We start from the raw sequence: 288,358 nt of genomic DNA, 5'->3' as shown, positions 1-288,358 counted from the left end.
ACAACAACCAAATCACATTCCACCTTAGTTTTCCATCTATTGCATCGAGACCAGGATCCTCTAGCACCAACAAGTTCGAGGACTCATGCCTCCGAAGGGAACTAAGCATACATCTTTGTGATCATATATATTCATCTTTTTGACAGTGATGTACAATATTATTTTGATATATACATGTACAGATATAGTTTCTTAGACATGTATATTGTCATCACATTTTTATTTCTTTGTAGTGATGCAACACATGTACACTGAGACTTCACACACACACACACACACGCACACATATTGTAACGTCCCAAAATTATACCCCTTGCAATTTTCGACTACATTTGGGTCTTTGCCTTAGTATTTGTGCCCCTCGGCCTGACTGGAGACTTGAATATGCTCATGCACATAAAAAACATATTTCAATTCAACCCTACACTCTTCTTGCACCTTGATCCTGCCCCAAAATAGGGCAGGACTAGGGTGTGGTGCCTTAGGAACCATTGGGGCCATGGCATGGTACCTTGGGATCCCCTATTTGGGACCTCCCTTGATCCTCTCCCCTTGGACCTAACTCAATTTTGAAGCGAGAATTACCTCCTATGTTGACCCAAGTTAGAAAATCGGTCAATTAAACCCACTAGAAAGTATATAAGAGGGATTTCTCCTCTCATTTGGCATCTTATCAATCCAAGGAATCTAAGGCATATACACAAGAGATTAAGAATTCATGCATTTAAGAGCAATTGAGCATTTCAGTCTTCCTTCAAGATTTGGAGCAACAATAGAGATAAGATTTCAAGCATTGAAGAGGAGATCAACGTTCTACTTCATGAAACCCTAATCCCATGTGGAGGCAAGCAAAACTCCACAAGGAGGTATAAGCATTTCAATTTCATTCAATTCAACATCCCCTCAAAGAGGAGGATTTATTATTTCAGTCATTTCATTTACATTATTCCAACCACTTGGTTAATTCCAAAATAGGGGTTTGATATGAAGACAAACCATTATTTCCAACACATTTCCCTTTCTTTCCGTGTATAGGAAATAGGTGCACAACTGTACTTCTGAAATTAAGCTTTAATTGCAGAGACGAAAAAACCCTTTTCTACGCGCGAAAAATTCGGAGGACCGATAGGAGGGCGCTCCTGTTCAGACATACGGTCCTTGCAAATTTTGTTGGATTTCGCAGAGTAGCTCCAAATCATCTCAAACTTCTTAGATCCAGGTGCATGGTTGAATCCTGAATTTGTAGCTCACTGTTTTCGCATACTTTGTCTCCATTTTCAGCACTTTGTCTTAAATCAATCAATCAACTTACAAAAGAGGGTCAGTTGCATTTCAATCCATTCCAATCTACTTAGTATTCAATCTTTGCATCATCTAGGATTGCATCTAGTAGATTCATCCCCCTCTTTGGAATGTTAAGTCCCCCTCAAGTGAAAATTGGAGCTTAGTGAATTCCCTCTTCTTCCAAGAGGTGAATTGGCTAAGCTTCCCCAATTTTCCACTTTATACACACACACACACACACACACACACACACACACACACACACACACACACACACACACATGTTTGACTATGCTTTGTGGCTTCATGGACATGTGCTCTTTTATTTCATGTTCATTGTATATATGCACTCATGTAATGTATGATTGGTTTAGATGTTTATCATGGTTTAATTCACACATATTTGATACATGTTTGATTAAATGCAATGTTGATCTAATGTGATGCATAGATGTAGATGAATGTGTAGAAAATATGATTTATATGTATGTCACATTCCTAATGAGGGGAACACACACATACACATAAACAATTCATAACACAAATGTAAGTAATCGTGTTGATGAAGAAATGTCATAGCAAGATGACCATTTTCTCATGACACATAAGACTTCTAAGCATAATATTAATGCAAATGGATGACATCCATAGGCTCCTTGAGTGGTGTACCATCCATCTTGGATAGTTTATAAGTGCTAGAACCAAACACAAAGGTAACTATAGACGTATAAAAATGACCATATTCCTAAATGAATATTTAATGTTCATTTTATTCTCATTACTCTATTTATTTAAATATAATTTAATTAAATCACTCACATTCTTCTATTTAATTAAATAAATTATTCAATTTATTTATTTAAATTCACTTAAGTCCTTTATGTCATTTAATTGAATAAATCATTTTATTTAATTAAATCTTTTTTCTCTACTTTTTAATTAAATTTACATTTAATTAAATAGTTTACCCCAATTAAATAAATTTTATTTTATTTAAAAATCCCTTCACTTGCAAAATCCTACAAATGCAAGTTGCAACAACAATTGAAATAAATTAATTTTACTTCAATTAAATTCTATTTTCCTCACCCACTTTCATTTTCCTACATCTCCCACTTGCATCCTAACCCTATTCCTAAATTCTTCTAGAATCCATCTAATTATAATCAATTAACCTAAACCCATCAATTATCCCCTTTCCCTAAATTTGAGGAGGTCACTTCTCAAATTTGGAGTAAAGTCTTCAAAAGGCATTAAAGCCTTTATGCCTTCAACAAGCTAACTTGTTGAATACCCCCAAATTTGGAAGGACTCTTACAAATTTGTCCCCAAAGTCTTCAAACCATTAATGGTTAACTAACCCTTAGTGGCATGGTTAGAGACTTTTTGCCTAACTCAACTTTCATCTAACCCAAGGGTCTCATCAAGCATTCATTGCTTTGACCATGGTTATCTCTTTAACCTTTGTACAAGAGTTTACTTTTTGGGTAAAAGCTTTATCCATTGGATAACTCTAACCTAACCTTAACCCTTACCTTCTAAGGTAACCATGAGGTTTTCTCAAGCATTTTATGCTTCTTACATCTCCTCTCAAGCAGTCTTATGTTGACTTTTGTCACCATTTTATTGGTGAGAATTGTGAACATGGATTGATAACTTTCAATCCTGACCATCCATTGCCATGTTTCTTCTATAAATAGAGCTCTCATTCCTCCATTTTAAAGGATCCAAGCTTTTATTATTTCATTTATGCTCAATTTTATCAATACATCTAGCCTCTCTTTGTAATAGGAATTAATCTAATAAGCATTTTAGAGCATTTCTATTATCATTAGCTTAAATCATATAACTAGTATATCATGTTAGGATAGTATTGCTACTAACCTTGTCATCTTATAATCTAGTTTAGCTCATTTGTAGAATCATGCATAAATAGGATGCATTCATGTTAAAATCAATCTAAAGCATCCCTTGTTCTTGCATTTGTCATCCCTAAGTCACTTTGTTCAGTGATCTGAGAGCAAAGGCATTGGCTTGAGGGACCTTGTGAGATAGAGAACCATGGAACCTAACTTGGGACGTTGAGTCATTCCTCATGACTCTATAACTTGCACCAAGAAGTCCTGTGGGTGTGTGGACAAGCCCTTTGAAACAATATTTTTACATTTTGATTTTCATTGACCCACTTTTCCCGCATACATTTTCGGCACCCACTGTGGGGCTTAACCCCATTAATCAAATTGGTTTTTGAATCTAACCACTTTTGCAGGTACGCGGGAAACAAGAATTGGCACATGGGGAACATCCCTTAGCGCCTCCGGTTAACATTCTAGCACATCCAGTACACTGTTCGACATGTGGGACTCATCTCCTAGCGCGTACAAACCATCCCTTAGCGCATATAATTTTTAACATTTTTCCTGTAGGTCTCAGCATGGGAAATTAACAGAGTAGCGCATTCAAAAAATATCTCAGCGCATCGGGTCTATCCAATAGCGCATCCCAGTTATCCTGTAGCGCATACAGTCTTTTCTGTACCGCATCACAAACAAAAGACAAAAATTAAATTGTAACCGAGATTAAATTTAAATTTGTATAAGTCCTCAAAAGCCAAGGTTTTTCTAACTGTTTTGATTGATATTTTGCAGAATTTCTGACAGTTTCTTACAGGTTGGAGCTCATTTTTATTTTAAGAGTTACAATAGTTTGAATTTTTTTACTAACTTAGATAAGTTAGTTAAAAATTTAGAGTCTTTTAATTCTTGTTTTAATAAAATTGAATTCATCTTTATTTTGGGCAAATAAAAAGAACAACAAAAACATCTTTCTTGCTTTCTTAGGAGAAAAATTTTGATTTTGGGCTCTAAAAAGAACAAGACAATCTTTCTATTTTTGCAAACAAAGAGCTTTAAAAAGAACCTCACCATCCTTTGGTGCATAAAAGGATCAACTTTTAAAAAAAATTCGAGGTAAAAGAACTTCATTTGTCCAAATTCGTTCAAAGTTAAAGAGGGAAGTTCTTCCCCTTTCGCCGATTTTATTTTGTTGATGCCAAATCAGAGTTTTGCTTGGTTGACCAGGTTCCTTTACTAGATCAGATAATCATTGCTTTAAAGGGATAAAAAATAACACCATGTTTTTGTGGAGCAACATCTCCATATATATTTTACCAAATCATTGCAATAAAAAGTTAAAAAGAACACTTGTTTGCTTTGCTGCGAAATTGGAAGGAATATGCTTTCCCCTTAACTAGGTGATCAAAAAGATAGACCACTCTTACGCTTTCAGTGTTTATTGCATTAAATCCTTTAGCAGGCATGCCTTCCCGAGGGGTTGAAAAAATCTTAAAGCCATTCTTTGGTCGGTGTGAAGGGAACGACCTAAGTGGGAAACGACTTTGACGCCAAGTGTTCCAACCCACTATAATCAAAAGTGGAAAGAGACGAAAGTCCTTTTCAACGGTTGCGCACATCGATTAGCCTTCCCCAGTATCCTTGAGATATATAAAGCTTTTGTTCTAAAGGTTGGGAAGCCTCTTGAGGGAGTTTATCACTGACGGCCGAATGAGAAGCCTGATTACGAACTTTAGCATAGAAACTTTGAGCCGAGTCAATATTCAAACATTTGTAATATCATAGTGCAAGGGTGGGGAAGAATCCACCCCCAAGATCACTCAGCATATCTCTCCCAAGATAACTACTCAATTGTGAAACAATTCACTTTGGGTTAATTTCTGGCAAAAGACAAAAAAAATGAGCGCCCCCTAGGGGGTGACAAGGTTGTTTGAGCTGATGGAGTATCGAGACTAGTGGGCTATGATATTACTTATGACCCTTGAATAAATAGTATGACTGAATTGTATGTTGTTGTATCTAAACCTATTAAAACATTGGGGATTTGAACACATCCTCGCAGAACATACACTCATTGTTTAGACTAAGCAAAATGGTTGCTTCTTTTGTGTCATGCTTTCATTTATTACTTCAAAAAATCATCCATCATCATTGAAAACAAAGTTCCAAAAATTACAGAAAAACTACCAAGTCAAACTATCAGGGCAGTCTAGCATGTAAGAGCAACTTCTTAGCGCGTAGAAACCATCCTTTAGCGCAGTCGAACATCAGTTTAGCGCATTCATTCTAAACTTTAGTGCTTCATCAAGATCCAATACTAGCAGTTCAAACTTAGCGCTTTCTGGAAACATTCTAGCGCGTTGAAGCAACAACCTAGCGTGTGGGGATCAAGAATTAGCTTGTAGAGACCAACAGTTAGCGCATTGGCAGCCCATATTAGTGCATAGCCTTTTACACCAAAAAAAATTCAAAACAACCAGTTAGCACGTCACTAGAGGGCAGCTTAGTGCGTGGAGTCTGTTCTCTAGCGCATTGAGGAAATTTAGTAGCGCATTGCGTTTCTGTCTTAGCGTGTAGCAAAAACTAAGAAAACAGGGGGCAAATCAGAGGCTATTTTTGAAAAATCTGAAAATAATTTAGGAAGTTTTCTTTCCTCAGTTTGAACTTCATCAAACAGAGAATCAAAACAGAGTATCAAAAACTATTCCCAAAGCAAGTTCTTCGTAAAAAAAAGTTGTCAAAATCTGAAAACTAGTCGCAAGATAAAATGCATCTCTCCTATCAAAATCAGGAAACATCATCACACGCATCAAAAGGTCCTTCAATCAAATGGATTGCTATCCAAAAACATACTTGTTTTAAAACGCATCTCTCCTATCAAAATCAGGAAACATCATCGCACGCATCAAAAGGTCCTTCAATCAAATGGATTTCTATCCAAAAACATACTTGTTTTAAACTCCAAGTTGTCAAATTGAGTTTCCATATCAAGAAAGCTCCTATTCCATATCATTTGACACACTTTGTCATGAGGGGGCATCTAAACCTTCATTTGATAAAGTAAGGCTTAATTTTCTAAACAAGATAAGTAAATCCAAAACAAAACAAAGGAAACAATTGATCGCTTGTGCATGACTAATCCTCATATTCTGAGAAGAAAGAGTATTTATCATAACACTAAGCTGAGGAAACAACAACCCAATTCTCTGAAACTTGGCAAATGAAATAAATTTTTATACATCAATCACCAACTCTTCAAATCTCATCGAACATTCCTTCGTCATATGCACTTGTATCTTCAAGACAAAACAAACGAATTTGATAAGGAACCATTCAAGAGTAGAGCATTCTGTCAAAAATCAACATTCAATCAACGCCTAAATCAAGGAGGAAAGATCAATCTAGCTTTATTCCCTGAAGTGTGCATCACTTACGATATACCTTGATTTGAACTACCGACCCCTGAGCAAAACATCGAAGAGGAGTTTATTCCCTTTGTCACATAAAGTTTCTACTAGATGTCCATTGTTACTCGCTCTCAACGAAACAAACAAAGTGAAATGCAACCAGAGTCCAACATGGATTGAAGATTATCAAACCCTTTCGAATGTCCAAATCTAGAAGACACCGAAATTTCTGAGGAACTCCGCCAAGAGTGTCAAGAAAACGCTTTGTTTCAAAAAATTCTGGAAAGACTCATGGAAAATGACAAAGAGAAATACTTACTCATGCTCACAAGCAAAGGAGTTAAACTCCCTAAAGACTTCGATACTAACATATTTGGAACAAGGTCTCGACATTATGATTATCAAGAACGACAAAGAGAGAAGGAAGCACGTGACCCTGAACAAAACATACCTGAGCAAAATCCACCAGAATAGGATTTGCTCGAGCAAAACATCCCTGAGCAAAACATACCTCTGCACACAACATTCCAACTTAGAAACAATGTGAGGGAAGAACTCTTCCCTCGGTAGGAAAATGCACTTTTGATTGCTCTCACTCAACAAATGCAAATGTTGCAAAGACAAATGCAAGACATGCAACAAGGGACAATAGTACGGTACTCCTTCATTGAAATTTGTCTTTATCCTTTTGACAGACGGTTAAACATGGTACCTTTTCCCCCAAACTCCGATATTCACAAATTTGACAAATATGATGGGATAAGCGATCCTCGTGATCATGTTTAGGAATTTTGTACCATGAGTCTTGAATTTTCCCATGATGACACCTATTTGATGAGGTTATTCCCAAGAATCTTGGGAGGACAAACAATGGAATGGTTATCCAAAATCACACCTCCTGTCAGATCATTTGATGAATTAGTCAACAAATTCATAACTCAATATTCTCACAACATTCAACATGCTATCACTATGCTAGATGTCTGTAACACCAAGTAGAAAAACAATGAAACATTCATGGTATTCCTTCAACATTAGTGACGTATGGTTTCGAGATATCTTCGAGATGTGCCCGAAAAAGAAAAGATGGATCTTTTCATCGACAACTTGAATAGTGACATGAGTTACATACTCAAACTTCAATGCATACCATATTTTTCCAAATTGATTGAAAATGGCATCTAAGTAGAGGAAGCATGTGTCAAGAAAGGAACATTGAAATTCTTCAAAGAAGGAACAAATTCATCCAACTACAGTAACCAAAAAAACAACAACTTAGATAAATCCAGATTCTGGACCAGAAACAAAAACACTGGAAATGAAGGAGGAAATGAATCAAATGATGCAAAATCCAAGCAACCAGTGTTGGCATTATCAGGTAATCCTTAAGCTACAAAGAATCCAAAAGGTGCTAACCAAGGCACTAACACTTATGCACCAAATGCCAATCAAGATCATCTCAACGCAAACAACGCCAACAATACCCAAAGCAATAACACTAATCGAGGACCAAATACAAACTCATGAGGTAACACCAACAACTTTCCAAAATGCATTTATACACCACTAGGGCAATCATTGGATTCAGCATTCAGAGAACTCCTAGCAAACAAAATTATCTCCTTACCAGCGATCAACAACTTTGAACCACAAATAAAACCACCCTGGTGGAATGACTCACACTTTTGTGATTTTCTTCGCAACAAAGGTCATCAAACAAATGATTGCATGAGACTGAAAAACATTATTCAGGACATGATTGATAGAGGCGATTTAACAATCGATGGTCTCAAAACAAACAGTGACCATGGAGCCTTTAATAATCCTCTTCCAAACTACAACAAGGATGGAGCTTCAACCTCAAATGATACACGTGGAGCTCGTATCAATCACATATACAATAACACCATCAATCATGTATCAGCCGAGGACAATCAAGTAAAGGTCATCACAATCAAAGACAAGCGTGAACATGAATCTGTCAATGTAACAACCAGAGCTCAAAAATATGTCTTGAATGGGCATATGTCAACAACAAACTCCATATCCAAAATTCAATATGATCTAGTCAGTCAACTGCACAAAACTCATGCTCAAATATCTATACTAGAGTTGCTAAAACTTTTGCCAAAACACAAAAACATCTTAGAATTAGCACTATAGGAAACAAATGTACCTTAAGATCTAGATGCTGAGAAATTCCAAGCCATGGTGGCTCAAATGACAGGGCCTCATAGCCCTACCTTTTCTAAGCATGATAATATCTCCTTGAGCCATCCACACAATACTCCACTCCACATTGAAGTCTTGGTCTACAAGCATCAAGTCAAAAGAGTACTAATCGATGGAGGAGTTGGACTCAATATTTGTAGCTTGAAACTTATCTGTGCATTAGGCTTCTCTGAACAATCTATTGATCCATGCAAAAAGATCACTATCAAAGCATATGATGATGAAGAGAGATCACCCAAAGGAACAATAATGCTACCAATTCGAGTAGGACCAATACAAAAAGACACCATATGCCAAGTCTTAGACATAGACCTCACATATAATATCTTATTGGGTCGACCTTGGATACATGAAATGCAAGAAGTACCTTCTACTTATCACTAGTGTGTTATGTTCCCCTACAATGGACAAGAGATTTCAATATCAATAGATCATAACCCATTTCAACATTGTAATGTTATGGGGGCAGCCCAAGACAGCTTGGTTCCACATAATAGAGAAAAACAAAGTTCCTCAGCACCAAATATTTAGCAAGAAAAGTCTAAATCGCTATCTATGGATTTCAAGCAGAAAATGAAAATCAAAGAGCAAGGCATGGGAGAATACTCTTTAAAACCTTTGTGTTTAGGCAACTTACCGACATCACCTAAATCTCATTGATTACCTACAACATCAACACATAAAGCAACACAACCCATCACCAAGTTTGATGGCAAATTTATCCAACTAGGCACTCTAGCACATGAATCAGAGGAAAAAGACATCCTTAGTTGGCTATACAAGGATGAGGAAGAAGACAGAGTGACTACTATGGAAGTAGCTATACCAACACACCTGTATGGAAAAGGCTACTTAATCATGCAAGAAATGGGATACAATGGCAAAGGACCTAAGGACAAGTGTCAGGAAGGCATCACAGAAATGTTAGATCCTCCTTCATAATTCAGTAAAGACAAAACAGGATTGGGCTATGAACACACTCTACCACCCAGGAAGACACCAAACAAATACCAAAAATATCAGTGGAAGGCAAAGAAGAAATACAAGGAGGACTCATGGCAAGAAGCACTATTTGAATCAGCAACGACAATATGTAAATAACAAGAATATCAAGAAAGAAAGCAACATCAAGGGAAGCCCATCAATCAAAAGAAGGAAGCATCTACTGTTGAAGTACATCATGTTCAAGAGCCAGTGTTCGACAAAGAGGAATCACCTCCTGATAATATTATTCCTCCCCGAGGAGAGAAAGTATATGAACAAATGCAAAGAGTGGAAGCAGGACTTGACACAAAATTAGAGAAAACTATAAGACTTGTATCAATCATCAAAGACTTGTTTTCACCCTACAACTTAGCTGTCCACAGCACTACCAGAATCTGGGATAATACCTCTAAGACTGATTCAAATGACTATGAATGGGGAAGTTGTTCTAATGTTACAGAAGATATTGCTGCAAATGATAGTCATACACCCATCTCTCAAGAAGAACACGACACAAAACCTAGACTACTTGAATTTGGTCCACATAATATCTATGACGCCGAGGAAAATGAGCAGCGACATTATGAGCAAGTCTACATAGAAGATGATACCATTGAAGACCTTGATGAAATCCTTAACGTATTTAATATTTCGGCCAACCACGATGATACCTCCATCCTGACATTGACAACAGCTGAGCTTGATCCACCTAATGACTCTTTACCCCTTATCTTTCCTGACCTCATAGACTAGGACGCACCTCAAAATCATGACATACCAATTTTCCCAAATGATGAATCCATTATCCATTACTTGTGTACCATCAACTCGGAAACAAACTCTACCAGTGAACAAAGTAATGACATCTGCAATCAGAGGAGTGCCAAGTTTCTCAGTCGCAAAAATGAACAAAATAAAGGATCTATTGCTGAAAACCAGTTAATGGCAACACTAGATCACAAAAAAGTAAAAACAAAGGATGCATCTGAAGGTGAAAACCTTTTTAAGGCACGTAAAGATGGGAGACTTGACACTCTTCTTGACCATTATCAGGAGCGATCACCCATATTGATTGAGCCCAATCAATCAATCAACATTGGTACAACATAAGCAGCCAAAAACATACACCTTGCAGAATCTTTGACAGAGGAAGAAAAATCAGAGTTTATCCAATTTTTCAAAGAAAAGCAGATCAACTTTGCTTGGTCGTATGTAGATATGCCCGGGATTGATCCACAGTTAATCATGCATTACTTATCCATTGCTCCAAGAGCTAAACCAGTGAAGAAAAAATTGAGAAAGATGAATCCACATGTAGCACTCATGGTCAAAGCTGAGCTGAAGAAACTATTAGACGTTAGATTTATTCGACCTATCGACTATGCTGAATGGATTTCCAACATTGTACCAATATCTAAACCAGATGGCAGCATCAGGATTTGCACCGATTTTAGAGATGTCAACAAAGCCTATCCAAAGGATGACTTTCCTTTGCCCAATATCGACATAATTGTAGACCTCACAGTAGGCCATGCAATGCTATCACTAATGGATAGTTTTTCGGGCTATAATCATTTCAAGATAGCGCCAAAGGATCAAGAAAGAACATTGTTTACCTGTCTTTGGGGAACATATTGTTGGAATGTCATGCCATTTGGCTTAAAGAATGTTGGAGCAACTTATCAATGAGCAATGACAACAATCTTTCATGACATGATGCATACCTTCATGGAAGACTATGTGGATGATTTACTAGCTAAATCATTTACCTAGGCAGAACATCCAAGCATCTTAGAAAAGATTTTTGATAGATTGGAGAAATTCCAAGTCAGGCTCAACCCTAAGAAGTGTGTCTTTGGGGTAACATCAAGTAAATCACTAGGCTACATAGTTTCAACAAAGGGCATTGAAGTGGATCCAGCAAAGGTACAAGCCATAATGGAGATGCCACCACCAAAGAACATCAGCCAACTGAGATCTCTACAAGGATGGCTCTAGTCAATCAGGCGATTCATCGCTCAACTAGCAGATAAAAGTCTACCAGTCAATCATTTGCTACATAAAAATGTACCATTTAGATGGGAAGCCAAATGTGCAGGATCATTCTATCAAATCAAGCAATATCTAATGAACCCACTAGTTCTAGTACTGCCAATAGTAGGGAAGCCACTCATTGTCTACATTTCAACAATAGATATATTGTTGGGGGCATTATTAGCACAAGAAGATCAACAAGGCAAGGACCGAGCTATCTATTACATCAGCAGGACATTAAACGGATATGAACTGAACTATACATTAATTGAGAAGGCTTGTCTAACAGTGGTATTTGCTTCTCAAAAGTTCTAGCATTACATGCTAGCTCACACAATTAAGCTAGTTGCAAAAAATGATCCTCTCAAATATTTGCTCAGCAAAGGAGCTCTTACAGGCAGATTGGCTAAATGGGTCATGATTCTCAGTGAATTTGATATCCACTACACAGAGTGACGAGCTATCAAAGGACAAGTAATTGGAGTTTAACTAGCTGAAGCACCTCTAGCTGGAAAATAACCAATGGAGGTCAAATTTCCGGACAAGGATGTTCTTGTTGTTTCCACCAAACAATGGACCCTATACTTTGATGGATCCGATACTCAACATGGCACAGGTACTGGCATTCTGTTCATCACTCCTAACAGGCACACCATGCCAAGATCTTATAGGCTCATGTTTCCATGCACAAATAACGTTGTTGAATATGAGGCACTGGTTATATGCATATAAATGGTCGTGGAATGGAGAATCATATAATTAAAAGTCTATGGAGATTCACAACTAGTCATCGATCAAATCAACAATGACTATCAAATGAAGGACGACAAGCTGCTACCATACAAATGAATGGTGGATGATTTCAAACAATATTTTGTACACATCACCTTCGAGCAAATACCAAGGTTGGATGATAAAGTAACGGATGCAATGGCTACTATCGCTTCACTACTACAAATTCCAAAGCAACAAAGTCATTACGAGTTTCTGGTAGAGCAACTATTCTCCCTAGCCTATGACCATTCTGAATCCCATGTTATCTATGCCTTGACAAGTTCTAACTCTCCATTATACAGATTGATAAATGACTATCTTAAAAACAATATCCTACCCATTGACCTATCCTGAAACCAAAAACACAACTCTATCCGGCAAGCCTCCTGTTATACTCTCATTGCTAATACTCTATACCATCGAGGTCTAGATGGTACTCTTCTTCGTTGCCTTGATCATAATGAATCTGACTCTGCTTTACAAGAGGTTCATGAAGCTATCTGTGGCACACATTCAAGTGGTCGTACTCTTGCTAAAAAACTCCTGAGAATGGGATATTACTAGCCAACGATGGAAAAAGATTCTTACCATTTTGCAAAGAAGTGTCCTAAATGCCAAATCCATGACAATCTTAAACATGCACCATCACAGGAACTGCAGCCATTCACAACATCCTGGCCCTTTTACCAGTGGGGACTGGACTTAGTCGACAAAATACATCCTTCATATTCAAATGGATACAAGTTCATTATAACTGCAACAAAATATTTCACCAAATGCATTGAAGCGGTCCCCATGACCACATTGACTGGGAAACAAATTGCCTCTTTTATCCTTAATTATCTAATCTGTAGATATGGCATTCCCAGTTCCATCATCACAAATAATGGATGACCTTTCAAGAATGAAGATGTGTGAGAACTATGTGACAGATTCAAGATCAAACATCGTTTCTCTACACCTTACTACCCATAGGGGAATGGTCAGGTCGAAGCATCCAATAAAACAATATTGAAAATCCTCAAGAAAACAGTGAATGATGCAGGAAAAGGTTGGCACGTACAACTCAATTCAGCACTTTGGGCATACAAAACTAGCATCTGCACACCTACGGGAGCTACACCATATTCATTGGTATATGGATTAGAAGCAATTTTACCCCTGGAGGTAGAAATTCCATCTCTCAGAGTCTCTTTGAAAGGCCTCATTCCGGATGAAGAGTATTGAGTCAACCGACTGCAAGAGCTAGAACTTCTAGATGAAGGATGCCAACATGCCTACATTTACCTCAAAGCATATCAGCAATGCATGTGCAAAAGCTACAACCACAAGGTCATTCCCAAAAATTTTTAAATTGGTGATCTAGTACTCAAGGAAAATCCTAGAAATCAGCAAGATCAAGAAAAGAAAGGGAAATTTGAACCTAACTAGTTAGGTCCCTATGTCATCATATTATCCTATGGATTAGGTGCTTATTAGCTAACAACTTCAGAAGGAGATGTGCTTGACGAACCAACTAACATCATCCATCTAAAGAAATACTACACTTGAGTAGCATAATGCACAAAAATATCAAAAATCAAGAAAAAACAAATAAAAAGGTACAATAAAAGAAACTAGTGAAAACCTAGCAACAAGCGCTATTGCGAATGGACATCTCCTCTATATATCTTTACTAACAAGTCATTATCTCCACAGTCTAGCACTATCGGTCATTGCTCGACATTTTATCACATTATCCAGGACATACTTAGCGTAATCACTATCCTAGTTTATCCACATATCCTTTCATCGTATCCCACCATGGCTTGGTAATCACTATACATATCCACATTAAGAGGAAAACTCAGCTAGGGGCAGCATTGATCAATTTCGTATTCAATCAAAACTTGCAGCAAACTCAGAACACCATATCCAGCAAACAAATCAATAATCACAAAAACAAGCATTGATCACTTAAAAGGATTCACAAAACATGATGGATGACTTTCTGAAGTATCAAATGTTTGCATCTTGCATGAAGTTTTGACTATTTTTGTGCTTGAACTTTTTGAACTATTGAATCCTCTACATTTTCTCAACAAAGCATCAAGCTAGAGAAAGTCATGGGGACTCCAATATTTGTAGTTTTTTGTCTGTGAAGCGATCATTTGTACTGAGCAAATACTTGTCTCAAGACATGATTCAAAGCATATCACTGAAGACATGATTCCACTTTGCGCATACAAATGGTTTAATCTTGTCTGTTTATACGCAATCCGCACTCAGGTCGTCCTGGTTCAATTATACCTTGACGCTTGTGCTATCTTGCAAAATCAAAAATCATGTAAATTTTTCTCAGGTCATTATGGTTCAATTATACCATTATGCTTGTATAAATTTTCAACATATCCCAAAAAAATCAATGCTCAATGATGATAGCTACAAAGAAAACAAAAAAATGTGACTATACAGAGATGACAAACGGGAGAATGAGGATGCTCAAAATAGTTGCATATCATTTTACAATTAGTTTCATATCGCATCATACATCTCATTTTCAAGATACATCTCATAGCATATCACATCATACATCCCATTTTCAAAATACATCTCACAACATATCATATCATACATCTCACAGCATATTATATCATACATCTCATTTTCAAGATACATCTCATAACATCATGCATTAACACATCATATTCATCACATATCAAATCACATACATCTACGCATTACATCATCATCATAGAAACATCAAAATCATATAGAAAGCATCATCCATAACACATCTCATAAGGATCAAAGAAAATGGTGTCTCATATATATATATATATATATATATATATATATATATATATATATATATATATAGTATATCTCAAAAATGATCAATGTCCAAAATATGTCATGTCTGTGCCAATACAACAAAATGATCAAAATACAATGGAGACAACATTTCTCAGGTATGACTATCTCCTAAGGGTGACGATCTTGCAGCCGATGTCCCAGCACTTGGATCTCCAGGTGGATCTTGTCTAGTAGGCTCTGTCACACCTCTGCTCTCTGTCCTCGACCCAGTCTCCCTGGATCGAATGGATCTCGAGGCTGTGAAACTCGGAACTCGGCACTCCCTAGGCACCACATCCTCGCAATGCCTTCAGTAGTACTCTGCCTCCTTGGCTCTCAAATCCAACTCTCTCAAGGTGTCTCTCATCGGGCCACCTGTCACCGCTCTCTCGAAAGTCTCTGCTCGAGCCTCGTCTCAACCCAACTGCTCCAAAACTATATCTCACTCAGTAGTCAGCCGTTTAATCTGTCGCTGATGCACTAGTAGCTGTGTTTGTAGGTGTTGGATTGATAACTACAAAGATCTAATATGTGCATCCTCCTGGTGCGTCAAAATTCATATCTAGATGGGTACCTGTGAAGTGGTATCCCCTATCCCTCCCTCTGTCCTCGATGTTGGTGGGGGTGACACATCTGACCTCCTCCTCTGAGTTGACCGTCTAAACTTGTCAGTCCCTCCCACTGCTGCTATCACCTCTCCCACTCGCTCCTCACCCCTAGCTCTGATAGCCAAACCTCCTCTCCCTCTATCCACTGTAGCTCACCGCACTGCTCTCTCCACCTGAATCCCTCTGTCACCACTATCTCCTCCTTTGTCTCCTCTCCTCCCCCAATCTCCTCTCCCTCTATCCCCTCGCTGACCTCGGCCACCTCCTCTACCATCTCCACTGTCATCACCTCCACCATCCCCACCTCCCTCATCCAGCTCCCCTCCATCCTCTCCCCATCTCCCTAGCCTCTCGGGCTACTCATCCTCATCATCAAAAGCGGGAATCATCTCCGCTGGGTCTGATATCCAAGCCACTGCATATGCCGCAAACAGTGTGGCAAACTCCTCTGTCATCCTTGTGTCCACTACCCCATAGGCATAGTCCCATTTCTGGTCGGCTAGGTGAGATAACTCCTCGGCCGTTGTCGCGCTATCAATAGTGGGTCCTCACTCTGGTATATCCTGTCTCCACCGAGCATACAAGCATGTTCCCTGTGGAATCCCCTGCTGACAACCATACTGTCGCAACACTTGGCCATCCAGGAATCTCTCAATCATAAAAGGCATCCGCCCTATCAAAAATTGGGACATGTAGACATAGGGAATCTCCATCCCATGCTCTGCCCATACCTCACACTCCATGTACGGTCTCCAGACAATCGTATCAATTTCATCTAACACTCTCCTCCAATGCTCTAGTTTTCCCAGCTTACACTGGACAACTATCCCTTGATATGTGTATGCATAAGCACACCCAACAGGCCTATCTCTGTCCGCAAGTGGCCTGGCTGCGGGAATATGCTCCCACACCCATACTTGTAGCAGTCTAATTCCAGCGGATAAACTGATGTACTTTAAGTAAACCGCCTGATGCAGATCCCTGTATAAGTGGGCCAACATAGTCGACCCCTGTGCAAATTGACGACCTTGTGTCACCAGGTCCTCCAGAACCAACACCCATCCTACTGCCAGTCCCTTCGACCTACGGTCGGGACATAAGAAACCACCTATGAATCCTGCGAGCACTGATGGTAGAGGAGCATAATCCAAATCAATGAACTCCTACCAAGGTATCTCGTATCCGCAAAACGTATCATCCTGTAGAATCCGACGAAGTGCCTCTGTCCCGCCCTCCTCTATCTTCTCACATGGTAAAAGTGCTCCTACCATAGTAATCCGCAGAATCTGGTAGCAATCATCAAGTGTCACTGTGATCTCACCTATCGCCTAATGGAAGGTGTTGGTGTCACTATGCCACCTCTCGGCCAATGCTGTCAATAAACCCCAATTCATGATATACCGGGGCATCTCTAACAAAGAGGATAGGCCACACCTCTCAATGATATCCCTGTCTGTCTGTGTCAATCGTGGTATCAACGACCACGGTCTCAGAAATCGCTCTCGCAACTGAACAACCCCAATGCGCTCCTGTCACAAACAAAACAAGTCCAATATTAGTTTCTTCATGAAATCAAATCATATCAAAATCAAATTCATATCAACTTGAAATATTGAAAATCTAATCAAGTTCCACATCATATCAAATACATTTCCATATCAAATCATATCAACTTGTAAAACAACTCAAGTTCCAAAATCATATCAACTTGTAACACAACTCAAGTTTCACATTCATATCAACTTGTAACACAACTCAAGTTTCACAATCACATCGACTTGTAACACAACTCAAGTTCCACAGTCATATCAACTTATAAAACAACTCAAGTTCCACATATATATCAACTTGAAAAAATTCATATCAAATCAAGTTCATATCAAAACATCCATATCAAAAACCACATTATATCAAAACAACATCCGATCAACATCAGCTTGAAACATTGTAAATCAAATCAAGTTATCTCCAAAAACCATATCAAACAACTCATATTAGACACATTATCAATTGACAGTAGACACGCAGACTAAAATTTGCACCCATCCTGACAAAACTGGCAAAAAACTACCTATTTTTCTTCATCCAAAAACCTACTTTACCCAAATTTTTCTGCTCACGCACTAAAAAATCTTATCTACGCGCTAAACTACTGGTTATGCTCTACCTTATCCTATCAATGCGCTACACCATTAAACCTACACACTAGCCTGCACTTATATGCCACCATGTCCTATTGACGCGCCACCTAAACTACCCTCTGCGCCACTTCTAGGCTATGCACTATCCTACTTGGGCCTTGCGCTATGAACCTAAACCTACACGCTAGGTCATACCTACGCACTATCCTACACTACCCATGCGAGCCCCTGCTAACCCTATGTGTTAGGTCTTTCCTACGCGCTACCCTTTTTCCCCTATGCGCTTCCCTGTGCCCCCGATGTGCTAACCTATTTCTATTTGCTACCCTAACCCACCGATGCGCTAACCTATTTCTATGTGCTACCCTAACCCACTGTTGCGCTATCCTAATCTACCCGAATGCTACCCTACTTCATTAAACACTATGCGCTATGCAACTTATCGTATGCACTATGGTTTTTACCCGACCTGCTAAACCGTTAAATCCACGTGGAAAAATTCAAAAACATGCCTAAAAACGATAAAACCAAAATCAAACAGGGGTAAAAAATAATGACTTACCAGTGGTCCATATGTGGCGGGCCTCTGATACCTCTGAACGCGCTCAAATCGATGAGAAGCAAAAGGACTCAACATTTTGTCTTTTTCTCCAAGTGTCACTTTCTCCAAAGTCAACAAGCACAAATGACACAAAATAAATCACTTTTTACCTTTTTATAGGGTAAATGAAAATTAGGGTTGCATGGACGAACACATAAATTGCTTGTGGTCTCATTTCTAATCCTCGCAAATATTATTATTGGGAGATGAATCAACTCATAACATTCAACATAGACAAAAATTTAAAATGCAATCAAATTTCTCAAAATAAATCAAATTTTCAAATTTTTGATTCATCTTCCGAGGGGGCATTATCAACATCATTTATCAAATTTGGGGCATCATTTATCAAATCTGGGGCACAACATGAGCATCTTGACACGAGATCACACTAATCACAACCAAATCATGACGACACATCATTTTCTATGAATCAACTTGTGCACACATGTCACTTCAAAGAGGGGTAAAATGTAGACGTATAAAAATGACCATATTCCTAAATGAATATTTAATGTTCATTTTATTCTCATTCCTCTATTTAGTTAAATCTAATTTAATTAAATCAGCCACATTCTTCTATTTAATTAAATAAATTATTCAGTTTATTTATTTAAATTCACTTAAGTCCTTTATGTCATTTAATTGAATAAATCATTTTATTTAATTAAATCCTTTCTCTCTACTTTTTAATTAAATTTACATTTAATTAAATAGTTTACCCCAATTAAATAAATCTAATTTTATTTAAAAATCCCCCTACTTGCAAAATCCTACAAATGCAAGTTGCAACAACAATTGAAATAAATTAATTTTATTTCAATTAAATTTTATTTTCCTCACCCACTTGCATTTTCCTACATCTCCCACTTGCATCCTAACCCTCTACCTAAATTCTTCTAGAATCCATTTAACTCTAATCAATTAATCTAAACCCATCAATTATCCCCTTTCCCTAAATTTGAGGAGGTCACTTCTCAAATTCGGAGTAAAATCTTCAAAAGGAATTAAAGCCTTTATGCCTTCAACAAGCTAACTTGTTGAATACCCCCAAATTTGGAAGGACTCTTACAAATTTGTCCCCAAAGTCTTCAAACCATTAATGGTTAACTAACCCTTAGTGGCATGGTTAGAGACTTTTTGCCTAACTCAACCTTCATCTAACCCAAGGGTCTCATCAAGCATTCATTGCTTTGACCATGGTTATCTCTTAACCCTTGCACAAGAGTTTACGCCTTGGGTAAAAGCTTTATCCATTGGATAACTCTAACCTAACCTTAACCCTTACCTTCTAAGGTAACCATGAGGTTTTCTCAAGCATTTTATGCTTCTTACATCTCCCCTCAAGCAGTCTTATGTTGACAATTGTCACCATTTCATTGGTGAGAATTGTGAACATGGATTGATAACTTTCACATTTTGAGTTTCATCGACCCGCTTTTCTCGCATACAGTAACTATATAAGGACCTAACCAATTAGGGATAATCTTCCCTTTTTGGTCAGGTGGCACATTTACATTTCTTTGATTCTCATAAAGAACTAGGTGACCTACCTTAAAGGTTAGGAGATGAAAATCTTGATTATGCTATTTTGACAAAGAAATCTAATAATCTTGAAGATGTTGGAGGGTCTTTAAGTAGCACTCATCCAACAATTCAAGTTGATTGAGGTGACTAGTACTATAATAATCATCATCAATAAGACCTTTAATGGAAATTCATAATGAAGGGATTTCCAATTCTAGGGGCATAATTGCATCTATGCCATACACAAGGTTGTAAGAAATTGTTCTTGTAGCCATACGAATACTCATGCGATTAGCCCATAATGCATATACCAACTGAGTGTGCCAATCCTTTCCAAGTTTGTTAACGATTTTGCATTAAATTTGTTCAATAGTCTTGTTAGATGCTTCCGCTTGACCGTTAGATTGAGGATAATATGATGTAGAGAATCTAAGTTGTATAAAAATTTTCTCAAGAAACTGCCTCAACTCCTTGTTCTTAAATGATGTACCAATATTAGACACATAGATACAAGGCAAACCAAAATGAGAAATAATGTTATCCATTAGAAAACCACAAATTCCCTCAATCATGTGGATCTTAGCGGTACAACTTCAACCCACTTCATGAAATAATTTGTAGCATTTATGATGAAGGTATATCTCTTGGAAGAAGGGGAAGATGTCTTACTAATGATATCAAGTCCCCATGTTTGGAATGGCCACAAAGACGCTTGAGATCGGTGCTCCTGTGTAGGAGCTTGAATCAGATTTTCATGTTGTTAACATTGAGGGCATTTCTTGAAAAAAGTGAAAGAATATCGCTCCATCGTCTACCAATAATAACCCATATGAATTAATTTGTGAACTAAAGATTTACCTCCAAAGTGACCACCTCCCGACCCCGAGTGGGCTTCTTGAAGGGAAAGAGGTATTTCAGCCTTGGTAAGACAACAAGGGAGAAGACCATTATATGATATGCAATAAAGGACATTAGAGAATAAGATGTAGCAAGTGACAAGTTTTTGGATTCAAACATGTATAGTTTTTCTAGACTCATTAGGAAAGATTATGTTCTTAAGATAATTATATATATGTGAAAATCATTCTTCTGAGTCTATGTGAGCACACATGAAACCATTAGAATCAGGTTGACCAAAGACAATAGGAGAGTGGAGAACACATTCCATAAAATGATACTCGTCCTGACCACAGTCTAAGCTTGCAAGGGAAGCAACTCTTGCCATTGCATCTGCATGATGGTTTTCTCTCTGAGATATGCTTTCGATGGTATAAGAAGAAAAGTGTTGAAGAAGAGTCATGAGAAGATCCCTATACTGGGATAGCTTAGACTGTTTGGCTTTGTATGCTCCTGTGATTTGATTCATAATAAGCTCAGAGTTTCCATGAAGGCAAATATGTTTTATTTCAACAAACATCACGACACACAAGCCAACAATGAGGGCTTCATATTCAATGATATTATTGGTGCAATGAAAGTCTAATAGAAATGGGAGAGGTACTTGTTTTCCTTCAGGTGATATCAATATCACACCCATTCCTGAACCAGTTTGGTATCTCAATCCATCGAAGTAAATATCCCATGTGGACTCGTGAGGAATTACTAACAAGTCTTCATTTCGGAAAAAGATTTAGAGTAGGAAATAATTTAGGAGAAGGGGCTTTAGCCAATTGGTCAACAATAGCTTGCCCTTTGATTGATTTATGCGTTACAAATTTAAGGTCAAACTTAGAATGTAACATTACCCATTTAGCTAATCTTCTAGCAAAATCAGCTTTGGAGAACATATATTTAAGAAGATCACTCTTGAGAATCATTCAACTTTCTGCATGAAGGAGATAATGTCTTAACTTTTTTTTCACAAAAACTATAGCTACGCATTGTCTTTCCATTGCAGAATATCAAGTTTCATATTCTACAAGAACACGATTGATGTAGTATATTGGTCTTTCTTTGCCATCATCATATTGAGCTAATAAAGTAGTTAGAGTACTAAATGAGGCATAGATATAAAATAGAAAGGGTCTATTTGACATCAATCTTGACCCCATTTAAAATGCACACCTTTCTTCAACAAGCATGTGAATGGAAGGATATGATTAGCTAATTGTGCAATTAAATCTACAGATTGCCTGGATCTTCGCTTTCAAACTACGAAGTTGAGAGATGCTCTTGGGTGGAGGCATGTTAACAATCACATCAATTTTGTTTGTATCTATTTCAATTCCTCAATGAGAAATGATAAAGCCTAAAAGCTTTCCAGCATCCGCACCAAAGACACATTTAAGGGGGTTAAGTCTCATCTTATATAAGTGAATCCTTTTGAAGACCTATCGAATATTTTTAGCATGATCTTCGTGAGTCATTGATTTTGCCAAAATATCATTAATGTAATCTTCTAGGATCTTATGAATGAAATCATTAAACACAAGGGTCATTGCCGATTGATAGGTTGCACTTGCATTCTTCAACTCAAATGACATGACCACATAGCAAAAGGTACCCCAAGGGGTCGTAAAAGCAGTCTTGTATTGATCTGTGGGGTTTATACAGATTAGATTATAACCTAAAAAACCATCAATGGAGGACAATAAGGCATGACTTGTAGTAAAATTCATTATCATATCAATATTCAAGAGTGGAAATCCATCTATAAGAGAAACCTTATTCAAATCCCGGAAATCAAAGTAGATTTGGTTTTGTCCATTAGAGTTTCCTACAGGAACAATATTTGAGATCCAAGGAGAATACTCAATAGGTCATATAAAGCCAGCCTATAAAAATCTTCTCTATCTCTGTCTTGACAAATGAAACTACCCTGGGATTCATCTTCCAAATCTTTTATTTTATAGGCTTGGCATCGAGACTTAACACAGTATTATGAATTACAACAGATTCATCAATTTGTGGCATGTCCTCATGTGACCAAGTAAAAACATCAAGATATTGATGTAAGAGATGTGAATGTACTTTAGATTCCTCAGGAGATAAATATTTCCAGAGTTTGATAACCTTGCTATAATCCTTAGTATCCATGATAACATCAATAGTGTCTCCTTTAAGGAGCGTACTATGGTCTTCGGGATGAGACAAAGGTAAATTTTCCTTATCATGAGATAAGGGATGCTTTTCATCAACATTCATAATGGACTCCCCAAAATATGCTTGATCATTCAAACAATATGGGAATCGCCGCTTATGATGATAAGAAGGTAATTCTAAATGCACACCCAATAATTCCTTCAAAGATTCTTCAGAAGGGAAGAGGTCCAAAGGAACATCATTGGGTGATGTAATATCAAGGTATTCTGGATGTACAAGCTTAAGAGGGAGAACATTCGCATAAATCATATTTAACATTTAACCATGGTTTTTATTTACAAGATGTAGGTCAATATTCAAGCCTAGAGTTATGATGATAGGGTTTAGGTTCCAAAGGAATCCAGATACCTTGTCCATTAGGTTCACCTTAACCATCATATTCAAGCTTTGAGACAATATTATACCCTTGACCATAGATGCCATGAAGCTCTCTAGAGGTCGGGGGTTTGGTGTAGAATAGATGGTCAACATGATAAGTATCACCCGACTTTATAGATGCATAATCATCTTTTGTGGCCAAGGAGAATAAATTTTAGGAAACCTTAGATGGATAACGTCAATCTTATATTCATCGACATGAAAATTTGTGAAATCTAAGGAACCCCAGTCATCACCCAAACATGCATTCACTTTAGGTGGAGAAGATGGTTTGGAAGATGGGGAATTAACTAAGGTAGACTCAAAGCTTTGTGCTTTTGGGAGGTCTAGGTTGGGAGGATCCTCTTTTAGAAGATCCTTCTTCTCAGGTGATTTATTTTTAAAATATTCACCAGTCTTCTAAATCTCTTTCTTAGGAGATGTCATGGAAGCAAAAGTTATTACTGCAGAAGACAATGTTGAAGTATAGTTTTGGAATGAAGGCATAACCGAAGTCTGAACTAATATTTCCATTTGACATAGGTACAAGACATCAAGGTCAGTCTTGATTGTGAACACTTGATTATTCACAACAAACTTTATCAACCCATGAAGGTAGAAGAAATAACTCCCAGAGCATTAAGCCAAGATCTTCCCAAAGGAAGGTTGTAAGATAAAGGCCCTGACATTACATGTATCAGGTTTGGGATAGTAATAGTGAAGAGGGGAAAACATATTTGAAGGTCAAATGATCAAAAAATAACAAAATAAACATGCAGAATGCTAAAATATTATTAAAAGACCATTTCACCTTGCTATTTTACCTTCTCCTTCGGATTGAGCTTCATGAAGTGAATGAGCCCCTTGATAATGCTCCACTTGATGTGCTCCTTTGATTGCTAGATGTGGATGGCTCTCCAATGTTGTGCACAAATGGAATGGATTTGAAAAATGATAAGGATGAGATAATCAAGTTGCCAAGATGATTTCCTGGGTTCAAAAGGGCAGCATAAACTTACTGGATTTTAAGATGTTTTGAATGAAGGTATGGAGCCCTATTTTATAGGAAGAAGAGAGGAAAACGGATGGCTAGGATGAATTCAAGATGAAGGGCTAAGATTTACTTGTGAGCTCACACAAGGTCCAAGAGAGGGTGTGGAGACCAAGAATTATGCCTTAAAGGCATTTCGTATCTCCACACTCCACAAGATACATTGGACGAATTAAAAATTCTCCAAAAAAGGATATCATGGGGATTGGACGAATAAAAAGGAATTAAAAATTCCTTGGGAGAGGGGATGCCTAGAGGAATGTGTGATTTCGAAAATCTTACATTCACCTAGGAAAAGAGCATTTAAAGCTAGTGGCTGGATGAAAAGGACAAAGAGTTGACTTTGTGACTGATCATGATGATTAACCATTAATGACTCATTAGGAGGGGGATTAGAGGAAATGTTAGGTGGGATTGATATTTGTAGGAGAATTTGACTAGGAGAGAGAATGAGTGGGGGGAATAAAAAATTAGAAGAATAATGTTAAGTGAGTTTAGGGAGTTTCTAGAAGAATGAATTAAGAAGATGATTTGAAATTAATTAGCTAAGAGGAAGATTTGTGAGGATTTGATTTTTTTAGAAGAATAAAGAAAGGGATTGATTTATTAAATAAATCAATCATATGCTAGAGTGACAATATTAATTATATTTAATTAATATTGAGAGGAATTTGAATTAACATAATTAATTAATTAATTAATTATGCGAGGAATTAAAAATAATTAAAATAATTATTTTTAAGTGTCTACATTTTGCCCCTCTTTGAAGCGAGGTGCGATGACACATTGATTCAAAGAATAATCTTGTTTTGATGTTGATATTGGTTTGATAGGATGCCCTGACTCTTGATTGATAGATTATGGTATGGTGATGCCCCCTCGGGAGATCAATTGAGGTATTTGATCTTTGGAGTTTTGCGAAATTGATATCCCGATAGATTTGATTTGATTCGATTAATAAGATCTAGATTCAGTCTGGTTTCAAGAAGAATTCATCCTGTATAAGACAAAGATGATCAAAGTTTCTGGTTCAGGAAGGATTCATCCTATATAAGACATGATTGATCACAATATCTGGTTTCAGGAAGGATTCGTCTTGTATAAGACATGATCGGAGTGTCTAGTTTCAGGAAGGATACATCATCTATAAGACATGACTGATCACAACGTCTAGTTTCAGGAAGGATTTATCCTGTATAAGACATGATCGGAGTGTCTGGTTTCAGGAAGGATACATCTTGTATAAGACATGACTGATCACAATGTTTGGTTTCAGGAAGGATTCATCCTGTATAAGACATGATCAGATCACAACGTCTAGTTTCAGGAAGGATTCATCCTGTATAACACATGATCGGAGTGTCTAGTTTCAGGAAGGATACATCCTGTAAAAGACATGACTGATCACAACGTCTGGTTTCAGGAAGGATTCATCCTATATAAGACATGATTAGATCACAACATCTGGTTTCAAGAAGAATTCATCCTATATAAGACATGATTGATCACAACATCTGGTTTCAGGAAGGATTCATCCTGTATAAGACATTATCAGAGTGTCTAGTTTCAGGAAGGATGCATCCTATATAAGACATGACTGATCAGAACATCTGGTTTTAGGAAGGATTCATCCTATATAAGACATGATCAGATCACAATGTCTGGTTTCAGGAAGGATTCATCCTGTATAAGACATGATCAGAGCGTCTGGTTTCAGGAAGGATACATCCTGTATAAGACATGAATCAGAATCATAATTGATTGTGTGAGGAAAAAAAATAGAGGAATAAAAATTAAGGTGGAAGGGATAGATGAGGAACAAATATGAAGCAGTCATGAGGTATTTGGAAAGAAGAATACAAGATGCGAGACCGCGGAGGAAAATGGGGGCAACTGAGAACTCCATGGGATTATTGAGTTTAGGATTTGATGGAATGATGGTGAGATTTTGTGCACAACAAATGTGGAGAGCCAACCTAGTTTGATGTTACCTTGAGTGACTTGCACCATTGATTATAGAAATCAGGATGCGATGAGAAACGCAGGGCTTGGACTGACTCTGTAGACAAATGGGAATTTCTTGCACACAACAATGCAAGTGTTAAGAAACACTAATACAGAGTTGTGGGTTCATGCAAGGAAACCCTCAAACACACCGATACCTCTTGTATAGGAGAAGGTAAGTGTTGATAAACACTAGTACCAGGTCACTGATTTATACAAGAAGGATCCAAAACATGCCATACTATGAAATATGCCCTAGTATGCACCTATCATAACGTACCTGGATATGGAAGAACCCAGGCAGTCATAAATAGTGGTAGTCGTAGGGAAAAAGATGTAAGCCTATATGAAAAGATCTAACAAAATCTAACAAGTCTCTTGCTTGCGACCACATGATACCTCTTACCAAAAGTAGAATTAGGATGGACTTGGGATTGTTTCTCAAGACTTCTTGAAGCTTACACACAGAGTCATAAAATCTTAGTTTCAATGGGGCATTCTTTGTTCATGACTCAGGTGAAGACTTCATCATCATATGCATGTTTTATTGGGAGGTAGAAAAGAAGGGATGTTGTGCATGGGTGGGCTGGATGGCAGATGATTTGTAGTATCAACATGATAGACAGTGGATTCGGTTATTTACCTTGGCATCTGCACAGAGGTTTTCACCAAGGTACTTGTCCATAGCGCCACCAAGTGGTTTTCACTAATGGACAAATTGTTTTTTCTTTTTTTTTCTAATTTTTTAATTTTTTTGTGTCATAAGGTGCCTGTTTACCAGGTTTTCACCAAAGTGATGATTTTTTCAAGATCTTTTTCTCATTTTTAAATTTTTTTCTTGATTTTTTATTTTTTTTGACAATTTAAGACTTTCAAAGGACTAAGCATAAAATCTTTTGAGGTGCATGATATTCATTGGATCATCCAAAGGATCATCTTCAGGAGTAGCCAACTGATAAGCTCCAGATCCATATTTCATTGTGATTACATATGGTCCAAGCCAATTAGGCTCGAACTTGCCTTTCTTTTCTCTTTCTTGTAGATTTTTCTGATTTTCCATGAGGACAAGATCACCAACTTGGAATTCTCGGGTTTTGAGTTTTTTATGATAACTCATGCGCAGATGGTTTTGATATACCCGAAGATGATTCAAGGCCTTGAGGCGCCTTTCATCTAACAATTCTAGCTCTTGTAAGCAGGCAATTTTGTATTCTTCCTCTGGTAGGATGTTTTGCAGCGATACCCTTAGAGAGGGGATCTCGATCTCAAGGGGAAGGATGGCTTAGGAACCAAATACTAGGGAATAAGGAGTGGCACCTGTGGGGGTGTGGATGGAGGTGCGGTAGGCCCACAATGTAGGATGGATTTGGAGGTGCCAATCACGACCTGCTTCATTGACTGTCTTTTTGAGGATTTTTATTAGAAGTCTCAGCTTGGCCATTGCCTTGGGGTTAATATGGAGTGGAGAAGCAGTGTTGGATGTTGAATTTTTGGCAGAGTTCTTTGACATCCTGGTTCTTAAATTTTTTACCATTATTTGTGATGATAACTTTTGGGATGCCATATCGGCAGATTACGTAGTTCAGGATGAATTTGGATATTTGTTTGTCGGTGGTGAAAGTAAGAGGGATAGCCTCTACCCACTTGGTGAAGTATTCGGTGGCGGTGATAATGAATTTATGTCCGTTGGAAGATGAAGGGTGGATTTTCCCAACGAGATCGAGCCCCCACTACGAGGAGGACCATGGTGTAATGAATGGCTGCAATTCTTGTGACGGTGCATGAATCTTGTCACCATGTTGCTGGCAAGGGATGCATTTCTTCACATAATTCTATGCATCTTCTTCCATTTTAGGCCAATAGTATCCTGTTCTCAAAAATTTTTTAGCCAATGTGAGTCCACTTGAGTGTGCCCCATAGATACCCTCATGTACTTCGCGTAATGCCCATTCTACTTCTTGTTTATCTAAACACCTTAGGAGGGAACCATCAAAATGCCTTCTGAACAAGGTGTCTGCAAGGATGGTGTAACGAGCACATCGGCGGATGAAGGTTTGTTGTTGGGTTTTGGTGAGGTGTGGGGGAATGGTGTTGTCTTTAAGGAAAGCAAAGGTTTCTTGGTACCAAGGGGACTCAAGACCAATGAGAACACACACCATTTCAGACTCTGGTAGGTCATATGCTGGTATAAACAATTGCTCGACCAAGAACTCGCACTTCTGATTGTGTGTTGGCATTTGAAGGAGGGAGCCAATGGTGGTCATTGCATCTGCAGCCCTGTTGTTTGTTCGTGGGATTTGGTCAAACTTGATTGCCATGAAATGTTGCTTAAGATCTGCAACCATGGTATGGTAGGGAAGGAGTTTATCATCTTTTGTCTGGTATTCATCATTGACTTGTTTTATGATGAGTTGGGAATCACCATAGACTTGTAATTCCTTTATTTTCCAGTGGATAGCTAAGCGTAAACCTATGATGAGGGCCTCGTATTCTGCTATGTTATTGGTACATGCAAAGGCTATCTTGTATGATTTGGGGATGCCATCTCCTTGAGGTGTGACCAATAATATTCCTGCCCCTGATCCATTTTGAGTGTAGGAGCCATCAAAATAGAATTTCCATCTAGAGGATGTGGTAACAGTCATAATGAACTCATCTGGTAATTTTGTGAGAAGAGGATGGTTGCCTGGAAGTGGAGCTTCAACCAACTGATCTGCAATGACTTGTCCCTTGATTGCCTTTCTATCCACATATTCAATGTCAAACTCGCTTTAAGAGGATGACCCATTTGGTAGTTCTGCTAGTGAGAGCAGCTTTGGACAAGAGATATTTAAGTGGATCAATTTTAGCAATTAATTTTGTCTTATTATTTAGCATATAGTGTCGTAGTTTCTGTGTGCTGAACACTAATGCCAAACATGCTATTTCAATGGGGGTGTAATTGAGTTCATATCCTACCAACATTCGACTGATGTAGTAAATGGCGTGTTCTTTCCCTTGATCATCTATTTGCGCCAATAATTCTCCCAATGCCACTACAGTAAAACATATATACAAAATAAGGGGTTTTCCAAGAGCAGGAGGCATCAATACGGGAGGTGATCCTAGATATTCTTTTAATTTCTCAAAGGCCTTTTGACATAGGCAATCCCATTTAAATTTTGTGTCTTTACACAACAGGTGTGCAAATGGATGGCACTTGTCTGCTAGCTGTGAAATGAAATGCCTGACAGACTGGAGTTTTCCCTGGAGACTTTGCAGTTGTCTGAGAGTTTTTTGCGGAGGCATTTCCATAATAGCTTTTACCTTTGCGGGATCAACCTCGATGCCTCTGCGGGAAACAATGAATCCCAGTAGTTTTCCCAATGTGTCACCAAACACACACTTTTGGGGATTTAGGCGCAGCTTGTATTTTTCCATTCTTTCGAAGATCTGTTTTAGAATGGGGATGTGTTCTTGTATTGTCTTGAATTTTCCTAGTAGATCATCCACGTAGTCCTCCATAATTTTGTTCAAGAGGTCATGAAAAATTGTTGTCATTGCCCGTTGATACGTACCTCTGGCATTTTTAAGGCCAAAAGGCATGACCCAGTAACAGAAGGTACCCCATGGTGTTGTGAATGCAGTTTTATGCTAATCCTCATCTGCTATCCTGATTTGGTTGTATCCAGAACACCCATCCATTAGCGATAACATTTCATGTCCTGTTGTAAGGTCCACAATCATGTCTATATTGGGGAGCGGGAAATCATCTTTAGGACAAGCTATATTTAGATTTCGGAAATCTGTGTATATGCCGACGCCCCGAGCAAGTTTGCCGACAGGTACAATGTTGGAGACCCATTCAGCATAATCTATTGGTTTGATAAATTATGCGTCTAACAACTTTCGGAGTTCTGCCTTGACCAGGAGTGCAATATGTGGGTGCATTTTGCGCAATTTTTGTTTTACAGGTTTTGCATATGGGCGGACGGCGAGATTGTAAACAACCAAGGCAGGGTCCAACCCTGGCATATCAGAATAGGACAATGCAAAATTGATTTTTACCTCTGTAAGGAAGTTGATGAAGTCTTGTTTCTTAATTTCTGTGAGGGATTTGGCAATGAGCACATTTTTTGGAATGACTTTGGTGCCCATGTTGATGCTGTCTATTTCTTCTATCAACAAATTTGATTTGTCCTATGGAAGGTAACCAATGGTAGGGAGGTCAAATCCCTCATCGTCAAGTGCCTTTTTCAGGTTTTCACTTTCAGATACGCCATTTGTTTTTATTTCTTGTTCATCCAAAGGTGCCTCAGGGAGGTTTTCACCTAGGGAATCATATTTTTTTCTTTTATTATCTTTTTTGTGGCTAAGGGCATTGACTTGACTACCAAAGTATCCCTTTTCGTATAATTGAATACCCTCGATTCTGCTACAATCTTCCATATTTTGCGTTGTTAGGAGGGCAATGAGAGCATTATCATAAGTGCAGATATCTAAAGTGGGTTTGTCTCGTTGGCCTTAGTCAATGAGTTCAGGATGGACAAGATGTAGCTCATGTGAAGTGGGAGGGGTTATGGGGGTGATGGTATTGATGTAAGCATCCAAGAAGATATCTTTCTTGTATTCATAAGGCATTTCATGGAATTCCTCTTCGTCAATGCACCAGCGATAATAATCTTAGGCACCGGGGTGTACCCCAAGCCTCTATTGTATCTGTAGGAGATAGGATTTATGGGTTTTTTTCTTCCATTCTCCTCTGGTCCCAGGCCGTGTCCTTTGTAACCCATTTTTTTAACTATGGCAGATGTTTTTGGGTACATTTCTTTGGATATTCTTGTTGGATCTTCATATTCTTCCCGGTACAACCATGAAGAGATATCTGCTTCGAGGCTCTTGTTATCAAGTGGGCCCCATTGCTGGAAGGTGGTTTTTTGGCATTGCATGACTGGTTTTGGGTCCTTTTTTATCTCTTTTGGTTTGCCAAATGACTTAGGAGAGAGAGGGAGATTGCCTATTAATAAGACGTCCTCCAATTTGTATTCTCTACAGCCATTGTCCAAGATCTTGATTTGATTATTTGGTTGGGATGATGTGGAGGCAACATTTGATGTGTCAGATTGAGGCGTTGGTGAGGGTCTATTTAGTGGGCAATGATACATATGCTTCCCCTCTAATAGTTTGCAATATTGAAAAGGTTAGGGATCACCTTTGATAGTGATCTCTCTTCCATTATAGGGGAATTTGATGCATTGGTGATAGGTGGAGGGTACGGCCTGCAAGGAATGAATCCATGGCCTCCCGAGGAGAATGTTGTAGGGGAGGTCAAGATCTAGTATTTGGCAAGGGGTTTCAATTGTAATGGGGCCCACTTGAAGAGGTAAGGTGACCATGCCCTTTGAAATTCTTTCTGCATCATCATATGCCTTTATTGTGATCCTTCTTGATGTGTCTATCAGATCCTCAGAAAGTCCCAATTGTTTTATTAATTTGTATGTACACAGATTAAGCCTGGATCCACCATCTATTAGGATACGTTTGACCTTGTGCTTGTGGATAAGAGCTTTGATGTGTAAAGGTTTGTTATGGTCTTCATCTGCGGGAGCATCTTTGGAGTTAAATACAATGTGTTGCTGGGCAGCAAGGTTTCCAATGAGGGCTTGGAATTGGGTGGCGTTGATGTTATCTGGAACGCGTGATTGGAGAAGAGCTTGTTCCAAAATTTCTTTATGGACCGGGGAGGTCTTGAAAAGTTCCAAAATGGAGATCTACGCGGGTGTCTTCCCAAGTTGATCAAGGAGGTCATATTGGCGGGTGGAAGACATGGGTGGGGGGTTTGGTGGGGGAGGAACTCCTTGGATGGTGACTCTTCCTCGGTGTGTAGTTGCATTGCAGTCATTCTGGAAATGGGAGGTGGAAGGCGTCGCGCCTTGAATGACTATATGAGAAGGATTTGGTCTGCTTTGGGAAGAAGGAGGATTAACTCCTTGGATGGTTATGACATTGACATTATTGTCTACAGGTTCAATGCAACCTACTAAAAAATCAAAATTGGTTATGTGATTAGCGTAGTCATAACCCATTGCGTTAGATGATGAGCCTTTTCCTTTATCATGCTTCGGGAAGGGTTCCTGGTACATTTTGAGTTTGTCATTGTTATTACCAGGTTTTGTATTTTCTATCTCAATCTCACCTCTATCAATGAGATCTTGTATGTAGATCTTCAGTTTCATACACTTTCATGTATCATGTCCCTTGATACGATGGTATTCACAATACTCATTTTCATTATACCATCTTGGTTTAGGTTGATTGAGGTCAAACGGGTGAGTGATTGGAAAAACCACTATACCTGCTTGGACAAGTTTTTGAAACACCACTTCAATAGGCTCAGCCAAAGGAGTGAAATCTCTTGGAGTCTTGTTATTCAGTCGGGGTGGTCGTCCCTGGATTGAGACATTGTTGTGAGCTTTTTGGGATTGATTTTGGTTGTTGAATTGATGATTGTTGGTGGTGGATTTTGGGGGAGTGGCCATGGTTTGGACCCACTTTGCATCAGTTATACCATCATTGACCACATTTTTGTTTTTGGACCAGAATTTTAGCTTGTCATTATAATAAGAGGAAGAACTTTGTGTTGATTTCTGGTAATGTTTCAAGGTTCCTTCCTCCAACAAGACACGTTCGAGGGAGAGGCCCTTATTTGTCAATTTTTGGAAGGATTTGATACATTGAGATATTAAAGTTCTTGAAAGTTCAGGTACCAAGTTCTTTTGGAATAGCTCAATTTGATGTTGTTCTGGCATGTCCCACTGGAATTTCGTGATAAGATGTCGCCATCTTTGTAGGAAATTGGCGAAGGTTTCTCCAGGCCTTTGTTTTGTATTACATAAGTCCATCATAGAAACATCATTACCCATGTTGTATGTATAGTGGGCCACAAATTTTTCTGCCAACTCTGGAAAAGAGACAATGGAACCTCGTGGTAAAGATGAGAATCATGCCAAGGCGTCTCCCGTGAGATCTTGGGAAAGAGTCTGCGAAGATAAAAGTCACTATTGGAGACTTCTTGGCATAAGATGTGGAATTCTCGGACATGGTCGCGGGAATCTCCTTTGCCTTCATACTTGGTGAATTTAGGGATCTCAAATCCCGACGAATATGGTTCAACTGATATAGACGGGTCGTAAGGACAAGGGCAAAACTCTTCGAATGAGTAAGTTTTCCTTTTATTAGTCCTTTGTTTCATGTCCTTGATGATATTTTTCATGTCTTGAATTTCCTTGATTAAGTCTTGTTGTGGACTTTGATATTGATGAATTGTATTTGCCCCAAGAATTGGATGAACCAAAGAAGGTGCACCACCACCAATATATTGATATGATGAGGAGCTGGGAACGTGGGATGTGAAGACCGATGTCGCTGGGGTTTGAGTGACAGTTGGTTGTGGTCCACCAACTGTTGTGACGGGATTGAATACGAGCCGGATAAAATTTGTGACATTGTTGGTAGGAAGGGAAGTTTGTGGAATAGAAATTTGTGGTTGAATAGAAGGGGGTGGTATAGAAGTTTGTTGGAGAATGGATGAGATCGGATTTGATAGTGGTATGGATGGTAAGGAGGAAGAAGGTGGGATGGAGACCAGGGTGGGAGGTACCGCAGGTGGCATTGATTGAGCCTGGATGATTGATGGGGGTGCAATTGATTGAGTTTGAATAGTAGGTGCAACACTTTGTGTGGGAGCGAGGTCTCCTTGTGGTTGTTGGGTGAGAGCAGATCTATTAAATTCAGGCGGAAGTTAAGCTCCATTTTCAAGGAGAGTTTTCAGAAGTGCAGTAGGACTGTGTTTAATAAACTTTTCCATCATCTCTTGGTTATAAGAATCCACTAAGAAAGTTTGCACTTTCGGACAAAGTTCATCTTCGTTAACCCTGTCAAGATTTTGACTTTGATCTTTATCGCTAGGTTGCCCACTTTGTGTATGATCTTGTGTGGGATCTTCATATAGGACATCAATGTCCGGCATGCCATATTGTTGTTCAACCATCTTTTTCTTTTGGGATCGAGTTGCGACCATACACGATATTTGTGATGAAAGGACTTAAGAAATTTGTGATGAAAGGATTTAAGAAATTTGAGGATGATTGATGGAGGAGGTATAGTAGTGATGGTTTAGAAGAAATTTCATGACTAGGTTGTCTTTGGTATGAACATGAAGGATCGATTCGAATGGCAAGTTGTATGAAGGGATACGACCACCTTGATTTGGACGATAGTTGGTGTTTCAAAGGACAAACTTGAATGTTGATAGAGATGACGGACTCTTAGCTTCTCTCTTAGGCTTATGAAAAATGGGATGGACAGAGTTTTGATGCAATTTTGGACTTTGTGTGGGTAATGACTTGGACAATTGTTTGTGTCTTGACAAATTTTTTTGCAAAGTGTTTGGGGATAGTGATGTATTTTTAGTCTACTCTTGGCAAGTATGTATCAAACAAACCAAATACAGTGATCAAATGCACATTATATCAAAGACACTCATGCTCATATACAACATTCTTAAGGCTGGCAAGGACAATAGTCATTGAATCCCAATTGGTTTCCCATCTATGCTTACTCAGAGCAGACACTTAGATGCTTGACCCCACTGGCTCCTCTCCACGACACTCACTTCTCGGAGTAGCCAAGCATCAATTCCCATGAAAACTCCTCATGATGAACTTTGTGTCTCTACTAAGGGTCGTAAGAATATGGGCCGCTTCAGAGGTCCAACCTCCTGCACCAATGACTAGAAGGTTTTTGGCCACTATGAACAAGGTGTTTAGTAAATCTTCCCGTTAGGAGCTACCCTTTGAAGTTGCGCAAGCGCAATTGAGGCCTATAGCCCAACGAAGCACCAAGAACTTAGTAGTCACGCAAGCATGATTGAGATCTCTAGGATCCTACTAAGCACCCAATGTGAGAGTGAACTCTCATGCAGCCCCAACCATTAACCCTTTCGTAGTCAATGGCATATTTATTATAGTGAGTTGGGAACCGCAGGTCCGGGTGTACTCACTTGGGTCGTTCCCCTCTTACCTTCTCAAAGAGCAAGTTGGGAGGGCAGGCCCGCCAGAGGTAAACACACAATCAAACAAGAAAAGGTTGGAGGGTCTAGATTTCTGATCGTCTAGTAAGACAAGAGCATACTTTCCTACCTTTACACTTTTCTTAAAGACACATAAGACAATGGTTCATTCTATTTTAATTAATATTTAGGTGCCTAATTTAAATAAATGCACAATATTTGGTTGAATCAGCTAGGGAACCTGCAAAACCACTTGATTAGTAGTTTGAAAAATGGAGTCTTCAAAAAGCGTTCTGCAAAACAATTTGATTAGTAGTTTGGAAAAATAGAGTCTTCAACAAGCGTCCTACAAAAAACAACAAAATGACAAAAATATTAATTTTTTTGATTTTTTGGGAATGAATAGAAAAACATGAATAAAAACTTTTTTATTAATGACATGTGGATTTGAAAAAAGCTGTGATGGGTAAATGGGGTTTGACTAGGTTTTTGCCACTTTCCAAGGGATATGCAAGCAAAAAATGGGGATTTTGGAGGAGAGATGAAGGAATGGGAAAATTTGTCCAAGAGGGACAAAGAAGCACAAGTTGGAGATGGATAATATGAGAAAAATTTGGAGGTGATTGGATAAAAGGGGAAGAAGTTATGACAAACCCTAAAAATAGAGAAATATGGGATTTTGGGCTTCAAAAAGTGGATTTTTGAGATAAGACCTCCAAGGAAGGAAATGTGGAAAATGACAATGCGGAGGATCTGGTGAAGTTTGGAGGAAAATGGAGTCGAGATAAAGAAGCTATGGCTTGCACTAATCGCAGAGCTATCGTGCTGAATTTGAAACAAAAATAGAAAAAGAATAGAAACAAAAAAGAAGCTGTTGCGCAGAAATACAGAGCCGCTATTTTGGAACCTGCAAAAAAGATTTTTTTTTTCTGCAGTCGTGCTATTCTGGAACCTGCATCTCACAACTCACAAAAACCTAAAAAAAACCATTAGTTCTTAGGGATGTGGGTCCCACCGGGCATGCCAAAATAAAGAGGGGAAAATAGATTTGAAGATCAAATGATCAAAACATAATGAAATAAACATGCAGAATGCTAAAATATCATTAAAAGACCATTTCACCTTGCTATTTTACCTTCTCCTTCGGATTGAGCTTGATGAAGTGAAGGCACCCCTCGATAATGCTCCACTTGATGTGCTCCTCTGATTGCTGGATGTGGATGGCTCTCCAATGTTGTGCACAAATGGAATGAATTTTAAAAATGATAAGGATGAGATGATCAAGTTGCCAAGATGATTTCCTGGGCTCAAAAGGGCAGCATAAACTTACTGGATTTCAAGATGTTTTGAATGAAGGGATGGAGCCCTATTTTATAGGAAGAGGAGAGGAAAATAGATGGCTAGGATGAATTCGAGATGAAGGGCTAAGATTTACTTGTGAGCTCACACAAGGTCCAAGAGAGGGTGTGGAGACCAAGAATTATGCCTTAAAGGCATTTCGTATCTCCACACTCCACAAGATGCATTGGAGGAATTGAAAATTCTCCAAAAAAGGATATCATGGGGATTGAAAGAATAAAAAGGAATTAAAAATTCCTTGAGAGAGAGGATGCCTAGAGGAATGTGTGATTTCGAAAATATTACATTCACCTAGGAAAAGAGCATTTAAAGCTCGTGGCTGGATGAAAAGGACAAAGAGTTGACTTTCTGATTGATCATGATGATTAACCATTCACGACTTATTAGGAGGGGGATTAGAGTAAATGTTAGGTGGGATTGATATTTGTAGGAGAATTTGACTAGGAGAGAGAATGAGTGGAGGGAATAAAAAATTAGAAGAATAATGCTAAGTGAGTTAAGGGAATTTCTAGAAGAATGAATTAAGAAGATGATTTGAAATGAATTAGCTAAGAGGAAGATTTGTGAGGATTTGATTTTTTTAGAAGAATAAAGAAAGAGATTGATTTATTAAATCATATGCTATAGTGACAATATTAATTATATTTAATTAATATTGAGAGGAATTTGAATTAACATATATTTTTTTCTTTTTTTTAACCTTAGATTTAACAAAGCAGACAGAAACCCTAGATTTAACAGAGCAGAAACCCTAAATTTAACATAATAAAAAAAATGTCAAAGGTTCGGATTTCTGATTGTCTAGATAGACAAGAACATAATCTCCTACTTTCACACTTTCATGCGGTCAGACAGATTGTATTTAAACAGAGCAGATAACAGAAAATGAAAAAAAAAAGAAATGCAGACTATAGTTAGCGCCTAAAAATTTCAGACAGATTAACAGAGCAGACAGTAACACTAAACAGATAGAAAAGTGTCAAAGGTCTGGATTTCTGATTATTTAGATAGACAAGGGCATACTCTCCTATTTTAACACTTTCTTGCAGTCAGAGCATATAGTTGCGCTAAATAGAATAGAAAAGTGAAAGGTCTAGATTTCTAATTGTCTATATAGACAAGAGCATACTCTCCTACTTCCACATAGATTATAATTAAACAAAGCAGATAACAGAGAAAATAACAGGTCGGATAATAGGAATTCAAATTCCCACAAAAACGCTCACGCTAATCGCAGAGCTATCGTGCTGAAACTGAAACAAAAATAGAAAAAGAACAGAAACAAAAATGAAACAGAAATAGAAAAGAAGTTGTTGCTTAGAAATACAGAGCCGCTATTCTGGAACTTGAAAAAAAGATTTTTTTTTTTCTGCAGTCACGCTATTCTGGAAACTACGTCTCACAACTCACAAAAACCTAAAAAAAAACATTAGTTCTTAGGGACGTGGGTCCCACCGGGCATGCCAAAATGAAGAGGGGAAAACAGATTTGAAGGTCAAATGATCAAAACATAACGAAATAAACATGCAAAATGCTAAAATATCATTAAAAGACCATTTCACCTTGCTATTTTACCTTCTCCTTCGGATTGATCTTGATGTAGTGAAGGCGCCCCTTTATAATGCTCCACTTGATGTGCTCCTTTGATTGTTGGATGTGGATGGCTCTCCAATGTTGTGCACAAATGGAATGGATTTGAAAAATGATAAGGATGAGATGATCAAATTGCCAAGATGATTTCGTGGGCTCAAAAGGGCAACATAAACTTACTGGATTTCAAGATGTTTTGAATGAAGGGATGGAGCCTTATTTTATAGGAAGAAGAGAGGAAAATGAATGGCTAAGATGAATTTGAGATGAAGAGCTAAGATTTACTTGTGAGCTCACACAAGGTCCAAAAGAGGGTGTGGAGACCAAGAATTATGCCTTAAAGGCATTTCGTATCTCCACACTCCACAAGATGCATTGGAGAAATTAAAAATTCTCCAAAAAAGGATATCATGGAGATTGGAGGAATAAAAATGAATTAAAAATTCCTTGGGAGAGGGGATGCTTAGAGGAATGTGTGATTTCAAAAATCTTACATTCACCTAGGAAAAGAGCATTTAAAGCTAGTGGCTGGATGGAAAAGACAAAGAGTTGACTTTGTGACTGATCATGATGATTAACCATTAACGACTCATTAGGAGGGGGATTAGAGGAAATGTTAGGTGGGATTGATATTTGTAGGAGAATTTGACTAGGAGAGAGAATGAGTGGAGGGAATAAAAAATTAGAAGAATAATGTTAAGTGAGTTTAGGGAGTTTCTAGAAGAATGAACTAAGAAGATGATTTGAAATTAATTAGCTAAGAGGAAGATTTGTGAGGATTTGATTTTTTTAGAAGAATAAAGAAAGGGATTGATTTATTAAATAAATCAATCATATGCTACAGTGACAATATTAATTATCTTTAATTAATATTGAGAGGAATTTGAATTAACATAATTAATTAATTAATTATGCGAGGAATTAAAAATAATTAAAATAATTATTTTTAAGTGTCTACAAATAAGTCCAACCTTCAGGGGTAGATGATAGTGCCTACAGTGGTCTTTCCAGTATTATCAAAGCCACGAATAAATAAAGAATATGTTGCAAGTGAATTTGGATCTACTTTAATATTTGGTTAAGTGCTAACCCTGTTTCAATAAGAGTCCACCTAATGCCAACACTATTAACATGAACAATCATCATCAACAGATCAACCAAATTCCTTTCTTTACGAGGTGTAAGTTCATGAGGATAGAACATTATATTTGGCAAATCTGCATGAATATGGTCCATCAACGCATTCACATCCGTCGATCTTGAAGAAGAAGGCAACAAATTATTTTGCAAAGTCTCTCGCAATATATCTTGATACACTAGGACAGTCTAAAGAAAATCTCATAGTGAGATCTTAGCAAGAGTAACTTTAAGTTGCTTAATAAGATCATAATCTCCATAATGCTTAGCTATGGGTTGAAGTGCTTAAGGAAACTTGGTTGAGATTATGGTAAATGTGAACTTGACTGATTGGGATGTTGTTGATTCCTTCTTGTGTTGTACGTATGAGAAACAATGTTGTAGGAAGACTGCTTAGATTGCATAAACTTATTGTAGTCACGTAAATATGTCCACTTAATTAAATGAATATTTAGTATTTATTTGATTATTTAACCATCAATCAATAATTAATTAAATTAATATTTAATTAATTCATCTTAACCCTCTTCTCCTATTAATTAAATAAATTATTCAATTTATTTGATTTAATTCACTTAACCAAATTCAGACCATTAATTAAATAAATAAATCATATTTGTTTAATTAAATCTTCTCTCACATTTAAATATTTATTTAAATCCCCCAAAATCCCATCTCTCACATTTGAATAAATTAAAATCACCTTTATCCTCCACCCACTTGTATTTTCCTACAAATGCAAGTTGCACAACTATTTTAAATAAATTATTTATTTAAAATCCTATTTATTCTCACCCACTTGAAACCTTTAATGGTTTCCTTTAAAGTCTTCAAACTTAATGGCTTCCTTCTAGAGTCTTCTCAAAGCCTTTAATGGTTTCCCTTAAAGTCTTCGAACTCAATGGCTTCCTTCTATAGTCTTCTTAAGCCTTTAATGGTTTCCCTTAAAGTCTTCAAACTTAATGGCTTCCCTTAGAGTCTTCTTAAGACTTTAATGATTTCCCTTAAAATCTTCAAACTTAATGCCTTCTTTCTAGAGTCTTCTTAAGCCTTTAATGGTTTCCCTCAAAGTCTTCAAGCATTTAAATGCTTTATCTTCATTTTTCTCATGTAAATAAATTAATATTTAAATAAAATCCAAAATTTGCATTCACATTTAAATAAATTAATATTTATTTAAATATCTATCCAAATGCAAATTACACCATTTAATTGAAATAAATGATTTTATTTTAATTGAAAATCCTAAAAATCCTCCCACTTGCATTCTCGTACAAAATCCACTTGCATGCCTAAATTCCTTCTAGATTCTTCTAACTCCTTCTAATTAGCCTAATTCACCCCCTAATATTGTCACATGCCTAAATAAAAGGAAGTCACTTCTCAAAAACCTCCAAAGTCTTCAATAACCATTAAAGGTTTTATGTCTTCAAATGGTTAACCTCTAAAATCTTCCAAACCATTAAAGACTCTTACATAACCATTTATGGTTAACTCACCTTTTACCTTTGGTTAGAGGCTTTCTTCTAACTTAACCATCCTTTTGACTCATGGATCTCTTCAAAGCATTTATTATTTTGACTAAGGTAACCATTTAACCCTTGCACATTCATTTATCCCTTGGATAAAAGGAATATCCATTAACCTAACCCTAACCCAACCCCTTAGGGTAACCATCATGTCCCCTCAAGCATTTAATGCTCCTTATCTCTCCTCTCAAGCCTCCTCATGGTGACACTTGTCAACATGGGACTGGGTTGAAAGTCTCACATGGATTGAATATTTTTCAATCCTAACCCTTGTTAAGATTGCTCAATCTTAACCCTTCATTTAATGGTTTCCCTTAAAGTCTTCGAACTCAATGGCTTCCTTCTATAGTCTTCTTAAGCCTTTAATGGTTTCCCTTAAAGTCTTCAAACTTAATGGCTTCCCTTAACGTCTTCTTAAGACTTTAATGATTTCCCTTAAAGTCTACAAACTTAATGGCTTCTTTCTAGAGTTTTCTTAAGCCTTTAATGGTTTCCCTCAGAGTCTTCAAGCATTTAAATACATTATCTTCCTTTTTCTCATGTAAATAAATTAATATTTAAATAAAATCCAAAATTTGCATTCACATTTAAATAAACTAATATTTATTTAAATATCTATCCAAATGCAAATTACACCATTTAATTGAAATAAATGATTTTATTTTAATTGAAAATCTCAAAATTCCTCCCACTTGCATTCTCCTACAAAATCCACTTGCATGCCTAAATCCCTTCTAGATTCTTCTAACTCCTTCTAATTAGCCTAATTCACCCCCTGAATATTGTCACATTCCTAAATAAAAGGAAGTCACTTCTCAAAAACTTCCAATGTCTTCAATAACCATTAAAGGTTTTATGTCTTCAAATGGTTAACCTCTAAAGTTTTCCAAACCATTAAATGCTCTTACATAACCATTTATGGTTAACTTACCTTTTACCTTTGGTTAGAGACTTTCCTCTAACTTAACCATCCTTTTGACTCATGGGTCTCTTCAAAGCATTTATTTCTTTGATTAAGGTAACCATTTAACCCTTGCACATTCATTTATCACTTGGATAAAAGAAATATCCATTAACCTAACCCTAACCCAACCCCCTAGGGTAACCATCATGTCCCCTCAAGCATTTAATGCTCCTTATCTCTCCTCTCAAGCCTCCTCATGGTGACACTTGTCAACATGGGACTGGGTTGAAAGTCTCACATGGATTGAATATCTTTCAATCCTAACCCTTGTTAAGATTGCTCAATCTTAACCCTTCATTTTCCCATTTCTTCTATAAATAGAACTCTTCTCCTCAAGCAAAGAAAGAAGCATTAGAGTATTGTTGTTATACTGGTATTAGCATAGAATTTTTTCATAACATCACTATCTACACTTGCATAGCATTTATTTATCATTTTCAACCATCTTGAATCTTCATATGGCATATATGGCTAGTGCTAAAAGCTGAGAGCTACACTCATGTGGAACTTGGAGAGGAGTGGAACAAGGGAGGAGCAACTATGAGTATCTTGATTAGCATTTAGAGGACTATAGTTTATCTATTATATGTTTGTATGCTTTCTATTTCTTGCTTATTATCTCTCTTGATATGCCTGTTTAGGATAATCTTTTGTTGCTAACACTAATGTTTGTTTCTTGTGTTCTTGTGTGTATTGCCATCAAACAAATTTTCTAATCCTTTTTGTAGAGCATCATTTGGTGAACCCGACGTGAAAGAGTAGAATTTTGCATTTAAATTAGCTTTTTTTTTTTTTTTGAATAAGCCTTTTTAGTTAGTTGCTTAGAATGTTTTTTTTATTAAATGGTTTCTTTTTTAGAATAGACTTTTAAATTAGTTGTTTAAATTTTATTTATTTTTAATTAGTTTTTTAGAATAGATTTTTTTTTAAGTTTCTTAAAATAGTTTTTATTTTAAATTAAGATTTTTCTAAATTAGTCTTCCATTTAGTTCTAATTCAGATTTTAAATTAGTTTTTAATTTAGTTTTCGATTAGATTTAAATTAGTTTTATTAATTTAGATCTAATTTGTTTGTTAGTGTGATTTGTGTTAATATGATTAATTTAATTTTGGGTTTACATCTTGTGCAGGACATAAGAAGCGTCTTTCTAACATATTGTTGCAGGTGTTGAAAGTGTCAAATTTGCAAATTTTTCCTCAAACATGTTCTAATTGGAAAAATGATCAATCCTAGGATAGTCATTCACATTGTCTTCATTTTGCTATCTTGGTCTAAAAATGAACATACACATTGCTATCTTGGATTAAAATGAACTATCATTTTTTGCAATCTTGGATAAAACAAACATTCACATCTTGCAATATGGGCTAAAACGAACAATCAACTTTTTTTTTTTTTTTGAGTTTAAAAAGAACAATCACATTTCTATCTTGGATTAAAATGAACTATCATTTTTCAAATCTTGGCTAAAACAAACATTCACATCTTGCAATATGGGCTAAAAAGAACAATCAACTTGTTTTGTTTTGCATAGCGATTTACTTCAAGCTAACGTGTTTTTTATTAAGTTGACCAGGATTTCATTTTTCCTAGTTTACTCAAAATATTGTCTTTGAAGGATAAAAAGAACATCATGGTTGTTGGAGCAACATATCCAAATAGTTTGGCACACTTGTGCAAAAAGTTTGTCGAGTGGTCCTACTTCTAACACACACTATCCTCTCCCTTGGCTTTCGTGGTCCTAGGTGCAAGAGAAAAGTGTTAGTAACACTCAAAGTTTATCTTTTTAAGAGAGGCCTACCAAGAGACACATCACTCTTGGGAATGACCTCACGCAGTAAATCCTTCGTGCCGCTATAGAAATCAGGTGTGAGCGAAAGTTGTAGCCTTGGGTATAGTTGTTCCTATAGTGTAACTTGCCGAAAGGATAAAGGGGCCCCACCACAAGTTACAAGGCTCTTAAGTGAGTCATTGTAGAATGAACTTATGTCTAAAAACATCAAAAATTACTAAACACCTTTAAGTAGTAGCCCACCCATTCTATTGATTGAGGATATTTGTGAGAAGTTCAGTGCAAGAGCATAGATGGTTTTGCTCCCAAGATACTCACCATACATATTTCCTTGAGTAGAAACATAGCTTTTTGAAAGGTTACTTGTAGCCTGATAAAAGTGGTGACTCCCCCATCATAGGGATCATCTATTTGTTATGCTTGTGCAAGACTTAGTATATCACATCCTTACCTGCCACAACGGGATTCATAAGGTATGTAGTACTAAAGTTGAAAAAATATCAAGATGTGGGTTGAAATTATTGCAACTGGCCATTTGACCTTAGGGATAAAAAGTGTTTGAAGTGTCTTTGTTTTATATCAGACTAGTACAAATTGAGCTGATTTTGGGCTTTGGAAAACACCTAAAATACATTTGAAGGAAAGGGTCATAAAAGTCCAAGGATTGGGTTGATCTAGACCCACAGTTACTTGTGCCTTTTGAGGCAACATTCTTGTGTTTGTGTGCTTGCTTTGTTTTCTTGTCAAAGAAAAATAAAAAATCAGTTCCAAAAACAAGTATTCATCCAACACAAAACATTTTCAAAATACCAACAAAAGATCAAAAACAAAGAGTAAAAGTATCCAACTATATGACCATTCTTTACATCTTGAGAAAGAAGAATCTTCATCAACATGTCAACTTGAAAATAAGACCATTGAGCTTAAAGGCTTTAATCAAAAGAGGGAAATTATTCTATCTTAATAGACAAATCTTTGTCTCTCATAGAGCCTTCTTGCGTCACATGCGTCTTTATCTTCAAGGGAAATCAAATGAATTTGATCAAGAGTCATTGAACCGTAGAGATTTTATGCACCCCACCAAACATAAATCTCTCATTTCATCAATAACTCATCATCATTTTCACCCAACTTCAACAAAGACTTGTGAACAAAATGGCTCACACTAGATCAAGAACTAGACAAATGGAAATTGAGGAAGAAGAGGAGGATAACATCAATGAATTCCAAGAAGCCCTTGGAGGAAACATAAATGATGAAAATCCAAGTACTCCTACTCCTGTGGAAATAGAAAGGGCACAACAGAACCCTCTCTTTAATAAACTTTTTGATGAAATACTCAGAAGCAATGTTGATGCTCACTTTTTGAGACTTGCTCAAGAGGGAGCCAAACTACCTTCTGACTTTGATGTTGCACAACTAAGACAAGCATCAAAATGCCAAAGTCGTAATGAGGATGAAAGAGGACGAGATCACATCAGACACAACCTTCATCAAGGTAATCCCCCACCTCCTCCTCCTCCAAATGACATAGACGTATTGCGGCAACAATTTGAAAATCTCGCCCAACAACTTCATTGTAACCAGTTTTCACTTAATGACATTTGTCCCTATCTCTTTGATAGGAATCTTCATATGCCACCTTTTTCCACGAGAGTTTGAAACACCCAAGTTTGAAAAGTATAGAGGAAAAGGAGATCCTTGTGATCATGTTCAAGAATTCCATTCAGCTTGCCTCGAAGTGGCATACGAGGATACGCACCTAATGCGCCTTTTTCCCCAAAGCTTGGGAGGAACAACCACATCATGGTTTTCCCGATTACCAGGTGGCATTAGGATATTTGAAGAACTCATTTAGAAATTCCTAGCACATTACTCACATAACATTGAACGTGATATCACCATGGCTGATCTATGTAACACTAAACAAAAACCAGACGAGCTATTTTCGGTCTTTCTGCAACGATGGCATCAAATGTCTAGCAGACATTCCCTTCAATTACCCGAACAAGAATTAGTGGAAATATTTATTTCCAACTTAAACGATGAAATGGAATTTCACCTGGATGTAAAAGACCCAGATTCCTTCAATGACATGATCACCAAAGGTTTAAAGTGTGAGCAGGCTCTCATAAAAAAAGGGCTGATCAAAATCTACAATGAGCCAAAGGATGGCCCTTGCCTGTGCTTCAATAATGACAAGCCGAACTTCTGGAGCAAAAATAAAAATGTCGTCAATGACAGGGTTGTGGATGCTAGAACTATCAAAAGTGCACAACCTGTGGTCCGATTCGCAGGACAGAACCCCCACCCAAGAATAACACAATTGCTCTTCCAAATCAAGGACGCAACATACCTCAAGAGGAACCTAGACAACGTCAACAAAATTTTAAACCAAAGTGAACATACACTCCCTTAGGGGAACCCATTAAAACGGTGTTACGCCAATTGGTTTCTCAAAATCTGGTGACCTTACCCAAAATATCAAATTACGAACCTCAAGTCAAACCTTCATGGTGGAGGGATACTGAACATTGCGATTTTCATCAAAGAAAAGGACACGAGACAAGCAATTGTCACTGATTGAAAGATCTTATTCAAGATCTTATTGACCGAGGTGATATCAAAATCGAAGGACATGACCCCAAGACAACAAACAATGATCATCTGATGTTCAAAAATCCACTCCCATCACAAGATCAAAGGGGTCCTTCCACTTCAAGGAGAAATATAGATACCACTGATTATATGCGAGCCGCATATAATTACACTGTGAATCACCTGTATGATGCTAGTGAACAAATTGCAACTATTACCATCAAAAATCTCAGTTCCAACTGCAATGTTGTTACACGTCGCGACAAGATTAGCATAAAAGCAGCTCCACAAGGCACCACATCTATCCCAAAGCAGTATAACCTTGTGGATCAATTAGATAAAATAACCGCACTGATATCTATCTTAGAGCTATTACGCCTATCTCCATCGCATAAAACAATCTTGGATCAAGCTCTCCAAGAGGCGTCAGTCCCTCCAAACTTAAATACAGATCAATTTCAAGCCATGGTTGGTAGTCTAAGGTCATCACCTTGTCTCACTTTCTCTGAAAGTGACAACACATCCTTCCAGCAACCTCATAACGCCTCACTCCACATTGAAGGGTTTATCAACCAACATAGGATCGAGCGAGTCTTGATCAATAATGGAGCAGGCCTAAATATCTGTACACTACAATTGGTCACAGCACTGGGATATGCAATTGAATCAGTGGATCCCCGTAACAAGATCACAATCAAAGCCTATGATGATGCAGAGCGTTCATCCAAAGAAGTAGTTGTGCTACCGATCCGAGTGGGCTCAGTGGTGAAACACGTCATATGTCAGGTTCTGGACCTTCCTCTGCCATACAATTTGTTGTTAGGAAGACCTTGGATACACGACATGCAAGTTGTTCCATCCACCTACCATCAATGTATCAAGCTCCCTCATAATGGTGTGGAAATTATAATCCTGGGAGATGCAAATCCCTTTGCATATTATCACAATATAAATCATCAACTAGATATAATCGTTCCCAACAATAAAGAAGCCATCTTATCAACATCATACGTCAGTCAGCTTCTCTTTCCAATTCAAACACAACTATACCCAAGCAAGAGAAGCTCAAGATGAAAATAGCATAGGAAGGTCCTAGAGAGTACAATCTAAGCCAACTCTTTTGTGTTGGACAAATTCCCACTTCTCCAAGAACTCATGGTAAACCTCAACAGTTACTTCATACACCACTAGTCACACCAACATGCACTTTGATGAATTTCATCCTTGGAAAGATTCAAGAAGAAGAGACCAGAGATGAGGACTTAGCAAAATGGATCTATAAAGATCCTATCACCACGGACATTCCACAAACTAAACTTCCCACAGATCAATATGGAAAAGGCCTTCTCATTATGCAAAGAATGGGTTATGATGGTCAAAGTGCTTTGTAACCTTGCAAGCAAGGACAACATGGGCCGCTACAGCCAAAATTAAAGCCCAAAGATAACACAAGACTAGGATTTCAAAAGGAGTTCTTGCCTAAACTCAGATTCAAAAGAAAACCCAACAAACCACTATATCAACCTATTACAAAGAGGCCACCATTGATTATAAAAGCAACACCACCCATCATTTCACCATTCAAACCAACGACCCTATCAGTAGTAGCAATAACATCCAAAGCACCATAGCAACAACAACTGTATCAGAATTCCCAATAGTATCGACAACATCACCAATTCCAGCAGAAGCAACAGAATCAACAACACTGATGCTCCCAGTATTAGACTCATTGATCCCCATAATTCTTCCTACAACACCAATCACTCCATCTATCCAGGTACATCAATCGATCACACCTGCAATGTTTAACTCAAAAGATATCCCAGTATGGTATAGCAATCAGATACTGGAAAGCGACTCAGAGACCAACTCACATGAGTGGGAATTTGATTCAGTACATTTAAATACTTCAGACGAGGAAGATGTATCACCCCCTCCACCTCACAAAGACATCCCTGTTTATGGAGAAGCGCGGATTAAAAGCTCTTGGGCTCCCGAATTGGAAACATCTTCCACAGACCCTACGTCACATCCTATGCCCGATTCTGATAGGGAGAGTACCATCAACGACCTTCACCACAACGTCTTGACCCTCACTAACACATCTCATGAACTTAACCTAATCGATGAGGTAATGCCCATTATCCATCCTGAACTCATCAAATGGAACCAACCTAATCCCCCATGCCTTGACCACTTCCAAAAGGATGAGGCGATCATTGACTTTTTGGAACTACGGGATGACATACCAAGTAGGGATTACAAAGCTGGATTCGCCATAGAACTTAATAGCGCAACATACTTTGGGGTGGATGCCAAACCTTTCAGTTGCAAAAATATAACACTAAAACATGGATCTTCTAGTGAAAACCATATTGTGGCACTGTTTGATCCAACAAAAGTAAAAAGAAAGAGTGTATCCAATGGTGAAAACCTCTCTGAGGCTTCTGAGGATGAAAGGTTTGACATTCTCCCCTCTAGTACACAACAGGAACGATCAACGATTCTGGTGGAGGAAACAAAATAATACAATGTTGGGACTCCTGAAACTCCTCACCACATACATCTGACATCTCTTTTGACTCTAGAGGAGCAACCCAAGTTTGTTGAGTTCTTCAAAAAGATTCAAATCAACTTCGCATGGTCATATGCAAACATGCCTGGTCTTGATCTTGATTTATTCGTGCATCACCTCACAGTAACAGAAGGAGCTAAACCTGTCAAGAAGAAACTTCACAAAATGCATCCCCAGATTGCAGTACTAGTCAAAGCAGAACTTAAGAAACTTTTGGATGTTGGTTTCATTAGACCAATTGACTATGCAGACTGGATCTCTAATATTGTGCCTATCGACAAACCAAATGGGGGCATCTGTATCTGTACAGACTTCTGAGATCTGAACAAAGCATGTCCTAAGTATGACTTCCCCCTACTGAACATCGACATCATAGTGGACCTAATAGTAGGACATGTCATGCTTTCACTCATGGATGGCTTTTCAGGATACAATCAGATAAAGATCACACTAGAGGATCAGCATAAGACGACCTTCACATGTCCATGGGGAACATACTGCTGGAATGTAATGCCTTTCGGTCTCAAGAATGCAGGAGCGACCTATCAAAGGGCAATGACCACTATCTTCCATGATATGATGCATACCATAATGGAAGATTGTGTTGACGACTTGCTAGCAAAATCACTCATAAGAGAAGGTCATCTGGACATATTAGAGAAAATATTTGACATACTGGAACAATATCATGTTCGCCTCAACCCAAAGAAATGTGTCTTTGGAGTAACCTTAGGGAAGCTTCTAGGGTACATTGTCTCAAGCAAAGGCATTGAGGTCGACCCTACAAAGGGAAAAGCAATCATGGACATGCCACCCCCCAAGAACATCAATCAGCTAAGGACATTACAAGGGCGGCTATAGTCCATCCGAAGATTCATTGCACAACTAGTAGATAAGTGCCATCCTTTTACACACCTGCTACATAAGAACATCCGCTTTCAATGGGATACCGGATGCCAGCAAGCATTCCAGATGCTTAAAGACTATCTCATGAATACACCATTGTTGATTCCATCGGATCCGAGTAAGCCTCTATTACTCTATATTTTAGAAACTAATACAACATTGGGAGTGCTACTGGCTCAACACAATGCAGAAGGGAAAGAGTGTGCTATATACTACATCTCTCGCACACTGGTCGGCTATGAACTCAATTACACACCTATTGAGCGAGCTTGCCTAGCAGTAATCTTGGCAACCACTAAACTGAGACACTATCTATTAACACATAAAGTACAACTCATTGCTAAGATTGATCCACTAAAATACTTAATCAACAAAGTCGCATTGACTGGCCGCTTGGCCAAATGGGTGATGATTCTCAGTGAATTTGACATTGAGTACGTGGACCGCAAGGCTATCAAAGGGCAAGTTACTGCAGATCAGTTGGTCGATGCACCACTCATAGGCGATCATCCTCTCATTTCCAATTTTCTCGATGAAGAGATATTCATGATCACAGAAGCACAACCATGGAAACTATACTTTGATGGTTCATATGCTAGGCATGGCTCGGGGGTAGGCATTCTATTTATCACACCTCAAGGTGACAGCATCCCGAAGTCTTACAAGCTCACATTTCCATGCACAAACAACATAGCAGAATATGAGGCCTTGATCACAGGACTCAGAACAACCATACAATGGAAACTGAAAGAGTTATAGATATATGGCGACTCCCAACTGGTCATCCGACAAGTAACAGATGAATATCAAACCAAGGATGATAAACTCATGTCGTACAAGCAAATGGTGGACAATCTAAAGCCATCATTTACTACTATCACCTTTGAGCAGATACCTAGAGATCAGAATTGAGCTGCTAACGCTATGGCTATGATTGCATCTCTCCTAGATCTTTCACATAATTCAACACGCTATGAGTTCTTGGTAGAACAACTTTGGATTCTTGCTTATGATATCACCGAATCCGAGATGATATGTCACCTTGTTGGTTCTAAATCCTCATGGTACGGTGAGTTCTACACCTACCTCTGCGATCACACACTTCCTCCTAATCAATTGAATAACCAACATAAAGCCTTCATTTGCCAAACTGCTTGATATACCATTATTGCTGAAACCCTATATAGACGTAGTCTTGATGGTACTCTCCTTCGATGTTTGGAACATGATGAGATAAAAAAGGCCTTGGAAGAGGTACATGAAGGAATTTGTGGAACTCATGCAAGTGGTCCTTCACTAGCCAAGAAACTCATGCACACTGGATACTATTGACCGTCTATGGAAAAAGACTCCTATTACTTTGTTAGAAAACGCAAAAAATGTCAAATTCATGGAGACCTGATACATGCATCGGCACATGAATTGCAACCAATCACAACACCATGGCCTTTTTGTCAATGGGGACTTGACCTTGTGGGTAAAATCCATCCATCTTCATCCAATGGCTACAAGTTCATCATTATCGCCACTGAATACTTCACAAAGTGGATTGAAGTTGTTCCACTTACTAAAGTTATCGACAAGCAGATCACCTCATTCATCCTTAATTACATCATCTATTGGTATGGTATACCCATGTCCATCATCACAAATAATGGTCTTCCATTCAAGAACCAAGACGTCCGTGAACTCTGTGAGATGTTTCACATCCAACACCGCTTTTCCACTCCCTATTACCCACAAGGCAATGGTCAAGCCGAAGCATCAAATAAGAACATATTGAGAATCCTTAAGAAGACAGTCAATGATGTCGGTCGTGATTAGTATGTTCAATTAAATCCAACACTATGGGCATATCGAACTAGTATTCGAACTCCTACAGGCGCAACTCCTTACTCACTTGTCTATGGTGCAGAAGCCATCCTTCCCATCGAGGTTGAGATAACATCTCTATGGGTTTCCTTGCATAATCTGATAGATGATGAAGCATACAGAGTATCACGTCTTCAAGACTTGGAACTACTTGATGAGAAACGACAAGCCACATACAACCACCTCAAAGCCTATCATCAGTGCATGAGCATAAGCTACAATCACCGAGTTAGACCTCATACATTTGAGGTAGGTGATCTTGTTCTTTGAGAGAATCCTCGTAACCAACCCAACCGAGAACATCAGGGAAAGTTTGAATGAAACTGGCTGGGTCCATATGTTATCATTGTTGTCTTGGGTCCGAGGCATATCAGTTGGCTGCTTCAGAAGGAGAATCGCTAGCAGATCCGATTAACAACATGCACCTCAAAAGGTTTTATACATAAGCTGCATAGAGCGTCAGGCTCCCATACATACCAGAAAAACACCAAAAACATTCAAAAAAATGTCCTGAAGAAAATACAAAAAAAATCAAAATAGGAAAGAAAAATCATGCATCCAAATGGTGAACAACCACTCTGGTGGCACCTTGGGTAAGTGCGATGGTAAAAACCTGGCAAACAGGCGCCACTTGTAGCAGGTATGACTCCATTGTCTTTCAAACTTGTTGCGATCACATTCACATTCATCCACTCATCAATCCGTCCAAACCATGGCTTGTTATTGATTTGCAATCAAGGATAGTACTTCACGCGTTTCGCATCTTGCTTTTTCATAGTCATGTCTAAACTGGGGGCAATGCCCTTAATCTGTTTGATGGAAGTGGATTAGACATTATTTTTGTGATTCATTGAGTTCTTTATTTAAAACTATCTCACAAAATCCAAAAACATTTCAAAACATCAAAATCAATCAAAAATATGGCAACACCCTGTACATACATTTTTCAAAGCAGATACCAAACAAACATTGTGAAATACTCCAACGATGACCTCTTATCACATCAAAATCAACAATCAACATCAAACACACAAACTGTCTAAACAAGGATACATCCTTCCTTACCAAGAAACAAAGACAAGATGACATTTTTCTTTGACAAAAAATTCTGTTTAAGCTATCAAATACTTATTTGATTTGTGGGTTATTTATGTCAGGTTCCTACAACATTGTTTGTGTATCTTTTGCAAATTATTCCAATGAAGTTTTGGGGCATGTACTAATGGTGTCTACGTGGGAAGTTCACTAAGTTACGTGATCATATGCAAAATACAGTCATAGATCACTACAACTTGTTGACTATAATGTATACCTCGACCATATGAGCATGAACCATTATCAAGGATCCATTATTCTTTATTCTTTATAGATGTTATTTGCTTGCAGGTATAATGCTCCATCTTTGGTTCCTACTGCCTCATCCACGCTTGATAATAATTTGTCTCTTACTACGGTATGAATTTGTCTCAGGATATGATCGACAAAAGATCAAGGAGGACATTCCAAGTCATGCATGAAAGGAGATAATCCTCGTCTATTCTGCAAGCAATACTCAGGTCAACTTGATCCATTATATCAAGTTGCTTGTATTGACTTGCTATATCAAAATCCATGTAAGGAATACTCAGGTCATCTTGAATCATTATGTCAAGTTGCTTGTATTTTCTTACAACATTTTAAAGCTCAATGATGAAAAATAAAGCACTATGGATCGTCATTCCATCTCATCTGTATATATTACATTTCATTGCATTCCATACATCCATACATTCATAAATAGCTGCATATCATTCATACATAGTAATGACAATGGATACTCTATTTTCCTCTTCTTCCATAGGAATGAGCCATAGGTCCTCCATTTCTTCTATCTAACATCGAACCCCCCTCACCCTCCCTATCTTGATCATCAACATCACCATAATCCCTTCATCGTGTCCCATCAACCCAATCAAACCATGTTCATTACCATTCATCTCTAACAGGAAGGGTTGTGTTTCCCATCCTAAGTCACCCAATCAAGCCAGTTACTTTGTCTACACAGATACATCGACTCACACACACCTAGACTATCAACAGATACTCTGATCAAGTATCTTCGGGTCTCAACAAGTAATTGATTATGGCAAACCTAGACTACAACAGACATTTATCATAATGACCTAGTCTCAATGGGGCTTCCATGATTCCCCACAACCATCCATCACACGCACACACTATCAATTGATCAACCAATCAAATACAATCCAATGGACAATTACATCAATTGTCTAAGTCTCAACGAGTATTTTGCTTTAGATACCTTGACTTCATCAGACAATTACATCAATTGTCTAAGTCACCAACAGGTCACTTTGATTCACTTACTCAGACTTTATCATGTCCAAGCGAACAACTGACATCAACTGTCACGCTTTGACTCGACTGGGGCAGTTTAACCAATTGCACCAGATTGTCTAACCGTTTTGATCAATTATATAGCATCAATCAAAAGCATAAAACCACATTTGCACCGTATCTCCTGCATAACCTATGGGTACTCACTGGCTTGCCATTTCTCCATATTCACTCTACTTTCTTCCATTCTTTCACCGTTATTGCTAATTTCTTCTATTCTACCTCCCCTCCACTTCTCATTCTTTTTCGAGAGATCACCCAATTTTTCAAAAAAATTCGGCCCATCTCTCGAGGGGGCATACCACCCACTAAATTAACATTTATGGGGCATATTTCTTCACACCTATTTTTCTTTCTTTGAAATGACGCGATAAAACTGCACCGTCTCAAAGAGGGGCAAATGTAGTCACATAAATCTGTCCATTTAATTAAATGAATATTTAGTTTTATTTGATTATTTAACCATCAATCAATAATTAATTAAATTAATATTTAATTAACTCATCTTAACCCTCTTCTCCTATTAATTAAATAAATTATTCAATTTATTTGATTTAATTCACTTAACCAAATTCAAACCATTAATTAAATAGATAAATCATATTCGTTTAATTAAATCTTCTCTCACATTTAAATAAATTAATATTTATTTAAATTCCCCAAAATCCCATCCCTCACATTTAAATAAATTAAAATCACCTTTATCCTCCACCCACTTGTATTTTCCTACAAATGCAAGTTGCACAACTATTTTAAATAAATTATTTATTTAAAGTCCTATTTATCCTTACCCACTTGAAACCTTTAATGGTTTCCCTTAAAGTCTTCAAACTTAATGGCTTCCTTCTAGAGTCTTCTCAAACCCTTTAATGGTTTCCCTTAAAGTCTTCGAACTCAATGGCTTCCTTCTATAGTCTTCTTAAGCCTTCAATGGTTTCCCTTAAAGTCTTCAAATTTAATGGCTTCCCTAATGGTTTCCCTTAAAGTATTCAAACTTAATGGCTTCTTTCTAGAGTCTTCTTAAGCCTTCAATGGTTTCCCTCAAAGTCTTCAAGCATTTAAATGCTTTATCTTCCTTTTTCTCATGTAAATAAATTAATATTTAAATAAAATCCAAAATTTGCATTCACATTTAAATAAATTAATATTTATTTAAATATCTATCCAAATGCAAATTACACCATTTAATTGAAATAAATGATTTTATTTTCATTGAAAATCTCAAAATTCCTCCCACTTGCATTCTCCTACAAAATCCACTTGCATGCCTAAATCCCTTCTAGATTCTTCTAACTCCTAATTAGCCTAATTCACCCCCTGAATATTGTCACATTCCTAAATAAAAAGAAGTCACTTCTCAAAAACTTTCAAAGTCTTCAATAACCATTAAAGGTTTTATGTCTTCAAATGGTTAACCTCTAAAGTTTTCCAAACCATTAAAGACTCTTACATAACCATTTATGGTTAACTTACCTTTTACCTTTGGTTAGAGACTTTCCTCTAACTTAACCATCCTTTTGACTCATGGGTCTCTTCAAAGCATTTATTTCTTTGACTAAGGTAACCATTTAACCCTTACACATTCATTTATCCCTTGGATAAAAGGAATATCCATTAACCTAACCCTAACCCAACCCCCTAGGGTAACCATCATGTCCCCTCAAGCATTTAATGCTCCTTATCTCTCCTCTCAAGCCTCCTCATGGTGACACTTGTCAACATGGGATTGGGTTGAAATTCTCACATGGATTGAATATCTTTCAATCCTAACCCTTGTTAAGATTGCTCAATCTTAACCCTTCATTTCCCCATTTCTTCTATAAATAGAACCCTTCTCCTCAAGCAAAGAAGGAAGCATTAGAGTATTGTTGTTATACTGGTATTAGCATAGAACTTTTTCATAACATTACTATCTACACTTGCATAGCATTTATTTATCATTTTCAACCATCTTGAATCTCCATATGACATCCATGGCTAGTGCTAAAAGCTGAGAGCTACACTCATGTGGAACTTGGAGATGAGAGGAACAAGGGAGGAGCAACTATGAGCATCTTGATTAGTATTTAGAGGACTATAGTTTATCTATTATATGTTTGTATGCTTTCTATTTCATGCTTATTATCTCTCTTGATATGCCTATTTAGGATAATCTTTTGTTGCTAACACTAATGTTTGTTTCTTGTTCTCTTGTGTGTGTTGCCATCAAATAGATTTTCTAATCCTTTTTGCAGAGCATCACTTAGTATACAAATCAGGAGCATCTCCCTTAAACAGTTTCCCACCAATGAATTTAACTTTCTTGGGAGGACTAGTTGTAGTCACATAAATACATGGTTTCTTAGGCCTTTGTAGAGCCACAAAGACAACAATGACATTCAAACACTCTTTATCCTTGGAGGAAGAAAAGGTTTGGGATAAACATTCTTTAACATCTCCCCCACTAAGAGGAGATGTTTCTAGAAAGTCATCCAAGGCCTCATCTAGCATATCAAAGTCATCCTTGGAGAATGCCTTATCAAATGTGTCCAACTCTAAGAGAAAGAGATATGACATAATTTATTCACGTTAGGTTCACCAAAAATGCAGAGGAAGGGATTTATTACCCTCAAGATGACAAATATCAAGGAACAAATCTACCCCCATGCTACCTCACTTTACTAGCGCTAAAGGTGAGATAGGGGATGAAAATGACATGAATAAATAACCATTAAACTAGTGCAAAAGAGTAAAGATAACTTATCAACTTAAATCATATCATGCAACCATGCATTCATAAAGAAATAAAAGACAACTCATCAATGAAACACATAAGCAATGAGTCATGCACATGAATGATGCATGTTAGTAGGTTAGTGGTTTTACCTTACTTTTTGTTAGTTACTTTTACTTGCGACTTCCTGTCGCATTCACATAATTGGACCTCATAGGTCATTTACAAGGCTTACTTAGCCCATAATCAAGAGACCTCATTGTTCTATTACAATGATTCAATAATACAACATACTTTTATTACATAGGATTTAATAATGATATAATATGAATCTTTGTCTCTGGATGTAGTGTCTTCTTTGCCATCAAACTCACCTCCATCTGCAATCTAGAAGACAAACATACGACCCAGGCATTTTATCTGCCCAACCAAATGAAGCTTTCTCTTCCCGGTGCTCATGATGAGCTCCTGTCCCGCACGACGGAGTTTCCTAGCAAACCGACATCAACTTTCGGGAATGGAACCTGTGCGTGCATGTAGTATCTAACAACCAAACTGTTGAACTTAACTACATGTGTTATGACAAGAAGAAGATTTATTAAATTATTTGGCCAAGTTAACCCTTTTGGAGTAGGTGAAAACACCCTTCCCTATTTACCCCATAATCAGGCACATCTTTCTGTAGTACATCCATCATAGACAGTAAACTAAAAAAGAACCCCTCCCGGATAAATTTTATTTATCATCGTATTCTAAATTTTATCCAAAAAACATAGAAAATTCCTTATCTTTTAGATTCCAAATTGGGTCTGCTATAGTGAATAGATTATTATTTTCTTGCTTATTAATTCATGATTCAGTATTAAAAAAAACATAAAGGTTACAAGATCTAAAATAAATTCATGTTCTAATATCGATTTCAATCAAAACAAAAACATATCCAACTCTGTGGTTTGTGAATAATTAATCAATAACAATAAAAAATTCCTCTCAGACATCCTCAGCAAGACACAGTGAGATCAATTCAACCTACAGAGGAAAGAGAAGGGAGAGGGCGTGGTTAATGCTGGAGAACTAAACAAAAGAAAATCGTATAAGTCAGCAAGGATATTTAAACCAAATATATATATATATATATATATATATATATATATATATGCCAGATTTATCTTATACGTGGAACTGTAGAAAAAGAACAATGATAAGGGGCGATTTGCACCACATAATCGATTAAAACATAGCAAAGAATATTGAAAAAACTAATGTCGAGGAAATAATGCAGATCGATCTATAAAAGGAATGCAAAAAGAAGAGATATTTGGCGATAGAATGTGAACAAATATTACCCTGCAAGTAGTAGCGGGAGAAAGAAGGGCAATACAAACTATACAATCCAAATCATCTTGCAGAATACGATTACTAGCCAAGTTAATTTGAAAGGGAACCTAGTTGTGAGGAATAGAAGAGGGGGCGTGGTCTCCCAACAACAATTCGACCTCTCACTTAGCTCTCCCAAAATTTTGACTTCTCCCTAAAAAAAAAAGATTTGTAGACAAAAATGGATTCATAGAGAAAGGGAAAATAAAACAAAAAGAAGATTTCCAGCTAGATTGGATGTATCTAATATGATAATTGGCTCAATACTTATAATTGCTTTTGGCTGGGGGTTCAATCCAAGAAATATGGATCTAGATTGAAAAAATCAAGAGTGAATGGGGAGTTGGAGTGGAGAAAATCAGAAATTGATTAGCCAGTTATGAAAAACAAAAAGAGAGTTGACAGGTAGTTATAGATAGTTCGACTCTAGGTTCATAGTTTAAAATCCATGTGTTAATTTCAATATGTTTAATTTTAGATCTTGATATTTTATCTTTCAAAAATCTTAATTTGAATTTACTTTAATTTATTTTTATAATTAGTTTATTTATTTATAAATTTATTCTTTTTTTTTTAAATATTTAAATAAATTAATTTAATTATTATTATTTATGTGTATTTGTGCACAGGTTATATTTCCCGGGTTATTGCAAACGAGCTAGGAGACCCCTCCTCAGTCATATGTCTATCTTCGACGGTCTACCCTGCATCCACCTCACACTCGATAAAAAAATCAAAACATATTAAAATTTATAAAATTTCATAACATTTCACCATATAAATAATATCACATAAAAATATTGCTTTTAATTAAATAACATCACCATATCATATAAAAATGCCATTAATATCATTAAATAACATCATAATGTTGTCAAACACTTTAGATATCATCAAAATATCAAATATCAAATGATTTGCAACAATGATTTGCTTTGTCTGCCCTTTTATTTACTGCACTCTATTGAAAGTTCTGTTAAAGACACCATGGATCCCAAGCATGGGAATAAGCCGCCCTACCTCCTTCACCAAGGCCTCATTTACAGGTTGTATAAATTCCATGAGGCCCTTTGCCCCCCCTAGAACCTTTTGCTCTCTCAACCCCCCATGCCTACTCCTCAACAGCTTGCGGCTCTGTCTATGGAATTCCCCAGATTCTTCTAGCATCCTCATGAGGGCTTTGCTATGACCACCATGTCCCTGCCTGCTTATGCCTTTGCTACGACGACCATGTCCCTGTCTGGTGGTTGGGCATTGAGCATTGGAGAAGGGGCATACAGTGTGTGTCCAACTCGAGGTACAACGTACACCCAGGAGTGTCCTGGCCAGAGCTATGTTTATTTCATGTCGTGAAGACATGTGGGGTTCTGTGTAAGAACCGTGTCCTCTTGGAGTGCTTCCTTGCCTGGAAACCCTAGGCCTATAACTAATCCTCTACGTGCGGGAAAGCAACCTCTCCATGATTTACAAATATGTATCAATCAATTTTATTTACAATCATTGCCCTAATGTTTCACTGCTACAAATTATTATCTCAATGTTTTATTATTGATTATTGATGTGCATTCATCTTTAATATAATTGTTCTATAAATGTTTTGAAGGTTAATTCAATATAAAATAATATAAATTTTATGAGTGATTAGTTTATCATTCCCTTGAATAATTACTTTTGGTTAATTAAATTAGGTTTAACTTAATATTTGATTTATTTAATCCGCTGCAAATACTTAATAAATCACAGGGGAAAAGACCATTACACTAAAAGTGAACAAGGGTTTGTCTTGTTTTTACATATATCATTCTTGTAGTCCACAAGTAAGAACTAGTTGGAAGGGAGATGAATTGGGTTTAATATTGAAATTTAATTTTGAAAGTTTATGGTCAAATTTGTAGTTGTGGTTTTGAACACCCATAATATTGACCTAAATTAGAGAATAATATTTTTTAGATCTAGATTCTTAGGATTTGTGGATTCAATTTTACTCAAAGCTTTAAATAATATTATTTTTCATGTAAAACATTCCATTTATACACCTAGTGATTACATATGAAACAAACAAATCAAAATGAATTAAAAAAATTAATGCAAAGTAGACATTTTTCAACATTATAATTAATAATATAACTATACATTAATGTTATTGATTAATTTTATATAACATCCAATTTAATTTAAGAAAATAAGTTATCATTTGCATAGAAGTTGATTAAACATCCAAGTTAAAAGCCTTGAAAGCAATAATGAAAAAAAGCCAAGGACAAGTGTGGTACATCCATTTAAATTGTTACATGAAGCACCTCTTAATATTATCTAGTTTTGACATAAGAATCTTATAATGAGAAACCTCTTTTGTGGAGAACAAATTTCCATTCTATTGAGGGACACAATCCCAATTTCATTTCTTATTGTGTTGAGATCTTGCACTCAACAAGACTCGATCAAGATTTGGTGGGCTCATTTAGAACCATTCAATTTCACTAGGAGACAATAGAATATTGACCTATAAACTTTTTTTCAAACAAACGATGTCATGAATTTATAACTTTTATTGACAAAAGAATTTAGTGAAAGTGATTTATTTTTATATAAGAAATTATAAAAACTATATGAAATAGATAGTTCATATTTTAAAAGAAAAAATAATAAATTTGTAAGTTGGTGAGAAAAATTTTTCATCCTTACCATTGAATTAAAACTTATAATTATATATAGAATATTTTCTCAAATAAAAAATCATTTTAATCTTCTGTTTATATTTTTAATTATTATTATTTAATTCTAAGAAAATTATTCTTACATGTAAAATAGGAGCCCAACCCTTTTCATAGTATCATGTTGAATGGCTTTGGATCAACCCATTAAGATTCAAGTCTTGTTGAATATTCTAGATAAATGTGAGATTGATATAAAAACATATAAAACCCTCCAACAAAAAAAAAAAATCACTTAAAACAAAATTATTTCTAATTAAAACAATTCTAAATTAGAGTAAAATAGCTTTTTAATAAATAAAAACAATTTTTCAAATAAAGAATCTACAATAAAACCATATAAAGCCCTCCAACAAGAAACAAAATTCACCAACAACAATTTTTTAATTAATTAAAATAATTCTAAGTTAAAGTAAAACAACTCTTTAATAAACAATAAAAATAGCTTTTGAAGTAAACAATATAAAATCAATCTAAAGTAAAATAAAATAATTATATATTATTTTAAAAATTATTTTTTGATTTACACATATATATTTTAAAAAATATATCAATAAATATTAATTTAATAATATTTCTATTTTGTAAAGTACATAATAATTTATTATTATTTATAAAATAACATCATAAACCACTATTTTAATTAAAAAAATAAAAAAATAATAAGAGCAATGTGAATAAATAAATATTTTTTAAATAATTTTAAAGTAAAAGATAGTAGAAGTATCATTTTCCATCTATTTGACTTTAATAATAAAATTAATAAAAAATAGACACTTGAAGAATGACATCTCATATATTCTTTACATAATTTTTTTTTAAAGATAGATATCTCAATTTTTAAAGTGTTGATTATATATAGATAAAAAAACATTCTTGTGTAATACTATTTTTGAAAAGCCCTTTCATTCCTTTATATTTTATTATAATAATTAATAAATATATTTTAAATTAAAAATATATTATTAAAATATTATCTATTTTATTATTTTTTATAAATATAATTTAATATAAAAATTATGATTATATAATTTTAATTTTCTGTGGATATAATTCATTCTCCCATAAAATCAAAAATACCAAAATTTATGTAATCTAAATAATTTCCATCACAAAATGATTAATGACTGTACTCTATCAATGTATATGACAAAAGAAAAAGATTCTATAATATAATGATATCTGCTCGCCATGCGCCACTCTCCCCAGCCTTCTCTATCTCACGACGAAGTAAAATAATCAGCTTAACATCTCTGCAACCCACGTTTCCACGTATTTAATCTTTTTTCTAATTATTAAGACACAAATCCTGTTCTCACCAGTTGTAAGCATGTTGGAGGAAAGTAATCCTTTAAAGGTCGTTATAGATTTCCTTTTATTTATGGGCGGCAATTCCAGACAGAACTCCTGTTTTACCATTTATGGAAACAACCTTTTTACAATTAAATACATTTAAGCTCAAAACACAGGGTGCTCTGCCTCTGTTTTACGTTTTCTGAGAATTTTAGGCTGCGGAGCGACGACTTTATTTTGTCGAAAACGTAAGTTACTGAGAATTAAATTAAGTTCCTATTTTCTTGTATTCAACGGATCTGTGAATTTGTATTTGTGTTACTTTTTTGGTTCTAGACATCCAGAGGATAAAAATCGCTTTAAAGCTAGCTGCTAAATTTGGGGTTTCTGATGGTGTTTAAAGGTAGCGTTTTGAAGAAAAGTTACAGAGGAAGCTTTATGAGGATTTTCGATGCTTTTGGCCGTTCTGGTTGCTAAGCTAGGTCTTTAAAGTATTGAGAAGGTTTCTAGCTACCTCAGCATTCGATCAAGCTTGTTTTTCTGCCTTTTAGCAAGTAAGTTCCAATTGCTGAGCAATTACTTTTGACCTAGGTTTTTATCAATTTTGATGTAATTTTGAGCGCAAAAAAGTTTTTCTGAGATGTTGTACTCACGCTTTAGGGTAAATTTGAGCAGTAATGTTGTTAATTATCTGCTCTTGCAGTATTACTTGCATTTACCATTTTTGGAAGGCCTGCCGAATAAGGTCTTTTTGTACATCTACATCCAATTGCACATATTAACTTAAAAAATGAGCTGTAAGGATTTTGTTTTTGCTACAGACTCTAGTGATCATAAATTTAAAAATTTATGGCAATATTTTTTATTTTTACTACGTTGTAACACAGCTTTGAACAAAGGCGTCCACTGTGCTATTTGTCATGTCCTTTAAGCGTACACTGGTGCCAAAGTTGTACATAAAAAGATCCTCAAAGGTGCTCGTGTTATTTACCATCTCTGTCCCTGGTCTTTGAAGGTTTGGGCAAGAGGGAATTGCTCTTTTTTACCGACTGTTAATAAGAAATTCGAAGTTCAAGTTACTGCCTAAATCTTTAAATGAAGAAAGTGATAATTAACTTGTTGAATTTAAGAACATGAGTAAACAATCCTTAATGTAAAGCTTGTTGAAGGCTGAACGCGGTAAAATTTGAGTGGTAAGAAGCTATATTTGTTGTAGTACGGAATTTTTTGTATCTTTCAGGATGAGGTAGATCACTGATCAGGCAAACACCTTAGAAAGTGAAGTGAAAATTTAAGAGGATAAGAATCTTGTTCAAATAGTTTTATTCTTTTATTTGCATCTAGATTAACATAACCGCTGCTCAATTACCAGAAGCATAAGTTTTGAGCTGTGGCTAAATTTGATGAGAGCCACTGGCTATGATCACTATGCTGTAAGGCTTTGCTTGGTGCTCGCATGTGTCAGTAACTGAGTACTTGTGATCACGATCATTCAATTTGATTCAATAAATATTTTGGATAAAAACTGTGTAAGAATTTTTTTAATACGACAATCTGTGGTAATACTTACATGTTTTTTCTTTTCTGCTTGTAGTATGTTATACTAGGAGAGTCATAGTTTCTTATTCTCCGATTTCTATTGATTAAAAATGGCAGAGCATTACCAACAATTCTACCAGAAAGCCTATTGTTGAATTTTTTTAATTTTAAAAATACCTTTTATAACCAATAAAAATTATCTGAGAAACGTTCACTGTGCTTTTGCAATTTCATTTGTATTAAGTAACTGCAACATATCACTATCTGGCAACTTACAAGTATAAAATACAGGTAAAAAACTAGAATTATCTTCACTTTTTTTTAAGAATTTATACCATAGATATTTCTGCCGTTACACTGTTAGATATGTTAATTGTGTGCAGGTACCTACTGACAAACTATACATGGCTTTAATTGAGGTCCAGATGTAAAGAGAATGACAAATCCCTCTTCAATGTCCTTTTCGAACCATATTTCTATTGATGGATCATCAGAGGTATGACTTTTCTATTGCTATCTAGGATGCTTTGCCCATTTTCCTTTACCATGCTTCTTGTACTGGCCATGATATTATAGCTAGCTTTACTGCATGTTCAACAGAATGAAATAAGGCCTCAACTACTTGAGAGCCAATATCAACAAACTATGGTGTTCCATCAAACTGCAGACCAGAGGCACGAAGATTCAGAAGTTCCCCAGCATTCTGGATGGGGCCAATTACATGATTACAAGATAGAATCATCTTTGCAGCATCCCAGTTCAACAACTGATGCAATAGGGGAGGCCAGACAAGTAACATGGGGAGACATTATGCAGGTAAGTTCTTCCTTGTGTTACTTAAGGTCAAATTTGGTAAACCATTTCTATATTAGTAATCTCGCTCTCTCTCTAAGTGATCATTCTTCTCGGCACTAAGAATGTTATTTCGACAGGTGAAGCACTTCGTAGAGACATGTATAAAGTCATACATGACTAAAAATGAGGTCGTCAAAGCGCTTTCTACTCATGCAAAAATAGACCCATGCTTTACACATCTTGGTGAGCTCTGCTGTACTTATATATTTTGGAAATTTGGTTTACTTGTTTCTTTGCAATAATTACTTTTGAGTTTTAAATTATAAAAAATGCAATGCTGTCTCAACATTTAGCTCCGGAAATTTTCACTTAACATAGCAAATGTTGGAAGGATGAAACGTGTCTCTGGTTTCATGGCAGCATCCAGAGAAGGAACTAGCAAACTTCCTCCCATCTCTTTTATTGCTATAGGCTTTACTATTCCTGAGGTGATCTCATTTCAGCGAATCTAAGTTCTTAAATATTTTGTAACTACCTAGATCAGAGTCTAACTTCATGACTTCTATCAGTCAGATAAAATATTAGATGATATTTTCATTGCTTCTTTCTTGTGTTGATATTCATAGGAAAGTGATTCTTTAGGTCAGAGCCTAGATAGCATGCTTTGTGAGCATATGAGTACCACTTGTGGGAAGAAGGTTGCTTTTTCACTTTATCATGTATTGTCAAATTTAGTATTCCATGGTTTCAAACTCATGACCAAGCCTTGTCCATCCACCCACACCAGCAGTAAATGCAACTGGATAGATCAGGTTTGGCTGCTCAGAGTGAAATACGAGCTTATTACCTATGGCAATCTCTTTTGCAGTAGACAAATAACTTTTGAAAATGATTTCTATTTCCTCAGCAACTGTTGTGTCTATATGTATTGGTGGATTATTAGTTCAACCTTAAAACTGAGAACTTGCCAAAAGCACTTGTATGGATTGGGTTGTAAACTCTCCTTAAAGAGCTTGTCAAAAGAAGAACTCTTCAAAGGAGTGGAGATTTGGTGACTATTACCTGTGTTTTTATGCATAAAGATTTATGCTGCTGATGCTAAAATCTATCTTATAATAAACTTAAACAAGCTGATGTCAGAGACAGTCTTCTTTTCTGCCTGAGAAAATATTTAATGGACTGGCTGTTAGAATATACTATTTACATAAGATATCTAGGCTAATTGAATAAATGAAGCAATTAACTAAACAATCAACATGGATATAAGAGCTGGCAATGATCACTGATGATGTGATAATTAAAAAAACCAATTTGGAAGTTAACCAAATAAAAAATGTGTACTTAGCTGGAATTTAGATTAAGGAATGTAAAATCAATTACCTAGATGCCAGAAAATGAGGCTAAGTCCAGATGAATGCAATTCTGCTCTCTTGTTCAGACCTGTGTCTGCAGAACTGATCTCCACACCTGCGGAAATGATTTGATGCACATAATAGAACTTGGATCTGTGGAATTGAACTGGCAGGTAGTGACTATTTGTCACAAGTTTGCATTGCCTTAATATTTGAACGACAGTAATGAAACTGGCAGTGTTTATAAACACCTTGTATGAACCTGCTTATAGACAGACTGATTCAATGGGGAGAAACCAAGATCAAAGACAGTAGGTAAACATGCAGTTTGCTTAGGATGATTATGCAATTAGGATGCTATTGGAGTACATGTGGTGACGCTCAGAGACTAGTGATATTCTAGGAAATGCACAGAAGTACCACAAGCTTCTAGTATCAATTAGGTGTTTGCCTCTGCTAGAACAAGCCATGGATAGTGTTTGGCTGTGGTGCACGATGACAGTTACCTGGTTTAGGAGATACAGGTCAGCAACCTTTGATCAGTAGTGAGCAGCAGTGGTTCATTATGTGCACTGTTCATTCATATGAAGAGATCATGTTACATATATACGACATGCTAACATCATGGCGTGGTCATGAGATGAATGTGTGATTGATGGTATTCTATGAAGCAGTTAGACAACTAGATGGTTGGTATTCCACAAAGATGGGTATATCTATTTGCTTGTATGTGTGTGCAAAGGTTGGACAAAGTGAGATTAGTCTGATGTGTTGTATCTTGAAGGTGTGAAGTCCTGGTTGGAGGTTGTATACTATTGATCTAAAGATTGGGGTTCTGTGAAAATGACTTATCATATTGGATATATCTTTTTTGAATAATACAATTGCTAATGTTCTTTTGCAGGTAGATATTTTTCCAGTAAGGATTTCCCATGTAAAGCTTTGGCTCATGTCTACCTATGATTTGTGTATTATCTAATGTGCATCCTTTAATGTTGCTTGATTAAATTTTGTAACAAACATATCTGTATTTGATAATATAATCTTAAGGTGTGCTTTACTTGAGTCTATTGGCTGATTGTAGTAGGGATTGAATTCCCAATACTTGGAAACATAGCTTCTTGTTTGAGAAAACGGCCATGTTGTTTGGATCATTTCCTTATGTGTGTTGTAGTGTAACCTTCAACAGTTGTTTGAAACCTTAGTGTGCAAGTTTGGCTCAATTTGTGTATAACTAGTCTCAGTGGGAGCCTTTGAAGGATTTGTTAAAACATACAGCAAGTGTTTTGTTAGATTCATGCTGAACACCTGAAGGTTTGAGATTGAGAAGTTAAATGGCCAAAGCTCTGAATGATGGAACTTGAAACTTGAGTATCTCTTGGTAGAAAGAGATCAATGAATGACAGTGTGTTCTTTGGTTAAACCTACAGGCTACAAGTATGTTTGATGAGGGCTGGAATAGGTTGAATAAAAGGCTAGAAGTATTATTCACCTGTCTTTCAGGTTTTGACATTTTGTGTTAATGAGTGTATCAAAAGAAACTTCTGCTTGTTCACTGGGGAAGAAGATAGGATCACTATATTAGTCTAAGAGTCTTGTTAATAAACTCTTCTTGAAAAGGAAGTTCTATTCTCTAAAGATAAAAGAGGGAGAGTCAATAAATGATAATGTTAATACCTTTAATTTGATTCTAAGTTAGTAGAATTAATAGGAGTTAAAATAGAAGAGAACAAATGCATTTTATTGTTGTGTAATATCCCCGGTTAAAATTTTAATGCATTTTGCTGTTGTGTGTAATATCTATGGTTAAAATATTATTGCAATTACTATCAAAACCTTGTTCAAAAATTATTTAATCGGCTGCTCTGGTACCAATGTAATATCCCCAATGGATATAAATAGCAACTAAACTTGGTTTCCCATTTTTAACCTGAAATAAATATTTGTAGTGACCCTGCGCTGAACATGCAGCCTCTATTAATTAAAGGACCCTTCACAAACTTTATTTTGAGACATAATTTAGTCTTTTAATATATTACAAGCCTTATAAACCCAGATTTTCCTCCTTCATTCTCGTGATAGCCCAAACCCTAAAATTATCATTCGGGATAACAAGCAAAATAAACTATAGATTCAAACCATTGATAAGATCTAAGGAACTGAGATTGTAAATATCGATTTGCATTCATCTATACCTATTTTGAATTGGATCAATCATGAAGGAATTACAAGGCCTTTCTTACATTCATAGAAACCTTGAAAATGTTACAAATTCTGCCACAACTACTTTTTTGGACTCTGGGCTCTTTGTCAACATTCAAGATTCTTCGAAAATTGGTCAAGCTCAACCCAACTGATAGCCGCCATCATGGAAGCTTTTGAAACAATCTTTGGTGATATAGTCCTCTGGCCAAAGGGGTTTCGTCCTCTACCACACACGATCCATAAGTGTTTTCGTTCTCTAATCAATAACAAATTTGTGGGTTTTGCCCTTGAATTTGAGCATTTGAAGACGAGTGCTCAAAATGGTTTTCCAATTGCAGTTTTTGAATATTTCGTAGCAATTTTTTTTGTTTGGGCTCAAAATCCTTTATACCTCCTACAAGAAGCTTGAAATTGGCAATTGAAATCCATGGATACTAGAGGCACACAAATAGGGGTGCCCACACCTATCAAGCATTGTTTTCCTTTGGATTGTGCACAAAATTCACACCCATGTGCATAGAACTGTACCAGAGAGGCATGGAAGGAGATACTTGAGACCCTGCAACAATCCACAATTAATGGTGTGGTACTCATGGCCTCAAACACTAACCATCACATTAATGGTGTTTGAGGCCATTTTCTTAGTTCCAATGGTGGGAAGTACACGAAGATCCATATCACCATTTAAAATAATGTTTCTATCAAAAGGAACTCCTTTTTGGAAGCCAGTGTGTCAGAATTGAACATTAAAGGTGCTTTGGTGTGTTTGGTGTTAGGTAGTAGGTGAGATGAACACCGCAAAAAGGTGAGAGTTTTGAACTTCGGAGGTCAAGGATGAAAAGGGACTAGGTGGATAAGGAGAAGTCTGACTTTGATGAGATGAAAGAAGCTATTGGCAAGTTTGACATGAGAAGGTACTTGGGGATGGGGAACTCTAACACTTTGGTGGAAAGGGAAGGAAAGGCATGATTGAAATGCAAGTTCCAAAGTTCAACACAAAAGGGACTTAAGGGAAAATTAGACTAAGGTGGGAAGGCATGCCGGAATGAGGAGCTTCAAAACTTTCACAACTGATAGACGCTTAGAAGAATTGGCATGCCCCAACACAGAGACTTTGAAAGTCTAAGAAAGACATAAGGGAAAAGAATAGGAAGAATGTGGACACAAAATTTGGGTGACTGAAGACAAAGGACTATGAAGTAGGTGCTTTGATACATGGTAACATTATTACAAAAAAAAGGGGCCATAACATTGTGTTCCTTACCTGATTCATAGGAGAATCTAATAATCACTATTAGTGGTAACTCTTCTTCACCTAGACTGGAATAATTCATTGGGGTTTTGTTAAGTGAAGAGATTGGGAGGAAATCCATGATGATTCCTCTATTGATGCTTTGGTTGTTAGGGTAGGCCAAAGGAGGAAAGGGGTAAGAAGAAGAGTAGTGGAGATAAGAAGTCCAAGAAGAAGGATATTTCAAAGTCTCCTGTAAAGCTGAAAGTAAAGTTTTGGAATTGAGACAAAAGAGGTCACATTATGGGGTGCAAATATAAGAATGACTATTCCTTCAATAGGTCCTTGGATAGTTAGTGATGAGTATGCAAATGATGCTTTTTTATCAGCTAACATTGTCATTGATGATTGTTGGTTGATTGACTCAAGTGCATTATACCTTATGAATCCTCACATGGAGTCATACTTGGATTAAAAGGAGATGGCAAATAAGTTTCCCTTGGTGATAACAACTCTTTTCAGATAGTTGGTTGAGGAAAGGTGAAAGTGTCTTTCATGGATGGGAGAATGTGAAGAATCTTGAATATTTTTCATAGATAAAGTTTGGTTCATGCCAACTTTTGATGAAAAAGGACGCAGGGTGGTAAGAGATAATTTGGTGTTGGCTAGAGGCATGAACCATGGCACCCTGTTCAAGATGGAAGCATTAAAATTGTGCAATTCTACCAATTTCATTGAACTTAAATCAAGATTTGTTGCATCGTCACTAATTGGTCATATTGAAGAACAAGGCTTGAAAATGTTGGTGATAAAAAATATGTTTGAAGGTATTTGTGTTGGTTTTGACTTTTGTCTACATTGTGTGTTTGGAAAGTAAATTAATTTGAGTTTTTCTATGGGTAGTTTTAGAGTAGGGGATGTGTTTGAAGTAATCCATAGTGATGTTTTAGTCCTATGGATGTGCACTCATTTGGTAAGTCTTAGTATTGTCTCTCCTTCATTGGTGATTATTGTGGATATGCTTGGGTATATTTTCTCGAGAGAAAGTTGAAGGGGTTTCTTGAGTTTAAAGAATTTAAATCACTTGTAGAAAATTAAATCAATAAGGAAATAAAAGTGTTGAAATTAGATAATGGTGGGGTGTTTTGCTCAAGGAGCTTGGGCATCCTACAAGACAACACCCTACACACCACAACAAAATGCGTTTTCTGAAAGGCTAAATAAAACCTTAATGGATTGAGCTAAAAGCCTATTAAGCAGTGCGAGCCAAGGATAGGAATTTTGGGCCAGAGCAGTTTACTTTGTTTTTTTTTCAAAGAGTAGGTCTCCTACTTATGTTCTTGAGAAGACAACATATGAAATGTGGACAAGTTTATTGTGACACATTTAAGTGTATTTGGCTATGGTGATTTATTCATGTTCCAAAGCAAAAATGGTTCAAGTTGGACTTTAAGACTAATAAGTGCATTTTCATTGGTTATGATGCAACTATGAAGGTCTACAAGCTTTGGAATCTGGTGACCCAAAATTTTTTTTACTCAAACGATGCCATATTTAGGGAACTAGGAGTTCTGTCTAAAAAGAGTAATCAAACAAAAAGGAGAGTGGTAGGATCCTTTTTAACACAAGATAGAACAATAAGATGTATTCGATGATGAATATTGAAGTGGACATGATAGTTTGGATGGAGAGGAGGCAAACACATTTCACACAAGCTTTGGAGAAAAATGCGGTGTAGATGTAGTGTGAAGTTCTCCATTGGTAACAACTATTACAAGGTGTTAGAAATTAGGATCTTAGGATGCTCATGTACAAGCATAAATTAACACATTACACAAGATATACATAGGGAAAATCCTTTTGGGTAGAAACCCCATAAAGCATCATTTTATTTAAACACTTACAAATGTAGTCTTATCATAAAATAGACTAGAACCTAGGGACACTTCTCCAATACATCCACATGGCCAATAATACCTCTTGTGCATAGTGTTAGGACTCGCCATAAAGGTCCAAATTCATGCACCTCTCAAATGAGAGAGAACCTCCTTAAATATAGGAGGAAGGGTGACTTAACTAGTCACACCTTTTCAATAACCCCCTTTCATAAATAATCAATAATCTAATAGTTATTAGATTATAATTATTTCAAATGGGATATGCTTATAAAGCATATAATATATAAGGTTTATAACCTTATATTAGAACGTTATATATAAATGTTTATAAGGATGTGACCCCTAATAACATTATGTTCTAATAGAATGTCTATAGGGCAACAAAAGTTACTTGAAAGGTACAGTCCACCAGACTTCAGGTTTGTTTATTCTCTTACTTGTATTGATGATGAACCAAAGTTTATGGCAGAAGATCTCTTCTAAGGAGAACAAGTCTGAAGGAAAGCCACAGAATAGGAGATTGGTGCATTGTAGTAGAACAAGACTGGGGACTTGGTTGATATGCTTGAAGGTGGGAAACCCATTGATTGCAAGTGGGTGTTCAAGAAGTTTAGAGTAGATGGAGCATTGGAAAGGTACAAGGCATGGTTGATGGCAAAGGATTATACCTAGGGGGAGGGAACAAATTGTATTGAGATCTTTTATTTTGTAGCTAAGTTGAAATCCATTGAGATATAGTTGTAAATTTGGATTTTGAAATGGACTAGATGGATGTCAAGACACCATTCTTACATGGAGACTTTAGAAGAGATGTGTGGTTCAATTTGAAGAATTTAGGGTAAGAGGTAAATAAATTCTGATTTGTAAATTGAAAAAATCTTTGTATGGATTAAAATAGTCACCACAAATATGTTATTGGAGATTTGAATCATATGCATTAGAACTGAATTTCGCAAGGAGTCAAGCTAATCATTGTGTGTATTATAAGCAAGTGATCAAGTGTTAATCATTGTTTTATATGTTGATGATATGTTAATCATTGGGAATGATAAAGCATTGATTAGGGAACTCAAGACTTAGCTAGCTAGTAGAATTGAGATGAAATATCTAGGTGCTACAAGATACATACTTAGTATAGAGATTCATAAAGACAAGGCTTATAGGAAATTGTGGATAAGCTAGAAGAAGTATCTAGAGATTGTTATGCGGTGGTTCAACATGCATGATAGCAATTCTATAAGTATTTCTTTACTGGTCATCACTAAGTTGAGTTTGGGATGGTGTCTTAAGTCTACAAAGGTGTTGGAGGACATAAACAATGTTCATTACACAAATGTGGTAGGCAACTTTATGTATCAATGTTTTGTACAAAGTGAGATATCGCCAAGTAGGGGGGTTCTAAGTAGGTACATGCCATACTAGCAAAGAGCATTGGACACAAGTGAAGAGAGTGCTCAAGTACTTGAAAGGATCTTTGGATTATTGTTTATGTTATCATGGCAGTAATGATGTGTGTTAGGTGTTGAACATACAGGGGTTTGTTGATTCTAATTGGATTGGAGATCTAGATAACTGGAGATTAACAAGTAGCTATGTCTTTACTCTATTTGGAGTAGCAACAAGTTGGATAGATAAGCAATAGAAAACAATTGCATTGTCGACTATTGAAATAGAGTACACGGTGGCAACACATGCTTGTAAAAAAGCTATGTGGTTACAAAGACTAGGTAACATTACTGGTTTGAAGTGTCATATAGTATTGAATTGTGATTTGGAGAGTGCAATTTGTTTGGAAAAGAATCTTGTTTATCACGCTTGAACTAAAAATGTGATGTATAATATCATTTTTTAGGTAGATAGAAATTTGGAAAGTACAAATGGAAAAATTGGCACAATATTGCTAAGTTTTTGAGGTGTATGGATGAAATGGTTTTATCCCAGTCTCACATATGAGGTTAACTTTTTGTGATACTATAAGTTCACCTAAATGAATATCAAGTCGAAGAATGTTGGAACTTTGGTGTGCAATCCAATTACAAAAAGTTCTTGGTGTAGTTTCTGGTGGTGGAAGTCGATGAACATTGCTCTACCTTCATGTTGATAGTTTTTTGGTCATAGATTGGTAAATAGTTGTCGTAAGTTGAAGTTAGCAATTAGTTTCAAGTGTTGCATTTTAGCATGGATGCTTATCATAGTTCGGTGTTGCTACATTCCGAGTTGCAAGTCAAATGGAGAACTCACAATTGCACAAATGTAGGTATGTCATTGGTAGCATGTATGATATCGCAAGAATGTTTGTAGCACTATTAGAGTACATGTTGCGATGCCTAGAGGAATAGTGATGTTCTAGGGAATGCCCATAAGCATTAGAAGAAACTAGTAGTAATCAAGTGTTTGTCTTTACTACCACGAGCTAGTGTTTGGCTTTAGTGCAGGAAGACATGTATGTGGTTCATAGATGTGGGTCAACAAGCATTGATTGGTAGTGGTTCATATGTGCAGTGTTTCATTGCTTTACATGTAATACATGACATGCTAAAGACTAACATCGTGGTATGGTCATGAGATGGTTGTATAACTATTGGTATTCTACGTAGCAATTAGTCAATTAGATGGTTAGTATTCCATGAAAATAGGTATATTTATCTTGTGTATAGGTGCCAAGTTTAGATAGAATGAGACCTGTCTAATGTGTTTTATATTGAAGGTGTGAAGTCATGGTTGGAGGTTGTATAAAATTGGTCTATAGATTGGGATTATGTGAAAGTGACCTATTTTATTGGATGTATTTTTCTCGAATAAGACAATTGGTAATGTCCTTTTGCTAGTGGGTTTTTTCTCGTAAGGGTTTCCCATGTAAATTTGTGTGGGGACTCATTTATTATCTCGCATGCTTCCTTTAATGTTAATTTATTTGATCATATAATCTATAAGATGTTCCAATATCCTAGTCTATTAGTTGACTATATCAGGGATTAAATTCTTGACTCTTTGTTAAGAGAACTTGTTGCACATTTGAAGTGTAGAAGCAACTAAAAAACTTGCAAATTCAAACTAGACATTAATACTCTACCAAGTGAAATCAAATAACCCAAGCCTTCGAACAATTGAGAATTTTCACCAAGAAACAAGGTTAGGTTTTTAACAAAATGGAAACTTGGGTGCAACAATGAGGAAGAACTCTAGTAAATGAGAAATAAGAAGGGCAAGGATCTTGAGCAGTAAACATGAATATCATAGGTGAGAATGAAGTGGTAAGAGAAAAACTTGATTTGTGAGCTTGAGTGAGTGTGCTAGCCAAATGAATGTGCAAATGAATTAATAAAGCATCAAATAAGGTTTGTTAAATTTTTTTAGGGCTTACATGCTTTAGCAATTGATGCAGGGTCTTTAGTTGGCTTTTGACATGATCATAGTGATTGTGGGTAGGTTTGCAAAAGTTGCTAAAATGTAAAAAAATTTGGATCTTTGCCTCCTACCTCCCTCTTGGGATTGTAGATTTTTGGCTCATCTTCACAAAAGGTGCCAACTTGCATGCAAGCTTGTCTTCCTCTCCATGACCAAGCAAATCAAGATTTTGAAATTTATGGGTAATTTTGTACAAACTACACTATTGCATGGAGGGTTTGATATTCCGCTAGAATAATGTAAATCAGAGGATTCAAATCTTTTGCATACTTCTACAAAAATTGAAAACATGCATGTAAAGTTTGAATTTTTATTTGTTGGAGTTTTGAAACTTTTTGCAAAGTTTTGTAAAAACTACTCAATTGTATGAAAACCTTGAGTCTTGGTTTAGCAAGAAAATTGGGTTTTCAAAATTTTTGATATAGTTTTCCAAAAATTGCACAATTGCTTGAAAGTTCTAGTTTTTCCTCTTGAGGTCATTGTGAGATTTTGACTTGAGGATTTTTTGGTGAATTTTTTAGATCAATTTTTCACTTGAATCATTTTGTAATTGCCCATAAGTTTAGACTCAACTAAAAATCCATATCAAAAGATTTGAGTAATCTTAGACAAGACCATTTGAGGAACACATCTGGAGGACTCAAATTTTAGTACATTACTACTAAAGAGTCAAAGATGCAAACGAGTTGATTGAAATTACAATTAATGAATCCAACAGGCGATCTTCTTCAAAAGACATGGAGAAGCTCAATTGTACCAAGTCAAATTTAGTAGGCATTTTAATGTTATAATTTTAAAGTCGCTTTTTCTAGAAGTTTGTTTATTATAACATTTAAAGATTTTAAAATGTAAAGTGCCTTTTAATTTCAAGTTAGTTATTTTGTCTTTATATTAGGCAATTTGAGCATTGTTTAGCACTTTTTGGCTTTTTTAACAAGTATTGTGCAAAGAAGAGACAACAAAGATTTAGTGTTCTTGAAGACAACAAAGAATAATTAGACTCAAGTTGATGAAATTTGTGTCTTTGATTTGTTCTTGGGGTTTATATCATTCTTAAGTTTGGTGTGAATCTTGTTCTTCTTATCTTTTCTTACAAACTCTATGGAATTATTTAATTATCATAAAGAACATTTATTCAATCGTGTGTGTTTAGGTTGGCCTTTGCATGCATTCAACTTGATGCACATTCTTTTAGTTTTAAGCTTTTCCCATTTCATCCTTTCCAAGTTAAGAACCCTAATCCTTGTAGATGCAAACAACTTGTACACGTTTGGTAGATGTTGTAAATATCTAGTGGAGGTTTTTGGTTTTCAATAAGGGGAGTCTCCTCTTTGAATAGAGGAGGAACACTATCCCAAGACTGTCGTAAATGGACAAAATACCAATTTTCATGGCGACTTATTGGGGACAAGTTTTGCAATATTGTGTTGCCCAATATTTTTTAATTTTTTTTAATGATCCGACATAACCAACCAATTGTGCAATTGAATCTTGATTGGTTATAGGATTCCCAAGAAGATACTATTTCAGATTTTAATTGTTGTTCTAGTGCCACCAAATTTCAAAGGGTTGCAAAAATGTTGGATCAAGAAGAAGAGAGAGCTGATCTTGCAAGAAGAGCAGCCCAGCATATTGCCCAATAATTCTGGACAATTTGTAATAAGGATTCAAAGAGAAAAAACTAAGGTTCCAACACCAACATCTACACTACCGGGCAATAATTCTTTTACACTTTGGCTGAAAACAGATTCACAAGGGAAACACAAATTGCAGGAAAGGCTGACCCTTTGTTTAATTTGTATCAGAAAGTTGATTGTAAATTTAACTTTGAAGAGAAAAAGAAAATAAAGAAAGCTACTAGGGCTCCTCCAAGTCTTGAGGGAGAAAACAAGGAATGAAGAAACAAGAAGGTAGTGTAAGTTTGAGTACAGCCTTGGTTTTACTTGGAATAATCTTTTCCATAGTTCATAAACTTAGTAAGAATGGTCACAATACCTTGGGGTCATTGCATAAACCCTTTAGCTTTAGGGGCCCAACTTGTTAAGTCAACCAAAGGATCAAGGAATTTTTTTTTCCAAGGTTAACAGGGATGGGAGATAACACCAAACATATATCTAGATTCTACTTTTGACAATGCGTGTGGGTTGGGGGAGAGGTTGGGTGGGTGGGTGGTAGGTTAGGAGTAAGAGCAGTAGTTTCTATTATTCGCAAGTTTGAAAAGTACTAAATAAACTACATGCAATTGCAAGGCCAGCTATAGGAATTTTTTTTTTTATCAATGCGTAACAACTTGAATGAGTTTCTTTTTGAGAAGAAACCAAGTTGCAGATCTAGAAGCTTCTCAAATCCAACCCATGGAAATAGAAGATGATCTCATTATAGCAAGCAAATGGGAAACAATTCACATACTGAAATTATAGCATTCAACCCCCGTGGACCCACGTCTCTAGAAATGGTGAATGACATGATTGCCATTAAGAAACAACTTCTGCAAATAAATCAGGTACCCCCTCTTTAGCAATATTTTCCTTAAAGAAATTATGTGCCTTGTGTTGGCGTTGGAAATAAGCCACACCTGGACCGACGATGGACTGGTCCAAGAGGGGCCAGTAGCTCAGTGGTAGAGCACTCCAGCAGCGTATGGAAGGTCCTAGGTTCGAGTCCTAGCTGGTCCATGTCTCAACACCTTGTACCGACTACTATTTGTCGGTACCAAATCAAAGGCTTGCCCTTGAAGCACCATTTGTGGCCAATAACAAATATGGCATGTGAGTTTCACCTAACAAATGAACATGATGGTTCAACATGCTTGGAATGAATAGGATAATACAAAAGAATACTTAAAAATACAGGTGGTCTGACTCTCCTTGAAATGCATATCTAAGAACTTGATGGTGACTCTATTGTGGGGTTTCTCAAGTATGTCTTTGACTATGATGACCATGATGACACAATCGAGGAATTGAACAGTCACACTTTTTCGGTTTTCATGCTTGGAATTTGGAAGCAAAAAGAAACAAAGGTATTGAGAAGTAGAGGCTCAAAAAGTGTGAAAAGGATCATATACAATTTCAGTAGCCAAGATATACTTTACTTAGAAAAGATTCATACTTTTCACAACTTGTTGATAAGCAACCCAAAATCCTGCGATGACCCACAAGAAACTCAAATTGTTCCTCAAAGCAACCTCAATGTTGAAACTGCTATGACCTTCCACTTTCTTGCTTTGATATTATTGACCATTTTAACAAAACCAAGATTCAAATTTTCCAAACTGAATACTTGAAATGTAATCCTAAACAAATTGACAAGTTGGTCCAATATGTATTAAAGGAAACAAACCAAATCAGCACTTGACTACTACAAACCTCAAATTGTTTCTCAAAGCAACCTCAATGTTGAAACTGCTATGACCTTCCACTTTCTCACTTTGATATTATTGACCATTTTAACAAAACCAAGATTCAAATTTACCAAACTGAATACTTGAAGTGTAATCCCGAACAAATTGACAAGTTGGTCCAATATATTAAAGGAGACAAATGAAATCAGCACTTGACTACTACAAACTTGCAAAGTATCCCTGATAATCCTAACCAACTTACCCCAAGCAACCTTGCTACAACTTGTGCCGTTGGTAATGAAAAACCTAAACAATACTATGTTTCACTTTTAATTGCTGGTTTCGTTTAAATAATTGCATCATTGATTCAAGAGCTTCAGATAATGTGATGTCACCAAAAGTTGCATATGCATGGGGTTTATCTTATATGTAAGAACCTCAAAAGGCCCTCAACTGAGACAACTAATGTTTTGCTGAACCTGTTGCGTTTCAAGTGTGTTCTTTGCAAATAATGACAGCAAATAGAATTTTGACAATCTTAAGCACAAAAAGCAACTAATTGTATTTGCTGGAAATCAATTTATATTCAACAACACTGATCAAACCCTCATTACATCCGTTCATCATTTATTTAATACTCAAATAAAAATAACAAGCAGCTAGAGAAGAACTGATAAATACCAGTATATTCTGTTAAAACCCTTATTTTCCTATTGCTGGTCATGCACAGATTTTATGACAGCAAGCTGCAATTTATTTTAAACTGACCCGAAATACTCGCATGTTAGCCCGATGGAAAGACATTGGCAAGGCGTCCCTTCTGGCATTTGTTTCGGAATTTTTGGACTCCTCCTCAGCAAAAATCGTACCCTTTCAAGGAAGAAAGGTACGGCAGATCAACAAGCTGTACATGCACAAAAGCCCCATTTGTCACACACTTATTCCTGCCTCTGTTCTGACTCTGCAGCTGCAATCAATCTTTTGCATAAAAATTAATAAACCCCTTTCCAATCTGTCCAATCTTGGTTTCTGGATAAAACCAATTGAAAGAGCAAGATCAGCTGATATTTCACAACCTCTGATGCTGTTGCACAAGAATCCCACGTTTCCCTGTACCGATACCTCTGATCACTGCAGAAGAATCTTCTGTTGAAACCCTAGGCCAAAACTCCTCTCAGAGCTCCAAACAAAAATATCAAAACTTAGCATAATGAAAAAGAAGACCTAAAATCTTCTTTAATCTTCTCCATTTAGGGTTGGCGCGATTCCCAAGAAAGGTGCAACTTGGCCTTTAATGATGTTTTAACTTTTATTATTTATTTTTGACTATTGAAGTGTCAAAAATAAATCATCTTCCATTTAATATAAAAACTGGCCCCATCTGATGAGAAATAGACCCTCACTTAAGTTATAACTTAAAGTGACTTTTTAAAACATTAAAAGATTAAAGTTCGCCATTTAATATTTAATTAAAAATAATTAAATATTAATATCTCTCTAAGTATTCATCAGAAATGCTTGCCGTCTAAACTGGAGACTGCCAAACCATAATTTGTCCTTGCCCAACCTACTGGCTATAAATAGCAGGACTGCTAAAAATAGAAAGTATCTCAAACGGAGTCCTGGAGACCTCAAACGAAGACCAGACCTGGTGTGCTTGCTCTGAAGGTGGTGAATCAAACTCTAGAAGACCCTCTACCCAACCTCATCAGCCTACGAGGGTCAGTGATAGGCTAATCTACTCAGCTGACAGATGTCAACTAGAAGGGGACATCACAGTCCGCCCCTCCCGAAATTGCTTGTCCTCAAGCAATCTCAACTCCAGATGGTGTAAAATCTCCTCGCTCTCCCAAGTAGCATCCTCTACCGGCAAATCCTTCCATTTCACCAGGTATTCTGTGATAGTTCGTCTCCTGAAATTCCTCTCCCTGAACTCAATGATAGCCTCAGGTACGAGTATCAACTTTCCCTCATCATCCAGGGGTGGTAAGACAGTGGAAGGAACAATACGGTGTCCCAACGCCTTTTTGAGACGTGACACATGAAACACATTGTGTACTCTGCTATTTGCCGGTAAATCCAACTCATAAGCCACCTCACCTATACGCTTGGTTACTCTGAAAGGGCCATAATATCGAGGCTTGAGCTTCTCTGCTCCACTCCTCCTGAGAGTAGACTGTCGATAAGGCTGCAACATCAAATACACCATGTCTCCTACCTCAAATGACCTCTCTGTCCTCTTCTGATCAGCATATTGTTTTTGCTGATTTTGTGCCTTGGCTATATTTTCCTTAAGAGTCTTCACAATGTCCTGACTCTCCTGTATCATGTCTCCCGCACTAGGCACCCTACTATCACTTAGCAATAAGTCAATGAAACTGGGAGGTTCATACCCGTACAGTGCTGTAAATGGAGTCATCTGAATGGACATGTGGTGAGTGGTATTGTAACAGTACTCACAGAGGTAAATCCACTTCACCCACGCCTTTTGCTGCCCTGAAATATAGTTCCTGAGGTATCCCTCCACCCATTTGTTAACTATCTCAGTCTGGCCATCAGTTTGAGGGTGGTAATTGGTGCTCGGTGTAAGATCGGTCCCACAGAGTCTGAAAAGCTCCTGCCAAAAGTGGCTCAAAAACCGCGTGTCCCTATCACTGACAATAGTCCGAGGCAACCCATGTAATCTGAATACCTCCCTGAAGAATAACTCTGCTACCTGAATAGCTGAATAAGTGGTGGTGATTGGATAGAAGTGAGCATACTTCGTCAAACGATCCACAACCACAAATATGCAATCACATCCCTGCGCTCTTGGTAACCCTGTGATGAAATCCATAGACAAACATTCCCACTTCCTGTCAGGAATTGGAAGTGGCTGAAGTAAACCAGCAGGGTATGTATGCTCCTGTTTATTCTGCTGACAAACAGGGCACTCTCTAACATACTGTAGAACATCCGCCTTGAGCCCTTTCCACGTGAAGTGCTCACGCACCTGTCTGTAGGTTTTGAAAAACCCGGAATGTCCTGCTATCAGTTCATCATGACAGAACCGCAGTACCCTACTCCTCAACTCTGATCCTGGGATCAAGTACACTCTTCTCTTGTAAATGATCAATTCATTTACAACTGTATACCTGCTGTCCACTATTGACCCCTCTATCACACCTGCAGCCCAGCTATCTTTGGCGTACTCTGCCACTATAATATGCCGCCAATCCTTTTGCTATCTGGACCATAGAATTCAGGTGGGGACGACGTGACAAGGCATCTGCAACTACATTCTGTGTGCCTTTGATATAGGAAATATCAAAGTTGTAAGCTTGAAGTTTGCTGACCCACTTTTGTTGCCTGTCATTTAAGTCATGCTGCCCAAGGAAATGTCTCAAACTATTGTGGTCAGTCTTAATGCAGAACTTGCTGCCCACTAAGTACTGTCTAAACTTGGCCAGTGCATGCATTATGGCCAACATTTCCTTATCATAAATGCTGTAAATTCTCTCAGGTCCACGGAGTTTCCTACTCTCATAAGCAATAGGGTGCTTGTCCTGCATAAGCACCGCCCCAATGCCCTCACTAGAGGCATCACATTGTAACTCAAATGACTTCGAGAAGTCAGGTGTAGCAAGTACTGGACATGAAGTCATGAGCTCCTTGAACCTCTCAAAACACTCCTGGGCCTCAGGAGTCCATAAGAAGGCACCCTTTTTCATCAAGTCTGTCAAAGGTGCCGCATGGCGCGAATAACCGTTAACAAAACGGCGGTAGAAACCACATAGGCCCAAGAACCCACGCAACTGAGTGAGGTTCACTGGAGTAGGCCAATCTACGATAGCACAGATCTTCTCGGGATCCATCCGCACTCCCTCTGCACTGATAATATGGCCCAAGTACAATAACTCAGTCATTCCAAGGTCACATTTGGATTCCTTGGCATACAAGGACTCCCTGCTCAGAATGCTCAAAACTGTATCTAGGTGACTGAGGTGCTCCTCCCAAGTACGACTGTAAACCAGTATATCATCAAAGAACACCAATACTGATGTCTGAAGACTTTGTTCATTGTGGACTAGAAAGTAGCAGGAGCATTGGTTAGCCCAAATGGCATAACCACAAACTCAAAATGTCCATAATGCCAACGAAAAGCAGTCTTCTCAATATCCTGCTCACGAACACTGATCTGGTGATAGCCTGATCTCAAATCAATCTTTGAAAAATAACAGGCCCCATGTAATTCATCTATGAGCTCATCAATACGCGGGATGGGATATCTGTTTTTGATCGTCCGCTTATTAAGGACCCTGTAATCAATACACATCCGCAATGTGCCATCCTTCTTCTTCACCAAAACAACTGAAGAAGCAAAGGGGGACTTACTAGGCTGAATATGTCCCATGGCCAGAAGCTCCTGTATGGTTTTCTCTATTTCATCTTTCAGGCGCTTCAGATGTCTATATGGAGTAATCATTATTGGCTTCGCTCCCTCCTCTAGCTCAATGATGTGCTCAAAACCCCTATCTGGTGGCCTCCCTGATGGTATGCCATTGAAAACCTTGCTATGTTTGGTTCTCAGTATCTGAATATCCGGATGATATTGAACTTTTTGAGCATCCTGCTGTATGGGCATGATCATACACTCTGCTGCCCACTCAATCTGATCATGGCGTACAAGCCTCTCCATCCGCCTGAGTGTAATCATTCTGAAATTGCTATCCTTAATCGCTTTCAGCACATGTGTTTTCTCATCAATGGTGAAAGACATCTCCATCTCCTGCAAGTCAAGTGTAAACTTGCCTAGTTCATGCAACCACTTCATACCAAGGACCAAATCTGTGTCTCCCATCTGAACCACATAGAAATCAGTCTTGAATTCATAATTGTTTACACATAATGGGAGTTGTGTGATCATCCTATTACACTTTAAAGTGTAACCATCTGCCACCCTCACACGAATGCCCTCAAACTCCTCTGTTTGGATTCCTCTCTTCTCCACCAACCTGGCATCAATAAAGTTATGTGTGGCTCCGGTATCCAGCAGTGTAATAACTTTCTGACCAGCAAGTACTCCTCTCATTCTAAATGACCCTTCCTGCTGAATACTCGTGAGAAGTGCCTCCTTAAGGTGCTCATCACCTTCTGCATCCATTTTGTCGAGTCTCGGAGGACCCTGTGTGTCATCTTCAGCCTCTAAATTCTCATAACCAGCAAGCTGACCTTCATGATCAGATTCAGAATCTTCATAATATGTCCACATTACTCTGTTTGCCCTGCCCTTAGGCCTCAAAGGACAGTCATGGTTGTTATCATATGGACCTTTGCAATAAAAACAGAGTTTCTTTTGCCTTAAATCGTTAAGTGTCTCCCGATCTAAGGGAGGGGCTGCTGGCTTTGGCTTGTAATCATTTCTAAAGTCTGATTTTTCTTTCCCTTTGCTGAAATTCCTATTATCTTTGAAAGATGTTGATCCTTTTGTCCCAAATTTATTTTGAGTGGCTGTCACATCCATACTCTGTGCCTTTTTAATGGCGAGTAGAAGTGTTGGGGGATCAAATGCCTTTACCCAGCCTCTCAAAGGCTCCATGAGCCCCTCTATAAACAACACTACTAATCGCTGATTTGACATGTTATTTACCATGCATGACAGCTTCAAAAACTTTGAAACATACACCTCCAAGTTCCCTGTTTGTTTCAGCTGTGCTAACTCCCGGAAGTATGACTCAGGGTCTTTCTTATCAAACCTCTCAACTAACAAATCAGCGAACTCCTGGTAGGTGGTAATCTCATCATGTTGGAGAGTGATGAGTCCATTATGCCACCACTCATGTGCAGTACCGTTCAAGTGTAAGGTTGCAAACTTAATTGCATCCCTTTCAATCATGGGTCTCAGTGTGAAGTATGTATCCAATTTATGGATCCAAGATCTAGCTGTAACTGCACCGCTGCCATCATAATAAGGTAGGGTGAGCTTGCTTGTGGCAAACTCAAGATCTCTATGTTGGGAATGAGGCCTCTTCTCTTGCCTGTTTCTCTCTACCTCCCGTTTTTGCCTCATGAACTGATCAAAATTTAGATTCGGCCTCACATCAGGTGGAAAAAGACTCCACTCATCATGTACCGTCATAACATTATCAACAAAGACAGGTTCTGCCTCAACTCTGGCAACATCCTCAGGTTCTTCTGCCAAAAAATTAGGCCTTGAAGGCTTGTCAACTGTGCGTGTAGCTACCCTGTGAGGTCTAGGAATATTGGCTACACTCCTATGGTCCTCTAGTTCTTGATTGTTTCAGTTTGGAGGATTCATACATTCCATCATGGTGGTGAGTGCCTGTAAAGCCTGAGCAACCTGCTGCTGCCTAGTGGCCATAGTCCTAAAGAATTCTCTTGTCTCCTCATCCTTAGCTCTGTGACCTCTGGTTGGACTGCCTGTATGCCTTTCACCCATGGTATCTAACTGCTTGTTAAAACTCTGTTCTCCTTCACGAAAGGCTCTGCTGCGTGTGTAATACCTGTGTGAACCCGTTTCCTGCGACTGCATGTAATTGCTAAACCCTTAGGATGGCAGGATTTAGCTCTGATACCATTGTAAGAACCTCAAAAGGCCCTCAACTGAGACAACTAACGTTTTGCTGAACCTATTGCGTTTCAAGTGCGTTCTTTGCAAATAATGACAGCAAATAGAATTTTGACAATCTTAAGCACAAAAAGCAACTAATAGTATTTGCTAGAAATCAATTTATATTCAACAACACTGATCAAACCCTCATTACGTCCGTTCATCATTTATTTAATACTCAAATAAAAATAACAAGAAGCTAGAGAAGAACTGATAAATACCAGTATATTTTGTTAAAAACCTTATTTTCCTATTGTTGGTCCTGCACAAATTTTATGACAGCAAACTGCAATTTATTTTAAACTGACCCAAAATACTCGCATGTTAGCCCGATGGAAAGATATTGGCAAGGCATCCCTTCTGGCATTTGTTTCGGAATTTTCGGACTCCTCCTAAGCAAAAATCGTACCCTTTCAAGGAAGAAAGGTACGGCAGGTCAGCAAGCTGTACATGCACAAAAGCCCCATCTGTCACACACTTATTCCTCCCTCTGTTCTGACTCTGTGGCTGCAATCAATCTTTTGCATAAAAATTAATAAACCCCTTTCCAATCTGTCCAATCTTGGTTTCTGGATAAAACCAACTGAAAGAGCAAGATCAGCTGATATTTCACAACCTCTGATGCTGTTGCACAAGAATCCCATGTTTTCCTGTACCGATACCTCTGATCACTGCAGAAGAATCTTCTATTGAAACCCTAGGCCAAAACTCCTCTCAGAGCTCCAAACAAAAATATCAAAACTTAGCATAATGAAAAAGAAGACCTAAAATCTTCTTTAATTCTTCTTCATTTAGGGTTGGCACGATTCCCAAGAAAGGTGCGACTTGGCCTTTAATGATGTTTTAAATTTTATTATTTATTTTTGACTATTGAAGTGTCAAAAATAAATCATCTTCCATTTAATATAAAAACTGGCCCCATCTGATGAGAAATAGACCCTCACTTAAGTTATAACTTAAAGTGACTTTTTAAAACATTAAAAGATTAAAGTTCGCCATTTAATATTTAATTAAAAATAATTAAATATTAATCTCTCTAAGTATTCATCAGAAATGTCTGCCGTCTGAACTGGAGACTACCAAACCATAATCTGTCCTTGCCCAACCTACTGGCTATAAATAGCAGGACTGCTAAAAATAGAAAGTATCTCAAACGGAGTCCTGGAGACCTCAAATGAAGACCAGACCTGGAGTGCTTGCTCTGAAGGTGGTGAATCAAACTCTGGAGGACTCTCTACCCAACCTCATTAGCCTACGAGGGTCAATGATAGGCTAATCTACTCAGCTGACAGATGTCAACTAGAAGGGGACATCACATTATACTACACCTCTCAGTAAATGCTATTCAATAGAGTCTAAGCAGGTGTCCCACATTAAACAAATAAAATATGCACAAGCAACTTTGATAGAACATCTACAAAAGAGGGTGAAGATGCCCATTTTGGTAACTGATACACCTATAAGATAGAAAATTGAGTTCTACAAAAGAGAAGTGTTTTTTTAGATCTAAACTTTCTACTACATTCAGATGAATCATATGTTACTTAACAACCCAATTTATCCTTTTTATGAAGTTTTTACAATCTGGAATTGAAACTTATTTATACAGTTTCAATGCTATTTTCCAATTCTAATAAACTGATAAGAATATCTATTTCTGTACAGAAAATTACAACTTGGTAATATCAGAAATAGAAAGGACTAGTTATAAAGATGCTTTTGTAACTTGTTTGAACCCCCTGCCACAGATACCAGTGCCACGAATGGACTACATCCCGGCACACTGTTGTCCCGTACGGACAGAAAACAGATAGTAACATGATGGAGTGAAAATCTATATTTGCACAAATAAAAGACTATTACCAACATGGTATACCAAAAAACACATCTATTTGAAAGATAAAAATATGTATACCAAGATGATATAGGGCAAGATGAAATAATAAAATAAAGAATGGACATCACCAGATTATCGCTATTTGAACTCCAAATAACCTACACACAAAGGAGGAGGAAAATGTTGGGTGGCTATTTAGTGGCTTGCCTCAGTCAAACCCCCATTTTGGCATTTCTACCTCCACAAACAGCGAGATTGGATTGAAAGATAAAAAGATATCTTAATGAAAAGAGATTTAAGTAAGATGTAATGCAAAAGATTAAAATTTAGTTTTGATTATAATCATAATATCAGAGATATAAAAAATGCTAGTGCTAGAATACCATCCATAATGATAAGGTAGTAACAAGTTGGAAAAGGATCACCTGGAAACTGTTAAGGGGCCTCCAAAATGCAAGAGCTAGAAGAACAATTTGTCCATGTGTATCATTGTTGGTCATCGAGCTAAATTCATTGTCAACAACATGGGGTTAATTACTTGATTCCTCAACAGAGGAGGCTCCATAAGGGATTCCTTTTTAGCTCCACTTAGAAATTTGAGAATTTATAGATATGGCTTCCATGTTGCAGTTAGAAATTTGAGCATTTATAGATATGGCTTCCTTCAATTTTGGAATGCTATGCAACAAATCTATTACCTTTACAATAACTATGGTTTGCAATGCTTGCCTTGCATTAGCCTTGTCCAATCTGAGTTTCCTCGTAGCGGTTGCCTTTGCATGGGATTGTTGCATTTCTTTTGTCATTTGCTTCCCATACTCTGCTTTTTTTCTGCTAATCATTGCTTCTCTATTGGTGGTCCAAGTAGTCTGCCTTTCTTGTTTGAGATCTCATTGTTGGCTTGCTTTGGACAATTACCATCTCCATGATCATCGGGTCAACACAATTGACAGAGAAGTCCAAAAGTCCCTTGATTGGTAGAGCAATTTCTTGTGAAATGTCCCCACTTTTTTGTATTTTCAACATTGTATAATTGCTTGGCCTTGGCCATCACACTCTATTTGTCACCTAGCTCCACCTACACTTTGGTTGCAATATCCACCAAGTGATGCACTTGTAGATGTGTTCAGGCAAGTATTTGGTGTTGATGGCTCTCCTTGAGAAAAAAATACTTGGGCATTCTTCTTTTTAGATTGTATGGGCACTTCGTAATTGAATGGCCTATGACTTGACAAATTTCACGAAACATCTTCTTTGGACAATTAGTTTTGGTGTGACCTATTTTATAGTTGATACACCAAAGTTTTTATCCCTCTTATTTCATGTCCTTTAACTCTTTCGTCATTCTCAAGTCTCATGTCTAAGAACCTAGTTTTATTTTGACTCATAATCACTTGAATCAAAATCATCTTTGCTTTCCCTCGAGTATGAGGATCTCTTGGTTTTGTTCTTTATGTCCATCGCCATGTATGCATCCTCATACAATGAGGGAGGTATTATTTTCATCTTCTTTCACAGTGATGTTATTAACACTTTGATGAACCATTGCTTTTTTAGCCCATCAATGGGTTCCTTCTCCAATCTCGTGTAATTTCTTGAGCCTTTTGTTATAGTCGTAACATGCATTTTCATGTTTACCTTGTTGGGTAGTGTATAGTTTAGTGACAATCTCATTGTTGATCCTCAAGAGTTTGAAACATTGCTCAAATGCTTTCCCTAGCTTGTCCAACATAGGTGCACCAACTCTTTGCAATGTGCCAATGGTTTGTTTGCCCGTTCATAGTCCATATAGTAATACATTTTTTTTAGTGTTTTATAAGGTCTTTAGATCCATCTCTGATGAACATCAACACTTCCTACCTTTCAACGTTAGGATTTGTCAAAGGAGTAACCATTGCTTGATGTGGCTACTATGTCAAAAACTTTCTCAGGAAGTTGTGTTTGAGACATTCCTTCATTCTTTGAACACTTCTAGACATGTCTAGACCTTCAACCCTTTCAAAGACTTAAGTGGTCCAAACATTTACTACCACCCTTAAGTGTCTTAGGCTCGAGTTCCTTGATCAACAAATCTTTGATGCCTTGGAGGATCGCTTAATATGCTTCCTTCTCTTTGTTTGCGAGGATATCTTGAGACTCCATTTCGCCACAAAAACTTCCCTAATCTAGAGGGGACTCAATTAACTTTGAAGATTTAGTTATTTCCTCCAACCAAACTTGACTCACAAGATCAATGCATGCTTCTTTAGAAAGGAGGAGTTGCTTGGCAACCTTGACCCACTCTTCCTCCATATGCTAGGCTCTTGGAGATTTATAGTCATTTGGATACCCTCATCAATGTCACAAGACTCAATGAGCCTTGAGGTGGGTAGAGCAAATCGAGGCTTAGGGACTCAAGACCAAGAAACCCTACAAGTCTAGTTAGACTTGCTAAACCCAACAAGTCCTATTGTTAAGACTCGGTTAGTTCAAGATTTAAAAAAAAGAGTAAAAAATTTGAAAACATTTGAACATAAAAGCATGAAAGTCAAGCGTTTTTTGAAGAGTTTGGAGGATTCTTGGAGGTTGGTTAAAAGCAATGAAATTACGAAAAATGATTGCCCCTCAACCTTGTTGGGGGTGCTGCCAGCCCCAAACCCTTGCTCTAGTTTTAAAAAGCAAAAAATAAAAATCATTTTGGGCTATGCCAAATGGAAAAATGACATTTTTTTATTCTTTAAACTTTTGCCCAATTAAATCCTCAGTAATTGAATTACGTTTATAATGTCACTTCGCTAACTCAATCCCTTTCCTAAGTAATTCTCCTATAGCTGTAGCGGAGTATTTGTACACTTGTTTGAGATACAAGTGGACGACTCCACATAGAGATAGCAAAAACTAGGCTAAGCAATACAATCTCCTTTTTACCATCATTCATGACTTCATATTGTGATTTTTGCTTTTGATGCCATGGATATCATAATCCATGAGTTTTATATGCCTAAAACACTTGCAATATTTATATATTTAAAAAAAAATGGTTTCTTCAGGTAAAATCCACTTTTGTAATCTTGTAATTGATGTATACTTGTGTACGTGATTAAAGTACTTCTATTGATTTGTTTATTGTGTATTTAAAGTTTATTTATTGAAGGATGCATGATAAAAGCTTTAAATTCTTAAAAATCTCTATATCTTGTGGTTCAATTTGCCGAATCTTGGCCAAGCTTAAGGCCAAGTCCAAGTCCAAGTCAAAAATCAGCTCGCCCAGTTTGGGCCAAGTCCAAGTCCAAGTCAAAAATCAGCTTGCCCAGTTTGGGCCAAGTCCAAGTCGTGTAACATTGACTCTCATGCCTTCTCAACTTTGGATTCAATTCATGCTTTGACTTCAGCTCCGTTGACATAATAGTATTGATAGATTTCTAGAGTCTGATGCTTCTTTCAGCCTCCTTTGTTCTTGTTGTTCTACCAGTCAGAGGGATTGTCTAACTTCATAATCTTACCTTGAATATGCTTTGATCTTCTCCTGCCACCTTTGTTTTGTATTAGTTGCATGAATTTTGTCAATCTTTACTGTGGTTATCAATAGGTATTGACCAATGCTGATTCTTTATGAGTATGACCTGATTTCATATAGGCAATGTTACCAATGTTCACTCATTTGTTTGATAAGACTAGCAATTGCATAAATGAACATTAAACACAATGTATACTAGATTGAGTAATGGACATATAATAGTCTAAGTTTTATTCATGTGGACTTCTTTACATATAGGTAGACCAAGGATGATCAGCCAACAGTCAGAAGTCCTTTCCCTGACCATGAGAAGCATATTTGAAGTGCCTGACAGATGTCAAATAGAACGCAACCATCAGAAACCACTTACAACTAATTCCTAGGGACTACCTAGAAGTCAACAAGTAATTAATACATAGTTGGGTACAACATAACAGAACAAGTTAATTTATTAGGAACTAAACAACGTAGTGTTCTGTCCAGATTGCCAATCAAATCTGGATGAAAATGCTTCAAGCTATATGGAAGGTTATATTTTAGGAGTTACTATTAAGGACGAAGAGCCTCGGATGACTATGTTAGGTTTATTGGTCTCTAAATAAGCCACTGTTCAATATGTTTACAGTGCTTCCCTTAAGATTTGAGTACTATCTGTTCATGAAATACTTCAAGTTTTGCATGCTTGGTTCTCGCCTTGAGGGGTAACCTCAGGTATAATGTATGTAGTATTTCACAATGAGTCAGCTTTTTATCTTATGGTGTTCTATCATTATTATTTGTTGAATTATCTGCCATTGTCTTTTGAACCATTTAGAATGGATACACCCAAAAGGAGACTTATGTTTGTTGCAAATAGAATGCTCTGTTTCGGCTTTCAAAGAACCAAGACACTTTTTATGCACAAAATCCAAGATATCCTTTTCATGTTTCAACTAGTTTTTACATGGTTGAACTAGACTGAACATTTTTTAAGTTAACAACCAAAGCTCTATATTTCTTTCTATCTGATGAGCAATTTGCTAATGAATTTGACAGTGTGGCAAAGGCTGGAAAGGGAAAACAATGATTTTTTCAGGAAGTATTATATATGGCTAAAAGTAAAAGAGCAAATTTTGCTATTCAATCATCTGCTTGAGCAACAGCACCAGGTCATGGTAATGGAAAGTGCACTAGGTACATCCAATTTTCTAATGTCTGCAAATATTGAGATGCACTCAAATCCTTCCAAGTATTTAAACCTTTATAATAATGTCTATATGGTCATATTTTATGAACTTGTAAGGGTGGATGCTGTAAATAATTTCCATAAATACAAAACACAATAGGTACTGAACTTCTATTTTATAATTCTTAGGTTCTGTTCGACAAGATTTGCCAATGTTTGAATGGGATAGTTACTAATGTTGCACAATTTGAAATATTGTGTACTTTTATTACTAGATTTTCAACAATCACAGCTTCAAACAAACATGCAGCCTCATGTTGTTTCCAGTGAGCTTGCTAATCAGCTTATGCAACACAACATACATTCATCCCATGTGCATATTGGAGCAGAGTAGGATTCCTTTTTTTATTTTTCCTTTTTCCTTTGTTCTACTTAAATTCCTGAATTGTAATTTATTTTTCAAATCTGCAAACATGATTGTGAAACTGACAATATATCAATTGCAGTAGCAAGGTAGACAGGGTCACAGAAAGGCCTACTCCCATGCATTCATCCATATTTGATTCCACATCCATGAGTAACGTGGATTTCAATCAAGGTTCAGCAATGTTTGGGAATGAAGCTTTCTTCTCTAACCCATCAATGCTATCGGGTACTCCATATACAAATCGTAATATGGTTGATCTCAATGGGGATGGATTCTTACATATGGGAAGTTTGGAAGGTATGCCAGGAACCACTGGTCAGTCTTCCATAGACAGGAGTATGTCAGACTTGAGGACAGTGTTCCAACCTAATCAAGGTACAGTATAATTTTCTTATTTTCTTAATTATTAGAGCTTGTTACATTATTTTTTTAATGGAAACATTTGCAACTTATGAGACCAAAGAATTTTTCTGAGACCAAACTTGTGAACTTCAACCTAACCAATTACATTATTCCAACATATCGAAAACATGAAGAAAAATTCTTTTTTCATCTCACCTGGGAATTCATGTTATGTATTAACTAGTTTTAGCACTTCCATGCCTTGCAGGGAGTTTTTCTGGTCCCTCATTTTCGTCTTCCAGTATGGGTCCTTTTTTGAGTACTCCCTTTCAAAATACAGGCAAGTATTTTATCAGATTATTATTCTCATGATTTTTACAAACTTGATTAATATATGACATGTTTCTAACATATGATTTTCTTACAGGTGAGCGCAGAACTGTTGGACCTATCGCAGAGCCTATGTATGATTCATATGAAGATAAGGTATTAGAGTTATCCTTGTTTATATGACATGCAATTCAGCTGTATTTTGTGAAGCTGAAGTTAGACTTTGTAGACACGTCTCTAATTGAGTGTATGTTTGTATACTGTCAAGAAGAGGCTTTATGTTCATTTCTGTTCGTATAGCATTAGTGTTCAAGGGCTAATGGTTGAACTTGAGACCACACATGTTAACCTCGCAAGGGGTCTTACATGTTATCACCTGTCTGACACTGGACATAACACTTCTTGTCCAGTTTACAATGTACGTGCATTAGGCAAAAGCATATAGTCAATAAGATTTATATAGTTTTATGATGCATTGTCCTCTCTTCTGCAGACAGCTGACTCAATATTTTGTAGCTTATTCAAAAGGCATATCAGCATGGAGTTTACTTACATTACATCCAGCCTAACCTCTCATGTCATGTCAACCACAAGCCTCAAGAAATTTAACACAAGATAGTAAATAGAAATCAAATGTCTTGTATGGGTTGATTTAATCAAGCTGCACTTTACAACTGAGACTGAAGTACTTCCCTTCTCTTTCAGCATATGTAGAGGAAACAACTGATGAATTAAAACTTATTATGATAAAGAATTATTGCATTCGTTGTGGGCTAGTACAACAGGTCACCATTGTATAAGATCCTTAAAAACTTTTAATTGAATAGCTTACAGACAGAATTTGTAACAGGCAAATTCATTCTCATTTTTTTATTATTAGCATTTCACATTGTTTTATTACAATCTTCAATAATATTTTGCATTCTTTTAACACTTTCTAAATAGCACTCATTTAATTGTTTGTAAAGAAGTCTTGGTTGTATATAAATGTCGGTTTATGAGTTGCTTAGCATCATTGTTTAAAGAGCAGAATTCGGTATTTTCTATGATATCCTTCAATTATAATTGTCCTTTTTAACATGGAATCTTTATTTTCCTTTCACAAATAATAATATCTCTGTTTCTGCAGGATTTAGACGATTACATACATATGGTCCAAGGAAGGCAACAATGAGAACAAGATTGTGTACTATAGGTGGGCAACAGATTTGAGGCAGTGGTCCAAGAAAGATGGCAACGAGGACAAGACTATGTGAAATAGTTTGGCAATCGTAGTGGAGAGAAAGAACCCCAACATTGCCTAATGCAGTCTGTAGAAACACATTCTTTTCTAGACTAGAATCAATAAATCTATTCATTGGCTTCTTCCAGAAGAAAATAAGTCTCTTCACCGCAAGGCGGAGATCATACTCTTTGTTTAATAAGCAACTATGTTGCCAATCCTTTTAGTTTTAACAACACCACCTTGAAGCTGTAGCCCCATCTTGTACTATACCACTGTGGGAAGTTGGCCATGTAATGTCTGAAGAGTTAAAACTACAGAAATCTTACTGATACTACCTTCAAAGCTCGTGCTCTAGAATCCTTGTTTAATATGCTACTTGCATTTGTTTGCCAATACATAGAGAAAAGTGAGATGCCTTCCTCCCACCAAAAAGCATATTCTTGTGTATATAGGTATGTGGATCTAGTTGAATTTACTAGATGGAGCATTGTATGGATCATGTTTTCTGAACACCCTAATTTTTTTTGCCAACTATAATTTTTAGGAACACTCCTAGTCAGGTGTACACCATCTTGTGTATGACGAGCAAAATCAACATGACGGGACTAAAAGCATGGAAGAACTTGAGTATACTAAATATATGTTTTAGAGTTGACCTCTTTGGTTTGTTAAATGACGTTTTAGCATCGCAAACTGTTTGGATTCACATTTCAAAAACATCACCACTTCGTCATAGAGTAAGACTGATTGAATGATTTACAGCATGATTGACTTGCAAGTGAGATTGAATGATCTTAATTTTGATTTGCTATGGGATCTGATATATATAAATGAATTAATATGGTTATGGATTTGTATACCTGTATTGTTAGATAACATCTAATGCCACATGCATGTGGAAGAAACAACTACAATCTAGGTATCAGGATGATAAACTAATTGCACATTCAAAGGAAGGATGCATCACTCTTTCCATATGCATGAATGAATGCCAGTATCAAACCAAGAACAGTGCGTTTTTTCCCGAATGTTCAATCACTTGACTGAATATTTGGATATTTTTATATAACTTTTAGTGTCTGGGATTTATGACGGACAAAAGATAACCTCTTCATGACCCTGCCAAAACTATTCCACCCATTTTCATGTTTACTTTGTAAAAAAAACAAATTTCAGCACTTTCATTTCTCTGTGGGTAATTTAAGTGTTTGTTGTAAATCGAAAATGTTATTTTTCTCATTTCCATAGATATTCTTATATTTACTTTTTGCTTGTTGGGGAAATATATTGAAGTAGCTGTAGAGAGTTTGGTTTTGGTTCGTCTCATTTTAAAGAAATTTCGGCTTTGGTAGGGTTCTGTAATATTTTTCCTACAAACTCTGCCCCTTTTTCTTATTGGCATTGTTGACAGCACAACATAATTTGTGCTGAATCTTGAGGTAACTTGCCATGATTTCAGTGAGTGTTTTTTTGGGAGTTTGTATGTGGTCAGATCTTTTTTGTCGTGTCTTATTTTATCCTAAAACAATTGTGTGTCCACACCAACAAATGAACTAGAGTGCCTAAAATTGGCTCCTATGAATGGCATACACAATGCTTCATATTTATTTCAAAATAGAAAATCCCTCTTCACTGAAGTTTTTATGCAACGCCGGGGACGGTCCATCTATTTACAATAAAAGCAACAAATTTAATTTTAGAGGAAACCTAGAGAACAAGGCCGGGAAGAGAAGAAATTTTTAAAAAATCTGCCATTTTGTATGTTCGAAGTTGGGTAATTCCCAATATGTTTTGGGCCATTGATGTGTTTAGAAATAAGCATTTTTGTTTGTGGTTGTTTTTAATTTTGTCATTTGGTAACATTTTTAGTTGAATTCTATCAGTTATGGTATTCGACTTTGCATAAATCATGATTGATATGATATAAATAAAAATGCATGGTAATTCTTCTAATGAATCGTACATTTTTGGAAATTTTGAAATCCTGGAGTTGGATCATAATCTAAAAGTATTTTTTCGATGTTTAAAAATCCATGTCATGTATTTTATACAAAACGTTGCCTGATTGGTGAAGGAAATGTTGTTTGGAGAAAATTAAATTTTAAACTATTCTTGGACTATAATCCTAGTATTCTATTTCAGGTGCAAATGCATGAAGAGAAAATGACATGAGGGGAGCAGTTTGATCTAATCTGCATAATTTGTTTAGAATCAACTCCAATAAGCTGGTTTAGTGGCAGAGGAGTGGGCTGAATGTTCTTTTTTTAATCGATAAACATGACAGAGCCAAAAAAGTTGATATTAAAAGAAAAAGTTTCACAATTACAAAAAGTTTCAGTTTGATTGCCCTTCTGGGCCTGCCATAGCAGAAAAACTCAAGAAATGACAATTTCCTAATCAGAACTATTATCAACCCACAAATAAAAGGAGAGTTTGTCAAAAACCTAGCAAACATCCTATCTACACTTAAAGTCTGAAATTATCAACATTACATTTTGATACGTAATTTCAAAAAACTTATCAAAAATCAATATCTGCAAACAAATTCGAATCTTTTTCTTGTATCAAATACCCCTCCTAGGTTGATCCAGGGTGGGAGCTGGATTGTGCTGAACGAACTATGCGACCACAATCGTTTTCTCTGCCCCCACCCCTTCTTGGGTCGCTCCCGACCCCTTCTTGGGTCGCTTCTTTGGTGTCATGTCCCATCCTTGATCGTTATATATATCCTAAATGGAGCAATTATTATTATTGATTAATATAATATTTACCAACTAATGATTATTTGAAATTTATTTATTAAATATTACTATTTAATTAATTTATTAATATTAAATATTAATAATATATTTGAAATGATAAGAACCCATAAAAAAAATACATACCGAGCGACCATATTGTTTCTCCTAAAGAATATTAAGACACAAGTATTGTTGATTGAAACTCATCAAGCAGATAACAATTCAGACGATAACATTATGTGGCATGATAATGACATGACGATAACATTATGTGGCATGATAATGACAGTCAAAGAAGTCATTTAAGAAAAAATATATTCTATAGAGAATGCAAGGATTGAAATAAGAAGCAATGAGAAGTGATTGGTTAAGAAACCAATTTATAATTAAAGATATCAATTATAGAAAAAATAATGAAGCAATCGTCATTGATTAAACAAGTGCAATCTGCTAAGAATCGACTTTATCGTTATAAGCCTAATATGCAACGAGTGGCAAATAAAGATTTATGAATAGTTATGAATAAAGGCACGTATACCAGAGATCGTGTTTCTAATCATAAACCAAGCGAAATATGTTTACAGTGATTTCATAGAAAGAGATTTTGTTTGGTGAAGAGTGAATTCTCGATATCCATTAATGAGAACAAAGCAGTTGGACTCGATAGTGCGAAAATGATTTGAAGTTAAACTAATTTGCTAATAAAAGATAAAAAGGCATCATTTCCCAAAAGGCTGAGATCCGCCTTAATTTTTGGTAATTAAAATTATAACAGAGTGAAATGCTATTCGAATGAAAGAATGTTTTCCAAGGGATATGACTCTTGCAATTCGGCGAAATAAATAAAGAAGAATAGAAATGCAAAGGGGGAGGAAGTTCATGATTTGAAAAGTGTGTGAGAGTGGAGCTCTGTATGCAAATTTAATAAGAATGCTTAATATATGAAGCACGATAATGTTCTTATGTAGGACTTATAATAATATAATTATAGGAAATAATATAATGATTATAATTATTATAATATTTTTATAAGAATCACGTTGTAGTAAAATGTACATTATAATACTATCTGAATATATATATATATATATATATATATATATATATATATATATATATATATAGTAATTTGAATGAACAAGTAAATATAAGATTATAAATCAGATTGAATAAGAAGTTGGGAAATACGATATTTAAGATAGTTTTGTCTCCTAATCAATTTGGTTTAAGTCATAAGTATGTTGAGTTGGATTAATTATGGTTAAAAAAGGCCTAAACTTAGTACGAGACATTACACTTGGCTACTCTGCCCTTGACCGCTACCTTGGCCTCTCTACATTTGAACTGAAGTGTTTCCCTTTTGGATGGGGGTATCATTTTCTTCTTTAGGAATGAGAAAGCAATTTAAAATGGCGAAATCTCTGAATTTTTCCTTCTTATCCGTATCCTCAACATAATTTGTAGAGAACTTCCATTTTAGAAAAGCATGTGCCACAACAACGATAGCCCTATGTTTCATGAGGGTTGGATCCTTGAGGTCTAGAAGAAAAGGGTAGAATGTAATTGATTCTTCTGAGTCTGAGATTGAAGCTAGATCCCCAGGTCACGGAAGGCCAGTCCCATGCACGACATACATTAAAATTTTACCTAAGCCAACCAACAGGTTCGGATCGAAAAGATGGTTAGCCAACTCTTTCACCTCTACCTTGGGCAGGTGATTATCCAACATGGAAGCCACAAATCTTGAGGAAATTTGAGTATTATCCTTATAATACTCGTTTTTGTCGAGGTGACCCCTTCCCAAGACCATTGTTACTGCCAAAATGACCAAAGCATCCGTGCTATGAAGTAGCCTCTTCAATCTCTGATTCGTGATTTCCTTAAAATTTGCTTGTCTGTTAGGGTTGCTAAAGAAATCGGAGTATCAACGCCAAAGCAAAAGAGTGGGTCCAGAAATGCCTTAATGATAAATTTTGAGCCGGTCATTGTCAATTATCCAATGTGAGGGAAGTTTTTTGCTCTCTCAGAACCAAACCAGTCCTCTGAAAATGAAAAGCTTAGCCAAGGCGGAAATGAAAGAAGAAATGAAAAGAGAACAACCAAATTGAATTGCAATTTTCATGTGATTGCTCTCATTAATGACCAACCATCATCCTCAATGTCTACTTGCCGCATTAATTGCATTTTGCCTTGAGAGGTAAGTTACCTGTCAGTTTAGAATTTTTTTCGATTAAATTCTCTGCCAAGTGGCCGATTTCAATGCCTTGTTAGTGGATGCAAAAAATCTCTCCGCACTTCAAAAGGCACTTTCTTACATTGTTAAAGATCTTGGCGGCCTGCCTAGATGCCAATTGTACTTACCATTAAGACTGCATATCTAGAATTATTGAGTTGGAAAATCAAAATCACCAAAGTTGATGAATTCCCCACTATTTTAAACATAATTCTAGCTAAGTTTTATCAACTTTAAGTTTGGAGATGACGTGATGTAAGAACTGCTAAAAGCTCTTGTAGAGAGTGAGGAAAATTGGAAAATCTTAGATCTCTCTAGATTTTCTGACATTATTCAAGTGCTAGCTTGAGTGTCACCTACCTTATTTAATATGATCGGGTACAGTGTGATCTTAGTTGCCAACTCCACATTCTGCAAGTCCACATCCATATGTAGGATGAGCTGGCGAAAAGATTAGGTTTTTCTATAGGTGGCCGTTAAAATATACTCAACGGTTCCTAAATTCAAAATCAAATTTCAAGATAGGATCAACCTTCTATATGAGTTTGGTCATGCAACCTTAGTAACTGTTGGCAATTTTGAATTCAAATTTGTAATGGTGGGAAGACCTGCAGAAAATTAAATTTTGCTATTTTCCTAAGAAGACAGTGAGCATTGATTCTTTTGAATCATATATTTATCAGCCCACCAACTAAGATCCGACCCTTCTGTCATTGCTTTAGAGAGAGAATCTACCTTTGAATTTGCTTCCCTGTAAATATGCTTGCAAGAGAAGTTTTCGAATAGATCCAAAATTGATAAGATCTTTTCCAACATTGCTTGCAACCTCCAGGGAGGGGTTCTTGCAGTTCTAATTGCATTGATAACGATATCAAAATCCCCTTCAACTTCAAGATTATTAATGCCTCTCTTTGAGCATTCAATGAGGCCCAATAAGAGGGCGTTGAATTCAACAACATTATTGGTATCAAGTCTTGGGTTGCCTTTTGAAGCTCCATCAAAGTTTAGTTTTAACCATCCTATCTTAAGTGGAGTCCAAACAACAAAATTTCTTTCATAGTCCTTCTTCCCCGTAAATGAAGGAACCTTTAGGCTATTCCATTTGAATCTAGTCCTGCCATCCCAGTTTGTGAAATCTTTCTTGATGGTGGAGTTGAGAGCTAGCTTACAATTAATGTTCTCCACAATTGAGCTTTCTATGGAGTCGAGGACTGATTCTACCTTCCTACCTTTGTTATCAAAAGTCATCCAGTTACGCTCTTTCAAAATCCTCCATATAAGACTAGAAGGATTGATTTCCCATAGAGGGCTAAGTAGGCCATCTTTTGGTCTAATTGACCAACCTTGAAAGAGGGAGACAATATCATTGGGAAGGGTGGTGATCCACCCTAGCTTGGCACACAAACATCTCCAACACTTAGTTAAAAAAAGATAGTTGACGAGGAGATGGTCTACTGTTTCCTCCCATGCTTTGCAAAGGATACATCTTGAAGGGCCTTCAAAACCCATTTTCTTGAATTTCTCAACAGTTAATATATTCTTTCTAGTTGCTAACCAAGCAAAAACCCCAACTTTTGGTATTAGTTTGATGCTAAAAAGAAAGCTTTTGTGGGATTACAAGATCATTGTGCTCATATTGGTTAACAAGGAGATTATAACCTTCCTTGGCATTGTATTGCACTGATTTGGAAGGAGTCCATATAAGTGAATCGTGACCATTTCTAAAAAACAACTGCCTATTCTTGATAGAGTTTAGAAGTTGGTCAATTTCATTAGGGGGAGAGGGAGACCCTCAAAACTCTTCCAAGACAATCCAAAATTAGAACCCTCCTTAGAGAATACTACATAATCTCTAATGTGGATATCCCAGTTTTGTTTTAGCCAAGCTCTTATGTATTGAATAGATATTAAATCGTCTAAGCTCATATAACCACCCTAAAATTCCTCCCAAAATAAGTATGAAGAGCCATCATGGACATCCCAAGAGATATAGTCTGCCACTAAAAAATCTACACTTGAGCATAAAATTCCAAATCCTGGATCCGCAATGTATTTAGCTTGCATTGGTCTTACCCATCTAGCTTTTTGATCCTTTGTCATTTTCCATACTAGGTTAACCCCCAAAGCGTGGTTTTGAAGTTGTTGGTTGTTGTGAGATTTTGCCAAGATCTAGAGGCAATGGAAAGCACAAATAAGAGAGAACAAAATAGATGATAGAAATAAACTGTATTCTATCAAGATGAAAATAGTGATCAACTGGATCATCAATCCTTACATACAATGAATATGAGCCTTCTTATATATGCAAGGCTATATGGATATGTGAGCACACAAACATGACATGTGGCTCAACAAGACACAAGGGTAGGTAGGAAATAGGTGTGAGTAGGTAGGAAAAACAATATAATATTCCACATGAGGTGGATCACCCACTGAATGTGGAATGTAACAACAAGATAAGACCACAAAAGGTGGAAATTCTCCTACACACACTATCCCAATGTGGCACAAACACCCAAGTGTCTCATACCCAAACTAATATGAAATGCATTTCCTAAGTAAACTTAAGTAAGGTGTAATAATATCCAAGATGAATAATTATTTTCCATACTAGCTTAGCCCCCAAAGCGTGGTTTTGAAGTTGCTGGTTGCAAATCCCTAAACTTCCTGAAGCCTTTCGTTTACAGATTTTGTCCCAAGCTATTAAAGCTATTATGTGCCTCTCCTTCATGTTTTGCCAAAATAAATTTCTCATTTTCTGAATAATGAATGTATTCATCCCTGTTGTTAACGCTAGGTATGGCAATAGATAGATGGGGAGTGTTGATATAACCACCTATAGCATAACTAATCTACCTACCCAAGAAAGTCATTTGCCTTTCCATGAATTGATACTCTGCTCCATTTTTTATTTCAAGGGGTCCTACAGTTTTGAATTTCTCAAATTTTGTCTATTGGTATTCCCAAATAGATACATGGAAGGCTTCCTTTCTTGCAATTAAGAATTTTCAATATTATGTTTTCTGCTGGAAGTGGGGTTGAGAAAAAATAGATTTCCAATTTCTCCCTGTTGATAATCTGACTTAAGGCTTTACCATACAAAATTAGGAGGCTTTGAAGTTGTGTTGCTTCTCCAGCTTTGGCTGCACCTAACAAGAGATTATCATCTGCAAACGGTTGGTGTGTAGCAATGAAGTTTATTGCTATCTTGATACCTTCTATTAAGCCTCAACTTTGCATATCTTTAATAGCTCTACCCAATGCTTCTGCCATTATAATGAAGAGAAATGGAGACAATGGATCACCTTGTTTGATACCTTTGGAGGATGAGAAATATCCTTCAGGGTTCCCATTTATGAGGATTAAAATTTTTGGCATTGAAATGCATTCAAAGATCTAATTAATCCATTGGTTGTTGAATCCAAAAGCTTGCATAATCTTTCATAGGAATCGCCAATCAACATTATCATATGCCTTTGATATATCCAACTTAATGATCATCTTAGCTTTGTTTGTACTTTGAAGAGTATGGATAACCTCTTGAGCAACAATCACCCCATCTAAAATTGAGCTCCCTGGCACAAACATTGTTTGTTCTTATGAAATAATGATGTCCATGAGAGGTTTAAGTCTATTAGTGAGAACCTTGGAGAGAATTTTGTGGATAGAGTTGCAAAGGGAGATTGGTCTGAAATCCCCCAATCTAAGGATAGAGTTGCAAAGGGAGATTGGTCTGAAATCCCCCAATCTAACAACTTTCTCTTTCTTTGGGATAAGGGTGATGAAAGTATTGTTGATTTCTTTAAGAATATTTCCTGATTTTCTTGAGGACTCTAGATCCACCACCAAATCAGGCCCTGATATATGCTAGCATTTTTTGAAAAAGCTAGCGGGGAATATATAAAAACCTAGAAAATGTCTTTACATCAGTCCATTGATACAAATTTAGTATAATCAAATCGCACTTAGAAATGAAAGGAAATTTTATACTATTTTGAGAGAGCCACTAGGAAGGCTACAGTCCTCTACCACCGTACCTTGTCTAAAACATATTTTCAAAGAGGAGTCCTTCTATCTAATTCATATGTTGTATATTCATCATTAACTTTCCCTTCCAAACAAAATTAAAGTTGTTATAGGTATGTATCTATGTATACATATATACTTACATATACCCGTGTACACTCACATACATGTATATTTCAAATAGCACCTTTAGACATGCAAAATAGAACAATCTAATTCATCATACTTTAAACATCATTATTAATGTAATCTACAAAATAAAAGTAAGCTTACAAAAATAATATTCTATACACAAAAACATAATAATCTAATTTACCGTATTTCAAATATCTTTATATATAAAAAGTGGAAAATAAAATAATGTATCTTGTATGCACAAACCAAATTGTACTATCTAACATATTTACAAATATTTTTTCTATCAGCTTGACCATTGCACCTTCTTTTAGGGCAAGTGCTAGTTTACTCCCTTCTTAATTGCTCTCTTATATGCCATTTTCTCGTCTTCCTAATTTATGTTCTAATTGAGCATCTCCTTTTTCCTTGACACTTGGTTATTTTTCTTACTTTGGCAATATCTCACAATGTGATCTAGTTTATCACAGGTATGGCAAGCAAAAGGAGTATTTTCATATATAATTTGTTGTGCCTATTAACCATATATAGAGGATAATTTAATATATAAGATAATTATCTACCATAGCATAAACATTTTCTTGTATAAAGAAATATTATCTTAACCTAGTAACAACATTAATCAAAATAAACTTTTAGAAAGAATTCCCAATGTCAATTCAAACTTATTCCCAATATTCGAGAGGCAGACCTATAGAATCCTGATCTAGATAGAGGTAGATAGAGGCCATATAGATGTTTTCAATCTCCGGGTTAAATCATGGTTTCCATTTTCTAAGGAATAACCTTGTTCACCCCAAAAATCAAGGCCCATCCAAAGGATCCTAGCACAATCATCATAACTCAAAACAAAAAAAAACAAAACAAAAAAACATTAACCATAATAAAAATCATGATCTCGTCATTGAAGTTCTATTTCCTCTTTGGCCCAACTCCTAAAGCCATCAATATTTGATCTAAAGCCAATAAATTTACTAATGAGGGCATTTTCCAATCTAGTTGAGGACCCCTCAGCCATTGAATTAGAGATCCAAGATGAAGGCCACCCTCCTAGTTCAAGAGGTAGAGGATTAGCCCCTTTTCATTGATAATCCCTCCTATTAGTTTTTGGAGACTTATGTTTAAGTGGGTCCATAAAAAACCTCTACACATCACTACATCTGTTTACAAGAGATAAAACACCTTTTTCCTAACTTGAGAGGAGGGGGGAAGTCATTCCTTACCCTTTCTCCAATTGCACTAAACCCTTTAACAAGCTTCATTTAAGCACTTAAACAAAGATAGAAGTGGTAGGACATTCCTTCTCGGAGGAAGCCAAACCTTCAGAGACCGTCCCTAGAATAAGATCTAGTTTCATACTAGCATTAATATCATCCTACACACAAACCCCAATAAAGCCATCCTAAAAGGACAATAGGGGACCATCCTTCTCTTCTAAAAGAACAAGTAGAAATTGTTGCATGGATGAAAAAATTAGAAGCATTCTTACAAATTGCATAGATCATCCTTGAATCTAGACCTAGAACAATTTGGTCATGCTCCTCTTGCCCCTCTAACCGACTTCTAATAAAAATATATATTCATTTTGAACAGAGGGCATCCTGAATGAGAGTAGGATGCCCCTTAAGACCAACTTTCTTAGAAAGTGTGAGTTTCAAGTTTTCTTCTTTGTATTTCAACCATTTGTATAGGCAAATCCTTTTTTCAATTGAACAACATAAATTGCTCTTTGAACATTGGTTTCTAAGTAAAATGTATTAATTATTTTATAGGATTTCCATTTCACTACATTGAAGCCAAGAAAGAGGAGATGTGAGTAAACTTTGTATTCCTCGATATGCATTTAGTCAGAAACAAACCAAAACAAATTAGATTCGTTTTTATTGTCAATGTTCACATGGAAGTCAATGCTCTTAAGAAAGTGGTTCGCCCTAACTGAAAGTTAGGGAGATCATTTACTCATGTTGTCATAGATGTGCTACTTGTACAACTAATTACTTCACCAATTGTGGCATTGATAAAGACCCTATGACTATGTATAGAAGTCACCTTCCTCTTTGGGTGATTTGGCTGAATATTTGTGTTTTAAACCTCCCTAATTTCTTTTAATCTGAAAACTTTAGGGACATAAGATCCCCTTTCCAAAATGCTAACGATTATTTATTAGAATGTTTGTTACAAATGTGGTAAGCTAGTGATAGATTTTCTTTCAGTTGGCTTGTGTGATTCTTTTATATCCTTAATTGTGTTTCTCTTTTGTTTTGGATATGTTGTTATTAAACAGGGGAATCGGTTCATAGTATTAAGGTAGTTACTTAGTACCATGGGTCGACATAAAAGGCCTTATGTTTGTGATCCTTGTTGAAAAAGTAGTCTCAAATAAGCAGTTGAATTCCTATAAATGTGGTGGCTCCTCATACAAAAGAGGTGATGGCTTTTGATGTTGGCTTGTTGCATGTTGGTGTGTATTATTTTCTAAGTGCAACACTTTTTGATCATTATGGTTGTTATTTATATAATACTTTATTTCGTTTTGAGTAGGACCCCAAATAAATCCTTCCACTAATTGATCAAATGAAAAACAAAAAGTATGATATTACTTGGAAGTATAAATAGAGAAGATGGCAATTATATCATCCTCCTAATGACTTGAATATAACTTCGTGGAATGTAGCTATCAAATTATTAGCTAGAAGCATAAATCCTATTTACATACATTATTCAATTAATTTCTTCCATTATATAGATATAATTACAATAATAATTTTTTAACTAATAAAAATAAGAAATAAATTATTTTCTTTATTAGACTTAGTTAATTATAAATAATCTATATGTAGCATTTAATACTTTTCTTTATAGCTCCTAAAAATATAACTTAGGTTATTTAATTAGAAAAATATTATTTTCCATTGTATAAATACAATACAAAATCAATTATCAATTAATTAGATACAAAATTGAATAAAGTAAAGACAACTTAGTCAATTATCTTTTGCTTCCTTGGTCATGGTCTCTTATTCAATGTTATCATTTTGTCTTGAACTTTACTTTCCTTCTTGTGTTTTCCTTTATCACTTTCTTTGACACTATACACTGAAACTTTATGAATTACCTTGTTGATTGCAAAGGGGTCTATATTTTAACTATGTGATTGTTTCTTCAATTTGCCCAAAACTAATGAATTTTAGAATGATTTATTTTTTCAATTGTGTAAGTTTATTTTCCTTTTAAACATCTTTGTCATCTAATAAGAGTATTATAATAAATTCAAATATTATGATAGGACTATTGTTCTAGAACTTTAATTCTGAATGAACATGAGTGTTGGAAAGATTTTCTGAACAAAAGCTTATTAAAGAGTATAATGTTTTAAGTTTTGTATCAGGAAAATTAAGAGTTGTTATGACACACTGCTTATTTTTCTTTTTAGAATACTATGATAGAACTCCATAGCCATGGTAACTTCAAACTCTTAATTTTGCATAAGAACATTAATAACAAGTTTAAAACTTTCTTTCTCTATTTAGAGACAAGACCAATCCTCTACACATCCAAAACATGACCTCATGTTATTCTTCTCTCATATAACTAAAGCAAGGTTAATTCTTTTCATAATCATCTTCCTATAATTTGTTTATAGGCTAATTTTATTGGTTTATTATATTTTTCCTGAAGCATGAAGTTTAGGAAAGAATGGCAGAAGTTAATGTAGGAGTTAAAACAGAACTACATAATATATAATACCGTTGGAAATGCCTTATGCGTGGAGTTAGAATGAATTGATATAATACCAAAAGCACTGCATAAACAACACCAGGAATGGAAAACCTTATATAAGGTCAAAAATCCAATTAGATAGAATTCTTAGTGTCCTTTATCTCCTACTTCTTTCATACATGACCTTGGGAAATTCTTCAAAGTTCAAATCTTTTGCATATTATACTTCATGGTCAATGTATGCACATTTGTGGATTTTTTTTTTCATTTTCTAACTTGAAATCATTTCAATTAAATATTTAAAAACTATTTAAATCTAATAGTTCAATAAATTATTCATAAGCCTTGTTATAGTGCACTTCAAACATGAGTTAGTGCACTTCAAACATGAGTTGAGCTAATAATTTTAAATGCAATAAACAGAAAAATTTATTTCCTCAAAACGAACACAGTCAATTTTGGCCAAGTTTTTGTTCATTTAAGTTAGACAATTCACGGCCAATTTCATATTGGTGGATTCCGAGGAGTGAATTCTATTTTCTTCTTTTCGGCCATTAAACATCCATGAGACTAAATATGGCCTGTGGGACAAAACTGCCAACCGCACTCGATTAAGCACTGATTGCCTTCTGCATTTCAACTCTCTTCTTATGCAGCGTGATGATAAATGCTCCAAGCTTCTCAACAATTCCCTCACTGAAAAGATTGTCCCAAGAGTTAGCTGTCAAGATGTTAATATAGCTGTCCCTGCTGTCCTTGAAAGCTTCACATTCTAAAATGAAGTGTTTTTCCGTTTCCACTTTACCCGTTGAGCAGAGAGTGCACACTCTCCTCCGAATCTTCTTTAGGTCTCATATGAATCACTCGGAATTGTGTCTCTTTCTAGACACATACACACCTGTGCTGACAGTTAACAATGATATTTACTATTTTATGTATTTAGATATCAACTTCCATGTATTACGAACACCATATTTCATGTATTTATATTTGTATTTAGTCCATTGCAATATTCTAAGAATAGTATTTCTACTGTATATACTATTGTCATTAAAGTTTAAAACAATTTATTTATACAAATATTATCTAACAATTTCATCAATACCATCATTTGTTTGTGTAGGTTGCATATATAGTAAGAGAATTATGAATAGAAATTTGACACAAGGATCATAAATTTGTTCATTCATGTTGCTGTCATAGTGATAATCAACACTATATGTCTGATAAATACAAGGCGACTTATTTACATAATAGCAGACATGTAGCCATAGACAGTGATGTCATTACTAAAATCGCAAGAAGGAATGTAGAAATTTCTGACGTTGGAATATAACATATATAGTAATTGTGAGGCTGTCTTACAGAAACATATGCTTAAAGATTTGACTCAATTTGATAAGACACTTATGCTACACTGATGAGTTTATGTATAAGACACAGAGGCATATGTATTGAGATATTAATCTCAACATGTAGCCAAGAATTACCCATGGGGCAGGAAATGGACAAACCTGAAAAATATAAATTGGGAGTGCCTTGTACATAACTCGAATGCTTAATACTGATAGAGCTGTCAAGTCTAAATTTTAAAATCTCTAATTTAATGATACAAGGAATTTAGTATTACAACAGTCATAAGATTGGGTATGTTCAACTTATGCATATGCTTTAACATCAACTAAATTTGTCAACATGATGCATCAGACTGTATTGCGATACAAGATAATGAGGACCATGTCGATATATCCTCATGTTTATGTATGTATACAGTGGGGAAAGGCTTGTAGCACTTTATCATAAAAAACCAAGGTTGCATGGGTACTCGTACCGGAGACTCGGACGCGTCTCCCGCACCGGAAACTTCGTTGGAAACGTCTCCATAGAGAGGAGACTTCTCACTAACGTATCCGCCCGTCTCCCACCGTCTCCAAGCCAAACCAAAAAAAAGGAAACTTTAAAATATTAAAAAAAAAAAAACACAAGCAACAAAATAATCAAAATGTAGTACAAATGGAAAAAAAACAATGCTCAAAACAAATGCAGGTCACAAGGATTTCTTAAAACGTTGCAACAGCCATTACTAAATTATTATATTATATTTAATGTCATTATATTTAATGTTCAATGTCATTATATTTTCAGAATTTCTATAAATTATTAAATTATATTTAAAAGAAATTGGCGTCTCCAAGTACCCACGTCTCCTATTTTGAAAAAATAGCTGTACCGGTACCAGCACCAGTCTCCAAAGTCTCCAAGTACCCCCGTACCCGTGCAACCTTGTAAAAAACAGTAGGTATCAGTCATTTGATTGCTGCATTGGGTATACTCTATATAGCAATTCTTGATAGTACAGTGAAGCCATTAACATGTATTCTTGAAGTTTGCATAGCTTATTATTCGTAGTTAAAAACCAGACATAGCAACCTTTCAAGCATAGCCAATTTTTGTGATTAATACCCAAACATCACAACAATATGAATGTAGTACCAAGTTTTTTATCATACTCACTCTGATGTATTGGCTGAAGGTATGTTAAAGATAATGTAATGAGCTTATACCATGCAGCAGCAATCGGCACTGAATTCATAGTTAGTCATGAGACAGTGTCCTATTATTGATAGATGAATCATATGCATACTGATAATCGGTTAACATCAAACTGAATAGTGTGCTAGACCATTAAATAAAATTTGGTAATACAAATGTAGCACTAAGTAATATATCTAGCCAGATATCAAATGATTAGATCAGGATCATACCACAGTACTACTGTTGCACCAAGTATAAATTGTAGCACAGAATTCTAATATGACAATTACTAGTTACAATAACAATATTTGCTACTTTGATCACAGAAGAAAGCATTATAAAACATCATCACTTTAAAGCATTGCTACATAAAAATGCATTTCAGCATAAAAGCTCCATTGCTTACGCAAAGGTACAAGTTAAGTTACTGCAAATAAAAGAGCAAGGTCACATAACTTATGTTCTCATGTTGTAGAGGAGCTTGTTTTATATTAAGATGAACAAACTTTTTACAACCAAGGAACTTGGTATATTTTTCACTGAACTTGGAGAATGAATGGATGCATAGAAAGCTAAAGGTCACAAAGAGTGGTAACATATCATTTACCAGTCAAAACAACCTGAATTTAATTATGAAAAACCAGACAAGGAATAAAAGAACAGCCGACATGTTTTAATATCTCACACAAAATTTAAACCATTGGTAATGGTTACTGAAAGCTGAAACAATAATTCAGCACCAGTTCGCCAATGATAAAAAAAATTAAGGTGAAAAATAACTCTTATGGATAAATTACATTCCTCAAAAATGAATAATGAATCCCTATATACAAAAAAAAAATAGAAAAAATCACATTTCATGGGAAACGGCCAAATGTCAATCAATTCACTTTTGTTAGTTTATCTATGCGGAACATTTGCCATTCTTCTAATACTGCTGCCTGCAATGCACGATGCTCAGCCTCCTCTGCAGTCAATGTCATTAGAGTTGAAGGTTCTTTAGGTTTCTCTTCAACCTTGTCAGTGTTCTCTTCTTCTTCCTTGGGAGGTTGCGGGGGTGGCTTGGCTGCTTTTAGAATGGCTATTTGCTCCATCGATCGTCTCAGCCTCTCAGCAGCCGCTTCCTTTACTTCCTCCTCTGCCATGTATTCCACTGCTCCATCTGTAAGATCATCTAACCAGTCTTGCAAATCAGCGCCAATCTCATTCACCATAGATGCTTCAGATGCTCGAAGAACAAACTTGCATATCATTGTGGTGGTCTCATCACCAAAATCAACATTCAAACTCACTTCGCTTGCACCAAAGATCATCATGCCCAAGAATCCTCCATGCCATGTCTTTGCAGAATAGCATAGCTGTACAATGCATTATTACAGACAACGTATTAAAAGAGATGAAAGAGAAACAAATTCAGCACTACGTGACATTTTTTATTTTTATTTGTGTGTGTGTGTGAGAGAGAGAGAGAGAGAGAGAATAATCTTCACTAATGAACAAATAGGATCAATGAGCCCAAAGGCACCAGTTGAAAGAGAAGCAAGTGCACTAGAACAGAAAACATGCTAAAAGAGTTGAGCGAAACAATTCAGAACTGCATGACAAAATGGGTCAATGTGCCCAAATCACAACCAGTCAAAATAACAAGAGCAAGTTAAAAGTAGAAACAAACTCCAAATATGGTTCCTTTTTATGGTAGGCAACACCAACTATCAATGGCACTATTTTCCAGCTGCCCTTGCATGTGACACATATGACCACTACAATCTTGTCCATTTGTCTGATTTTCCAGGCTGGGAATTAAAACCAATAATAAACTACCTTTACCTTTACATTTCATTGTTTTAACTTCTTGAATATCATACAGAAGCTGTAGAAGATGATAAATAATCTATATCTATGCTGTTTAGAGAGAGGTGAGTTATCTCATAGTGACTACAAATTGGGAGCCTGAAAATACTGAATGACTCATCTGTATAGTAATAGTTTACAAGAATTTTTTGTTGGTCCCTCGCAAAAAGAAAAGTACTATATATAAGTTTCAAAATCATTAGAAAAAAAGAAGGAAGGAAAATGACTCATCCCTGTACAGAGATAGCATAATAACTTCAGTATTCTCATTTAATAAGAGGTAAAATAACAAATGTATACTTGTTTACTTAAGTTATTTGAATTTTTGTTGGTCCCTAGAAAAAAGAAAAGTACAATAGTAAGTTTAAAAATCTCCATTTAAAAGAAAAAAAAACAAAGGAAAAAGGCTCATCTCTGTACAGAGAGTGCATGATAGGTTTGTTATTCTCCGTTAATAATAAATAAGAGAACAAATGTATACTTGTTTACTTTAGTTATTTGAATTTTTGTTGGTCCCTAGCGAAAAGAAAAGTAGAATAGTAAGTTTCAAAAATCTCCATTAAAAGAATAAAAAAGAAACAAAGAAATCCAAGTTAATCATGTCTTCTTAAAAATCCCCAAATTTCAAATCTCAAGCTAAAAACTGTTGAACATGATTACACAAGCTTTCAATATCTGTGATATCAGCTGTACCCTTAGACCCAACTTTTGGAGATCAGAATAAGGTTCTTCAAAACTGTATCTTGCCTAGTTATACATGAAGACCTTTCAAATTTAGAAAACAATTTGAAATAATGAAAAACCTTACACAGCAAGTTTTGAAACATGTAGACCTATAGATTAATTTAATACACTCCATGCCTAAGCACAACTAAATAGATAGGCCGGACATAAAAAAAGGTCTTGAAATCCTCATAAATGCCACATGATACATTTAAGACCTACAGCAACCAAGAAGCATGTAAGTATTTAGATCTTTAACACAAGAAAATACTAAAAAATATTCCAAACAAAAGCAACAACATATAACAGAATAGCTTTGCTGATTCATAAAAAAAGTGAAGGGCTGGTTCCATAAAAAGAATTGTTTCATGGCTCAATTTTTGTAAGGAATCCACAAATTGATATGTAAAATAACAATACCTAGAAAAAAGAAAAGACTTAAACTGAAATCCATCATCCCTTCTGAACAGGATTGGTACTAGAATTGTACTGGCATCTTGGTAAATGAAAATATCAATGTAATCAATCACTAGTACCTAGCATAGTTCCTTGCACAGAACAAAGAACCAAAAAAACAAAACTAACAATCAAGATCTGTGAAAACCATCCTCAGGAACATATGATACAATTTAGGTCATTTGTAATTTCTAAGCAATGTATTCTTGGCAACTCAAGAAAATATATAAAAGTAAGCTTACCTGAAATCCTGCTACAGTTCGAAGAATATGAGAACACACAAGTTGAAAAGGCTTTGATGGAAGGGACTTTAAACCACTGAGGAATGGTGGAGTGTCACTCTCAAGAGCAGCAGTTGCCCTGAAACCACTGCCTTCATATGTGTAGACACCAGAAAACTCCAGTATTGCTGGAAGGCTTGGCCATATACGGAAATACTCAACAGGTGAGCATTTGTGTGGTAAAAGTAATTCGGTTAGTGGTATTTTATAAGGCTGACACCTTAAAATCACAGGTTCTCCAATGTCTGGTCTTGAGGTCTTCCTATGTCGCATAACATGTGTAGGATCATCCTCCACAAAGTCTCCATCATCAAAATCTCCAATACTTGCAGTTCCATGGAAAGGATAATAAAGAACTTGTACCCAAAGGGCACACCGCTCAAACTGTGATACACCTAAAGTTACACTGCACATTACAGGATCCTGCAACAAACTTTCAAATGTAAGCATTTTTTTACATATTACCTTGTTTAAAGTATTATATCAAATACAAAAGCAACTGTTAACTAGTGGCCACAAAATGAATGGTGAGAACGAGTAAATTGGGAATGAAAATCAATAATCATTTCATAATCCAGTAACACCTTTCTAGTATTATACCTCAAATTGAAAGCAAATTGGTAGCTAATACAAAATTTATAAGAGCACATTGACAGTCACAACAACAATACCCATTTTATTAGTTACGTTACATCATTCCCATGTCTCTAGCTTTGTTAGTGTCTTAGGATACATACAATAATCATTTGTCAATACCCATGAGTGTGTTATGGTTTTATTTCATGTGTATCTAAGTAAAGCAGTGGTTATAGGAGCTTGCCTATAATATAGAAGATGTAAGTCCTATAAATTAGTATTATGTATTATAGGAACAATGTAATAGAAGCACAATGTTATTGTAGAATACTTAACTTCTGATATGGTATCAGAGCATCATCACCCACACCTGCTACCAATTCTTGTCCATTACATATTTGGCACTTTGTGTTAATCTCTGGAACAGATTCTTCTTCTTTCGAACAGCCAATGCTTTAGTCAAGTTTCAACTAATGTCAATGTGACTACATCTTTAGCCATCTGATATTCTATTGCAAATGCCCCAGATTGATAAACAATTGCTCCATCATTGAGCATCTTGGGCATGGCTATTGCACCACTTGGGAAATAGGGATTGTAGAGCAATCCCTATTGAATCAAAACTCCAACTAGGGGGGTCTCAATATCTAGTGAGCTGAGCAAAGATGTAATTCTGACCATTAATATATTAATTCTTCTATCCTCATTTATTAAATAATTTTAAATTAATTTACTGTCCTCTTATACTAGATAATTTTCAAAAATTACTTAATTAGCTAACACTTCCAAAACCAAATAAATTTCAAATAATTATTTAATTTTTTCCACCTCAAAATAAATAAAATTAAAGTTTTATTTATTTTCTCTATGCATTTACACCTTCCACCTTATCAATCCAGGTGCAATTTTATGTCCTACCTATTGTGACTTTTTTCACACATCGCCCCATTGCAAATGGGGACCCCTCTTTTTGCTGGCTAGAATAGGGAATTCGGTTAGTTTAGTGTTAGTCTGGCAACTTTTCAGAATTTTTAACCTTTGAATGAGGAGTTCGGTTGGTTTCATCAAAGCCAAGAGGTGAGTCAGAGAGTGAATATTGATAGTAAAGTCCACGATATGCTTGCAATTCCATTGCATCAAATCAAGTTGGAGTCTACCCTAATTGTTGAGCTGCTTGCAAAGCCTCGCCTCACAATGCATGTGTTGCAAATCCTAGATTTGGACAAGGGTTAAGCTTGAGTTGAACATGTTCATGATCAAGTCCTTAGGGTGAGTAAGTTGAATGGCATTTGAACATTTGTTGAGGGTGAAGTACGTAAGGGTGATTTCAAAACAAGACCCCATGAAAAGTAGAGTCATTAGAGGGGCTAACATCCATCTCATCTCCAACCTCTGCGTATGTGTAGGGGCCAATAGAACCAACACCAACTGCAGCAAGGGTACCATTCATGGAAGGAGAGCTGCCAACCTCAGGCACATTCAACTCATCCATAGGCAAACCAACAACGGCAATAGACATCATGCTAGCAGTCACGCCTTTGTCCCCCAAAACAGTAGGAGACCTGGAGAGGAAACCCCTTCTCAACCCATTGACAAAGGGAGTGGCCAAAGCAGTCACAGACAACAACTTTGTCCTTTGAATAGCCACTTCATTCTCAGTATTAGCCAAAACCCTAGTGACAAGGGTACCATCCCCGGAAGGAGAGCCGTGAACCTCAAGCACATTCAACTCATCCACGAGTGAACCAGCAAGGAGATCGGAAGCTGTGCTGACAGTCACGCCTTTGCCTGCTGAAGTAGCAGGAGACCCGAAGAGGAAACCCCTCCTCAATCCATTGATAGAGGGAGTGGCCGAAGCAGTCTCAGAAATCATTCTCTGTATCAAACGAAACTAACAGATTCAGCCGATAAACCTTGTCGAAGCTAAACACATCATCATCAGAGACATTGCTTTCTACCTCCAAACGAGCTAAAGCATGAGCTCCTTGAAAGATATCTAGGACTAGCTCATCGTCATCATCTTCAGAAGAACCATCATCATCTTCCTCATCCTCCAAACTCCCTTCACAGTCTCCATTACCAGAAGGCCCGCCTCCATTGCTGGTGGCTAGGGTTTCCTTAGCCTTGGCACTCAAATGAGTCAACATTGTAAATTAAATTAATTATCTTATGTTACTACAAGCCATTGGTTATTACATACTTCAATACCAATTCAAAAGGACCTACAACAATGTATGGTTCATCTTTTACATATAAATGGAACAAAGGTGTGTGTTTTATAAATATAACCCTTGATGACAAAATTAAAACCTCCATTCAAAATGTGGTGCTCAATCAAAACGAGTGCCAAGACCAACAATTCTAGATGTAAGTGTTTATAATCATTGCTAGGCACATCTTCCCAATCCTAGTCAACTTCTTCCAAGGCGATCCCCTCTCCAGTTTTATTTTTATCAATCCAGCCACTTCTAATTTTACAAAAAACTTCAAAACAATATATCTTATTTACTGATAATCAACATAAGTTATAATTCCTTTGTTCTCCAGCTTCCATAGTTTAATTGAAATATTATCAGATGTACAATCAGTCTTGAATGTTTATCTGTTTTTAATGTGTTTTAGAAATGTTTAGGTTCTTGTCTATCTTCCTTCATAATTACACAATTTGATAGATAATCACCTCACTACAGCAAATTACATAGAAATCATTAAAAAACAAAAAATTTGTGTGATATACACTTACGGATGAGAAGATTCTTAGTGATGCACAAGAAAAGTCTACATTTGCTTAAAATAGTAGTGTTCTACATACCCATGTTAGTATGTTTGCTACGCAAGATATTTCCCAACACTCGTGGTTTGAAAAAGTCGGAAAGAATACCCTATAACCAACGCACAAACTTGGAAATATAGGGTACTTGTAGCTTAAGGTACAACAACTACCTCTTTTTTTTATAAAAGTAGAAAAGAGCTGAGAAAAACATCTGGATGGAAAGCAAAAAGTAGACAAGGGAGCCATAAAAGCAGAGAGGCCACTAAAGTAAAGGAGCCATTACACATCTGTTGAATAGAGATTTAACATCTACATTAGTTTTTTCCATTGTAAAAAGGACCAGATTTCTTTATTTGCCTGGGGACTGTGAGAATAGTGGTGCTTTGCTATTTTAAGTGCCTTGGTAACAAAGTGTCTTAAATCATATCGGGTTTGAGTCCAACTCCAGCAAACAACTTGATCTTCAATTTGGACCATGAGGATGATGGATCACTTCTTAATCAGTGGAGGATAGCTAAGTAATGAGGGAGTGACAGTAAAATTGGCAATTTTGACAGCCAATTGTTGCTTATTGTAATGTATCATGAAGGTTTGTGTGGTCTCAAATGTATTAATTTGGGCTCAGGTGGTGGATGCTCCACTGCTATCCTTTGACCTTGTTGGGAGCTGCTGCCTCCAGGAAATCGTGACATTTGAGAAAGGGATTTAGTACCACATAACTCCGGCCGTAGGCATCTACCATGACCTGGAGTTTGGCACTATAGAAGGAGCTGGTTGTGCTGATAGTGACACTCTTTTGGCTCCCATAACTGGATGTTACAGTAAGTGGATTACTGTCTTCAGTTACCAACACCATCTGAGTTGAAGCAAAAGCAAACTACCATAGTTTAAGGGTTAGTAGCAATTTCTTTGACAGCTGCACTCTTTAAAATTTGTATGTTATTTCAGACTTAATGTTAATTGTGTAAGACCATAATGAGTGAACAATATATGTGTTGTATTCCCAGTGTTGTGAAATTCCAATATCATGTAATGTTTAATCATATTCTGAATTACGTTTCCCAGTAATTTAAGCAAGAAATTGTTAGTCATTCCTATGCAAACTTTGCAAACATTGTGGTGGCAATTGGGCAACCCTCTATCAAATACAAAGAAAAAATTAGCCAACACTTTACGTTGGTACCAGAAATGGTTTTCTTGCTAGCCTGAGTGGTTAATAGTTTAAGAGATCATTTTCAGATTTCTTCCGGTAAGTGACCAGCACTAACATATATTCAATTTTCAATAATTCAGGTTAGTAACCAGCAGTTCCAATTTATTGTTCAGTGATTTCATTTCAGCTTCAGCAGAAATTTGGTCTTCAATTATTGTTTGAATCATGGAAGATAGAAAAATGACAGATTAATTGCTTGAATCTCTTAGACAAAGTCAGGATGAAGTCAGAAGAACATTTCAAAAAGAGTTTGGGGTAAGTTTAAATAAGAACAAGAGTACTCCAAAGAATGGTCAATCTGTGATAAGGTCCACTTTTTATCCTCATCAACCATGATTCTTATGGAAAGCAGAGCCCAAATTAAAGGAAAAAGATTTGTCTAAAATGCTTTACAATGCAAGGGAAAAACTTGTACACCAACCTCAATCAAAGGATGAACTTATTTGCATTTTGGAGGAAATTTAAAAATTGCTTATGTACGGTGGATCAATCACCTTCTAAGGTAAAGCAATGTGCTATGAATTCTTCACAATTTTCTTTAATTTAGCCATAACTTTTAAGGCACCTAGACAAAGATGTGCAACTTGTAGTTATCACTTGTGTTAATGAAATTACCAAAATAACAGCTCCAAAGCAACTTTATAGCAGCAATATTATGAAAGAGGTTTCCCTATTGATTTTTGGAAGTTTTTGTGGGTTAACTGATATTGGAAGCCCTTCCTTTGCTAATAGGGTAACAATACTAGAAACTTTTGCAAAAATCAGATCCCATAACAGCATGTTAGATATTGATTGTGAAGAGATTATTTTTGAAATGTTTCAAATATTCTGGATTATTATTAATGAGGCTTGTTTTGGATGAGGATGATATCTCTAAGCTATTGCTTGCTAACTTGTTGGCTGTTTGGAGGAAGGAACAAGATCTTTCACCAGCAGCTTATGAGTTGTCAAAGAGTCTGGTTAAACAGAATATTGAAAATTTGAAAAATCATTTGACAGAAGATGAATTCTTTCTTATGGTCTACAGTGTTAGTTTTAGCAATCAGATTAGCAGTACAGAACAGAAAATCAGAATGCAAAGTAAATCATACACATAACACATATAAACAACACAAGAACAACACAGCAGTACCCTGGGAAAACCTCCCTCTTGGAGGTGAAAAACCCAGCAACAATTCTCAGATCTTGATTAGGCAATAACCAATTGAATTTACAATGAGCTTCACACTTGAAGCTAACAGCACAGTAACCTAGAACATACAACAGTGATAAACTTTCTGAAGTCTGATGTTGCTGTCACACAAAGGATGACAGACTGAAGTTTGGTTCACTGTCACAGTGATGATATTCACTGCCTCTACTGTGCATCTAATCAAGTTCGCTGTCTTTAGGTTATGTTTGCTGATCTTCCAATCAAGTTTGCTGACTTCTAATACTGATTCACTGTCCTTAGGTATGGTCGCTGTCTTCTAAATGAGATTCGCTGATCACTGAAGATAATTCGCTGATTACAGCAGGCAATTCGCTACTTGATGAAGATAGAGGATATTCGCTGAAAATGTGTGTTAGAACAATGAAGTTTACATTACATATATATGTGACACTGGCCCCCTCCAAATTGCCTTAGGTCGGCCTTGTCAATATTCCCACCAAGAAGAATAGGTCTAGGTTAAATGCAAGTTATATATTCAATAGGTCCCGACCTATTGAATTACAAGTTACACAATGAATAGGTCTTGCCCCATAACCATTATAAGTTACATAAGTTGAGCGCCCAAATAAGGCCTGCCCTTAACATACACAAGTTACATTGATATCTATTTGGGCCCAGCCCAATTACAAGCTATCCAAATTGGGGCTCAGACCTAATTATATCAATACCATTAATTTTAAGGCCAAGGGCCACATTAAAATTAATTACGCTAGGGATTTGACCTAGCTAAATTTCAACATACAGATTACAGTTCCTCCTAAAATGAGCAAGAATCAATTGAAGATTCAGTAACTTAGCTTAGATTATAAGAGTAAAGATTTTTGATTTTTCTATAACAAAAACTACTTTGAAGAGCATGCAAAATATCTCCCGTCAAATTTAAAGGAAACTTTACTTTTTATGACCAAAGGTTTCCTCAAAATATTTTTCAGCAATCTCTGGTAATGCCAAGTGACCATAGTTTTTGCCTATTTCCTTTCCAGTTACAGATATTTTGTTTTTTTAATTTTTTGGTATAGTTTCAGTTTTGAATTAATAAAATTACCAACATCAGTATGATAGATAAAGGTCTGTACATGAATTTCTTTTTATGTTTTCTGCAAAGAGTGTAGTTTCGGTTTTCAATTGATGAAATTACAAACGTCAGTATGATAGATAAAGGTCTGTACATGAATTTCTTTTTAAGTTTTTTGCAAACGTAAGTTTCATTAGAAACTCACAATGTTATAGAATTTCTGTACATATTTTTCAAACATATACCTGAGAAACAAGATGCTGCAGTTGGCGGACAGCCTGGGGTGATCCATCCATAAAATGCAGTGAACCAGTTAACCCAACTCGTATATCCACTCTGTTCAGCTCTTGCTCTATCAGATTTAGAACCTACAATTGACAATGAATATTAAATTGGTTTGAATGTTAGTTTACATTCTCAGTGATGCCAATTCACCACAAAAGAAAAATAAGCATGCCTATTTGAAACAGTCGTCATAACTGCAGACCATTATCCATTTTAGTTCATTATCCATTTTAGTTCATTAAATTAAGTTAATAAGTAACATGTTATAATATGAAATACTCTAGCCTAATTATTGAACGCCATAATCCAAACTATGTTTCTGTTTTTGAAATCTAACAGTGCAACTCTTAGTTTTGACAATAAAATATATATAATCATGAAAGTATTTTTTCAAAAAGAATATAGAAATTGTGTTACTATCTTGTAGAGGTGCATATTCTCAAAAAATGAGATATTTGAAATGAAAAAAGGTAATGGTTATTTGAAATTTCTCCTGAAAACCTCTCCTTGTAGGAGCATTACAGATGACTTCACTTGGATTTCTCAGTCTCAAAAAACAAAAAGAAATAAATTATGTTAGAAAAGTTATGCAGAAACCTAATATAGGTTTATACAAGTCATCTCCCAAAAACATATAATATTACACATCATATTTAGAACTATGTCAAAAGTTAATTTTTTGACCAAGCTTCTCTATAAGATCTATTAAACTGTATAGACAAACTAGTTCTATTCTAATTGGCTGCTCAGATAATGCCTGATGTTGAAGGGGTTAAGGTGTATTGCTTTTAATCAAAGTTCCTAGACTCGGACTCGGCTCTGACTCGGCAAGGCTGACTCGACTCGTGACTCGGCTCGGACTCGGCAATGACTCGGCAACGACTCGGCTAAATAAGAAAACCCTTGAAATTTAGAGATTTTTAACGATTTAAAACTTGTTTCATACACCCATTATTGAATTAAGCTTAAAGACACTATAACATCATCAAATAGAAGCTAATTTGATCACATACATAAACATACATTCATCACATGCGTAGAAATGTAAATTGTAGCTGAAGGAATTAGAAAAAATTGATATATAGAGTTATAAATGTTGTCCAATGTATATAAAATCCATGACTTCAAATGTTCCCAAACATATATGTAACTGTAAAGTGTAAACAAAAACAAGTCTATGGCTCAGGCTCTGGCTCAGCCTCATCTATCTGCCTCCTAGAAAGGCGTCTAAGGTAGGTCCCGGATGACTGAGTAGCCATAGTCTCTACCTGTGATGTGCCAGTCTGAGTAGCCATAGGTGTTGGGGACGACGGGACGTGTTTCCGGGACGGGGGGACCAAGGGCCTAAGTTTGGGGACGGCAGGGGGACGGCGACCGGGGGGTGGCGGGGTGGTGGTGCTGATATAGTTATACATATACATATAGTACTTGAAAAACTAGTTTTGAAAAGATGTATGACAATATTACAGTATAAGAATTACATTTTCAAATGAGACTATAGGAAATTTGAAATACTAAATCTAAATACCAATTACCAAGATTTCTAAGTTGTGTTGTTATATGGAGCCTAATTAGAGTCAGAGGTTAGATTTTCCCTACTTCTATCGGCGCGGTTTCCCCCTATATTTTTCAACGGGGGTTTGGGGGTAGTGCCCCCAACTTGGGGTCAAGGGGCATCGCCCCTTGCGGGGTCAAGGGGTAGCGCGTTTTTTTTTTACTGCACTTTATTAAGTGACTCTAGCCGGGTCATGACCCTCGGACTCGGCGAGTCAGGGAATGACTCGCCTGACTCGGCGAGTCAAGCGATTCACGCCCTCTGACCCGTCCGAGCCCGGGTCAGGGTCACTGTGACCCGGCAGGGGTCACCCGGCCCGCTGACTCGCGTCGCCGCGAGTCATGGAACTCTGTTTTTAATATTTAAGTTATTGATAATGAATTGTTTTTTGGATTTGCTCAATTTTTATCTTAAGTTTTGTGGGAGATATACCTATTCCAAACTTCACTACCACAGAGGATCACAGACGCTACATTACTATCAAATAATGTTTTGTTATCCCAGTACCAAAGTTCAGCATCTTTGCAGCAGCCCATTAATTCATTTCCTAAGTTTCCAGTTTAATTTCTTATTAGGATCAATACCTAAGTAATTACAAAAATGCATCTGGTCTAATGGTTGGTTACTAGAGGACGTCACTGGGTAAGTTATTTGTTTTTAACAATCATAATTTGGTTTATCATCATTTACGATCAAAATAAAACTATCAAAAAATATTATCACCATATAGTAGAAATATAACGGAGTAGTTGCTAAGTTCAGTATTTATGCTCTGTAACTCTTCCAAGTATTTTTTTTAATCACCTATGCAAATTCCAAAAAGGGAATGGAACAAAAGACGTCCTTAACTCCAAAATTGCAAATTTAGGGTTCAGGGGCAGTGATGGAATGTCCCCAAGCCATCTCTGACATAACCACACCAATTCCTAATAACTTCATTGTTGCCCCAAAGCCGCAGGATCCATTCCAAAAATGTCTGCCTAATTTTTCAAAAACAAGAATGCCTAAGCGTCCCATAAGGAGCTTAGGTATGACGCTTAGGCATGGCAAATCTCTAATCCAAGCTGTTCTTGTGACAGCTAAGCATCCCCAAAACGGCTCAAAGAATACCTAGATGCCACTCAATCATCCCAAGGTCAGTTATCCCCAACAACTTCACAATGAGAAAGAAATTATATATACAAAACTTAAAGAAAAGCATTATGAAGGGTGGGGACCCTCGTCCTCCCAATTCAAAGCCTATTATTTTAACTCATTTTCATCTTCTATCACTTAAAGCTAGTAAAAGGGAAAAAAGCAGCACTAAAAAGATAAATTTTTGGAATTTTAAGGAGATTTTTGGCAGATAAAGGTTATGGTTCTCTGAACTTATGGTATTATCATTTTTTATTTTGGTTCAGTAAAACCAACTACTAGTGGGTTTGAAACCTGAATTCCAATGTAACAAATTGCAGAAATGCGATGTAGGAGTGTACAAAGACTGAGACAAACAAACATTCAAATACCCCTTGATAATTCTAAAATTTTGAGCTTCAATTTGTGACGATTCTAGACAAGGATAATGCAAACTTTGTGGGGTATGTTACTACAAGCCATTTGTTTTTTATTAGATAAGCAGGGTTTTGAAAGGACCCTGAATCCTTTTACATATAGATAGGAATGAAAAGCACAGCAGGACAGCACAAAAACAACTCAAAAAACAGTAGCAAAACCACTACAAAACAGCAGAATGCACAACCAACTACACAACTAACAGAGCATCTAACAGAACAACACCAACAGACACTACAAAAAAAGGAGGTTTAAATATGTGATTCAGGGATTTCTGATTTATAGTCTCCTTGTTTCCCTTGCTCTGCTGATCCAAGTCTACTAGACATCTTTTCTTGTAACAATTCTTTTGCATATTCGCAGCTTCAGGAGGAGGAGAAATCTCTCTTCTATCAAACCCATCTGATCAATCTCACTAGGAGTAGAGAACTGCTTGAGACTAATCCCTTTGTTTTCCTTGCTCTGCTGATCCAAATCCCCCATACATCTTTCCCTGTAATCCTTTTGAATAATCTCAGACACAGCTTCAGGAGGAGGAAAAATCTCCATTCTATCCACCATCTGATCAATCTTTCTAGGAGTAAAGGACGGCACATGAGAATGCACCTAATCCTTTCTCCTCCAAATAAACTGGACATTCATGTTTGTCATGTAAGCCTTGTGAGAACGAGCCCCTTGTCTACAATAATGGCAAACAATCATAGAATTTTCATAAACGATTTACTGAGCCCATTTACCCAACATAGAAGAAAGGGTAAGATGAGAAGGAAGCACCACATTATTTGCTACAAACACACAAAGTCTCACATGCAGCAACTGTTTTTTAGACTTCGTGAAAGGGTCAATAGCAAAAAATCTTCTTAAGAATTGACTATAGACATGAAAATCTTGCATGCCAGAATTCTAGAGACAGAACCGGTAAGCGAACCCATACCGGGAACAAGAAATCAGTCTGACGATTGAAACCAGGGGAACACTAACAAAAAAAGGCCGTTCAGGCCCAGGAACTAGGGTCCCTCACTAAGAATCTTTAAACAATCCTCAATATCAAAAAAGGAAAAAAGAAGACAAGGAGCCATCATTCTTGTTACCTTAACATGTCCTCTCAGTTTCCAAACTCCAGTAATCCACCTTCTAACAGTATCTATATGAGGACTATTACCACAAAACCTACCTACAAGAGAGCATCTCATCCAATCTGAGGAATCTAAAAATGAATCAGGTTTATCCACTTCGATCATGTACCCAGAAGGAGAACAATCTCTCGAAGGAGGCAAAGGGGGTTCAACCATCGTCATACCAGAAGCTCGAGGAGAATCAAAGCTCTCATTCCGAACAACACCATCACAACAAACAGCCTCAAAATCCAAAAGGGGATTAGGAAAAGAGACACACCCTGCCATAACCAAAAAAGACACCACAAAAAGTAGAGTCATCAGAGGGGCTAACATCCATCTCATCTCCAACCTTTGCATATGTGCAGGGACCAATAGAACCAACACCAACAGCAGCAAGGGTACCATCCCTAGAAGGAGAGCTGCCAACCTTAGGCACATTCGACTCATCCATAGGCAAACCAACAAGGGCGATAGATGTCACGCCTTTGCCCCCCCAAAACAGTAGGAGACCTGGAGAGGAAATCCCTTCTCAACCCATTGACAAAGGGAAAGGCCAAAGTAGTCACAGACAACAACTTCGTCCTTTGAATAGCCACTTCATTCTCAATATTAGCCAAGACCCTAGTGACAAGGGTACCATCCTTGGAAGGAGAGCTGCCAACCTCGAGCACATTCAACTCATCCACGAGAGAACCAACAAGGGCATTAGACGCAGTGCTGGCAGTCACGCCTTTGCCTGCCAAAGCAGCAGAAGACCTGGAGAGGAAACCCCTCCTCAATACATGATAGAGGGAGTGACTGAAGAAGTCTCAGACATCATTCTCTGTATCAATCGAAACTAACAGATTCAGCCTGTAAACCTTGTCGAAGCTAAACATATCATCATCAGAGAAATTGTTTTCTACCTCCAAACAAGCTAAAGCATGAGCTTGCTGCAAGATATCTAAGTGTAGCTTGTCGTCATCATCTTCAGAAGAACCATCATCATCTTCCTCATCCTCCGAACTTTCTTCACAGCCTACATAAGCAAAAGGATTCCCTCCATTGCTAGTGGCTAGGGTTTCCTTAGCCCTGGCTCTCAAATGCATATTTACAAGACTCAGACTTGGCTTGGACTCAGCAAGCTGATTTTTGACTCGGACTCGGCGCCCAAACTCGGCAAGACTCGACCAAGACTCAGCAAATTGAAAAACCCAAGAAATTCAAATTTTTTTGAGGATTTAAAACTTGTTTCATGTATCCTTTAATAAATAAACATTAAAGACACAATAATCTCATCAAATAGAAGCACATACACAAGTTTACATTGATCACATAAGTATAAATGCAAATCAACAACATGGACTGTGGAAACTGTGGAAATTTTATGAATCTAATTCATAAAATCTTCCTGATATTTGTGGAACACCTGCAAACACTTTATAAACTCTGTATTGAATTCCTCAATGTGATTCTGATTAGACTTCATCTTTGTCTGACAACTGCAACTCTTAACCCGACAGGCTGGTAGGGTCAAATCTCTGATACCACTGTGACATACCCTTATTGATTTCACCCCAAGTCCTTGTAATATATTCCAAACAATTATAACAAACATTTGCAAAATTTCCAATGCTCAGAAAATACTATTAGCAAAGCAGATTTGGTTTGTAACCAGCTTGACATTTTATAAGAACTCAAAGTATTACAACATGGTGCACCTTATCAACTGTGGCTTCCAACATATTTGCATTCAATCTTATTCAACTAAACAAAGATATCTGCACACTGAATAGAAACTAAATCATAATAAATGAACAGCTATTACTGGACAGATTTGTAGAAATAACTTTAATAGAGAATTTCATAAATTTGAGTTTGATATAAATATTGACCAATGTTGTTATATGGAGCCTACTCATACTCAAAGGTTAAATTTTCCCCGCTTTTATCGACGTAGTTTCCCCGCAAATTATTCAACGGGGGTTTGGAGGCAGAGCCCCCAAGACGCAGTCAAAACTTTTATTATTTTATAAAGGCGTCAGGATTTATTTTTTCTATTGATTGATATCTAATGCTCAGAAAATAATATTTATAGAATATCCATCAAAGTTCAAGGTTTGCGTTGGCTTTATCACTCCTCACGTCCTTGAAATTTGTCTCTAATGGAGACTACACTAACTTTTTAAATTTTTTTTTGCCTTTTTTTCACTTGCTGGGCAGCAGAATCTGGGGCTCAGGACTCAGCTGAGTCTGACAAACTCGCAAGTCTGCGCAAACCCAGCCAGACTCGGCTGAGTCCGAGTCCAGGGTCCTCTGGCCTCAACAGAGGTGACCTGCCTTGGGACTCACCGAATCTAGGCCAGTCATTGCAAGTCCTATAACTCTGCTCGAATGCATCGACATTGTAAATTAGATTAATTATCTTATGTTACTACAAGCCATTGGTTATTCCATATCTTCAATACCAATTCAAAAGGACCTGCAACAATGCATGGCTCATCTTCTACATATAAATCCTAAGTTACCGGTACGTCCATTTTTTCTGCCGATTCTAGGTACGTTACGTTTCTGAAACTTAATCGTTCTGGAATCCCTGTGGAATCGGACAGGGTTCCTTCATTTGCCCCCTGAAACGCATCCACTTTTTCAACCAAGAATCCCGACGAATTTAAGATGACATGCGGATTTTGTCACGGTTTTTTTTGACGAATCGACGTCAGATGCGGATTTTGAGGGTTTTTTTCGCTTTTTCCTTGAAAACGGGTGTAAACCCTAACGCGAAAAGCAAAACGTTTTCTCCTGTGCGGCGAAGCAAGAGATCAACACGACACACGGTGCAGGAAGAACTCAACATGATGAAGCAGGCAGGAGGGGCTCGACGGTAGCTCACGACAAGTCACGACAGGTCACGGCAATTCGACAGGTCACGATAGAGCTCGAGGTAATTTTTTGTTCTTAAATTTTGTTATAAAGTTATAAACTATAGTTTTAGACTTTTAGTCTTTAGGATTTTCATTTATATTTTTTTTTTTATTTGTTTGTTTATTTTATTTATTTATTATAATAAATTTAGATTTTTATTTTAGGTTTATTGTTTATTTGTTTGTTTGTTTATTATATGTTGAGGAAGTTAAGAATTTAATTTTAATTTTTGAAATATAATTTTATTATTTATTAATTATTATTTAATTATTTATATTTGTATAATAATAGATGTTGAAACTCAAATATTTAAATATAAACTTAATGATTATGAATAATTACATTTTCACTTTATATTAAATTTAAATATTTGAGTTTTAACATCTATGACTATTATTATACAAATATAAATCATTAAATAATAAAATTATATATATTTACTTAATGATTATGAATAATTACATTTTCACATTAAATTAAATTTAAATATTAAATATTTAACATCTATAGTTTATTGTTTAATATTAAATTTTAATAATTATTTTTTAATTTGTTGTAGATAGCATAATGGCAATGTTGCTAGCTCTATTACTTATTATAGACTGCATATATGTATATATTTATGATTTTTACATTTTTTTGTATGGACGTACCCAAACGTACCCAGGCCCCCACCAAAAAAATTGCCGTACCAGCGTACCGTACCCACGTACATGTAGCCGTACCGGCAACTTAGTATAAATCAAACAAAGGTGTGTGTTTTATAAATATAACCTTTGATGACAAAAATAAAACCTCCATCCAAAATGTGGTGCTCAATCAGAACGAGTGCCAAGACCAACAATTCTAGATGTAAGTATTTTATAATCATTGCTAGGCATAACTTCCCAATCCTAGTCAACTTCTTCCAAGGCGATCCCCTCTCCAGTTTCATTTTTATCAATCCAGCCACTTCTAATTTTACAAAAACTTCAAAATAATATATCTTATTTACTGATAATCAAAATTAGTTATAATTCCTTTGTTCTTCAGCTTCCATAGTTAATTAAAAAATTATTAGATGTACAATCAGTCTTGAATGTTCATCTGTTTTTAATGTGTTTTAGAAATGTTTAGGTTCTTGTCTATCTTCCTTCATAATTACAAAATTTGATAGATAATCACCTCACTACAGCAAATTACATAGAAATAATTAAAAAACAAAAAATTTGTGTGATATACATCCATGGATGAGAAGGCTCTTAGTGATGCACAAGAAAAGTCTACATTTGCTTAAAGTAGTAGTATTGTACATACCCATGTTAGAATGTTTGCTACGCAAGATCACTCTTGGTTTGAATAAGTCCAAAAGAACACACTATAACCAATGCATAAACTTGGAAATATTGGGTACTTGTAGCTTAAGGTACAACAACTACCTCTTTTTTTATAAAAGTAGAAAAGAGCTGAGAAAAACATCCGGATGGAAAGCAAAAAGTAGACAAGGGAGCCATAAAAGCTGAGGAGCCACTAAAGTAAAGGAGACATTACACATCTGTTGAATAGAGATTTAACATCTACATTAGTTTTTTCCATCGTAGAAAGGGCCTTTTTTTTTTAATTTTCCTAGCAACTGTGAGAATAGCGGTGCTTTGCTATTTTAAGTGCCTTGGTAACAAAGTGTCTTACATCATTTCGGGTTTGAGTCCAACTCCAGCCAACAAATTGATCTTCAATTTGGACCATGAGGATGGTGGACCACTTCTTCATTAGTGGAGGATAGCTAAGTAATGGAGGAGCGACAGTAAAATTGGCAATTTTGGCAGCCAATTGTTGCTTATTGTAATGGATCGCTTGCAAAAAGTCTTCATTCCTTCTTCGTCGGGAGTTGCTTCATTGCTTCGGTGAAATCAAGTAGTTTTCGATGACTCTTTTGCAACAATTCTAAGAAATCAACCTATTTGCTAGATTAATTGTAACTAGTCATTTGGTTGTCCCTTACGAACTGAACAAGCATAACCAGAGAATGTGCCACTAATGTGCGGCTGGTTCATTTTGAATTCCAAAACCTTAAAAAGGATTTTATGCTATCCTAGATGTTGGCAAATGTTTTATGAATGGAAGTATCATTGGAGTTCAACTTGTTTGTATGCAAAAGGGTTAGCAAGATTAGGGTTAGCATAGGTGCCTTTGGTGGGAATTGCAGAATTTTCACCATTCCCACAGAGAGCAAATTGTTTTGTCACCATAATGGCAGTTAGCACACAGCTCTATTACCAGGTTCTACAAAACCCCTAGCAAACCTTGACCAATTTCTAAACTTGGTCAAGTTTGACCTACGTTTGCTAAGGTCAGAATAAGTCATTTTCTAGTGAAAACAAGAAAATGTTTCAAATCCTAACTAATAGCTTTCCATAGTTGCGATTGAGGATGTGCAAAATGAAGCTGCAACAAGGTACATCTACAGTGCAGCCAGCAGGAGTGATACTAGCATTGCTTGTGGATCGAACCTAAGATATTGGATTTGATGAGAATGTCCGCTATATCCTATAGGTTTGATGAGGGTATGGTATCAATCCACCCTGTGAGTATGGCACCAGTTCATCCAAGCGTCTGCAACTCCATCAGAAAACTTTTAGGGGTTTTTTATAACGTTTTTTTAAGATTTTTCTCTTCCTCAATCGGCACAAGATGGCAACGCTACTAAAGGGCACACCTAAGAGTCCACAACTGATCACTGTTTTACCATTTTATACTTTTACAATTTTTCTTTATTCATAGTAACATTTATAAAATTTAACTAGTAACATTTATAAAATTTAACATGTTCAAATATTTAAATTAAATTTAACAAGTATGATATTGTTTTATTTTAAAAATGGAACATTTAAATATTTAATGTTTAATTATACATTTTTAAATATAAATATACATTATATTATTACATAATTAATATATAATATATATAATAATTTTCTTTTAAAATTTATTATTTAGAGCATATATATAGGCTCTAAATAATAAATTTTAAAAGGCAACGCCACCTGTACCCAATTCATCAACTTAGGATCCAACAAACCAGCTGATGATGTTGATGGTCTCGCTGAAGAGCAATATATATATATATATATATATATATATATATATATATATATATATATATTCCCATACCCATACCCAAGGGGAAAAAATTGTCATACTGTTATTCCCGCACCGGCACCTATACCCAATTCAGGAACTTAGGGTCCAACAAACCAGCTGATGATGTTGATGGTCTCACTGAAGAGCAATGTGATGGTTTGTATTGATTTTCCATTTTCAGTTGCACTAATATAAACCATTTTGATATACCTTTAACACTCAACAATTGACATTGAATTATCAATTATCAGTTTTGTTTTGTATTTTATATTTAATTTGTAAATTTTGTGCACATAATGTTCATTCCAAAGTGGACTCAGCCATACTGAAACCACAGGAAAAGAAATCAGTGAACCACCAATCCCAAAATAACAATCAGCAAAAATAAGTTGTTTTCAGCAGATATGGGAGGAAGGGTAAGAGCACTCGACTTGGGTGCTGAAATAATCACATTAAGGGCAAAAGGCTTTTCTGAACATTGTCCTTGGGCCTTTATTGGTGGAGTGAGGAATATTGTGCTCATTTTCAACAAGAATAATAGGATTATACTCATCTCCATTCAACTCTTTAACAGCATTGACATTATTGTTTGAACCATAGTTACAAAACTTGGAATCAGTAGGCTGATTTTTGACTCAGAATTAAACTCGATGCTCAGACTTGGGAAAGACTCAGCAAATTAAAAAACCATGAAATACAGAGATATTTTAGGACCTTAAAGCTTTTACTATGCACCGTTCAATTAATCAACTTCAAAGACACAATAAAATTATCAATTAAAAGCTATTTTGACCATTTACACAAGTATACATTGATCAAATAGTACGAAAGTTGATTTTAGTAGAAGGAAACAACATTTTTAAATAAACAAATACTCTCTAGTGTTTTAAGTGTACATCATTCATGGATTTTAATATCTATGGCATCAAAAACAAAAAACACAATATGGATTTCGAGTCATAATGACATGAACTATGGTAGAAACAAGCCTATATCCCTCAACCCAAAATCACTAGCTCTATGTAGGCTACTATGCTCACATCTCAAATAAGTCTAAAATGCTTCTACAGCCATAGTAAGTTTGGGATTGACTTGCCAAACCAAGAGCACAAATGTAATTCAATTACTTGGAACTTAATTGGGAAAAAATAGAGAGAACAAAAAATGTCGCTTTTCAATCTAGCATGGTCCAAAAAGATTTTTTATTTTTGCTTTTTAAAACAAGAATGAGGATTTGGGAAAAACAGACCCCAACAGGGTCAAGAAGTAGTGCCCCTCATGTTTTTCTGGAGGCAGCAGCCCCCAACAAGGTCGAAGGATAGCAGTGGAGCCCCCACCACCTGAGCCCAAATTAATACCTTTGAGACCACACAAACCTTCATGGTACATGCCATCTTTCATAGTTTTATCAATTTAACCAAGCTTTCATGAACCCTAGAAATGAACATGATTGTATAAATCTTTTCCTTACTCTAAGGACACTTTTAAGTTTTATAACTATCAATACAAGTTGTCTCATACTTATCATCCATTCCATCCATAAAATACAATTGAAGTGATTTGTGTTCTATATTAAGTATTGTAAATAAACTTACAGGTTTTTAAGAAGAAATAGATAGAATAAACTAATGAACTGAACTTTGTATGGATAGGTATATGTACAACTAAAGATAGGGAAGAGTTGTACTTTTTGCATAGGAGAATTCCTATTGCTGTGCAAGAGGTGTAGATGTTGCATAGGAGATTTCCTATTGCTGTGCAAGAGGTGTATCTACTAAATAACAGTTTGCTAGTTGTTATCCAAACTCCCTAGCTGTCATGTAAAAAAAAAGAAGATGATGAATCGTCACCAAGTTTGTTGACGAAAGAACAGGTTGATCAAACCAACACAAAAGACAACACAACAAACACTCCATCTTTTTTGCCTCTGTTTTGACAACCGAGTCTAAGGCTCAAGGTTTGGCGAATACCACAAGTCTGGCAGACCTGGAATTTGTTAATGGAAGAACAAGCAAATAATATCCACACAAAAGGCAGCATAACAAACGCTCTAAACTTTTAGCCTCTAATCTGACAACTGAATATGAGGCTCAGGATGTGGTGAGTCCTACAAGTCTAACTAGACTTGCCCAAAATTAGGTCCGAATCTCTAGGATTCATTTAGCTTTGCCTGCCTTGGAACAACAATTCTGGTGAGCTTCTGGCATGTCTCGTAGCTATGGTTTGAAACTTTGAAATTTTGAATCCATTGCTCAAACTTTCATTGAAATTTTCTTCTTACTTGATGTAATGTCCCCACTCTAGCAGATTGACCAAGTATATGTGCGTTAGCCTAGCTCTACATGGTCCCGAGGGCTAACGAAGGGTTTAAAGGGATCCTGGAGTGTTTTGGCTTAGTCATTTCCAGTTTGGGCCAAAACGAAGTTGATTTACTTAGTTTCAGGCATACTTACTATTTTTAGTAAGTCAGCAGGACACAACGGGGGCTAGTTTTGGTGATTGGATTTGATACTCTTTGGCGAGAGCTTTCCGACGAGCTATCACTCACGCTGTTCGGAGTCCGATTGCTAATATATTTTAATGCTTGAAGTTTTATTAAAGTAACATTTAATTTAATTGTAAAATATTAAAGTGTTACTTTAATATTTATTTTATGGAGAGATGTGTAAATCAAAGGGGCAACCAAGGGAGACATAAGTGAATATTTTAATATGTTTTATATTGAACATGTTTTATCCCACATTGCTTGAGTGAGTTGGGTCGCCCCTTGGAGAAAGAATAAAAGGGAGCTTTTGTGGCTTCATTGGGCATGTGGAATATGAGAAGAATTTGGTGTGTGAGTTGCAGATCCGTTCTTGGCATTAGAGGACGTCTATCCTCTCTTGTGACATTCTAGACGTCATTCCCTTGGGGTTTGGCCTTTGGAATCCTTTGCTATCAGCTTCATTTACAGGCAGATTGGGTGTTTTTTCCAGCTACAAGCAGCAGCATTATTTGGTTGCATTTCCAGCTACAGGCCGTGACACTATTCACGCGGGTACTATTCACGCGACACTATTCACGCGACACTATTCACCTGGCACTATTCACGCGGCATTATTCACCTGGCATTATTCATGCAGCACTATTCATGTTACTGTAGCAGCAGAATTAGAAACTTTGGTTGGAACATTATGTCAAAATGCTGGAGTATTTAGTGAGTTGAAAATAACCTGCTATGTATTTGATTTTGTTAATTCTGGAAATAATATTATCACAGCAGTAGTTCAATTTCCAGCTTGCCTATTATTGTAAATTCTTTTTAGTTCATGTTATGTGGTTTCATACCTGTGCAAAGACTTAAAAACAAAAAAAAAACATTGAAACATTAAACGGAGGAATAAGGAGTTGGCTGCAAACTGTTTGACTAAATTCCTATCAGCAGTGGGGTTAGTTTTTGGGCATTCTAGGGTGCCCATTACACTTGAATGTCTTAAGAGGAACAAAAGAGACATAAGAAAATTTCCATTTACAATATCTAAGTTGGCTTTTTGTAGCTTTGAAGATAAGAGTGTTATTCTTTCTTGTGCTCATTGCCATAGAGACTTGTGTTCTAAGTGCCTAAAGATAAGTGTTCCCTAGGAATGCATCTCCTAGGTTTTTATTTTGTCTCTAAGAACAGGAACATTTCTTTGGCAGTGAAATGGGGACAAAATGTATCCCCATTGTCCCCTTGGGTGGCACCACCAGGAAGGCCTGTCCTTTAGATGGCCCTACAAATGCAAGGACATCCATAAACTCATTTCCCTCCAAGGGAATGTTGGGGACACCTTCCCTAAGGCAGTCAAGAGATGTGCAAATATCTCTCAATTGTCATGAGGATGACAAAACATCCCCACATTCTTATAAGAAAATTAAAAATCAGTAGTAAATTTTGTTTGCATTATCGTATGTTTGACTTGTGCATCCATTTCATTCTGTTAGTTTATGAGTGTAATGTCCCCTCATGGGTTTAGGCATGCTTTAGCCATAATTAATCAGCTTAAATATACTTATGACTCAAAACTAAATATATTAGGAGACAATTCCAACTTAACATGCATCAAATCAGTGATATTTCGCAGCTCAATCAATTAAATATTGAAAAATGATGTGTTCATCTATCAAACATCCATAGTTCTTAATATAAGTATCAAACCAATTGTAATGTCCCCTATTAGGAACATCTCTTTTCCCAACTTCTTAAACACAGACAGTCGAAAAAGAAAAACATATTCTTCTTCCTGATATTAACTTAAGAATTCTTCTGATTTATACTAACATTTATGTCTGATCAAAACATTATTTTATATATATATATATATATATATATATATATATTCATTTATAGATATTATCATCATTATATACAACTACAGAGCAGTCCTCAGAAAATATTATAATAATTATAATTATTATATTATTATTAAATTCTGCATAAGAAACGACAGCGGCTTCATATATTAAGCATACCAATTAAGTGCATCCCACACATTACCAAAGTGCGTCCCACACATTTTACCGTAAGCAGAGATGTTGCTGCCTGTAACTTTCTGACAGTTTCTGATTCTGTCAGCACTTTATCCTTGCTGTGCTCCCTTGTCTTATTCCCTGATTTCCTTCTTTTTTTCTTCTTCCTACAATATTCTCCTTAATATTTTCCTCTGCATCCCTTCTTCCTTGCAGACCCCATGCTTTATTCCGGGGCAGAGGTTGTGTCCGTTGGGAGAGACATGGCTTATGTGGGTCACGTCTCCCCTCAAATGGAGTTTTGACTTTGCTTGACTGTCACCGTTTTGTTATTGGTAATCGGTGGCAATAACTAATTAAATATTATTGTTAGATGATACTAAACATTAAGTATTATTGTTAAATGAACATTAAGTATTAAATATTACTATTGGATAAACATTAAATATTTAGATAAATTCATTAGTAATACATATAAAGGATGGAAATGAGTTATTAAGAAATGTGTAACAATATTTATATGGGGATATGACAATGAGATATTTTGGTAATGGTTCCAATTTGAGATATTTTGATTACAATTAAATTTTAGAATTTGTAAATGTGAGTATATGAAGGAATAATTTTGAAATTATTACAGCAACTATATGAAATAAGCAGATGCAGTCACCTCCAATAGAGGAACAACAAAAATTGTCTTTTTGGAAAATTTATTACATATTGAAAATAAATAACATGGCAGAAACATAGGTGACCATGTCATGCCCTGCCAAATACCTCCTCAAACCATTCAAAAAAGACAGAATATATAAGTAAAACTAAAATCGATCAAATGGAAAATTGTCTTATTTATAAGAAATCACAATTTTCCAGTCTCAAGCTGGCAATCATCATTAATTTGTTTCTAATCTATAAAGTAACGACTTCATTAAATATGGAGTGTTAAACCAGCAATCAAAGTATAAAACTGCGATATATGACAGCGATTAATATCAAAGTGAAGCGCTTGAGATTAAAAGGTAGTGGTGATTACATATTCAAAATACAGCAATGAAAGTTATGATTAGCAACTAAGAAATAATAAGACAACCATTAAATAAAGAAAATGTAATTGTATATATAATTTGCTACGTGATGGTAATACAGCAATAGAATGGTAAGGTCATAAGTGGTAATGAACAGCATCCAAAATAATATTAGCCTCAATATCGTCAGTAATTGCATTTGACTAAGTTATCACAGTATGTAGGCTTAGATACCAAAGGCAGTGATAAGTAATTAAGGCTCTCATAATTGCAGCAATTAATAAACTAATGGTTAATGGAAATAAGATTAAGGAGATAGTGATTAAGAGAAAGGGTGCGATTAACAAAGGAGTTGTGTCTACTGTTGAAGGGACAACAGCTCAATTAGTTACAAAGAGTCACCAACTTTGCAAAGATGGTGACCGCTGGGAGAGACATGACCTCCCATTCATATTGAAGGGATATATATCCAGCACTTCGGCCATTGAGAAGGGAAGATCATCGAAGGAGAAAAAGAATAAACGACATGGAGTCTGTATAAAGAGGAAATCAGGATTAAAATATTATCAGCAGCTGAGCAGCAGACTGGTATGCTGTATCGTGCTTATGATCATATACTTGTCCATTTATATTGTGTTATGTCTGCATTTTTGTATATAAATGTAATACAAGTTATTCTATATTCTGTTATAAATACATAAAAAGAAGCATTGGCAATAAGATTGCATTTGACCATAATAATAGATCAGATTTATACTCAGTTTCTTATACATTCATAATGCATGAAAGACTATTATATCAATGGCCTGGTCTTTAATCATTCGCTACTGCCTATTGGAGGATAGGTTGGTGTGTGTAGGGAGAGGCGGAGATATCCTCACAAGATAGGTAAGCCCAAGATGGGGTATGGACGGAGTGCTGAAACCTTGAGGGAGCCTACTTGTAGACTGGTTTCCAAGCACCCTATGACAGTAAATCCCCGTCCTTCGTCAGGGTTAGTAAAGAAGTAAGGATGGGGCCTAAATATAATAATTATTGATTGTATTATGAATAACTAATTGTTCTTTAGTTTTAATAATCCGACTTAAGGCATAATAAGTATAATGATGTATGATTAATTGGCAGACCCTAGAAGGGGACATTACAGACCATTTGACAGGAATTTTGCTCTGACACTTTCTATTCACTAATTCATTGTAAAGGGTGTGAACACACTGGAATCAAAGTAGCATTGAAATTCATTTAGCCAAAGGGATGTGATGCAGTCAAGGATAGGGGACCAAATGAATGTTAACCTTGTCCTTGCAGTCAATACCTAAGACACGCCCCTACGAGTTTCAACAACCCAATATTAACACATTCAACAAATCAGATTCATGCTAACACAAATATTCTCTTGAGTCTCAACAAAACATCTGATTTGTTTTAATACTCAAGATAAGCATAAATGCATGCATTCTACAGAAAATTCAACAGGCTCTCCCCAACAAAACCTACATCTGTGAACACCAAAAATTAACATACATAAGCCATTACTAATAGTTGCCTCGCTGGGTTCTTCCCATAGTGTGTTAGTTTTGTGGTGGTGGTGTTGTTGTGGCCACCACGGTTCAAACCCCTGCTGGGCCATTCTGATCACAAGGCTTGTGCCTTCACTGATCCAATGTGCTTGCAGGTTTGAGCCTTAGAATTGTTATATGGAGATGAGGTCCCCCCCATTTGTGACCTTGCCAGTTCGTATCTCCGGGTCAAAAGCATTTCACGCGGATCCGGTGGGCATGTCATGCCAGCATCACCGGTCGCATTAAAAAGTTTACCAGGCACTTATTTAAAAAAACAAAAAATAGTTGCCTTGCTAGACTTCAGATCTCTATCCAACAACATGCACCCAAGATTTTGGGAAATTTTGACAGACTTTGCTTTCAAAAAAAGCATTTGCAATCTACAAACCAGCCTGCACACATACAACACCACCTCATCCAGCACCTGCAACAAAACCGACATGCCAAAAACGTTCAGTCTCCCCACTTGCGCTTCCTAGCGATTTTCCTCTACAATTGAGACCCAATTTCGAAATTGCATGCATGTTCAAGAGTATAACGCCCCTCCAGCAAAGAGAATCTCATCCACTGGCTAAAAATAGCCAAGTGCGGTGCCCTCTATAATATGCTACAGATGCTTCTTTATTTTCTCTTACACCCAACTAATTCCCAAGGATCAATTTCAACAAGTCAAAGATGCCATTTATATGTAACTAATCTTTTATGACACATCATAGATGCTCTTAGACGCCATAGATGCTGTCATAGGAAACCTACACATTGAAAGAGTCATAACTTGTCATAAACAGGCATACAAGAGGCACGAGAGGATCTTCAAGATTCCTACCAATTGGGACATTTCAAATGACAAGAAAGATAATATTTAATATTAATAATACTTTAAACAAAATCCTAGAGATTTTCTGCACTGTACGAGCCTAAGGTCCTTTATTCATGGACAGTAGACACCAATAAAGAGAAAATTATTTTATGGTTGATGGTGAGTGCCAAGTCCTTAGATGCTCCTGCATCAAGATGCAAAATCATAAGGCCCACTTTTGAATGCTTGGGTGGAGTAATGTCAAATGATAACAGATCAAGTGACAGAAACATTTTCCATTCATCTTTATCATAAGGGAGAATCATTGTCACTACACAGAATTTTCATAACTTTTCTCACCTTCTCAAATGATTGTTCTCGTACAGCAGAATGTAGTATTAGATTTGTTTCTTGGTATCAGGTAAGTCATTGTGGAATAAAAAATTCGATCTGGATTCACCACTGGACATGTCCAGTATTTATTGAACTTGAAAATCTGGGACCATTTATTACAACTTTATTGGTAAAGTAATTGTAGTTTTAGAGGTCACCACCAAGTGAGAAACCCATTTGGTGTATGGGACCCCATTTGTGGAAGGCAACAAAGGTTTTTTTTTTCTAATTACCTTATATATTGTTCAACAGGCTGTATAACTCTACCCAACTCTCAACTCCAAGCCAAAACTTCATCTCTGGAAGATACATGCCTTCACCACCAGGCTCCCCAACCACCTCAGTGAAAGATAACACCTAACTAATATTGATACTATCAGAAATTGCCTAAATGAAGAGTCATATCCAGTAGCTTGAGAACAAATTTACTTGTGTTCTCTCCAGGACTACTTTTAAGGATTTCCTACCTTCAGCAAAATACTATTACTGACTACTAAAAAATAAGTTTATTTGGTTTTGCCTATGTACATTCTCACGTGCCATCATTTTTCAACATACATACGGTCATGAAGGAATTTGTCATTGCATACAGTGTGTACATCTTTTATACGTAAGATCTATACTGTAAAATGGGATGCAGGATGTCCTTGCTTCATATGTGCTTTCAATTTTAGTTATAAATGAAGTGTGAATTAACTTAAACTTTCTTTACTTAACAGAAAACTAGAAGATGGATAAACAATGTTCCACTGAAAATCAGAAGCATACCTTCAAATGCAACGTTAATCTTCCATCATTTGCATCTGTTAGGTGGTAAGCTTCAACATAGCATGGATCACTGCTTCCAGATAGAGTGCATGCAGAAGGTGGGGCCTTCAAGTGAGCTGAATCAATTCCCTTTGTCAAAAGGAGAGTCAACTCACTAGGTGGTGGCCTCCAAAGCTCTTGAATTGCTGTACGGACCAAGCCTTCTAGTTTCCTGTCTTGTGCTGTAGTAGTTTCAGAATATTGAACTGTAAGCTTGTGATGGCTAAATGGATAGTCTCCTCTAGCGTCAGTAGCACCTGCCCATCTATTAAAGAACAGACTGGTCAAATATGTGCATATCATCCTCAGAAGAACAACAGTGGAAACATGGTTCAAAAAAGCAGTGTTCAGACCAGATGTACTATCAAAACCATATACACATTGCAAGTGCTACTTGAATGTTACTGTTTTCATAGTTTCAGCCAATACAGACTCAGATAACACGATAAAACTTACAAATAGCGGCTGGGTCTAATTCAGCCCTCTGTAAAATTAAGACAGATCAAAAACCAACCAGTAGTTAAAGACCTAAAATCAAGCCATCAACACTAATTATTCACAAACATGTTGCACAAAGTTCAAACATTTCATCGCTGTATTAATAATGTTAACTTCAGAAATAAAATTAGGAATGCATAACCAGAACAAGTTATAAATAATTTGACCGTGTAATGAACTATGTTGACCAAAACTTATAAAACTTATTGCTTATTCTAAGGTGTTGAGAAAGTTGATGCAATTAGCAAATTAGCATGTGCATTGCTATGAAAATGTGCAGATACAATAACAATAAATTGCACCATCCATCATTCACAGAGTTTTCATCATTTCTAAATAAACACTTCCAATTATCCTTTTTATAGCATCTAGAGAGCTGATGTTATTAATTGGAAAAGTGGATTACAAGCACAGATAGCTGCCATTTTAAAAGCCAGGAACACTGAGATAACATCAAATAGTTCGCCAGAGCCATTTTCAGATTTAAAAGATGCATGTAATTGTCTATGTTGGATAAATAATGAAAAGTTAAAGACATTTCTTCAAAAACCACTCACAATGATAACAAATACTAGATATAGAAGACTCTGTGGTTTCCATCTTTAGATCTACCATGGGAAATATTATCAGGAACGAATTTTGTCATGCGATAACCACTAGCTCGCAAACTATATAGTCCATCCCATGCTGAAAGGCTATCAAATAGATCTTGAAAGGAAGTCCATAAATTAAACGAGGCGCTGTTTCAGTTTTGAACCCTATTATCATGCAAAACATTTTTTTAAATAGCATTCCACCAATCCATATAGCACGCACTCTTCATAATTGTGAGCACAGTTTGATAACGAAATAATTACAAATGTTGCTTGTTGCCATTCCTGGAATGTCAACTTCATGCATAAACAAAGACGTTGCCTGTCCGCTTCCTGAAAGTCAACTTTTACTAATAAACAATGGAATTACAGAATATAAAACCTTAATTTACTTTTATAGCATAATTCTTTGGATTCATTATTCAAGGTAAGTTATATATATCCATGTGCATATTGTCAGTGTATATATCCATGACAATATATTGCATCACACTGCCATTTATTCAATAAAAATCATTTGAAAATATTTTAATCCTTCCTCCATATATATAGCAAAAGAAGTTCTAGAAGCCAAACATTATGTTCTTACATTTTCTATTCAAGGTTGTGAGCAGAATTTAGTTCCATATTAGTTAGAGTTCAACAGGGACACATTCGCTCCTCCACCCTCCCCCATTTTTGGGATGCGGGGACATGGGGAGGACATCCCCCAACTATCCCACAACCTCAGCTCCAGACCTCGGTACATTTCCAAGACATTCTCCTCGAGGAGGGAATATTTCCAAGATGTCCCCTTGATTTGGAAATGGTTTTGGGACTCCATGACGTCCCCAAGATGTCTATGGGACTCTCATGAGTTTCATGATCTTCCAAGCATCTCCTACACTAAGAAGAAGAAATTTTAAAAATCAAAAAGTGTTTTTGCATAGTATGCCACAAATGCTAACCCTAATGGCCTGTTGGCCCCACCCAAACCATAAACACTCACAAAATCTTTCATAAATAGGCATCTAAGCCTCATTCCAAATCACTCCCATGCTTCACCAAGAAAATTGAAAGTTGCAAAAGCAAGCTACAAGAGTGAAAAGGATTGCAAGTGAGGGCATTAGCATTTAGGAATTGTGAGAGTAAAAACAAATGTGAAAAGTGACATCAATCCACTATTGAATCAACACATTATTAAAGCACTTTGTGATTGTCATAGTTTTTTTTTTCATCGTTCAATTTAGTAACTAATTACTAATTTTAGTTGACAAATTTAGTAATTAATTTAGGCTCTCGGGGTTTTCAATTGTTACAAATTTCAATTTAAATTTTGGTTTTACAAATGAATAATGATCAGATTTTTCATTTTTCATTTATTTACAACAACAATATTTAGGTGGTCAAATTAGGCTTTTGTCTTTCCTATATCCTCTGCTTCTACACTTCGTGATACCTGAAGTAAGAAAAACAAAAACAGAATATTTTTTTGATGAAGGTTGAAGCACAAGGATTCAGATATTTGTGTATCCACTAAATATGTGCTTTGTGCAACATGAGGTAAGAAAAACAAAAAGAAAGTCCTTGTGTCTTGAGCTTGTGCATAATTTATTATTTAGTGACATTATGACATGTATGGTAACCATAAATTTTGTTTCCTGCAGTGTCACTATGATTTCTTCCTCTCATAACATGACTGATGAGGACGATCATGAAGAGCCTATGTGGGTTCAATCAGAGACTCCAACTACAAATATGGGGGGGTGAGGAAACTAGTTATACTGGCAATGCACATCTAAGTTGTCCTTCCAAATAATTGAAGGGTGTTGCCAACTGTCCTTTTGATAAGAAATCACAATTAAAACAATTTGCCACTAAATTGAAAGCAAAACCTAGGTCATCAACAATGGTCACTAGGCTATGGAGATGTCATTTTTATCAACTTGAATTTCAAGGCAACATCACAAGAGTTAATGCACACCTCCTTTATGTCAGAAGCAAAGGTGTAGGAGTTTGTGGTGGATTTTCAGTTGAAAAAATGATTGAAATAAATAAATTGTGGCCTTATGCTGGTGACCATTGTCTTGTACCTGCCACTTTGCCATTTAGGGCTCCTAATACTCCTAGTAGTACTAAGAATACCTCAGATCCATGAGTTTCAATCCGTACTACTTCTATTTACGCTTTTCCATCTAGTTCAAGGGCAGCCGCAACAAAGCCTAAGGGAAAATGTAGAATGACCACAAGTGATGCTACAAACATAGTGGCATAGTTATTCAATGTGCAAAATAGAGATGAGACAAATGATGCCATTAGCAAATTCTTCTTTGCCAATGGCATTCCATTCCATGTGGCTCGTTCTCCTTAGTATAAGGAGGTTGTAGCAAAAATAATCAAAGCAAAAACATCATATGTGCCATCAAGGAGAGACAAAATTGAGAGCAAACTTAGAAACTGTATAGAAACTGTAAGGTAGGAAATCGAACTCTATAAAAGTAAAATGTTTTCTTTCAGAATTCAATCTTCCACCACATTCAAATGAATCACATATTAGTCAACAATTTGAATTGTCCTTTATGAAAGTTTATAATGTTCTACAGAGTTTCCTAACGGGGGGACAAAGGGGCGAGTTTCAAGGACAGGAAAACCAAGGGCCTAAGTTTGGAGACGACGGAGAGCAAAGCTGATATACATATAGTACTTGAAAAACTAGTTATAAAAAGATGTATAAGAATGACATTTCAAATGAAACTTTGGCAAATTAGTAAAATAGCAAAATCGTAAATACTAAATTTTAAATGCTGGATTACTAAATAAAATTTGACAAATAAAAATGTCAACTTGGAGATTTCTAAAATATACAAAATATCATAAAGATGATTACGATGAGTAGGATGATATTAAAATAAGGACAAAATGTCAAAATGTAGTGAAGGGAGGCCTCTAATCATCCCCAAACTCCTCATCATTGGAAATACTGGACTCCTCATGGTCAAGCTTCATCAAACTTATACCAACCAGCCTTGCATCCAAAATTGTAGCATCGTCATCAATATTTCCTAGCTCCTCTAGCTCTACATCGCATTGTGTTGTTGGACTCTCTTTGTACACAAGTGTCTTGCGGTGAATGAGATTCAAAGCATTACGTACAACCACAAGCTTCTCTACTCTCCTCGAGATAAGTTCATTCCTCTTAAGAGAGTGGATGAAGCTATACGTAGACCAGTTCCTCTCAACAGCCAAAGAACTAGAAACCTGAAATAGCAATTGAATGGCTAGAGTGGTAGTCAACAATTCCAGTCCATGGCGATTCCACTACAAAATTAGGTCCTGCTATACCATAGTTGTTATATCCATCTTGATCCACTCAGTGTGAATCATGTTGGCATCTATAGGATCATACATCTTCTCAATGACCCTAAAGAACCTTGCCTCCACAACAACATCTTGTACCAATGTAACTCTACCAAGCCTAGTCTTGTACCACTTATGATTCAATGCATAGGCCCAAGTCTCGACAGTCGTGGCACTGGCAGTTCCACGAGGGGATGTCCCCGCCTTGTCCCTATGTCCTGAGGATATCCCCGTCCCGAAAACAGGGAGAAAATTGGGGGGAGGATGTTGGATGCGTCCTCATGGTACACTGAAAGTTTATAATTGGAAATAAAGATTATATATAATATTTTCTAATACAAATTCCCAATTATAATTAAATGAAAACAATATCCATCTTTGCTTATTAAAATCCAATTTAACAACAACAAAAGCAGAATGTACAGGTGTTAAAGAACAATCTATAACTCACACAAGCCCTTTGCCTCGGATACTAGTGCCAAATGTAGGCTACAACGAAATGCATTGTTATCCCATATGGACAAACTATAGGGAGCCCCAAAAAAGGATGAAGTTTATTCTTGCACAAGTTCCAAGGCAAATAAAAGCAAAAAAGTACAAAATATACTGAAAAAAGAAAAAAAAAATATACTAATATTAGAACAAATGGAAGAGAGCACCAACTAATCCAAAACCAAGGAATGCTCCAATGAGGAAGAAACAATCAACCTAACAGAAAACCCTTCTTGGGAGTTACCACAATCTCCCGAAATGGTCTTCCAAACACCACAGGATTGTACTTAATGAATGCACTAAGGAGAATTCGCATGCAAGATCCCAAGAGAGTATTGTGTGCAATAATATTTTTCCAAAACTTCAAGTTGCAGAGCCAAATTGTGTATGAGCAAGTATGCATGACAGCGATTATGCTTATCTTCCAAAATGGGAAGCTTTTGTTCAACTTACAAGGTTCAAGTTCATCTAAAAGACACAACTTAGCAAGTGGGAGCGTTACACTGTCAACTTCCAATGAAAATAATGCTTCAACGATCGGTTGAATCACGCATTTTGGTTGGATGCTAGCACGTCATGTAGATGTATGTACGTAGCGCTTTAGTCCAAGAAACTCGGCCTCAGGAACTGCGGCTTCGATAATTTTGCTAAAAAAATAACATTTTGATGTTTTCATATCATAATTACAATATGAGCTTTTCTCAAGCTAAAATGGAGGTTTCAAATAGTGTGAAGTTGCAAGGGTGTGCAATTTCCGACACTACAAATTTCCAAGATCAATACTCTAATGGAGAAAATGAAAGCAACCTAGGTCACTAATAGATGCAGCATAAAAATGGATCAGTGGATGGATATCAAACATCGTCCACTCATCAACATTATGATCGCATATACAAACGGCCCTTACTTCCTTAAGGCTATTGATTGTTCAAGGCACCACAAGGATGTTGCTTTTCAGTTCCAAATCCTCAAAGATGCTATTGAGGAGATTGGGCCAAAGAATGTGATAGCTACTAACAAATTCAACATATGAGTGCAAAGTTGCAGCCATATTTGGTGGACTCCTTGTGTGCATAACATGAAATTATGCACTTAAGGACATGGGCAAAATTAGAAGGATCAAAGATGTTATTATTGATCCTAGAGATGTGCAAATGTTTATTTAAAACCACCATACTTCACATGCACTCTTTAGGACCTTCTCTAAAAAGGAATTTTTGAAACCTATGGATGCATCATACCTCATCCTCTTGAAGATGATGATTGAGTTGCAAGAGGCATCACAACTAATGGTCATGATAACAAAGTGGAAATAGTGGTCAGATTTTAAGTCGAAGCAAGGAAGGAGGGTGAAGAAGATTGTGAGGAGTCATATTTTTGGATTGATGCAAAATACATTGTCATGATCATTACTCCAGATTTTAGAGTTATTGGATATGAACACACAAATGCACCTAACTTTGGAGAGCTACATGAGTACATTGACAATATGCTTGGCCAAATGAAGACCACAATGCAAGAGAAAGACCCCACATTAGCATTCTACAATGAACACATTCAGCCAATCATTCATCACCTATGCATTGAACCCAAAGTAGTATATCCAAGGCTAAGAAAAATTAATCCTACATAGAACGCTAAGATGAAGGCAAGGTTAATGAAGATCATTTAGAAGATGTATGATCCTACACAAGCTAGCATTATTAGTACTAAATGGGCAAAATTTCCACTCTTAGGGGATATTAAGAAGACACCAAGACGCATAGGGAGATTATTACACGAGAATCCAATACTATGGTGGACTATGCATGGGCCTAATACTTTGACTACCACACTAACCATTTGTCTAGTGTCCCAAGTTTCTAGTTCTTCTACTATTAAGAGGGATTGGTCTACTTAAAGTTTCATCCACTCTACTAGGAACCAATTTACCTTAAGGAGAGAGGAAAAACTTGTAGGTATATATACAGCTTTGTGCCTCATTAACTACAATACACTTATGTACAAGAAGAGTCCAGCAACCTGATGGAGTGTAGAGCTAAAGGAGCCAACACAAGTCGGTAAAGATGTAGCACAAACAAGGTTGGTTGGCACTGCTCTAGAGGATCTTGAGCTTGAGAAGTCTAAAAATTCGAGTGATGACGAGATTGGTGCAAACTTTGGCAATGAATGATGATTTGAGGGAATGGGCCATGGACCAATTGTATTATTCAATGTAATCATCATTTTGAATATAATATGAATATATGGACATTCAACATTTCCATCATTCATTTAATGCAATATCAAATATGTTCAAATATTTCAAAGTTTCATATGTTATTCCTTGCATATTTTCTATAATTACTTTTTTAAGTACTATATATTTCTCCACCACCATCCCCATGTTGTCTCCAAATCTAGGCCCTTGACACCCCCATCCCTAAACCAATCCTTGCCATCCTCTATCTGAAGACTCCTTGGAACATAGAAATTAATTACCAAGTCTAAAGCTTCACATTCAATATTTGAATCCATCCCCAATTTTTTGATGTATCGCTTTTTACAGTTTGTAAAAAGAAACATACAAAATTAGTATAATCTAGGGGTGTATATCCCAAAACGTTATTGGTGATGTTCATCAACTAAGGTAGATTTTGTGTTGATAAGATATAAATTAGCATCAATGAGGACAAGAGGAGAACCAACAAAAGGACTCAATGACAAAGGTATCCATGCAGCACAAGGCAAAAGGTTAGAGGAAATTAGAAAAATACAAACATGAAGCAAAATTGGAAGATACAATTCAATTACTTAAGAATTCAAATGCCAATTGCAATAATAGAGTATGGGAATGGAGAATATAGTTCACCTTTGTATGTTCGCATGTTAAGTTTACTTAGGGAATTAAAAATCTTTCCGGAAACATACAATTGTCATGTGATCTTATCCTATCTTATCACTAGTTGTTTCATTGTATAGGAATAAGACACTTGTCACAATCCTAGTTAGTCCTATCTCTCAAACTTGTCTATATATGCAACGTATCATATGTACATTATCCATCTTCAATGCACAGTAATCAAGCAATATTTTGCTCTTCTTGCTCTCTTATGGAAATTTTGCAAGCGATCTTGGGAGCTTGAGTCAATTAGTGACTCTAACATTGTATCAAAGCTTCAAATCTGCATGCTCCTCAAATCTAGGAGATAATCAAGCAGAAGTTTTTTGTTGGACACGTACAACCCGAGTTGGCTCAGTGGTAGAGCACTCCAGCAACGTATGGAAGGTCCTAGGTTCGAGTCCTAGCTGGTCCATGTCTCAACATGGTATCAGAGCCAGATCTAGGCTAGGAGCCCCAAGCACACGAGAGGTGTGGCTTAAGGAGGGGTGTTGGTGTTGGAAATAAGCCACACCCGGACCGACGATGGACTAGTCCAAGAGGGGCCAGTAGCTCAGTGGTAGAGCACTCCAGCAGCGTATGGAAGGTCCTAGGTTCGAGTCCTAGCTGGTCCATGTCTGTAATTTTATACCCTAGGTTTGTTAAACAGATTTATATCCTTTATTTATGCCCTAGATTGTAATCAGATTTGTAGCATTTTAATAAGTCATAATTCAGTAAAATCAGAAATGAAGGAAGGAGACAAACACAAATACCCTGGGAAAACCTCCAAGGAGGAAAAACCCAGCATTAAAGACCCTTAGGTCAGATTATATATTCTCTTGATAGCAAAAGTACAATACTTAGCTCCCTTTACAAATCTGAATCCTTCATGAATGACAGATCTGCACTTCTTCAAGTCTGTACCAAAATTGCCTTTGTCCTCTAGAACTAGTTCGCATAAGTCTGGACAATTTCGCACCCTTAAGAGCAAGTTCGCACTTCTTCAATTAGAGCTAATTCGCTGAATAATGAAATGAGTAATATTGACTTGCAAGGTGTCTTATATTTATATGCATCTTTAACTTTGTTTTATTGCAAGTCGGCCTCCTCTAATTTGGGTGCCAATATTTGATGTACCGTGGGGTTTTTATGATAGGGCTGGGCTTAACCTTGGGGCACGTTACCCTTTAGGATAGGGCCCAGTCCTAAGTGGGTTCGAATGTTCACTTTAAGGCAATCCGAACCCATTCATTATCCTAGTTACAAACAACACTCCCTCTTAACTAGGGAAGAAGAGAATACATAATTTGAACCTTTATAGTTCCATCTAGCACACAAGCATAGAATTACATCTTCCACCTAGCACACAAGCATAGGATGGTTCTAGCACACAAGCATAGAAAGTGTAATACAAAAGTGGGTCTTTACATAATTACAAGTATTCATCTAGCACACAAGCATAGATTGGACAAAATTCATTCTTGCACACAAGCAAAGAATGATTCAAAGTGTTGCAGAAGAGTCACTGAGATTGAAGCTCCCTCTCAATCAGGGTTCCGTTTTCCACAACGCCAAGTCTGTCTCTGAAGTATTAGAACTTCACTCTGGATAAAGGTTTGGTAAGGATGTCCGCAATCTGTTCATCTGTGCTAATGTACTTTAGATGAATGGCACCTCTTTGCACCATGTCCTGAATGAAATGACAGTGAGTTTCCACATGTTTGGACCGATCATGGAATACAGGATTTACTGACATCTTTATACAGCTTTGATTATCACAATGAATGGTGGTAGGACCACTAGCTTGACCAAATAATCCAACAAGGAGCTTGCAAAGCCACACTGCTTCTCTAGATGCAACAGATGCGGCGATGTACTCAGCTTCTGCAGTGCTTAATGCTACCGAAGATTGCTTTCTACATGCCCAAGAGATCACTGCAGAGCCCAAGTTGAAGCAAATACCTGAAGTACTTTTCCTGTCCTTGACACTTCCTGCCCAATCTGAATCTGAGTAGCCTTCCAAGAGGATTGAGGTATTAAGTGAATACTTCAGCCCATAACCAATAGTGCCACGCAGGTATCTTAGAATGTGCTTGGCAGCAACCAGGTGAAAAAGCTTAGGTAAGCTCATGAACTAACTGAGAGCATTCACAGCATAACATAATCTGGCCTAGTATCGACTAGGTACATCAGGGAATCAATCAACTGCCTGTACTCAGATGGATCTACAAAATCAGAGTTAGCTGCAGAAACACTTAACTTCTTTAAGTTAGATTCCATAGGAGTATGCATAGGTTTACAATCTATCATTCTAAATCTTTTCAAAATATCAATAGTATATTTTCCTTGACTTAGAAAAATTTCATTGGATCTTTGCCATACTTCTAACCCAGGAAGTAATGCATTAGACCTAAGTCCTTCATTTCAAATTCTGAGGCTAATTCCTTCTTACATCTTATGATTAATTTACTCACCAGTGAGAAATAAATCATCCACATACAAAACTAAAATAAGCATCTCATCATTATAAACTTTCAAGTAAATGTTAGCATCAACATCATTCTTGCAAAATCCTAAGCTTAGTAAGTACTTATCAATTCTTTCATACCAAGCACGAGGAGCCTGTTTGAGCCCATATAAGGCTTTCTTCAACCTGCAAACATGAGAATCTCTTTTATGGATTACATAACCTTCTGGTTGCTCAATGTAGACTTCCTCCTCAATGACACCATTGAGGAAGGTTGTCTTAACGTCCATTTGATGCAGCTCCCAACCTTTGGCTACAGCAATAGCTATTATAGATCTAATAGAAGTATATCTAGCAACAGGGGCAAAGGTTTCTTCATAATCTATTCCTTCCTTTTGAGAAAAACCACGAGCTACAAACCTAGCTTTATATTTTTCAATACTACCATCAACATTATGTTTAATTTTAAACAACCATTTAGAGGAAACAACAGACTTACCTTTGGGTCTGGGTACAATGTCCCAGACATCATTCTTGATGATAGACCCATACTCTTCATCCATGGCTAATTTCCAAGCATGATGGGACATAGCTTCTTCGACATTGTGAGGTTTAGACTCAATGATATTGCACATCACAGAAATGTAGTTGGCGTGATTTTGGAATCTCTTGCTATTTCTAAAGGTTCCTCTGGGAGCAGCAAATCCTTCAGCATCTTGAATCGTGTTTCTAACCCAAAGTGGTCTCTTCTTGCAGACCACAATATCCTAAGGTATATCGGTAGAGTGCATAGGTTCTGATGGGTCATTCTGAACTTCCAAATCTGGAAGGTCAATAGACTCCTCCTGTATCTCAGGGTTAGCATCAACTACTGAATCTTGATTTTCAATCACCATATCATTATTGTTGGATAATGAACCTTTAGATCTTTTGAAAGCAATATCTTCTTCAAAAGTTACATCTCTACTTACCTCAACATACCTTTGACCTGGAATGTAGATCTTGATGGCTTTGGAAGATTCGTTGTATCCCACTAAGATGCCTTATTTTCCATATGGATCCAACTTGGTTCGTTTTTCTTTAGGCACATGGACATACACCGGGCTCCCAAATATCCTTAGGTGACTGATGTCAGGTTTGATTCCTGTAAATGCTTCTGCAGGAGTTACATCCTTTAGGGCGCGATGAGGACATCTATTCTTAATATAAACTGTTGTTTTGGATGCTTCCGCCCATAGAAAAGGTTGCAGGTCTTGATCATGGATCATGGCTCTTGCAGCTTCAACAATGGTCCTGTTCTTTCTTTCAGCAACTCCATTTTGCTGAGGATTGTAGGGAACGCAGAACTGCCTCTTAATTCTTGCTTTAACACAAAAGTCATAGAAACTACCTGAGGTGTATTCACCTCCATTGTCAGACCTGAAACTTTTAATTCTATTTCCTATAGTATTTTCAACTAAGGCTTTGAATTCTTTAAATTTGTTTAGAACTTCTTCAGACTCTTTGGATTTAAGAAAATAGATCCATGTTTTCCTAGAGAAATCATCTATGAATATAACATAATATAGGAAGCCGCTAGGAGATGCTACAGACATAGGACCACATAAATCTGAATGAATAAGTTCTAACCTTTCTTTAGCCCTACTATCGCTTTTATGAAAAGGATTCTTTACATTCTTACCCATTGCACAACCTTTACAAGCATCATCATGAGATAAACTGAGTTTAGGCATACCTTTAACCATTTTATCGAGAGTGGGGAGAGCTTGGAAGTGTAGGTGACCCAATCTTCTATGCCATAGCTCGCATGATTCCGGGGTCTCATGAATGAGAGCTTGAATTGGATTAGCTGCAAGCTTATATAAGCTATCACATCTATTTCCAATAATACGAGCAGATTTGAAATTAGATTTTTTAGGCCAAGCGAGTACTTTCCCTTCAGAAAATGCTATTTGCAAACCCTTATCTTCTAAGGCAGAAATGGAAATAAGATTTCTTTTAATACCAGGTCCAAAGAGAATATCACATAGTTGTAAGGAAATACCAGAATCTAGTTTTAAAGAGGTAGTGCCAGAACCTTTTACCGAGTATCGAGCATCATCATCGATTACTACATGAAGGTTGGTGTCCTTTTCAATCAGATCTGAGAGATGCTCACGAAATCCTGAGATGTGTTTGGAGGCACCACTGTCAAGTATCCACATATTGCTGTTCGTGGGAACATTGCTGGATAGAGCAGAGATAAGAATGTAATCTTCACTTTGTTCGGCAACTTCATTTAAGTTGGCTTCCCTTTCCTTTGGGTCATTCTGACAGTTTCTGGCATAGTGACCATACTTATCACATCTGAAGCAACGAATGTGAGAGGAATCTCTTGACTTTTTCATTGGGTCATAGGAGGAGGATCTGAAATCTTTGCTTCTCTTTTCTTTCTTCCAATGTCCACCTTTCCTAGATTTAGCTAAGAGAACATGATTATCTTTGTGAGAGTTCTTGAGTTTTCCTCTTACCTCAATTCGAGATTCCTCTTCGATGCAATCAGATTGAAGACGCTCAAAAGTTGGGACGATCGGCTCTTCCACCAATGCTACGAATGAATGGTTCTCATTCATCAGGTAGACCATTTAACGCAATCATAACAAGATCTTTATCCGAGATTTGGCAATCAAGAGTGCTTAGCTTGTCCTTTAGTTCATTGATCTTCATGAAGTAGGTTATGATTGAGTCTTCTTCTTTCATTTTCATGTGAAGAAGTTGTTGTCTTAGAGCAAGGGCCTTGCTGAGGTTGTTGACTTCATACATCCCTTCCAAGTGTTTGATCATTTCCCTGGCAGACACAAACTTTGATATGACAGTGACAAGATGATTCTTGACGGACTCAATTATGATCCTCCTAGCCTTGAGGGAATCTTTCTTGAACTGTTTCAGCTCTTCAGCATCTTCTAGAGGAGACAACCTTTCTTCTTCTACAAATTTCAGCAGATCATTCTCATCAAGGATCAATAAAATACGGACTTTCCAAGCAGCAAAATCAATGGCTCCCTCAAGTCTATCTTTCAGCCTTCAAACCTGACATTTTAATCTAAAAACACACAGCAGCTATATGCAACAAATGATTTGCTAAACTCAGAAGTTAGTGACACCTTGGCTCTGATACCATGTAATTTTATACCCTAGGTTTGTTAAACAGATTTATATCCTTTAATTATGCCCTAGATTGTTATCAGATGTGTAGCATTTTAATAAGTCATAATTCAGTAAAATCAGAAATGAAGGAAGTAGATCAGAGACAAACACAAATACCCTGGGAAAACCTCCAAGGAGGAAAAACCCAGCATTAAAGACCCTTAGGTCAGATTATATATTCTCTTGATGGCAAAAGTACAATACTTAGCTCCCTTTACAAATCTAAATCCTTCATGAATGACAGATCTGCACTTCTTCAAGTCTGTACCAAAATTGCCTTTGCCCTCTAGAACTAGTTCGCATAAGTCTGGACAACTTCGCACCCTCAAGAGCAAGTTCGCACTTCTTCAGGCAGAACTAATTCGCTGAATAATGAAATGAGTAATATTGACTTGCAAGGTGTCTTATATTTATATGCATCTTTAACTTTGTTTTATTGCAAGTTGGCCTCCTTTAATTTGGGAGCCAATATTTGATGTAGCGTGGGGTTTTTAGGATAGGGTTGGGCTTAACCTTGGGGCATGTTACCCTTTAGGATAGGGCCCAGTCCTAAGTGGGTTTGGATGTTGCCTTTAAGGCAATCCGAACCCATTCATTATCCTAGTTACAAACAACACTTTTGGACAAAACGAATCTCACCATTGAGTCCAAAATGCCTAAAATCCCCTATTTTCATACACGACGCTATATTTTGGCAGCAAAAGATTTTTGGCCATTTTTGCTAAGGTTTGGCACATTCTACTAATATTTTGTTCATAAAATTATATGGATTCATACAATTGTACAGATCCATATTGTACAACATTATACGTAGGAGCAACAGATCAGCAATTAGGTTGCAAGAGAATATTCCCTATATCAATAGCATGTTCCTTTGCAATTTGAGTCAATCCAACATAATTCTGGCATCAATGACTGTCTTGTGACTTGTCAATCGGATACACCTATCTAGGTTATTTCAAATTCATTTTTTAATTGAAAATTGATTTAATCGGTCCCAATCATAGCCAAGGGTCTTGTAGGGAGCGACAGGTGCCAAACTCCAATGGGGTGGCCCTTAGGCCACAGAGAAAGCCCGCCATCAGGAACACACGAGAGCCGCCACTCCACTATCACTAGGGTGATAATAAAGAAAAAAATTAAACTATTCATTGATTGATCACATGCTAGACCAACAGCCAAGCCCCAAGGGACCAATTTTTTGCTCCCAATGCCCTAAATTGCGCATGCTTTTCAATTTGTCATAACTATTCACCAAGGTGTCAAAATTTTGCAAATGAGATATCAACGAAAAGTTGGTTTCGTGTACTTTGCAACGGTGCAGGCATTGTTGCCATCTTTTGCTGCAGGTGCATTAAATTTCACTATAAAGACATTGATTTTTCAGATTCAGCCCCAATTACATTTTATTCAATTTTTGTCATATTTGCATTTTATTGATATTTGGTTTTATTATTTGAGTGTATAATTGTAATAATCATGGGAAATGCAACTCATCCTTTTGTAATCATTCTAACTAAAGACAGTTATGAGTCTTGACAAAAATTCATCCTAACACATTTATAGGTGGCTCAACCTTTTGCCTCATCTTTATTGACTCGTCCCTAAGCTAGAGACACATAGGAAGAAATCAATTTGGGATGATAAAAATCATCATATCATAGGATTGATTCGTACAAGCATTTGTATTCGCATCTTCTAGGAGACCTACTACCAATTCTCAAGAATCAAGTGCCTGCGCACACTTACGACCAAGATTTGGGAGATCTATGGAGATCCACATAATCCTCCATTCCCAGATGATCCTAGATCAGATTGTCTCATTACACTTGATGATGTTGACACTATTCCCTTTGATGATGATACATTAGAGGAGCTTGAATATGAAGCAAAACTTGAATGTCTTGCTAATCAAGAGACCTCTCCTATTGCTCCCACTTCTCTTATTGAAATCACAAACCCATCTTGTGTTGCTACATCAAAGTTCAAAGATGCTTCATCAAGAGCTTTCACTGATTCTTTTCATCTGGTAAATCATTGTCTTTCAGCTTCAATCTTATGGGATGATTACTTCGCAAGTGCAATGGTACAGCTTTTTCTGCAAGTGCATTTAATTGCTCAAGAAAGAACCCATGCACTTCTTCAAATTCAGCCCCAAATACATTTTATTCAGATTTAATCTTATTTGCATTTTATCAACCTCTAATTTTATCATTTGAGTGTATAATTGTAATAGTCAAGGGTTATGCAACTCATCCTACCTTGATCATTCTAACTAAAGACAATTATGAGTCTTGAAAAAATTCATCCTGACACATTGCAAGTGGCTCAACCTTTTGCCTCATCTTTATGGGCTCATCCCTAAGCCAAAGACACATAGGAAGAAATCAATTTGGGATGATAAAAATGATCATATCATAGGATTGATTGGTACAAGCATTAATGTTAGCATCTTCTAGGATACCTACTATCAAATCTCAAGAATCAAGTGCCCACACACACTTTGGACAAAGATTTGGGAGATCTATGGAGATTCATATAATCCTCCATTTCTAGATGATCCTAGATCAGATTGTCTCATTACAATTGATGATGTTGACAATATTCCTTTTGATGATGATACATTAGAGGAGCTTTAATATGAAGCAGGAATGTGAACGTCTTGATAATCAAGAGACCTCTCTTGTTGTGCCCACTTCTCCTATTGAGATCACAAATCCATCGTGTTGCTACATCAAAGTTCAGAGATGCTTCATCAAGGGTTTTCAGTGATTCTTTGCAGATGGTAACTAATTGTCTTTTAGGTTCAATCTTGTGGGATGATTACTTGATGGGTATTTGAAACTTGTATATGGAATGTCACATTTCAGATTTGGAGTACAAATTTGACGGGTTATCTCTCCTCTTTGATGACAGCCCCCTCATAGCTGTTGTCACATCATCTTGTCTTTGGTTGTTGTTCAACCCCAGTTACCACTTGATCTCACCTTCTTCACTGAGTGAGCATGTACTTTATTTGATTGTGGCATCATCATGTACCATGAACATAGCAACATGTCATGTCCCCATCGTACCAGCACCTTGAAAGCATTAATTAAATAATAAAAGTGTTTCTCAACACTATTATAATAATGATATTAGTATTTTAATAATAATATTAATTATTTAATCAATAATTAAAAAAAAAATTTTAAGGTGGCCGACCTATTGCAAAGAAGTCGTAAAATTTATTTTTATTGATGACCGATCTGTTTGCAAATAATAATAAATCTATTGATGGCCAACCTGTTTGCAACGAATATTGAATTTTAGCTCCATCAATCAGGGACAAAGGCAATGTTATGGTAAATCGATTATATTAAACAATAGAGACGAAAGCTCTATATAAAGAGTTTACAAGAGACTATATCTCTAAAAGAAACAATCGTTAACAAAATGCAGAAAAGGAAACTTTCCTAAACTAAGACAACTAGATGACCATTAAAGAAACAAAACATTATTCTAATACCCTCCCTTTATGGTCATTGTACTAACAACCCTACAGAAGACAATCTACAAGTCTTTTGATCACAAACACAAAGAAGGCTGCCCCTTCTCTTCAGAGCACTCTATTGGCATTGAGACCCTCCCTGGATCTACAAAATGTTAATGATCAAAATAACCAGAAACATTCCAACCTGATGTTGGGAAAACAAAACTGTCCCTCCTTGAAGCCAGAGTCACCGAGAAAAGCTTCTCAAACTGAAACCAAGTTTTTGAGGAAAAACCGGCAAACCCTCCAAAAAGCAACAAACATGATTTTGTCAAAAACAGCAAAAACTTTTGCAGATGAGCACTGAGCACTGTTCGCTCCAACAACTCCAAAACAGATTGCAAGTTACCACGCTTGCAGATGTTCGCCCCAGCATCTCCAAGTGCAACCCATAAAAAACTACAAAAAACCACGATTTTTGTGGAAAAAACCATCAAACCCTGAAAACTGAAGTTACAAATCATTTTTTTCAGAAAAAATGGTAAAAACCCTAAAAACAAGAACACCCATGATTTTTGAGGATAAAATCAGGCAAAACCCAACACCATTTTTCAGGAAAAAATAGAAAAACACTTACAATAATTTTTTAGGAGAAAATTATAAACCTTACAGAATAATTTTTAAGGTAAAAAATTATAAACCCAAAAAACTAATTCTTTTAGGATAAAGATCATAAAACCCAACAAAATAATATTTTTAGGATAAAAATTATTAAACCCATAGATATTTTTTAAGGATAAAAAATATAAACCCACTGATTAATTTTTTTTAAGGGACAAAAATTAAAAAACCCCATATCGCATGCAAAATAGACTAGATCTGTGAACAACAGAACCGCTGTGAAAAACGTCAACCCTTTCTCAGAAATTGCAAAAAAACTCCGCAAATAAAATCGCAAACCAAAACAACAGGTGGTAAGAAACCAGTCACGCAAAGAAATATTGAAAGAACTAGGTCGTGAAAAAAACAAGATCCATAGAGCCGTAGCGGATTACAAAGACCACGAACTACGTCACCTAAAATAACACACAGGTCGTGAAAAAAACTCGCAAAATACGACATAGAGAGGAGATCCTATCACAAAATTGTCAAGCGAAAACAAAAACAGCCCTCATGGATTTTCAGAGGGAAAGCCGCTACAGAGAAGAAGCAGGTAGCAAGAATGCTGCTTGAAAAAACCCACAAAAACAAAATGTCCGTCGTGCAAAACCATGAACCAGGCATTCACATGCTAACCCTTACATGACAAAAACAAAGATCGCAGCCCACGAAAATACGACAAAAACCCTCAAAACGTTCACTAACGATTTTTTAATGGATTTTTTCATTGAAAATCGATTAAAAAAAATCAGGAAAAAAATCCAAGAAGGGTTATACAAATTTTTAATAAATTTGTCAAATCTCAAAAAATCTCATCGACCCACTCTGATACACCATGTTATGGTAAATCGATTATATTGAACAATAGAAACGAAAACTCTATATAAAAAATTTACAAGAGACGATGTTTCTAAAAGAAACAATCATTAACAAAATGCAGAAAAGGAAACTTTCCTAAACTAAGACAACTAGATGAAGATTAAAGAAACAAAACATTACTCTCATTGATAGGTGAGTTTATAGCTTGTCTCAGATTAGCATAAAGTTTGAACATGCATATTTGTTTGCGGGAACATCATTATTTCATGGCACCATACAAGGGAGGGTTATCTAAGATAGGATCTGGAGATTCAGACCTCTTCCCGCAGACTGGAAGCAGCAGCAGATTTCTTTGCAAACAACACAGCAGCTTGGGCATTGCCTATCCCATTACCAGACCCTGGAAGATCACAATTTCTGCATCACCAGCAAAATTATCAGTAGAATAAGGGCAGCCAGATCACATTCAGACACACAGTTCATTATCCAACCAGCTGAGGCTTAGAATCACTAAGTAGGAGGTTCTAGGAAGGCGGTTGGCAGGCCGCAGCATCACAACGCATGCACCAGCTCATGAAATATTATTCAGATCAGCAGCAGAGGTGCGCAAGTTGCAGGATGCATGTAAGTGAATTAATCATCTGAGAAGTCATTCTAAGTCTGCTGCTGAATTAATCATCTGAGAAGTCATTCTAGGTCTGCTGCCCACACTGGTATCTATCTAAACATTGTATGAGTTTATTATATCAGTACAATACTCAAGATTATGAACAACTCAATCTCGCTAATTATCTATGTATGTGCTGGCTGTTGATGGGTGTTTTCTGACCACACCAACACAGAATAAAAATGCCAAAGAGACTTTATCCTCTCTTGAGCAAAGACCCCTCGTATGCTAAGATTGCGAAGATCATAAAGACGACTCCAAGGTTCCTACACAAACTTGCGACTTTATGATGAATATAGCTCATTTGGCATGATGTGTGTTGTTAATCCAAGGGGGAGTTACGCTTTTGTTGGTTTTTTATCACAATAAGGACTTGGAATGATACACTCTCCAGGAATGTATGCTACGAAAGGTAAAGCAATGATGGTTCTCTTCTTTGGACTTTGAATCAGGGAATTCGAAAAAATGGAAAAAGAGGATCAGGTTAGGATGGTGAATGATTGGGTGAAATCAAACCACTTAGGTTCACCAAAAGAAACAACTAGATAATGTGGGTGCAATCTTCAAAGGTTGTGCTTACGAATTTCATACCTTAAATAATTACCATCAAAATGAACCATATTTATCAAAGGACAAAAGTTAAACATACACAAAAACAAGCTCAAATGAACCTTACACAATGAAAAGAAATCATCTATTCATCAAGATAAGAGCAAAAGAATTTCACCACTAATCAACACTATCAAATCTTTCATTCACTAAACAACTTTGAAAGAAACAAATTCTACTTTACTTTGAAGGACAGGAAACCATGAAATTCAAGATAACACAAATATTCACCAACAAACCAATGAATGAATTATTATTATCTTGATAGTATCTTAGCAACAATTTCACAATGTCTCTCCTTGTTACAAATGAGGGGGGTAAATCCCTTTATATAGGACTTCAAAAGGCAATGAGAGCAAACCCTAAATAGGGTTTCAAAGTAGATGACCACCTTTTATGCAAAAAGAACTAGAGTAAGGAACCAATAATTAGATGCCAACTAAGCATCAAACAACTCATCATCTAAGAGTAAGTGTCTCTTCTCTCTCTCTTTGTTGGCAAATTCAATGAACCTAGACATCACTATCTCGAGTTCATCTACGGATACACATGGCGCAATCTCATGCTTGTACACCATGACTGTTGTATCATTTTCACATTGGCTGAGAATCTTCTCCCATGCTGGCTTGAGTACCTAAATCTTGTTCATGAAACCAATGAATATGGAAATGTCATCCAAGTGACTCTCCGAGAAAGAACTCATGTCCATGAAAAGGTGTTCCTTGACCTTGCTCTTCAAATTATCCGTAGCCATCTCCTTATCTCCCATTTCTTGCATAAACAACGCCTCTATTGAGCAGAGGATTTCCATCTGATTCTCTTTGAGTATCTTCCTTAGCTAGGCTGATTCTTCATTTGATTTCTCGAAGGCTTCCTTTCCTGATATCACAATGCAATACCATCTAGAGAAGTCATATGCTTCCTTTTCCTTGATCACTCCTCCTTCCATCAATGTGTCTTGAGGAATCTCCATCAATGCTCCTAGGCGTGGAATAGTCTTGTCTTGGTAGATATGAGTGTCTTCCCAAGCATGATTAATATCTAGGATTAAACTAAGGATGGCCAAAATCTTGTTATACATCTGCACTAAGACTTGAATGAATGTTTCTGCCTCATTGTGAACTTTCTTCAACCAAGCTTTAGTTCTCTAAACAATCACCTTCATTTCTTCAAGGCCTTCAATTGATTCCCTTGCAGGGGCGATGGGTGGAACAAATGTCTCATCTCCCTATCTAATTGGCTTCATTAGGCGTTGCACATATCCATCTAAGGTTTTATGATCAATCTTCAGGTTGCTTGTAATTTTCTTCCAATTTCTTGATTTGATGTTTCAATGCTTGAGTGGAATCGTCAAAATCTCCAATGACTTGGGCTCTTAAAGTAGGTCCTAAACCAATCTCTGTTACATCATACTCCCCTAAAGTGATCTCATCCCTTGTCTTGTCTACTCTAGGAAGAACATGTAGAATTCTTGATCCTAATTTTCCTCTTATCATCTAGGAGAGCTTCTTGGTTGTCTTCTTTTCTTTTGGCTTGTTTATCCGACTAAGGAATTCTTCCAATTTTGCTGCCGGATTACCATCCTCTCCTGGATTTTTTCTCATTTGGTCCTTTAGCCACATTTGTACTTTTGACGGTTGACTATGCACTTCCATTTGCTCTTCTTGTCCTATCAAAGTTTCATCCTCAAGAAAATCTTCGTTGGGAAAGGGAAAATTTGGGTCCCCCAAGCCTTCCACTTCTATTGTCATATCATGTTGATCAAAGAAATCCATGATGTTCAAATCTTTATCCTAACAAGATTCGTGTTCAACATTTTCTTGGTGGAGAGGTTCCATGGAAACATTTCCACTCTGCTTGTTAGGTACACGACTCAATCTCCATTTGGCTTTCATTCCTGGGAGGAGATATCTTTTCTCCTATAAATAGGTCTACTTCTTCTATTCTTGGAGAGCTGTTTGGTGATGGTTGAGGTGTCACTATCTTCTACTTCTTTGAGTTTGGTCCTTTACTTGGTGCATTTTGCTTCTTTGCATTCCTTGAACTTGGACTTTCGACAATCTCCTTGCCTTTCCTTTGACTATTATCTTCCTATTGGCCATGTTCATGCTCATCTGTATCATCCTGTGTTTCCTCAATAATTCCATCCTGAGTGGTTCGTGATTTAGGATTGCCCATCAAATCATATGTCAATTGGGTACCTCGAGCCTGGAATTTGCTAACCTGCCTATCAAACCAAATCTTGGTTCTTTTAGTCACTTGTTTTGTCAAAGCGCCGAGATCGGATATCTCTAGATTGGTCCAATTTGGTGGAAAAATGGGCTTGTTCTTTTCCTTCTCAAAGTCTGGGTGCACTCTATTTTCATCCTCTCCTAACCGATCAAGCACTGAGAAGAGTTCACATGTTCGCACTAACTTCAGCGACAGTCTGGAATACATTCTTTTTCTAATCTCAAAATCATCTCTAGCATTTGCCTAGTAATCTTCCTAGTGTGCTCCATGTCGATGTCTCCATCCATATGTTGTCTTGATCTTGTTATATGGATCAAAGTTTGCCCTTGCTATGTATGTGGTGAGCTCGTAAAACTGCAACTCCTTAGCTGACTTTCTGCTGCTGAAAGTGATGAACAAACTTCATATGCATCTCCCATGATGAAGGGAAATTGTAATCGTTGCTTTTTCTTCTTCTTATGATTTTTGTTGTATATTGTCAATTGTCTTGTTACCTCCGGTAGGATTATTTTATCTATTGGGTACCTTGGTAGCCAAAGAGGATTGCCATCAAACCCTTGGACTCTGATATATATGAACTTGGGAAATTGAATGAACCATGCACCATTCTTTTCCACCAATTTTCTAGCCTCTGAGGATATCCTCTTGTAAAAACCTCGTTGCAAACTCGGAACAATATGCATTGAAAATGCATCGTTCACTCTCCTGTAATGAATGGCGTTGGTCAATTGGAACTGAGAAAAGCATTCATATACTTTGAACTTTCCTTCACCATGTCCAATCAGTCCTAGCATATGAGTCCATCATAAATCTGAACTTTGGTGATCAAGTAGACTAAGTATGAACTCAAGTAGAAAGAACGAGTTTGCTCCAAGTTCCTCAGCTACTCATCCAAGTTGTCACTTATCAATCTGGACCAGTCTAAAGCTTTGAATCCCTGTATAACTTTTGCAATGTAGAAGAACATTCATGGTTCATAGGCGTAGGCATGTTGACTTCCCATGAGTCTGTTCATCGGGACCACCAGATCATTGTACTCCTACCTGAAGTCCATTCTGATGAGTTGTTTTGGTAGGTTAGAATGACTAAGCTTAGGCTTCTCCCTCCACTTGCGGTTAACAATAGCTGCACATTCATCTACTCCTTTGTGGTAGAACTTCAATGCTTTCTCTTTATTCTTATAGTCCATGGAACAGCATGTGGTGATTCCAAATGCCTTTGAGATCAATCCTAGAGTGAGTTTAGCCAGTAACTTGTTGTCAGGAGTTACGATCATTCTTCTCTCTAGATTGTAGTGTTTTGCACATTCGATGGAAGGAGGAAATCCAACTGCATGGACGATTCCACTCCGGACCATTGTTCGTGCCACTGCAAAAAGAACTATGCCATCATGCTCGAACATCCTTTGCCTGAAATCTTCTAAGTTGAATGTCTCAAAGTTGATGTCGCCAACATTTTCCCACTTTGACTAGATTTTGGACTCGGGAAGAAATCCTTTCATCTCCTTCTTGATCAGTGTCTGTCTAGACTCAACTGCGACCCTGACTTCCACCATTCAATTTCCTGGAATTCCAAGGATAAATAATGTTAAAATTATTTCCCTTTTTTTTGGAAATTTTATCAATCCATTCTATGGTTTAATCTATCGTCACAAGGATTAACAAAATATAAATTCAAAATTCTTGACTGCAAGGAAAAATGAACAAGCCTATAACGTGATTTTGGCTGGAATGACTTCATACCTGGAATTCCAAAAAATATAAATAAATAACTAATCTTGCTAGGAAAGAATTCCAAAATTAAAATAATGAAGAAAAAACGCCTTGGTTAAATTCTCTCCAAATTACCCCCCTCTCCAAAGTCACGCTTGCTCTTTTGGCTATGAATTTCCAAGTTGTGAGGTTAAAATGAATTACCAACTTACCTTTATAGGTAATTTTGCCCCTTCAATTCGCACCTCTCTGCCTTATTGGTCGACCAAAGGCGAAAACAATCAATTTCATTTAGGGTTAATCAATTTTGTTCAAAAAAAAAACTAATTAATTTTTTCCATGTGTGGACTCCAAGATCCAAAATCATTAAAAAAGCATTAAAATATTAATTATTTATTACTCCACATTTCATATCTTCCTTGGGTGGGTTTTGGGCATGGTGAAGGATTTTGCTCTTGTGGAAAATTCCTCGGAGGAGGAGAATTTGCACTCCTAGGCACACTTTTGGCTTGTGGAGGATTTTCTCATTTCGACAAATTCCTCTTCCGTTAGATTTTTATCCTCATGGGCACAGTTTAGCTTGGAGGAAGGATTTTTCTTCTGCACTTATTCCTTTTAGGCTCTACATTTCATCTTCATCCTACTGGACTTGAATTTGGATACTTGCTCCATTTACAGTCAACGTTCACATGTTTGCTAAAAATAGAAAGTTTGTCCAAATGCAAAATTAGGCCAATTGAAGACACAAAGAAATTTGCTAAAAACAGACTTTCTAAAAATAGATGCTGCTAAAAATAGACACTGCTAAAAATAGAAAGTTTATGAAAAACACTCAAATTTCACTAGTAAGCCCTTTTGAAAAAACTTCCCTTAGTCAAATTTCACCTTCTCAAACACTTTTGATCACAAGCCTCTTCTTTCAGAACCAGTAGGATAGAGACCCTAAAATTGATGGCGCTCTAAACTTGATGATGTTTAGTTTATTTACATTCCCCTTAACACTTGAAATTGTTAGTCACAAAGATACTACCAAGAGACCTAAAGCAAACGATCGGGTGAGCAAAATGAGCGGGTCCCCATCTATAATGGGGCGATGTGTGAAAGGTCTCAACACTGGCCCAGTTTGAAGATCAAATCAAGTTTTGTAGCTACTTTAATACCCAGGGATTTCACGTTAGCAATTCAATATTGTCGGCTAGATGCATCTTTAGTAATACTATTTGAAGTAGAAATACATTTATATCAGCATATTGTGATTTAAGTTTCATCATTGGATTGGACATATTCTTTGGTACTAATTGTTGATGTGTTCACTAGGCACATGCAAACTCAGAATAAAATTCCAAAGTATCTTACCCTCTCTTGAACAAAATCTTTTGGATGCTGAAGATTAGGCTTAAGGATCATCCGAAAAGACTCCAAGGTTCGTGCATGTAGGATCTCTACGTGTGGATAAGCCTAGTTGGTCATTGTAATTGTTGTTTCATCAAAGGGCATTTATGGTTCAAAAAGATTCAATAATTGATTAGCAAATGGTATACAATGAGATTTCTTCCTAATACTACTAAATGATTATCAAAAACAAAGGGCAAAAGATGAGGGTTTAGAGGGAATTCTAAGCTACTCTAGCATGAATGGATGAAGAAACAATACAAGTGAAACTCAACTAGTTATAGCATCGCCATACATGAACAACTCTACTAAAACTAGTGCAATCTTCTAAGGATGTTTGAAGATTTTTAAACAAATCACTGCCAACCATAGACACCATCAATTTAATGCATATCGATGATCAAACAATAATCGAACTTAAACACTTTTAAATGTTCCAGTTGACCACACAAGGCTCGCTTACAATCAGCAAGAAAGCTAGTGGTATGGATAACAAGCTTCACAATATATCAAATGTAGCAATCCATCATGAAATCTAATGCTAAAACTATCATCAAAAGATTTAGCTTGAGAAGATAGAAGAACCATGCAATGAGCTTCAAGGATTGAGCAAAAACACCATAACTTCAATGTTTCATTAATCCAATAGCTAAACAACAACAATTCTTCAAGTCTTTCTCTTGCCACTATTACTCTCTCTTCTATCACTATCCTTCTTATTCTTATTCCTATTAACCTTACAAATGAAAATGAGTGGAGCTTATATAGAGCTTCTAAATACAATTAAGGGTCGAGATCAAATGGAGATCAAGGGCCAAGATCTTGCCACCTAAACCCTAATTAGGGTTTGACATAAATGAAAACCCTATCCAGATAAATATCACCATGAATCAGCCAATAGAAAAATAGCATGAGTTAGCACGAAAATCGAGGAAGCATCCTCCAATAGGAACGCAACACGCCACATGAGATCATAATAAACTATCATCTAGAATCTAGTTCCCTTTCTCAAGTTCCTTCCTAGCATATTGTTGTGACGTTTTCACACATCGCCCCGTTTAAAATGGGGACCCCCTCTTTTCGCTTTTGTTTTGCATGTTCTTCTCTCTGCTTTTAGGGTTTTGAATGAGTGAGTTGTTTGTCTGGGCTAGGGCTAAACCTTAGGGGTTTCTTTTGGATATTTTTCAAGCTGAGTCCAGTCAAATTTTGAAAGTTATTAAGCGTCCTCCCGAGGATTGAGATTGAGTCGATAAGGTGAGTCTGTCAAGAAGTCAGATATGTCCCAGGTTAGGTCTAGATTCGGGAATTTTTTGGGGTAAAATTCAAATTTTGTCTAAGTGTTAGCATTTTGAAGATGAAATTGTATATTCTTGCCTAGGTAAATTTTGATCAATTTTTGGAGGCAAGATGATGCCTGAAACAGAGAAAGTGCTCCTGTCCTTCACTGGAGGCCCAGGGCGAATTTCATTCTAAGTGCAATTTCTTGTTTTGCAAGAGCTTGCTAACTAATTCCTGGCCTTGAAGATGACCTAATTCTGCCTTGTGAAATGATTGGAGACCTAAATTTTAAATATTATAGCCAGAAAGGACAAAAGTGCTCCTGTCCCTCTCCAAGGGACCAGAGCACAAATGTTATTTTATGCATATTTGTCACTGACTTTTCTATTTTGTTTTGTGCAGGGTCTTCCGGAATGATAATTGGACATGACTTGATACTTTTGAAGATTTTGAAGGCACAAAAATGGTGAATTTTGAAGAGGTTACAGGGAAAAGTGCTCCTGTCCCTCTCCAAGGGACCAAAGCGAAGTTAATGGCATTCATTATTTTTACCATATTTGGGCGTTAATATCCTCCAAATCGCATTAGATGCCAAATTGCTAACTTTGGAATATTTGAAAAAATTAATTAAATTGGCATTTAATAAATTAATTTTGGGCCTCAAAAAATTGAATTTCCATTATAAAGGCATTTAAAATTAATTTTTGTGAAATAAAAAATTAAAAGTTGAGCGCACAAGGCATTATTTTGTCTTTATTTATCAAGTCGGCCTTCTTCTTAGTGTTTTTTATATTTTATTTTAAGGCTTATTTGCTAGGTCGGCCTCTTGGAGGAAAGAAGGTGAGTGCTCTATATAATAGGGGGGGCATTGTTTCAAGTTCAAATCATTCATTCATCCCTTCTAAAGTGCGAAAGTGTGGAGACTAAGGAGGGCGAAATTCATCTTGAAGGCTATTGGAGAGGCGAATTTCTTGCTAGATTGGAGGATAATTTCCAGATTTTTTGAAGACATTTGAAGGCGAATTTCCAGATTTTGAAGAGGCTAGTGGAGTTTATTCTTTTTCAAACTAGAGGAGGCGTACTTCATCCAAGGAAGGACTATAAATCTTGCCCAACAAAATCCGGTCCTCTTCCTTCATTTTTCAAGGTTTTGTACTTAAATACTCAAAGGGAAGGTATGAAGAATCATTTTTTGAAGTTCTTATTCAAGACTTATTATGATCCCATTGCAATTTTGTAAAGTCTAAGTCTTGAAGATCCAAATTCCATTCATTATTAATTTGAAAATGTGTAGTTCTTGATTTATCATGACTTTTTTCAAACTAATATCTTAAGTTTTACCTTTGAAAGGTCTTAAATTTCATGCTTTGAGGTTTGATGCTCAAAAGACTAACTTTAATATTTTGTGTAGGCATCAAATGGAGATCCCGGAGTTGTAAGATCAAGCAAGGACAAGGGCGACCTCCAGTCTAGCATCGACAAGGACGACCCTCTTTGATCTAACATCAACAAGGGCGACCTCTTCCAATCCAGCATTACAAGGCGAGGTACATCATCATCCTGCAAATCAAGGACACAAGAAGTCAGAGCAAAGGGTTCGTTGAAGAAGCAAATAGTTCTAGAAGAATTAATTAAAGCTAACTTCTCAACATTACCAAATTGAGTATCAACCAAATGTCAAATGAGGTGGCATCCCAGTCATCACTCCTCCAGTCAAATTGGTCCACCTCAACAATGTCCAGATTCAATGTACCTAACTCATAGAAGGTAGCACAAACTTCGATGTACCTACCCCAGCTATCCATTGGTCGAATTTTCCAGAGAGGACGTGTCCAAGCAATACAATTATTTCATTGGTCAAGCATTAAATGTTATGAAATGGTTGTAACAAACCCTAATTAGGGTTTTCATTATTGAATCTTGGCCATTGATCTCAAATTGATCTTAGCCATCGAATTGTATTGTGGGCACTATATAAGCCCCGGCTCTTCATTTTGTAAAGGAAATAGTTGGAAGCAGTTAGAAGACAGATAGAGTAGTTAGAAGGTGATTAGCTAGTTGATAGAATAGCAATTAGAGTAGAGTAGAGAGAGAAGGCAAAGATTGTTGCCAAGATGTTGTTGTAAAAGACTTGTAACTTCATTGAAGAAATGGTGAAATTTATGGGTCGATTCGACAATTTGCATGGTCTTTATACTTCACATATTTGATTTCATGTTATTAGATAAGTGGAAGAAATGTGCTTGATTGATGGTGGAATTCGTATATCCATACTACTAGCAGTTTGTTGATTGCAGACTTGCCTTGTGTAGTCAACTGGAATCATTCAGCTTAAGCTTAACTTCAGTTGTCGCTTCTTCATTGATATGCATCAACCTGATGGTGTCTATGCCTGCAGTGATGATTTGAACATTATAAAGCTTTCCTTCGAAGATCGCACTAACCTTGTGGAGATGGTCCAGCGATGTCAAAACAAGACTTAGTTAGAATTTCATCAAAGATCATTCATTGCTCCTACATTCTTAGTATTAGGATTAGATCCTCTCCTCGTCCTCGTCTTTTTTCTTCTTTTTTTTTTTAAAGCTAGTAAGATCCTGTGTTCCAGCAATATTCAAAGCAGATCAGACGTTCAATCATCAAATGTAAGTCCCCTTGTGATTCCAGCAAATCACATCATACCACAGAGAGCTTATCCACACGTAGAGATCCTACATACAAGAACCTTGAAGTCACCCTGATTGATCCTTTTCGCGATATCTTCAGCAATCAGAGGCTTTATTCAAGAGAGGATAAGGTACCCTTGGGTATTTTATTTTGTGTTTGATAGTGTACAAAATACACGTCAACACATATTCAATGAATCTAGTCACCATCTCCTCTATCTCCTTCATCGGGATCTCTGGTGGAGACTTGAGCTGCTCTTCCATGTGCATGACTTCGTTGAAAGCCTTGACGATGGCATCTTCCCATTCAGGTTCGAACTCTTGAATCTTGCTTGTCAAAACTACAAACCCGAGAATATCATTCATTTGCTCCTTGGTTACCATACCATCTTCGCCGTAGAAGATAATCTTTATTCTTTCTTGCAATTCTTTGGATTCTATGACTGTCCTTGGATCAATCTTTCTCCTCAAGACATCCTACGCTACTCCTACTATCTTATCATGGATTTGATGAATTTCATCTTGAACTTGCCCACATCCATTTCCAATTTCTTTGAAGATAATCCTCTTTGTGTGAAGCAAGCTACTCCATTGCAGAAGATTGGGCGTTGTTCGTTCTTTTCTTACTTTTTCCCTGGATAAGATCTCTCTTGGTGTCTTCCTTATTACTTGAAGCACTGGGATGATAACATCTCTAGCATGAGTGAATGCTTCGGAAGCCTCTATGAGCACATGAGTTCTCCCAAGGACTCTTATAACTATATCAAGTGTTTGCATGATGCGTTTCATGAACTTACTCACTCTAGTATATAAATCTTCTATCCATGCATCCATCAATTGTGTTGAATTCCTCATTTTCTCCATATGATCTACTGATCCTACAGGAAGCAAGGGCGGTGGTGTAGCTACTGGACTTTGATGTGTCAAAGGCTGCTGAAATTGCTGAACGTAGTTCCTCCATGCATTTATCTCCTTTTCCAATTTTCTATTCTTCTCTATTTCAGCTCTCAACATATCATTGACGGCCTTCACTGAATCAGTCACATCACCAATAGCTTGCTCGGATGTGAGTGGACCCAAGTCAATGGTCTCCATATCATACTTATCAGCTGTAATCTCTCCTTCATACTTTTCAACTCTTGGAGTAGCTATCTGTAACTTTCTTGATCCTGAATCATCTCGAATTACCTTTGACATCTTCGTAGCTTTCTTCTTCTCGGTGACCTCTCGAGTTTGACTTAGAAGGCTTGCTATGTCATATGTTAGTTCTTCTTCTTCTGTCACTGTCACTTCTTGAGCTAGCCTTTCTTTTAGCCATTCTGGGATAGAAGATCTCCCTTCTTCAATTTGTGCTCCTTCAATCGTTTGCTCATCTCTAGGTGGTGAAGTAGCTTCATCATCATCCTCACCGCCATCTTCAATCTCCTGAATGAGACGAGTGAAGTCTTCTTGTTCTTGAGATGCTTTCTCTTTGCCTTTTGTATTGTGAACTGTACATTCAGTTGATTCATTGGCTCCTTGACTCAATTCCTTTTCCATCCTTTGCTCTTTTGGTTAGGGGGGATGATCCACACTTGACTTATGTTTCTTCTTTATAGGTTCCTTCTCACCATGATCTTCCTTCCTCTTTGATCCTTTTGAATGAGATGGTTGGGGTGCGCTACCACTTGCACTAGCTTCATCTTCTTTTGTTCTTTCTTTTAAGTGGAATGTTGGTGTTATGTTTTGCTCCTTCAAGTTTTGGTGTTGCACGTCTACCCATATGCGAGTGTATTCCAAGACTAGTTTCATTAATACCTTCAAATCTTCAATCTCTAAATCTGCCCATTTGAATTTGATATCCTTATCTTCTTTGGCATATGCTCCCTGGAGATATTTACCATTGTCTTAAACTTGATCGGCTACTTGGAATAATCTGCCTTCCCTGATGAAACTGAGGGGTAGTCTAGAATACATCTTCTTCTTCACCTCTATATCATTTGGAATATTCACCCAATAGTCTTCTAGATGCCATCGATGTCCTATTATTTCTCCCCAAAAGTTCTTTTACTTTGCCATATGGATCAAAGCGTTCTCTCATTGTGAATAACTTGAGTGAATGAAGTGCTAACTCCCGCTCAGCATCTTCAACTGCATAAATAGATGGGCATGACTCAATGGAATCTCCGAGTGTGATGGGAAAAGGAATGCCCGCTCCATGCTTATGTCTATACGCTTTGACATATGCCAATAATTGTCTTACCACCTCGAGTAACACCACTCTATCTGTTGGGTATCGTGGCAACATGTAGGGAGGAACGGGAGATCCTTGAACTCTGATGTAGGTGAATTTTGGGAACTGGATGAACCACGCACCATATTGCTCTACTAAAGCTTGTGCCTCTAGAGAAAGTCTTTGTTGTGATCCACCTCGGAATTGCCTCGTGACATGCATAGTGAATGCATCATTCACCCTCCTGTGGTGTTGTTTCGATGGATGTCTAAGTTGTGGATAGCAATCATACACCTTGATTTTTCCAGGCCTTCTTCCCACTACTCCTGTATACATGAGTCCTGAATATTGAAAATTTCTCGCAATGGAATATATGACGTAGGAACTCATATAGAATGTTCTGGTGCGCATTAATCTCCTTAATTGCTTATCAATATTGTTGTCGATAACTCTTGCCCAATTGATCATCTTCTTGTCACAAGTGATAGTCTCAATGTAGTAAAACATCCATTCCTCAAAGTAGAAAGCCTCAGGTGCTCCAACCACTCAATTGAGTAAGGTGATGAAATCCCTATATTCATCATGGAAGTCTACCCTGTGTAGTCTATCTAGCCATCTACTTTTGCCTCCTCTACTTTTCCTCAACCAAAATTTGTTAATGATTTTTGCACAAGCCTCAGGGTCATCTTCGTAGGCCAATTTAACTCCTTCTAAGGTTATGTAAGTCATTTCTTTGGACTCGGGTAGATGAAACGTCTCGCTGATTGCTGTCTCCGAGAGATATGCAAGCACTTTCCCGTCCTTTGTGACAATTCTCCTCGACTCTAAGTCATAGTGTTGACACATTCCACGATGAGCTTGTAGCATTGCACCGCGGGAGGAAAGTCGGCTGCATTTATGAGTCCACTTTCAATCATCTTCTTGGCTGTTGTTGTAGGTTCGTTGATGAATGATGGAAGGCTAAACTTCTTGGTGTCGAACTTGCCAAGATGAGTGTCTCCAATTTTGCTCCAATTCGACGTGATCCTACTCTCGAACGCACTCCCCTTCATATCTTCTTTGATGAGCGCTTGACAGGAGAGAGTCTTGCTTTGTTTGGGAGCCGCCATCTTTCACCTATAAGAGATGTGTAACTTAGATTAATGGTGAAAGGTAGGTAAAATTCAAATTCAAATCAATCTTCTTGATGAATATGATCTTAATAACTGAAAAAGATTGATTTTATGGTTAATATAGATCTGATTCAATGAAATTCAACCAAAATTTAACTATAATCAGATCTAAGATGACTCTTCTATCAAGCAAAATCCTATACTTCACCTCAGATTTTACTGATTTCACCTTTCTTGGAGACTAAATGATGATAAAAATCTGCAAGAGCTGGATAAAGATGAATATGTTCGCCCTTCAAAGGATATACTTGCTGATCTTTTGTGTGAATTCGCCTTAATGAAGATGTTGCTGCTGATCCTTTTGGAATAAATTCACCTTCTTGCTGGTAAATTCGCTAATCCACTTATGAAATTCACTGACTGCTGATGAAATCCGCTATCTGCTGATGAAATTCACTCAAGTTTGTTTGATTTGATGTTGAAATGATTGTTTCAATCCTCCCTTTATAGGTGATCTACGTGAATGGTTGTGTCCTTTACCCTAAGGCCAACTTGTTATGTAATAAAATTTTAATGAAAACTTACCTAAGCTGACTCATCTCTAGATCGAATTCGAATTTGCTTTGGGCGAGTAAATCTTGCATAAATTTCACTCCATAATGCTAATTCATGAAGTTCTTTTGTAGTTACAAATTCATGTGGTTTACCTTGCATAGACTTCGCTCTCCTTGTTTGATTCATGAACTTCACTCCATTCTTTCAACTCCCGAAGTAAGAACTTCGCTTCAATCACTCAACTCGTGAAGTAGCATTTCGCTCCTATCCCTTAATGCATGAAGTATAACTTCGCTCTTCTCATTCCATACATGAAGTATGAATTTCACTCCTCTCATTCGGTACATGAATCATGAACTTTGCTCCTCTCATTCGATACATGAAGCATGAACTTCACTCCTCTCATTCGAGGAAGGAAGTATGAACTTCGCTCCTCTCATTCAATACATGGAGTATGAACTTCGCTCCTAGTTGCTTGAACCCGAAGTTCGCTCCAATCTCCTTGAAGCTGAAGTTGTAAAATCGCTCTACTTCGATCTCCTTCGTGAAAACGTGAAGTTCGCTCTCCTTGGTGAGAACATGAAGTTCGCTCTCCTTGGTGAAAACATGAAGTTCGCTCTATTCTCTCAACTACCGAAGTTATCTATTTTGCTCACCTCCTTCAACTCATGAAGTAGCATTTCGCTCACCTCCTTCAATTCCCGAAGTTGGAAATTTCGCTCACCTCCTTCAATTCCCGAAGTAGAAACTTCGCTCACCTCCTTCAATTCATGAAGTAGCGTTTCGCGCACCTCCTTCAAGTCCCGAAGTTAGAAATTTCGCTCACCTCCTTCAATTCCCGAAGTAAGTTTGTTTCACCTATTTATATCTAACTTCACTCCTAAGATCGCTTCATTTTGCTAGATCATGAATTTCGCTCCAAAGTGCTCAAACTTGAAGTTGTCAATTTCGCTTCAATATGCAAACTCGTGAAGAAAGAGACTTCGCTCCAAAGTGGTGAAACATGAAGTAAAGACTTCGCCCTAATATGCTCAAACATGAATTTCGCTTTGCCTCCTTAACTCATGAAGTTGTGATTTCATTCCTTTTTGCTTCATTTCTTCATTGCATCTTATCTTAAGAAGATTTGGATATGTAATTTGTTCCACTCTCTATTCATGAATTTCACCCTTAAGGTTCAACTTATGAAGATCAACTTTGCTTCAAGAGGTGTAAACATGAAGATCGCTCCAAAACTCTTGAACATGCAGTTCACTTGAGATGACCAACTCATGAAGCTCGCCTTTGATTGTTTTAACATGAAGTGATTGCTAAAAAATCCCCTCATTCTTCCATTTCTAGAACTTCATTTCAAATCTTCTAAGCATGAAATTCACTCTTATCTGCTCACACCTGAAGTTAGCTCTAAATATTTCTAACATGAAATTCACTTCAAGCTGTGAAGTCATGAAGTTATGAAGTTTGAAACCTAAGGCAGACTTAGGAGTGAGGTGGATTACAAATGATTACTTCATTACGCTCTTAAATGCTCAAACTTACTTTTCACCAATTTTCAAACTATAGACTCGAAGAAAATTTACTCAACATAAAAGGAGCGACTTTGATGAACTCCTAAGCTGGACTCTTGATCACCTGACCTGAAATGCAAACCCTATAAACTCACTCAATTCATCTTGAAGACAGAGAGAGAGAGGCAAGACTAGACAATTGAAACTCAAAAAGAAGAGGGGTCTCCATTTTGATGGGGCGATGTGTGATGTGATCACAACACTAACAACATCAGAAAATTCAGCAACTTTATTCTAATCAGTAAAATTCAGGATTGTTGATGCTTTCATTCCAATAATGCAGTGGCAAAGACAATAATAATAGTCATTTATTGTCATAATGATATAATCATCAATGCAGCTATTCCGGTGCGCTGTTTCAATTTGCTTCTACAAAATTATTAGAAAATCCAAAAGTCTTATACTTGGGACACTACATGACACGTGAGCAGATTTCAAAGACACAATCTTCATAAATTTGGATCTTTCTTCCTATCAATTCCTATCCCAAATGGGAAGCATTCTTGCATCTATACTTGGTTTTGTTTCTTTCCAAAGGGAGAAATATTGTTTGTAGACATTGGATCATGTTTTGTCTTCAAGCATTTGCCATTTCTACGGGGGATTACACATCATGGGGGGCTATATAGACTCACTCCTTCTCTTTTATGGGATTATTGATTGTATATTTGTGATCGATCTCATCCTTGAGGATCTTAAGTTTTCCATCCATCACTTGTTCATGTTTGTTTGCATCTTCTCTCTCTTTTGGAGAGGAATTTTGTCCCATTACGTTTTCATTTTCTCCATTTGTGAGAGATTGCATTGCAAATGGGTACGTAACATCACTTAGTAGTCAGAACTCATAATCATCATCATCATATTTTCCCTAAGTTGCACTTAAGGGGGGTGTTGGTGTGAACAAGGTCTCTACCTATGCAGTTTCCCCCTTTGTAGTGTGAACAAGGCACATGATCTAACTTGTTCCTAGTTAGGTCCTTTTCACACATGTCACGAGTTAAGTTTACTAAAGGTGTTAAGAATCTTTCTAGAAACATCTAGTTGTCATGTGATCTTATCCTATATTATCACTAATTGTCTCATTGGATAGGATTAAGACACTTGTCACAGTCCTAGTTAGTCCTATCTCTCAACCTTGCCTACATAAGCAAGGCATCATATGTACATTTTTCATCTTCAATGCACCATAATCAGGCAATATTTTGTTATTGCTGCTCTCTTGTGGAAAGCATCTTTTGGTTTTGCAGGTGATCTTTGTAGCTTGATCCCATTAGTGACTCTAACAGCATCTGCCAAAGGTAGAGCATACATGATATTGTTCTTTTGCAAATATGATTTTCAATAAAGAAGGTGATGCATTCTTTATATACTAATTCGGAATCCCATCACCGACACTCTTTTATTTCCCCTACTTGATAAAATACACCAACAATCCACATATCATAAGATTGTTATCACTCTTTTATCTTCATCTTCTAATGTCTGTTTTTACCATTCTTTTTTATATATTGATTCCTTTTGTAGATACAAAGAAAGATATCTGTATGTTCCTCTGTTTGGTCTAGTTGTAAATTAGAGTGCAAATGCAAATAAATCTATGACCATCCTTGTACTTAATATATCTAGCCTTCTAGGCAACCCCAAAATACAACTAGAAAGACATAAGAACAAAGCCTAAAAATTCTGCTGCATACCTATCCTGGGGATGACTTGTAATGTACTTTATCATCTGCAATATAAGGCGGCATTGATGTTTGTTTACAGAATCGGCCAAATTGCTGCTCCGGAAATCTTCCAACTCCTTGGTCAGAAGTTGAGCTGCCCTTGGATATCGTGATCCCAAATGTTGAGCACATTGAAGAACTGCTTGAACATCCTGAAGCCTATTTGTAGCTGTGGGAGCTGAAGAATCTACAGTGAACAATACCTTGTGCATATTTGAAATGATAATATTTAAAGGATCTTCAGGATCATCCGCAAGCAATGGATCCAAACCAATTAAGTCAAAATGCTCTGCCAGGGCCCAGATCAAGCGAGCACACATTCTTGGAGTATTTACCTAGCAATGTTCAAAGAGAATATAAATAAAGTGTGCCAAAAAGCAATTAAAAGTTATCTAAAAACAAATCAACCTTGTTCTATGCTTAGAATTAATTCTTTAAAAATATGCAAGACTTGCCTAACCTACAATTCTGATAAATCTAAAATATAGCAAATCAAATAAGTGAAAAACTCTTAAAAATATACACAGAAGAAAAGATACTGCAACATCATAATATGGCAGGCAACGACAAGTCAAAGTGAACAATATTCCTAAGCAGCACTCATGAGCAAACAGAATAACATGACAAACATTCACAGTGCTTGTTCTCAATACCATTTATAAAATACATCCTAGAAAGATTGGATCTCAGAAATGTACAAAATAAAAGCAAAGATAAATAATGGAAACAAAATTTCAAAACATGGAGCCACTGACATCTTTTCAGATGCAGAAATCATGGCAATTTGTCTGTTATCATAGGTACAAAGGACGAAACTTGCCTACAAAATGTTAATTTTCAGACCACAGCAAGCAAATTCTGCACTCACAAAAATTTTTCTTAAAACTCAGTAGCTTAAAACATGAAAACTTCAATCAAAACAATAATATCTGGATATGCTAATCTACAATCATAAACTGCTGAAAATACGAAGAGCAGATACAAAATATTGAACTCTCAACCTGCAACTGTCTTCTCATTAATCTGAAAAGAAATACACTACACTGCAATGAAATTCAGAAAAGAGACTCTATGTGCATCATAATTAGAATTAGAGTGTTTTCTCATTAAATAGACAAGTGCACTAAGAATTCAACTAAGAGAAGCTAGATAGTGTGTCAAGTAAAGCTCCAAGTTAAACTCACTACTCACTGTAGGGACACTCGGTTTAACTGATCAATCAACTAGTATGACTAATCAATCAACCTAGTCTAACAACTAACAACAATTATCAAAGTTACTGAGACTAAGTTACATCCATTTAAGTAGTTAACTGAGTGCTAATCTCAAAGAAGACTCCCAACATAACCAGGCATCGTTCTCCTACATATCTGCTGGTCTGTCGGCTGCACAGAAACCAGGGTAAAATATGTCATCATTGCTGCACCATGCTGATGCTGCTCTTGACTGAACCTTACACCACCTGCACACAGACTAGGTACACTTCTGTGCTCAGTGGAAACTGCAGTTCACTACAGCACTACTTAAGGAAAAACATCTTCAGAGCAACATGGGTAAAACTCTAACACAAACTGGAGTAGAAAGCAATGATGCTCATCTTATACTATGCAGATCCAGTTATTGTTATCTTCTCCAGAAAACTTGGGTGATTTTTCTTAAATGAAACCACAAGTCTTCAGCAAATTCAAAAAGTTTAGGGCTCTCATGAAGAATCAGACTGAGAAGAAGATCAAGGTTTTGAGAAAAAAAGAACAGTGTAGAGTTTTGTTCTACAGATTTTGAGAGATTTTGTAAAGAGAGTAGCATTGCTAGACAGAAAACAACTCCATGCCTCCTAAGTCGAATGGAATTTCCAAAAGAATGAGTAGACCATTGATGGGGAAAGCTAGGATCATGCTCAATGGTGTCGGATTAGATCAAGAAAATTGGACCAAAGCTATGAGAACAAATTGTTATCTGATTAACATATCTCCTACTTCAGCACTTGTTGACAAAACCCTTCAAAAGGTTTGGACAGGTAAGTTGTCATCATTGCAGCATCTCAGACTTTCGGGTTTGAGACATATGTACATATACCAAAGGAAAGAGATCCAAGTTGGATTTCAGAGTAGAGAACAGTATCTTCATTGGTAATAGTCATGGAATTACGAAATAAAAGCTTTGGAATCCAAAGACAAAGAAGCTACTAAACATATTAAAGTAATATTTAGCTTATAATGGTCATTTATGTCATTTAAGTAGTTTAGATAATAACCTTCTATTCTGTATGTCAATTAGTCAGCTTTAGTAACTTTCATTAGTGTCTTTAGTTCTCAATCATTTCTGTTATGGAAAGATCCTCTATAATTGCTTATATAAGGAGAATTCCTCTCCTTTTGTTAATATCGAACAATCAATTATTATTTCATGGTATTAGAGAAAAGGTAACTGTTTGGCGAATTTTTAACAAAATTTGTGATTTCATTACATGGAAATTTATTTCTCGAAGTTTTCTGAAACAATTTTTCATGGTTATTTTTACCATAGCCATTCAAACAAAGATTTTTGAAATGTCTCTTAGAAATCATGGGTCTGTTTTGGGAGCAAAAGTTCAAGTTTTTTTGCAGCCACCTAGGTTTTTTTTAAATCGCTCAGGCTTTTTTATTGAAATCACGCAGGTTTTCCATCAAAAACATGGCAGATTGCTTTCTCTATGAATTGCGCCACCGCAGCAATCTTCAACATCATGTTTATTTTTTGAGATTCCTGGTGTTTTTTGGGTTCTTTTGAAAAATCAAAATCTGAACAAGATTTTTTGCACGATTTTATAAAAAAACGTGAGTTTTGTTCTCCAAGGACGTGAAGGGTTTCGCGTCTAATTTTTTACTAATGGGAGCTTTTTCCGCGTGATGACAAGGTGTTGTCATGTGAAGCTTTTTTGCAATTTTTTGCACAAAATTACAAATCATGGATTCTAGTTGAGGTTTCTATTAGAATATTTAATTATATTTTAGTCACCTATATTTAGTTCCTTGTTTAATGGTCATTTAGCTTTTTATTTAATTAGCTTTGAAGCTTTATTTAGCATTTAGCTTTATAGTAGTTCACTTTAAACGACTTGTTCTTAATTTAGAACGTCGTCCTTGTATTCTCTTTATATACGCTTGTATATTGTTGAATAGATTATCCGATTATTGAATCATTCATTCACTTTATTTTTCATGGTATTAGAGCGGGCCGATGGGATTCTTTAAAGTTTGGCGAATAAAAATTCATGGCCTTCTTTCTGGAATATTTTCCAGATTTTTTTTATTGTTTTTCTTATAAAAAAACGATTTTGCTTTTTTGAAGGCTTTTAGAGGGTTTCGAGGGTTTCAAGGGTTCGTGGGCGAATTTCTTTGTACTGGGCAGCAGTTCATGTTTTTTTTAGGGTTTTGGCGATTTTTCGGGCTTGCAAAATGGAGGTTTTTTTTTGCAGATTGAAAATTTTCCTAGGGTTTCTGCAATTTTCGATTAGAGTTTTGACCCTTCAACTCAAGTCGAAATTTTATTCTGATTGCAGATTCTTGGTGGGTTTTTCGAGACCTCAACTGGGTCGTCATAAAAACTTTCAAGGTGCATCATTTTTCGTGCCTCAATTTTTGAGCCGTCGGATCTGCATTCCGATTTCAAATTCTTGGTGGGTTTTTTGAGAGCTTTTCTGGATTGGTCTTAGATTTTTCTGGGTGCCTCGTTTTTCATGCCTCAAATTTTGTGCCAGCGAATTTGCTTTGGAATTTTAAAACAGTCTGCAATTTATGATAATTTTGTGGACGTTGGGAATTTTGGTGTTTTCTTGGCGGCACCGTTTATGCTGTTTTAAGTTTGCAGAAATTTTTTAATTTCTAGGTTTCTTCCAAACCTCGAAATTCATGCCTTGGATTTCGTGCCAGAATTCTCCTCTGGGGTTTTAGATTTTTTGTGCAGCTGCTTCTATTCTGATTTTTGAATCAGATTCTTCTGTCTCATGCTTTCACTAGGTTGACCTCATTCAACTTCCATTTTCGTGATGGCATCTTTGACCAACATCATATTGGAACACATTCAAAAGTTCAACAACTGCCACAACACCTAAAAACAGTGCATGTTCACGATATCTGAATATCGTTGCCTCGATCAGATTGATTTAGGCCAGACCTTGTCTTACAAGTCCCAAGGTTTTCACATTTTTTTTCCTCAAAAATTGTTCGCAGGGTTTAGAATTTTTTCCTTAAAAATTATTATCTGTCATCTACAAAGCTTGCGTGGGTTTTCTGATTTTTTGCCACAAAAAAATCATGGGAGGGTTCTGCTTGATTTTTCCTCAAAAATCAGGGAGTGTTGTTTTACCACGTGATGTCTGCTATTTTGCCGCGTGAGGTTTATTGTTTTACCACGTGATGTCTAGTATTTTACCATGTGATGTTGTCTGGTGTTTTCCTGCATGATGTCTGATGTTTTACCGCGTGATGTTTGGTGTCTTACCACATGATGTTTTGGGTCTTGCCATGCACAATTTCAAGGTTTTGTTCGATTTTTTCCACAAAAATCGTTTCAAGGGTTTTTGCCATTTTTTTCCACAAAAATGATGATTTGTATCTTCAGTTTTGGAGGGGTTGTCGATTTTTCCTCAAAATCATGGTTTCAGATTTCAGTTTGGTTACCCAACGTCAGGTTGGATGGATTCTGGTATTCTTGGTCATTAACACTTTTCAGATCCAGGGAGGGTCTCCACCACGGCAGAGTGTTATTTTCATTTGTGATCAAAGATCTGCAATGTCTTCTATAGGGTAGTTAGTAGATAGAATGACCATTAAGGGAGGGTATTAGAATATTTAATTATATTTTAGTCACCTATATTTAGTTCCTTGTTTAATGGTCATTTAGCTTTTTAGTTAATTAGCTTTTAAGCTTTATTTAGCATTTAGCTTTTTCTTTTTAGTTAATTAGCTTTTAAGCTTTATTTAGCGTTTAGCTTTTTAGTAGTTCACTTTAAACGACTTGTTCTTAATTTAGAACGTCATCCTTGTATTCTCTTTATATACGCCTGTATATTGTTGAATAGATTATCCGATTATTGAATCATTCATTCAATTTATTTTTCAGTTTCAAGGTCACGTGTCATGTTTGTCAAGTTTTTAAACGATTTTTTTGCAAAATTGTTGCAGTTTTTTGGAGTTTTTCTACCTGCATGACTGGTTCTTTTGATTTTTCTAACGTGGCTAGGGTTTTGGAGCGATAGGATTGCAAGTTCTCTTCATGGGACTTCTGATCATCTTTTTGCACATTTTTTTTACAAAATCATGGGTGCATCACATGCATCAAAACCCTGCTGTGGTGCTATGCAATTGCAGGAGGTTGTGCATGAATTAAAAGTGGATAACAAGATAGGAATTCTGTCAAGACTTGAGGATGGCCATGAGGCATATGGTGGTGTCGTTTCATGATGGCATTCTAAAGTTGACTAATAGCTTCACAATGACTTTGTTGGAGAATAGTCCACTAACTAGGGCTGTGAAGCATACAGAGATTATAAAAGAGATAAAGGTCTACGAAGCATTTCAGCTTGAGGGGTGTTTTCACCAATGTTAGAGATCACACCAGTTTTTGGGAAAGGTGTTTACAATCAAGTTCCAGAAAGGTGGAAGACATCGCCTCAAGGAGAGTTGCAATGCTTGTGAGAATGTGTAGTTTTAATGCTTTTTGCTGTTGTTTTCTCGTGCTGTAGGTGGTCAGTCTTAGTTCTATTAGTCATGTTTGCAGGAACTTTTTGTGGCTTTAGATGCCAGTTAGTATGGTCTTCGGTGGTAGTTTTTAGCTTATGTTTATGTTGTTCTTAGCTGTAGCTTAAGGTGTTAAAGTTGTGTGTCCAGGAGAGTTGCAATGCTTGTGAGCATGTGTAGTTTTATGTTTTTAGATGATGTTTCCTGGAGCTGTAGGTGGTCAGTATTAGTTTTATTAGTTTTGTTTGCAGGAACTTATTGTGGCTTTAGAAGCTGGTTAGTATGGTCTTCAGTAATAGTTTTTAGCTTATGTTTATGTTGTTCTTATCTGTAGCTTAATGTGTTAAAGTTGTGTGTCCACAGTTGTGTGTCCAGGAGAGTTGCAATGCTTGTGAGCATGTATAGTTTTTATGTTTTTAGCTGTTGTTGTAGGTGGTCAGTATTAGTTCTACTAGTCTTGTCAGAAATCTCTACAGGTGTGGAAGGAAACAATAGATAACATGTACAATGAAATATCAGACTGTCTCAAGAACATGCCAATATTGAATCATTAGTTATTTCTCTCTTGCTTATTGCCATTGTTAAGCCCATTCATTGCTGTTATCGCACTTATAATTTCAACAGTTCCGACTAATAATTTCCGATAACCTGAGAAAAAGTGCAGCGTGAGAAATGTGGAAACCAGTGGGAGGCTTCTCACAATAAAATAGCCTAACAGCTACATCTGTGATGTTTCACCAACAATTATTAATATATTTGTGTGGGGTAGTTATCTTTCAGTATTGTACTTGTTGCTGGATTATGGTTATATAATTAAGTGTTTGTTTTGCAGTCTGGGAAGGGCCCCATAATAGAACCCAATAATTTTGCTTTATCTATTAAATGCTTTTGCAATAACTGGCCAGAGGATTCTAATATGTAGTGTTTGGAACATTGAAGAATCCTGCCTCCCTTGTTGCTGATCATATTGCAATCACCCTACAGTTTAATAGCCAGCCTGACTGTGTGAGGTTTCATCTCTATCAGTTTAAACTTCGCCACTTGAACCAGGGTTTTTGACACTTAAGTTGAAGAAAATGATAATTGTGAAGCCCTACAGGGTTATTTGAATGGAATTTGTGGCAGAAGATATATATTGATGAAATGTATGTGTATTTTAGGAAGTCTTTGTGTGAATATTGTTTTGGCATTGAACTGAATGCTATTATACATTAGCCAAAAAAAGTCCTTGCTTCCCTTACCAAAGATTATAGTACTTGTCTTAGACATTTGATCACAATCATAGCTGGTTAACATTATTTTTGATATTTCAAGAATATAGATGATGTTGGTATTATGGATATGTTGCATTAGTTTTGTCATTGATGTCAACACTTATCCTTTTGGAGATCTTTAGTTATGTTGAACCGGCACATTGTGTTCACCGGCATGTTCAGTGACTTATGCACAGTCACCGGTATATTGTTCACCGGCAGGTTATATTGTTCACCGGCACTGAGGATGACTTGTTATCATCTGGAGATCACTTGGTTATGTCAAAGACATGGTTTGGATACTTGGTTTTGGTATTTTGGTTATTGGTCTAATCGGGTTGACATATTTGTTGTTACCGGCAAATTGGTCTAGGTTATGGACCAGTATGCATTATCTATTCCAGATTAGCACGGCACATTATGGAGATGATTTATTGATTGGATATTGTTGTAAATGTATTGAGCCGACATGATGCATCGCATCTTGACTTATTTGTAATTGATTTTATTGTAATATTCTTAGTGAGCCGACCTACATATTTGCTCTTAGGTTTTGGTATATATGTAAGATCTCAATTGATGAGATAAAGGAGATGGTATATGGTATGTAAGGTTATGGTATTGTAACATGGTATGAGCGAATATTGAAGATCATATGAGCAAACCATAGAGAAGGTTCAAGAAAGGTTTGAACGTAATCATTAAAGCTTAACCGGTACTGAATCCAGCATTGTAGATGCTACTTTGAGCAATACATTATCATTGGATTTAACCATCCAATTGTAGTCAGTGTGACTCCTATTTTGTGATTGAGCAGTGAGCTCTAGGCGGTTGGCCTTTCTGCATGTGCAGACCCCATTTGTATACACATACTATCTGCAGTAGTATCATCTGGTTGTGGGTAAGGTTTCCCACCGTGGTTTTTCCCCTTACAAGGTTTCCAAGTACAAATCTTTGTGTTATGTGTTGTGGATGTTGTTTCTCTTTCTGTTTTATGCATTAAGTTTCACCGGTATTAATATTAACTGTTAATCTGTTAACCAGCATTAAGTTTGGTTTACCGGTATTAAGTATCAAGTTTGATTAAGTTGTATTTGGGTTGAAATTCATGGTCAACTGATTCACCCCCCCTCTCAGTTGCCTCCCGGGTCCTAACAGATGATATCATCCAATAAAGTGCCTTGGAAGCGCAAGGTTCATACCAACTTCAACAATAACCAATAGCATCAGATATAATCAAAATCTAGACTATTCTAAAGTATGTTGTTTATGTAATCTACATCCACATCTACATTTAAATCACTTAACAATGTATAATAGCATACAATCTGATTTCTGACGATGAAATAAGTCAAAGGTTTAAGAGAAAAGGAAAGAAAACATACTTACATCCAAAATGACCAAAAATAAGTCAGTGTAACTCAAAAAGCATGCATCTACAATGTGTTTTCTATTATATTCACTTTCAAATCCTTATTTAAAACTTCTGCCACTTGAAGTTTTACCTTCTCCCAGTCAGCAGATATAAATATCTTTTACAATTTAAACTCGGCTAATTTAAAGGCCTGTGGGTGGATCTAGCAGTAAATCTCTGGGGGTCTACTACTGCAAGCCAGATTTGAGCCAATGTAAACAATCTAGCTTCTGATGATGATGTAAGTCGTAATGGATTGAAAAAAAAAAAGGGAAAAAAAGATATTAATGTCCAAAAATGATCAAACTAAGTCAGCATGACTCCAAAAGCAGACATCTACAAAGTGCTTTCTATTATCTTCACTTGCAAACTCTTCAAGGAATTCTCTGCCACCTAAATTTACCAGTAGAAACTTTAGTTTCTCCCACTCAGAGCAGATATAAATATCTCTTGCATTGAAACTTGGCTAATTTAAAGGCCTGGAGCTGGGTCTAGCAGTAAAATCTCTAGGAGTTTACCAATGCTGACCCAGGTTTACGCCACTGGCTCCTCCCCTTTAGTCCCTCCCATAAATCCCAACCAGAATAAAACTTGACTAATGTAAGATCTAAAAATAACTAATAAAATGTAATTCAGTTCCTTCCCAGATCCCATGTTAAAATAATATCTTGTTCATTCTCATTAAGAACATTTATTGTAATGTCCCTTTTTAGGATATTCTTGATTTTTGCTATAAACCAATTATTCTTACTGAAAATGATAATGAATTTGTCAAAAATTATAAATTTATAAAAATATTCAGATCAATAAATCATGACATAATTCTGAAAATCAATCATATTGTGAATTCTTTGGAAATGCTTTCAAATCTGCTGAATCACAGGTTTTCATTCCTAAGCCAACAATGGCAATATCACGCGTCTTTGTCCTTAACTTGTCAAGAGTATTCCTTGATCAAGGTTTGGGTTTTCGTCCAAACTTTATAACAGAAATAAGAGTTTTCGTCCTTAATCTCTCATGAAGTTGGAAAGGTTTTTTTACTCCCTATTTGCAAGTCACTTCCTCAAACTCAAGAGTGATTGCTTGATTGCTTGAATGATTTATTGCTGATTGCTTGATTGATTTTTTTTTTTGGACTGGTGAATGAATGCTTGGATAATGTTTGAATGATGATCTCTTCCCAAGAAATGATCTCCCTTAATATCTTATTATTCAGGGAGTCACAACCTTTCACTACTACTACCCTTTGAAAGAGTACAGCCCTTCATCTTGAAACTGTTAATTAATTTTAATTAAATCTCTTACATTTTAGGAAATCACCGCCCTTGAAAATTCTTTAATTTAATTTTAATCAACTTCCTCTATGGATATGATTTTTATTTTTTTGTTGGCGAGGGGGGGGGCCATGACAGTCCACCCTTCCCAAGATTGCTTGTCCTCAACTAATTTTAAATTGGGATGATCAATCCTTCCCAAGTGGCATCCTCCATAGGCAGATTCTTCCATTTAACCAAATATTCCAGAATAAACTTATTTATTAACTTCTTTTCTCTCATGTCAATGATGGCATTCCTCGTCATCAAGCGAGGGTAACTCTGGACATGGTGTAATACGTTAGCCTAGCACAATCTTGAGGCGAGATACATGAAAGACATTATGAATTCGACTATTTGCTGTGTTGTCCTCATTTTTGTAAATAAAAAATGAGGCAACCCTTCTGAAATTTTCTTCAAAAATTCATATTATTGCTTCTCTAAATGCATGCGTTCCAATGTAAAATTTTGCCTTAATTCGTGTTTGATCGTTTGCGCAAGTTTTGGCTTTCTTTTCCGTATTTCAGTTGTTTGTTGTTTGTATGTTTTGTCTTCCTTGGTGCAAAATCGGGTTTGAAGGCTTGGAGTGCAAGTTGGGGTCTTTTGCTCTAAACAACAAGTGATATTACTTGTAATCGATCCTTTGAACCCCGATTACAAGTGATTCTTTTGCGATGCAAGTCAAAGTGCTTAACTTCTAATCGGGTCTAAGACCAAATTACAAGCTAAGTCAACTCTTTTTAAAAAAAATAGAAGATTTAAATGCATTTGCATCCGGTCATTCATAACCCGATTATAAGTGTGTTTTGAAAAGAAGACCAAGTAGATGTTTTCAACATGTATCAGGCTTCTTAATACCCGACTTGTTTTGAAATCTCTTTGCTTGCATCAGGTCATTCATAACCCAACCTCTTTGCCCTTCTTCTTCTGCATTTTTCTTGGAGTTTGTCTCCAAAGTTCTTGTGGCTTATTAGGAGTGCTCCTCTTCATTTGTCTATTTGAGGAAGATGTTGGAGTTTTGAGATCATTTTCTCTTCTCCTTTGAAGCATCGTGGGGATCAAAGTGGGTTGCATCTCTTTTCTTGGGGTTTTCTTTCTCAAGGTAAGTGTGTTTTTCTTTCTTTCAATTTTTGTCATCCCTTTGCAAGTCGTTTCTTTCAATACAAAATCATTGGCAAATTTGAAGGCTTTTTCCGTAATTGTTATTATACGTATTGCAAGCTTATTCGCTTAATCATGTCTTCATTGTGCATTTTGTTTTGTATTGCCATGGCTTCTTTCTTTAAATGTCTAGTTCAAAAACTTGCATTCGGGTTTGGAAGGCCCAAATGCAAGCTTATGTTTTGTGTTTTGTGACCCAAATTGGATCCCTAAGTCCATTAGCAAGTTCATATTTCCTCATTGCGATTTTTACACACATGCAATCAGGTCCCCAAGACCCGATTTTTACACATGTGAATTTTGTCCTCTTACCGTCAAGAGTGACTTTGGAGGAAGATGCATTATACACTTGCAATCGGGTATTCTAAACATGATTACAAGTACCAAATATGTTATCTTGCTTTTAATTCCTTTAGAACTTGTAATCAGTTCTTGAAGACCCGACTATAAGTGGAGGGTTATTGTCAACATCAAGTGCGTCTCATTTGTAATTCTACCTATCTATACTCAAAGTGCTCCCCTAAATGATATTGCATATTGTTCATTTGTAATCGGGTCCTCAAGGCCCGATTGCAAGCTTTCCCCTTTAATTCACTTCCAAGTTATATCACTTGCAATCGAGTCTTGAAGACCCGATTGCAAGCCTTTTTGGTTTTTGTGTGTCATTGCAAGTAAAGGATTGTTGCCTCCAAGTTGTGCATCTCATGACCGCCTCTCTTGTATTCATATCCCTCCATGCTCAAAGTGCTTTCCAAGAGACTATATCGCATGTTAGTCACTTGTAATCAAGTCTCTAAGACCCGATTAAAAGTATCCATTATAACTTGCCTTCAAAGTATACACTTACACTTGCAGTCGGATCTTGAAGACCCAATTACAAGAGCGAGTTATAAAGGTCACATTGATTGCAATCAACCCTCTGAGATCTGATTTCCATCCTATCGCTGTCCAAGCTTATCCACAAAGCATCTTTGAGTCAGTCCAAGTTGTTTCATGATAAAACCCACCCAAGTCTTGGTATGAGCATTGGTTTTCAAGGGTTTGGCATCATGGAATCCCCAATAGCTGCTGAAGATGTTCTCACCTTTTTGAGTTTTCATCACAGTATTGCAGATTCCTATTCGATGACAGAAGAGCTAGCATCTCCTTCCAACAAGAAGATGAAGTATAAGTATGATAAATACCAGAATGAGATTGCTCCCACTCAAGTGTGTTCTCTCATTGATGAGATCCAAGACACAGAGATCGGACAAGTTGACATGTCCGAGTTTTTAGAAAGAACGGAAGGATCACTAACTCATGGCATGCAGTTGCTTCTAAGCAGTCATATTCATTTGGTATCTTCTTTCCCAGTGTCTGCATTGGAACCTAAGTTCGTGCTTGCATGTGCTTCTCATTTTGACCGTGAAACTAGAACAATCAAGGATGATGATGGGAATGTTATCATCAGGTTAGATGCAGAAACTATTAACAAGATCATCAAAGTTCCTGCAATTCCTATTTATGCAGATATCACTATGAAGAGTGCTCTAGATTATTACAATCAAAGAAGGTCAGACTTAGACACATCAATGCTAAATGGCTTAATACTCCTAGAACTTGCTTTTCGAGATGGCCTAAGTTGTATCGTTGTGACTTCATTGAAGAAGTTGGCGACATGATCACTCTTCTCAGCAAAATAATGGGTTTGAGACACTCTAATGTGTTTGAAATCTGGGAGTACAAGTATATTGTGATCGTGAGGAAGGGGCAATCTCATATTTTCTGGGGAGAAGTTATCAGTGATAACCTGTGTGAGCTGTTGAAATTAGCCTTTCAGATTAATATAAGAACCCAGAAATCAGAATTAGCTCCTAATAGAGATAAGCAAATGAACACAAAGACACAAGTACCCTGGGAAAACCTCCCTCCAGGAGGAAAAACCCAGCAACAATAGATCCTCAGATCTGATTAGGCAATAACCAATTGAATTTACAATGAGCTTCACACTTGAAGCAAAACTAATCAGAGTAATAATTCTAACCTAGGGCACACTGTAATAGAGAGCTTATCTGCCGATGTTACAGTCACAAGAATGAAGTTCGATGCCCCTTAAATGGAATTTGCAGACCTCCAAAGGTGATCGCTGTGCTCCTAAGCAAGTTCGTTGTGCTACCACTGCGATACCAATAGGGTTTGCTGTGTATTGATGATGTTCGCTGTCTTCTAGATATGTTCGCTGCTCACTGGATATGTTTGTTGTCTTCTAGAGGAAATTCGCTGATCACTGAAGGTAGTTCGCTGCTTGATAACAAAGATAATATTCGCTGAATGTGTATATCGCCTTTAAGCCTTGCAAGTGGCTGGAATATATATGAGGTACATCTTTTAACTTCTCTCTAGGTCAGCCCATTTAACCTTGGGCACTAAAACCATTTTTGCATATAACAAAGATGTGGATAGGTCCACACGTTTGGAGTGTAGGCTTAACTTAGTACATTTCAATATAGGGTCGGCCCTATAATGAAGCGTGAGTTTCTTTTATGTTTGGCGTGGAGGATATAAGGGGGCCAGCCCTTTTTACACATAAATACAATAGATAGGGCCCTGGCCTATAAGGATTCGGATGATGCCTCAAGGCAATCCAAATCCTATTTATTTTTCTAACCTAATTACAAAATCAACATGAGCAGTTGTCGCAAGTTCCCACTACCCTCACTTTCTACATGAATTCATACTTGGTGTATATCGCAGCGTCACTCAGACAGTTTCCTGGTATTTCTACCAAGGGTGACAAGTCGTTGGTGCCAGTATGGAAATATTATGAACAGCTAACTCTGAGGCCCAGCAGAATTCATTATAGAAGAGTGCAAGATGCTTTCTTTGGTCATTTCATGTGCCTTTTTGATAAAACACTCAAGAATAGAAGAGTTTCTGAGGCAGCATGGAGAATAGTGAATGAGTACGGGTGTTTATTTCTACAATTCCCAACTTTCACCTGCATGAGAGTTGGATGTTTTGAGGGCCAACCATACATGTTACCCCAATATCCCACTGACAAGATCCTTTTGATGGAGTTAGCCAAGCAACTAATGGCAGTTCATGCAATACAACTAGCAAATCATAAGTTGGGTATCAATATTTTCTCACAATCCATTGCAAATTGGTCAGTATTCTTTGACCACCTCAAAAAGAGCCAAGGCAATGGAGACCGAACTTCAAAAAATCAAATTGAGGAAGTTCAAGGAGAGGAAAGATTTTGATTATCGAAGGATGAAGGATAAAATCAAGAGGGCCTTTACTCATGTTCATCGCCTCGAAGATTTATGGGTTGATCTTCGTACTAAAGAAGATAACAGAAGAATGAACTACAGCAAGCTTACTCTGGAGCAAATTGTAGATCTTGAGTTGACCAAGATCCCAGAAGGAATGGTGGATGATGGAAAGATCCTTGACCCAGAGTACATAGAACAAAGAGTTGCAAAAGCTCCCCTTCCTTCTCCTCAATGGTCAAAGAAGGAATGTGATTCCATTTTTGATAGATTTCAGCCCATTCTTGCTAATACCAATGCTTGGCTGAAAAATAATAATTTCAAGACTATCAAGATTAAAGGAGCAGAAAACGATTCAGCTGGACTAGTTGGGCGAAGATCTGAGGTCAAGATCAAGTCTAAAGAAGATGCTTCCTCTTCTAGCACTAGAATCAAGTTAAGGGTCAACAGGGCTTTGGTTGTTCCTCCACCAGAAGTATCACTGAAAGGGAAGGAGATACCACAAGCGCAAATACATGTTATTGATGCTGACAATGATACTCATGAGGAGAATACAACAAGATCACCGCCTTCAATAGGTTCAAATTCTCCTCGTACAGCCCTTCCCCAATTGTCATTAGATGTCCCCATGTCTCCAATTGATACGGATGTGAACTCTTTCTCCACCGTTCATGTGGAACCTGTGGAACCAAGTACATATGTTTGTGCTAGCATAAAAGTGCATGTTGAGACCTCTCAAGGTGGCTTGGGGAATGTCTTCGACGTGAATCCCTCATATGCCATCTTGTCCAGTGTATCTTTTCCTGAGGTTGATACTTTTTCCATGATTTATGATAAGTTTGTGACAGAAGCTAGTCGTGATTTGCCACTTGAACAAACGCTTGTCGCTATTCAAATATAGACTTCTCCAAGAGTAACGACTATGGTACAGATTGATCATGTTTCTTCAGAAACCACAGTTGTTGTCTCAGATGTGAACGCGCTAGAACTACCCCCTTGGTTGAGTTCACTCATGCCCTAAAGGAAGAAGCAAGAGATCTCTCCTGACATATTTGATTTCTAGCGGCTTAGGAAACCTAAACCCAGAGCTACTAAGAAGGCAAAGACAATCTCGCGGGTAGTGGTGGATAACAATAAAATGAAATATGCAGAAGTAGCAAAGCCTTTAATTGAGAAACTGCCAGAAGAAATGCAGTTGTCAGATTATAGGCTCACCAAGATAGAACTTTGAAAAGCAAACGCATACAAGTATCATGCATGATGCTACGGATTCAGTGGCTTCACTAGTCCAAAGTTGTGATGAGCTATTGGCAAATAAGAATGAGCTCAAAGAGAAAAATTCACAGCTCATTACAGTGATCCAAAAGATCACAAATTCTTCAAAACAGGTTGATCCTTTGACCTCCTCCCCATCTGAAGAATCTATTAAGCAATTGGAAAAAGTTGCTCAAAAGGCCAAAGCAAATGATTCTTGGGTAGATCAACTAATTGCATTGCGCGTGTTGAGCAATGTAAGAGCAGCAAAGTTAAAATTGAATCAGACTTTGGAGGCTTTTAACCAAAGTCTAGTTTCAGTTGAGAAAGATCTGAAAATCTGGCATGAGATGGATTAGATCAAGCTGGAAATCCTATGCAACAATATGGTGATACTTGGCAGAGAAAGAAATATAGAATTTAATGAACTTTTGACAAACAAGTCATTGGTTATCAAAGATGTATAGGCTACGCCTGAAATGAGTGATGAGGTGGAACAGGATATACTCTCTAATTTTGACAAAATGTCTTGCAAGATTCTAAGTCATGATGGAGAATTGCTCGCAGCAGATTTGATACTTACTGAATTGGTATCAAATCTTCGCCAGGGGCTAGAGTCACAACAGTTTACTGTGGATTCGATCCATAAGTTTGTAAGTTATCAAGTGTTTTTCGATAAGATGCAAACTGTTCTTGAGGAGCACGGGGAGGCAACAGTGAGATACTTTGATGTCATCATCAAGATAGTTGTCGTTGCCAAGAATACAGCAGGTCCTGATCCTAACAAATTGCAGAAATCCATCAACAGTTTCCAGTCCCTCATGGCCAGAAATGGAAAAGAATAAAAGTGTCTTTTGACACTCGCTTTTTGTATATGCATTTTGTTTTCGACAAATTACATGTAATGTCAGGATTCATGATTACAAGTGAATTTTCACTTGTAACTTTGTAAATTGTAATTACATGTAAACAAATTACAAGTTGGTTAGCAATAGAACTGTAATTTGAATAAGTCATAGTTAGTTAGTTAGTTGCGGAAAAAGTCCTAGCTAGTTAGACTTCTCCCACATTTTGCTCTCAGCCCCTCTCCTATATAAACATGAGGGTGCCCTTTGTAATTTTTATCTTTTTGGCAAGCAAGAAAACTCTGCAGAATTTTGCACTCATAGAGACTTTGAGCTTTATAGTTGTAAATTGTTTTCTCTCAAGTAATATCAAAGAGTTTGTTATTTCAAACTTTGTGTTGAAGCCTCAGTTTGTGCCCATTGTGTTCTTATGTCATATTGGGACATCTCTTTGTACTTGCTTGAAGTTGTGGAAATTCTAAATATCTGCAGACTTTGTGCTGCAAATATTGAAGATTGAATTAGTTTTGTTTGTGATTAGAATCTGAGAACAGTTGCAAGACTTTGTGCTTGTAGTAATTTCCACTTAAAGCGATTTGAAGGTGCATCATACTCGCAGAATTTGCGCTGACATATGTTGTATATTGTTCTTAAGTTATCATTCTGAAAAGGGTAAATAGGATTTTAGAAACTCAAGACTTTGTTCTTGGTTGTTGTTTTCCCATCCCGGAGGAGGTGACGGAAGTCTTTGTGCTTTCAGGAAACTTCATTTCCTCTCTTGGTTTTGATTTAAGTTGCTGTAATTTTTTCCTAAAAATTGTTGTTTCATTTCTGTGAAGAGAAAAGAATACAGTCTCTCCTGAAAAAAGAGGAAAGGTTGCTGTCCTACCCATATTAGATTAAGTCAATTTTAATTAAGTATTAGAAAAGGGGGAGCCTTCCCTAAATTAGGAGAGTTTTATACCCACACTGTGGCTGAAACCACAATTTTGCACAATGGTAACTCGAATTCATAAGTAACTTCATCACTCCTTATAATCTTATAAGGTCCATGGAATCAATGGCTTGAATTTCTCAGCACCACTTCCCTTGAGGGAGGATTGTTTATAAGGTTGCAACCTTAGGAAAACTAAGTCTTCAGCTTCAAATGTTCTTTTAGACCTACGACGATCAAAATACATCTTTTGTTGATTCAGGGCATTTTGCAAGTTTTCTTTGAGTCTATTTAAAATATCCACACTTTGTTGCACCAAGTCTCTTGCTCCACGGACTCTACTACCTGTAAGAATCAAATCTCCAAATGAAACCTGCTTCAAACCCTATCATGCCTTGAAGGGAGTCATTCCTATTCACATATGATGAATAGAATTATAGCAATATTCTCCAACATGTAACCATTTGACTGATGTTGTTTGTTGCCCTGTGACATAGTTCCGTAAATATCCTTCAAGCCACTTATTTACAATTTTGGTTGACCCATCCATTTGTGGGCCGTAGCTAGTGCTTGGGGTGAGTTCTAATCCAGCCAACTTAAAGAGTTCCCGCCAAAATAAATTGAGAAATCTAATATTTGTCACTTACAATGTTTTTCGGTGGTCTATGTAATTTGAAGATTTCTCTAAAGAAGAGATAAGCTACTTGTGGTGCTCTATATTTAAAAGATATTGCATGAAAATGGGCATACTTAGTTAGTCTATTCACCTCCACAAATATAAAATCCTTTCCTTGTACTTTCAGAAGCCTTGTGATTAAGTCCATTAAAATACTCTCCCATTTTTTACTCGGTATTGGTAAGGGTTGTAACTAATCGACTCAAATTATTTGCTCTATCTTGTTTCTTTCAAAAACCATGCATTCCCTGATATGCTTCAAAACATCCCCTTTGAGGTCTTCCAAGAAAATCTTTCCCTTGCTTGAATGTTTTATAGTAACCTTGATGACCTGCAAATGGAGTATCATGGTATTCCCTCAAAAATATTTCTTTCATTTTTGATATTGGGATGAGATATATTCAGTCTTAGAAGAGAATGAGCTCCTCCACCACCTTGTACTTGTCATCTTGTAGTTTGCCTTCCCATTATGATTAGCAAATGCATCCTTGGCATATCCAGCAACCATTGAGTTTTTCCAATCCACAAAAGTGTTCATCATAAAGCATAAGTGGTGGTCATCGCCATAAATCATCGGCCACAACATTATTATTTCCCTTCATGTACTCAATATTAAAATCATAGGCTTGCAATTTGCTAACCCACTTCTATTGTCCATCATTTAGATCCTTTTAGCTCAAGAAGAATCTTAGACTGTTATGGTCAATCTAAACAATAAATCTTCCACAAACTAGGTATTGTCTAAACTTGGCTAGTGCATGCATAAATAGTGAGCATCTATGTCATGTCCCCTCCTTGATCGTTATATATATACTAAATGAAGCAATTATTATTATTAACTAATATAATAACTATCAACGAATGATTATTTGAAATTTATTTATTTATTAGATATTATTATTTAATTAATATTTTTTCTAATAATAATATTTTTGAAATATTCAAATAAAAAATAAAAGAATTAATATTATATTATAAACATAATTTAAGTATTCTTAATTATAAATACAATTCATATATTTAAAATAATAAATATATAATTGTGAAAATTAGGGATGATAGCTGACCAATATAATTGTTGAGTGCATTTATTATGGTGAAATATGTAACATCGTAATGGAACAATACAATATATTACGATAATACTGAGAAGCACAGATCGACCAAGTCTAAAGAAGTTGTCAAATACAAATAAACACCATAATCACAAAGGGTATAAATTATTAATACTTCGTAAAGAAGCCAAAATATCATACATGTTAAGGGAGGTGCTTAAGATCAATCTCCCCAAATCCGTTAAAGGGAATGGAGCATGTTAATCAAAAATGATGGTACATATCCAAGTTATTGAAACGTCTATAATCCAATCATCACATCATTGGGAAAGGAATAGAACGGTCAATAAGTCATCATCGATTAATGATAAAGAATAGCGACTTTATCTATAAGACTAATCGAGTAGAACTAAATAAATATCCATCAAAGGAATATCGACTAAGGATGAAATAACAAATGTAGTAGAGTTATTAATTAAGACTTCATATAAATTCTTAATCGTGAAGAGACACCATTCGTATATTATTTGGAAATGTGCTTCATAACTAAGAAGTGATAAATAAGTGTGCTTAGTTTATAAACTACACTTGGTTTTAAGAAGCTGCCCGATTAAGGAATAAGGATGCTTAATGAATAGAAGAGATTTACATGGAAGGGTGTGACTGAAGAAGGATACCGTTCAATAAAGTATAAAGGAGAACATTGAGAGGAAGATCAGGGATATAAGGGAGGAGGAAAAAAGAAAATAAATATAAATTTTCTGGTAGCATCGATCAGATCAGATCTATTATTAATTTACAGGCAGTAACATCCCTGTTCTAGGTGGTATGCATGGGGGATGTGTTTAGTAAGTATGTTTAATATATGAGGCCCATGAAACCCGATAATGTTCATATGCAGAATTTAAATACTAACATAAACTACAATACGTATACATAATTTCATAACAGTGGCAGACCAGATCTGACATGTGTCAGATCTGTCTGCCATTACTAACCACTTAATAAATTAATAACTACATGTCAGATCTGGTCTGCCATTACTAACCACTTAATATATTAATAACTAATATTTACAAGCAGGGGGAGTACTAATAGTTATAGAATTGGTAATTAGTAAATATATAAATTAGAGGTAACATTATTGAATTCATTTAGTTATTATGTATATATACTCAAATCAGAATAAGGAATGATAAAAGGGTTATAAATATGGATATTGATATAATAATGGATATTAATATAATAATTATAACTAATATAATATGTTTTAGAAACTGTTCTACAGTAATACATAATAATTCATATAACTAGCAATTAATTAATAAGTAAATAATTTATAAATGAATTAGAATAAGACTAATTATCTAGTACGGTAAATTAGCAAGTACTTGATAGATTAAAGAGAGATAAATGATTAAATAATGTTAAAATATATTTAATATATTAAATGATGAAGAAATGAGTTATTAAAATGTTATATGAATAACAATAATTTGGTTATGTGATAGAGGCTATTGGGAGGAAATTCCCTTAGCCTAATTCAGGGATTATGATAACCCCTGGTAGGCAGTATATACTGAGTATTCATATGCATATATGTTAAGGCTTGGGTGTCAAAAGCTCACCCAAGAAGAGACGGATCTAGCCGGTCCTCTCTAGTAGACTTGGATGATAAGATGTATCATCCAAGGCAAGGTATTGATCATATATGATGATCTTCCTTGGTAGGCTTGGATGTAAGATGTTACATCCAAGACAGGAATTGAATTATCCATTGATTTCCTGGTAAGGCTTGGAACCATGATGGGTTCCAAAAAGGCAGGCATTACAACCGCCTAAGGGCATGTCCCAGTATTGCATTCGTATCCTTTTTATTAAATAAGAATTGAGACTACTTTTAATTAAGTAATTTAAGTTTAATTGCAAATTAGATTAGTTATATATATATATATATATATATATATATTTGTTGCATTCTAACAGTTTGTTTTGCAGGACAGTGATCCCTAACTAGTAGGGACATTACAATCTATTTGTCATTAATAGAAAAACTCCTTTTTGTTTCCTTAAGCTTGCGACTTTCAAAAACTATTGGATGTTTATTTTGCATTAATACAGCTCCAATACCTTCTCTTGAAGCATCACATTCTTAATAGAATATTAAAATAATGTTAATTTTAGTATTAATGCTCAATAGTGTATATTCTATTTTAGTTAGATCGTCTTCGATCTTCTCAGCAGTTTCTTATTAGAAACTTGTTATTCTTGTAAATATCCTTGTATTATTTATGAGCGTCTCACTCATTCTGTTAATCAATCAATTCTTTGAAATCCATTGAGTGTCTCGCATTGTTTTATGGTATCAGAGCCTGGTTTCTTAAAAATTCGAATTTTTTTTAAAGCAAAAAAAAAAAAAAAAATTCAGTAGGAATTTTTTTTAGTTCTATTGTTTTGAAAAAAAAATCGAAGGATTTTTTCCTCCTTGTTCGGATTTTCAGTTGGCGCGGTGCCTGCATTTGAGTGTCGGTTTATCGCGATTTTCATCCTGGCCGCGCAACTTCGTCTGCTGTGCCTGTGAGTGCGGTTTTATTAGTGATCGCGATTTCTTTTTTGGCGATCTGTCTGTCTTTGTCCGCGCGCAACGTCCTGTTGTTGGCTCACGCGGGATTTGTTTCGGCCCGCCAAACCTCCTGTTGCTGGTCCGCGCGATAACCACTTCTGCTCGTGCCTCCCTCCGTGGCTCACGCGCGAACTTCACAGCGCGCGTTTTCTGACGCGCGAACTTCACAGAGTGCGCCTTCTGCATAATCTGCTCAGGAACCTCTGCAAAACTTTCTGTGAAATCCATGGCTCACATGACCTTCGGAATTTTTTTCGATTGAGGTGTTTACCTTCTGTTTTTCATCGAAAATAAATTTTTCTTGCAGAATCTTGCTGGGTTTTTCGAAACCTAATCTGGGTAGTTGCCCGATTTTTCTGGGTGCCTCAATTTTCGAGCCCGCGGCTCCAGATTCTGACAGCAGATTCCTTCTGGGTTTTTTGCACGCATTTTTGGGTTGTCTTTGGATTTTTCTGGGTCATCCGGGAATTTTTTTTGGGGAAATGTGCAAATGACTTCTCTAACCAACCTGATGTTAGAAGGCAGTCAACGCTTTAATGGCAACAATTACAACATCTGGAAACAGCGTATGTTGACCATTTTTTAATATAGGCATCTTGACCAGCTTGTTTTGGGAAAAGAGCTCAGTCCTGGTACCCCTGGTGCAGATCAAGATAAGTTTGATGAACGCAATCGGGAGGTAGTTATGCTTCTCAAACTCTCAGTGACTGATGATCAATTACCGCAGATTCCTTCCGGCAAGACAGCTTCTGACATCTGGAAGCATCTGAAGGAATTGCATGAGACATCCGACAAGAGCCGAGCATTCTTTCTAAAGAATCAGCTGTTCTCCATTATGATGGACGAACGTATGTCCTTACAGGAACACCTCACGAGGATTAAGGACATTCAAGATCAGCTCGAAGCTATTGGTCGGACTATGGAGGAAGAAGACATGGTAGTAATCACTCTGAAAAGTCTTCCGAAATCGTATGAACACTTCATTGAGACCCTCAATATTACTTCCACTAATGTTGATCTAAAGTTTTCAGAATTGTGCACCAAACTTCTACAGCAGGATCGCTGGAAACAACAGTTTGGTAGTGGTACTACATCAGCCTCCTCGGAAAATGCCTTCACAGCTCAATCCTTTCACAAGGATAAAGGCAAATTTCAGTCCTCTCAGTCTTCTCAGCAGAAAGGTTCTTCTCAGACACAGGATGGAGCTAAGAAGAAGAATGTGCAGTGCAATTACTGTCACAAGTACGGCCATATGAAGAAAGATTGCCGTCAGAGGCTCGCTTCTGAACAAAAGAAGCAAGGAGGGTCACACCAGAAGGCGCATGTTGCTGAACATTCCAAGCAGAAGGAGTCTGCCTTTTATGCCTTTATGGCTAAGAGGTTTTCAGATCATGCCAGGTCTTCTACTTGGTACATCGACTTTGGTGCATCACATCACTTTTCTCATCGGCGTGACTGCTTTACAGACTTCTCACCTTTCAGTGATTCCATTGTATTTGGCGGAGGTGAGGAGTATACAGTTGTTGGCAGAGGCACTGTTCAGATACAGTCTGGTGGGAGGACTCTCCTTTTTCTGAATGTGTACTATGTTCCTGGAATGGAACTTAATCTGCTCTCTGTCAGCCAGATTATGAGGAATTCCCCTCAACTAGATGTGGTGTTCAGTGCTCACAAGTGTTCCATCATTGATCAGGAGACTCGTCTTACTATTGTTGTTGGTCTAGAGGATCATGGCCTATATAGGCTTCTTGACACTGGTGATTCTCCTGAAGTGGCTCTGGCAGCTCGTGTCTCTCCTCTCAGCACTTTGTGGCATCAGAGATATGGACATCTCAACATTCAGTATCTCTCTCAACTATCTCGGGAGGGACTTGTTTCAGGGTTACTTGATATTCAGACTCAGCATCTTGGAGTATGTGGCGCCTGTCAAGCTGGCAAACAACATCAGACTTCATTCCCACATGGAAAGTCTTGGCACGCATCTAAGGTACTTCAATTACTTCATGCTGATATTTGTGGTCCTATGAATACATCTTCTGTTACTGGTTGCAAATACTTTTTGCTTCTTGTAGATGATTTTAGTAGAAAGATGTGGGTGTACTTTCTTAAACATAAATCAGATGTATTTAGTATCTTTCAGAAGTTTAAGTCCTTTGTTGAAAAAGAGTCTGGACATAGTATCATTACTCTTAGGACAGATAACGGGGGGGAATTTTGTTCTTCTGCATTCTCCAACTTCTGTGATACCCATGGCATCAAACACCAATTGACTACACCCTACACTCCTCAGCAAAACAGTGTTGTCGAGCGTCGCAATCGTACGGTTGTTGAGATGGCTCGCTCTATGTTACAACACAGGAGTGTTCCGAATAAGTATTGGGCTGAAGCAGTCTTTACTGCTGTCTACCTACTTAACCGTTCTCCTACTCAGGCTATTAAGGGGAAGACTCCAGAAGAGGTTTGGTCTGGTCGGAAGCCTAAGATCAGCCACCTGAAGGTTTTTGGCTCTGTTGCCTATGTTTGGATTCCAGATGCTAAGCGCTCCAAGTTGGATTCCAAAAGTCAGAAACTCATGATGACAGGATACAGTGATCACCATAAGGCCTACAAACTGATAGATATAGACACTGAACCTCTTATCTTCAGTCGTGATGTTGTATTTGATGAAGACAGAGGATTCTTTCAGTCCCCGTCTTCTGAGCAGAGTTCTGAGGATCAGCCTCACAGTGTTCTTATTCCATTAGGTTCGCCTGATGGGAGGGATGATGCAGAATCTATTTTTGATGATGCACTTCCTGAGTTCCCTCTGGAGAATAATCCTCCTCCTGCTGCTCCTGTTCCTGATCCTGAGCCTCTTCCAGCTCCTCCAGATGTTCGCACTTCTACTCTCCAGCCTAAATGGTGGGCCAAGACCATTGGTGATCTCAGGGATACTGAGCTCATTGAGGGTAGAACCTCCCGTAATAAGAGCAAACAGCAGCATACAGTCAATTTTGCTCTCATGGCTAACATACACAGTGTTTTTGAGCCTCAGACATACTCAAAGGCTAAAGGTATACTTGAGTGGGAACAGGCTATGGAAGCTGAGTTCCAGAGTCTTCAGAAGAATCACACTTGGGCCCTTTCTGATCTTCCTTCAGGGAAGAAGCCCATTAGCTGCAAATGGGTGTACAAAGTAAAATACAAAGCTGATGGAACCCTAGACAAGTATAAGGCTCGTCTTGTTGCTCGTGGGTTCTCACAGAAAGAAGGCATTGACTATGAGGAGACTTTTGCTCCTACAACCAAAATGAGTACCATACAGCTCGTTCTTGCCTTGGCAGCCCAGTTCAATTGGAAAGTCCATCGGATGGACGTCAAGAGTGCTTTTTTGAATGGTGACTTACAAGAAGAAGTCTACATGACGCAACCCCCAGGATTCAAGGTTGCTGGTCAAGAACAGAAGGTCTGTAGACTAGTCAAAGCACTCTATGGTCTGAAACAAGCTCCTCGGGCTTGGTACATGAAAATTGATAAGTACCTGACAGATCATGGTTTTTAGCGGAGTCCATCTAATGCAAAACTGTATATCAAGCATACTAGTAATGATATTCTGTTTGTGGTTGTCTATGTGGATGACTTAATCATTACTGGCAGTTCAGCACATTTGATCACTGGGATCAAACAGGATTTGTGCCGCACCTTTGATATGACAGATTTGGGACTTCTACATTACTGCTTAGGAGTTGAAGTCTGGCAGACTAAGAACAGTATCTTTCTCTCTCAGTCCAAGTATGCCAAAAGTCTTGTGGACAGGTTCAGAATGCAGGATTGCAAACCTGCCTCTACTCCTATGGAACCCGGGCTCAAACTTTCAGCTCAGTCATCTTCACCAGTTGTGGATGAATCTCTGTTCAGGCAACTAGTGGGCAGCCTCATCTATCTTACTGCCACTAGACCTGACATCAGTTTTGCAGTGAGCTACATTTCACGCTTCATGACAGCTCCCAAGGCTGATCATTGGATAGCAACGAAGCGTGTGCTGCGTTATGTGAGTGGCACTCCTGATTATGGACTTATGTACACTCGGAGTTCTGATCCTATACTCAGTGGTTACACAGATTCTGACTGGGCAGGTTTGGTTGATGACCGTAAGTCTACAGCAGGGTATGTGTTTAGTTTGGGATCTGGTGCTGTCACATGGACTAGTAAGAAGCAGCAGGCAGTGGCTCTCTCCTCGACAGAAGCCGAGTATCGGGGAGCAGTTAAGGCATCTTGTGAGGCGGTTTGGCTTCGACGAATGCTTGTGGATATGCATGTCTCCCAGGCAGGTCCTACTCCCTTGTTCTGTGATAATCAGGGAGTGCTCAAACTCGCCAAGAATCTAGTCTTCCATGAAAGAACCAAGCATGTGGAAACTCATTGTCACTATATTCGACAGCTGGTTGAAGACGGATCCATCCAGTTGCTGTATGTTCCTACCTCGGAGCAGCCAGCAGACATCTTCACCAAGCCCCTTGGTCCTGATAAATTTGTAAAATTCAGGGGGTCTATAGGTGGAGTTAATAGATTGAGCATTAAGGGAGGGTAATAGAATATTAAAATAATGTTAATTTTAGTATTAATGCTCAATAGTGTATATTCTATTTTAGTTAGATCGTCTTCGATCTTCTCAGCAGTTTCTTATTAGAAACTTGCTATTCTTGTAAATATCCTTGTATTATTTATGAGCGTCTCGCTCATTCTGTTAATCAATCAATTCTTTGAAATCCATTGCATGTCTCGCATTGTTTTAATTCTAACTCAAATGGAATAAAGAAATTTGGAATGGCTACTACCAAACAAAAAGTCATTATTTCTTTGAGTTTGTCAAAAGCTCTTTTTGCCTCCTCACTCCATGAAAAAGCACCTTTCTTAGTTAAATTTGTCAATGGGGCAGTTAGCCTTGAAAATCCTTTGAAAAAACTTTTGTAATAACTTTCAAATCCTAAAAATCCCCTTAAACGTGTTAAGGTCTTAGGTTGAGGCCAATCTACTATTGCTTTGATTTTTTCTTCATCCACCCTAACTCCTTGGGCATTGACCTTACGCCCTAAATACAAGATTTCATTCATTCCAAATTCACATTTAGATGCTTTGGCAATTAGTGAATGTTGCTCAAGTATCCCCAAAACTTCTTCAACATGCCTTAAGATCAAAAGAAATTTCCCTGACTATTTACTAAATATGTGGTTCATGCAAAGATTAGAATGTAGTCGGGGCATTAGTTAGTCCAAATAGTAAGACTAGAAATTCAAAATGTTCAAAATGACACCTAAAAGCAGTTTTGTGAACATCCTCTCTACTCATTCTTATTTGGTGCTATTTGGAACATAAATCAATCTTAGACAAGTATATTGTACAATGGAGTTCATCAATTGATTCATCAACCCTAGGGATGGGGTATAAATTCTTTATAGGTTTTTTATTGACCTATAATCCACACACATCCTCATAGTACCATCTATCTTTTTTACCAATACTACGGAAGAAGCAAATGGGCTAGAGCTAGGTTGTATATGCTCCATCTCAAGTAATTCCTTAATTGTCTTCTCAATTTCTTCCTTATATCTCTTTGGGTAGCGGTGACGTGTGGAAATGGCTGGTTTTGCTCCCTCTTCTAGTTCAATGATGTGCTCAAAACCCCTCTCAGGATGTAACAAGTGGAATATTGCCAAAAACTCCCCTATGCTTGTCCATGATAGATTGGATATCAATACAAGTAGTCTTCCATATTTTGGGTGAAAATCTGTCAAGGATCGTATATTGTGCCATCCATTCTACTTGCCCGTGTCTAAATGCTCTCTCCATCCTTTTGGATGATGTTATTTTAGTACTTTCAGATTAGATGAAACTCAGAAAATCAGAATTTGTTTCTAACTAGGTTAATTAGATTTATTGTTTTTCAGATTTAAGCATAGTAAGAAATGAATGCAAAAAGGACAAGACAAAGTTACCCTGGGAAAACCTCCTAGGAGGAAAAACCCAACCAGAAAAGATCCTCAGATCTGATTATGGTTTTAGATTCAATTGACAGTTACACACTTATCTGGAGTATAGAAGTTGCAGTCACAAGGAAGATGATATAGAAGACTACACAGCTAGTTTGTTGGCAGTGATCATGATGTGCAGTCCTTCTAACTTGTCTTGTTGTGCATAACAAGGGTTAACTGCACCTTTCAACTAGTTCGCAGTCTTTTGCTTGAGCCTTCAATGGAGATCACTGTCTTTGATGATAACTTGCTGTCTTAATGAAGTTCGCTGTGATCACCAATTAGATCTGCTGCACATAAATGGAGTTCGTTGTGACCTAACTGATAATTTGCTGCATATGAATGAAGTTCGCTGTGACCTGCTGCTTGCAAAGGAGTTCGCTACCTGAGAATGTATTTCACATTTACTTGAAACTACTTAGATGATATTGTGAGAAGTATATGCCTTATTTATAGGAGAGCAAACACTCCTAATCAAGTCGGCTTGAACCTTTTAATTTGACAATTAATTTATTTAATTTCTTTTGTGTAGAGGATAGGGTCGGCACTATCAAGGTGTAGCGTGGGGACCTTTTGGAGAGCCGAAAGGTATAGGGCTTGGCCCTGTATATTGGAGAAGGAGATGGCCCCCTTAGGCGGATTCCAATGTTGCCCAAGGCAATTGGAATCCGCCAGGCCCTAATTATAAACAACAGATGACACAACCCTTGGAGATCCATGTGATAAACCTTATAGAATTACTTCCTTGTCATTATGTTGGAAACTAGTTCCATCTTTTGAAAATCCTGATAGTATCTACTTAAAGAATGTAGCCATTGAATGCCCAAAACCACATCCGTATCACCTTTATTTACCACAGAAATCTTCACTTAATTGGGTTCTCCCCGAAATATTGTTTAGTTGTCGAATTCTTTGTGTAAAAGGGGTAGCCATTAGCCATAACTACCTTCAAATCATCAAAGTTTTCAGCCTTCCTCATCACCAGACCTTCATCAATGAAGTTATGTGTAGCACTACTATCAACTAAGACAGACACATTTTGACCTTTTAAAACACTAAAAATTCTAAAAGAGTGATATTTGCTTGCCCTAAAAGTGTTGCAAGTGTACCACTTGCAAACTCTTCTTCAACTTGTTTCCTCATCTTTCTTTCAGGTTCAAGTTCTTCCTCCTCTAATTCTTCATTCATCATTACTTCTATGTGGCATACTTAGCCCTACTTGGAACACCAATGGCTCGGCTCCCATTGTTCTCTACAATTAAAAATAAAATTGCATGGACACGAATATGGATACAATATCGAATACCGATACGAGTACGACTACTTTTCAAGAACTTTGATGCAAATACGGTAGGATATGGCGAATCTGGTGCAGCTTAAATCAATGAGTTTTTTAATCACGTATCGATATGGTATCTACGCCATATCAGCACCATATAGTATCCATACCCATTTCAAGTATGGTGGTATGTGTATTGAGGGAAGGCGGGTGGCATATCCTACAACCGTGATTAAAACACAATTTCTTCTTTCTAAGCTCATTCTTGGTTTTTTCAGCCTTGTTGGATTAAGGAGCTAATGCCCTCGGTTGCCAATTATCCTTGTAAAAGGGTTGCTTATGTGACCTGATGGTAAATTCTTGGGATAGATCTTGTTTTTAGGTGTGGAGTCTTCTAAATTTAAAGCCCTTTAAATAGCATCTTGTAGAGATGATGATCCAAAAGCTCAGACCAATACCCTAAGTGATTCAAAGAGTCCTTTGAGAAATAAAAACTTGGGTCTGTTTTCAATAATATATGGCACCATGATCTTTCAAATTTTGTTACATATTCTTCCATTGTACCCCATTGCCTTAGTTGTGTTAACTCCTTAAAATGCATCCCCAAGTTTTTTCTATCAAACCTTTTGATGAGTCTTTTTGTGAAGTCGGTGTATGTTACAATTAGAAGATGCCACTATGAAACTAGCCCATGATGCCACCATTAATGTGTTGTTCACTCTAAGTGAAAAATGGCAAACTTCATGGCTTTGTCTTCCATCAAGGTATAGGAGAAAGATAGGTATCTAGTTTTTGGATCCATGCTCGAACCATCAAACGTGGAGAGAGTCGTCTTACTTAATCTCATAAGTCTTTGTTGGGTTGTCTTCATTATCCTCTTGAGTTGTTTCTTGATCTTGCACTATAATATTCTCCAAATGGAATTTTTCTTCTAAGGTCTCGATTAAGTCTCAAATATGCATTTATGCATTCATCAAAGTTATTTGCTGCCTTGTTTGGTTCTTCTTCTTTTTGTGACTACTCATCTCCAGGTAAGAATGTAGGTTGTGTTACTCTAGGTGATGATCTCAATGGAGTTCTATTGTTATTTTCGGAATGGTTTGAATTAACATCTCTTCCATTGGTTTGTCTAGGCCTAAGACCATTGGTTGTATTATTTATATTTTTTAGTGTTTGGAGAAGTAATTGTGTTATTTGTTCTTGTCGCTGCATATAAACCTTCAATTCATTCTCTTAATTTACCTCACGATCACCCATTTTATTGCCTTTGATTTGGTTGCTAGATGCCTCTAGTTTTTTTCCTTTCTCTTTCCAAGACTCGTTGAAATCATTGGCTCAATTGCATATACTACTTTTTAGATCCACAGGCTGGCAAGATCAAGCCTCTAATACCAATTGCAATGTCCCTTATAAGAATACTCCTGACTTTTGCTCTAGAAAAATCATTCTTACTCAAAATGATATTAAGCTTGCTCTCCCCAAACAAGCAAAATCTTGGAAGTTGCTGCCTTTCTATGATCTACTTATTGGCAACTTCCCAGTTATTCCTACAGGATCCACTATGTTTAAGGGTATCTAGAAAGCTTGGGAGCAGGTGAAAGGCCATATTAGTAATAATGGTTTAGCGGAAAACAATAATAAGCTTCATGCTTACAGATCCATTTGGTGGAATCTAGAGCATAAGAATAAACCCCTTGCCTTGCTTCAAGGATGTTCTACCAAAAGTTGGTCCTTGAAAGGAATTAGGTGTTTACAGAATATGTTGGCAGAAGGTCGGTTAAAATCTTGGGCTTCATTGACTAGAGAGTATGACCTTCCTCAATCAAATTGGAGAACCTACTCCATTCTCAGGGAGTCATGCAGGAATCTGCAATTACCTAAAATCTGTATTCATGAGTGTAAAAGTCAGTCAGCTAGAATAGAGTGATGGCACTAAAATCCAATAGATATCTGCTAACCTAGTTTACAGATCTTTAAGTTTCAAGAATTCTATTTTAGATTACCACAACATAACATGGAACTTGTGTCTAAGTGAGAATCAATGGAAAATCATGTTTAAACAGCTTTGGTCTAGAAGTTTAGAGTCTAAGAAAATATGTTTCAAATGGTTATTATTACTTCAAAAATTGCCTTATAAGCTTAATCAACAAGATACTGAAATTTGTACAATGTGTAGACAGACAGAAACCATAAGACATATCTTATTTGATTGCTTCTATGCTAAGGAAATTTTAAACTTATTTTGTTTTAATTTTAAAGGATGGAATGGCAATGTTAAATCTTCTAAAATCTTATTATGTGGGGTAAATGATTTGAACAAAGAATGTAATATGTTCTAGTTAATTTTGTCTGTTGTCCTCATTTTTTAATTTTCAAAAATGTGTCATTTTTGTCTCCAAGGCACGTTTTACGAGGTGCAAAACTCACATTTGTTAGTGTCAAATCATTGGGGGGTGTCTTTGCCATCATTGTCCAAATTTTGGTGAGTTTGGTCTTCTTTCCTAGCCTTTTGTGCAATTTCGGGTTTCAAAGCAGTCACTGCAAGTGGGAAATTTTCCTTGAATTGCACGTTTTATTTTTCTCTTGTTTTAGTGTTGTAGAGAAATTTTAAAACAATTGCAAGTGCACTTTATTTAAAACTTGTCACTTGTAACTTACTTTTTATTTCCCCCTTGCTTTTTATGTCTTTTAAGTCATTGTAGGAACTTTTTGGACAAATTGCAAGTCAATTTAAAATTATAAGTTTAAAAAGAACTTGTAGTTTCTTTAAAAGTTCCTACTTAAGTGATTTTTAGATTTAATAGGGATTTTATTTCCCTCCTACATGTTTTATGTCCTTTTGGTTGTTTTAGTCTTTTTAAACTTGTAAAAAAGGATTTTATTTCCCTATTACAAGTCTTTTAGTAAAGTCATTAAAACTTGTAAAGGGGATTTTATTTCCCTATTACAAGTTATTTTGACATGTCTTCTTGTCTTTTGTTCTTGCAAACCCGAATTTGCTTGGGAGATGAAAAAAGTGAGCAAATTAAAACATGTAAAGGGATTTTAGAAACCCGATTACATGTCTATTACAAAGCATTTTAAACTTGTTTCTTTTCCTCAAGAACCCAACTTGCTCCTCTCTTTAGAGTTCGATTTTGCCACAACTTCTAACCAATTTTGGTGGAGGAATCTATGGGATGAGGGGGCGTTTTGAATTCAAGGCGGATTTCATGCTTTTAGAAACATGTTGCAGCTTGTATGGTTGCCATTGCGTTGTTCTTTGACTGCGTTTTTTCCTTCATTAGCCGTTTTTTGGAATGCCATGTTATGGAGTTGGAATGCCACGATTTGGAGTTCGAACTTAGGCGTTTTGGTTCCTATTCTTCCTACGCAAGTTTTCCATGAGGTTTGACCTATTCTTCCTCCATATTGAAAGTCGTTTTTGCTGCAATTTTGTTTCTCTTTGGACGTGGCTAGGGTTTTGGAGTTTGGTTGTTGTCTATTTTAAGAGTTGTGTTCTTCCTTTCAAGGATTGTTGCATCTTCTTTGAAGGCATCTTGATCAAGCAAGGTATGTTTTGTTTTCAGTTTTGTCTTTATTTTATTTTTGTTGTTTTGAAATTCCTTGATTGATCATGATAGTTGTTTGTTTTGTTCTTGTTTCAATTCGGGTTTGAGAGACTTGTTCCCATTTTTACCCAAGTCTTGAATGCAATTTGAGAATTGCATTGTCTTTCCCTTCACATTTTTACCTCTTTACTTGCATTCGGGTTTTTTAAATTCGATTGCAAGTAGGATGGAAATGTTAATTTTTCTCCTTTGGCTGAAAAGACTTAATCCACTTTTGCCAAAACTTCAAGTTTCAAAGTTGTTAAAAAGCTTGTCTTTCCAATTTCGGGTTTTAAAAACCTGATTACAAGTAAAGGTTTTTCCCATTCCAATGTGGTTAAAATGAAGAGGATCTTCCAAAATTCAATTCATATCCATCCGCACTCATTAACCTTGTTCACAAGCTTCATTCCCATCATTTCCCACATATCAAGATGTTGGTTGTAATTAGGGCCAACGGATTCCTATTGCCTTAGGCAACATTAGAATCCGCCCCCTTCATATAGGGCTAGGCCCATCACCACACGGCACTAAGGTTTGCACGCCACACTCAAATAAACACGCCTCCTTGATAGGGCCGACCCTATCAAGGTAAATTAAAAGGAAAGCAATAAATAATATGGTTTAAAGTATAAAGGAGGCCGACATGATTAGGAAACTATATGTCTCCTATAAATACAACATTTTCCTCTCATTAGCACAATCAAGTTTCATGTTGACAAAATAATCTTCGGTGAAGAGCGAATCTTATACTTATGCATTCAGCAATATCAAAATCTTCCATATAGTGGCAGCGAACTTCATAAGGGTTGCATTAGACTTCAAACAGCAAACAGCAAACCTCACATGTTGTAGCAGACCCAAAATAGGAGGGTGCGAACTTGATCAAACAGCAGCAGACCTTACATTGAAGGCAGCGAACTCCCTTAGAGACAGCAGATCATCATCCAATATTGAAGACTCCATTAAAGGGCTGTAATCAGATAAGGAGGACTGTAACCTAATTATTCCTCCCTCATGGTGGCTGTAAATCCAGATAAGTGTGTAATGTCCTGTTGAATTCTAAATCATAAATCAGATCTGAGGATCCTTTGGCTGGGTTTTTCCTCCTAGGAGGTTTTCCCAGGGTAACTGTGCATTGTCTTTAGCATTTCATTTCCTTTATTATGCTTAAAGTCTGAAAACAATAAATTAATTAATCTAAATCTAATTTTCTGAGTTTTATTCAATCTGAAAGTACTAAAATTAACATGGTATCAGAGCTAATTGGTTAGATCAATCTTCAGATTTAAAATTCAGTTCACCTTTATTTTCAGTTTGCTGTAGTTTTTGCAAATCAGGTCAATGGGGCTGAAAGTTGAAGATAGGCTTGATGGGAATCTAAATTTTATTGCATGGAAAGTTCGAATCAAGTTGGCTCTCGAGGAAGAAGACCTCCTCCAATTCATAGAAGAAAAAGAGTTAATTGAGCCCTCGGATGCTGCTGAGTTAAAACAATTCAAAAGGGATGATGTCAAGGCCAGGAAGATCCTCATTGATTCAGTCAAAGATCACCTCGTCACCTCTATTGCCTCATTCACCACTGCAAGGGAAATGTTCAGCCATCTTCAAGGTACATATGAAGTTAACAATCTTAGTAGGGCAATTACGTTAAGACAACAACTACTTAATATCAAAATGGCTAAAGAAGATTATGTTATTTCCTACTTCATGAGAATTTCTGAACTAAAGAATCAGCTAGGTTTAATTGGTCATAACATGGAAGACAAAGACCTTGTCATGATTGCCCTTAATGGCCTACCCTTCTCTTGGGAATCATTTATCCAAACCATAAGTGGCCGGTCTGAGCTACCTTATCTTGATCGTCTTAAAAATGATTGCATCCAAGAAGAGTCTCGCCTCTTCACAAGAGGTCAATCCAAGAGCCCTCATGTAGATGAGCATCACATGCTTGCTGCCCAATGCAAGAAAAAGGGTAATTGGAAGCAACATTATCCTAAAAGAAATAGGGAATCAAGACCTTTTAGTTCCCAACGCCCTTGGAAGAAACCAAGAGATACTTCGCGTGTGCGATGCTTTAGATGTGACAAATTCGGTCACTATGCTAAGGAATGTCAGTTTAACCCTAAATGAAGTCTCAGAACACAATGATGACTTCCTATTCATATCTGCCCTATCTAGCAGTATTCCTTCAGATAGCAATACATGGTTGATTGACAGTGGTGCCTCTAGACATATCACAGGTTACTGTGACCACCTTTCAGGTCTTGTAGAAAAGGATACCAATCTTCACGTGGTAATTGGTGATGACGCTCGTTATTCGGTAAAGGTTCTGGTTCTACTTCTCTAAATTTAGATTCTGGTATTTCATTACATCTTAGTGATATACTGTTTGTTCCTGGAATTAAAAGAAATCTAATTTCCATTTCTGCCCTAAAAGATAAAGGTTATCAAATTGCATTTTCTGAAGGAAAAATTCTTGCTTGGTCTAAGAAAGCTAGTTTCAAATCTGCTCATATAATTGGTCATAGATATGATAGTCTTTATAAGCTCTCTACTAACCCTATTCAAGCCCTCATTAATGAGGTCCCGGAATCCTATGAGCTATGGCATAGAAGACTTGGACATCTACATTACCAAGCTCTTCCATCACTTGAAAGGTTAGTCAAAGGTATGCCTAAACTCAGTCAAGTTCATGATAACATTTGTAAAGGTTGTGCTATTGGTAAGAATGTTAAAAGTCCATTTCATAAAAGCGAAAATAGAGCTAAAGACAAACTAGAACTTGTTCACTCTGATTTATGTGGTCCTATGTCTATGGCATCTCCTAGAACGTAATCTTCATAGATGACTTCTCTAGGAAAACTTGGATCTACTTCTTGAAATCTAAAGAATCTGATGAAGTGTTAAGTAAATTTAAAGAATTTAAAGCATTATCTAAAAACTCCTCTGGTAAAAGAATTAAATGTTTAAGATCTGACAATGGAGGTGAGTACACCTCCGGAAGCTTTCATGATTTTTGCGTTGAATCAAGAATTAAGAGGGAGTTTTGTGTTCCATACAATCCTCAACAAAATGGTGTCGCTGAAAGAAAGAATAGGACCATTGTGGAGGCTGCAAAGGCTATGATCCACGATCAAGACCTTCAGAGTTTTCTATGGGCTGAGGCTTCTAGAAGTGCAGTATATATACAGAATAGATGTCCTCATCGTGCTCTAAAGAACATGACCCCGGAAGAAGCTTTCACAGGTTCCAAACCAGACATCAGTCATCTCAGAATCTTTGGAAGTCCCGTCTATGTTCATATACCTAAAGAAAAGCGATCAACATTGGAACCCTCCGGAAAGAAAGGCATGCTTGTCGAATACAGTGAATCCTCCAAGGCATTCAGGATTTACATCCCAAGTCAAAGGTACATTGAGGTAAGTAGGGATGTTACATTTGAAGAAGACATTGCTTTTAAGAAATCAAAAGGCTCTTGTGTTATTGATGAATCTAATATTAATCAAAATACAAATGTTGATACTAACCCTGAGATTCAGAGGGAGCAAGTTGAACCTCCATCCCAAGAGGATCATGATAATCTCCCTGAGCCCATGAATCCCACTGACATTCCCAGTGACATTATCATCTCCAAAAAGAGGCCACTTTGGGTAAGAAACACCATTCAAGAAGCAGAAAAATTTGCTGCTCCAAGTGGCACCTTCCGTGAATCTAAGAGACCTCGGGTATTTTCCAACTATGTTTCCTTAATGTGTAATCTCATTGAAACTGAACCTTGCAATGTTGAAGAAGCCTTAAGTCATCATGCCTGGAAGCTTGCTATGGATGAAGAATATCAGTCAATCATCAAGAATGATGTATGGGACCTTGTGCCCCAACCCAAAGGTAAATCCGTTGTTTCCTCTAAATGGTTGTTTAAAATTAAACATAATGTTGATGGTAGTATTGAAAAATATAAGGCTAGATTTGTAGCACGTGGTTTTTCCCAAAAGGAAGGCATAGATTATGAAGAAACATTTGCCCCTGTTGCTAGATATACCTCCATTAGAACGATCATTGCTATTGCTGCTGCTAAGGGTTGGAAACTACATCAGATGGATGTTAAGACTGCTTTTCTCAATGGTGTCATTGAGGAAGAAGTCTATATTGAGCAACCTGAGGGATATGAGATCCAGGATAGATTAACTCACATGTGCAGGTTAAAGAAAGCTCTTTATGGTCTTAAACAAGCCCCTCGTGCTTGGTATGAAAGAATTGATAAGTATTTGTTAAGTCTAGGCTTTCGTAAAAATGATGTTGACCCTAACATTTATCTTAAAATTGCAAATGATGAAATGTTGATTTTAGTTCTTTATGTGGATGACTTATTTCTTACTGGTAAAAATGAACTTATTATTGGATGCAAGAAAGATCTAGCTTCTGAATTTGAAATGAAAGATTTAGGTCTAATGCATTATTTTCTAGGTTTAGAAGTATGGCAAAGATCTAACGAAATCTTTCTAAGTCAAGGAAAGTATACTATTGACATTCTGAAAAGATTTAGGATGATGGATTGTAAGCCAATGTCTACTCCTATGGAATCTAACTTAAAGAAGTTGAGTATTTCTGCAGCTAACTCTGATTTTGCAGATCCATCCGAGTACCGACAGTTGATTGGATCTCTGATGTATCTAGTCAATACTAGACCAGACATATGTTTTGCTGTGAATGCTCTCAGCCAGTTCATGAGCCTACCCAAGCATGTTCACCTGGTTGCTGCCAAGCATATCCTAAGATATTTGCGAGGCACTATTGGTTTTGGGCTGAAGTATCCACTTAACACTCCAATAACCTTGGAAGGTTATTCTGATGCAGACTGGGCTGGAAGCGTCAAAGACAAGAAAAGTACCTCTAGTATTTGCTTTAGCTTGGGTTCTGCAGTGATCTCTTGGGCTTGCAGAAAACAATCCTCAGTGGCATTGAGCACTGCTGAAGCTGAGAATATTGCTGCAAGTGTAGCTTCCAGAGAAGCAGTATGGCTTTGTAAGCTTCTTGCTGGACTGTTTGGTCGGCCATGGGATCCTACAGTCATTCACTGTGATAACCAGAGTTGTATTAAAATGTCTAACAATCCAGTGTTTCATGACAGGTCAAAACATGTGGAAACTCATTTTCATTATGTTCGGGACATGGTGCAAAGAGGTGCCATACAGCTGAAGTATGTCAGCACTGATGAGCAGGTTGCAGATATTCTTACCAAGCCTCTAGCAAAAGTGAAGTTTGTGTACTTCAGGGATAGACTTGGTATTGTGGAAAATGAATCTCCAATTGAGAGGGAGTCTCTAGTGCAGTGATACTTTGTATTGTATAAATCCACCCTCTGCGGGCAATGTAAGGTGGTAACGTAAACTTCTCAAGGAGAAGCATAATTCTTAAACCATCCTCTGCGGGCAATGTAAGATGGTGTTGTAAATGTTAACCACCCTCTGCGAGCAATGTAAGGTGGTATTGTAAACTTCTCAGGGAGAAGTGTGATTATTAACCATCCTCTGCAGGCAATGTAAGATGGTATTGTAAATGTTAACCACCCTCTACGGGCAATGTAAGGTGGTATTGTAAACTTCTCAGAGAGAAGTATAAACTTTAACCATCCTCTGCGGGCAATGTAAGATGGTATTGTAACCTATGACCATCCTCTGCGGGCAATGTAAGCTGGTAAGCAAAGGATCCTCTCCACCCTCTGTGAGCAATGCAAGGTGGATCTAGTCTATGCTTGTGTGCAAGCTGGAAGATTATGATTATGATTCTATTCCCTAATTAAGAGGGAGTGTTGGTTGTAATTAGGGCCAGCGGATTCCTATTGCCTTAGGCAACATTGGAATCCGCCCCCTTCATATAGGGTTAGGCCCATCACCACACGGCACTAAGGTTTGCACGCCACACTCAGATAAACACGCCTCCTTGATAGGGCCAACCCTATCAAGGTAAATTAAAAGGAAAGCAATAAATAATATGGTTAAAGTATAAAGGAGGCCGACATGATTAGGAAACTATATGTCTCCTATAAATACAACATTTTCCTCTCATTAGCACAATCAAGTTTCATGTTGACAAAATAATCTTCGGTGAAGAGTGAATCTTATACTTATGCATTCAGCAATATCAAAATCTTCCATATAGTGGCAGCGAACTTCATAAGGGTTGCATTAGACTTCAAACAGCAAACAGCAAACCTCACATGTTGTAGCAGACCCAAAATAGGAGGGTGCGAACTTGATCAAACAGCAGCAGACCTTACATTGAAGGCAGCGAACTCCCTTAGAGACAGAGATAGGTTTCTTACTTCAGCCTTACAAAGAACTTCCCTCCTGAAAAGCCAGTACTACCCCAAGCAAGAAGATAAGGTAGAAGTTCCTTGCCCAAGGACACAAAGATCATTAAGGATGCAAATTCTCGTTTGAGTTCAAGATGTTTTCACCGATCCAGAATATTTCAAGTTCTAGCATCCTGCTGCAGCATGAAGATCATCATAGACAAAAGATGATGCAGTTGGAGTTGTGTCTTTGGACACTTAGATTAATTATGCATTTGTAATTTTGTTTTGACAAATTACATGTAATGTCAAATTTCTAATTGCAATGTCACTTTCACTTGTACTTTTGTGAAAATGTAATTACATGTAGGGCAACTATAAGTTGAGTTAGATTAGGACTATAGTTGGAATAAGTCATGGTGATTGAGAGAATTTCTCAAGTTAGTTAGGATCCTCCCACCTTTTTCTCAAAGCTCCTCTCCTATAAATACTTGATGGGATCTATTGTAGTTTTGATCTTTTGGCAATGCAACAAAATTCTGCCAGATTGTATGTGCACTCTAAGACTTTGAGCTTAGATGTAAATCAAATTGCTTTCAATAAAAGAGGCAAGTTGTGTTGAGACTTTGCGCCAATTCAAGTTGTTATGTGACGACATTTTCTGGAGTTGATTGTGAATTTTGTTCTATTATTCAAAAGAGATTTAAATTCAATCTTGTAGACTTTGAGCTCCTAATTGCATTTGGAGATATAGGTTTGGTTTTAGACTTGGTCTTGCAGACTTTGAGCTATTTATCACGTTTGAAGCTAATGTGGAAAGCTCAAGTAAAGAAATAACTTGTAGACTTTGTGCTGCTTTTATTTTTAAGACTTGTGCATGTAAGGTGAAGTGCATCATATAGACAGACTTTGAGTTGTTGTGTGTTGTACATTCATATTATTTTGAAAAGGTTGATAGGATAGTAGAAGTGCTAAAGACTTTGTGTTTTCATTTCTGTTTTCCTGTCCCGGGGAAGTGACGGAGGTCTTTGTGCCTTCATGGAAACTTTGCTTCAAAGTCTCATTTCTATATTTGTTGTTATTTATTTCCAATTGCTATTACTTTTTTGTGAAGAGAAAAGAGTATAGTTTTTTCTTGAAAGAAGAAGAAAGACTGTTGTCTCACCCATATTAGATTAGTTTAGTTTGTAGATGGGGGAGCCTTCCCTAAATTAGGAGAGTATCATACTCACACTGTGGCTGAAACCACAATTTTGCACATCCCCACGTGTACAAAATTTTCAACCAACATTGTCTACTGAAATCTTGTGGTCAATTCGGATTGCAAGGAATGAGGAAAAGTTTCAAAATAAGAGAAGGTCACTACATGAGCCCTATAAGAAACTCATATTTTACATTGTTGCAATGCAGATAACCAAGACTATGGAGATTTCCAAACCCAAGTTTTTAAAGCTGCTAGAAGTTGGAATGGCCAATTGGAACAGGACTGAGAGTACATATGGATTTTCTTGGCCATTTAACAAAGTTGAGCACTCCTATAATGTCCCTTTACTAAATCACCTTATATTTTGCCCTAAATTCACAAATCCAAATGAAACAAGAATATAATAGAGTTAGAGATATAATTCTCACCCAAGAATAAGATAGAATTAGTTCATTTGGATACCTACTGTTGTTTATAACTAGGTAAGATGGGTTCGGATTGCCTTAAGGCAACATCCGAACCCATATAGGACTAGGTCCTATCTTAAAGGGGTAGCGTGCCCCCAAGACAAGTCCGGCCCCATCCTCCATGCCACTCTAAAAGCACCACACCTCAATAAAGTAAATTGGCGCCAAAAGGATTAAGGCCAACCTAGGATATATGGGTTAAAGACTCATATAAATAAAGGTAAATTACAAACACAATTAATCACTTTTATCTCTCATGCAATCAACGAACTAGCTCTGCAACTAAAGGTGCAAAATTACTAAAGAGGATTGTGCGAACTTGTCCAAGAGGATATAAGGCATTTTGGTGCAGACTTGAAGTATTTAGAAAGGCAGATCTGATATACAAAAGGGATCAGATCTAGAGAAGCAAGCTAAGTATTGTAGTTGTGCAATTAAAATTGAATACATAATCTGACCTGTGGGTCTTTAATGCTGGGTTTTTCCTCCTTGGAGGTTTTCCCAGGGTATTTGTGTTTGTCTCTTGCTTTCTTGGTTCATTCTTGAATTTACTTGATTATGGTTTACTAAATGACAACAAATAATTAAATGTTACAAATCTGATTACTGAACTAGTGCACAAATTTAACATGGTATCAGAGCTAAGGTGTCACTAACTTCAGATTTTAGTAAATCATTTGTTGCATATAGTTGTTGTTTGTTTTCAGATTAAAATGTCAGGTTTGAGGGCTGAAGATAGACTTGATGGAGCCCTTGATTTTGCTGCTTGGAAAGCTCGTATTCTATTGATCCTTGAAGAGAATGATCTGCTGAAATTCGTAGAAAAAGAAAGGTTGTCCCCTCCAGAAGATGCTGAAGAGCTGAAGCAGTTCAAGAAAGACACCCTCAAGGCTAGGAAGATCATAATTGAATCCGTCAAGAATCATCTTGTCACTGTCATATCAAAATTTGTGTCTGACAGGGAAATGATCAAACACTTGGAAGGGATGTATGAAGTCAACAACCTCAGCAGGGCTCTTGCTCTAAGGCAGCAGCTTCTTCACATGAAAATGAAAGAAGAAGACTCAATCATAGCCTACTTCATGAAGATCAATGAACTAAAGGACAAGCTAAGTACTCTTGATTGCCAAATTTTGGATAAAGATCTTGTTATGATTGCATTAAATGGTTTGCCTGATGAATGGGAACCATTCATTCGTAGCATTGGTGGAAGAGTCGATCATCCCAACTTTGAGCGTCTTCAATCTGATTGCATTGAAGAGGAATCTCGAATTGAGGTAAGAGGAAAACTCAAGAACTCTCACAAAGATGATAATCATGTTCTCTTAGCTAAATCTAGGAAAGGTGGACATTGGAAGAAAGAAAAGAGAAGCAAAGATTTTAGATCCTCCTCCTATGATCCAAGGAAGAAGTCAAGAGATTCCTCTCACATTCGTTGCTTCAGATGTGATAAGTATGGTCACTATGCCAGAGATTGTCAGAATGATCCCAAGGAAAGGGAAGTCAATTTAAATGAAGTTGTCGAACAAAGTGAGGATTATCTTCTTATCTTTGCTCTATCCAGCAATGTTTCTACGGACAGTAATACTTGGATAATTGACAGTGGTGCCTCTAGACACATCTCAGGTTTTCGTGAGCATCTTTCAGATCTGATTGAAAAGGACACCAACCTTCCTGTGGTAATCGGTGATAATGCTCGATACTCGGTAAAAGGTTCTGGTACTACCTCTTTAAAACTAGATTCTGGTATTTCCTTACAACTCTGTGATATCCTTTTTGTACTTGGTATTAAAAGAAATCTTATTTCCATTTCTACCTTAGAAGATAAGGGTTTGCAAATAGCATTTTCTGAAAGGAAAGTATTTGCTTGGTCTAAGAAATCTAATTTCAAAACTGCTCGTATTATTGGAAATAGATGTGATAGTTTATATAAGCTTGCAGCTAATCCAATTCAAGCTCTCATCCATGAGGCCCCTGAATCATGTGAGTTATGGCATAGAAGACTTGGACATCTACACTTTCAAGCTCTTTCCACTCTCGGTAAAATGGTTAAAGGTATGCCTAAACTTAGTTTATCTCATGATGATGCTTGTAAAGGTTGTGCAATGGGTAAGAATGTAAAGAACCCTTTTCATAAAAGCGATAGTAGGGCTTAAAAAAAGTTAGAACTTATTCATTCAAATTTATGTGGTCCTATGTCTGTAGCATCTCCTAGCGGCTTCCTTTATTATGTTATCTTCATAGATGATTTCTCTAGGAAAACATGGATTTACTTTCTTAAATCTAAAGAGTCTGAAGAAGTCCTAAACAAATTTAAAGAATTCAAAGCCTTAGTTGAAAACACTACAGGAAATCGAATGAAATGTTTAAGGTTTGACAATGGAGGTGAGTACACCTCAGGTAGTTTCTATGATTTTTGTGTTAAGGCAAGAATTAAGAGGGAGTTTTGCGTTCCCTACAATCCTCAGCAAAATGGAGTTGCTGAAAGAAAGAATAGGACCATTGTTGAAGTTGCAAGAGCCATGATTCATGATCAAGACCTGCAACCTTTTCTATGGGCGGAAGCATCCAAAACAGCAATTTACATTCAGAATAGATGTCCTCATCATGCTCTAAAGCATGTAACTCCTGAAGAAGCCTTTACAGGAATCAAACCTGACATCAGCCACCTAAGGATATTCGGGAGCCCGGTGTATGTGCATGTGCCTAAAGAAAAACGAACCAAGTTGGATCCCTCTGGAAAGAAAGGCATCTTAGTGGGATACAATGAATCTTCCAAAGCCTTCAGGATCTACATTTCACATCAAAAGTATGTTGAGGTAAGTAGATATGTAACCTTTGAAGAAGATATTGCTTTCAAAAGATCTAAAGGTTCATTATCTGACAATAATGATATGGTGATTGAAAATCAAGATTCAATAGTTGATGCTAACCCTAAGATACAGAAGGAGTCCACTGACCTTCCGGATCAGGAAGTTCAGAATGACCCAGCAGAACCCATGGACTCTACCGATATACCTCAGGATATTGTGGTCTACAAGAAGAGACCACTTTGGGTTAGAAACACGATTCAAGATGCTGAAGGATTTGCTGCTCCCAGAGGAACCTTTAGAGATAGCCAGAGATTCCAAAATCACGCCAACTACATTTCTGTGATGTCTAATATCATTGAGTCTGAACCTCACAACGTCGAAGAAGCTCTGTCCCATCATGCTTGGAAATCAGCCATGGATGAAGAGTATGGGTCTATCATCAAGAATGATGTTTGGGACATTGTACCCAGACCCAAAGATAAGTCTGTTGTTTCTTCTAAATGGTTGTTTAAAATTAAGCATAATGCTGATGGTAGTATTGAAAAATACAAAGCTAGGTTTGTAGCTCGTGGTTTTTCTCAAAAGGAAGGAATAGATTATGAAGAAACTTTTGCTCCTATTGCTAGATATACTTCTATTAGATCTATAATAGCTATTTATGCAGCCAAAGGTTGGGAGTTGCATCAAATGGACGTTAAGACAGCCTTCCTCAATGGTGTCATTGAGGAGGAAGTCTATATTGAGCAACCAGAAGGTTATGTAATCCATAAAAGAGATTCTCATGTTTGCAGGTTGAAGAAAGCCTTATATGGGCTCAAACAGGCTCCTCATGCTTGGTATGAAAGAATTGATAAGTACTTACTAAGCTTAGGATTTTGTAAGAATGATGTTGATGTTAACATTTACTTAAAGATTTATAATGATGATATGCTTATTTTGGTTTTGTATGTGGATGATTTATTTCTCATTGGTGAAAATAAATTAATCATAAGATGTAAGAAAGAATTAGCCTCAGAATTTGAAATGAAGGATTTAGGACTAATGCATTACTTCCTAGGGTTAGAAGTATGGCAAAAATCCAATGAATTTTTTCTAAGTCAAGGAAAATATACTATTGATATTCTGAAAAGATTTAGAATGATGGATTGTAAACCCATGCATACTCCTATGGAATCTAACATAAAGAAGTTAAGTGTTTCTGCAGCTAACTCTGATTTTGCAGATCCATCTGTATCTAGTCAATACTAGGCCAGACATTTGTTATGCTATGAATGCCCTCAATCAGTTCATGAGCTTGCCTAAACTTGTTCACCTGGTGGCTGCGAAGCACATTCTAAGATACCTGTGTGGCACTATTGGTTATGGGCTGAAGTATTCACTTAATACCTCAATCTTCTTGGAAGGCTATTTAGATTCAGATTGGGCAGGAAGTGTCAAGGACAGGAAAAGTACTTCAAGTATCTGCTTCAATTTGGGCTCTGCAGTGATCTCTTGGGCATGTAGAAAGCAATCTTCGGTAGCATTAAGCACTGCAGAAGCTGAGTACATTGCAGCATCTGTTGCATCCAGAGAAGCAGTGTGGCTTCGCAAACTCCTTGTTGGATTATTTGGTCAAGCTAGTGGTCCTACCACCATTCATTGTGATAATCAAAGCTGTATAAAGATGTCAGTAAATCATGTGTTCCATGACCAGTCCAAACATGTGGAAACGCACTATCACTTCATTCGGGATATGGTGCAAAGAGGCGCCATTCAACTAAAGTATATTAGCATAGATAAACAAGTTGTGGATATCCTTACCAAACCCTTATCCAGAGTGAAGTTCGAAGAATTCAGAGACAGACTTGGTATTGTGGAAAATCAAACCCTGATTGAGAGGGAGCTCCAATCACAGTGACTCTATATGTTGCACTTTGATCATTCTTTGCTTGTGTGCAAGAATGAAAAGTATCCAATCTATGCTTGTGTGCTAGATGGAAAATTGTAATTATGTAAAGACCCACTTGTGTATTACACTTTCTATGCTTGTGTGCTAGATGTAATTCTATGCTTGTGTGCTAGGTGGAAGATGTAATTCTATGCTTGTGTGCTAGATCCATTCTATGCTTGTGTGCTAGATGGAACTCTAAAGATTCAGATTATGTATTCTCTTCTTCCCTAGTTAAGAGGGAGTGTTGTTTATAACTAGGTAAGATGGGTTCGGATTGCCTTAAGGCAACATCTAAACCCATATAGGACTGAGTCCTATCTTAAAGGGGTAGCGTGCCCCCAAGACAAGTCCGGCCCCATCCTCCACGCCACTCTAAAAGCACCACGCCTCAGTAAAGTAAATTGGCGCCGAAAGGATTAAGGTCGACCTAGGATATGTGGGTTAAAGACTCATATAAATAAAGGTAAATTGCAAACACAATTCATCACTTTTATCTCTCATGCAATCAGCGAACTAGCTCTGCAACTAAAGGTGCGAAATTACTAAAGAGGATTGTGCGAACTTGTCCAAGAGGATATAAAGCATTTTGGTGCAGACTTAAAGTATTTAGAAAGGCAGATCTGATATACAAAAGGGATCAGATCTGGAGAAGCAAGCTAAGTATTGTATTTGTGCAATTAAGATTGAATACATAATCTGACCTGTGGGTCTTTAATGCTGGGTTTTTCCTCCTTGGAGGTTTTCCCAGGGTATTTGTGTTTGTCTCTTGCTTTCTTGGTTCATTCTTGAATTTACTTGATTATGGTTTACTAAATGACAACAAATAATTAAATGTTACAAATCTGATTACTGAACTAGGGCACAAATTTAACACCTGCAATCAAGTTAGATAAACATTGAAGATATAATTCATGAGATAAATCCACTTCTAGGGTTAAAAGAAACATATAGCAAATCTAAACTATTATGAGGATAATGGGACATGAGATAAGGGGCATGATAAGGTGCCCTAAAAATCCCCTAAGCCTAGGCCTAAGAGCAGATTTCCTATCCCTCTTAGCCTCATGTGGCCTTCTGCCATCTCATATGAAGTGGTGTACCCAGTGACACATTCATAGCCATTCCCCGTCATCATGCCATCCTTCTCACCCTTTTATGATGGGAGGTCCCTTTAATTCATCCCAACAATCAATCAGTATAGGGGTTGTAAGGGAAACTACAATAGGGTGCCCCAAAAAGACCCTCTACCCTGGGCTCAAGAGCAGATACCTTGTCCCTCTTGGCATGCCATATCATATGAGGTAGTGTGCCTAGTGAGGGATCCATAGCCATTCCCCCTCCTTGCATTTTCTTACATACCCTACCATGATCGATTGTGCAAATTGGAAATCATATATATTATTGCTCATATCTAATATGGTTAAATGCATTATATTAGCATATAGGGATTTTATGCATCAATTACTGCATACATCAGATTTATATATTTATATATATTAAACAATTATTTATGCATACCACAAAAATTAGAGTATCATTAACTCTGGATTAATATGGTTTGGATCTGGATCTGATTTCTATTAGGAAGACTGTGGATCTCCTTTGATTGCCTGCTCCTTTGATATATTCCATTCCCTTTCTGCCCTCCTTCTCTCAACCAATTCCCCTTTATATACCTGTTACGGCTGGGGGTTATGCCTCTTCATTTGGAGGGATGCACCCTTCCACTTAGTTGGCCCATTTAAAATAATTAGCTATTTAATTATTTCATGGCTTGATCTTATTTGGTCGGCCCTCAATCAATTGTGCCAAGAGTATTTAAGGGTTCTCATCCATAAAACTCTTTTGTTCACCTTGGAGGGTTTTGGTCCTCCTTGATCAAGGTTTGGGTTTTCATCCAAACTTGGGAAGAGAATTAAGGATTTTCTTCCTTAATCTCTCGTGAACTTGGAAGGGTTCTCGTCCTACCTATTTGCAAGTCACTTCCTCAAATTTAAGAGTGATTGCTTGAATGCTTGATTGATTTATTGCTGATTGCTTGATTGATCTTTGCTGATTGTTTTTTTCTTGATGGATTGGTGATCTTTGCTGATTGTTTTTTTCTTGATGGATTGGTGAGTAAATGCTTGAATGATGATCTCTTCCCAAGAAATGATCTCCCATTTATATCTTATTATTGAGCGAGTCACAAACTTCTATAATTACTACCCTTTGAAAGAGTACAACCCTTCATCTTAATTACCATCTTGATTTCATTTTAGGAAATCGCTGCCCTTGAAAATTTCCTTGATTTAATTTTAATCAGCTTCCTCTATGGATTGTTAGCATCATATTTAGTGCCATCTATATTTTTTTAATCACCTAAGTTATAATTTTAAGGGGCTGTGACCAGGGTTTAATACAGGCTGCGATCTGATTTTTAGCAGGGGCATGACATATATGAAAGCTCTTGGCAACATCATTCGGTTAAAAGAAAATACTAGAAATTGCAGATGTGAGCGCATAACCAATTTAAATCTAATTAAAAGGTTTTGCAAAGATGTAAATAATGCATAATAAAAAAGGACTTGCAAGAAATGGACTATCTATGTACTCCATCTACAAAGTCTACAAAAGAAATCATGTACCTCAGATAAGTCTTTGACAAGCTGCTGTTGCAAAGTACGCAGTCGTGTTTCATTCAGAATTTGATCCTGTGAAGCTCCATCCTTAACCTTCTTAACACCTCCCCTGGTATCATAAATATGGCACAACCTCACGAGTAATTTCAAATAACAGTCCATTGCATATGTTCTTCCTTCACAATCCCATTTCACACAAGGCCTACAAATTTCCACAACCTCCAATGCAGATTCTGTCCAGTTCATTGCCCCATAACCTGTGCCATAAGCCAATGCTCCAATCACTCTGCTTTCAGTGCCCAAATTTTTCTGTGTAGGAAGAGGAAGGGACAACTGAAAACAGCTTTCAACTAGAGAAGCCACCAATTCTTCTCGAAACAAACTATTACTCATGACATTGTTTAAATCCTCTTTAATCCTCCGTTCTTCAAAAAGTGAAGTAATATCAGTTCCAGCATGTGGTTTTTGCCCTCTACGTACGCTCTCCTTAGCAAAAAGATCAACACAAAGAGCTGTCCGACAAATACAAGCAAGAGCATGCATTCGATCTGATTCTGCTCTTAAATTTCTGACCATAAGAAGCAATCTTCTAAAAAGAGAAACCTGTATAGAAATCACAAAAAACAAAGTTCCATCTTATTGTTACTGTGGTATTTGAGAAAAGGTATCAATTTCAGGGTTTAATATTTAACACAAACACGTGCACTGCAATATCCAACAAGAGATGTGTCATGTAAACATGTTTATTTTTTCATCATATCCTTCAGTTATGACTTTCACAAAAAAGTCAAGTAAACACAGCACAATTGTCTTTTTATTTTACCTTTTCACAAAGGGAAAAGAAACAATCAAAAGGTAAAGATAAGTTTGCAAGAAACCTACATAGTTTTGGAAGTAAAGACGATCCGAATTAGCCAAAATAGCATGATCTAGAAGGAATCATGTTGAGGATAGCAGATAGAATTCTACATAATCGGGTTTAATCAACAGGCCATGGATCGCAAACTGATCTAACTGGCCTCTTTATGGGGGGTTCCCCGCTCTCCCGTCGGTTCCCTATATTTAGTTTGTGTTGAATTTTGTTTTGTAGCGACCTGTAGTGGCAGCTGTTATGGACTTATCCTTGGGAAGGTATCCCTTTTGGGAACGCATAGTTGTCTTTTCTGGATTTCAATTGAAATTTTGTCTTTTGTGGGCAGAGTTTTTTCTTTTCTGGATGAAGCAGGTGATCTGGGAAGAAGAGCAGGTCAGATGTATTAGAGTTGGGGTAAGCTGAGTGGGGTAGTGATTTTTCTTTTCGTTGTCCAAAACAAGCTCTACTAAGGCGTCCAGTTTTTGTATCTGTTTTTTATTATAAATTATAAAACAGTGTCATATCATTTTGGTATAGAGTGAACACGAATTCTTTCATATCTAATTTCTGTATTTCTTGTTATTATTTATAGCCCCGACTATGAATTGTAGGAATAGTGCCTTCTAAAGGAGTTGATGTTCAGGACAGAGTATTTGAACCTTTAGACTGATTTGCAGGAGCAAAGGCTTATATACATCACAAATTATCTATAAACATTTTACCATTGGGTCATTTGAGCCTTTAGAATGAAGCAAGAAGAGAAGGAATGAATAAACAAAAGTAGAACAAAATATAAATTCATCACTTGAAGCAGGAAAATAGCAGTAGCAGACAACTAGATCTTCCAATATCTGGGAGGTGGTTGTGTAATATTCATGACTACAACAACATCTTAGCCTTTTATACTGATAGTACTAACAATGACAAATGAATACCTGGATCAAGAACAGAAAACCACAAGCTACTGCCACTCAAAACAAAACTAATTCTTCAGATTCTACAAACCTGCACATGAATGTCCAGCAACTGCAGATTGGTAGCCACAGCCCTTACAATGCTCTCTCGCGCTGCAGAAAACTCCATCCGATCCCAAAGTGTAAGGATTGCTGTAATTGACCCAAAAGCCCACTCTGGCTTCCCTCCAGGGACATCTGCCAACGAAAGTAAATTGATCCCCACCTCAAAAACCAACGCTGGATCCAACGAATTCAAAAATGGTACAAGGTGCGAAACCACATCCGATACTCCAACCATTATCTCTGCATTATCAAACTCGGAAGGACCCATAGGGCTTCCATCATTGCCCCTGCCGTTCCCAGAAAGCTTCTTCAGGTCCTTAATAACCCCAGATGCCACTGTCTTGGATGCATAAACCAGAGGGTATACCGTAACCCTAAAGCTCTCCACAGGAAGCACTAAAGACCTGGCTATAAGCAAATTACGTCCGCTCCAAACAAAATTGGCTGTGGCAATAACCCAATTTGATCGAATTGCCAAAGAATTTTCACTCGGAATAAGCTTATCCCCTGCCAATAGGGAACACTTTAGCTGTTAATACTATCATTTTTTTAACAAATGCATTAGGCATTTGAAAATGAAGATCCGAGATTTTAAGCTTTCAGAGGCATATTATTAGAAAAGGATTCCATAAAACTGCGTTGGAACTTTTAACATTGCCAGGGTCCCAGAAACTCCAATGTAGTTGGATCCAGAAACCTTTTCTAACAATGAAGATTGAACTCAATTAATTAAAGGAAACTATATATATACACTCTACAATATGATATTGATTAATCTTTTAAAGAAGCTCTACTGCGTAACCTGCGTAGGGCAAAAAGTAATACGCAAGCTATCCAGAAGAGCTTCGAGAAATGTTTTCCTGCATCAATCTCGGTTCTATATATAAAATCTGAAGCAAATACAAAAACAAAACGAAAAAGGTTCTCGTCAAGAAAAAATACGAATTCCCCGGGACAATTTAAATATTATGCGGTTGATTCCAGGAAACTCGCTGTATATCACAACTTCTAAGAACAATGTGTGCTAAAATAAAACTTCCCCTACCTGCCAAACGGCTCATTCTCTTGGAATTGAATTCCTGAAATAGCCTTCCTATGGCTTCAAAGGCGACCGTGGAGACCGCATCAGAGGAATCCAGCATATTGTTGCCAATTTGCTTCCACCAGGAGCTTACTTTGTCCAATAAATTAACATTACTTTCACAAAGAGTTACAAGATCGTCCCGGGCGAGAATTGATCCTAGGGTTTCAGTAATTGCGTAACGAAGCTTGTCGCTTTCAGATACAAGGCAGTTGGTGATCTCTTTGCTACAGTCTGTGATGAGCTTGCCGAGCCTGTAGGAGGGAATCGCGGACAGAAAGGATACCCCGGCAGCTGTCACGTCAGGATCAGGAAAATCAAAGTCATTTTTTATGCCTTTGCATACTATTTCCCACTGGTCAGCAGTGAGGCGCGTGCAGCGGATGAGGTCGAAGGCGAGCTTTTTGCAGACGGCTGAGGCAGGTGATGCGATGATTTCGTCGCAGGCGCATTTTGAAACAGACGAGATATCTCTGCCAGCTGCCGAGTGTTGCAAGGCCTGCAGGAGGGCTCCCGCTTGACGCAGCCCGTCGTTCGAACGGAGATCCGACTGGATCTGTGCAAATATGGCGTCCATTGCGGTCTGATCGGTAAAGGGATCAAAATAAATGAAATTGGTATCTGGGATTCGAGCCTAGGTCTCCCCTGACATGTTTTGTGAACGTGACAGATGTGAGATTCGAACCTCCGCCGAGGCGGCGAAATGGCTTTCTGTTTTGTTTGAACTTTTTGGAGGAGCGAGATCGAATTCTGTTAAATTGTCAAGTTATGATCATTTCCATTGGACCCTGTTGCAAAAGAAATTACAAAACCGGGTGGTTAGTTGGGTAGGCTAGCGTAGACCAATACCTTACAGAATTTAATTATTTATCTGTTCCTTTTTGTTTATAACTTTTATAAGTGTAAAGGAAATATATTTTCGCCAGGTTTTAGTAATTGAATAAACATTAGTATACATATAATTCAATTAGTTGGTCTTAGATGTATGTAATCTATATATTAAACAAGTCTAGGCATTGGCATAGTATTTGCTTTTAAAATATGATAACAATAAAATTAGAAATAATTTTTATTTTTATTTTAATAAGTAATTTCTGTCATTATGGGGGTAGAGCCTTCTATTGATAAATCAAACAGATTACATTAATATTTTATTTATTATAAATATATGTAATTTATATATATAGTTGTTTTCTGGATTTGATTGTGTGACTTTTTTTTGCATCAATATTTCCGATCGCACTCTCTGATCCATCATCAAGATGTTTAGAGAATGCTAAGATATGAAAGAATTCCAGGATGTTTAGAGATGTGATTTGTTTTAGTTTATAATTATTAAAAAATAATTTTATTTTATTCATTGAAATTTTATTTTCATTTATTTTATTATATTGGAATGAAATTTTTTAATGGAAGAAACACAGTAAAAATATTAAAAGAATATTTTTCAAAGAATTGACAATTATCTTAAATAAAATAACAAATTTATTATAAAAAAAAATTAAATTAGAAATTATGATAAAATAATTAATAATTATTGAAAAAAAATTAAAGAAAAATGATTGCTATGCAATTTTGAGGTAATTCCTATTAGGGTTTCACCCTAGCACAGGGGTCTTCCACAAGGGTGTGGAGGAGGTCATACAACCTCCACCAAGGCAAGTTATCTTGCTTGTTCTTGTCTTTCCTCTCTACATTAATTCTTGTTCATGTTGGTTGGCTCTTCTAGTTTGCGAGGTTAGGTGTGATTAATGCGCTCGTATGGGTGAGACTCCTAGCAATGAGGATATTAATTCAGCTCCTCGTGTTAATAATAAAGAAGATGCCCTTGTAAATGGCATCAAATCCTTCAAATCAGCTTTAATCTAAACCCATTTTTTGTGCCTAGTTCTGCGAAATTTGATGCCAATTTGGTCTCTCTTTTCGTAGGTAATGGCCAGTCAAGAGGAGGAACAAGTAAGCAAACTACCCTACATGTGTCTAGCCTTGCTATTTCTCCTAATACTGAAATGATAGATGCTTTAAATAATGAGAAGTTACAGTTGAAAAATGTGGTTGTGTTTCTCATAGCCATGGATATTACTAAGAGCCTAGCCTGCAAATTCTTAGATGAATGGTTTAAAAATATTTGAATGAAAAGATTAGGTTTTCATTTTTCATTTTGCACAATGATCCAAAAAGGGCTTTTTATTATTTTTTTCAATGACCCTTAATCCCAAGTGGTAGTGTTTGAAAAACAATTTTGGTCTATTGGAAATTGTACCTTTAGGGCTCTCAAATGGTCACTCAAGGTTATTTATGATGAGATATTGACTCTATCTTGTCCTAGGTGGATTGTGGTTAAAAACCTACCCCCTCTTATTTGGAACTTCATACCCTAGTTGTTGGGATCAACTGGCAAGTTGCTTAGGGTGGATAACACCCAATCTTTGGTTCCTCCTATGGATGCTAGAGTGTTAATATCTGTTAATCCTAGGAAAGATCTCCCCAAGTTCTTAGAAATCAAGGTCGATGATGACCCCTTGGTCTACATTATTGAAGCCCTTGGTGGAATTAATGTTTATTTTCTCTGCAGACAAGAAGGCCATATTCAGAGGAATTGTCCATTTTATCCAAGCGAAAACCTCCTGATAAACCTAATAGGTCCCCTAAGGGGGGTCCCCTGAGAGAAGATGGTAGTAATCTAGTTCCATCTTCTTAGACTTCAATTGAGTATTTTGCAAGTGATACTCAACCACCGATGTTGGAACACCTCAATTCTTTGAAGGAGGCAGTGAGGGTTGTTGTCACTACTCTGCCCATTTTTTATAAATCCCTTAAAATTGGAGAATTCAATGCTAGCCCCTTGCCTCATTTTTTCATTGTTATCTTGTTATCTCAAATAAGAGACAATAAGAAGGAACTGCATGACCAGTTTATCCAACACAAGGTTCACAAGTCCATGTGCAAGAATGCTCAACAGCTTGCCCTAAAAAAGCTTAAGAAGAATACAAATTGTTCGATGGAAATCACACAATCCTCTATAGTACCACCTCCCATTGATCCTATCTCGGTTCTAATGGACAATGACTCTCAATCATTGTCGCCAATGATTAGTGTGACTAAAAGAAATAAGTGTTTTATTCTCAAAACCATGGTTAGGGATATCAAAGAAAGGAGACAATCCTTTGTGATGTTGGGTGAGACAGTTTATCTTCCTATCCCTAATGGGAGGTTTTCTCCCTTGAAACTCTCAAATAATTTGAACACTCTTGTGGAATCTCACAATGAGACCCCTCAAGATGGTGAAATTGATGGTGATTCTCCTCCCCTTGGCGATATGCAGGTTACTCCTTTAGTCTAACCTCACAGAGAATTGAATCTTTCCAATGATAACCATAATGTTGGTGTTGACAAAGATGATTCTTTTTGTAACATCATTACTGTCGATCCTCTTATAGGAAATGAGGCTTCTTACAAAAACCAAAACCTGGGCATTATCATATATGATAAAGCCAAGGTGAGCCTTCAAGTAGATAATTATGAAACTCATCCATTAGAGTCTTACCTGGAAATTGGGTCAGTATCCAATGAGTCGATCCCTAGAGAGGATCAATTGTCATGTCTAGCCAAAAGGAACAAGAAGGATGAATGTGAGGTGTTGATTCCCATTGGTAATGGCATCTTCACTAAAGCCAAGAGGAAGAGGGGGAGACCTAAAGGAAAGCAGTCTACTCTGCCTAAGAAGAAGGATATTAATAAGGAACTTCCTAAATGTTTTGACAACTTTCAGGTTGCCACGGATATCATTCAATAATATTTCTCATGAATTTAAACTGTATTTAGAACTTGGAATGGTAGGGGTCTTGAGACCCCAGACAGGAAACATATTATCAAGAGGTTTCAAATGCAACATAAGCTTATTGATATATTGATGTTGCAAGAAGTTAAAGCCACCAAGTTCACATTGGATATGAACCTTAAGTTTATCTAGAAGGATGCCACCCCATTTTTCTACCAATCATAACAAAGGCAAGGGGGGAGCAGTCATTTTGATAGGGGGCAAGTGGAAAAATAAGGTTGTGAATAATGGATGCTCCCCTTGTAATAGAGTTGTGTGGGCCATTGTTTGCAATTTGGATACTAAATTTGGGGTATGCTCCCTTTATGCATCGAATGATTGCAGAGAAATGATTGTTTTGTGGAAGTGGTTGTGTACTCTCTAGGATGTCCCATGATTATTGGAGGAGACTTCAACATGATTGAGAATTAGGAAGATAAGTCAGGAGGCCTAGAGCTGGAGTGGAAATGTGGGGAGAAACTATACTGAGCTAGGATGAAGGATAAACTTAGGTTATTTGATCCCCTTGAAGGAAAGAAGAGTGAATATGGGTCCATATGGTATACCTGGTGTAACTACTAGCAAGGAAGATGAATAATATATTGTAGGCTTGATAGATTCTATGCTAACAAAGATTTACTCTCCTTCCAACTAGAGGATGATGGTTCCACTGTTAGGGTATACCCCTACACCCTATTGGATTACCATCCTATCAAAGCACACATTGCATTAAACTCAAATGTTGGCATGCCTATTAAGAGGGAGGATAATTTCATCCTCAATACTAGCCTTCTTGAGGACTAGGATGTTAGATGTGTTATCTATATGATTAAATAGATTAACAAATGGGACTACCATGTTGGTTCAACCATTGATAGATGGAACAAAAATGTGAATAGTTGGAGGATCTTGTTGTAGACAATAGGCAAGAAAAAAGCTAAGGATGAGAGGAAACTTGAAAGGGATTTGGTTGACAACCTTATGAGGTTGGAAGCTCAAACTCAAATGGACCCCGCCAATCAAGATCTAATGCAATTGTTGTCTCAAACTAGAAACTCTCTTAGGGGAATTTAGAATCATAAGATCTAAGCAATCAAGGTAAGGGCTAGGATTAATTGGTTAGAACAGGGGGACAAGGGTTCTAAATTTTTATTTAACCTCCTAAGATAGAAGGAGTTCAAAGAAAGGATTGATAGAGTTTGGGAAGAAGGCAAAGAGTTGGTGGACAACAATGACATTAAAGATGCATTCTTTCTCTACTATAAGAAATTATTTTCCTTTTAGGGAAATGCCTCATCTAGTCATCTTGCAAGGGACATGTGCAAAACACTTATTCCAAAAAAAAAATCGAATAAGGAGGCTAGTATGCTCAAGAAGACAATCTCAATTGAGGAAATCCTTAAGGCCATTGTCACTCTTAACAATGACAAGGCCCTAGGCCTTGATGGTTTACCTACTGAATTCTATAAGGACGTTAAAGAGTGGATAGGATTGGACATGTTACAGGTGTATGAGGAAGCCTTAAAAAAGGTTCTCTAAGAGCTGAGATTAATAAAGAGGTAATTAAGCTACTCCCCAAATATGGGGACAAGTCCCTTATTAAATTTTGGAGACCCATCACTTAGTTAAATGTCTCTTATAAAATGTCTTCCCAAGCAGTGTTCAGTGGTAGAAAACAGGTTCACATTTTTCACATGGATGGATGGTACCTTGTTGATGAACACCAAGGCTAAATTTGTTTATAATACTCTTTGTTGTAATATTGACCTGATTAATCATATTAATTTTGTTTGGAACTTGAATTGCAACAATAATAGCTAGCAAAAAGTTTTTACCACTGGGTTGTGGCACAATGTTATCATGCCCATCAAAAAAGGGTTCAAGTGGTTATTCATTTTGCACAGATTGCCTATCAAGATTTTGCAATAGACTAATGGTATCTACAGTATTTACAGAGTCTTAGAATCCATTAAGCATTTTTTTTTAATGTATTGTGGCCAAGGAAATTTGGAATCTTTTTGGTATCAATTTCTCTAATAAATTTTCTTACTATGATGTTATGTTTGGGTTCATTAATGGTATTAAGAAGGACAATAATATTTTCTGGGCTCTTTTATCAGGGAAAATGTTTTGGGCTATTTGGTCACTCGGGAATGAAGATAAATTTCAAGGAAAGGGTAGATTGCTTATTGAGTCTTTATCATTTTTTACAATGGTGCATTGCAAGTCACAAGTGTGATGAGGCTTTCAGTGAAAAAGTTTGAGCGGTTCATTGAAAATGGCACAACCAGAGTTTACCTCTCATATCTCTCCCATGGATACACCTAGTCCAAGTTTAAGGTGGAAAGATCCTCATTTGTCAATGCTCTGGAAGCGTGTATGCATGAAATTAATGAAGGCAAGTGAGTGAAAAAAGAATACCAGGCTCAACAACTAGTTGCAATGGGAGCAGTAAATTGGAATAAAATCATCATCTGGATGGAAGGCCCCATGTGGTGGACTACTTGGGTTGACAACTAAACTTTGGGCAATGTTATTTGAGTCATGTACTAGTCTTATTTTGTATGGTTAAGCATTGTATGATCTTATATACTTAATCAATGTACGAGTCAATGTATATGGTCAGGAATAGTAGGAGTCACTATATAGGCCCATTTTCACTGTAGTGCTATGTGCATAACTAATAGGAAATCTCATACTGCTTCTTGGTCTGTTTACCTGATACTGTGATAGCAATTTGATGATGTACAGGTTTTTTCTGTCTATATTTAATATTAAAAAAAATAAAAATTAAATGAAAATATTTTTTAAACAATTAATAAATTAACTCTTAAATAAATGTAGTTTATTTTAGGTTGAAATTATTTGAGAATTATTTTATTTTTTATTTATGTAGAGTAATTTATTTTGTCTTACGAGTAGCATATCTATTTTTAGAGGGATGTTGGTAAAGTAGGCTCAAAGATGTCTTTGATTGAAACCTAACTTTTACATTTTGTCATAAATGTTAGCTTAGAAAAACATGAAAAATAAGAAAATTTAAGTTTAAACTATCTTTATGGTAAATTTTATAACTCATTTTTTATGATATTTATCAAAATCACAGTCATATCGAATTTAAAATTATATACCATTATTTAAAAAAAAAAAATTGATATAGTCATGGTATATTAATGGGCCTACCTAGGTTTATCCAAATGAGAAGGAAAATAGAGTTGTTGAATGGATCAAACCAATAAACAGATGGGTCAAAGTAAACTTTGATGGGGTGTTAAAAGATAACTCGAGCCCCTCAAGGGCGAAATATGTAGCCTAGGACTGGACTAGTAGTATCGTTGCAATGCGAGCCAAGAAGTTGATAGAAGGATCAAACAATGAGGTTGAAGCACAAGCTGCATTTTTTGTCATCAAAATGGTGAAAAAATTAACCATTTCAAAACTACACTTGGAGGTAGATTCTTTAATAGTTATAAATCAACAATAAAGGGGGATGGGGTAGCCTGGAAATTGAATATATATCAAAATTATAGGAATTGATTAGTTTCATTTAATGACTTCAAAGTATCCTACACATTATGGTGTGGGAACACACTAGAGAACACCCTGTCCAAGCTAGTGGTATCATTTAATAAGAGTCAGTTAGATGAGATGTGGGAAGATTACCGAGAAATTCATTTCGAGGTTTAAGATCGCTTGTATGCCATCATTTGTAGAGATCATTATGGTAAGTAAAGGGTAATTATTACGAATAGATTGATGGGAGTATTTTTAATGACAAGGATGTTATTTCTCTCATACTGCCTAGAGAAGTTTTGAGAGGTGAGAACAAGAAGAGCGACGAGTGGTGTAGCATAGGGGAAGAGCCTAGTATCCATCATATTTCTAATAACCGCACACTTATTGTCATAGTGACCCCCAATAGTCGTCATAGTTTTAATTTTTGAAAAGCCTATTAATAAATTTCACATGTACCAATAGCCGATCACTTTTTGTCAATTTTTGTTCATAATTGGCCCATTTGTGCACCATTATTGGAACATTTGTGCAAAACCATTGTGACATTTGTCCACAAGTATTGGCGATTTTGAGTGGACGATTACTAGAACATCTTTAATTAGGTATCAGGCGACACTTTGAAATGTGTACTTTTTGACCTTTGTGCGCATAACTGATCCCACAATATGCATCGTTACTACTCAAAAGCTAGAACAATAGCTATAAGTAGTTAAGTCACATACAAAGACAACTAAAAAAATATCAAAATCCAATGTACCGTTTAGGATCTCTGGGTGCGTGAAGTTAGCTATGATGGATACTAGTGCTCTTCCCCTAGCAGAGCATGCAAGACAACTTTTCTTTGATTACATAGAAGCAACAGTCGACATTCCTTAGAAAAATATCAAAGAAGAGGTTGAGGAGTATCTTTAAAATCGAAGAACCTTTGTTCACACAAGTAATGGACATTTTTCTCGAGGAGGGATACATGGAGTATGAGTATTGATATCGTACCAATATAGATATTGTGTCCTATTCATGGCTTGGGGTGTAGAGATGGGGGAGGAGGAAGATGTGCACTAGGTTATGCAAGAGCATGTGAGGGAAGAGTGGATGTATGCAATGAATTATTTTATAGTAATGGCGCAATCAGGCAAGGGTTTAGTAGCCCATAATGGTGATTGGATCCATGTTGGTAGGTCTAAATTGTTGTTGTACCCTTTCCTCATGTGGTGTGCATCAAGCAACTGGGATGAACGTCCCACAAAAGACAAAATTAGTTGGGATACATCGACGGATTACTTGTACAAGAGGGAGATGGAGTGGAACACAATTTACGTAGTAACAAAGAAGAAAGACAAAAAATGTCTAAAATTCAGTCTATATGACTACTAAGTGAATGACCCCCTCAAATAAAATAAAAAAGAGTGAAGAATAGTAAATTTTATAGGATTTTTTGCAAATTTTGAGTCGGTAGTGCATATGTCATATAATATTTTATAAATTCTATAGATGAAGTCGATTGCTACAGGTGTACATGGTTTAGTAGTAAAACATAGAAATGAATTGGTAAATCGTGTTTATGGGTTGGTACTAGTAGTGCATACAATATGGTGATATTTGGGGTTGATAGATGTTGTAGGGGTTTTGGTGTTTTTGTCCTAGTGCTCTCGAACTATAATTTTTATATTTCTATATTAATAATGAAATTATCAATTATCAATAAAAAAAAAAACTTGATATATTCATTTATTAACTTATCTTTTGTCATTTGATGTTTCAAGCTCTCTACTTTTTTCATCTTACAAAATTCATCATTAAGGGCATTGTAAGGAATGGTGTTAAACACAAACCCTTTTCCATAGAGATCATCCAGGAATTCTAAAGCTTCTGTAATGCCTCACCAGGAACCCCAAAGGAATAACCACAACTAAGGGTGAAATAATTTTATTTTTTTAAAATTATAAATCATATTAAGTGCATTAATTACTACAACGCACAATAATAATGCAAGCGGAAGAATTACACCTAAATTCCTAAAGGGTTACCAACGAAGAATAAAACTACAAGTTGAATTCTACAATTGCGATTAATCCATTTAACCATCATTACACAATGAACATAATAAGCCATATGCAATAATAGGTTACATTATTGAAAGATTGAAAGGATACAATATAATTTTATCTTCAATAAAGCATTTAGACAAATCATAAAGATAGCTGAGAAATAACATCCAAAACTAGGAAGGATTACATTGATCTTCCAATACATGTCTTCCAATAATACATGAACAACTTACATCAATATCAATTACAAGGTTACATAAATTCATGATACAAATGACCACATAGGTCTCCAAAGAACAATAATCTCCAACATAAGATAGAGCATGAGTCACGAACCACACCTGTGAAGCCAATCCTCGCATGAAGGTACAAACAAGAACATCCGATGGGAAGTGGCACTACCACCTGACCATGTGATCCCAAAATGGAAACACCCCACCGTGTTAGGAGATAGAAGAGGACCCTCAAGCAAGCATAAGAAAGACATGGACGACTGAACAAGATGACACCATGACTACACAATACGACTCCACAATATTCCAGGTGACTCAACATCATAATACTCAAGTGACTCGACATCATAATACTCAAGTGACTCGACATCATAATACATAAGTGACTCAACACCACAATACACAAGTGACCCTAAAGAGAGAGTGTCATCGCATAGCTTATGATGGTTACAATGGTAGGCCTCCATAGGTCTCGACCCCCATCCTGGGTTATCCTGGTAACCTTTCTCGAACCTCCATCTCTATCCAAGTCTCATGCGGACCCTACCAACCCTTCGTGAATCTACAAGGTGGTTGGTTTGCCATTCTAGGCCTTCCCACTACATCTTGAGCCTATACGAGCACTCAACCATGCGTGGGGTTAAATATCTTATATAATGTTATAAACTACCCACCTCCTAATCAATTATTAGGTTATCACTTATTAACTGACTTTCGAGGGGTTATCTTGCCATCCACTTCGGGAGCGACCCCTACTCGAAAGCCACTCTCTCAAAGGACACTAAACAGACATGGTCACTCCATGAGGATCCTATGGCGAAACAGACAACCATAACACCACTATCCAAAAACAAGTGGTCAAAACAAAGACATACTAACTCTTGGTTAACCATAAGGAAAAACACTGCATGGTTAAGACAACGAGGTCATCATACATCACTTTATCAATAGTTACAAAATACGCCACAACAGGACGACTGAATCATAGACGAGAAATAACCACCAATAATACTCTTTGCAAGGAAAGCTAAATTTCACTAAGTCCGCACTCAGACAATCTTTGAGAAAACAACATCATAAACACTTGCAAATCCATTGATTGAAAATTAAATAAAAACACCCTACATTTAATGCATCATTCAGAAACGTCATTCATTTCTATATAATTTCCAAATTCAACACTCCAACAAGAATAAAATCCATATTAAATATTCAACCAAATAAAAAAATATGAATTATAATAAACATATGATCTATTTCCAAACACACATCCAAATTTATCAATTTGAATTAATAATTCCAAAGCCTTGATTTTCAATAAATAATTCTGATAAATAAATATTAAAACAAACATATAAAATTAACTTATAAATTACCATTTAACATAGCATTTAAACCAACCTTTAAAAAATTTATAGCATTTAATAAACAAAATCAATGACACATTAAAATGCACCGTGATGGGTCAATGGCACGCAGTGGGCAAAGCCCTACCCACGGGTAGTGCTACCCATCGGTAGCAGGCACTACTGTCGGTAGCAGCCACTACCGACCGGTAGCAGTCCTACTAATCGGTAGTGCTGCTACCCACATAGCAGTCACTACCGACCGATAGTGCTCCTACCGCGGTAGCAAGCCACTACTGTCCCACGTGGTGGGATTAGCCCGCCATGTGGGAAAGGGTTAATTAATTTAATAAAAATTATTCTTTCCTTGCATAGTAAAATAATTTAATATAAAATCAATTCATCCCTTGTTCATCGTTTTCAAGAGAGCACATACATAGTGCCAAAATCCAAAACATGAGAGGCTAATCTTCAATAAGGTAAATGGTAAATTGATAACACACAAGAGCCCCAATTATATAAAGATTTTGGGCAACATAAGAAGAATTTAAAAGATAGAAGGATTTTGATTAAAAAACTAAAAAATCACTTCCATTACACAGGAAGAATTCCTTGCATCTTGCAAGAGGAAAATAACCAATTTATGCCAACATAAGCCCCAAATCTCGGGCAAATAGAAACTAGAAAACACACAGAAATCTAAATGTGTTTCTTTCTATTCCAAGAAGAAGAGATAATCCAAGAACTTGATTTTGCAAGAACAATAACAAACAACAAATAGAAAAGATGAACCATTTCCTTTCAACATGCACCCATTTGCTATGAATTCAACAAAATCATCATTAATAGCTACTATTCCTTTCAATCCAACATTCAACAAGAATCTACAAAGAGATTTTTCAATTTTCAAACACACAGGGAGCAACTAAAACATTCAAAAATTAAATTGCAAAACAAGAGGAGATTATCCAACCTTCAAGCAAACTAGGAAGTAAATTTATGGAAGAATCCCAATCTTCCAAACCAAATCCAACTCCAGCTCATCTTCCAAAATGGTTTTCCAAATTTCTCATTCAAAATTATGCCTCCCTCTTCCCGTGAACTCCCAGGAATATATGGGAAAAATATATTTCAACCTAAACTTTCCAGGTTAAAAGTTTCTCCACCAATCAGAATAAATTATATAAAAAGTAAAAGCAATCAAACAAATGCCCATGAATCTACTCAACCCATTGCTCCATCTCACGAAGCAAATCCGGTCATAAACGCACCCTATCCTCTAACCGAATCCAACTCAAAGGAGTATGACAAGGATGACCATACAATGCCTGGAAAGGAGACATGCCTATAGAGCTGTGATATCCATTGTTATAAGCAAACTCCAAGGCAAAGATATTCCTCCCAGTGCGACTATTGGTCCATAACATACATGCGAAGCATGTCCTCCAAGACCTGATTCACACACTCAGTCTGACCGTCAGTCTCTGAGTGATAAGCTGAACTGAAGTTCAACTGGGTCCCGAAAGAATGCTGAAGTGAGGTCCACAATGCTGAAGTAAAGATAGGATCTCTATCAGAAATGATCCGCCTTGGAATCCCATGCAACCTCACCACATCTTCCAAGAAAACTTGTGCCACCATTGTTGTTGTATAAGAAGATCAAATAGGAACAAAATGAGCAGCTTTGGTCAATCTATCAACAATGACCATGATGGCATCATGACGATGCAATGAAACAGGCAATCCCATTATGAAATCCATGGAAATGATATCCCATTTCCAATCCAGTACCAAATTAGGTTGTAAAAGCCCTGTAGGGTGTTGATGCTCTACCTTCACCCACTGACATTCTAAACACTTCGACACAAAATCAACAATGTCACATTTCATACTAGCCCAATGATATATCTGTCTAAGATCTATGTGCATCTTCTTAACACTAGGGTGTGCCAAATAAGGTGCACGATGGGCCTCAATCATGATCAAAACACGAAGACCCTCCAACGGAGGTACATAGATCCATCCAAGATGTTGAAGAAGACCATCGGCCTCAAGAGTATATCTAGAAAATCTACCCTCTAATGGTATTCCGGACTCCGTCATGACTCTAACATCCTGATACTAGGTGTCCAAAGGAAGAACTCCTAGAATTCTCTCTCTCTCAAGTCCACTCCAAGGGACAAAGCTGCAACCTCATGCTGCCTACGACTCAAAGCATTTGCCACTACATTCTCTTTCCCCTGAATATATTGAACCTCAAAATCATACTCGCAAAGGAATTTCATCCATCTTTGCTATCGAGCATTCAAGTTCGACTGCGTGAAAATATACTACAAACTACAGTGATCACTATGCAGCTCAAACCGACGCCTCAACAAAAAATGTCACCATCTAACAACACATGCACTACGACTGCCAAATCCAAGTCATGAACTGGATAGTTCAACTCGTGGTCCTTGAGTTTGTGAGACTCATAGGCAACCACACGTCCATCCTGCATAAGCACTATACCTATACCTTCTAGAGAGGCATCTGTGCATACCATAAAATCTTTGGATGGATCAGGAACTGCCAAAATTGGAGCACTAACAAGGAGTTCCTTCAAGGTACGAAAAGATGACTCACACTGCTCTGACGAAACAAACTTCTTCCCTTTCCTCTGAAGAGAAGTGATCAGGTGACCTATCTGGGAAAAAATCTGAACAAAGCGACGGTAATATCCGGCCAAACCCATGAAACTTTGAACCTCTGAAACATTGGTTGGCATTGGCCAATCTACAATGGGTTGGATCTTAGAAGGATCCACAGATACACCTTCTCCTGAAACTATATGACCAAGATAGTTCACCTCTGTCTAGAAGAAATCACACTTTGCCAAGCTGGCATAAAGTTGATTCTCCCACAAGCACTGCAATACCTGTCGCAAGTGGTCCCCATGCTCTTCCATATATCTAAAATAAATCAATATGTCATCCAAGAACACAAGGACAAAATGATCGGTAGGTACGAAAAACCCCATTCGTGAGGCTCATGAAAACTGAAGGCATGTTCGTCAACCCAAATGGCACCACTGTGAACTCATAGTGACCATAACAAGTACGAAACGTCATTCTATGAATATCTGCATCACGAATGTGCAACTGATGGTACCCAAATTTCAGATCAATCTTAGAGAACACATTGGCTCCCTTTACCTGATCAAAAAGATCATCTATCAGAGGCAACGGATATCGATTCCTGATGGTTACCTTATTCAATTGTCGATAACCAATGCATAACCAAAGAGAACCATCCTCCTTCTTAACGAAGATAACAGGCGCACCCCAAAGAGAAACACTAGGACGTATGAACCCATTGGCCAACAATTCCTCCATCTGCAACTTCAACTCACTCAACTCCTGAGTAGTCATCCGATATGGAGCTCTCGAAATAAGTTCTGCACCAGGAACCAAGTCAATGCGAAAGTCTATGTCTCACTTCAGAGGCATACTGGGAATATCCAATGGAAACACATCAGCATACTCTCGAAGAATAGGGTGAGCATAAAGAGCGATTTCTCGACCCTTTTCCTCATCCACATCCTCAAGAGAAACTGCAAAAAGCTAACACCCTCAATGCAAACACTGCTTAAGTTGCATAGCAGAAATCATATGTAAGGATATCGATCTCTAAACTCCAACAATCCCTACTTTCCTACCATGGTCATCTAAACACTCTACTGTCTTCAAACGACAGTCTACACGAGCACTATGAGATGATAGCCAATCCATCCCTAATGGCATATATCCCTAATCTAATGTTGAGATGTGAAACACCTCTTTGCTTTTGTGCTAAGATGTCAAACAATTATAGTGAGATGCAAAAACGGATGAATCAAGTTTGCATATAAATGTGCATTTATACTAGTGAATGGAAAATCTAAATCTACAAGCTTTAAAGAAAGAAAATCTTATTTTATTGATCAACATTGCTAAATAGGCAATTGAGCAAACAATGACTACTTTGAAACATGCATTTAATAATCATAATAATGTCAAATTAAATGCTTAAGTTTTTATTGATGGAGGTTTTTGCATCCATGTGTGAGAGTAACGTGTCTCTCTACATGTAAAAATGATTTATATTTGTATTTTCTTATTTAAAATAACTATTAAGTAAATAAAATAAAATAAAATAGAGTAATTTTTTATAAATAAAAATAATTGTTTAAGTAAAAATAAATCTTCTATTTGTGGGGTTGGTTGGGTTAATCATCCTAAAAATCCAAGGAAATATGTTAGATGGGAGGCTCCTTCGATTGGATGGAGCAAGCTAAATTTTGATGGAGTATGTAGGGGCAACTTGGGCATTTCTAGTTGTGGTTACATTATGTGAGATTATAAAGGTTGTGTGATTGGTGATGATTTAAAAGGTTTGCAAAGAAGAATAAATAAAAAGGCAAATTCTCATGCACTATTACTAGGATTACAAATGTGTTCACAATTAGAAATAAAAAGAAGAAAATTGAAGGTGATTATCATATCATTATAAATACTGATAGGAACAAAGGAACTCAAAATTGAAAAATAAATAGAGTAAATTAATTTGGTCTTTCTTAGACAATTTGGAAGAGTTTTCCATTAATAACTATAATGTAGATGCATTGACCAACTTCAATATCGACCATTTTATTAGGCATTTGGTTGGGAGTGATTTAATCTTATGGTTGAATAGTTTTGTGCTATTACTTCATGATATTTTACTTCCATCAAATGGATAGTTCAAACATTCAGGCAACTTAGATCTATTATGATGCATGAAATTCATTGTCACAAGTAACTCAAAGCTAATAATAGGACATCATGGGATGAAATGCTTTGATAGTCTATGGCGAACTCTTTTCAAATTTCTAGTTGTTGTCTTCCAATTATAAACATGATGGATATCAAAGTTAGGTTTTATATAAAGAAGATACATATTTCATTCTTGGAGGAGGATTTTGATATAAGTATAAAGACTATATTTAGGGTGAAAATTATTATGATAGTGCATGCAGTTTTTTTTTGGTCTTGGGAGATTTTTTTTTCCACCAATCATCACTACTAAGTCATTAGATGTTGTGTCAATGTTTTTTGGGGTTTTCTTAGATGCAAGAGAACTTGTTAAAGTGGTTAGAATAGTCTCTAAAATTCTTATAAGGTCTCAATAGCATTTGGGTATAGACCATGTCTTTAATTTGGTTGTCTTAGACTTGGGGTTCCCTTCTAGTAGTGGGTTATGGCCTATTAATGTATATATTATTTATGCATATCATGCTAATAGATATACACACTTCATTAATCCTGGTTAGGTGTCCTAGTCAAAGATAGTTAACTTGATACCTCTTGTGAGTTTTGAGAAATTTAACTTACCACCACTCTCTGATAGTGGGAGTCGACTACTTAGTCTTCTCCACTAATTATGCTAGTAGTTTCTTCCCTCTTTAGTATACGTACACCACATGCATGACTTAATAGATATGTTGATTACACTGAGAGGCGTCTACAATGACATACAAATATCCGTAAACAAAAAATTAGTTTTGAATAAATTTGGCGTGTAGATAATAGGTAAATGCATGCATGTTTTAGTTTATCGATAAGTATTATTTTATTAATCTGAATAAAATAGAATTATTGCCATTTGTCTCTAAGTATATGTGTAGCGTCCTAAAATTGTGACACTTGCAATTTCGACCGCATTTGGGTCTTCACGATGGCGACGCAACACGCAACCTGAATGGAGACCTCAAAACCTGATTATGACACTGAAAACTGCATTTTCTTGCACCCTGGCCTGAACCTCCTTTGCACCCTGCTGTCCCGGGAGGTGGGACCAGAGCGCCCAGCACCCTGGTCCTTCAGGACCAGGGCGCCCAGCGCCCTGGTCCCTGGGTCCTATTTTGGGCCCGGTCTCTTTTGGACTTCGGGTCTTTATGTTTGCAAATTGGAAAATTATCTTTCCTGGTCGGCCTAAGGTCAAGAAAATCAGTCTATCAGCCCTAATTGACAAGTATATAAACTACATTTTCCTCTCCCATTTGAGTAAGAAGGACATAGGTGTACAAGCATGGAAACTATACTCAAGCATTCAAGCATTCAAGCATTCCTTCAAGTAATTGATCATTTGAAGTCTCCATTCAAGGCCAAGTGTTGCATTCAAGACAAGGATTCAACCATTGAAGAGGAGATCACTTATTACATACTACTACAACATACAACATACAACATCTATACCTTCGCACATAAGGATACAAACATCCTTATAACAAGGTATTAGTACTTGTTTTACATTACAGACATTTACAATTTACAGCATTGCTCATTTCTTGGTTAATTCCAAAACCGGGGTTTGACCTAAAGGCAAACCCCTAATCCCTAACCCCCCAATCGTCTTCACTTTTCTATGTGTAGGTTACAGGTACGCGGCTGAAATTGAAGATCTGGAATCCTTGTGCAGAGACGAACAGATCCCCCTTCGTTTCGCGGATTTTTCGGAGGACCGTGGCGCCGGGCGCCATCATCCCAGCAACTTTCGCTCAAATTTGCAGGATAGCGCCGTATCGACATTTTACTGCTAATTCCAGGTCCGCAGCTTCATCCTATATCCCTATCTCAGTTTATAAGCGAATCTTTGTCACTTTCTATGCATTCCTAGCTTAATTCTTCTATCAACATTCTTTACAAAAGAGGGTAGCCTTGCTTTCTTAACCCTTGAAACTCATTTAACATCCAATCTTGCATTGCGTGGGATTGGATCTTGTGGGTTTCAACCCCTCTTTTGAATGTAAAGTCTCTCCCCTAAGTGAAAACCATCAACCCTAGTGAATCTCCCTTCTCTCTCCTTGGAGTTGGAAGAGGGGAGAGCAACTAGGGTTCGATCGCGATTTTCCGCTTTACATTTTGGTGAACCCGACGTGAACATCCTTTCTGATTATTCATAGTTAGATCTGAAAATTGGATTCCTTGATTACATTTCCATGTTTGATCTTTTGCAAATTTTAGAGGTTGATTGCATAAAAACCCTAAATTTTCTTTTTAGTAATTGAACTTGTGAAATGTCTAAATGTTAATGCTTGTTTCAGATCGGCCCTTCTATTACAAATTATCAATTCTTATCTATGCTTTAATTTTGAAAATTAAGTGGTTAAGTGTCAAAACCCTAATTTTTAAAACCCTCTTGATTCAACCTTTGTCTGACAATTTCACTAATCAAAACATCTCCAAATCAGCTGTAACTTTGGATTCCGCAATAAAATCACAATATCTTTCATCCCTGAAAATTTGGAAAAAAGTTGCGAGGACCGTGTGCACTCCGAGCGCCATCGTCCCCGACATTTTTTTCGAAATTTCGGGAGCTAGATCTTACTGTATTTTCCTGCTAAAATCCAGAATTTTGGCTAATTTTATCAATTTTAACACCTTCAAAATTACAGTCGAAGTTGGTCTAGTGATTGCTTGGATTGAGGCTTCTAATCATTCAAAAAATTGTCGAAACTGAAATTTATGTCAAAATTGTGTTTCTTACTATCCTAAATCTGAAAAGTGTGTTTGCATTCATTAAAAATTTCAGTGCTTTATTCAAATTCTTACAATTTGTGACTTTTGAAATTAAGTGCTTAATTACAACAACTTTAATTTCTGCTTTCAAAATTGAATTTTGCGTGAAATTGAGTCAATTTTTAAATTTCAAAATTTGCATTGCTCTTGACATTCCCTCTAAAATCATAAAATTCAAAATTTCAGTTTCCCTCTCTTTTTCAAAATTCAAAATTTGCATTTTTCGACAATCTTGGTAGGGTTCAATTTCAAGATTGCAACTTTAATTTGGCCTATCTACAGATCGTAAAACCACTCAATTTTTTCAGATTAGCTCTAAAATCATCATAACTTTCATCCCTGCAAATTTCAAAAAAAGTTGCCGGGACCATGTGCACTCCGAAGCGCCACGGTCCCTGACATTTTTTCTGAAATTTCGGGAGATTGTCTTGATTGTATTTAACAGCTTAAATCTGGAAGATTGGCTGATTTTACTGAAAATTGCTACCTCTAAAATCAAAATTTTCTCTCCCTCTCTAGTGCATGAGTTTTACAACAATAAGCCCTACTTACACTATTCCCGTTAGACGAAGCCTTAGAATTAAGTCCTTCCAAGGTTTAATTACTGAGGAGATGGAACCTAATTTGAATAGCCTTTTTAACGAGGACATGGGTAATTCCTCTAATCCTCCTAATGATGAAGAAGCTCTCCATGAGGTTTCTGAAGAACAACTTTCGAAATTGGATAACCAATTTGACGATTTTCGACAATGAATGTCTCATGAATACCCCGATAGTCAAGCTCTTCCTTTAATTGAGGGTCTAAAACGTATGCTTCAAAGTGATAAGAATGGAATTGATATTTTGCGTGGTATTGCACACATTGTGGATTCGAATGTGATGCCTATGAAGAGTTGTGCTGAAAATTTGGGTTATACACAACCTCCTACTCAAGACAATCATTCTATTCCTTTGACGACTCCTATTGCTAGCATACCTACCTTTACATCAAACATAATGGCTACTTCTACACAAGACATTCCTCCTGTGATCACCAGTCATGGGGGCAATCCTTCTTCTTCAATTAACCCTCTGCCTTCATTTAATCCGACTTCTTCATTCATTCCTTCAATGAGTGTCCCTATTATATCTGCACAAATGAACATGACGCAAGGGGGCAATTCGTTTAACCATTCCATTCCTCCTTGTAGTGTTCCTCCTGTCCAATCATCTCCTATGACTAATTATCATAGGGTCCCACCACCTTACTCTTTACCTTCTTTCAATAACATAACACCTCCATCTCAATCTAACACATCTAATATGAACTCTTCGACTGAAGCGACCATTAACAATCTTGCACAAATTGTCTCTTCTTTATAGCAACAAATTGCCTCTATGAATCAATCTAAGTTTAGTGTGCCCACATTTGATGTTGCGAGCCCACTTTCTCTTGACATTGTTCGAGCTACTCCCCCTAAACATGTTGAAATTCCACATTTGGAGCTTTATAATGGTAAGGGTGATCCTCTAACACATGTTAAGACCTTTCAAACAATATGTACTGATTTTGCTTATGACCAAAGGTTGCTTGCAAAACTGTTTACTAGAACATTAAGAGACAAAGCCCTACAATGGTATTGCTCGTTGCCTTCCTATTCTATTACTTCTTTCGAACAACTTGCAAATGCTTTCATTCAACAATTTCAAAACAATATAAGTCCTAAAGTTACTTTGATTGATTTAATGCATTGTAAACAAGGTGTTAAAGAAAAAGTGACTGATTTCATTGGTAGATATAAGCATTTGTATGCTCAAATTTCTTTTCCAGTGCCTGACAATGATATTCAAAGAATCTTTATTTCTAATTTACAAAAAGATATTCGAGATAAACTTCTGTTTTCTGAGTTTACTTCTTTCCACCAGTTGTGTGCAACTCTTCACAATTATCAACTGACTGTGAGTCAAATGGAACAATCACATCCTATGGCTCCGAGTGATAAGGGTGATAGTAGTCAACAACCATTTGGGAAGTTTAAACTGAACAGAGATTCCATCAAATTCAATGAAAACATCATCAACAACAATGTGAATGTAGCATCAAGTGTGCCTCCTATTTCTAAATTTTTCAAGAAAGAAAGAAAGTATACTCCTTTGAATGAGTCATTGCATAGTATTATGAATAAGTTATTGGAACAAAATGTGCTTACTCTTCCTCCTATAAGACAAATTGATCCTGCAAAGATTACTTCACCTTATTTTGATAACAAAGCTTTTTGTCAATTTCATCGTCAGCCTGGGCATGATACTGAAAAATGTTTTTCTTTAAAGGGTAAAATTCAAGATTTGATTGATAATAATACTATTTCTGTTTCTGGAGTGAATGATAAAGGTAATACATCTGTAGCTCCTCCTAATCAAAATCTTCAGATTTTCACTGATCCATTACCTTCTCATACCTCTAATGCGATTGAGACTAATGATTCCTCTCTTTCATCTGATGGTCTTGTGTATATGACTCCGAATGTGATTAACTTTGTAGAGCAGCAAGAAAACCCTAAAGAACCTTCCATCACATTTGATTCCAGTGAAACCATTAGGGCACCTGATGGTCCTTTATACATAGTTGCAAAAGTCAAGAATACACCTTGCTGTGGAGTGCTTATTGATCCTTCGTGCATGATTAATGTTATTACTGAAGAATTTCTTTTTACTTTGCAATTGAATCAAGTGATATATGACAAAATAGATGTGATTGTGAAACTATTTGATGCATTTTCTTCTCCTGCAATTGGTTCTATTACATTGCCTATTGAGGTCCATAACAAATCCCTTGATGTGAACTTTGCTATTATTCCTCCATCCGAACAATTTCGTGTGAAGCTTGGCTATCCTTGGCTATCTTCCATGAAAGCTATTGCTTCTCCTATTCATAAGTGTTTGAAATTTCCCCATAATGATGAAGTTGTTACTGTCAATCATAGTCTCTTTAAACCAGCTGAAAGAACTTCTAGCATTCCTATTGATTACTTTTGGCCTAAACAATTCCAATCTCTTCCTCCGCGAAGTGATCATCTTTTCAAATCTTATCAAAAGTGGAAAACAGATATGATCCTATCTCTAAGTGAACCTAGAACACCCAAACTTGACATTCCTATCATTCTTGAGAAGGAAGTTCTTCCTTTGAAAGATAAAACTAATGTCTTTCCTCAAGAAGATTCCCAACCCATCCCTATGGATGTGACTATGTCTATATCTAATAAACTTCCTAAAAGTAGACCTATCCCTCCTCGTCATGATGGACTTGGTCTCCTTCCTAAACCAAATATTCCTCCCTTATATGGAGCAGTTCCTCCTCCTTCTTTTTATAGAGAGAAGAGACCTTCTTCTTCTCCTATTATTCAACCTAAGAGACCACAACCTAAACACCCAAGTGATAAGGATGAGAACATTCCTCCTCCTCAATCTTCTCCACTTCCTACTAAGACTAGACGAAATCGTTCTGCATGCGAACGCCAATGAAAGCGTCGTCTTAGAGCTCAAGCAGCTGCTTCTCAAACTTTGCAATCTCCAAAAACACCTTCAACAAGCATTATTCCATTTTCTCCAAAATCTCCTAAACATAAGATGCATGATGGTCTTGATCCTGTGCGAGTTAAAGATCCTATTTTTATAAATCTTGATGATGATATAGATGAAAATGTTATTCATGATGAAAATGCTACTTCTCCTGTTCATTCTGATAGTGAATATGAACTTGTTGATATTGATAACCATTTATCTAACGAATTTTCTAAAGCACTTATCCTAGCTCCTAGACAAGAACACCGCGGCTTGGGATATGAACATAGCCCTTGTTTGGATCTTGTGATAGCTCCATCTATTGTGTTGGATGTTCCTCCTCTAGCGTGTTCCCTGCCTTCCCGAAACATTGATCAGCAAGATCGGGGGGTAGATGACGTGGTAGACTAGTTCATTAGCATAGCAGATTCTCTCCTCCTCTCTTTCGTTACTTCTTCTATGTGTTATTCTCATTCTTCTATTTGTTGTCCTTAGTGTTGTCTACTTGAGGACGATGCAAAGCATTGAGATCTCTCGATCTCTCTCATGTTGACTCAAAAGACACATGTGTTCCCTTCTTCTAGGTGACCTTCCTTGATTGGGGAATGAAGAACAATTATGCATACATACATATGATATACATGAATTATCATACAGCATACTGACCCCGAGGAAAGCGAAGTCACCTCGTGCTTTGTGTTTTGTGTCTATTATCCTTGGGTTTATCTCACACTTGGGGGCTAAATCCTTGTGATAACGTGCTCCCTTTTTTCATTTTCTTATAAGTATCACTACCTTAAAGTAATCACCCCCGGTGAGGCATGTGCGATCGCTTTAACGTAGGGGGGCATACATCCCGTTCATATCTTTTCAAGATACTTGAAAATTTCTTGACAAATTTAGCTTTGCCTTGAAAATTTTTGATATCTTTCTTGCATGACTCATAGTGAGGGAACCTTACTACTAACAGTCATGGTTCTCCCTCGTGATCTTCCCTTTTACTTTGTTAATCGAAATCGTAAGATCCTTAGTCCACTGGGGGCTTGGTGTATCTTGCCTCCTCGACGTGGTGAAAGTCTTTCAATGTTGTTTCCTTGTACTTTACCGGAAGTATGAGCATACGCCTATACTCCCGCTAAAGTGGGGGCTAAATGTAGCGTCCTAAAATTGCGACACTTGCAATTTTGACCGCATTTGGGTCTTCACGATGGCGACGCAACACGCAACCTGAATGGAGACCCCGAAACCTGATTATGACACTGAAAACTGCATTTTCTTGCACCCTGGCCTGAACCTCCTTTGCACCCTGCTGTCCCGGGAGGTGGGACCAGAGCGCCCAGCGCCCTGGTCCCTGGGTCCTATTTTGGGCCCGATCTCTTTTGGACTTCGGGTCTTTATGTTTGCAAATTGGAAAATTATCTTTCCTGGTCGGCCTAAGGTCGGGAAAATTAGTCTATCAGCCCTAATTGACAAGTATATAAACTACATTTTCCTCTCCCATTTGAGTAAGAAGGACATAGGTGTACAAGCGTGGAAACTATACTCAAGCATTCAAGCATTCCTTCAAGTAATTGATCATTCTAAGTCTCCATTCAAGGCCAAGTGTTGCATTCAAGACAAAGATTCAACCATTGAAGAGGAGATCACTTATTACATACTACTACAACATACAACATACAACATCTATACCTTCGCACATAAGGATACAAACATCCTTATAACAAGGTATTAGTACTTATTTTACATTACAGACATTTACAATTTACAGCATTGCTCATTTCTTGGTTAATTCCAAAACCGGGGTTTGACCTAAAGGCAAACCCCTAATCCCTAACCCCCCAATCGTCTTCGCTTTTCTGTGTGTAGGTTACAGGTACGCGGCTGAAATTGAAGATCTGGAATCCTTGTGCAGAGACGAACATATCCCCCTTCGTTTCGCGGATTTTTCGGAGGATCGTGGCGTCAGGCGCCATCGTCCCGGCAACTTTCGCTCAAATTTGTAGGACAGCGCCGTATCGACATTTTACTGCTAATTCCAGGTCCGCAGCTTCATCCTATATCCCTATCTCAGTTTATAAGCGAATCTTTGTCACTTTCTATGCATTCCTAGCTTAATTCTTCTATCAACATTCTTTACAAAAGAGGGTAGCCTTGCTTTCTTAACCCTTGAAACTCATTTAACATCCAATCTTGCATTGCGTGGGATTGGATCTTGTGGGTTTCAACCCCTCTTTTGAATGTAAAGTCTCTCCCCTAAGTGAAAACCATCAACCCTAGTGAATCTCCCTTCTCTCTCCTTGGAGTTGGAAGAGGGGAGAGCAACTAGGGTTCGATCGTGATTTTCCGCTTTACAATATGAAACTGTTAAATCTTTAATGAGAGTGAAAGAGTGCAGCATTATTCAGCTCCATGTCCTTCTTTATAACAAATAAACATGCAAGACAATTATGTGATATCTCTCGGCATTATTTTACGTATATATTTTTTAGAATTTAGGTATACTAGTTTATCTATTTTCATATTCTTTTTTACATTGTATTGTTTATTTTCAATATTGCAAGTAGAGTGTGTGACTGCTTGTCTCGTGTGGCTTGATTCAATATTGGCATTCTACCTAGATATATTGACAAATTTCTACATGATATCAAAGCAACTTGTATTTGGGTGCTAGTTTGAATTATTCAAAGAGTTTTTTTTTTAAATACTAGTGTAGTCACATAAATCTGTCCAGTTTAATTAAATGAATATTTGCTATTTATTTGATTAAAAATCCACTAGCCATCAGTTAATTAAATTAATATTTAATTAATTCATCTTCAAACATTCTCCTATTAATTAAATAAATTATTCAATTTATTTTAATTAATTCATTAAACTAAATTCACAATCAATTAAATGAATAAACCATATTTATTTCATTTAATCCCCTATTTCCTCTTTTAAATAAATTAAATCAAACATTTATTTAAATCATTTATCCCCCCCACTTGCATTTTCCTACAAATGCAACTTGCACACATTTATTGAAATAAATGAATTTTTATTTTAATAAAATCTCATTTTCCCTCACCCACCAAACCCACTTGCAAATCTAATCCCCTTCTAGCTTCTTCTAACCCCTTCCTAATTAACCTAATCCATCCCCTAATTATTGTCACATTCCTAAGCAACTTGGAGTCACTTCTCAAAGACTTCAAAGTCTTTGAAAATCATTTAATGCTTTGCGTGTTCAACAATTTAACCTCTAAAGTCTTCCAAAACCACTAATGGCTCTTACATGACCATTTATGGCTCTTACATAACCATTTATGGTTATTTCAACTTGCACTCATGTGTCTCCTTGGGCATTTATTACTTTGACCATGGTTATCTCTTTTGCCTTTGCACAAGAGTTTATCCATTGGATAGAAGCTTTATTCTTTGAATAAAAAATTTATTCATTCAACTAACCTTGACCTTAACCCCCAAGTTAACTCCCAGGTCATGTCAAGCATTTAATGCTTATTCCTTCTCCTCTCAACCTATCTCACATTGACACTTGTCATCTTGAGATTAGATTGAAAGCCCTCACATGGATCTCAAATCATTCAATCCTGACCCTTGTTGAGATTACTCAATCTCAACCATCCATTGCTTCATTTTTTTCTTCTATAAATAGAGCCCATTTCTTCATAATCCAGATCCTGAAAACTTGTATGCATTTAACCTATAGTGAATTTTAGAGAACATTTAGCATAAATAACTCATATATTGTCATCTTGGACTAAAATAAATCTTAGTTCCTTTTCATAATATGTTTTATTAATTTGTTTTACATTTGCATAGCATAAGCTTGAGATCATTTACAATCTTGAATCTCCATAAGCATCCATAGTGCAAAAAGTTGCTGAGTGCTACACTATTTTGGAACTTGGAGAGGAGAGGAACAAGGAAGGAGAAACTACCAGCATGGTAGAGAGCATTTGGAGGAGCTTAGTTGCTTTTTGTAGATTCCTTAAGCTTTCTTTTTGCTTAGTAGTGTCTTTCTTGATATGCTTGCTTAGGATAGTTTTTAATTTATGATTTTCTAACATCTAACAATCGACTCTTGTTGTTTCTTGTTCAGGTGTTTGTTTAGCCTAACCTTGTCCTGTTTGCAGAGCATCATTTGGTGAACCCGACGTGAATCACAAACACTTAAAAACATTTTAAAAAAAAAACAACTAACATGTTTGAATGTTGAAATTGTCACACAGGTCGCGCTTTAGCGCTTTTGCTCGCGTTGTAGTGCTATTGCAACTTGCTATTCTAGCGCTATTGTCTCAAGTTTGGCACTATTGTGCGTGTTTCAGCGCTTTTGTGCTTATTTCAGTGCTTTTGAGTTTGTTATAGAGCTTTTGAATTCACTGTCAAAGTCTTGTTTTAGCGCTTTTGTTTCTATAAAAATATTTTTTTGGTTAACTAGCGCTTTTGTTTTCACACAGACTAGCGCTATTGTAACAGAACATTGTAAGGAAGGCCTTGTAACCGAAAATTTGATTTATTTTAGGCTCGTGGAAGCCCCCTGTAGGTGTGAATTTTACTAACTGTTTGCTTTTTGTGTAGGTCTAAAAACTCACTTCCTTAAAATCAAAATTTTACATTTTGGTGCTCTAAAAATTGAACAAAACAAATTTACTTCCTTGCAAGTTAGGATCATTTGCATTTGGTGTTTTAAAAATTGAACAAAACAAATTTGATTTCTTGCAAGTTAGGATCATTTGCATTTGGTGTTCTAAAAATTGAACAAAACAAATTTAGTTCCTTGCAAATTAGGTTCATTTTATTTTGGTGCTTAAAACAAGACAAGACACATTTCTTTCTTGCATCAAACTAAAATTTACAATCCACACTTCGAATTTTGGTGCAAATAAAAATCACAATCAACTTGTTTCAATTTTGCAAGCGATTTACTTCAAGCAAACGTTGCAAACGTGCTTTTTATTAAGTTGACCAGGATTTCATTTTCCTAGTTACTTAAACATATTGCCTTTGAAGTTAAAAAGAACATCATGGTTGTTGGAGCAACATCTCCAAATAGTTAAATCACATTGTGATGATGGGTTAAAAAGAACAAGTGCATTTCATGTTTGGCACACTTGTGCAAAAGAGTTTGTCGGGTGGTCCTACTTCTAACACACACTATCCTCTCCCTTGGCTTTCGTGGTCCTAGGTGCAAGAGAAAAGTGTTAGTAACACTCAAATTTTTATCTTTTTAAGAGAGGCCTACCAAGAGACACATCACTCTTGGGAACGACCTCGCGCGGTAAATCCTTCGAGTCGCTATAGAAATCAGGTGAGAGCAAAAGCTGTAGCCTTGGGTATAGTTGTTCCTACAGTGTAACTTGCTGAAAGGACAAATGGGCCCCACCACAAGTTACAAGGCTCTTAAGTGAGTCACTGCAGAATGAACTTATGTCCAAAGACATTGAAAATTACTAAACACCTTTAAGTAGTAGCCCACCCATTCTATTGATTGAGGATATTTGTGATATAATTCAGTGCAAGAGCATAGATGGTTTTGCTCCCAAGACACTCACCATACATATTTCCTTGAGTAGAAACATAGCTTTTTGAAAAGTCACTTATGGTTTGATGAAAGTGGTGACTCCCCCATCATAGGGATCATCTATTTGTTATGCTTGTGCAAGACTTAGTATATCACATCCTTACCTGCCACAGCGGGATTCATAAGGTATGTAGTACTAAAGTCGAAGAAATATCAAGATGTGGGTTGAATTTATCGCAACTGGCCATTTGACCTTAGGGATACAAAGTGTTTGAAGTGTTTTTGTTTTAGTCAAGACCAAGTACAAGTTGAGCCGACTTCAGGCTTTGGAAAGAAAAACACCTAAAATACACTTAAAAGAAAGGGTCATAAAAAGTCCAAGGATTGGGTTGATCTAGACCATACTCATTTGTGCCTTTAAGGCAACATTCTTGTGTTTGTGTGCTTGCTTTGTTTTCTTGTCAAAGAAACATCATAAAATCCCAAAATCAAAACAAGTATTCATCCAACCAAACATTTTTCAAAGCAAACCAAAAACAAAGAAAAGAATCAAACTTTATGACCATTCTTCACATCTTGAGAAAGAAGAATCTTCATCAAAACATCAACTTGAAAAGAAGACCATTGAGCTCAAAGGCTTTGATCAAAAGGAGGAAATTCTTCTATTTAAATAAACAAATATTTGTCTCTCATAGAGTTTTTCTATGTCACATGCATCTCTACCTTCAGGGCAAAACAAACAAATTTGATTCAGAATCATTAAACTGCAAAGCTTTTATGCAATATAGAGCTTTGAGTTATCACAAAAACCAATGAGGCGAGATCAATCCCAACTTCTTCCCAAACATTTGTATCACATACAACGTAGCTCGAGAAATGCCACCAACGCCCGAAAGGGAAGAGGTAGAATTTGTTCCATTTGTGACACAAAGCTTTTATTGAAGTTAAAACATTTCATCCATTATCACTTCATCATCAATCACTTCATCATCAATCCATTTCAACTCTCAAAACATTAAGAGGTTCTTGTCCTAAGTTCTCTTTTGGATATTGCTTGAATCAAACACATCACATCACTTTTAGATTGTTTCTACATCTAGGATAAGCTCATCCTAAGAGACATATCTACGCAGGTTAAAGCTAGTTTATGAGTGAATCCTCTCATTACTAGGTAGTTAAGTCTGTAACACAGGTCAGATTTCTCTGCACCTTATCACATCAAAACCTCATCAAAAACAACAAGAAATTCAAAAAAAGAATTTTGGTAACATCTACCTTTAAGTGCTAGAGATCCACATGCAACATAATTCACCCAACATCAATCTTTCATTTCATCAAAAACTCATCATCATTTTCACCCAACTTCAACAAAAACTTGTAAACAAAATGGCTCAAACTCGATCACAGTCAAGGCAATGAGAAATAGAAATTGGAGAAGAAGAGGAGGAAAATATAAATGAATTTCAAGAAGCACTTGGAGGAAATGTTAATGACAAAAACCCAAGTACTCCTACTCTTGCAACAATAGAAAGGGCTCAGCACAATCCTCTCTTTAACAAACTTTTTGACGAAATACTCAGGAGTAATGAGGATGCTCGCTTTTAAAAGCTTGCTCAAGAAGGAGCCAAACTCCCCTCTGACTTTGATCTTGCACAACTAAGACAAGCATTGGAATGACAAAGTCGTCATGAAGAAGAAAGAGGTAGAGATCCCATCAGATATAACATTCCTTGAGGTAACCCACCACCTCCTCCTCCAAATGAAATAGAGATGTTGTGGCAAGAAGTTGAAAATCTCGCCCAACAACTTCATAGTGGTGTAAAAACTAATCAATTTTCACTCAATGACATTTGTCCCTATCCCTTTGATAGGAATCTTTATATGCCACCTTTTCCACGAGGATTCAAAACACCCAAATTCGAAAAGTATAGAGGAAAGGGAGATCCTCGCGATCATGTCAGAGAATTCCATTCAGCTTGCCTCAAAGTGGCATACGAGGACACATACCTAATGTGACTTTTTCCCCAAAGCTTGGGAGGAACAAGCACATCATGGTTTTCTCGACTACCAGGTGGCATTAGGACCTTTGAAGAGCTAGTTCAGAAGTTCTTGGCACATTACTCTCATAACATTAAACGTGATATCACCATGGTTAATCTATGTAATACTAAACAAAAACTAGGAGAACTATTCTCAGCATTCCTGCAACGATGGCGTCAAATGTCTAGCAGACGTTCTCTTCAGTTACCTGAATAAGAACTAGTGGAAATATTTATTTCCAACTTAAACAAAGAAATGGAATTTCACCTGGATGTCAAAGAAACAAACTCTTTCAATGACATGATCACCAAAGGATTAAAATATGAGCGAGCTCTCATCAAGAAAGGAATTATCAAAATCTATAATGAACCAAAGGATGGTCCTCGCCCACGCCTCAATAGTGACAAACCAAGCTTCTGGAACAAAAACAAAAACGTCGTCAACGACAGGGTTGTGGATGCAAGAACTATCAAAAGTGCACAACTTGTAGTTCGATTTGCAGGACAAAATCCCTCACCTCAGACTAACACGGTTGCTCCTCCAAATCAAGGCCGCATTACATCTCATGATGAACCCAAAACTCGTCAACAAAAACAAAAGCGAACATACACTCCCTTAAGGGAACCCATTGAAACGGTGTTACGACAATTGGTTTCTCAAAATTTGGTAACCCTACCTAAAACATCAAACTACGAACCACAAGTCAAACCTGCATGGTGGAGGGATACTGAACATTATGATTTCCATCAAGGGAGAGGACACAAGACAAGCAATTGTCATAGATTAAAAGATCTTATTCAGGATCTTATTGACCGAGGTGAAATCGAAATTGAAGGACATGACCCAAAAACAACAAACAATGATCATCTGATGTTCAAAAATCCACTTCCATCACAAGATCAAAGGGGTCCTTCCACTTCTAGGAGAGGTACTGATACCACTGATTATACGCAAGCCATGTATAATTACATTGTAAATCACCTGTATGATGCCAGTGAACAAATTGCAATGATAACCATCAAAAATCCCAACTCCACTTGCAACGTTGTTACACGTCGCAACAAGATTACCATAAAAGCAACTCCACAAGGCAAGCCATCTATCCCAAAGCAGTATAACCTTGTGGAACAGTTAGACAAAATGCCTACACTGATATCTATCTTAGAGCTATTGCGCCTATCTCCATCTCATAAAACCATTTTGGATCAAGCTCTCCAAGAGGCGTCAGTCCCTGCAAACCTCAATACAGATCAATTCCAAGCCATGGTTGGAAGTATAAAGTCATCACCTTGTCTCACTTTTTCTGAAAGTGACAACTCTTCATTCCAACAACCTCATAATGCTTCCCTACATATTGAAGGATTTATCAACCAGCATAGGATCAAGCGATTCTTGATCGATAATGGAGCAGGCTTGAATATTTGTATACTGCAGTTGGTCACAGCTTTGGGATATGCAATAGAATCAGTGGATCCTCGCAAGAAGATCACAATCAAAGCCTATGGCGATGCAGAGCGTTCATCTAAAGGAGCTGTGGTACTACCTATCCGAGTGGGCCCTGTGGTGAAGCACATCATCTGTCAAGTTTTGGACCTTCCTCTACCATATAATCTTTTGTTAGGAAGACCTTGGATACATGTCAGGCAAGCCGTTCCATCCACCTACCATCTATGTATCAAGTTCCCACATAATGGTGTAGAGATCACAATCCTAGGCGATGCAAATCCCTTTGCATATTATCATAATATCAGTCATCAACCAGAGATTACTGTTCCTAACAATAGAGAGGCCATCTCTTCCACATCATACATAAGCCCAGCCTCTCTTGCCAGTTCAAACACCACTATACCCAAGCAAGAAAAGCTTACGATGAAAATAGCAGAGGAAGGTCCTGGGGAATACAATTTGAGTCAACTCTTTTGTGTGGGACAAATTCCCACTCCTCTTCGAACACATGGCAAACCACAACAGTTACTTCAGCAACCACTGATCATGCCAGCATGTGCTTTGACGCTTTTCATCCTTGGGAAGAGTCAAGAAGAAGAAACCAAAGATGAGGACTTAGCGGAATGGATCTATAAAGATCCCATCACCACTGATATGTCGCAAGCTACACTTCCCACGGATCAGTATGGCAAAGGCCTCCTCATTATGCAAAGAATGGGTTATGATGGTCATAGTGCTTTGGGACCTTGCAAACAAGGAAGACATGAACCACTGCTGCCAGAATTAAAGCCCAAGGATAATACAGGCCTAGGCTTTGAAAAGGAGATCTTTCCTAAACTCAGATTCAAACGAAAACCCAGCAAACCACTATATCAGCCTATTGCAAAGAGGACACGTTTTATTATCAAAGCAACATCAAACACCATCGCAACTGCTCCACTGAGGCTCAAAATCCTAGCCCAACCACCTATAAGACCAATCATCCCACCAATCAAACCAGTGATCCCATCAGCAGTAGTAATAACATCAATAGCACCATTAGTAGCAACAACTATATCAGAACCCATAGCAGTATCTATGATACCAATGGTTCCAGCAGAAGCAACAGAGTCAACACTACCGATACTCCCCGTATCGAATTCATTGATCCCCATGATCCTTCTTGCAGCACCGATCATTTCATCTACAAAGGTACATCAACCGATCACACCTGCAGTGTTTAACACAAAGGACATCCTAGTATGGTATAGTAATCGGATGTTGGAAAGTGATTCAGAGACTGACTCACATGAATGGGAATTTGATTCCATCCAGCTTAATACTTCAGATGAGGAAGACACATCACTACCTCCACCTCTCAAAGACATCCCTGTTTATGGAGAAGCACAGATAACGACCTCTTGGGTTCCTAAGCTGGAAACATCTTCCACAAACCCTACGCCACATCCTACGCCTGATTCTGACAGGGAGAGTACCATCAACGACCTTCACCATAATATCTTAACCCTCACTGACACATCTAACAAACTTAACCTAATCGATGAAGTAATTCTCATTATCCATCCTGAACTCATCAAATGGAATCAACCAAATCCCCCATGTCTTGACCTTTTCCAAAATGATGAGGCGATCATTGAATTTTTGGAACTACGGGATAACTTACCAAGCGGGGATCACAAAGCTAGATTCGCCATAGAACTTAATAGCGCAACATACTTCGGGGGGGTGCCAAACCTTTCAGCTGCAAAAATACAACAATAAAACATGGATCTTCTAGTGAAAACCACATCGTGGCACTATTTGATTCAACACAAGTAAAAAGAAAGAGCGTATCCAACGGTGAAAACCTCTTTGAGGTGCTTTAGGATGAAAGGTTTGACATCCTTCCCTGTATCACACAACGGGAACAATCAATGATTCTCATCGAGGAAACAAAAGAATACAACGTGGGGACTCCTGAAACTCCTCACCACATACATCTGGCATCTCTTCTAACTCCAGAGGAACAACCTAAGTTTGTAGAGTTCTTTCAGAAGTGTTAGATCAACTTTGCATGGTCATATGCAGACATGCCTGGTCTTGATCCAAATTTAGTCATGCATCACTTCACAGTAGCAGAAGGAGCCAAGCCTGTCAAGCAGAAGCTTCGTAAGATGCATCCTCAGATTGCATTATTAGTCAAAGAAGAACTCAAGAAACTCCTAGATGTTGGTTTCATTAGACCAATTGATTATGCAAATTGGATATCCAATATTGTGCCTACCGACAAGCTAAATGGGGGCATCCGCATTTGTACTGACTTCAGAGATCTAAATAAGGCATGTCCTAAGGATGACTTCCCCCTACCAAACATCGACATCATAGTGGACCTAACAACAGGACATGCCATGCTTTCACTCATGGATGGCTTTTCCCGATATAATCAGATAAAGATCGCACCAGAGGATCAACATAAGACAACCTTCACATGTCCATGGGGCACATACTGCTAGAATGTAATGCCTTTCGGTCTAAAGAATGCAGGAGTGACCTATCAATGAGCAATGACCACTATCTTCCATGATATGATGCACACTATGATGGAAGATTATGTTGATGACTTACTAGCAAAATCACTCACTAGAGAAGGTCATCTCGACATATTAGATAAAATCTTTGATAGACTGGAACAATATCATGTTCGACTCAACCCAAAGAAATGTGTCTTTGAAGTAACCTCTGGGAAGCTCCTCGGATACATTGTCTCAAGAAAAGGTATTGAGGTCAACCCAGCAAAGGTCAAAGCAATCATGGACATGCCACCACCAAAGAACATTAGCCAGCTAAGGACATTACAAGGATGGCTACAATCCATCCGTAGATTCATTGCACAACTGGTAGATAAGTGTCACCCCTTTACACATCTGCTACACAAAAACATCCGCTTTCAATGGGATGGTAGATGCCAGCAAGCATTCCAAATGCTTAAAGACTATCTCATGAATACACCATTGTTGATCCCACCAGATCCAAGCAGACCTCTGTTACTCTATATCTCAGCAACAAGTACAACATTGGGTGTACTATTGGCACAACACAATGCAAAAGGGAAAGAGTGTGTTGTTTACTACATTTCTCGCACACTGGTTGGCTATGAACTCAATTATACCCCTATTGAGTGAGCTTGCCTAACAGTAATCTTGGTAGCAACTAAACTAAGGCACTATCTGTTAACACACAAAGTATAGCTCATTGCAAAGATTGATCCACTCAAGTATTTACTCAGCAAAGCAGCATTGATAGGTCGCTTGGCCAAATGGGTGATGATTCTAAGTGAATTTGACATCGAGTATGTAGATCGTAAGGCTATCAAAGGACAAGTTATTGCAGATCAGTTGGCCGATGCACCACTCATAGGCGATCATCCCCTCATTTCCAATTTTCTGGATGAAGAAATATTCATGATCACAGAAGCACAACCATGGAAACTATACTTTGATGGTTCGTATACTAGGCATGGCTCGGGGGCAGGCATTCTGTTTATCACACCTCAAGGTGACAGCATCCCGAAGTCTTACAGGCTCACATTTCCATGCACCAAAAACATAGCAGAGTATGAGGCCTTGATCACAGGACTCAGGCTATCCGTACAACTACAAGTCTATGGCAACTCCCAACTGGTCATTCGACAAGTAACTGATGAATATCAGACAAAGGATGATAAACTCACGCCATACAAACAAATGGTGGACAAATTAAAGGCATCATTTACTACTATCACCTTTGAGCAGATACCAAGAGATCATAATCGAGCTGTTGACACTATAGCTACCATCGCATCTCTCCTAGATATTCCACAGAATTCAACACGCTACGAGTTCTTGGTAGAATAGCTTTGGATTCCCGCTTATGATATCCCTGAATCTGAGATGATATGTCGCCTTGTCGATTTCGAATCCCCGTGGTACGGTGAATTCTACACCTACCTCCACGATCACACCCTTCCTCCTAACCAATTGAATAACCAACATAAAACCTTCATTCGCCAAACTGCTCGATATACCATTATTATTGAAACCCTATACCAATGCAGTCTTGATGGTACTCTCCTTCGATGTCTAGAACAAGATGAGATAACAAAGGCCTTGGAAGAGGTACATGAAGGAATTTGTGGAACTCATGTAAGTGGTCCGTCACTAGCCAAGAAACTCCCGTGTACTGGATACTATTGGCCATCTATGGAAAAAGACTCCTACTACTTTGTTAGAAAGTGCAAGAAATGCCAAGTTCATGGAGACCTGATACATGCACTGGCACAAAAATTACAACCAATCACGACACCATGGCCTTTTTGTCAATGGGGTCTTGACCTTGTGGGTAAAATTCATCCATCTTCATCCAACGGCCACAAATTCATTATTACCGCTATCGAATATTTCACAAAGTGGATCGAAGCTATTCCACTTACCCAAGTTACCGGCAAGAAGATCGCCTCATTCATCCTCAATTACATTATCTGCCGGTATGGTGTACCCATGTCTATCATCACAGATAACGGGCTTCCCTTCAAAAATCAGGATGTCCGTGAACTCTGTGAGAAATTTCACATCCAACGCCGCTTTTCCACTCCCTATTACCCACAAGGCAATGGTCAGGCCGAAGCATCAAACAAGAAAATATTGAGGATCCTAAAGAAGACAGTCAATGATGCCGGTCATGATTGGCACATTCAATTGAATCCAACACTATGGGCATATCAAACTAGCATTCGAACCCCTACAGGCGCAACTCCCTACTCATTAGTCTATGGTGCAGAAGCTATTTTACCTATCGAGGTCGAGATCCCATCACTACAGGTTTCCTTGCACAATCTCATTGATGATGAAGCATACAGAGTATCCCGTCTCCAAGACTTAGAGCTACTTGATGAGAAGTGACAAGCTGCATACAATCACCTCAAGGCCTATTAGCAGCGCATGAGCAGAAGCTATAATCATCGAGTTAGACCTCGTACATTCGAGGTAGGTGATCTTTTTCTTTGAGAAAATCCTCGTAACCAACCCAACTGAGAACATCAAGGAAAGTTTGAATCAAATTGGCTGGGTCCATATGTTGTCACTATTATATTTGGGTCTGGGGCATATCAGTTGGCTACTTCAGAAGGAGAACCGCTAGCAGATCCGATCAACAGCATGCACCTCAAATGGTTTTATACATAAGCTGCACAGAGCATCAGGCTCCCATATATACTGGAAAAAATACCAAAAACATTCAGATAAATGACCTGAGAAAATATAAAAACATCAAAATAGTAAAGAAAAATCATGCATCCAAATGGTGATGAACCACTCCGGTGGCACCTTGGGTAAGAACGATGGTGAAAACCTGGCAAACAGGCACCACTCGTAAAGACTATGGCTCCATTGTCTTTCAGACTTGTTGCGATCACATCCACTACGTACACACATTCATCCATCCAAACCATGGCTTGTTATTAATCTGCAAGCAAGAAAGTACTTCATGCGTCTTGCATCCCACTTTTTCATAGTCATATCTAAACTGGGGGCAATGCCCTTAACCTATTCATGGAAGTGGATTCTACATTGTTTTGTGATTCATTAAAGTTCTTCATTCAAAATGTCTCACAAAATCCAAAAACATTCAAAACTATCTCGCAAAATACCAAAAACATTCAAAACAATCATCAAAATACCAAAAACATTCAAAAATATCTCACAAAATCCAAAAACATCAAAAAACATCAAAAATCAAACCAAAACATGGCAACATATTGTACATACTCATCCGAGCAAATACCAAACAAGCATTGTGAAATACTCGCACGATGATCACTTATCTGATCAACCAAACAATCAACATCAAACACCTACACTGTCTTCAACAAGGATGCATCCTTCCTTACCAAAACAAAGACAAAATGACATTTTTTTTGACAAGAAAATTATGTGTTAAGATATCAAATACTTGGTTGATTTGTGAGTAATTCATTCGTTTATATATTAGGTTCCTACAACATTGTTTGTGTATCTTCAGCGCATTATTCTGATGAAGTTCTGGGGCATGTATTAATGGTGTTTGCGTGGGAAGTTCACTAAGCTACATGATCTTATGCAAAATGCAGTCATAGATCACTACGGCTTGCTGACTATAGCGTATACCTCGACCATATGAGCATGAACCATTAGCAAGGATCCATATTCTTTATTCTCTATGTACATACTATTTGCTTACAAGAACAATGCTCCTTCTTTAGTTTCTCCTCATCCAATTTGGATAAAGGTTTTTGTCTCTTATTAAGGTGTGAACTTGTCTCAGGATATGATCAGCCCAAGATCAAGGAGGACGATCCAAGTCATGCATAAATGGAGATGATCCTTGTCTATTCCGCAAGCAATACTCAGGTCAACTTGATCCATTATATCAAGTTGCTTGTATTAACTTGCTATATCAAATCCATGAAAGGAATACTCGGGTCATCTTGAACCATTATGTCAAGTTGCTTGTATTTTCTTACAACATTTTAAAGCTCAATGATGAAAATAGAGCACTATGGATCGTCATTTCATCTCATCTATATATATTGCATTCCGTTGCATTCCATCCATCCATACATTCATAATAGTTGCATATCATTCATACATAGTAATAACAATGCATACTCTATTTTTCTCTTCTTCCATAGGAATGAGCCATAGGTCCTCCATTTCTTCTATCTAACATTGAACCCCCCCCACCCTCCTCATCTTGATAATCAACATCACATACCCTACATCGTGTCCCATCAAAATCAGTCAAGCCACATTCATCACCATCCATCTCTAAATAGGAGGGGTTGTGTTTCCTTTCCTAAGTCATCATATAAGCCAAGCAAGTTACTCTGTCTACACAGGTACATCAACTCACACACACCTAGACTATCAACAGATACTCTGATCAAGTATCTTCAGGTCTCAATAGGTAATCGATCAAGGTAATCCTATACTACATCAGGCATTTATCACAATGACCTAGTCTCAACGGGGCTGTTATGATTCACCACAACCATCCATCCCACACACACACTATCAATTGATCAACCAATCCAAACACAATCTAACGAACAATTACATCAATTGTCTACGTCTCAACGAGTATTTTGCTTCATATATCTTGACTTCATCGGGCAATTACATCAATTGTCTAAGTCACATCAGGTCACTTTGATTCACTTACTCAGAATTTATCCTGTCCAAGCGACCAACTGACATCAATTGTCACGCTTTGACTTGATCGGGGAAATTAAACCGATTGCACCAGATTGTCCAACCAATTTTGATCAATTGTATAGCATCAATCCAAATCACACACTACATCTGCTCTGTATCTCTTGCATGACCTCAGAGTACTCGTTGGCTTGTTGTTTCTTCGTATTCACTCTATTTTCTCCCATTCTTTCATCATTAGTTCTTAATTCTTCTATTCTACCTCCCCTCCACTTTTCATTCTTTTTTGAGAGATCACTTGATTTTTCAAAAAAATTCGGCCCATCTCTCGAGGGGGCATACCACCCATTAAATTAACATTTTATGGGGCATTTCTTCACACCTATTTTTCTTTCTTTGAAACAACGCGATAAACCACACCGTCTCAAAGAGGGGAAAATGTAGTCACATAAATCTGTCCAGTTTAATTAAATGATCATTGCTATTTATTTGATTAAAAATCCACTAGCCATCAGTTAATTAAATTAATATTTAATTAATTCATCTTCAAACATTCTCCTGTTAATTAAATAAATTATTCAATTTATTTTAATTAATTCATTAAACTAAATTCACAATCAATTAAATGAATAAATCATATTTATTTCATTTAATCCCCTATTTCCTCTTTTAAATAAATTAAATCAAATATTTATTTAAATCATTTATCCCCCCCACTTGCATTTTCCTACAAATGCAACTTGCACACATTTATTGAAATAAATGATTTTTTATTTTAATAAAATCCTATTTTCCCTCACCCACCAAACCCACTTGAAAATCTAATCCCCTTCTAGATTCTTCTAACCCCTTCTTAATTAACCTAATCCATCCCCTAATTATTGTCACATTCCTAAGCAACTTGGAGTCACTTCTCAAAGACTTCAAAGTCTTTGAAAAACATTTAATGCTTTGTGTGTTCAATAATTTAACCTCTAAAGTCTTCCAAAACCACTAATGGCTCTTACATGACCATTTATGGCTCTTACATAACCATTTATGGTTATTTCAACTTGCACTCATGTGTCTCCTCAAACATTTATTGCTTTGACCATGGTTATCCCTTTTGCCTTTGCACAAGAGTTTATCCATTGGATAAAAGCTTTATTCTTTGAATAAAGAATTTATTCATTCAACTAACCTTGACCTTAACCCCCAAGTTAACTCTCAGGTCATGTCAATCATTTAATGCTTATTCCCTCTCCTCTCAACCTATCTCACATTAACACTTGTTATCCTGGGATTGGGTTGAAAGCCCTCACATGGATCTCAAATCATTCAATCCTGACCCTTGTTGAGATTACTCAATCTCAACCATCCATTGCTCCATTTTTCCTATAAATAGAGCCCATTTCTTCATAATCCAGATCTTGAAAACTTGTATGCATTCAACCTATAGTGAATTTTAGAGAGCATTTAGCATAAATAACTCATATATTGTCATCTTGGACTAAAATAAATCTTAGTTCTTTTTCATAATATGTTTTATTAGTTTGTTTTACACTTGCATAGCATAAGCTTGAGATCATTTACAATCTTGAATCTCCATAAGCATCCATAGTGCAAAAAGCTGCTGAGAGCTACACTATTTTGGAACTTGGAGAGGAGAGGAACAAAGAAGGAGAAACTACCAGCATGGTAGAGAGCATTTGGAGGAGCTTAGTTGCTTTTTGTAGATTCCTTAAGCTTTCTTTTTGCTTAGTAGTGTCTTTCTTGATATGCTTGCTTAGGATAGTTTTTAATTTATGATTTTCTAACATCTAACAATCGACTCTTGTTGTTTCTTGTTCAGGTGTTTGTTTATCCTCACCTTGTCCTTTTTGCAGAGCATCAACTAGTACATGTAATTTATGGTTTGCTATTTCCTTTGTATTTTGAAAAAGGTCATGGATCTCCTTTTGATGGCAAAGCGGTCACCAAATTTGTTGGCTTATCTATCCCTGTGCAATCTCTATGCAAAGCTATGGTCTTGATTTGTGTTTAGGCATGGTTGTAATCTTTAATATCATATGTTTTAGCACAAGTGTGATCTTGTCACCACTCTCATTTTCATTCAATATTTGTTCTCTTAAATATAGGTGTGAGCCATTTTCATGCAAGCCATGAACTACTCTCACAAAGGATGTGTGGTTCAAGGCTCTTTACAAGCATGAATTCCCTATCACAGATTTAATTTTGTATTTCACTTGGTGGTAACTCCTTGTTGCAAATCAAATTCCCTATCGTGAAAAAGTCAATTCGTTGGTAGAGTGTTTGAAAAGCATTAATGATTTACTTCATGAGGCTTATTTTTTAAATAGCATTGGAAGCTGTGAAACCTAGTGATTTTACATTAAAAAAGGGTTATTTTTTAAGGGTTTACATCATATGCAAGGAGAGGTTGCCTTCTTTGAAAGGTCACATAGCTTTTTTAGGACTTTATTTATTGTGATGACCTTTGATTAAAAACTAGCGACAATATTCAATAAAGGCATGTTGTTGCAAGTCAAATTTACTGTTTCTGGGGGTTTGTTGTGAGTTAGGAGGGATTGTAATGAAATGTGAGGGATTTTTTTCTAGGTGGAAAGCCTTTTTCTTTAGGTTGCATATCTTAATGATAGGTTAAATTTGGTGTAGATCAAGACACCACACTATCTACATAATGTGGATCCCCACATAAACATGAGCTTGTTTATGTACTTTTATGTTGATTGTAAAGGGCATTCTATTGATGTTGTTTATGGAACATGTTCCACACATTATGAAGAAGATCCATCATTTGAAAGGTGTGATCGAATTATTTTTCCTACAAATTTTGTAAGACATCAAACCCATGGTTATACTATTGCAAGCCAAATTTTCAAGGTTCCAAGAATCAAGTCAAATGCCCAAGTTAGTACATGTGGAAAGATCTATAAGGTAATCTCACAATAATGAGTCCCACTTTTTGGCCAAAGAAGGACTCTGAAATCAATTTTATTAACTAAATCTTAACTTTTTGACACCTATAGTAGCTAAACCATCAAGAATTTTGTATTGGTGGGAAAATTAGGGTTTCGCAAGTTATGCTTAGTAAAATAGGAAATAACCTAACTTTCACTTCCAAAAAATTAAAAAGAGGATAAATACAATATATCTAACCTCAACTCTTTTAGGAAGAGTGTTGAATGTTGATTGTACTCCTTACTCCCCTTTTGTTTGATTTGAAAATTTAAGTGGAATTGTATTGTTTGAATTTAGGGTAAATACTTGAGAATTTGAAGTAAACTGACAAAATAGACTACTACAGATATCCAATAGAGCCATAGTAAGAGATCTAGATAAAAGAATAGAATCAGAACTTGTTCCCAGAAAGGCTTATTTTTTGAAAGCGGGTAGTACAAATCCGCCCTAGTCCTCCAACTTTCACTCTGTTGAAAGTTGGACTTGTTTGTCATCATCAACTCTGTCAGAATCCCTGAGTACAACTCCTAAGCCAATTTCCTACACACAGAAAGTGAGGGAAAACATTGTAGATAGGGGTTTGCCTTAGGTCAAACCTTGGTTTAGGAATTAAACTTGAAATTGAAATAGTAATTGAAATGGAAAATATTGTAAGATGTTTTCTTTTTCAGGAAAAGGTTGGATCTGAAATGAAACGCTTGTAATTGAAATGTATACCTTTATGAAGTTTTGTTTGGATCCTCATGCAAGGGTTTTAGGATGTCTTGTAGAATGTCTTCATGGAAAGTTGATCATGGATGCCATCTTGAATGCATTCTATCAAACATGTTGAACACATATTTTTTTATAATGACCATGTTTGATAGAACATGGCCTATATTAACGGTTGACGTTTGATAGAAGCCCTTGTCAGTAATTTTTTTTAATGGATGATTGCATATAAATATCAGTGTTTCTTTTTCATTTTTTAGAAAAAAAAATTGAAGGATAATTCACACTTTTTATAAAGAAGACATTTTGAAGTGAATTTTCTTGGTGTGGAATTTTCAAGGGGCATTTTTTCAAAGGAAGGAGATGGGAAATAGAAGGATAAGGGTAAATAAGACTGTGTGAAAGTATTCACCTGACACAGAGCAAAGACGTTGTGAACAAGAATTGGCAAGATAAAATATGAATAAAGCAAGTATGTATCTTTATAATTTAGAATTCATCAACCCACTTAAATTTGGTATGAATAAATTGAACACGCTTATGCTTAAACTTGAATTCTCTTCTTCTTCAATGCTTGATGAATACTTGATTGATTTCTCACTTGAATTGAATTTGAGATCTTAGAAGTTATTAGATTAGGTTTTCAAATGAGAGGGGTGGACCTCCTTTTATACTTGACCACCCAAAAATTAATTGAATTTTTTAAGTAGGCCGACACATGGTCAAATCTCGCTCACTTGAGGTGACCGTTATGAGGATCAAATTTGGGTCCTTATTAAGAGGACCAAGGTGTCCAATGCCCTAGTCCTGAGAATCAGGACTCAAGTTTGCAGAGAAAGCATGAAAGGTGATGAAAATGCAAGCCTATGGATGGTGTCAGCAGAATTAAAAATGCATTAGGCATTGAGAAACGAAGAACCAAGGTGAGGTATGTTGGCATATTGGCATAACTGATAATGTGAATGGATATTGGCATAACTGTTGATGATATTGATGAACCAGTATAAGGAATGTTGGTGATGATATAATTGAGATGTTGTTTGATGACTTGATGATCAATTTGTGATGTCATTGATGGCAACTATGGTTACATTGTTCTATCATGTTATCTAAGTCATCTATAATTGACCAAAAAAATATGGAATGGATTTGACAATTAACTAGAAAATAGGACTTTAACCGGTAAATGTGAAACTGTGTTATGATTTAGTAATTGGATCTAGATATTGATGAGGAATTTGGTGTTGTTTGGAATATGTGTTTGTAACATTGTAATGAGGTTATGACCAGAACCACATCATGTTTTGGCTACCAGAAGTCATGTTTATGATTGACTGATGTATTTTCTATAGGGTTTTAGTAGGGTCTAAGAACTGGTATTCAAATCTTATAATCGGTAATGATTTTGAGTTCGGTGGTGTATTACATTATGTTTGTAAGATGGTGATGACGTGGTTGAATCCATGTGAAGTGATAAGAAATTGTTTTGACGCCTACAAGGAGTGAATTTCTTGGGAATGAGTGAAGTGCTTAGTAGAATGAGCTAAGGGTTTGAAAGTGTATCGGATCGATGTGCGATGATCATTGAATGGTTGTAATTAATTTGCAATTTATTGTAATGATTCATATGATTTGTAAAGATCTGTGATGATCTATGATGTAAATCTTAGTATGAGGTTAGGGTTTTGTAACTTACTAAGTTGTAAAGTCTATTTCAGGTAAGTCTATGATGATTTACGATGTCGGTGATCAAAAGAAGAGTGTGTGGCCGAACCAGTGTGTGTCTGCAAGAGAGAAGTAGATTGGAGCAGAAAAGGATCTGTGCAAGCAAGCAGAGAGTGCTATTTTTAGATCATACATCTATTGTTTCCTAACAATTGCAACAAACTCAAAATCCCTTAACCGAGTAGGTTCTGACAAGTCTGATTGTATAAATCCCTTCACCGGGTGACTCATTAGCTTGGGTTATAAATCCTTTCACAAGGTTACTCCTAACATAGTAAAGCTCTTAACAAGGCTGAGGTAAATCCCTTAACCAAGGGACTCCTAACAAGGTCTGCTCCTAACTGGGCATAATTGTAAGCTCCTAACTGGGCTAGGCTTCTAACAGGGCACATTCCAAGAGAGTGCATTGTTTTATGGGTACCAATTCCCACCGTGGTTTTTCCCATTTGGATTTCCATGTGAAAATCATGGTGTTCATATGGTGATTGATTTGTGTTTGTATTAAGTTGATATCTTTCTATTGCATGCATGATATGGAACACTTAAATGAGCAGTTTGATCAATCTGATTAGTAGATTGATTTCAGTGGCTACCGGTACTGGTTATGATCTATTTTGGTGAAGTATTGATTAGTTTGGTTTAAGATTTCAATTTGTTGTTAATACTGATTCACCCCCCCTCTTAGTATTAATTGAATCCTCTAAATAACAATTGGTATCAGAGCGTTGGTCCTCTATGTGCACAAGCTTAACCACTTGAGGAAAAGATCCAGAGGAAAATGATGAAGAAGGAGGGTCTGAAGTTTACTAAGGACAACTACACAATATGGAAAGACAAAATGAAGATTTATATCAAAGGTATGGGTTCTTAGTTTTGGCAACATGTTACTACTAAATATGTACCTCCTACCAGTCCTCTAACTCCAGATCAACTTAAGGAGCAATAGGAAAAAAATCAAGCACTGAAAGCCATTGTAAGTGCACTGTCTGATACTGAATACATTGATGTACATGGATTAGAAACTGCATTTGAAGTTTGGGAGAAATTAAAACTAATATATGGTGGTGATAAACATGTTCAAAAAGCTAAGGAAGAGAGTCTTAGAGGTAAATTTGATGATATGAGAATGGTAGAAGGTAAAAATATAGCTTAGTATGGACAAAGGATTAAAGAGGTTGTCGATGGTATTAAAAGTGCTAGAGGAAATATTGAAGATGACATTGTTGTAAGTAAGACACTTAGAACTCTTTTACCTGCCTATGCAATCAAAGTTTATGATATTCAAGAGTTAAGGTCAGTAAGTAGTGATAAAGTCACTATTGATTCTCTTATTGGTAAATTGACTGCATTTGAATTAAATAGTTTTGATAATAGTATTTTTAAGGCATCCGAATCAACTTTTAAAGCATCTGTAACTGGTACACCTGCGAGAAAAGGGAAATATGTATGTCATAGTTATGATTGTAGATCTAGTCATGGTGATACCAGAGGAGATAATGATGATGAAGATAACTTGATGGAGTTTGGAGCTCTTCTGGCTAAGAGACTTCCAAGAGTCACTAGTAAATATAAAGGTAAACTACCTCTTAAGTGTTTCTCTTTCAATAAGATTGGTTATATTGCTGCAAATTGCCCTAACAGTGATAGAAAGGAGAAGTTTAGGAAATATAAAGGACAATGGAAGAAATGATGCTATGTTGCAGTTGATGAACGAGTGACAAATGAGGAAATTGTCTTTGTTGTTGTGAAGGAAGATCTGACTGATGAAAAGGATTTGGTATCTTAGTTTGGCTCTAGTGATGAGTGGATAATAGACAATGGTTGTTCACATCACATGACCAGTGATAAGAACAAATTTATATCCCTTGAAGAGTTTGATGGCGGTGTGGTAAGATTTGGTAATAACTCACCCTGCATGGTAAAAGGTAAAGGATCTATTTCATTGAATGGTAAGAGTAATGCAAATGATGTTTATTGGGTTGAAGATTTAAAACATAACTTGTTGAGTGTTGGACAACTAAATGATAAAGGATATCACCTTGAGTTTAAAAAAAGAGTGTGCAGGATCATGGGATGCAATGGAGATGTGATAGCTACTGGTAAACAAACTAGAGGTAACCTTTTTCATCTGAATGCTAATGTGACTAGTTGTTTGGTGGCTAAAATTGAAGATAGCTGGTTGTGGCACAAAAGGTTTTGTCATGTCAATTTTGATAACTTGATAAGGGTTAGCAAATCTAATATGGTGAGAGGTATGCCCCAACTTGTTAAACTGGATAATGTGTTATGCAAAGATTGTCAGATGGGTAAGATGACTTCGACATCTTTTAAGAGTAAATATTTTTCTTCAGAGCATATTCATAATTTAGTGCATACTGATCTATGTGGTCCTATGAGGACTAGAAGTTTTTATGGTGATAAGTATTTTATGATTTTCACTAATGATTTTTCAAGGATTATGTGGGTAACTTTCTTGAAGGAGAAATTAGAGGCGTTCAACAAATTCAAGATCTTTAAAGCCCTAGTTGAAAAGGAAACCGACAAGAATCTGAAGTGCTTAAGATCTGACCATGGTGGAGAATTTACTTCTGATGAGTTTACTAGGCATTGTGAAGAACATGGAATAAAGAGACAGATGTCAGCACCTAGGACTCCACAACAAAATGGCATTACAGAGAGGAGAAACAAAACAATAGTGGAAGCTGCTAGAACAATATTGTTACAAGGAGATGTTCCAAAAATGTTTTGGAGAGAGGCAGTTAGCACTGTTGTTTATACTTTGAACTAGGTTCTTGTGAAGAAAGGTGATGATAAAACACCTTATGAACTTTGGCATGGTAAGAATCCTAATGTCAGCTACTTTAAATTTTTTGGTAGTAGATGTTTTATTAAGAGATGATTTTACTAGAAAGTTTGATGTGAAGAGTGGTGAAGGGATATTTCTTGGATATTCTACCAAGAGTAAAGCATTCAAATGTTATAATAAAAGGACAAAGAAAATAGTTGAGAGTATGAATGTTAAAATTCATGATTTTTTTGACAAACCTGATGAGTCCACTAGATCTAAGCCTACTGATGATAAAGAAAAACTTGTGTATATTGAATCGGAAGTGCAGAAGGAAGATGATCAGAACAATGCATAAATAAGAGCTCAACCAATAAGCAATGAAGAAGATGATGAACATGAAGCAGAAAGCATTGCACCAGAAATAGTAATCCTAAGATATGTAAGGCTAAATCATTCAGAAGACCAGATTATAGGTGACAAGAATGCTGGTGTGTAGACAAGAAGAAAAATCAGAGAGAATTTATGTCTAATTTCAACTATTGAGTCGAAGACTATTAGAGAAGCTTTGAAAGATGAAGACTGGTTGAATGCAATGAATGAAGAACTTGACCAGATTGAGGAGAACAATACATGGTCTCTTGTTCCTAGACCGAAAGACAAAAATGTTATTGGGACAAAATGGGTATTCAAAAAAAAACTTAATGAGGATGGTGAAGTTGTTAGAAACAAGGCGAGGTTGGTTTGCAAAGGGTATGCACAAGAAGAAGGTGAAGACTATGGTGAAACCTTTGCACTGGTGGCAAGACTTGAAGGTGTTAGAATGTTGCTTACCTTTGTCACTTTTAAAGCATTTAAGGTATATAAGATAGACATTAAATCAACTTTTCTGAATGGTATCTTGGAAGAAGAAGTATATATAGAACAACCAAATGGTTTTGCATTGAGTGAAGATGAAAATATGGTTTGCAAACTACACAAGGAACTATATGGATTGAAGCAAGCTCCCAGAGCACGGTTTGAAATATTGCATGCACATATGATCAAGATAGGATTCTAGAGAATTAGTGAAGATAGTAACATACATTTGAAGATTGATGGAGACAAAATGTTAATTGTTGAAGTTTTTGTTGATGATATAATATTTGGTGGAAATGATGACATGTGTATGTCTTTTGCAGATGAAATGAAGAAAGAATTTGAGATGTCTCTTATCAGTGAGATAAAATTCTTTATTGGTTTACAAATTCAACAACTAGAGAATGGAATATTTATCTGTCAAACTAGGTATGCAAAAGAAGTCTTGAAAACTTTTGGTATGGAAGATTGTAAACCGGTTGGTACTCCGATGGTGATAGGTTGTAAATTGTCAAAACAAGATGACTCACCATTTGTGGATGAGAAAGAATACAAGTCTATGATTGGAAAGTTGCATTATGTTGTTCATAGTAGACCAGACAGTGCACATGCTATTGGATTGGTTGCAAGATTTCAAAAAGATCCTAAGGAGACACACATGGTAGCGTTAAAAAGGATATTTAGGTATTTGAAAGGAACAATTGATTATGGTTTGTGGTATCCTTAAAATAATAATTTTTCTTTAAAAGTTTTCACAGATGCAGGCTGGGCTGGAAATGTTGATGACAAGAAAAGCACAATTGGTGGAGCATTCTTTTTAGGAGAAAGATTGGTGTCCTAGATAAGCAATAAACAATGTTGTATTTCACAATCTACAATTGAAGTGGAATATGTGGTAGCATCAATGAATTGTACTCAGGCTATATGGATGAGAGATATTTTGGAAGGTTTTAAGGAAGACATGTCTGAACCGGTGACTATTCATTGTGATAACACTAGTGCTATTAATATTTTAAAAAATCCTTCATTACATGCAAGAACAAAGCACATTGAATTGAAGTATCACTTTCTAAGGGAAAGAGTACATGAGAAGAAAGTAAAAATGGAGTATGCATCTAACAAAGAGCAGTTAGCAAATATATTCACTAAACCTTTGCCTAAGACAACCTTTGAATAAATCAGAGGTAGATTAAGGGTTGTCCCCCTGCACAAGATCAACTAAGATGCTGGTGATGCATCAATCTAGTGAACTCATTGAATATGTTTCAGTTTTGGATTGATGTGAAGTGGGATACTCCTTAGGGGGAGCAATTATGATGAGATAAACATAGATGGTAGCAACAAAGATGAAGACAACAGAGGTATTTGCACCTTTGGCATTGTTGTCAAAGTGGGAGAAGAACTAGTTAAGAAGAAGAAGAACTAGATAACCGACAAAAGAAATACAAAGGAGATTTTGAGCAGAAGAGCAAGTACATAACATATCGGTTTAGTTCAACATGATGAGGTTTTTTAGTGTTTTCATCAATGCCAAAGGGGGAGAATGTTGGCATATTGGCATAACTGATAATGTGAATGGATATTGGCATAACTGTTGATGATATTGATGAACTGGTATAAGGACTGTTGGTGATGATATAGTTGAGATGGTGTTTGATGACTTGATGGTCAGTTTGTGTTGTCATTGGTGGCAACTATGGTTACATTGTTCTATCATGTTATCTAAGTTGTCTATGATTGACCAGAAAGTTATGGAATGGATTTGACAGTTAACTAGCAAATAGGACTTTAACTGGTAAATGTGAAACTATGTTATGCTTTAGTAATTGGATCTAGATATTGATGAGGAATTTGGTGTTGCGGTTTGGAATATGAGTTTGTAACTTTGTAATGAGGTTATGATCGGAACCGCATCATGTTTTGGCTACCATAAGTCATGTTTGTGATTGACTGATGTATTTTATATAGGGTTTTAGTAGGGTCTAAGAACCGGTATTCAAATCTTATAACCAATAATGATTTTGAGTTTGGCAGTGTATTACATTATGTTTTTAAGATGGTGATGGCGTGGCTGAATCCGTGTGAAGTGATAAGATGTTGTTTTGATGCATACAAGGAGAGAATTTCTTGGGAATGAGCGAAGTGATTAATAGAATGAGCTAAGGGTTTGAAAGTGTATCAAATCGATGTGGGGTGATCATTCAACGATTGTAATTAATTTGTAATTTATTATAATGATCCATATGACGATCTGTAATGATTTGTAAAGATCTATGATGATCTATGATGTAAATCTCAGTATGAGGTTAGGGTTTTGTAACTGACTAAGTTGTAAAGTCTATTTAGGGTAAGTTTGTGATGATTTACTATGTCGGTGATCAAAAGTGGAGTGTGTGTCCAAACCAGTGTGTGTGTCTACAAGAGAGAAGTAGATTGGAGAAAAAAGGATCTATACAAGCAAGCAAAGAGTGCTATTTTCATATTATACATCTGTTGTTCTCTAACAGTTGCACCAGACTCAAAATCCCTTAATCAAGTAGGTCCTGAATGTCTTGATTGTATAAATCCCTTCACCAGGTGACTCATTAGCTTGGCTTCTAAATCTTTTCACAAGGTTACTCCTAATAGAGTAAAGCCCTTAACAGGGCTGAGGTAAATCCCTTAATTAGGGAACTCCTAACAGGGTCTGCTCCTAACCAAGCATAATTGTAATCTCCTAACCGAGCTAGGCTCCTAACAGGGTGCATTTCGAAAGAGTGAATTATTTTGTGGGTACCAATTCCCACCGTGGTTTTTCCCATTTGGGTTTCCATGTGAAAATCCTAGTGTTCATATGGTGATTGATTTGTGTTTGTGTTAAGTTGATATCTTTCTATTGCATGCATGATATGGAGCACTTAAATGGGCAATTTGATAAATTTGATTAGTAGATTGATTTCAGTGGCTACCTATACTGGTTATGATATGTTTTGGTGAAGTATTAATCAATTTGGTTTAAGATTTCAGTTTGTTTTTAATACCGATTCACCCCCCCTCTCAGTATTAATTGAATCCTCTAAATAACAAGGTCTAGGCAAGGACAAAATTGTATGCGGATATAATTTACAATGCTATAGTTAGCCCCTAGTTTAGCAGGATTATGAGACTAATCATACTCATGGTAAAGTACAAAGTCGCATTGAAATTTTTTCACCAAGATATCAGAGAGATAATACACACCAAGCCCTCAGGGAATTTAGGATCTTACTACTCTAATATCAAGATAAAAGGGACAACACATGAAAGGGAAAGAGAGAACATGATTGCATAGGCCTAGTAAGATTTAATGCTTACTATGAGTCATGAAAAAAAAACACCAAATTAGAAAGAAAAAGGATCGGTTTGTAAAGTAACTTGAGTATCTAAAACATGTCATGGTGTGTGCATAAAGTGTAACATTGAGTGGAGTGTATGCCCCCACGTTAAAATGATTGCATACACCTTATCAGGAGCAATTGCTTTAAGGTAGCATACATACTAAAGACAAGTAAGTTACCACAATGAGATGCCCCCAAGAAAGGACAAATAAAAGGATGATGGTAATAAAACATATAAGAAAAATCACACAAGGGATTCACTAACTTTGGGATCAGTATGCTCTTATGATAAATATTATATATCGAGAATATTTGTATGGAATTGACCTCGTCCCCCAAAGATAGAAGAACTATGAATACAATGGAAGAAGAGCACAAAAAGAACAAACAAGTGTCTTTTTGAGTCAACATGGAAGAGACCAAAAATAAATCTTAACACTTTGCATCATCCCCAAGTAGACAACACAAGGCACACTTACAAACAATAACACATGTGTGACATGACATAGATACTACATATAAAATAATCGAGATACACATAGAGGAATGTTACAATGGATTTGGCCTCTTTATTACCTTGCACCAATGGAGTAACAAGGGTCATCCAAATAGAGCCAAACACAACACAAAACCATGTCAAGAAACACATCATTGGGGAAGCACATTACAAACAAGCAAGCACACAAAAGATAATCCATGACATGAATGAAGCTAGTCAAGCAAATCATCTATCTCCCAATATTGCTTAACATCATTTAGGGATGTTGGAAATGATGCAATAGGAGAAACTTTGAGCATAATAGATGGAGCTAATTCAAGTTCCAAACAAGGACCATGCTCTTATGATGAATCACTTGTTTTTCACTAGGAACTAGGATTAATGCTTTTGATAAATGTGAAGATAACTCATGATTAATTTCAACAAGCTCGTAATATCATCAGAATCATTAGAATCAACTTTGTTAGCATGAACAACATTATCATCATATAGATTAATAAAAATAGGATCTTTAACACAAAAACAAGTTGAACCATCATTTTTCTTAAGCATTTTTAATTTAGGTGATTTGAGTTGAACTTCCTCCACAAGGTTAGGTGAAGGCTGGACAAATGGGACCAAGTCAATATTTGGTGTCTTCAAGGAGGAAATGGTTTGGGAAGCCAGCTCATGAGCTTTATCATGATGTCTTTGTTGACGTTCTCTCACAAAATGATTTCTTTTAATTTTAGTCAAGACTTGCAAACGATGAGGACCAATGGACATAGGTTTCTTTTCTTCCCTTATAGAGGGAGGAACAAAAGAAACCCCAATAGGTTGAGAGAGACTTGATGCCAAGTGCTTTCTCTTGTAGGACATAGGAGGTGGGACTAAGGCATATATAGGAGGAATATAAGGAGTAGAAATAATACCAAGTCCATTATGAGGAGGAGGAATACCCATGGGTGTAAGGTCTCTAGATTTTCTCAAGGCTATGATCATCTCATTTTTCCATTTTTGATAAGATAAGAAAAGGATTTCATTTTGAGCCTTAAGAGGTTTAGGTTGTTTAGGCTAAAGGTAATCAAGAGTAAAATTTCCATGCTTCGTAGTGGGTTGGTAAAGGCTATATTAATCATTATAATAGTTCCATTATCAGGTAATTTCAGACATTTATGAATCATACAAGGGATAACTTTCATGGAAGAGAGCTAAGGATGTACCAACCTCACAAGAAATTGATCTGACATAGGAATAATAGCAAAGATGATATCTAAGCACTTAGTACCAACCTCAACACGAAGGGTAATAGAACCAATAGTAGGGCAAGAGAAACCATCATACAACTTAAACATAAAATAAAATTTATTATACGATACTTGATGCAATTATTGAGTATAAATATGTTCTTCAATAATCACATTCACCATACACACTGGATCAATAAGAACTCCTCGTGAGAGTTTGTCTTTGATCTTCACAATGATATAAAATGGGCCATCAAGTGCAAAAATAGTCTATTAGGATTGAAAGTAATGCATAAATATTTCAGAGTTGTAGTTTTGTCAACAAGGTTTACAACATTATTAGATTCTATGTTGAGGTCATTGGGAGAAAAAGCAAGAGACTTGGACTCAACATCATTAGTAAAATGAGAAGGTAATGGATTGGTAAAAATTTGGAGCTTTTGATTAGGAGGAGATACAAATTTATTCCCTTTGTCATTGATACCAGCTACATATATAGTATTGTTATCAATGAAGTATTGGATCTTACTTTTTAATTTGTAACATTGAGTATCATGGGCAGGTTGACGGTGATATTGAAAAAAATCTTTAGGATCATGGTAAGCTAGCAATGGTTTAGAATTGTCAATTGGTTTGATGGGAGGAAGTTACAACACGTTAGCATTCATCAACCTCAACATCATACTATTAAAATACTTAGAAAGAGGAGTTAATTATTTTTTATAGTATTTGGATAAAGGGGCCACACCTCGTGTCATGACTGCCACTCGAGTATTGATGTTGTCATTTAGCCTAATGAAATATTTATTCAATTTGAACTTCATAAATGATTATTGAGCATTCTCATTCTTATCAACCAGAGCCATTGAAGAGGATGATTCAAATTGACTCACTTGAAGTTGATAATTATGAAGTACTGCACACAATTGCGTAAAAGAAGTAAACTCGCAAAATAGAAGCTTATCTCTAATATCTTTTTTCTAAATTAGCAATAAAAATTCTTTTAACATCATGAAAAGCAATTTGTGAAAGCAAATGTTTATATCTACCAATAAAATTAATCACTTTTTCTTTAACTCCTTGCTTACAATGAATCAAATCAATCAAAGTAATCTTAAGACCAATGTTATTTTGAAATTGTTGAATGAAAGAATTAGCCATTTTTTGAAATGAAGTAATATAATAAGGAGACAAAGAACAATACCATTGCAAAGATTTATCTCTAAAGGTTCTAGTAAACAGTTTACCCATAAATCTTTAGTCGTGAGCAAAATAACTACACAAAGTTTGAAATGTCTTCACATGAGCCAAGGGATCACCTTTTCCATTGTATAGTTCCAATTGAGAGACTTCCATATGTTTATGAGGAATGAATCAGACAATGTCATTGAATAGTGGGCTTGCTACATAAAATCTAGGAACATTGAACTTGGACTGAGTTATGGAAGCCAATTGGTGTTGTAAGGATGTAATAGTTTGAGATAGGTTATTAATGGTTGCTTATGTGGATAGATTGAAATTGGACATATTAGATTGTGATGGAGGAGTAAAATTGTTGTAAGTTGGTGGAGATTGAGAATAAGGAGGGGGAACATTATGGTATGTTGGTATGGGAGATAGTTGTGAAACAAATGGAAGATTCACAAAAGGAGGTATGTAAGAATATTGATTAATAGGATTGCCCCTATGAATACCATGTATATGATTAACATTTTGCATGGAAGTAGTCATGATAGAAGATGTAAATGTAGGCACACTAATCAGGGATGTAGGCATAGGAATGAAATGATTAACTTGGCTAGTGGGTTGAGAGTAACCAAGGACTTCGACATAACTTTTGATTGGCATAATATTAGTATCAACAATATGAGAAAGGCCATGCAACAAATCCACACTTATCTTGTCATTTTGCACTATTCTTTTTGATCCTTCAATCAAGGGGATTGCTTCGCTATCCGAGTATTGTTGACCCATCCATTATTGAAGATTCTTAGATTCATTATCAATCTTCTCCAATTGATCAATAGTAACCCTAGTTAGTGATTCATCCACATCATGAGAAGTATGAGGAGAATGGGATAAGTGATGTCATTTGTTAGATTAGAGAAAGCACCAACATTCACACAAAATAAGTTATCCAATTGAGGCTCAATTTCCTTAGTGTTTAAACCTTTTGAAGCCTTAAGTCTACAACTTATTCTCATTGGAATATTGTATGTAGGACTAAGGCTAACAAAACTCATGCACAAAGGAATTAAAATTGAATGCAAAGATTGAAAACTATGATTAAGAAATGCAATTCTTTGTAAAAATGATTGATTAACCAATAAATTAGGCAATGTGAATTATGATAGTGAATATTAGATGCATCTAAAATTCAACATAATATATCATAATAATCAGATTTGAAAACACAATTAAAACATTATGCAACCCACAAGTCAATTTTAGAATAATAAATTAGGGTTTTTATGAAATTAACCACTAAATATATCTAATCCAATTGCAAATAAGATTTATCAGTGCAAAAATTAATGTTAAAATGCATACAAATCATATATGAGATAACAAATCAGAAACAAGCATGAAAGAAGTCAAGTTCACCAAAATGTAATGGTGGAAAAATTAGGGTTTCACAAGTTATGCTTTGTAAACTAGGAAATAACCTAACTTTCACCTCTAAAACATTAAAAAGAGGATAAATATAATAGATCCAAGCTCAATTCTAATAGGAAGAGGGTTCAATTCTAATTTTAGTTCTTATTCCCCTTTTGTTTGAGTTGAAAATGTAATTGGAATAATACTGTTTGAATTTAGGGCAAATACTTGAAAATTTGATGTAAACTGATGAAAACAAACTACTACAAATATCCAACAGAGCTATTGTCAAAGATCTGGATAAACGAATAGAATCAAAACCTACTCTTAGAAGTTTGGGTTTATTTTTCAAGATCGGGTAGTACATATTCGCCATAGTCCTCTGACTTTCATTCAGTCGGAGGTTGAACCTATTCATGGTCGTCAACTTTGTCGGAATCCCTGAATACAACTCCTAAGACAATTTCCAGCACATAGAAAGGGAGGTAAAATGTTGTGGATAAGGGTTTTCCTTAGGTCAAACCCTAGTTTAGGAATCAACCTTGAAATTGGAATAGTAATTGAAATAGAAATTGCTGTAAGATGCTTTCCTTTTGAAAGAAAGGCTTGATCTTCAATGAAATGCTTGTAATTGAAATGCATACCTTGATGAAGTTTTGTTTGGATCCTCATGCAAGGGTTTTAGGATATATTGTAGAATGTCTTCATAGAAATTTGATCATGGATGCCATCTTGAATTCTTGAAGTTGACTTCAATTCTTATTCAATGCTTGATTGCATGCTCACTTGAATTGAGTTTGAGATCATAAAAATTCCTAGACTAGGTTTTCAAATGAGAGGGGTAGACCTCCTTTTATACTTGACTGTCCAAAAGTAATTGAATTTCCATAGTAGGTCGACACAGGATCAAATTTCCCACTCACTTTAGGTGACCATTATGAGGACCGAATTTGGGTCCTGATTAAGAGGACCAGGGCGCCCAACACCCTACTCCTGAGAATCAAGACTCAAGTTTGGGGAGAAAGTAGGGAAGGTGATGAAAATGCAAGTCTATGGATGGTGTGAGAAGAATCAGGAACATGCATTGGGAATTGAGAGATGAAGCACCAAGGTGAGGTCTAGGTGAAGACGAAATTGAATGCAAATACAATTTACAACACTACAAATTTGAAAATGATGCAAACCGGTTTATATATATATATATATATTTATATTAAGTATAAGGGATAAACCAGTATAAAAGGTGAGACTAAGCCCTAAACGGGCATATATTTGTCTGTACAAACTATTCCACCCAACCCTTGCTTACTTATATCTTACCTATAATTGTTTACATTAAAGTATTACATTTGATACATACTGTAGACACCTAAAAATGTCTCATTCATCATGTACTAATTATTTGTCTAATTGATTAAACAATTCTTTAATTATTAATTAAGTTAATTAATCTTATTCTTCTAATTTCACATTTCCTCATCATCTTACTAATTATTCTATTTTCTATTTCTATCATCATTTAATCATTTTTACCATTTTCTAAATATTAATTTAATATTTATTATTTAATTAATTCTGATTAATTCCACAATTTAAATAATCTTTATTATTTAAATAGATTAAATAATTCTATTCTCAATTTCTATCTCTAATCATCTAGTCATTAACCCTTTTCTAAATATTAATTAAATATTAAATATTTAATTAATTGTGATTTAATCCTTAAAGTTAAATAATCTTTATTATTTAATTAAATTCCATTTCTAAATAATTAAATAGTTTCTTTAAATTATTTAATTAGCTAATTAATTATTCCAATTCCAAAACCCCAAATTCTAATTTCATTTAATTTCAAATTCTTCTAAATTCTTCCAAATTCAAATACATGTGCATGATTTCAAAAAATCAAATTGAAAATCAAAGTCAAGTTCTAAATATATTCAAATGCTAAATTGAATTAAAATAAATTCAATTATTTGAATAAATCTCATGCAAAGATTAAATTGAAAATCTAAGTCAAAGTGCAAGCACATGCTAAATTAATTAATTCAATCACTTAATTAATTAAATCATTTATCTCTCCAGTCTCTATTTTCATCTTCTGGTTCTCTTTGTCATCTTCTTAATTTCCTCCAACCACTCTTTTTCTTCTTTCAGTTAGCTTTTTCTCAATCAATTGACTCAATTAATCTATTCAATCTATTCCGTTTCACCTCCAAGTCAACAATTTAACTATCAATCAGCATGTGAGCTCACCTGAGTTCCACCTCTAGATCATTCTGTTCCACCTTTCAATCAATCTCATCCAAAAATCTATAAATTGAGCATTCAATCTTGGACAATTACTTTGAATCATGAACTTTGAATCTTTGTGTCAATTACAGGTTGCCAGCGTAATATCTGAGAGCCATCATACCATAGAGAAGAGAAGAGCAATGAAAGCCATATGCGATCATGGAATAGGGAATTTTGATTAACATATTTTACATTCCTATTTCTTAATTGCATTATTTCATTGGTTTTATGTTTGAATTGCTTAGATAGTTAAGGAATTTATGATTGTCCTTATTTCCTATTTAGCAATCACGAATTTGAGCATAGAACATATACTGATATACAAAACTCGATTACAAGGTGCAAAATACAGGGTACAAAGAGCCAATTTAATCTTCCATCCTCATAGTCCACCCAAGGGGACCTTCCATCCGAATGATGTCGTTCTGCCATATCTCAGGTACAACGGACAATGGGACAACAACATATGCATCCTGAGCCATACGTTGTTGGGCCTCTACCTTCTTCCCTTCATTGAGTTCCCTTATGAATGTCTCCAAGGCATTTACAAATGGTGTTCTCTCTTCCTTGTAGGTTTCCCATGTGTACCCATGGGAGAGCTCTAAAGGTACACTCTTATGTTGCCGTCTTCTATGAATCACTCAAACTTCTTTTTTGCCAACTTCATAACAACTATAACCTGCATGTCAACATTGTGAAATATAAGTTTTCTCAATGACTCATTAAGTTGTCTGTGTTTCCCTTGAAACACATCCTCCTTTTTGATGGTCCAAATTAGCCACAAAATTTCACATGAAAGAATTAACTAGAAAGAATTACAATCTTTATTTACCTCCTTGATAAATCCAAAAATAACATCATGGATAAGAAACTTGTCAAAAAATTTAATACCAAACATATTTCAGATTTTCTTAGCCACCACACAGTCAAAAAAGATATGCATAATAGATTCATTGGACCTTCAAATGCTACAATTAACCATATTTTTGTTGTTTATCCTTGTAAGACAATCTATGTAATATAAAAAGACATCTAAAGCATTTCTTCTTGGGGGTAATATCACTTCCCCATAGATGGGAAAATACTTTATGCAATGCAATATTAATAGTATTTAGACTCCACACTTTATTGATGTGACTAGTAAGCTCCATATCATCAGAAAAAGCCTCATATACTAACTTGGCTTTAGTGTTAACCAATGGAGATCCATCGATCCATTTCAAGTATTTATACATGTCTTCAACAAAGAAACTGCTCTTGGGAAAGCATATACTTGAACAAACTTCTTTAACCACATAATAAGTTCTTAGATTAGATTTGAGCAAATTATACTTCTGGCTAAGAACACTCGAAGAAACTAAATTACCATTAACAATAATATCTTTAAGAAAACTAATACCTTTAATATTCCATTGCTTGGATGAACACCCTTGCAAAAGAGAAAGGGGTTTACCCTTATGGGATAGGTTCCACCATATGGAATTCTCCCCATAGAGGTTATTGTTATCACTAATAATGTCCTTATTTAGAACTAGATTTCTAATATAGCCCCAAGCCTTCCAAATTTCCTTAAAAATATTAGAACCAGAGGGAGACACAATAAATTTACTAGTAATAAGATCGCTAAGGGGGAGCAACTTACAAGTCTTAGCTTTCTTAGGGACCGCAAGATTGATATTGTGCCTAATGAGAAATTTCCACGGTTCATTACCATCCAGAGCATGAAATATCCATTTGGCGGCCAGGGTGTTCCATTGCAGTTTTAGTTCTTTAAGACCCAGGCCCCCCATTTTCTTACCAAGGCAACATCACTGCCATCTGACTGCGTGATATTTTATTTCTTTTACCATTTGACCATAGGTATTTCTTAATTAATTTCTATATATCATTCATTTGGTAGTTACTAAACATCTAAACTGAGACATAATATATGTTGTATGAGAAGAAGATCTTCTAGTAGACCCACAGTTTACTAGCCAAGGACAAGTACTGCTTGTTCAATTTACCCAAATTGTGCTCAATTTTCTCTTTTATCTATAGCCATATATATTTAACAGAGGAGTTAACTGCCAAAGGAATACCAAGATATCTAACCTATTTTGAAGGGTCACCCCATTGGTAGTTATATTTATTGCACCAACAAGGGGGGGAGGTGGGGTCTCATCCCACTCCAACAAAATGGAATTTTCTAAAGAGATCCTAACACTTAATGCCTCACAAAAAATATTTAGCTTAAGTAGTAATGAGTCCATATTTTCTTCAACCAATTCCACAGAGAGAGTAGTGTCATTTGTGAATTATATATTGATTAGGTCCTCATTATTGGGCAAGGAGATGCCCCTGACTTTAGGGAAGTGGTATGAATCTTGGAGAAGGTAAAACATGGCTTCGTAGGCTATGACAAAGAGTGTTGGAGCAAGAGGGCAACCTTGCCTGATGGACCTACCTAGAGAGAAGGAGTGAGAGGTTGAACCATTCACTTATAGCTTGGTAGAAGCATCTTTCAATAGAACCTGAATCATCTTGCAAAATTCTATAGGGAAGCCAAAACCTTCCAATGTCATAATAAGAAAGCTCCACTCCACTTGATCATAGGCTTTTTCAAAGTCAACAAGGAACATAGCCACATTATTTAAATTTTTGGCCTAGTGCATAGCCTCCCAACTGGTTATGAGGTTCTCCAGGATGTATTTGCCCTTTATGAATCTAGTGTGGGTGTTGTTGATTATCATAGGCAAGATGTCAAAAAGTCTGAGGGCAATAATTCTAGCCAGAATCTTATGTGACACATTCTAAAGTGTAATGGGTCTCCAATTCTTAATGAGGGATTTGTCCCAATACTTGGAGAGAAGTTTGATAAGCCCTTTATTGATTTTATCCCTAGGGATCCTTCATTAATAGCTTCTTGATATACCTAGAGAAGGTCCTCTCCTATCCAAGCTTTGGACTCCTTATAGAATTCAATAGGAAGTTCATTTGGGCCAGGGGCTTTATCATTATTAAGGTTGTTGACGAGCTTAAGGATTTCCTCCTTTGAGATTGGTTTCTTTATCTCATTCTCTCTTTTTCAGTAATCATTTTGGGGATAAGATCCTTGCATTTATCCTTGGCCAATTGGTTAACCAAGGAGTTCCCTTTAGAAGCCAAAAACTTCTGATAATAGTTCATGAAAGCAACTTTAATATCCCCCTATTTAATGATTTCTCTGCCTTCTTCCCAAACTCTATCAATCCTCTCCTTACTCCTTCTGTCTCAGTAGGTTGAAAATTAATTTGGATCCCTTATCTCCCTGTTTCATCCAATTAACCTTGGCTCCAACTTTCAACCCTTGAATTTTCTTAGTCTGCAAGCTCCTAAGGTGATTCCTAGTACATGTCAAGGAATCAATAATATTCTGATTAGAAGGATCCAATTGTCTTTGAGCCTCCAACTCAACTAGGTTCTTCCTGAGTGCTCTTTCTACCATCCTCTCATCCTTGTCCTTCTTCTTACCTATGGTTTGAAATAGGGCCTTCCAGATGCTAATATTTATGTTCCATTTATCAATGATAGAGGGGATGTCAGAGTCCCATTTGTCGATTTACCTAATCACGTAAACCGCATGCATGATGTCTTGATCCTTCAATAGACTAGTATTAAGTATGAAGTTATCCTTCCTGATGAGTGGTCTATTTCTACAAGCCCTCATGGAGATTATTTCTTTAATTAGATGGTCGTAAAAAAGGGTGTAGGGACACACTCTAGCAGTAGAGCCATCCACATTCTGGTTTAAGGAGAAGAAGTCCTTATTAACATAAAAATTGTTAAGTCTGCAATAAATCCTTTTACCTCCTTGCTAGTAATTACACCAAGCATACCATATTGAGTTCCTTTTTTACCTTCAATGAGGTTGAAAAGTTGAAGCTTCTCTTTCATTTTTCTCCACTAAAGCTTCTCACTACTCTTCTAGCCTAGGTCCAAGAGCCCCCAATTTTGTGCTCTTGATGTTCAACCATATTAATATCACCTTCTAATTTCCACATAATATCATGAAGCGAAGATAACCAGTTCCATAGGTCTATTCTCTTATATATTAGGAGGTGGTTATCTTCGCTCCATGATATTATTTGGATATTAGGAGGTGACTTTAATATATATATATCTTGTTTTTGTAGTAAACGAAGACAATGGCCTTTGAATGAAGGAACCTTCATTTGAAGGTACCTTCACATGAAGATAATGATATTTGAATGAAGATACCTTCATTCAAAGGCCTTTTGTGTAGCTAAAATTCCCTAACGAGAACTTTCAATTGAAGGTCCCTGAATGAAAAAATAAAAAAATAAACTACCAACCTTCATTCGAAGTTCATTTGTGCTAACATTTTCAAAAACAAATTTTATGCAAAATGCTATATATATGAAGTCTTTTTTGTGTTTTTTAAATCAAAACATCAAGAGAATTTGAAAGTTTTGTTCTAATATTTTGCAAGTAAAATATTGGGAGGCCTTGTATGACCAAATTTTTGCTAAATAAATTTTCAAGAGATATTTTACAAAGAACGAGATGGGAAGTAAAAGGGCAAGGAATTTAATAAGACTTTATACTCATATTCAACAAAAAAGGAACACAAACTACATGAAGAAAAAATGTAAAGATATTGTATAGACAAAGAGAAGGTATGTATTTTTTAATTATTATAAAAATATTTCATAAATATTAGTAGGAGGATTCTAGTCTAACTCTTTAGATTAAGTTCACTAACTTTCCTCTTTAGGGTTTGTATCTCTTTGCCCTCTTTTTTCAACTCTATGGTTTCGATTATTTCTAGTTATAGATTTAATTTTAAGTTGTATAACTAAACTCTTATTTATAATGATCTACATTAACTTCTAAATTTTCTATGTTAAATTCACTTAAAGATGAACCCTGGTTTATCTCTAACATTTGTAACTCTTAACCCTACTTCCTCAACTATAGGGAACTTTAGCATAGTTTCTAATTAGAATCATGTGTACATACCATTCTATGTTCAAACATTTAAATTTTCAAGTCTATCAACCACCACAAAGAGATATTTGAATCAAAGTTCAATATAATCCTAATTTACAATTACTTGCCTTTAAAAAATATGACACCTCACTTACATATAGATTCAATGTCAAGCATACTTAGCATAATTTCATTGAACCTAATTTTTCATTTTTTAAATCGTGTGAATTATAAAACATACTTTTTTTAATTAAATCATCTTATATAAGAGAATAGGAACTTCAATCCATGTATATCACACATGTATTATGTACAATTTATACAAAAAGCTTAGGTCCATAT

At 36.6% G+C, this 288,358-nt stretch overlaps 2 protein-coding genes across 6 annotated transcripts; one reads left to right on the top strand and one right to left on the bottom strand.

Moving 5' to 3' along the window:
- The first annotated feature begins 62,551 nt into the window (after positions 1-62,551).
- Positions 62,552-94,539, top strand: LOC131053732 (uncharacterized). Of its 5 annotated transcripts, XM_057988362.2 has the most exons (12): positions 62,552-62,911; positions 63,067-63,217; positions 63,367-63,460; positions 64,586-64,698; positions 64,803-65,018; positions 65,135-65,240; positions 91,413-91,550; positions 91,818-91,932; positions 92,049-92,344; positions 92,580-92,651; positions 92,739-92,797; positions 93,771-94,539. In XM_057988362.2, the coding sequence occupies exons 4-12, from the start codon at positions 64,639-64,641 to the stop codon at positions 93,813-93,815; spliced, it is 1,107 nt and encodes a 368-aa protein (XP_057844345.2). In that variant the 5' UTR covers positions 62,552-62,911; positions 63,067-63,217; positions 63,367-63,460; positions 64,586-64,638; the 3' UTR covers positions 93,816-94,539. The 5 variants fall into 5 exon arrangements, with proteins under 5 accessions (XP_057844345.2, XP_057844344.2, XP_057844346.2 ...); XM_057988361.2 differs by lacking the exon at positions 63,367-63,460 and having other exon boundaries at positions 64,628-64,698; XM_057988363.2 differs by lacking the exon at positions 63,367-63,460 and having other exon boundaries at positions 92,052-92,344.
- Positions 94,540-109,723: 15,184 nt separating this feature from the next.
- On the bottom strand, positions 109,724-226,566 carry LOC131053725 (protein TPLATE). Its single transcript, XM_057988344.2, has 8 exons — positions 225,701-226,566; positions 224,642-225,162; positions 222,790-223,386; positions 175,045-175,409; positions 138,926-139,229; positions 119,603-119,725; positions 112,529-112,990; positions 109,724-110,614 (listed from the first exon to the last, which is right to left on the bottom strand). The coding sequence occupies exons 1-8, from the start codon at positions 226,311-226,313 to the stop codon at positions 110,138-110,140; spliced, it is 3,462 nt and encodes a 1,153-aa protein (XP_057844327.1). The 5' UTR covers positions 226,314-226,566; the 3' UTR covers positions 109,724-110,137.
- Positions 226,567-288,358: the final 61,792 nt, after the last annotated feature.

Source organism: Cryptomeria japonica, chromosome 6 (genome assembly GCF_030272615.1).
Source record: "Cryptomeria japonica chromosome 6, Sugi_1.0, whole genome shotgun sequence".
NCBI lineage: Eukaryota > Viridiplantae > Streptophyta > Pinopsida > Cupressales > Cupressaceae > Cryptomeria > Cryptomeria japonica.
The sequence above is the reverse complement of the archived record's forward strand: the minus strand, read 5'-3'. Positions and strand labels throughout refer to the sequence as shown.

Coding starts and splice junctions, on each gene's coding strand:
- LOC131053732 (XM_057988361.2), top strand. CDS start 64,639: ATGACAAATCCCTCTTCAATGTCCTTTTCGAACCATATTTCTATTGAT. Junction 91,933..92,048: donor CATGTGCATATTGGAGCAGA/GTAGGATTCCTT, acceptor TATCAATTGCAG/TAGCAAGGTAGACAGGGTCA. Junction 92,798..93,770: donor ATGATTCATATGAAGATAAG/GTATTAGAGTTA, acceptor CTGTTTCTGCAG/GATTTAGACGATTACATACA.
- LOC131053725 (XM_057988344.2), bottom strand. CDS start 226,313: ATGGACGCCATATTTGCACAGATCCAGTCGGATCTCCGTTCGAACGAC. Junction 225,163..225,700: donor GAGAATGAGCCGTTTGGCAG/GTAGGGGAAGTT, acceptor CCCTATTGGCAG/GGGATAAGCTTATTCCGAGT. Junction 223,387..224,641: donor TGCTGGACATTCATGTGCAG/GTTTGTAGAATC, acceptor ATTTCTATACAG/GTTTCTCTTTTTAGAAGATT.